Source organism: Hippocampus zosterae, chromosome 4, assembly GCF_025434085.1.
Source record: "Hippocampus zosterae strain Florida chromosome 4, ASM2543408v3, whole genome shotgun sequence".
Lineage (NCBI taxonomy): Eukaryota > Metazoa > Chordata > Actinopteri > Syngnathiformes > Syngnathidae > Hippocampus > Hippocampus zosterae.
In genome coordinates, this window is record NC_067454.1 from 1,729,436 (window position 1) to 2,017,793 (window position 288,358).

General features: G+C 46.0%; 1 protein-coding gene and 4 long non-coding RNA genes across 11 annotated transcripts; 2 read left to right on the forward strand and 3 right to left on the reverse strand.

Annotated features, from left to right (window-relative positions):
* Positions 1-790: 790 nt before the first annotated feature.
* LOC127599123 (uncharacterized) lies at positions 791-15,798 on the reverse strand. The gene is made up of 3 exons (XR_007962004.1): positions 15,755-15,798; positions 7,865-8,014; positions 791-958 (listed from the first exon to the last, which is right to left on the reverse strand). It is a non-coding gene; the product is annotated as an uncharacterized LOC127599123 (long non-coding RNA).
* Positions 15,799-21,562: 5,764 nt separating this feature from the next.
* Positions 21,563-196,463, forward strand: LOC127599008 (protocadherin-9). 7 transcript variants are annotated; one of them, XM_052062617.1, is made up of 5 exons: positions 21,564-22,197; positions 23,141-26,257; positions 75,419-75,520; positions 156,568-156,772; positions 195,363-196,463. In XM_052062617.1, the coding sequence occupies exons 2-5, from the start codon at positions 23,222-23,224 to the stop codon at positions 195,716-195,718; spliced, it is 3,699 nt and encodes a 1,232-aa protein (XP_051918577.1). In that variant the 5' UTR covers positions 21,564-22,197; positions 23,141-23,221; the 3' UTR covers positions 195,719-196,463. The 7 variants fall into 7 exon arrangements, with proteins under 7 accessions (XP_051918578.1, XP_051918577.1, XP_051918581.1 ...); XM_052062621.1 differs by lacking the exon at positions 195,363-196,463 and adding an exon at positions 176,007-176,198; XM_052062619.1 differs by having other exon boundaries at positions 21,565-22,197; positions 156,697-156,772.
* Positions 89,332-116,218, reverse strand: LOC127599126 (uncharacterized). Its single transcript, XR_007962007.1, has 2 exons — positions 114,247-116,218; positions 89,332-89,509 (listed from the first exon to the last, which is right to left on the reverse strand). It is a non-coding gene; the product is annotated as an uncharacterized LOC127599126 (long non-coding RNA).
* LOC127599130 (uncharacterized) lies at positions 95,717-97,190 on the reverse strand. Its single transcript, XR_007962011.1, has 2 exons — positions 96,444-97,190; positions 95,717-96,212 (listed from the first exon to the last, which is right to left on the reverse strand). It is a non-coding gene; the product is annotated as an uncharacterized LOC127599130 (long non-coding RNA).
* Positions 196,464-276,421: 79,958 nt separating the features above from the next.
* Positions 276,422-282,472, forward strand: LOC127599128 (uncharacterized). The gene is made up of 2 exons (XR_007962009.1): positions 276,422-276,563; positions 282,304-282,472. It is a non-coding gene; the product is annotated as an uncharacterized LOC127599128 (long non-coding RNA).
* Positions 282,473-288,358: the final 5,886 nt, after the last annotated feature.

Consider the following 288,358-nt stretch of genomic DNA (forward strand, 5'->3'; position numbering starts at 1 on the left):
CATACTACTATCTGTCCAACAACTGCTCAGATTTCATTGTATTTTTTTTTTCTGCCCGACTCCAACTGCGACCCACCAATTCCAAAACCCGAGAAAAAAAGTAAAGACAGACGGTCAAAATGGAGGCGAGACAGAATGGCCAATGTCATAAAGACACAAGGACAGAACGCAGAGCGGAACGATGAATGCGAGCGTGCCCAAAGAGGCGGCGGGTGTGCGAGTGCGTCAGGTCCGCATCGGTGGGTGTGGCAGGTGTGAAGGTGGGAGGCGGCTGACAGGTGCAGACAGACTCAAGAGGAGGGAGTTGGGGAACGACTTCAAAAGAGTCCAGGACACCAACTTTTTTTTGCAGAAAGCAACACGCGCTGCGTTTAAGGACAATCAATAAAACACAATGTCACAGAAGGAGGAAAAAAACTAACTAAATCCGGATGTGTGGGACGCCGTGTCGGTCCACTTCTTTGCAGGACTGTGACTGAATGTTGCAATCAGTACTCCCAAAGTGATATTACTGTGCTGTATTTCAAAAGGGGGGGCAACACTGATGCTCTTACCTACCATCTATTATAGTGGACTTAAATCAAGCAATTTGGAATTTCTCACCGTCAAGCTAACAGCCCCTGTTTGGACGCAGTGAGAAATCAGTTCCCTGTCAAATTTAAACAAGCAATAAAAGCAAATTGCTCTCCCAACGGCTCCTCGGCCAAAAAAGCCTCAGCTTGAACGACAACAAGCCGGTAGCGTTTGCAAGAGAAGCTAAACACGTCACGTGGCCGTAGATGTAATTCATTCAGTCATTCATTCATCTTCCGTACCGCTTGATCCTCACTAGGGTCGCGGGGGGTGCTGGAGCCTATCCCAGCTGTCTTTGGGCAGTAGGCGGGGGACACCCTGAACCGGTTGCCAGCCAATCGCAGGGCACACAGAGACGAACAACCATCCACGCTCACACTCACACCTAGGGACAATTTAGAGTGTTCAATCAGCCTGCCACGCATGTTTTTGGAATGTGGGAGGAAACCGGAGCACCCGGAGAAAACCCACGCAGGCCCGGGGAGAACATGCAAACTCCACACAGGGAGGCCGGAGCTGGAATCGAACCCGGCACCTCTGCACTGTGAAGCCAACGTGCTAACCACTGGACTACCGGGCCGCCCTCGTAGATGTAATCGATCTATTAAAATACCGTTTGTCACGCTAGTGATCCGTAATCAGCTCCATTTCGAAGGGCGTCATAGGCCAACCAGTGAAAGCCCGGCAGCGAAAGGCCGGAGGGGCTGGCGGCGGCTACGCTAGCAAATGCTAACAGTCAAAACACAGCAACATTGCGGGAAAACTGCGTCTGAAAAAATGCTCCAGCGTTGCACTCGCTATAACCAATAACTTTGTTTTTATATATCGAGTTTGTGGTCATGTGACTTTTTTTTAACTCTGGAGATCATCTCAGAAGTGGCTTTTGTGTATCATAAAGCAGTCATTTGTCCGAGAGGGTAGAGAAAAATAAAAAAGACGGCATTAAATGCTACGCATTTGGTATTTGAGTTTGTAAGACTCGCACGCAATCCCCCCCCCCAAAAAACACCCCCACCCAATTTGTTAAATGGTGATTGGACAAATTCAGTCACAGCGAAAGAACAAAGTGTGCAATTTCTCTCGATACATCTCAGAGGCAACCGATCGACACAAATACCACATTTCTCTTATTCATAAGTCAACAAGCCAAACCGTTGATTTTCAAAGCAAGCTTCTTGATTATGTCTTCATTTTTTTTTTTGAAGCACGGTTGATTTTCAAATGAGGTTGGGGAATTTGAGATGCAACGGGGAGCGCCGCGCTTGTCAAGGTTGCTCGGATGCACACATACTATATTTGCGGGCTGCGCTTAATGTGGCAAATGGCTTTTGATGCGCACTTTGATTTACATAACTTCGGAGGAGGGCTGCGGTAAAGGATTCCCTCAGCACCAAAGGACATGGAAGATATTGCGGCGTATTAATGACTGCCTCTTCTCGCCCGGTAAGGAATCAAAAGGAAATTTCAAGCAGGACACACAGAGAGGGTGAGGCAGGGCAGGGAGATCTGACAGATTTCGGCATCACATGCTGCCAGACGTACCGCTCGTGGTGGAAGTCCGTGGACCATCCGATCCATCTTCTGCGATGCTCTCCAGTACGCCTCGCTTCACATTGCGCCCGGACATCTTGTCCTTTTCAGTATAACGTCTCTGGCATTCCACCTGTGTGCACGCTGGGATTTTCGTGTCATTATTGGGACATGGACAAAAGCAGACCCAGCTCAGAACCAGTCCGAGGATCAATAAGGCACATTTACAGATCCGGACATTACAGAGCACCGTAGTGCAGCCAGACTTAATGAGCAGCGAGATAACGGCTTGTGTGTTTTCTTGCTTAGCCGTTTGAATCACCAGGGTGATTTATTTATATTGTCCCCATTAATATCAAACGTAAGTAATGAGGTGTGATTATCACGTGTACTTATCGTAATAATGATGAGAATCGCACAATAATAAAGAGGCAGCTCTGAGAGAGAAAGAGAGAGAGAGAAGGCTCGGCTTGCTTTTCAGGCACACTGGCACTCACTTGAACAACGACAGTACCTGTGAGCATTTGTTGCCTCCGTGGCGCAGTAAATCAGCTGTAGCGCCGAGGAAAATCTCGCAACAAAATGGCACCCACCGGAGCAGGGCTAACTCGAACTTTGCACATTTTATGATAATGATGGACTGCCGCTCTGCTGCAAACATAAACCAGACGCAAAGTGCGTTACAGCTGTCGGGATCAGGCAGTCCAGGATATACTGCGGCTGCTAAGTGTGGTTAAGTCTGCGGCCATTCGAATTGCACGTTTTCACTTGCATGAGCGCAGCCCGTGCCTCGTTGTCTCCAAATATTCACTGGCCAGTCGACAGGCAGATGTTCACTGCATGATACAAAGACCATCGATTAGATGTACAGTCTACCTTTTCTGATATTGTTTTTGTCAAGGCAGAATTCCTCCATCCATTCTGTAATGCGCTTTTCCTGTTCACGGTCGCAAAGGGCCATATACTACCCCTGTGGTGTTCCGCAAGGATCCATTCTTGGACCACTTTTTTTTCCCCTTCATATCTGATGCCTCCTAACTCAGATTATGGAGCATCACGACAACTCTCACCATACTTATGCGGATGACTCTCCATTTCTTTGTACATTAGCTGAGGCAACCGCTACGCTATGTTAGTTAATCTTTCCATCCATCCATTTATTTGAATCCGCTTATCCTCACAAAAGGGTCGCGGTCACGCTGGAGCCTATCGCAGCTGTCTTTGGGGAGTAGGCAGGGTACACCCCGAACTGGTTGCCAGCCAATCGCAGGGCACACAGAGACGAACAATCATTCGCGCTCACACTCGCACTCAGTGACAATTTTGAGTGTTCTGTGCATGTTTTCGGATCGTGGGAGGAAACTGGATTACCTGGAGAAAACCTACGCGGGCACGAGGAGAACATGCAAACGCCACGCAGGAATTCCGTGGCTGGAATCCAAGTCTGCACCTCGATATTGTGAGGCAGACGTGCTAACCAATCGCCCACCGGGACGCCTAATGTTAGTTCATTAGTACATATTGAGCCGAAACAACTTTCCTGTCAGAATGCCACAATTAATTAATTTGACCTGAGGCAAACCTCCCATGAAATGAGACAGTTTTCTGTTTTCTCTCTGTCGATAGGCTTGTATTTGCAGTGAAACGATAACATTTTCAATTATATAGCAACAAGTCTTTCTAGGCGATGTCAGAGACCGCACTGAAATCTTGGACCGTCGCTACGATTGCATCTGTTTACAATTTTTCGGATTTGATTCTTGTCAGTCATCAGCTATTTGCCGCGGCGTAATCCAATCCCAGAAGAGCTCATTTTGACTTGGCTTTCTGTTCCTTCCAACGGAGCTTATCGAACTGAAACTGAATTAGTTGACAAAGCGATCCATGATTTGAACCGGAGAAAGAATCAAAGGCAGGAGTGGAAGGATATCAAAGCACCCAGAACGGTGTCAAAGCTAAAGGGATTATTCCGTTTATTCATGGCATGTTGTCTTTTTTACGACCAAATTTGGTTTTTGTTTTTTCTGCGACTGAAAACCCAGAGGTCTAAATTTGCTAATAAGGATTGAATTTAACAAGTAGCTCAGCGTCAAAGCAACACGAGGGCTGTTGGGCGGCGTCGGACGAACCGCTCTCTCCATCTTGTCAATCAATAGACCTCTGCTGTGCTTTTTCTGTGCATGCCTTCCTTGGGATGCCAATTCACAGTCCGGTTTTGGTGTTCTCGCGTCGACTAACTCGTATCGTGGCATGAGCAGTTGCTCAGGAGGAGACTGAGCGAACATCAGGCACAGAAAAAAAAAATGATTCTGTTAATTAATGGCGTAATTAAAGTTTTGTCATTGATGTGCCACTCGCTGACAGGGATGGATGGGGTACTTGGTGCTACACGAGGCATTAGCGCGTCGATAATGAATGGCAGCTATTAGCGGCACGTTCGGGTGGTGACGGGGCCACCTGCAAGGGCTCGGCTTCCCCACCTCGCCGTGCTCTCTTCCCTCCCCAATCCCTTTTATCTGTTGCCAACACTTTGCTTCACCCGTTCTTAAACCTAGCCCACATTTAGCATGCTCCTAATTTCACTCTGTTTCTCATTGGCGCTGATAAAAGCTCGACCGCGCCGCTCCGAACGGTTGAAATAAATGTCGACTAATTCGAGCGGAAAATCGTTTCGCCGGAATATTTTTGTTGGTGCTCGTTATTGTGTCCCCTACTTTTGCATTCGTGACTTTAAGTGGCTGTAAATGGCCTCATTGCATTAAGGAAGAGTCCACGTGGAAATGGGACTTTTCGACGATTGTGTTTGAGCCGGATGTGGACATCGCGGGCATCTTCGGGCGTTGGCGCAAATTGTCTTGCGTGCTCATTCAAAAGAATGCTCCGTGCTCAAAAGCAAGACGTTAAAGTTCATTCATTCATTCATTCATCTTCCAAACCGCTAAATCGATGCTAATGCTAATGCTAATTCATTCATTTTCCGAGCCGCTTGATCCTCACTAGGGTCGCGGGGGGTGCTGGAGCCTATCCCAGCTGTCTTCGGGCAGTAGGCGGGGGACACCCTGAATCGATTGCCAGCCAATCGCAGGGCACACAGAAACGAACAACCATTCGCACTCACACTCACACCTAGGGACAATTTAGAGTGTTCAATCAGCCTGCCACGCATGTTTTTGGAATGTGGGAGGAAACCGGAGCACCCGGAGAAAACCCACGCAGGCCCGGGGAGAACATGCAAACTCCACACAGGGAGGCCGGAGCTGGAATCGAACCCGGTACCTCTGCACTGTGAAGCCGACGTGCTAACCACTGGACTACCGGGCCGCCGACGTTAAAGTGATTTTATTTTTATTTTTTTTTCTCAATGCATATGCTGCCTGTGAGTATGTTGTTACTCACAAGCGAGATGAGAGCTTAAAAATCAACATCAATGGTTCAGCCTTTAATTATTAAAGCCAAAAGGATGGCATGTAATATTAAACTATCTTCAGGCAATCTACAGTTTGTGGTGTAGGAGGATGGTGACGATGGTGGCGCAGGGGAGATTGCCAGTTTAAAATAAAATTTTAAAAAAGTTGGATCGAATGAGGTTTGAGTTTTGACATCACCGTCAGCAATAACAACCAAAAGTGGCCTTTCTCTATTGACGAATAGAGTCGCACAAATGTTTGCGTAGCTCGACAAATGCTGACACTGTATAGTCACACTGGCTTTACTGCCGCGTGATTTTTATTTTTTTTGTCTGCCTCGCATGAGCTGCATTTGCGAGGGCATTTGGACGAAATGAAAATGCAGCTTGAAAGAACTGCGGCTACATTTGAAGAGGAGTCTGCGTCTCTCGGAACAAGATTATAAATTCAACGTAGATGGAATCAACCGCATCAAAGGAAAGCGTGCTGAAATGAATCACGTTCAATAAAGATACAGTTTGATTTCCGGTTTCATACTCCATTTACGAGTTAGCCACTGCTCACACACCCATGTCGTCACATCTCCTCATGCATAAGTCACTCCATTTCCTCTTTTTAGTAAGTCCACATGTTTTCTTGTTGAGAGCTCAAGACTCATAAAATATTTTGTCGGGCACAAATAAGTGCGCCAATCGACCCATTCTTCACAAATATAACAAGCAAAGGGCAAGATTGGCTCAGTCCGGTGAACACAATCTTCTCAGCAGGAATAATAACGATCAGTTTGGAAATAGATGGACTTCACACAACCTGGTCCCGAAACGAGCAAACACTGCTCAATAGATCCTCGTAAGTGACACGCTGTGTACTAATTTGTCTGGTTGCATGATTTTACAATCGCCTGCCAATATTTTACATCGCTGCCTTGCTATTGGCTGACGACGAGTCCAGCGTGTGACCCGCCGCTTTTCCCCCCAACACCCACAAGCCGTGAAGGACGAGCATTAAGTTCACGTCCGGATTCTTGCCATAAGAGCAAACGTTGACAAAAACAAACACTATATTGTTTTATTCTCCATGGAAGAAGGAGACAAATAGTGTTGTTCTATCGTAATTTAAACTCTTCTTGCCTGGCCTTGAAGAAGACCGGCCAATCTCTGAAATTAATCGCTTCATCTCGGTATCATCAGGGAGATTAAATCGGTTACATTGCAGCGCTGCTGATTTTCTTATCGCAGTCTGGCAGGGGGAAACGTGCATGCTATGCGGCCTGTTTGTCAACACGCACAAACATCTTTTATGGTCAGCGAGACAAGGTTACCTCCTGTTTGGGATTGATCACAAGTTCAATTGCTGTGTGACCTTTTCGCTGAAATCTTATTCCCCTCAAATAAGCAACTCGCTCAATTGTCACATTCTTTGACTGACATAAGCTGCACGAAAGCATGTTGACCCTTTCAGGAAGTCAAACCTCTTGTATGAATTATTTTGTCAATAAGGCCCGTTTCTTGGCAAAAAGAAAATAAAGAGAGGACAAAAAAAAATCTTCATGGTTAGTACAATACAAAAGACTTTTCGAGTTCCTCTAAAGGTCTGATTCGTTGCAGTCAGGGAAGTACTGGGACCAAAACTCGGCCCAGGAATTTTCGCTAAAGGAGACCAAAAAATACATACATCCATTGGTTTGTGAAGCACATTTGAAGCTTTATTTTCCCATCACCATATTTGCATTGAGTGGGAGAATTGTGTGTGTGTGTGTGTGTGTTTGTGTGTTTCTGTGTGTGTGTGAGTGAGACGTGGAGGGGGTGGGCGCTGTGGATGCCAATAGTGACGTCAAATAGGTGAGATGATGATGATTCATGCAATGAATTGATTTCAACAATAACTCAAGAGGGTGTCTTATTATGAATGAAATTCAGTGACGTGCACCGCCCACATCATTGAATCCGTCATCATACGCCTCAATGAAATACGGACACCTAAATCCTGTCAGAATACCTGTGCTGCTGCTAAACAAACCTGCCTTAGAGAAGTCAAAAAACATGTCGACTTTTTGCGACTAAAATTGCAAATGTGCTGGGGGCGGGTGGCAAACAGGCCGAATTAGACCATTGGCCCTGGCACGAAAATGACAATTTTTACACTGAGTGTTGACTACTTTCATTCATTCATTCATTCATTCATTCATTCATTCATTCATTTATCTTCCGAGCCGCTTGATCCTCACTAGGGTCGGGGGGTGCTGGAGCCTATCCCAGCTGTCTTCGGGCAGTAGGCGGGGGACACCCTGAATCGGTTGCCAGCCAATCGCAGGGCACACAGAAATGAACAACCATTCGCACTCACACTCACACCTAGGGACAATTTAGAGTGTTCAATCAGCCTGCCATGCATGTTTTTGGAACGTGGGAGGAAACCGGAGCACCCGGAGAAAACCCACGCAGGCCCGGGGAGAACATGCAAACTCCACACAGGGAGGCCGGAGCTGGAATCGAACCCGGTACCTCTGCACTGTGAAGCCGACGCGCTAACCACTTGGCTCGCGGGCTGCCCTGTTGACTACTTTCTGTTGCCAAATTGTCAGATGACTTGGGGGCGAGGCAACTCCATGTCCAAAAATGCCCAAATCGGCGCAGTGCAGCCTCAAAGACGCAAGAATTGTGCTGGCGCGAAAATGACGTTTTTGCGCCGAGCGCACATGCACCATTCTACCGCACACGGGCCCTCGAAGTTTGATTTGAACTTTTTTTTTTTTTTTTAACGCGTGTGTTCCTGTTCCGAATATTAGAACGTGCAATGAAGTCAACTCAGGTTTCAGCCTTTCCTCCTCTTAATATTCATGTAATCAATGAGTGAGTAGTTTTGGAGTTGTTTTATGATATGGCCTTTCTCCTTTTTACTGCTGTACGGCAGTGAGAATGTCATCACTTTAAAGTATTTCCTGTGCAGTCAGTGAATATTTCATGATGATGCGGTGGATAGAATTGGAATTTTAATTGTTTCTAATGGGAATACGGTTGTATCACTGTATACCATCAAAACAGGATCTGCAGATTTGAAATGTGATGTAATGTGATTCCTGATCAATACGGTGTTCAATGACACGCATTGGCTTTACTTGCCAACGACACATTCGGATGCATGCTAGACGGGGCCAAAGCTGTTCAAAATTTAATCACTCTGATGGGGGGGTGGAAGCGGTGGAAAGTCGGATGAAGCGGAATGCGCAAAGCGAGGGAAGACGGGGGCTTGGGGGGGGGGGGGGGTGCGAGACGCCGAAATGGGAGAGAAGCTATATCAGTCTGATCAGTCAGGCGTTCTCCTCCAATCTCCTGAAAAAGCAGGTAGTACTGCACAAGGTGAAACGATGTGTATCAAAACCTCATGAAGATCGATGGCTTCCTTCCCTGTCAGCTTTGAGTGAGACAAAGGAGAATGAACTTGCGCACTAGAGTAAATGAAAAAAAAAAAAAAATATATATATATATATATATATATATATTATTTTTATTTTTAATATATATTTTTTTTTTTCATTCATTCATTAATTCATCTTCCGTACCGCTTGATCCTCACTAGGGTCGCGGGGGGTGCTGGAACCCATCCCAGCAGTCTCTGGGCAGTAGGCGGGGGACACCCTGAATCGGTTGCCAGCCAATCGCAGGGCACACAGAGACGAACAACCATCCACGCTCACACTCACGCCTAGGGACAATTTAGAGTGTTCAATCAGCCTGCCATGCATATTTTTGGAATGTGGGAGGAAACCGGAGCACCCGGAGAAAACCCACGCAGGCCCGGGGAGAACATGCAAACTCCACACAGGGAGGCCGCAGCTGGAATTGAACCCGGTACCTCTGCACTGTGAAGCCGACGTGCTAACAACCGGACTACCGGGCCGCCCTTATATATTTTTAATATATATATATATATTTAATAATATATATATTATTTTTTTTAAATATATATATATATATATATATATATATATATATATATATATATATATATATATATATATATATTAATATATATATATATACACTTAATAATATATATATATATATTATATATATATTATTTTTTTAAATATATATACATATATACATACATACATATATATATATATATATATATATATACATATATATATTCATTCATTCATTCATCTTCCGAGCCGCTTGATATACATATATATATATACATATATATATACATATATATATATATTTCATTTATTTTAGTGCAAAAGTTCATTCTCCTTTGTCTCACTCAAAGCTGACAGGGAAGGAATATATATATATATATATATATATATATAAAACTCACCAATGTGGTAACTGCGAGGAAACAGGGTAAAGTGACGGCTATTAAAAGTACAAGGCCAAAAGGAGACCCTCCCCTCCCCCCATTAGCCTATTAACTCTGTGTCAGGAGAGGTGGTAAACAAGTTCCCGAGAAAATGATATAAGGATATAATCAGTATCTGCGGAATCTCCGGCCAGGTGCGTTTATATGCACAGCGCTCAGGCAAACAGCGCAGCGGCAGGTGATAGCAGCTTAGCAAGGCCTTCAGACGGGCAGGTCATGTATTGGTTGAACAAACACACTCGGGCTACGCGCGAGACGCCATTTCCATTTTGATTCCAACTCTGCAATAGTGCCACATTGGCTCAGCAATCCCCCTCCCTCCCACAGCAGGTTCAAGCAAATGCTTGAACCTCCAAAGGACGGCTGATTGTCTTTGTTTTGTGATCATCATTGTCAGAAATCAGCCTGCGATGGAGGCGTTTTCACTGTGGGAAGCTCATTTTGTACACGTGTGAAATGATTTGTGGCAAATGCATTCCAGAGGAGGAGGAACATTTTAGTCTGTGGGTAAATACAGAAGAATGCATGCAGTCATTGGCCGCGTCGTCCCCTGTGAATTAGGCTGGCAATTCGAACGCGTGTGATTTAAGCGAGAGGGTCTTTTGTTTTTTTTTGTGCGACAACTGCCACTGATGGGCCTTCCGACTCTTGTGTCGATGCACACGTTGTTCATTGACCAGCTTCTTCTATCCACCGCTTCAAATCTAAACCTCAACACCTGACCCGCTTTTACGCTACACTCCAGAATGATTGCGCCAGTGAGGTTAATTCCTTTAATTAATTTTGCTCTGACCGAAAAATAAAAAATTGATATGAGACAAGAGGTCAACAGACGACTGCCTGCATCTGATCCACATGATAGCAAATAGCATCACTTGCATGGTGTAACAAATTTAATGTTTTGAGTGAAGACTTATGTACAGTATACAGTCAGGCCCCTTTTCAGCAAACCCCGTTTACAACGTTTTACGTTCACACTACAAAGTCCGATATCAGGTCATTAATTTTCCATTTGCCGATTTGACTGACGACAAACACCTTTCTAATGTCAACTTCATGATAGCGACAATATTTCTCCCACAAAACAGTGAAAAGGGATTCGTTACAACGGACCGTGAGAAGCTAGCGCACTGCCGCCGCGACTTTGCTTCTGAAAGAAAATGTACAGCGCGAGATTCCCCTTCGTTGCTTCTCAACACTCCCGATCGGCTCTGTACATTGTTGTACTTCCAGCCGTAACTCACGGAGGCACGGGCGTGCTCTGAAAACTCGTCTGCTATACGCAAGCAAAATCTCACTGAAATTGTCTCTCACTTTGGAAAAGGAGTCGTCTCCCGGACCAAGCTGAGCTGAGACTACAAATTGCCAGTCGACGATTTCGACAATCATCCGTCATGGCAACCACGTCGTGGCGGAGTTTGTGGCCAACAGAGTGAAAAATGATCGTAAACGGCTTGGGGGTGCGGCACATCCTGAACTGCAGAAGAGGCACTTTTCATTGGATGACGGAATGTTTTCTTTGTACTCTCAATATATATTTATAATTCACATGTTTATACTGTGGGCGGCCCGGTAGTCCAGTGGTTAGCACGTCGGCTTCACAGTGCGGAGGTGCCGGGTTCGATTCCAGCTCCGGCCTCCCTGTGTGGAGTTTGCATGTTCTCCCCGGTCCTGCGTGGGTTTTCTCCGGGTGCTCCGGTTTCCTCCCACATTCCAAAAACATGCATGGCAGGCTGATTGAACACTCTGAATTGTCCCTAGGTGTGTGTGTGAGCGTGGATGGTTGTTCGTCTCTGTGTGCCCTGCGATTGGCTGGCAACCGATTCAGGGTGTCCCCCGCCTACTGCCCGGAGACAACTGGGATAGGCTCCAGCACCCCCCGCGACCCTAGTGAGGATCAAGCGGTTAGGAAGATGAATGAATGTTTATACTGTATTACATGTTCATGTTCTATAAATACTCACACTGTATTTCACATCACAGTTGTCGGCCATTTTATTGGAAACGGTTACAAGGAACTACCATTTTAACGTGCAGATTCGTGATGTCGCGATTCCATTCAAATATGACAGTTCCTTCCTATTCCCAAATATGGAGGGAGGGTCGTTTGCCGGAAGTGGAGGTCAAGACCAGAAAAAAACAGGTCATGCAAGCCACACGTGCACGTTCGACATATGGTAGCATAATGGTTAGCTTAGCTTAGCTTTTCTTAATTTCTTAATTCTTGATTTTGTGTGTGAGGGGAGAGGGAAGATATTTGGCTGTTCAGTTTTATGCTCGAAACAGTCGGCCAAAGCAAGATTGTGAAAGCAAACACTTCTCTAGTTCCAAATTGCTTATCAAAATAAATCCCAACCAATACCGAGAACAATCTCATTTCATGGTGCGCTGTGTTTAGCCTCTCAAGATGTTTGACCTGTGATGGAAAAAAAAAAAAAAAAAAAAATCAAATTTAATTTGCGGCTGAGCGATCCAAAACACCGAGTTAAGCCTTCAATAGATGGAAAATCACAGCTGGGGCACAGGCGTGCGATTTGTTGGGAGAGCCGTGTATGTTTAAGGGGCTTTACGCTGATCTCCGCTCAAACACAAACAACGGTGCGGCTCAAACGCAAATGTGTTTAATTACAGCACGCGAGTCCCATAGTTACGCTGCACGCTCACACTTTATGCAAATGTAACAAACGAACAAAAAATATGAGCATCGATTTGATCGACCCATCTTACATGCTTCAAGTTGGTGGCAAGACTGAAAATTCCAAACGATACATTTCTTAATGGTAACGTCACTTCGGTGAGACAAGTCCTCTAATCGCGGCAGCCCCTGGTGGCCCGAGCGGGCGACTGCACGAGCAAAAATCATATCTGAATGGATGGCCATGCCATTGGGAGACTTTCCCACCGCTCACAGGTGGGGAGACACACGGAGCAGGCAGGCGGGCGGGCATCAGGAACAGACACAAAGAAACAGACACACAGGGAGACCAAAGAAAGAACGCGAGGCAGCGGAACGGTGACAAAAGGGGCCTTTGATTATCCACACGATTTTGTCCGAATCATGAGCGGCCAGTTCGGCGGCTCTTCAATCCATGATGGCCCCTTGCCAGCGCGAGTACTGATGAGTCACCATACTGCCCTTCTTCACAAGTGGATCCAATCGCAATATCCAGTTCTTCAGAGCAGGCTCGGTCGGTCGTTCTCACCGGGAACTCTGCCTTTCACACGCTGACACCAACTCGCCCGCTAACAAATTCGAGTTTTAAGTTGCTCTTGTTTCTCACCCGCCAAAGACCGAGCAAAATAAAAGTTGGAAAAAAGCACAGGGATGAGTCATCTTACGTGCTTTCAGCACATGGCACTGCGCAAGGGTTCCAATATAATTAGAGGGGGCTTCGAAAGTCGAGCCGCTTCTCCTCCATATCGAGAGGAGCCAGATGAGGTGGCTTGGGCATCTGATTCGGATGCCTCCTGAGCGCCTCCCCGGTGAGGTGTTCCGGTCATGTCCCACCGGGAGGAGACCCCGAGGAAGACCCAGGACACGCTGGAGAGACTATGTCACCCAGCTTGCCTGGGAACGACTCGGGATCCTCCGGGGAGAGCTGGACAAAGTAGCTAGGGAGAGGGAAGTCTGGGCTTCCCTGCTTAAGCTGTTGGCCCCGCGACCCGGCCCCGGATAAGCGGTAGATGATGGATGGATGGATGGATGGATGGATGGATGGATGGATGGATGGATGCATGGATGGGGCTTCGAAAGCTCTGGCCGGGAAATGAAGCCTACCCGGAAGACATTTCATGCGCTACTCCTCGAGAGTATTTTTCTCATTGCATCCACCGAAGTGGAAGTGTGACAAAAATGTGAATCTCGATCGCGATGATAATGATCTCCTATTTCTATCGCGCGAGGTTGCAAATGTTCGATGAGTTGCAGGGCTTCGCGTTAGGGTAAGATCATTAAGGCGGATGATCAGGAACTACAAAAACAAACACGCCTGCCCACCTGCTCGGGATTGAGGATGCGAGCGTTACTTACAATAACTGTCTCGGATGAGACATGATGCAGCTGAACAAGCAGCGGTAATCAGCTTCTTATCAAGGTGAGTGAATAATTTCCACGGACCTGTCAGGATCCCTCGCGTTATTTACCGTTTGCTCATTTAGTCGTGACAGTGTTGGCAGATACAACACCGAAAGGAAGGAAGCCATATCGATGCCTCAATGCGCCCAGTCATGATCAGAATTGATCATTAGACAAGATGACAAGGACCTCAATGTGCCGGCACTGCTTGATGGCCAACTTTTATCCGGCTTTTTCAGGTGTATCGGAAACGGACACGGACGAACGTGGGCCCGGCTGCAGAGAAGAATCTCATAGCCCGGCTGGCTGCCTATCGATTTCTAATATCACACCACAGTATTTGTGGATTACAGGAAATACCTATTTGCTTATTGCACAAAACATGCCGATCGTTGTCAGGCACGACAAACAGAATGATATCGATCGCTTCTGCCACCGAGTTAGCTGTGCCCTGCGCCGAGCACATTTTTAGCTGTTATGATTATGAACCCAAAGTATGTCCAAAGTGAGCTGATTGCAATGTGAACAAGGTGTTGAATTGCGTCGCACTACGTGATCAGGCGTGGTTGCGTTTGAATCGTTCGTAGCCAAAAAAAAATGGTGCTCTGTCGCCCATTCTAGCACCATCAGCCCAAGTGAACTTTTGTCAGCGGCGTGTCGGCGACAGCCAATCCGAGTTGAGAATGTGGCTACATGCAGCCAAAAATAGTTACGAAAATAGACACACACACAGAGACAGAACGTGGTGAAATAGGAAAAATGCGGGACAATATCATTGCCGCTCACACTCACAACTAAGGACAATTTAGAATGTTCAATCAGTCTGCCATACATGTTTGTGGAATGTGGAGCACCCGGAGAAAACCCACACAGGGGAGAACATGCAAACGCCACACAGGAAACCTGGAGCTGGAATTGAACCCGGAACCTCTGCACTGTGAAGTTTACGTGCTAACCACTCGACAACCTACCGGGCCGCCCTGGTGGAGTATCTTGGACTAAATTGTTTACACCCGTGGAACCGTCAACCGTCATTTAGCAGCATACACAACGACCGGACACCATGTTGACTGACAGAGCCCCTCCTCCTGTTGTCCCCCCCCCCCGCCCCCCCCCTGAACAGACACATGCAGGACAAGCATCGCGTCGCATTATTTCACGTTTGGTGTGTACGCAACATGACTATCTGGTGATGGAATAAAGATGAAGGGGGAGATATTATCCATACACGCTGTTTGGCATTCATAAATTGACCTGTTTGCAGATTTTTTTTTTCGTCACAAAAAAGACATGCAGTACCTGTTTGTGATCTTCTGAAAACTATTCCAACAACAAAAACAAAACATCTGAAAATTGTGATTTTATTTTGCGCCAAAATATTGTCTACGGGATGTATGGTAATCGTTTTGTATTGTTATTATTATAGGTTTTTCATTTTATTATTTCTCGTACGAAAAGTCATTGTTGATTCTGATTTCATTCATTCATTCATTCATCTTCCGTACCGCTTGATTCTTACTAGGGTCGCGGGGGGTGCTGGAGCCCATCCCAGCCGTCTCCGGGCAGTAGGCGGGGGACACCCCGAATCGGTTGCCAGCCAATCGCAGGGCACGCATAGACGAACAACCATTTGCACTCACACTCACACCTAGGGACAATTTAGAGTGTCCAATCAGCCTGCCACGCATGTTTTTGGAATGTGGGAGGAAACCGGAGCACCCGGAGAAAACCCACGCAGGCCCGGGGAGAACATGCAAACTCCACACAGGGAGGCCGGAGCTGGAATCGAACCCGGTACCTCTGCACTGTGAAGCCGACGTGCTAACCACTGGACTACCGGGCTCTGCGATTCTGATTTCGATGCCGATATATATTTTTTGATGAGTGGCTTGTATGAAGAGATTAAAAACCCACAGTTTTTTTATTTTTTAATTTTCCATGTACGTTTTACTGGATGGTGTAAACTTAGTTTGATGAGGGAAATGAACAATTTATTGGTCAACACTTGTGGTGATTTTGCTGATGTTGGAAGTTACACAACATTGGCTGTAATAGACAAAAAGATCCTCAATTAGTCAGGAGAAGACTCATTAGGAAAGCATTAGAGTTACACGTCCCCGAGAATCCCTGAGGTGCACTCTCAGATAATAACATGCAAGAATCATTTTAAAATGCAAAACTCCACACCTGTGTTTCCCAATCAAGACAGCGCAACCAGCTGCAACTTCTCAAATCGGGTTTCCTGGAGTTGTTTTTCGGAATTTGCCCACTTCCATTAAAATCGAGAAATTCACACGTCCCACCTTTGTTTAAATCAGGGCTCAACGAGGGCGGCCCGGTAGTCCAGTGGTTAGCACGTCGGCTTCACAGTGCAGAGGTACCGGGTTCGATTCCAGCTCCGGCCTCCCTGTGTGGAGTTTGCATGTTCTCCCCGTGGGTTTTCTCCGGGTGCTCCGGTTTCCTCCCACATTCCAAAAATATGCATGGCAGGCTGATTGAACACTCTAAAATTGTCCCTAGGTGTGAGTGTGAGCGTGGATGGTTGTTCGTCTATGTGTGCCCTGCGATTGGCTGGCAACCGATTCAGAGTGTCCCCCGCCTACTGCCCGAAGACAGCTGGGATAGGCTCCAGCACCCCCGCGACCCTAGTGAGGATCAAGCGGCTCGGAAGATGAATGAATGAATGAGGGCTCAACGACTCCAGTCCTCGAGGGCCTCAATCTTCCATGTTTTCGATGTTTCAATCTTCGAACACACTTGAGCCAAGTGATCAGGATGCTTATCAGGCTCCTGCAGAGCTTGCTGACGAGCCGATCATTTAAATCAGTTGTGGTGATGGAAGGAAACCAACGAAAACATGCAGGATAGTCGATGACCTCCGATAATTCAAAACGTGGTGCGTTTCTCTTTGGAAATTGTGTTTCTAGTTGGAAAATACGTACATATTTTTCAAACCATGGCAATATTTGCAATAAATTCCTGATATATATATTTTTTAAATATATAATCATCTTTTAGAATCTTACGAGTTCACAAGGTCAAAATTCGACTGTTCATACAGCAGGAGTTTCTATCAGCCGCCCCAGCAGTGCGCAAGTTCACCGTCTAACACACGGCTCCTGTCTTGCATATTCATAAGTAAATAGAATAGAAAGAAACGCTTGACCTTTTTCAACGGATGGTTTGGAAAATAACGTGTAACCATGTGATATCCCGCAAAAATGTAGCCCAAGCCCAAACACCCGGCCGGCATTAAAAGAACAGGCCTTTTGAATTTCTTACAGCGAAAACAAAAAGAAGAGTAAAGCTTCTCAAAATGTTCAAGTCTGTACATTGTGAATTAGTCAGTGAGTCCCGTTGGCATTCTCCAGGTTGCTACTGATGGGAAAATGAAGCTTCAAGAAGCTACATGAACCAGTTGGTGAATTATTTTCAAATGCACCATTGGTTTAAAGAAAGGCGTTTACGAAATGCCAACGGCAGCGCACTCTTTCGCGCTAGAACGAACAGAGAGGGCCATCGAGTCGGCTCGATAAACACGACGGGTTCATGAAGCATCTTGAAGCTTCATTTTCCCGTCACTAACTGACCCTCAAGTTGAAAGTTGAAGAGCTGGTAAACGTTCACTTTGCCAAAACAATGAGAATCCCACCAAATGATTGTTTCGGGCATGCCTACTAGTTCATTCATTCATTCATTCATTCATTCATTCATTCATTCATTCATTCATTCATTCATTCATCTTCTGAGCCGGTTGATCCTCACTAGGGTCGCGGGGGGTGCTGGAGCCTATCCCAGCTGTCTTCGGGCAGTAGGCGGGGGACACCCTGAATCGGTTGCCAGCCAATCGCAGGGCACACAGAGACGAACAACCATCCACGCTCACACTCACACCGAGGGACAATTTAGAGTGTTCAATCAGCCTGCCACGCATGTTTTTGGAATGTGGGAGGAAACCGGAGCACCCGGAGAAAACCCACGCAGGCCCGGGGAGAACATGCAAACTCCACACAGGGAGGCCGGAGCTGGAATCGAACCCGGCACTAAATGAAGCAGCATCGTAATTATCCAGGCATCAACTAAGTGGATTTAGGCTACTACAGTGAAAAGTTTTAAGTGAGTGCGATGCCTGATTGGTATTCAAGATCCGCTGCGTGTGTGATGCCAATTATCCAGTGGGTCATTACTGCTCTTGTGAGAGGGGCTCAAAGGCAAAAAAGGCTGAGGTTTTCATCAGCGGTTGCAGCGACTCTTCACCAGTTTGAATCTGTTACGATTGTTGCGCTAAAACAAAAGAGTCGCAGAGAATCAACGGAAATCGCGTCCAAGCAAATAATCTCATTTAATTGCCGTCAGGGAAAACCAACGATTCTGAAGAAGCCTCTCACGCTTCCTGCACTGAGATGCCATCAGAAAGTAAGGAATAACCACATGTTCCAATAGTAACAATACATTTTCAGAGGGGGTTGGGGGGGGGGGGGTTCATTGATAACACACATGCTTGGGATGCACGCTGTCAATTAGAAAGTTGGTCCACCGGGTTATTAGCATTTTCTGGCAGCAGCTCTGGTGTTGTGGAAATACATTAATTACCGCCTTGACCTTTTGCTTTTATGTGCGTGAAAGGGAACCATGTTTGTTTTCCTGTATTATTCATGCAAGCCAATTCAACAGCACGAGAAAGTCAATAAATCAGTGTGAGAATCAAATGAAAGGGGGAGCAGCGCGATTGACTGTATGGGCTGACATTGGCTGTATGGGGAATTTGAAGACCTCGGCTTTGGACGCTTTCCCCGAGGCTCTCTGTCTACAGCGTGAGGGTTGTAGGAAGCGCACCTCGGCTCCTAGAACATATATTAGCATACTGCATTATTCATCATCTGTCAGCGGCTTGACTGGCAGCGGCATTAGCTGCAGCCATCGTTCAAGCCACTAAATAGGGAGATAACAAACCTGCGAAACACTGTCGATTTGGCGGGAGAAAGCTCCCGGGACCCGGCGGGTTATGTGAAAGATCATTTCATTTGAAAGCAGTCTGCATGAGACTGCTGAGCTCATTTTAAGATTCTCGTTGTGCGACGAATACAACTTAAGAATTGAGACCGATCTTTATTTCACTGTATGGTGAAATCTAAGGGCGGCCCGGTAGTCCAGTGGTTAGCACGTCGGCTTCACAGTGCAGAGGTACCGGGTTCGATTCCAGCTCTGGCCTCCCTGTGTGGAGTTTGCATGTTCTCCCCCGGGCCTGCGTGGGTTTTCTCCGGGTGCTCCGGTTTCCTCCCACATTCCAAAAACATGCATGGTAGGCTGATTGGACGCTCTAAATTGTCCCTAGGTGTGAATGTGAGCGTGGATGGTTGTTCGTCTCTGTGTGCCCTGCGATTGGCTGGCAACTGATCCAGGGTGTCCCCCCGCCTACTGCCCGAAGACGGCTGGGATAGGCTCCGGCACCCCCGCGACCCTAGTGAGGATCAAGCGGTTCGGAAAATGGATGGATGGATGGATGGATGGTGAAATCTATTAGAAGCACCTCTCAGTGGCACTGCAACCACAGTATAGAGCATTTGGTGAAATTAAGACCTGATGTCAATGATGCGGCATAATCCACCCCCCCCCCCACACACACACGCGCGTACGAACGCACTAGTTGCATCTCCACGCCCATTTTCGTCAGCACGCGTCAAAACTGAAGTGGCAGTTCACCTCTGGTGCTCCCTGGTTGCAAGAGAACACGTATCAATCAAGGGCAAAAAAAAATTATAATAATAAAAAAATGGGTCCCGTCGTCAGGTTTTGACGTCCTGATGAACTGCTGGCCAGGCTATGAGTAGTTTCACAGCAGCCCGGTTGTCACCCGAACAAAAAAAAAAAAAAAAGGCTTTCGGGCTTGGTTGACGGTGTTACACGGTCCATGATCATGCCTCACCTTGCTTTGAAATAAGACGCGCTGCTGTTTGGGGAGCCGAGCTGGCTGCGGAGTCCGATGGCACAGTCCGAGGAATGAGGAGAAAAATCCGCCTCAAGATGGCGCTGTTCACCACGATGCTACTCGCAGTTTTGAATTGAAGCGGCTCGCTTTCGACAGAAGGCAGCAAGCACCCCCGTGGAACATTTTGCAAGGGTGATCTCCCACTGCATTGGAATCAAGTCACGATCGGGAATTGAATGACGACCTGTTCTGAAAAGAGTCTTTTCTGTTATTACCTGACGTCACGTCTGACGTGCACTTTTGGAATTCCCCGTTTTCACATTAGACGTCTTTTGTTGAAATGAAAACTTATCGAATGAGATTCGCATTTTTTTTGTGCAAGTCAAGCCATGGCTTCCTCAATAATAATAATAATAATAATAATAATAATAATAATAATAATAATAATAATAATAATAATAATAATAATAATGGGCGGCCCGGTAGTCCAGTGGTTAGCACGTGGGCTTCACAGTGCAGAGGTACCGGGTTCGATTCCAGCTCCGGCCTCCCTGTGTGGAGCTTGCATGTTCTCCCTGGGCCTGCGTGGGTTTTCTCCGGGTGCTCCGGTTTCCTCCCACATTCCAAAAACATGCGTGGCAGGCTGATTGAACACTCTAAATTGTCCCTAGTTGTGAGTGTGAGTGCGAATGGTTGTTTGTTTCTGTGTGCCCTGCGATTGGCTGGCAACCGATTCAGGGTGTCCCCCGCCTACTGCCCGGAGACGGCTAGGATGGGCTCCAGCACCCCCCGCGACACTAGTGAGGATCAAAGGGTACGGAAGATGAATGAATGAATAATAATAATAATAATAATAATAATAATAATAATAATAATAATAATAATAATAATAATAATAATAATGCATTTTATTTAAAAGCGCATTTCATGCCACCCAAGGACACTGTACAGACAATAAGAAAATACAATGTAAAAATTTGTTAACGAAATGTTATATAAAAACATAAAAACATGGAAACAGGAAATGGAAGAGCTATGTGTTGTAGGCAATCCTGTAGGCAATTAATTGAGAATGAGGCAATAGACTTCTAAATTGAGGGAGGCGTGTGTGTGTAAGGGGGGGGGGGGGGGGGGGACTAGCACACCCCTTCCACACTGCCACGCAACTGTCCGACTTTGATGAGCGGACGGACTGTCAAGGTTAGTACTTGGAGCCATTGCTGATGAGTGCCCTGCAGGCTTTTGCCAAGTGCAGAGGACACAAGGCGGCGAATATGCAACGTGCTTGGACGGCAGCGTCCTCTTCTTGACTTCAACTCATTGCGACTCGGTTGCAGCCTTCGTGCTTTAGCAAGTCATAGTCATGGATAACAATTGCATATATAATTTTTGAAGGGGGCGGGGGGGGGGGGGGGATTCAGACTGCTGCATTTGCGCATCCACCCGTAATTAGTGAGCGACCTGGCGACAGCCTAACAGGTTGCCTTTTCGGAACCTTTCACCGATACACCAAAACATTATCAGAGGGCATTCAATCGCCATTTTATTTTTGCAACAATCTTCTCAACAGATCCGTTGTCGTCACCCCACTCTCGGGGTGTGGGGTGGGGGTTATTGTGAAAACGTCTCCGCAGCCTGCGGCATCTTCGCGGAGCATCCCACCGCGCACAGCCCCTTCGGATGTGCAATAAGTGACGTTTTCTCCGGGCCAATCTTGTTCCGATTTTGCCTGCCGACGCGGATGAACGAGAGCCGGCTTGACCAATGGAAGTGGTTCGGCGGGTTGAGTGGGCGTCCGTGTACATCACCGTCCCTCTCCTGTGGCTCGACCGAAAAGAGAGAGAGAGAGAGAGAGAGAGAGAGAGAGTTGAGCAAGAAATCCAGCCGGGTGAGTGAGAGCGCAAGGATGAGTGGCGCGTAAACGTTGCGCATCGGTGTGACATTGAACGCCTCTTGTTGAAATTTGCCAGCAACAAGGAGGACACACACGGACGTTTCCATCTCTTTTTTTTCTTCCTTCCTTCTTTTCCTCTTTTTCAAACCCATGGGCTTCATGCCAGGTTCGGGTGACAATGAAATGAAGCCCCTCGGACTTGAACCATGAGGGAATAGACTCCTGCGTTCATCTCGCCCGCGCGCTTTGCACACGTTTATTGCTTGGAAGTGCATTTTTTTTTCCTTCCACGGGGACGTCAACCAGGGTAGCCGAGCATTGATTTCGGGAGACGCTTTAATGGGAGACACCGCAAACCACTGACCACCTACCTGGCTGCTGGAAGATGAGACGCTGATCATCGCCGCAACAGCCGCAGGTCACACGCTTAAACCTTTTTTTTTTTACATTCGGCAAGTTAATTTGGGGAGGAAATAACCGTGACGTCCATGTTGTCTGTGCTACTCCCTTTTTTTTTTAAATTTTTCCAATTATTACTATTATTTTATTTGTTTTCCCGGACCCGATTACCGTTGTGAGCAGGCAGCCCGCAAATGTTCTCAAGTGATCTTGCTTATGATGTGTATGCGCACTCCAAAAAGTGGATCTCAGTTTGCCAATGCGAATTTCAAATCTTTACCGATGGTCTTTTAAACGCTCGGATTCGTAGCCATTCATTCGGGAGCCTGCAGACAACTTCAGCTCTTCAATTTTCGCAATTTGCGTCTTGAACTGATAAGAATGTACCATGTCCACCTATTGTGAACAAAACCAATGGTCGCATCCTTTTTTGTTTAATTTAACAGTGGGGGGCCGAATGGAGCAACACACACAAATGGCCACCTTAATGGTGGATGCATTGTGCTATTAAGATGCTTTTCTCTGAATTATTCCTTCAAAAAAAATTTGGTCGATAAAACATACTGGCCCTTTTTTTGCGAAGGTGTTTCGGAATTATTTGTATATTATGTATATTATGTATCGATCTGAAGTCCTAGTGAGGTTCACAAAGTGTTCTTAAACTTCAACAAGGTCATTGCTCTGAATACAGTAATAGAACATGAATGTATTGCTGAATGAAAAGTGTTCTGTGGAATCATATTTAAAAAAAAATAAAATAAAAACTCCCCCGAACATTGTTGTCATTGAATGTGTGGAAGACGCTAAGAAAGATTCATTCTCAGTCAGGCCCATTATTTTTTTTAGGTCGGCAAGTTAAACGGTTCGGGTGGAGTGGGGGAAGGGTGCCCGCGTGTCATTTTGACGTGATCACGTTGCCTCCAAATTATCGACTGAAAGCGTTGTCGTTGATGTGTTTTTAGGGTCGGACGATCCCCGTTCGTCAGTGAGAAGTCTGCCGCCGTCGTTTCTCGGCAAGAAAGGTTTGCCTTCCTTTCTCCGTCATGGATCTAAAAGACTATTACCTGTTGGGCGCTTTGCTGGCTTGCATCTGGCTCGATCCTTCCATCGCCCAAGAACTCATCTACCCCATCCGGGAGGAGCTGCAAGAAAATGTCCTCATTGGAAACATCCCCAGGGATCTGAACATCTCGCATACAAATGCCGCCACTGGAGCAAGTGGCAATCTGGTGTACCGCTTGGTGTCCAAAGCGGGAGATAAGCCCCTGGTCCGCGTTCTGAGCAGCACCGGTGAGATATTCACCACATCCAACCGAATCGATCGGGAGAAACTATGCCCCGGCCCCTCCTTTGAGGACAGCGAGTGCTCCTTTGAAATCGAAGTGGTCATCCTGCCCAATGATTATTTCAGGCTGATTAAGATCAAACTCATCGTCAGAGACACAAACGATAACGCGCCCATGTTCCCGTCCCCTGTGATCAACATCTCCATCCCGGAGAACACGCTGACCAACAGCCGCTTTGCCATCCCTTCGGCCACCGACCCGGACACCGGTCCCAACAGCGTTCACAAATACGAGCTGATCAACGGGCAAAGCGCCTTTGGCTTGGACATTGTGGAAACACCCGAGGGGGAGAAGTGGCCCCAGCTCATCGTTCAGCAGAATCTGGACCGAGAGCAGAAGGACACGTACGTGATGAAGATCAAAGTGGAGGACGGCGGCAGCCCGCAGAAATCCAGCACCGCAATTCTCCAAGTCACCGTGACGGACGTCAACGATAACCGCCCCGTCTTTAAGGAGAGTCAGGTCGAGGTGCACATCCCGGAGAACTCGCCTCTCGGCACGTCCGTGGTGCAGCTCCAGGCCACGGACGCCGACGTAGGGGCCAACGCGGACATTCGATACGTGTTTGGGAGTCAGGTATCGCCCGCGACCAAGAGGCTCTTTGCCCTCAACGCCACCTCGGGCCTCGTCACGGTGCAGCGGCCTCTGGACAGGGAGGAGACGGCGGTGCACAAGCTCTCCGTCGTGGCGAGCGACGGCAGCCCCAACCCCGCCAGGGCCGCCGTTTCCATCAACGTGACCGACGTCAACGACAATCCCCCCAATATAGATTTGCGGTACATCATCAGTCCCATCAACGGCACGGTTCTCCTCTCCGAGAAGGATCCCATCAACACCAAGATCGCCCTCATCACCGTGTCGGACAAAGACACCGACGTCAACGGCAAGGTGGTTTGCTTCATCGAGAAGGACGTGCCCTTCCATCTGAAGGCCGTGTACGACAACCAGTATCTGCTGGAGACGTCGGCGTTGCTCGACTACGAAGGCACCAAGGAGTACAACTTCAAAATCGTGGCCTCTGATTCGGGGAAGCCCATCTTGAACCAGACCGCCTTGGTGAGAGTGCGGCTGGAGGACGAGAACGACAACCCGCCCGTCTTCACTCAACCCGTCGTGGAACTGGCCGTCATGGAGAACAACAAGCGGGACCTGTTCCTCACCACTCTCAGCGCCACGGACGAGGACAGCGGCAGAAACGCCGACATCGTCTACCAGCTGGGGCCCAACGCGTCCTTCTTTGACCTGGACCGCAAAACGGGGGTTCTGACCGCCTCCAGAGTTTTTGACCGCGAGGATCAGGACAAGTTCCTGTTCACCGTCACGGCGAGAGATAACGGCACGCCGCCGCTGCAGACGCAGGCGGCCGTCATCGTGACCGTGCTGGACGAAAACGACAACAACCCCAAGTTTACGCACAACCACTTTCAGTTCTTTGTCTCGGAGAACCTCCCCAAGTACAGCACCGTCGGGGTGATCACGGTGACAGATTCCGACGCCGGAGAAAACGCCGCCGTGTCCCTCTCCATTCCCAACGACAACGAAAACTTCATCCTGGATCCTTTGTCCGGCGTCATCAAATCCAACGTGTCATTCGATCGGGAGCAACAGAGCTCGTACACGTTTGACGTCAGGGCGGTGGACGGCGGCAGGCCTCCTTGCTCCTCGGCCGCCAAGGTGACCATCAACGTCATCGACGTGAACGACAACAGCCCCGTGGTCATCTACCCCCCCTCCAACGCCTCCTTCAAACTGGTCCCGCTGGCCTCCATCCCCGGATCGGTGGTGGCCGAGGTGTTTGCGGTCGACGGCGACACGGGCATGAACGCCGAGCTCAAGTACGCCATCGTGCACGGCAACCACAAGGGCCTGTTCCGGATCGACCCGGTCACCGGGAACATCACGCTGGAGGAGAAGCCGGCGGCGAGCGACGTGGGACTGCACAGACTGGTGGTCAACATCAGCGACTTGGGCTATCCAAAGTCCCTCCATACCCTGGTGCTGGTGTTCCTTTATGTCAACGACACGGTGGGCAACTACAGTCTCATCGCCGATCTCATCCGGCGCAGGATGGAAACGCCGATTGAGCGCAACGTCAGCGAAAGCGGCGAGACCTATCAAAACGGGGACTATTTAACCATCATGATAGCCTTCGTGACCGGAGCCTTGGTGGTGATCGTTGTCATCTTTGTGACGGTGCTGCTACGCTGCCGGCACGCTTCCAGGTTCAAAGCCGCCCAGAGGAAAAAACAGGGCACCGAGTGGATGTCACCCAACACGGAGAACAAGCAAAGCAAGAAGAAGAAGCGCAAGAAGAGGAAATCTCCAAAGAGCTCCTTGCTCAACTTTGTTTCCATCGAGGGCAACAAACCCGACGACCCCGCCCACGAGCCCATCAACGGAACCATCAGTTTGCCGACCGAACTGGACGAGCAAGGGATGGGTCGCTTTGATTGGAACGCCACGCCCACCACCACCTTCAAACCCAGCAGCCCCGACCTGGCCCGACACTACAAATCGGCCTCGCCGCAATCGGCGTTCCACCTCAAGGCCGACACGCCGGTCTCCGTCAAGAAGCACCACGTGATTCAGGAGCTCCCGCTGGATAACACCTTCGTCGGCGGCTGCGACACCCTATCCAAGAGGTCCTCCACCAGCTCAGATCACTTCAGCGCCTCCGAGTGCAGCTCCCAAGGAGGGTTCAAGACCAAGGCGCCCATGCACAGCAGACAGCAGGTAAAGGAGCACTTTTACTGGTCTATAAGTACTGCCTATAACTGCCCGGTTCCACAGTGCTAGAGTGCCAGTTACCAGTCGAGCCTCACGCTTGGGTTACGGATGCAGCGACAAAGCAAAAGGAAGCGTACCCATTTTTCCCAAATAACACTAAAAAGATGAGGAAAAACAAACAGCCGCCAATTAGGGATTTGACGGACTCTCCCGTCACATCCATACTTTGGCGGTTCAAATCAAAGACTCGTGCTTGTATCATGCAAATCGCTGAAAATAAGTGAGTGGCTGCCTTATTTTATGTCTTCTGCACCCAGGTTAGCTCATTGCTTCGAAAACAAAAACAATCGATTGTGACTCACTGTTCATTGTGAAAGAAACATTTTTTTCTCGCCTATCTACTCAAACCCTGACGCCACGTACACGACCCCCCCCCGACCAGAGATAGAAGACATCTCACCTCTCATAAACCTCGAGAGTGCATTTGTGTATTTATTTATTTATTTATTTTTTGGGGCGGGGGTGGGTGGGGGGGGTTGTTTCAGTGTTCTGGTGCGTACTGTGACATCACACAAGGGCCACGTTTTCGGGTACAAGTAACAATTAGTCCTGCGGAGCGTCACGTGTGAATGTCACAGACGGCTTTGCCGCGTCGTCAAAGCCTGAAGAATTACATTCTTCCTTCTGGAAAGCACACGAACAAACTGAGTGAGGCTTGTCTGGGACTTGATACACATCCAATTCAAAAAGGATTAGCCAATAATGAGCCTCAAATTTAACCATAATCCATGCTGCTTTTGGCGGAAGTGGGGGGGTGGCATCAAAGCCTTATTAATTTTTCTGCTAATAAAGCCCCACTACACCACAAACAGTTACAATCTAGCACACATGGACAAATAAAGGGAGCAGCAGAGGTGGGGGGTGGGTGGGCGCAGGGGGGGAGAGGGGTGGGTGAGAACGAGGACAGAGGGAGGGCCGAGTGAGAGAGTTGTTACTGGCTCAGACTTGACTGGTGGTGGTACTGAACCTTCAGGGGGCAACGTTGAGCCGCATGGCGGCACCTGGCGCGCCGCCAGACCGCAGTGGTCCATGCAAGGCAGGAAAAAGAAAGCAGCGAAATCCATGTTGGCGTTCTTTGTGAAATACTCTCTTCTAATGATGCTGAGGCTGCACGGGCGAGATTGATAACGGCAGGTAGAGATGAGAGTGAGAAGGTCTGGCCAGGAGAGGACGAGGAATTACTGGGGTGATGCCGCGCCAGACTCGACGTCGATCCGCACCTCCGGGTCATTGCTTTTGGACGAGTATTTCATGCCTTTTCGGGCATAGCTGTCCGAAAAAGCCATTCGGTTTCCCCCGACACTTGTAAGTGTGAGCGCGTGGCTGGTGGCGGGCGGCGGCGGCGGCGGCGGGGGACGAGACAAGGTGATGACATGGGTGTGACAACCGCGATGGCACATGCGATATGACACTATATAGTAAAAAAAAAAAAATCAAATAAAAAAAGCATCTCGGGCGGCCCGGTAGTCCAGTGGTTGGCACGTCGGCTTCACAGTGCAGAGGTACCGGGTTCGATTCCAGCTCCGGCCTCCCTGTGTGGAGTTTGCATGTTCTCCCCGGGCCTGCGTGGGTTTTCTCCGGGTGCTCCGGTTTCCTCCCACATTCCAAAAACATGCATGGCAGGCTGATTGGACGCTCTAAATTGTCCCTAGGTGTGAGTGTGAGTGTGGATGGTTGTTCGTTTCTGTGTGCCCTGCGATTGGCTGGCGACCGATTCAGGGTGTCCACCGCCTACTGCCCGAAGACGGCTGGGATGGGCTCCAGCACCCCCCGCGACCCTAGTGAGGATCAAGCGGCTCGGAAGATGAATGAATGAATGAAAAGCATCTCCATTGATTCTTTCAGTCATGCCGCACTTTCTGAATTACTTTTTGGGATCAATATTTCTCACATTTGATCAAAAGGAGCACACCGTGCGCTGTCTTTTATGTCGTGCCACCTACAGCGCGAATGCAGGCACTTCAGCGCCACCTGTTGCCAATAATTTCAGCAATTTGGTTGATTCTGTTTTGTCATGCTCACGGAAGGTCTTAAACGAAAACCTTCTTTCATCCACAGAGTCAAAACTGACCTCAGATTGAAAGCTGGATTGAAGAATTCATTTTTTACCGCCGACCTTGTACGGAATAGCAAGCTAATACCTTGTCGCCTTCAAAATAGCCGCTTGCTTTACCGTCATATCAATTCCGCGTTCTCTCCCTGAGGTTTTCATATTTGAGGTTAAATGGCAGTTATTGAGGGCGGCCCGGTAGTCCAGTGGTTAGCACGTCGGCTTCACAGTGCAGAGGTACCGGGTTCGATTCCAGCTCCGGACTCCCTGTGTGGAGTTTGCATGTTCTCCCCGGGCCTGCGTGGGTTTTCTCCGGGTGCTCCGGTTTCCTCCCACGTTCCAAAAATATGCATGGCAGGCTGATTGAACACTCTAAATTATCCTTAGGTGTGAGTGTGAGCGTGGATGGTTGTTCGTCTCTGTGTGCCCTGCGATTGGCTGGCAACCGATTCAGGGTGTCCCCCGCCTACTGCCCGGAGACAGCTGGGATAGGCTCCAGCACCCCCCGCGACCCTAGTGAGGATCAAGCGGTTAGGAAGATGAATGAATGAATGAATGAATGAATGAATGAATGGCAGTTATTGAGTGTGGTAAAATGTTTCGACAGCCCTGGGAGGAAGGGTGTCATTTCAATACTCTTCTTGAACCCGAATGTTTTTTTTTTTTTTTTTTTTACCATCATTGTACCATCATGTCAATGTTTGGCCAATATGCAATGAATACATTCACACAGTCACTCTTCCTTAGTTTGAACAGTAAAATGTCATCCTGGTATTAAATTGCAACATGAAGCGCCATTGTGGCAAACTGCGCGAAAGGGGAATTCAGTCTTTACATTGTTTCCTCATGAGTAACTAACATCATCAATCACCTCCTCTTGTTTGATGTGGATGTGAAATAAGCAACTAAGCGAACAAGGACGTTAAAGGCAAAGACATGGCTAAAGCTTTGGGGAATAGCCTTTGAATTGATTCCCCCCCCCCCTCCCGGATTGAAAGCCATTCTGTTTCATCCCTCGGGAGTCACTTCTATGCAGCATCGGTATCAATCAATAAATAAGAAAATTGAAAGCAAATTGATTAACAAGTAGACGGAGAGAGGGGGAGAAAGGTCGGGAGCGGCTGCAAGCAAAGCATGAAAAATCCACCGGCGGTATCTTCCCTCTTCTTTGAATAGACAACATTAGGAAAGCGAAATAGAAGCCATTTTAAGTGGCATCATCACTCGGCGTGGCTTTTGAGAGACCTCCAGCCCGCTGATAACAATGGGCGCAATCCTTGCCTCGTCTGTCTTTTTACACTGATTATTTATCCTCCAGGGACCGACGTAAGCGGAAACAACAGTGAGTAAAAAAGCATAAACACGCTGTCCTACTTTCACGCGGCGACACGAAAGCATCCAAGAAAACAAGCATAATAATGCTGCTCTTTCAGCATCAGTTACCCCCCCCCCCCGCCCCCCTGCCCACTCCCACTATTGAACATTTCACTGAGTGCTATCTGTCTGATATACTGACAAGAACATGGAATCTAATCTCATCTAAAGGCGAGACACAGGTATGGTTCACGAGCGTAACGCCTACCCGGTGGCTATGCGTTAACAGCACACCCTACATGAGATCCCAAGGCTCGCGTTGAGCACACATTAATATGATTTCCCCGAGTGTGGCGAGCTACTAAGTAGTCCGTGAGATGGCGTCTATTTATTCGGCGCCGGGCTAAACTGATCACAATCCTTGCCCGTGATTTGTCAATGTTCATACATCAAGTATATAAGCCAGATACGAGAGTAGGAATTTTGCACTTTTACATCAGCCTTCGTTCTTCACCTTTAGATAATTTCCATAGTGAATGTGAAAATATTATGCGAGAGGCCCGTGCCTGTGAGATGAGTCCATTTTCTCCCCTCACTCACTTTGTTATGGTAATGTGACAATACTCAGTATGTGGGTGCACAATTACCAGCCTTATATGGGATTCACAGCGATGTGACCGCATAGCGCCGACGGGCCATTTTTTTGATTTGTTTTCAATGCGGCAGCAAACGCGCATGCACTTTCGAGCACGGACCGACGGTTCAGTCTTCAAACATTGTTCACACTGATGTGCAAATCATACCGCCGCAAAAAGAACATTTTAGAGGAACTCCCTTTGGAACTGTTTGGCCAGGAACTTCCGCTGTATCGTATCTGATGGCGAGTGATGTATTCCCAGAGTCATTAGCCGTAGCATTAGTTGACTGGAAGTAGGCGGAGTCAGCCCTTAAAAAAAAATAAGTGTGTCTACTCCCCTTATTCGACTGTTGCCAGGTAGATTAAACGATGGGCAGCAGCAGATCATCAAGTTACTAAACAAATAAATACTGAATTATAGAAAAGAAATTATAGAAATAGGCGGCCCGGTAGTCCAGTGGTTAGCACGTCGGCTTCACAGTGCAGAGGTACCGGGTTCGATTCCAGCTCCGGCCTCCCTGTGTGGAGTTTGCATGTTCTCCCCGGGCCTGCGTGGGTTTTCTCCGGGTGCTCCGGTTTCCTCCCACATTCCAAAAATATGCATGGCAGGCTGATTGAACACTAAATTGTCCCTAGGTGTGAGTGTGAGTGTGAATGGTTGTTCGTCTCTGTGTGCCCTGCGATTGGCTGGCAACCGATTCAGGGTGTCCCCCGCCTACTGCCCGGAGACAGCTGGGATAGGCTCCAGCAACCCCCGCGACCCTAGTGAGGATCAAGCGGCTCGGAAGATGAATGAATGAATGAATGAAAGATAGAAAGAATAGATTTGTTCTTGGTTTTACTGTTCGGTGCTTTCTACCGTCTTTGTTACAGATTTGTTTTACTGTTTATTGTATATGTTAAATTGCTCCATGTACAGCACTTTGTATGCAGCGATGGCTGTTCGAAAGTGCTCTATAAATACAATTGAATTGAATTGAATTGATATATATATATATATATATATATATATATATATATATATATATATATATATATATATATATATATATATATATATATATATATATATATATATATATATATATATATATATATATATATATATATAATATATTTTTTTCTGTATGGGCTGAAATTTCCGGACTGCATTTGAACGCACCTCACGCCTTGAGCCGCTGACGCCAGAGACTTGTTCCGACTCATACAATGGTGACATTATTAACTTGTGGTTTCTTAGCGTCTTAAATCAGCAATGGGGTGACGTTGGTAGTCACGAGGTCATTGCAATGGAACTGTGATGAGAAAGGGCAAAAAGTTTCGCCAGCACACTAACGAGGCCCAACTGGCTCAACTTCAAAATAAAAGGCTACTGCATCGGCGTCCATGATTTACGTAGTAAGCTTTTATTTTGAAGTTAGCCTTTGCATTAGTGCGTACCGGCCCACTTAAAGCACTGAGTGGCGTGTATACTAATCTAATTCACTCCAAGTGTATAGGAAGGACAGAAACAAAACAAAAATATGTAGAAAAAAAAATGATTATTGACCGCAGGCTCCCTTCAAAAACCTTGTCTTTTTGTTTGATGAATAGGCAGACTCAGCAGCAGAAATAGCGTTGTCTTTTTGTCTCATGACAGCCTACACGACAAAAAAAAAAAAAAAGAGTTATTACAGGGTGGCATAATTGAACTTTGGAAGGGTCATCTTTCTTGTGCAGGTTCATTTGGCACATTCATAAAGGAATTAGTGGTACATATATGAGGGTTGATGGAAGCTTGGAAGTTGAGGCAGATTAATGGACTATGACAATGTGGCACCTGGGGGGGGAATGTCTGTTGCTGTCAACTTGGCTTTTCTGACAGCGATGTTGGCAAGTGTGACTGACGAAGTGGGAGAGAAAACAGCCATGGTTGTTGAATGCCATCATTCAGCATGTTCTTGTATTGTACATGCAAAGGGCACTTGTGTCCACACTGGAAAAAAAGAACATTTTTTTGGGAGGGGGGGGGGTTATTTTGTGAAGTGGTCGCACTAAACAAAATCATCTGGGTCCAGATTCATTTTTTTTCAGGAGACTATATTCCTACTTGAAAAATCTACCGACATCCTGAACATTTTATTTTGTGCAATCACTTTGATGAAATCAACCTGAGTAAATTCAACACAAAATTTGTGCTGATTAAGCAGTGGAGGCATATTTCGCAACGTCCAAGCTGTAAGTCATAAGAAACAAGGTCTCATTGATGTGAACGCACTCCATCAGCATATCAGTGAGCAAATATTGTTTGAAGAATGAAAAATAAGGAAAATGTGGCTCTGCGATACGCCAATTCGGTGCGACCCAAAAAGCACAAACACACCATACATCATTCATGTAATTCTTGTTCTTGCAAATAACTTTCCTCAAGAAATGATCATGTCCAATACATCCAACAACTCTATTGGACGTTAGCAGTCACAGAGGAGAGCCTTGAGGCCATCCAGTTTGGTCTGCCCAAACAACAAATACATCAACGTTGTCTTCTGTAAACCTGCTGGGCTGTGACTTATTTGGTTTTCTTTTCTTCTGTTAAACCAAACAAAAAAAAATTATATATATATATATATATATATATATATATATGTTTTTAAGATTATATATATATATATATATATATATATATATATATATATATAAATCTTTAAAAAAAATATATATATATATATATATTTGTTTTTAAGATTATATATACATACAGTATATATATATATAATCTTAAAAACATATATATATATATATATATATATATATATATATATTTTTTTTTTTCTGGAGCTGAGTACTCAAAACACAGATGATGGCAAATTACCAGGAATTTTTTTTTTTGTGTGTGTACATTTGTATTCCTGTGAGTGTATTTTCCACCCACATCCTTAAATTTGGCATCATATATAAAAATCTGTTTTGATAATGGCAAGCATCATATCAAAGAACGCGGAAGTGTGTGTGTGCGTGCGTGCGTACATGCATGCAAGTGTGTGTGTGCGTGTGTATGCACACAAGCGTGTGCGCATATGCGATTTTTCTCTGTCTATCATTTGTTTGTTTGTCTGACACTTTTGGCTGACAAGCCATTCATCTTAGAAGTAAACATCGTCTATCTCTGCAAATTCTCAGAGCAAATTGACCGATGATCAATCATCCCAAGAGTCACTATAGGATATTCATGTTCTGCACGTTCCCAAAACACAAGAAAACGCCCCTCCCCCAACAACAACAACAACAACATTATTTTGCCTTTTGTGGCACTGTCATCACTCCAGTCATCGTCCCGTTTTTCACTAATCCGGATGACATTGCCCGTTTCTTGACTGCAATCGATCAAGCTGACGTGGTGAGGCTTAAAAGGAAATAAAACAAAAACATGTCTACACCACTTCAGATTTCGACAGCATATGTAACATAAGAGTAGAGGGTGGAAGAAAATGTTTCTTGACTTCTTGCTTGTCTAACAAAAAGTTTTCATGGTACACCGTGGTGTGAATGCCCTCCCCCTCCTTTTCACCATGCACCTGTGCCCAACTCCCCCCCCCCACGCCCCTCTCCCCTTCCAACGAACCTTTCACCCAACTTTTATCGAGGTCACTGCTGTTACTAGCAATGTTAAATCATGGATGGCATGGTCACCTTATTTTTTTTTTTTTTTTTCGTGTTCTGATCATTTGTGACAGATGGGGGAGTGCTTTGTGTTCAGTGCCCACTTCCCTTCCGGGGAATGCGAGTGTAAAAGATGGGCAAAGCATTGCTTGTATGTCTTGACATGACAAACCCAGAGGGAGACACGTCTTTGTCATTCACTTGTTGTTACATGTGACGTGCGAGCTCGCTCACTCGCTTGCGCCAGTGTCCAGGCTAATAGTTGTGCGAATGGCTTTGCCAAACAAACATGCCCAAAGCTAGCCGGGGGTGCGGGATTGGGGTGGGGGTGTGGGTGTTCGAGGTGAAATGTGACTGCCATTGACTGCTGTGCCACGTGGCCTCATCACTTAAAAAGACTCTGTAACCCTCATCAATGTAAATCTTTATTGTATATATGAGATGTTTCATGTAAATTGAACTCCTGGTAATCTTGCCTAATGTGCTGTGTTAACGAATAATGGACTTCATTTTTTTGTCTTATTCGCCCTGCTTCCTTTTTTTTTTTTTACAATTGTTTTTTTTTTTTTGGTATTTTTTTATTGCTGGGACAGCTAAACAGAACAAAAAAAAAACTTGACAATTATTTAGAACACTGCAAGTCCTGTTTTTGAAAGCTTTATTTGAACACTGCTATTCTACCTTAAGAATTTCATAATAAATGTTTCCAAGAGCTCACTTCCTGTTTCTTATCTGTCAGTTTTTTTTTCCCCCTCCATCTCTGATGAGCTAAGACAGGTCGCGCAAACTGGGACGTGTCAGGTCGCTACTGCACAAATTGTCAACTGGCTCCCATCATCATCAGCCGCCAAAGAAGGGAAGGAAATTGAGAGAGAAGCTTTGCGGGCTTGAACAGATCAAGGTATTAGAACTACCGGTACTTGTTCGGTGTTTTTATAGAAATTCCTTAGCGGAATTTACTGTTGGAAGGAAAGTTGCCTAACAACAGTGACGCCACTGAAGTTGATTTGGAAGGTTTTCACCCCATCACGCAGTCAATTAAAAAGTCTGAATTCCACACTTAGCAAATGTAAATATGTTTTAATATACATTCATCTATTCAAGTGCAGATATGTCCTCCTAAAGAGATCTGTTGACCCAATAATTCCTGAGATTGTTTCTGTCACTGAACGGTGCAATATAATTCTTAACAGGGGCCATGCCATCACTGTTTCATGCATAACATCGGTCAAAAATGTCAGTTTGCTGATCGGATGAAGACGGACGATGCTGTGGCGCAGATATGTGAAGTCCACGCCCGCTCAATTTAGATAAAATGGCTGAGCAACAACATGACAGGATCTTGTGCAAAGTTATTTTATTTCATTTGATTTTTTTTTTTTGAGTGGGGTTCCGGGGTGAACACACATCCCGAAGCATTTCGGACCCAGAATTGGGTTGTGTCTGGGCACATTTCGGTGAGGATGACCTCCCCATTCGGTGGAAGTACCCGCATTCTAAAAGGAAGATTTCACTCCATAACAACACTTGCATAAATAGTCAACGTAGCAATTGCAGCTAGCTAGCCGAATCCAGTCAGATTCGGGAATATCTAAACCTCGCTCATGTTCCTTGCTAGTGGGCGAACAATACAAGGTTTGGTAAATCCTGCTTCACGGGGCTTCAAAGATTGTGTCGAGTGAAAGTGGGTGTGCGAAATGAAGCTTCGTTTCGAGGGGCGTGTCAGTGACGTTGTCACGGGACCAGGGGAAACTGAGGTCTCGTCTGCGCCTGTTCGTGTCGAGCGGGAGGAAAAAAAATCACGTGACCGAGAAAAATGAAGCTTCATTTGAGGCGGTATTTGTCGAGCTGAAAAGGTCATGTGACCACGGACAACGAGCGCTCACATTCGCGGGTACCGTGGCACCGTTTGAAAATGATTTGAATCTGGCGCCAGCGCCAAGCTAGTTCGGGTGTTGATCAAGAGAGAGAGTGAAGAGTATTGTAGGTACCCATTCATTCATTTATAGACTCAGAGAAAATTCAGAAAGAGTCAGTCACACAGTTGCTTCAGTTGATCATCGATAAATAGTTGCGATTGAGTCCCCGGTAGTCCAGTGGTTAGCACGTCGGCTTCACAGTGCAGAGGTTCGATTCCAGCTCCGGCCTCCCTGTGTGGAGTTTGCATGTTCTCCCCGGGCTTGCGTGGGTTTTCTCCGGGTGCTCCGGTTTCCTCCCACATTCCAAAAATATGCATGGCAGGCTGATTGAACACTCTAAATTGTCCCTAGGTGTGAGTGTGAGCGTGGATGGTTGTTCGTCTCTGTGTGCCCTGCGATTGGCTGGCAACCGGTTCAGGGTGTCCCTCGCCTACTGCCCGGAGACAGCTGGGATAGGCTCCAGCACCCCCCGCGACCCTAGTGAGGATCAAGCGGCTCGGAAGATGAATGAATGAATGAATGAATGAGTCATTCCGTTCAGTTGCAGTGTGGTGTGTTCACAGTCCTTTAGAGTTTAGCCCAACCGATATGCAACAGTCGGAATTTGGAGTGAAGCGACATGACGAGCTTTGGTCTCAAATACAAACTGCAATACTGCTCACTGTGCAGCGGGGGTCCTAAAAGAGACAAAACGAATGAAACATAAAAGAAATGAACCATTGGCTGATACGCCAGAGAAAACGCCTTATTGATTCATAACTCAACACTTTGGCCCTCACCCGATTTTAAGGTTCTCTTTGTGCGACGAATCGGCGGAAATCAAAGAATTTAAATATTGGTTATATAATGCATAGGTGATTCAAAAGATTGAATTCAACACAGCTGATTCAAATGATCAGATCATCAGCAAACTATGCGCAAGCCTGACATTGAACTTGTTCATTTGAATCAGGTGTGTTGCAACAGGGAGACTTGGAAAACATGCAGGCCAGCGGCCCTCCAGGACCTGACTTTGACACCTATTATTTATAATTTATAATGGTTAATATGAAAAAATAACATGGTTATACCATACCATTAGAAATTTCCCAGGGCCAGATTCGTATTAGCGACTCCTGTGTATTCTTCATTCTCCATAATCATGAGCTTGCCTGCTAACTAACAAACAAATCCACAACCAAGGACACATACGCAGGTCAATGAAATATGTTTACTTTTATTAATAGTTCAGCCATCGTGGAGCTTGGCGCGCTACTTAGTGGCCTTGTAGTATACACGGCTGTACGGTATCTGATCATTATGGCTGAACAACCGATTCAATGCTGGCGTAGGGCTATTTCACTGGAACTGCTCAAGGAGATTGAGGAAGAAAAGCCATCTCGCAGTCGGTATCCTCCATAATTGAATATCACGGTTTACTTACAGTTGAGTCAAATTTGGCGTTAGTTCTAATCCACATAGACAAATCCACCAACGCTTGTCTCTATTTTGCCAAGTAGCCAAACACACGGCTTGCATTTCAACAATACGGAAAACAAATCAACTTTGAACAGTGATGTTGACACTGACAGGATTTCACTTGTCATTCACTTTCAACCCTAAATTACAAAAAAAAAAACCTAACAAACACTTCCTCTCGAAGGCGCGTGGGCACGTGCGTGTGTGTTCGGGGGGTGTGTGGGGGGGATTTCAAAGTGCCACACCGTCATATCTATGGAAAGTGGGCCTAACTCATCTTAATCTGTTCACTCTGTTTGAAAGCCAGAAGCGCAGCTTAGTCTGCATTTGGGAGAGGAGGAGGAGGAGGAGAAATAAACGGAAGGATGGATGAATACATCAACAAAAAAAATAAATAAATTTCGGCTTTCGAGTTTGCCCTCGCGTGTTGGGTCACTTTCAGAAAGCCATGTGAGCTTTCAAACTGGATTTTTGAAACCTGACCTCTGACCCCGGGTTTCATCAGATTGCCTTACCTTCTGAGAAAAGTACAAAAGAAATGGCAGTGACCATTTCTTTTTTTTTTGGGGGGGGGGGAATAAGGCCACAATTCTCTTAATGTGCATGTAAAAAAAAATATTGATGGGGAAAGTGTCTTGGCAAGATTTCCTCGCATAGTATTGAATGGGAAATTGCATTTCCCTTCCAAAATGCGCGTGAACGCCGGAAGATGAAAGAAATGAATTGAAGACTGTAAGCGAGCGTTAAAACGCCGCCGCTATCCCGGGATACTGTACAACTGCCATGCCCCCCTTGGGGAACTGAGCAGCGTATAGCCTTGACATGAGACCAATCGGTTTGCCTGTATTTTATTTTTTTTTTCTCCGATGGTCGTTACAGCATCATTTCCTATGAATTTGAATTTAAAGAGAAGTCAATGCGATTACCAGCCGTTAAAAATGATTCGCAATGTTAATAGTCGGCGCCATCGACATTCACTGACTTCTGCATGCACACATTCAAAACAAGAATCCAACTTTTTGTCTGAGCTCTTAGGCATTTACTGTGGGGGGGGGGGACTTGCGACGTGCAGCTTTCTCCGCACGCATCCGCAGCCTAAAAAGATTTGCAAGTGTTGACATCGTCCGGACCTGCAACTTCTCTTTGTTGGCCCGGCAAACACGTGGGGGGGTGAGTTTTCTGATGCACATAAATTGATATCGAACATCAGTATCACTTTTATCGCGATACATCGCTTTGACGTCAGTAACGTTTCATCAGAATCTGAATCCTCTCTATTGGCCAAGTATGTAAAACCTTTTAACTGTGACAAGTTACTTTGTGGGCGGCCCGGTAGTCCAGTGGTTAGCATGTCGGCTTCACAGTGCAGAGGTACCGGGTTCGATTCCAGCTCCGGCCTCCCTGTGTGGAGTTTGCATGTTCTCCCCGGGCCTGCGTGGGTTTTCTCCGGGTGCTCCGGTTTCCTCCCACATTCCAAAAAATATGCATGGCAGGCTGATTGAACACTCTAAATTGTCCCTAGGCGTGAGTGTGAGCGTGGATGGTTGTTCGTCTCTGTGTGCCCTGCGATTGGCTGGCAACCGATTCAGGGTGTCCCCCGCCTACTGCCCGGAGACGGCTGGGATGGGCTCCGGCACCCCCCGCGACCCTAATGAGGATCAAGCGGCTCGGAAGATGAATGAATGAAAAAAAGTTACTTTGTAGACCTTTTAGTTAGGAATACATGATGAGGATATGTTGTGTCATGTTGTTCACTCTTGAAAAAGTCGCGTGACGGGTGATCCATGACGGGTCGTTACCAGAACCACCGTGACGTCGGTTTCAGTCGACGGCGGGTGACAAAATGGCCGCCCCTTCAGTCGGATAAAAATGGGTGCATTTTGCGATCGATTTCGTATTCCAGGATAAAAACAGCAATCGAAATGCGATGTTTAGACTGGGGTGGGAGGCAGAATGACATTATAAAGACCAGTTTTCTTCTGACTCCACCCATCACCATCATGACCCAACTTTTGATTGAAACCTTCGCTCCAAATGTTGCATAATATCTCTGTACAAGACATGAAAAAGTCCACATTTCTAAACGTTACTCCCGAGACACAGTGCAAAACTGTAATGTTCCAAATAAAAAGTACCCATCCATGTATCTCTTCTCCGTCCGAGTGTGACACCGCTAAGTCATGCGGGTCAGTGTGGGGAGAGTTTTAAAAAAAAAATTAAAATCAATAGCAGTATGTGTATCTGAGGCGCTATGAATGTTTTCACTTTGCAGTAACAAAAGTCAGTAGGGGTTTGAATTGAGATGGCGCCCGAATGCACCGGGCCCCGCGAAGGGGGGAAAACATGTACAAATATCTTTATATGTGCATATTCTTCTTCTTTTTATTTTTTTTTTTCATCCGATATTGAATTCTTGGCTGCAAAACAAGATTCCCTGTGGGCAAAAACACTGCTGTAGAGGAATCATTAAACGGAGCAAAAATCAAGATCAAGCTAGTTCCTCAATAGCTTGGAATTGGGGGGAACAAGCTGCAAGTGTTGATGTGGATCGTTGAAAAGGCAACAATAACCGTGGCAACGTGAACAAGTACTTTGATGAGATTTGGGGTAAAGAAGGCCGAACAGCCCAGTGGAGTCTCCACAAAGCGGAGCGGCTTCGCTAAATATGCTTACATATGCTTGGTTCTCATATCTTTTCAAGAACTGACAGATGCCTTATACACACACTGTTGGCTCGGAGCGCCACAAAATGAGTCATCTGCCCGACGCTATTGCGCCGAATTAAAATCCGGATAAGTCAGAAGCCTGCAGGAGGCCCAAGAGTTGATCCTTGATGTCTATTTTTTTTTTTTTTTTTTAAAGCTCTCACTGATGCACGTTTCGCCAGTGACAGCGTGCTTCGTGTCCCACAGGACATCTCCCTCCCCCTTGTGTAATCTTTCTCATTCGGTCGCTCATCTTTTTCCTTTGGGTGGACATAAAAAAGAAAGGTGAGTCTGTCTCAGAATGTATCCCCAAATGTATAGTATATGGCTTCGAGTGGGAGAAAATTTTATTTTATTTATTACCATCATGATAGCACATGATCCTTCTGGACTGCACTGGGTTGTGATGTGCCGTTGACGGATTTCTTTTCCATTTCTGTCTTCAAGGCCCACTTAGAAATATGTGCATGTGTCCCACATGCACTTCAAAACAATAAAAAAGTAGCCCCAAAGTTGCATCGCTGTACCTTTGACCAGAGGTTTGTCGGGCCTGAGCCGACATCAAAAATTAGACTGGGAAGTTTAAAAAAGTATTAAAGGATGCCCTGAAGCAAGGCACTTCACCCTCACTCCAATGCGGTGCGTTTTTTTTTTTTTTAATTTTACTTTATTTTTGCCTGGAAAGATAATTTGTGCTCAGTGAATTTTTCCTTGGGCGAAACGGCAACACGACACACAAAATGTCAAATCAGGCGGCGTCAAACACATATTTATTCATGTCCCCTTTGATATTTGCCATAATTGAGTGAAACACTCACTGCCCACTACATAAGGTACTTTTTTGGGACCTTGTGGATTAACCTTATTTGAATTTGAAAGAGAGATGCACCAAACACTTACCATTACTGATTAATGTGAAGGGCAATCGGTTTGAAAAATATACTGGATATATACAGTATATATATACTGTGTATATATAATGTATATATATATATATATATATATATATATATATATATATATATATATATATATATATATATAAAATATTATATATATATATATCTATGTGTGTGTGTGTATATATATTAGAGCTGTCAAACGATTAAAATATTTAATCTAATTAAAAATGCAACTGTCATAATTAACTCAAATGAACTAAAAAATTAATCGTGATTACTCACACCTTTTTGATCATTTCTGAATTTCCTTTTACATTTTTTATCCTATTTTTCAATGGTATATATATATATATTAGAGCTGTCAAACGATTAAAATATTTAATCTAATTAAAAATGCAACTGTCATAATTAACTCAAATGAACTAAAAAATTAATCGTGATTACTCACACCTTTTTGATCATTTCTGAATTTCCTTTTACATTTTTTATCCTATTTTTCAATGGTATATATATATATATATATATATATATATATATATACACAACCGACTTTCTACTTTCATTTCAAAATGATCACTGTAACATTCTTCGGAAATCCAAGTGTCCAGTAACCGGCGAGCTATTCTTAGAATCGGCCGCAGGCAACATGTTGCTGACCACCGCTGCAGTTCAATGACCGTTTATTTGGATCAAGCAAAATTCACATTTGGTGCGAGGTAAAAGAAAACAAGGCCACTCCTCGGAATAATAACCTCGTCAATCATATTTTCTGGGGATGGACAAGGATTTGCATTCAAGATGAATGTAAGTAATAACATGGAAATAAAAAGGAGAATCCACCATGATGACTTTTATGTGCATATATTCAAGGCCATTGCCTTCAACACGTTTACTTTCAACCCGCCCCTCACTCACTCCCCCCGAAAACCCCCAAAACATTTCGGTTGGTGAATTGAGTCAAACTGAAAGCTACTTTGCAAATGTGCTTGTATGAATTTCCTTTCATTGAATTCAATTCATGTTTTTTGGAGATTGCCGTTCGAATATTCGGGCTTGGAAAATCGCAACAGGTGATTTGCTGTGAATTAGCGCTTTCCTTTTCGCCCCCTCAGAAGTTTGCTCTTTGCTTCTAATTCAGGATTTCCCCCCCGGCGCAGTGGATTAAAACTGTTGATTAATTGGCGTTAAGTCGAATTATTAACATACATGCTGTGGTATAACATCATTAATAGTTTGCCATCGCTCACCGAGAGCTCGCACTGTAGCTTCACAACTCTCGGCTGACGATTTTCCTCGGGAGGAGGAGATACAGTATGTGTGTAATTTAGTCGACGTTTAATGCTCTTCAGGGAGCTAATTAGATAAGAAGTTGTGATGTATAGCTGCTTGAGGGATGTGTGTCAAGCCACTCCGGTTCAACGTACAGACTGCAGATTTTGTATTGATAGTATGCTTGGTCTATGCGCCTGGGGCTGAGACACCGTGCGCCGGCGCCTTTGTCTGGCAAGGCCAGCCGATAAGGCTGGTGATAAATCTGCCCGCGAATGAGCTGTCATCGAGGTGCCGCGCACGGGAATATTTAACGCAAACGTAAAATATAGCTTGTCTGTTGTTTTATCTTCGGGGGGGGGGGGGGGGTCGGAGTTTTAAAATACCCTCACCTTCACTTTTCCATCTCAGCTGGCCTCATAGACACGGAATCATGTTGCTGTTAGGGCCGGGGAACAAGACCCCCCCTCCTCCAGCCAACCCCCACAAAAAAAAAAAAAAAAATGAAGAAGAGAACACATTACACGGAATGGTGAGCCGGAGCCTTATCGCAACTGAATAATATGCAGAGGTGTAAAACATTTGGCTGGCTTTTTTAGATGGAATGATTCACTTTTGATTGTGCAGACTTAGTGAGGGTTGAATGGAGGAATGCTGGGCACAGGCAGGGAGGATAAAAAAAAAAAAAACTTGCTTTGCCCTATCTTACGCCACACAAAAAGACTCGGCGAGCTTTGGTCTCTCTGCAGAGTCGCCTGTGACGATAACGTATGCTGATCATGGAGACATGCTCGGAGATTTCTTTTGTTATTTTGTGACGCTACAGATTTTCCAGGAAACTTCTCTTTTATTTTAGTCTGAGCATCAGTCGTCTGCTGTCACCGAAAAAATGGTCTAAAAGGGTCGTTTGCCATACAAGAAGATGTTCTAAAGGCCAAATGCAGTTTTGTAAATGTGTGGCTACGATTAAAAAAAAAAAAAAAAGCCATGTAAAATGTTCACGTAAGCATGCGAAGGTTTTTTTTTCCGAGTCATGATCTCATTTAAAGCCATTGTAAGAATCGAATTGATATAACCACAGGACACTTGATGATGTACACCCGCACATTCCAAATAACATCCGACACGAGAGTAACACAATTTCTTCGGGTTTTGCCACCTCTAAAAGTGAAGTGACAGCTCTCAGTATGATGCAGGTCAATTCTGGAAGAAAAACAGCAAAATACAATCGCAATTAGGTATGAATTCAAGAAATGAAACACATGAAATACTTCTTTCTACCCACATTCTTGCCGCTGGAGGCTGTAAATTTCCCCAATGTGGGACAAAATAAAGGATATCTTCACCTCTCAGATAGTGTCGACCTCAAGCCAGTGCTAATACTTTCACCAACTCAACTCAAGTGTGTTTTTGGAGCACTTCAAAACAACCAAGCGCTGTACATGGAGCAAAAATAATTCATACAACAACAAAGCATAAATGAATAACAAAGACAGTAGAATGCAGACAAACAAGTTAGTAGCCAAAGAAGAAAAATGAGTTTTAAGGTGAGTTTTAAAGATGTGTAGCGAGAGGGCTTGGCTAACGTTCAGCGGGAGGTCCTTTTAAAAAGAGGCACCGGCAACGGAAAAAGGCAGCATCCCCTCTGAGCCGCCGCTTCGGTACCTCTAATAATGTCTCTTCTGCAGACCTGAGGCACTGGGCAGGTGCGGAGGAGCTCGGAGATTTGAAAACAATTCATATAATCATAAAAATAACTCGAGATACCAGAGTAGGAGTGACATGCTCCCTCTTACGAGTAGCAGTCAAGAGCCGAGCAGGGGCATTCAGGAGCAACTGGAGACACTTCATGGAGGATTGGCTGACATCAGTAGCAAAATGATTCCATGACTTTCAAATGAACCAGGAAGTAGCCTGAACGCTAGAATACTTTGTAAAAAAATCAAGAAATATGTTTTCACTTTTAAGTCCAATCTCCAATTGTGTACCTCTTTCAGATAGAGCGCTCGGGGATCATTCGATTGTGCATCTGGCCTATACCTAATCTTGTGACCAATGATTGCCCCAATTCTCTCCTTTATGTCTTATGTCTGGAGGTGCGGGTGGCTCACTTTGTCATGTGACAATGCTCGGGTGTTTCCGTGTCCCAGAAACTGGAACAGCTTCCATGCGGGGAACAATGAGGTTCCTTGAGCGCCGCAGATTTCGGACTGTGGATGCCCTGGGCCGGCCCGGTAGTCCAGTGGTTAGCACGTCGGCTTCACAGTGCAGAGGTACCGGGTTCGATTCCAGCTCCGGACTCCCTGTGTGGAGTTTGCATGTTCTCCCCCGGGCCTGCATGGGTTTTCTCCGGGTGCTCCGGTTTCCTCCCACATTCCAAAAATGTGCATGGCAGGCTGATTGAACACTCTAAATTGTCCCTAGGTGTGAGTGTGAGCATGGATGGTTGTTCGTCTATGTGTGCCCTGCGATTGGCTGGCAACCGATTCAGGGTGTCCCCCGCCTACTGCCCGGAAACGGCTGGGATGGGCTCCAGCACCCCCCGCGACCCTAGTGAGGATCAAGCGGCTCGGAAGATGAATGAATGAATGAATGAATAAACAGTAAGACGAATCGGTAATAAAGGCGGTAGAAAGCACCAAGCAGTAAAATCAAGAACAAATCTAAGTCATGCTGAGTCCAACGCCAAAGAATACAAGTGAGTTTTGAAGTGACAATGCTCGGGTGTTTCCGTGTCCTAGAAACTGGCACAGCTTCCATGCGGGGAACAATGAGGTTCCTTGAGCGCCGCAGATTTCGGACCGTGGATGCCCTGGGCCATATATCATATGGAATCCCCACATGAATATCAGGCATGCACGCACGTGTGTTTTATGCGAGTGCAGGGATGATGGAGCTTTACGCTCGCAGCACTTAGTCAAGGCCGCTCTAAGCCGTTCCTTCATAAAGATCACTGGGTGCCTTGTTGTGGTCCATATCTTCACAGAGGGAAGCCTGCGCCTGCCCACTTATTAATAGCGCAGCCTCTGGCTTGATATTCATACCCAGAGCAAGCCGGGCTGGATTTAATGTCACGCAGCGGGCGGCGGGACTGATTAACATCTCGGAGGATCATGTCCTTTGATCTTGTTTGGACTCTGTGATTGGCAAGGCGCCGTTTGAGGCCATGTGAGTCCACGTGGCACCAGAGACAAGGACGCGCTTTATTGCTTCGAGACGGTCATGAGCTTCGCAGTCTCTTTCTCGGCCCCTGATTTTATTTGCCGCCTCGCAATGGGGAGACACGGCGGTTAGCATACTTTCTCCGCTCTAATTGATTCTTTTTTTTTTGTCATGTGTTGGAGACGCTGCCGATGATGACCAACGTGAGGAGTTTTCGTGTGCCCGCAGTCGAGCGCGAGTCCAAAATGAGTCAAGCAGGGCAGTCTTGCGCTGTGCGAGCAAAGGGTCAGTTTGTCACTTTTGCTTTCGTGCCTGAGCACACACATATACGTCCGGCATATTCTATTATTCATGCCGCTTTTCTACGGAACTAACTTGGCCAGCTCTTATTATCCAACATGATTTTCAAATTTTACTTTCTCCCCGTGTGTCATCTCCGCATAAGACGTGCTCCTAATGCCTGTCCGACCCCAGCCTGACCTCATGTCCAATTTTAACGAGGGCCAACGCTAACCCGTACAGAGCCCTGTATGTCTCGAAGCCACCGTTGAGTCTGAAGCTCATTATTAGTCTTACACAGACATATAATTAAGTCGCGGAAAGATGACATTTACTGTGGTATTTTATTTTTCAGACGTATTTTTAACCTGGAAAGTGAACCCAAAGGAAAGTGAGTTAACGTGGAGGATGACACAACAGTATATACTGCCCGCAATCCCCAACCAGCGCGGTGCGGGCCACCAATATAGATTGAGAAAAAAAAAAATACTGTGGAATTCCGTGTAAAATATCCCCCCGCCCACATTCAACCCCCAAAAAGTATTTTTTATTTTCTCTGAAACCGTGTTTAATACGTTGCCCTGATTTTCTGTGCTCCCATATTATCACAAATCGTGCCTCCAAACTCCGATGATTGAAAATTGCCCTCATGTTGACTGTTTGGCCAATCTTGGTGGTTTAATGCTGCCCTCTTTTTGCTCTTTTGGTCAAACATTACATTTAAGTAAGCCTGATTTGTTCAAAAATAATCAATAGGATGGGCAATGGTGTCAGGCTGTGCGCCGAGTCGTTTATGGCAAATAAACTGCCTTTGAAAAGTAACCCGACAGCTCTTCCCCTGTACTGCTAGCGGCTAGCGTGGCTGCCGCTAGCACGGCCGCCGCTAAACGCTGGCAACAGGCGCCGTAGAATCCAGTGTCAGCGAAATGACATTGTTGATGTTCTGAGCATCTTCAGTCAGTGATTGAACGTTATTTCAGGCTGCCGTTGTGTAGTTAAAAGACGTAAACAAATACTCTGAAGCTCATTATTAGCCTTACACACTGGCGGAAAAAGAAAGCTACACATATTTCATTTAGGTAATAACACTTCCTCTACACACGCAAATATAACGCGTCTCCTCTTAGCGTGTCCGCTGAGCATTCTGCACCTGGTTTCTGCATTTAAAGCCTCACAAGAAGGACTTCTTTCATCCTTCTGTCCTCACGGGTGTGCACGTTTGTGTCGAGGCCGTGCCGAGGTCACGACCTTAATTGAATACAATAAGTGAAGGAGAAGGCGGCCCGGTAGACCAGTGGTTAGCACGTCGGGTTCACAGTGTAGAGGTACCGGGTTCGATTCCAGCTCTGGCCTCTCTGTGTGGAGTTTGCATGTCCTGCCCGGGCCTGCGTGGGTTTTCTCCGGGTGCTCCGGTTTCCTCCCACATTCCAAAAACATGCGTGGCAGGCTGATTGAACACTCTAAATCAGGTGTCACCAACATTTTTGAGGGTGAGAGCAACTTCATGTGTACCGATTGTGTGAAGGGCTACCAAATTGATACACGTCTGAAATAACATATTTATCCAAAATACCTTCAATAATATGAGGATGTGTTATTTTTAATACTTGATGATTTAAATTGTCAGACTTTGATCGTGTTTCGAAATGTCTCACAGTACTGCCAATGTTTGCATTTTTAAATCATAATTTCTACTAGCAAATCACAATGTCCAGGCACTGGCGGGCTACTCAAGTGGTCTTCACGGGCTACCTGGTGCCCGCGGGCACCATGTTGGTGACCACTGCTCTAAATTGTCCCTAGGTGTGAGTGTGAGTGCGAATGGTTGTTCGTCTCTGTGTGCCCTGCGATTGGCTGGCAACCGATTCAGGGTGTCCCCCGCCGACTGCCTGAAGACGGCTGGGACCCTAGTGAGGATCAAGCGGCTCGGAAGACGAATGAATGAATGAATGAAGTGAAGGAGAAGCTGTCAGGCTGGAGTCCTTATCGTGACATCAAGGAGAAATGTTGACAAGCACCCACCTAGAACGCCAATTCAATTGTCAATAAAGTCTTAGCTCACCGAAACAATAACCGACAAGCTTGGCTGCTGAATACCGAGGCTTCCTCCATCTTTGCAATGACATAAGATGAACACCCACCTTATCCCCCTAAAATAAGTAGGTTTGCATGTAGCCTAGCGAAGGCTTTCTTTCCCGAATTGCGGCTTGAGCCTTTTAAAAAGCCCCGTAATATCAAACACAAGCAATCAATTCTGGCCAATCTCTTGAAGCCTTAATGGACTTGGAAAGAATATTAAGAGGTTTTGTCTGCGGAGAAGCTTTCTGCCACAGCAGTCATCCCTCAGCTAATTTGTGTTTGTGTGCCAAGGGAGGCCACACACTGGGACCGCTGTAACTGGCTCTCACTACACCCCCCCCCCCCCCGCCTCCCCTCCCGTCCCCCCTCTTAGTATCTGCTGCCAGGCCAACAAGCAGACACACAAACACACGCCCACACGCAAATATGTGTCGGCTCGAAACATGATGTGACAAGATGATTTTTAGCATTTGTGTTTGTGCTGCTAAAAAGTACCACTTCTCGGTCAAAGGCGACATTTTCCGTCACCATCTCGCGTGCGAGCTTCCGTTTGTGACAGAGTGAAGGTGGCAGTTTGGAATGCCGAGACGAATGTGGGAACGCTGCCCGATCCTTGGGTGGTGGTCCACTTGCAAATCCGCCTTTTGTTAACAGAGATTGCTAATAAGACTAAACGCAAGAGTGTCATCGCGCCTTAGCCTTCCCTCGCCGTTCCGCATAACAAAACTCCGCGGCGAGAGTTCTCATTAAAATGCGCTACGGACGACCTCCTATCCTAGTTCTTAGTTTTCTGCCGAGGGCTCGACTCGGATGCTCTCTCGAAAAGGTCGGCTTAGGACTCTGACTTGCTTGTTCTTTTTATTGTTTGCGTGGTTGTTTTTCTTCTCGTCTCATTTTCCTCGTTCACCGCCGTGATTGTTTTTCTATCCTACGTTGATTGACAAGAGCAAAGGCCACCTGGGAGACAAAGCCACCCCCCCCCAGCTATTAACGACGACGAATGCGACACTTTGCCTCCGCCAGAGCTCAGGTGTTTAATCCTTTCTGACGTTTCCCGCGACTGATTTCCTGCGTTTTCTCACTTGCGACTCGTACGTTTTCTTCCCGTCTGCCAATTTCAACTCCATTTCCTTGCCGCCGCCGCCGCCGCGCTCTCCTTTTGCACTCCCCCCAATCTTTTATCTTTCATACCTTTCTTTCCTGTGCATCTGCTATTTTGTTCCCTAATTTGTTTCTCACTTTTTCCATCATTCGCCGCCGCCCGTCCGTCCAATTTCCTTTCAACACAAACATGGCAGCACTCCAATTTGACAGAATCCCTCTGTTCCTTTTGTGTTCCTTTTCACTTAGCCCGAGTTTATTGCACTACGTACAGTCACCATTTGATTTAACTTAGCAAAGCCCGAGCCTCTCTCCGCGACCGCTCGAGTGAATGCCAATTCAGAGCAGGTTTATATTCAGGAAAAGGAAGGCGGCTGCCAAAGAGGCAGATGGTCAGAGGCGGCTGCAAAAGATGCTGGGAAATTATCCCCTAACCTCTAAAGCCTACACTGTCATTCCAGCCGTCCATTTTCCTACTTTATCTCCGGGGTTTGGTGGGTGATTGAAACGCGGGGGCAAAGTGGAAGGCGGCGACAGGCGATGCGCAAGCCACAGAATGGATGCTGCTTTTTTGTTTTGGAGGCAACAACACCCGGTGCCTGTGTGCTGAAAACCTACTTCATAGTCTACCTGTATATTGAAAAAAAAAAACCTTTTTCAATATATTGTTGTTTTTTTTTTTTTTGGCATTTTCTTTCACCCATTGATTTCCTCATTGTCATTCAGGTGGAATCCGTTTGTTTGCATTCAGTCATCTCAGTGTGTTACAGATTGTATTTTTTTTTGCCACCTTTTGTATTATCTGCATTCCCTTGTTGATTCACTCCTCTATGCCCCCCTCACCCCCCACCCCCCCATTCCATACTCAAGGCTTTCACTGCTCTGTGAAGTCTAAGACTGCCCATGCAATTTAGACTTGAACAATAAAACCTTTCAAGATGTCTTACAATTGCACAATGTTTCTTTGCTTTGCCTCACTGGGGAGAGTCTTTTCGTCAGGCGCTGACTACCAATGCATTTGCAATGATTAAAAGCTCTTTTTTTTTCCTTTTTGTCTAAAAATAGACGCTTTTTGATGTTTTTTTTTTTTCTCCATAGTGACTGGACTGCAAGTGACCCCTTAGTTTGTGTTGCGTTTAATCTTGAACGTTGTTCTAACCCCCTGTTTGTGCAGACTGGTGTCTTTATTGTCATTACTTGTCCAACCATGTCACACTTCATTTACAATTAGCGCTGCTATAACTGCAGTTAAAAAAAAAAAGAAGTTGCAATGAATGGCTGGCATCTTGAATCCTAAACGGTAAAGTGTTGCAATTAGAGCAATCCTGGAAAAAGATTACAAAGTTTTGTTTACTGGTGACCGTGTCTATTGTCTGGGAAGTCCAATGGACAAAAGACGTTCTTACAAATAAAGCAGCGATTCAAATGAGCTATTTCTTTAACCCACCTATCCATCCATCCATTTTCTACCACTTATCTGGGGGGGTCGGGATGCTGGGCCAACAGCTTTAGCAGGGAAATCCAGACTTCCCTCTCCCCAGCCACTTCTTCCAGCTCTTCCGGGGGGACTCTCAAGGCTTTTCCAGCCCAACCAGGAGACTTTGCCTCTCCAGCGTGTCCTGGGTCAGTGCCTCCTGCCCGGGACACCTCCCTTGGGGTGGCTTCCAGGAGGCATCCTAATCAGATGCCCGAGCCAACTCATCTAGCTCCTTTCGATGTGGACAAGAAGCGGCTGGACACTGAGCCTCTGCCGGATGTCCGGGCTTCTCACCTTCTCTCTAAGGGAGAGCCCAGAGGAAATTCATTTCGGCCACTTCTATCCAGGATCTGCTTTTTGCAGTCACGACCCACAGCTCCCGACCACAGGTGAGGGTAGGAACGAAGATCATCCGGTAAATCGAGAGCTGAGCCCAAAGGAGCTTCGCCTTTGGTCTCAGCTCCTTCTTCACCACGACGGACCGATACAGAGTCCGCATCACAAGAGATGCTCGACCGATCCGCCTGTCAATCTCCCGGTCCCTCCTGCCCTCACTCGTGCACAAAATCCCACGATCCTTAAACTCCTCCACTGCTCGACCTAGAGAGGGCACTCCACAGATTTCTGATTTAGCGGTGCTGATTTTCATCCCAACCGTTTCACACTTGGCTGCACATTTTCCCACTAAGAGTTGGAGATCCTAACTTGAAGAAACCATCAGTCCCACATCATCTACAAAAAGTAGCGATGCAGTACTCAGCCCACCAAAGCCGACTCCCCTCACTGCTTCGGCTGTGCTTAGAAATTCTGTCCATTAAGGTTTGGAACAGAATCGACCAAAATTTCTTTAGCATACCTGTACATAAAACAAAAACCAAAATAAAACACAACAAAAGCAAGCATACCATTCAGGATAGCTAAGAATAAAGACCGGACCACCAACGTGGTTCGCATGGCGGATGGCCTGGCTGTGAAAGCGCTGATACCTCCGTGCTTTGCTTTGTATGGCGGTACTTCAGCTGCCATGTTTCAGTGTGTATGGTTGTCATGGGTAACGGGCCAAGACAAGAGGATGAAAGGCTCATTATTACCTTACTGAGGGAAAATTGCCCTTCACAGGACAGTCTTGCATCTCTCTTGTCATGATAATTGGTCCACTTCACTGCAAGTGCTGAGGTCGCTCAATGAGTGATACGTCTTCTTTTTTTTTTTCCTTTTTTCTTTTTCGAGGCCGGTAATTATTTGTATACATCATGATTGGACTTTGAGTCCTCGCCTTCCTGTTTTCTGTTAGTTTAAATTGCAATCAATACGAATTGGCAGACAATCTCCGGTGGAATCGCCTCCTCTTTGTATTCCTCATTGACGATTCTAAACGAACGACCCTTTCTATCATCTTCACATTGATTTCATCCGAGTCCGTCTGTAATTGAATGCTCTCTTATCGCAAATATGATCCTTTGGGAAGAATGCGAGCCAAGTCGTGAGTCGAGCCTAGATCCCTGTCATCCGTCTATCATGTTCAGCAAAATGAGCATTTACCAATACATTTACAAAGTTGGAGTTTGGACGAGATCGATTTGTGAGTGATGATTGCTAACTGCGCGTTTCTCGCAGGAAACAGTCGCGGTGACTTTATCGCGTGCCATTTCCGCAACTCTGAAGTTCAGTCTGACCTGGATGACTCCGTAGTCTGACGTCAGTGGTCAATTGTCACAGATGTAAAACGATTCCCATAGCGGTGGTCTTTTTCATCCAACGCTGCAATATATGTTTGAGTTCATAGTTTCCAATCAGCACTGGCTTGCCGTGTTGTTTGACCATTGCCCACAATTACGTGAGACAAAGAGGGTGTCTGTGCCTTGACTAGGAAACCGTGCCCCAATTAGCGCGCCGGGTACTCCATCCACTTAAGACATTATTCATACCTCGCTTTTGCCATGAGGAAAAACGAATCGTCATACCTGCACTCACTCATAGATGCCATTGTTCTCACACAGACATGAAGAAATGAACGGCTAAGCCCATTTGAAGCCTGAACGGCAAATGGCGGCATCAAAGACCGCGCCAAGGAGTTCCTCCGCTTGGTGCAGTACTTAAGCTGATCCTACGTTGTGTAGAGAAAGTGTTTTGAGTCATGATCGCTCCACATTGCGGCCGGTGTGCATCCTTGTTGACTAAAAGGGCGACGCATTGAATCTACTCCGTCTGCTTGGGTTCATGCCATCTAACTGTAGTTCTCCATGACGGTATTTCTTTATGCAATTTCCCGCCGACTAAGTTGGGGCCGAAAATTTTTCTTCATCAAATGACCGGCGTCACGCAACAGGCGCGAAAGCAATATGAATCACTCGAGTTGTTTTCCACTAAGAGGTTCTGACTCATGTGCTCCGGGTTTCTTTGTCGCCCAGGTGCTGACAGTTTTCTCCCCCTTGAGGTTTGCGTCACACATAACAATAGCGATCGAAATGCGTAATTCCGTTGAGAGAACCGGCACCTCTGAAAACGGTTGATTGAGGCAAGGTATATATGAGCCTTCAAATTGACAGAAAGCTTCGCTCCCATTGGAGCAAGTCTCATGTGTGTTTGGATTAAGATCAGCTGCTCATCAATCTCTGTGTCCTCGCTCATTTCACTTATTCGGTTGTGCAGCTGAATAAGAGGGTACAATAAGAAAAGCTTTTAAGGCTTAGAAACCATTAGCGCGTGCCGCTTTAACGATGGTTCATTTTGCCGCAAACTGAAAAAAAACAAAACAAAACTGCACACCTTGCTTCTTGATGTTCTTCACTCGCCGGTGAGAACGACACACGGCTCCTCTTAAAAACAATACTTAGATCTTGTTAGCAAGGACCGCCTTCACATTACAGTCAGTCCAAACGAATTGACTTTGGCAAATCCCCACCGCAATTATACTTAATTCATAATTAATGTAGGGAAGACAGGGGACCTAATTTACACTCGCACGATGTCACGTTCTCTGCTTGTGCTTGTCATTCTGCATAAGAGTAAACATGAGTTGCTTTGGAAAGAGGGGGGGGCTTCTCTTCACTATTACCTCGGCTCTTGGGAGTGGCAGATGACTCTGCAGTTGGAAAAAAAAAAGAATTTAAGTAAAAAAAATAAATAAAAACAACGATCTGACAATGCCGTTTAATCAAATACGAGCAGGTGTGCCCGGCCATGTTCACGCGCGGGAATAACACCCGCATCGCGTTGGATGTGGGCTGTGTCGCTTATGGTGGATCAAAAAACATGACATTCAGTTCCAGCTGAGCTCTTGGAATAATCTGGATGCGATTATTATAAATAATATAAATATTATTTATATTATTTATAATATAAATATATTTATAATATCTTATTATATTAATATTATTTATAATAAATAATATTTAATAATAATAATAATAATAATTTAATTATTTAAATTACATTTAATTTAATTTAAATTAAATTTATTATTAAATTAAAATTATTTAAATTTAAATTTAATAAAAATTTAATAAAAATAATAATTAAATATTATATGCGATGCATCCAGATATTTGCAGCGTCCGTCAGTTGATGTCTTGCATCCAACGTAGACGTTGAGACAAATCGCCGTCTCGGTAATAACTCTAATGAGTGTGACAGTGACAGTGTCCCTCCCGATCGTCGTTGTTTATGGAATTGTACCAGGCTTAGGCGCGCTTTGCTGTCCGAAAAGTGACGCTTCTGATAGACTTTGACGCGCCGCCGCAGACGAGCAAAGACAGCGGCTTGGCGAAAGAACCGCACCGTATTACTGCAATCCCAGCTCTGGCGGTAAGACTGACACTGAATTTGTCAGACCATTCAGATGAAGCCCGATTTTGACCTGACAAACGTGCCTCGGAGCCAATTTTTTGTTGTCTTGACACGTAGTAGCCCGCGTCGTGTGAAATACTGCACAATTAGTCATGGGGCGTCTGGGAGAAGTCGAGGAAAAGTTCGACATGTCAGAAGTTTTGTGCGTCCTGCCGCATAGTGTGGGTGTCCTGTCCTACTTGGTCCTTCGATCAGTTCTTTGGCATTAAGCAATAGGAAGGCCTCCGCCCGATGACAAGAGACTGCACGTAGCCCACGCAGTCACAATGCGGTGTACAGTATTGAAAAGTGACAAGGGGGAAATATTGGAAAGGATACGAAGCATTTCAACTTGTGCTACGTTTGCTAAGCTGCTAGCAGATTAGCAAACACGGTGTCATGAAACTCAACTTCTCTTTGGAATGTCCATACCGCCTTCTCCTCACCATTCAGGAACAGGTCAACACTGTCTTTTTGTTTTCCTTTTCTGATCAAAGAAATAACACATAAGCACATAACGATTCCATGGACTGAATCTTGACGGATTTTCAGTGTGATTCCAAGAAACCGAATGACGCACATCCGGTAGTCTGACAGCGTGAGCGTCGTGTGAACGACAACAAAGCGTTGTGCTTTGACGAGGCCGTTACACACCGTTTCATTCGGCGTTTCACAACCACTTGAGGGAATAAAATTGAGTCAGCATACCTTCCAATGAACGTCAACGTACACTCAAGCGATCGTTCATTTGGTGCAATCGTGCAGCAGGGGAATGAAAGCAAAACTCCCGCAACAGCTGGCAAGATGATATCATTCAAAGCCAGAACCTTCACACAACAAAGTAGATCTCGTCACTGTAAATTCTTCAACCAAGTTGTTGAAGAGCACTGTTTGCAAACATTCAAAACCGATTCCTCCCGGATCGGAGTGTTTTTATTACACCAAACATTCGATGACCTCAACATACACCAAATCTACTTGAAGCGAAATAGAGTAGCAACTCATATGAAACTTGTTTTTTGTTTTTTTTTAGCAGAATGGTCGTAGCGGAATTTTTGGAGTGCCATGACCAGCTGAGGTCTCCAAGTGCCATTTTTGACATGGCTGATCACCCTCAAAGTTTTTCCCCTTTGAAAGGCGCGTTGCTGTCTTGTCTTCACATCGAATTAATTAACTGCCAAGGTTGCTAATTCCTGCGATTTAACAAGACGCAGCGTCTGCTGTGAGCGCAAGCCCACAGGAGAATGAACATTTAATTGAGAAGTCATAAATATATTTTTAGCGCTCTGGGAAGAATAAGGGACTACAATGAAATGATTTTTGAACAAATTTAATGTAACGTTTATATCCGAGTGCATAAAAGGCAAGTTATGATGTTTGTGAAGTGAAACAAATCAACAAAGCCAATGCGATGCTTTGCAACATTTTTATGGATTCATGCGCTGTTGCTCTGATTGAGCGCCACGTCAACAATGAATGAATGTCGCAATATTTTTATTTTTTTTATGTGTGTGGAGATTTTCATTCATTCATTCATCTTCCGAACCGCTTGATCCTCACTAGGGTCGCGGGGGGTGCTGGAGCCTATCCCAGCTGTCTCCGGGCAGTCGGCGGGGGACACCCTGAATCGGTTGCGAGCCAATCGCAGGGCACACAGAAACAAACAACCATCCGCGCTCACACTCGCACCTAGGGACAATTTACAGTGTTCAATCAGCCTGCCACACATGTTTTTGGAATGTGGGAGGAAACCGGAGCACCCGGAGAAAACCCACGCAGGCCCGGGGAGAACATGCAAACTCCACACAGAGAGGCCGGAGCTGGAATCGAACCCGGTACCTCTGCACTGTGAAGCCGACGTGCTAACCACTGGATACCGGGCCGCCGTGTGGAGATTTTAAAATGTAATTTTGACACGGTTTATGATATACTCCAGAATACTGAGTGAACTCAAAATTCACAAATCGTGTGGACAGAAGTGGTGTTACGGAGGCAGGGGCACAGCGCAGCAATAACTTGAAAGAGAGCAAACGCTCGCAAATGCAAGCCGTCTGCTGGTGCTTCACCGAGACGTATCAAATACGGTTCAGGAGGCCGCGGTTCGATACAAGAGACGGCGGTGGTGCCACGCGAGACGCGCCATCAGTTTACACACGAGCGGAAAAGCTCGATGCTCCTCGTCATGCTTTGGCACGATTTGCGAGTTGACGCCTGCCTTTTGGACGCGGTATCCCGGCACAAAATCAAACGTCGCAATTTTCATTAATAAATAGTGGAGCCACGTTAATGTGCTAAAAGGGGGGCGTGGCCAACCATTTTGGACCGATGGAAAAAAAACTCCACCTCCGTTCGGATGCATCGTGACAGCCGGGCAAATTGCAGCCGCGCAAGCAAAACCGATTGGCAAATGTGTCATCATGCAGAGAGATAACGACCCAAAAAGCTGCAGCCAAAATTACAGAGGGAGTTCATCAGGGCGAAAAAGGGAGCGGAAGCTTTCGGAGTGGCCAAGGCAATCTGCAGACACGAACCCCATGAGCATTCGACTCTTCGACTTGATCAAGAGGAGCGCAGGCCCGAAAAAACAAACAATAGCAGAAAAGGGAGCTGGGGGGGGGGGGGTAAGAGAATCAAAACACAGCTGCAAAAAATTGCAAGCAGAGGATTTAGATAAGCTACTCAATACTTCAGTCTACTTAAAATTTCTCTGTCAGAGCACAACAGGCTGGATGGATGTCAGGAAAAGCACAGTACGCAACTTCTCCGTGTTTTGAAATGATTTTTTTTTTCTATTTTCAAACGCTTCCTCAGTCATTTGCGTCACGCCCGAGGGCGAGTTTTTCAGTCACAAGTTGTTTTCGGTTTTCAAAGCCTTTATTGAGAGAATTGGGAGCGCAACCGTTTATTTCACTGATGGATCACGTGGTGGGTGTCAGGGAGGGTGGGGGGGGGGTGTCATGCAGAAAATCACCTGACAGTCTTTGGCAAAGGTCAAGTTTTATCAATTGTTGCTTGTATGACCTCATTGCCGCCACAGTTCAGTCTAAAAAAAAAATATATACTGTATATATAATAAAATGGAGTTGGGGGCGGCCCGGTAGTCCAGTGGTTAGCACGTCGGCTTCACAGTGCCGAGGTATCGGGTTCGATTCCAGCTCCGGCCTCCCTGTGTGGAGTTTGCATGTTCTCCCCGGGCCTGCGTGGGTTTGCTCCGGGTGCTCCGGTTTCCTCCCACATTCCAAAAATATGCATAGCAGGCTGATTGAACACTCTAAATTGTCCCTAGGTGTGGATGGTTGTTCGTCTCTGTGTGCCCTGCGATTGGCTGGCAACCGATTCAGGGTGTCCCCCGCCTACTGCCCGGAGACAGCTGGGATAGGCTCCAGCACCCCCCGCGACCCTAGTGAGGATCAAGCGGCTTGGAAGATGAATGAATGAATGAATAAATGGAGTTGATCGTTTTTCACGTATCCCTCTGATGTCCAAAGTTGAGCATGTCGATTGCAGGGGATCGCCATATACAGCGCGAGTCCACTGCTCTCGTCGTCTACGGCAGCGGTCCCCAACCTTTTTTTTTTTTTTGTCACGGACCGGCAATCATTTTCCCGTTTGAAAGCACCGAGAATGACAAGAAAGATAATTATTGGTTCTGGGGACATTTTATAAACAAATGTCATTAAATTTCAAATGGTCTTACTCAATAGTACGACAAGGCAGAATAACATAAACTAACACCGTGAAATACAGTACAACGAACTAATCAGGAGTAAATAAATCCGCCTTATAATGTAAACGTAATCATGTATAAGTTATGATCCAGCATGTGGCGTTAGCATCGTTGCTACTGCCGGCTACTTATTAGCGACTAAAGTGCTTGCTACTGCTTACGCTCCGCTCGCATTTTTGCTACATGTACAAACGATTCAACCGGTTTCTTTTATCGCCATGTTTTTGACGAGAAAGCACGCACGACGGGTTCCTCCACCACAACTTCTCTTGTCAAAATGGCTTGTCATCTTCGTCAGCTACGCGTTTAGCCTTACGCTTCGTTCATTTGTTCTGATTACTTTCTGTTGACTGCTTCTTCTTTCGTTGACTGACGGATTGTGTTCATTTCACCTTACAAATCGATGTTAGAAGCGGAACTCGGATTGCCTAGAGTGGCGCAAAATCCCAACACGTCTGATGGAGTCAATCACGGCCCGGTACTGGTCCGCGGACCGGTGATTTGGGACCGATGGTCTCCGGCCTTGGCAGATTCTGTCGGAGTAACCGAAATCCTTTGGCGATAAACTATAAGGTCATCCGAGCATAAAAAGAAAGCTTGCCAGTGACATTAATGCTGAGTGATGACTCGGTTGTGCCAATGCTTTGTTTTGGGAAGCGCCGTCCTCTCGTTCTCCAGCTGCCGTATCTAACAAGCGAGTCTGCTAAATTGACTTTAAGTGCCAGGTCGTCCCGGACTCTATTTCAGGCGGCGCCGACACGTTGAATTCATAAAACATTTAATGAAGGAATCCACACATTTACTGCGTCGACTCTTATGGGCTCAGAGGAAAACAAAAATAAAGAATTGTGTGGATAATTTTTTTTGGGTGGTGTTGGGGTTCTTTTTTCCAATGCACATTTAACATTGGATGATTAGATTTGCGAAAAATCTCATTTGAAAACGTCACAGTGTGTCTCATGAGACATTCTGGAAACTCTACCAAGCGTGTCAGATGACGCATTTGAATTATTTTCCCCTTTTTTTTTTAATGGTGCCTATTTTTGTACTCTTACTGTGCTTCTTGCGTCCGGCTTTCAACTAAACGGACAAAGCGATCTGGGGGAATGATGTTGAGAGTGCCCGCGAGTTATTTAGAGATAAACTCAATGCTCGGTGACACTTGTGAAAAGAACATTGTTTTCCGCGTAATCATTTTTTTATCGACTACTTCCATGTGGATCAGGAAAACTTTTGAACGGCATTTGTTTGAACTTTTCTTGTAGAAATTATACTTCAGGCCTATTGTAGAGCGGCGACACGGCGGACGACTGGTTAGCATGTCCACCTCACAGTGCAGAGGTGCAGTGTTTGATTCCGGCTCCAGCTTTCCTGTGTATAGTTAGTTTGCTCTTGCAAGCCTGCGTGGCTTTTCTCTGGGTATTCCAGTTTCCTCCCACGTTCCAAAAACACGCATGGCAGCCTTGTGAGCACGGATGGTTGTTCGTCCGCCATTGGCTGGCAACCGGTTCAGGGTGTCCTCCGCCTCCTGCCCCAAGACGGCTGGGAGAGGCTCCGGGCACGCCCGCCACCCTTGTGAGGAGACAAGTGAGCGTTGTGATATTTTTCGTACGGTATTTCCACAAGTGCAAACATGACCACCCGGGAGTTTTAAGATGCAATAAAGTCAAGATTTTAAGCGATTGACTCTCTTTGCAGATCTGCGCGAGTACGATTTTGCGAGTCTGCCGTTCCGGTAACTCAATTGTGTCTCTGCTCGTGCACATTGGAGCACAGACACCAGTGAGTCATAAGTTTGGAGACAGATGCAAAGGGAATGCACATTAGTGAAGAACATCAGTGAGGAGGAGGAGGAGGGGGGGGCAGGGGCAACGACAAATGATGAGGTGCCGTCGCAGCAGGGCTGGAGGAGCGAATCTCTCGCTTTGGGGCAAGACGAGATGAAGTAAAAGTATATGCCGCCGCCCCTTTTGTGATTCATGGCTTGCAGCTGGTGTTTTATTTGGCTAGTCAACACGGAGGGAGGATTGTGTGCAGAGGAGCCTTGACGAAAAACCGAATTTGGATTTGGTGACACGGCAGATGCGACACATTCACACTGACCTGCTTCGAAACCCATTCAGCCTTGTATCTCACATCGCGAATGTTGGGTTTTCATCAGGGTTCTCAAAAAGTCGCAAAAGGTTGCAAACCGTTAATTTTTTTTCTTGTCAAAAAAATTTTTTGACAGTGGTTAGCACGTCGGCTTCACAGTGCAGAGGTACCGGGTTCGATTCCAGCTCCGGCCTCCCTGTGTGGAGTTTGCATGTTCTCCCCGGGCCTGCGTGGGTTTTCTCCGGGTGCTCCGGTTTCCTCCCACATTCCAAAAATATGCATGGCAGGCTGATTGAACACTCAAAATTGTCCCGAGGTGTGAGTGTGAGCGTGGATGGTTGTTCGTCTCTGTGTGACCTGCGATTGGCTGGCAACCGATTCAGGGTGTCCCCCGCCTACTGCCCGAAGATGGCTGGGATAGGCTCCAGCACCCCCGCGACCCTGGTGAGGATTAAGCAGTTTGGAAAATGGATGGATGGATGGATGGATGGATGGATATATTATTTATTTTATACATAAAATCCAATCATCTGGATACAAGGCAGCTCACAGTGCAGAGGTTGTGGGTTCGATTCCAGCTCTGGCCTTCCTGTGTGGAGTTTTCATGTTCTCCCTGTCCCTTCGTGGGTTTTCTCCGGGTACACCACTTCCGCATTCCCAAAACTCTCTGAAATTGTCACTTCATGTAATTGTGAGCGCGGATGGTTGTTCGTCTCTGTGTGCCCTGCGATTGGCTGGCAACCGGTTCAGGGTGTCCCCCGCCTACTGACCAAAGACAGCTGGGATAGCTGTGACCCTCGTGAGGAGAAGCGGATTGTAAAATGGATGCAAGGTGTGATACAAATACAAAGCTCAGATAGTAAACAGGTAAAGGTCAAGAAAAAAAAGCCCAATTTTCTAAAATAGTTCACATTTGGACAAAAATGAGAAGTCTCACTGCCACTGACATGATCCCGAATATATGTTCGTGTCGAAAAGGTCGCTATTTGATATTTTCTGGCTTCCTGTTTTTTTTTGGCGTGGTACTTTGGTATGTGAACGAGATGTGACGTAGATCATAAAAAAAATCTCAAGTACAGTCTAAAACAGCGAATGATGTGCCACGTTTGCGACTTGCGCTTTCCCACCTGGACCGAAACCAGTTGAGCTGTCACGCGAGTCAAAAATTGACGGCGACTGCCCCTGACACTAATTAACGAGTGACAGTAAAAAGTTGCCTCAGGAGCCGCATAATGAGTGAACAGTCATTTCCATTCTGACCTTTTCCCGCTAAACTGTCATGGCGGTTATTTTCTTGCACATTGTCTGAGTAATGTTCTGGCATTAACTTTAATGTCATTGGTTTTACTGCCAAGCCGCCATTCGTTTTGCACGCCATCAAACGCAGACGGAGCCGCTGACACCGGACACGTTCATTGATTAATATACGCTGTGATTATTTTGTCATGAAGCTTAAGAGCCTCCCGTGCAAGATGCATGTATACCGGGGGGGGGGGGTGTGGAGTGGGGGTGATAAGTCAATCATTGTTTGTCCTGTGTGGCGGCCCGGTAGTCCAGTGGTTAGCACGTCGGCTTCACAGTGCAGAGGTACCGGGTTCGATTCCAGCTCCGGCCTCCCTGTGTGGAGTTTGCATGTTCTCCCTGGGCCTGCGTGGGTTTTCTCCGGGTGCTACGGTTTCCTCCCACATTCCAAAAAAAAAAAACATGCATGGCAGGCTGTACCAGGTTCAATTCCAGCCCCGGCCTCCCTGTGTGGAGTTTGCATGTTCTCCCCGGGCCTGCGTGGGTTTTCTCCGGGTGCTCCGGTTTCCTCCCACATTCCAAAAACATGCGTGGCAGGCTGATTGAACACTCTAAATTGTCCCTAGGTGTGAGTGCGAATGGTTGTTTGTTTCTGTGTGCCCTGCGATTGGCTGGCAACCGATTCAGGGTGTCCCCCGCCTACTGGCCGAAGACAGCTGGGATAGGCTCCAGCACTCCCCGCGACCCTAGTGAGGATCAAGCGGCTCGGAAGATGAATGAATGAATGAATTTTTATCCCTTGGCGGTGGCGTCCCCAAATTTTCAACATTCCTCCATACGGCAATGCGTTTGGGAACCTTTTGTCACAACAAGACTAATCAAGAGTTTATAAAGTGAAACCTGTCATTAAACTTAAAAACCCGTTTGGTTTCAGTTAATGATTGGATTTGTTTCTGCTACAGCGCTCACCCGGAGGCCATTACTTTACCATTCAGAGTTAAATGGCTGATGAGTTAAATTTACTGTATGGAAAGAAATCCGGAGCGATTTAGGCCTTGCGGTTAAGAGCATTTGATGGCTTCAAGTTATTCCACATCCCCGCAAAAAGTGCGTCGTTAACGCCATTTAGGATGAGAAAATTGCAAGTCTTGAATTCCATATTTTAATCAACTCCCCCAGCCCCATCGTAAAAGTTTAACGGTTGACGAAAAGCTACATTTTAACAGGATCCACTAATTTGAGGAGCTTGGACGTTTTCTCGGCTTATTTTAAATGCCGGAACGTTTCAGGTGCACCCGTGGCGGTCGGAAGGGAAAATGCGGACGTTCACCTGCGGACGTCTGCTAAAGCAACACAGAAGATGTCCAACATGTGGCAACTTTGCTTTTGCCCGTGTAACACGACAACCGCTGTCTTCTCTCTCTCTCCTCTTGCCCCTGCGTCGGCTCCAGTCCTGTTTTTCCATCTAATTGGCCATAAAAACGAGATCCAATTACTAAGCCAGCAGATGCCGACATCAAGTACCATGCGTAAATGCGCGGGGATGATCGCATTGTTCTTCCTTCATACCATGTTGCATATTCAGATGCTCATTACACTTTTATAGGATGTGTAAATAATGTCCGGGTCCATTCCCGCCCCTCTGTTGCCGATAAAGTCAGTCAACATGAGTGCATGCTGCGCTGGAGCTAAGTGGACTTACTGGAGCAAATAATCTGGGCAAGGACACCCGACGCATTTTTTTTTGTTGTTGTCATCATCGTATGATCGTACAGTATGTTGACCAACAAGATCACCTCTTCCAAAGCGTGCTCCATTTTCAAGGGCCTTCATTCGTGACTGATCATAAAAATGAACTCCTCTCACTAAAAAAAAAAAAAAAATAGGTGCCAGCCACTCACTTTGAGTCCAATTCCTTTTTCCTCCAGTGTTTTCTTTGACTCTCGCTCCGAATGTTGAAAAGCACCCCGGAGTTCTGTGGAGCAGCACAAGCGCTCACTTGCCGGTATCTGCCGCTATTTGCATTTGATTGACAGATGTGTCATGGCCACAGTGACACAGTGGGCAGACCCCCAACTGCCAGTTGTCTTTGTGGAGCTGACTTGAAGCCGCCGACACGGATTGTCTGGCCAACACGGAGAACATCCTGAATTAGAGAAGTTGACATGGTAAATCAGCCCACTTGGCTCTCGGTGGACTGCTGTGAGCCGTGCAGACATTGCGTCACACTTATTCACCATTTCTACATTCCCGGGACTGCTTACGAGTGTTGTCTTTCGATGGCAGAAGCTTACTTTTAACAACAGGACCAAACATAAGCGAGCGCAAGAACTCTCCCCAAAAGTGATTGATTATGATATGACGATATGGGCGGCCCAGTAGTCCAGTGGTTAGCACGTCGGGTTCGCAGTGCAGAGGTACCGGGTTCGATTCCAGCTCCGGCCTCCCTGTGTGGAGTTTGCATGTTCTCCCCGGGCCTGCGTGGGTTTTCTCCGGGTGCTCCGGTTTCCTCCCACATTCCAAAAATATGCGTGGCAGGCTGATTGAACACTCTAAATTGTCCCTCGGTGTGAGTGTGAATGGTTGTTCGTCTCTGTGTGCCCTGCGATTGGCTGGCAACCGATTCAGGGTGTACCCCGCCTACTGCCCGAAGACAGCTGGGATAGGCTCCAGCACCCCCCGCGACCCTCGTGAGGATCAAGCGGCTCGGAAGATGAATGAATGAAAGGATATGAGCCGAAGATGGAGGTGCTCGGTATGGAGATGGAAGAGTACACAGAAAGTTCTGAATGAATCCAATCTATCACACGCTAACAAAAAAAAACGATTAACATGTTGAAGAGGGAATCCGCAGTCAGGTCGACTTGTGACAATTTGGGTACTGTTTTTCGCCAGGATCGTCATTTTTGAGTCGGACGCCTGTGCTTTAAACAATTGATTCTGTCAAATTTTAAGGGAAGATCAGCCCCGACGGAGAGCCCGAAAATGACTGAGCCTCATTCGTCAATGCTCTCGTCACCTGACATTCAGTCCCATCCAGGTGGACATGGAGACAAATCGTGTTGCGAAGGAGATGTTTTAGGCTATGCATCCTCATAAACAGACAAGAGGAGAGCGAGCAACCCACACTGTCGGAAAAGATGGCGAGGGAGGGAGCCAGGCAGGCAGGCAGGGAGAAAACGGGATTGTTTTTGATTAAGCCGATCACACTGCGCCCAAACCAGGAAGACGATACATATCCATGCTTGGCTGTCTCTCGGTGGTCAGTCAGTCACTCCCCACCCTGACCCTCTTATAGCCAGAAGCTCTAAACACTGCAAAACCGATTCATTAAAATCTGCTGTTAGCGAGAAGACACACACACACACACACACACACGGATGAGCAAATGGACCACGGCCAATTATGTGATTCCCTGCCAGTTAGAAAGAGATTTAGGCAATAAGCATCTGAGGAGGGAGCTCGCACTCACCGCGGCTTATTTGCACACGATTGTTGTTTGGAAGCAAGCGTATACGTTGTCTTAACGCAGCACACGAGGCTCCTGTGCGACTCATACCAGCACGGCGGTCACGATACACGGCCACGAGTTGAAATGCAAAGTCGGAACAATGGAGGACATGAACAGAAAAAAGAAGAAAAATCGAAAATCAAGCAGGGGTTGACTGCAGTTTGGAGTTGTAATACCATCATTCAACACTAGGAGACTGTTACGTATTAGTTGCGCTATATTCCAACGTGAGTAGGCCGAACAATTTTTTTTTTTGTGGATTTGGATTGATTTACAAGACAAACACAATAATATAAAAGTTTTGAATGAGTTAGTTTTGGAGAAAATGAATTCTTGCACTTAATGCTGTTTTCTTGTTCAGCAGTTTTGTGCCATCCTTGAATTGCCATTTTTATGGAAGAGAGCCCTGAGCGCGTACTTATTTGGTTGTTGGTTTTGAAAAATGAAATGTATTAAGAACACGCATTTTAGGATAGAGGATGAAGATATCAACTTTAGGATGCCCGGATAGCAACTCAGATTTGATATTTAAAGTGCCATTTCGGAGTATGTTCAGTTTGATTGAGCAGGTTTTCTAAATTTCAAGCAAATATCAGTGAATTGGCAAACACACGCAAACATCATATGGAAAGGAGTACAGATCATTTTTGTTCCCCCCCCCCTCTTGGTTGATGCACCTCTGGAATAGCCATTCCAATTAACATTCCACGTTCTGACAGCATAAAAAATAATAATAATCAGAAAATTACCACTTCGGTCCTGTGTTGTTGTTTTTTTCTTTCTTTCTTCGACTTATTTGCGTTGTAGCACCCGAGAGATGATTTCACTGCTTGTGCAGTGACGTGTTCATATTCCAAAATATTTGGAGTAGAACGGCCATTAAAATACGCTTACGCGGTTGTGCAGATTTGGCGCCCACGGCTTGGAATTGATGGCGAAAGGCCAGCTCACATTAAGAAAAGGATTTTATGGCAGCGTAACAGAAGGCCGGCTCCAAACCTGCCACTTTGAAAATTCATTGCCGCAGCAGCCGGGGAGGGGGGGGGGCGAGTGAAAGGTTGATGGCAAATTCCCCTCCAACATTCTAACTAACAGCTCCCCTTTAAGTCCTTCTGAGCTTCGTTAATCCCTAAATGCCTCGAAAACCCGCATGTGGGATTGATTGTACTGTTTATTTCTCTCGATAGCTCGAGGGCATCGGCGATGCGTTTGACGTGAAGACCAATCGATAGCGCACTCTAACGTAACCTGGGTTTTACATCCAGCTTGACTTTTCCTAACCGCCAGTTCTGGGCGGTCCTCGCGTGTGGGTTTGAAAACGCATTAAGCGTCTCAGGCGACGGACATTTTATCTTCCGGAATCAGTCTAGGATGTACATACATAATGCATTCCAATGCATCATTAGGTACAATAATGCAGTTGTTAGCTCGGTCGCGGATCGTCATTAGTGACACCAGCCGACCTCGCGAAAGCCTCTGCGGCCATTCGACGTCCCGCATTCTGACCACATCGGAAGTACAAGAGACTCTTTGAAGCAAAACATCCTCCGCTTGAAGCCATCGTTGTGTTCCGGAGCGCCTGCCTTCTTCCCTTTGTAATCTCAAAGCCTTCAAATCCGACAGGTTTAGCGTCGACTGAGTGATTTAGATTGCGCTATTAATGGCATCCCGGAGACGCTCGATGTGGACCGTTGGCCCCGCTGCACTTGACTTCATCTCATTTAGTGGCACGATGGCCGGGGCGCTGCGGATAGCATCTTCTGCCTTTATTAACGTTGGATTACCTGCCGGAGCCCCTCTGTTGACTCATTTCAATCTGCGCTAAAATTAATTTGTATCACTTTAGGATTTATCACAGGCTCGCCTTGGCCCTTTACTGCCTTTCTCGCCGAGCATTTTCTTTCAGTCGGGTCTGTTTGTTTTGGATTTTTTTGACAGCCCCGGCCGGCTGGGGTGAAGGGCGTTTCCCACCAGCAGGCGTACCTGTTCCGGTGTTTCCGGACTGCCGAGCTGCCGGCACGATGGCCGGGGCGCTGCGGATAGCATCTTCTGCCTTTATTAACGCTGGATTACCTGCCGGAGCCCCTCTGTTGACTCATTTCAATGTGCGCTAAAATTAATTTGTATCACTTTAGGATTTATCACAGGCTCACCTTGGCCTTTTACTGCCTTTCTCGCCGAGCATTTTCTTTCAGTCGGGTCTGTTTGTTTTGAATTTTTTTTTGACAGCCCCGGCCGGGCTGGGGTGAAGGGCGTTTCCCTCCAGCAGGCGTACCTGTTCCGGTGTTTCCGGACTGCCGAGCTGCCGAGTCATTGGCGGATTTTGCAGAGGAAGTGTTGTTTTCGAGAACTCTCGCTCTCGTTCATGGTCATTTTGCTCTCTTAGTTCCTCGTTTTGTAAGTGTTGGTGTAATTGAGGCTTTTTCATCTTGTTCTTGTTTTTCATGTAAATTGGACTATTGTCATTTTGTTGTTACTTTACCTAGCCTTTTGCAGGCACTTTTTGCTTATGCCTCGTTTTCTCCTGGCTCCTTGCGACTTTCTGTTTAGACTGCGTCAGTTTTGCGTTTTTGATCATAAACATATTAGGTCATGGGTGTCAAACTCGGGCGGCCCGGTAGTCCAGTGGTTAGCACGTGGGCTTCACAGTGCAGAGGTACCGGGTTCGATTCCAGCTCCGGGCTCCCTGTGTGGAGTTTGCATGTTCTCCCCGGGCTTGCGTGGGTTTTCTCCGGGTGCTCCGGTTTCCTCCCACATTCCAAAAACATGTGTGGCAGGCTGATTGAACACTCTAAATTGTCCCTAGGTGTGAGTGTGGTGCGAATGGTTGTTCGTTTCTGTGTGCCCTGCGATTGGCTGGCAACCGATTCAGGGTGTCCCCCGCCTACTGCCCGAAGACAGCTGGGATAGGCTCCAGCACCCCCCGCGACCCTAGTGAGGATCAAGCGGTACGGAAGAAGAAGAAGAAGGGTGTCAAACTCTGGTCCTGGAGGGCCTGGAGTCTCCCTGTTGCAACACACCTGATTCGAATGAACAGGTTCAATGTCAGACTTGCACAGAGCTTTCTGATCATCTGATCATTTGAATCAGGTGTGTTGCAACAGGAAGACTTGGAAAACATGCAGGGCAGCGGCCCTGCTGGACCTGACTTTGACACCTATGTTTTAGGTGTTCGCCTTTTGTCTATGTCTGCATCTTGGGATCCAAAACATTACAAACATTTTCCCTAAAATTGAATCTTAGCATCCCTAAAATTTCAAACATTTATTCTTGATTCTTTATGATGATGATGATTATTATTTCATTTTATTTTAAGAGTATATTTTTGTTTCACAGCATTGATTCTCGCTTGCACTGGCCAGGGCTTAGTGCTGGTACCTGAAATAATCACTTAATGTTCTTGCAAGTCTGCAGTTGCGTTGAGCCGATTGCGCAGGAGTTCCGTCGTTTCACGAAGGTGACCGAGTGCGATTTGTGAATGGGGGGCCGCGGGAGCCGAGGGAGCGCGGGGGCTAGGAAGCAGGGCCCTGAGTGCTGAGCAATGTCTACATGAAACTCGCTTATCTCCAACACCATCTCCTAACAAAACACCAAACATTTATGGACAAAGCGGCTAAGCCCTCCACAGTCGGGGGAGCAACTGTGTTTACTTGTTCAGCCGTAGCTTTGTACTTTCTCTCCGGCCAACCTCGTCGTGTGAGTGGGCTTTTCTTCACGTCTGTATTTCTTTTCCAGGACGTTTTCAACAGAGTTTAAATGTTCAATTGTGTGTGTGTGTGAGTGTGAGTGTATAATTATAATTATATATATTATAATTAGTTTTTCATTATTATTTTGGGCATCTTGGTGGTCCAGTGATGAGTGTGTCGACCTCACAGTGCAGAGGTAACGAGTTCAATTCCAGCAGGCCTCCTGCGTGGCGTTTGCATGTTCTCCCCGGGCCTGCGTGGGTTTTCTCCGGGTGCTCCGGTTTCCTTCCACATTCCAAAAACATGCATGGGAGGCTGATTGAACACTCAAGATTGTCCCTCAGTGTGAGTGTGAGCGCGGATGGGTGTTTGTCTCTGTGTGCCCTGTGATTGGCTGGCAAAGGTTCAGGGTGTCCCCCGCCTGCTGCCTGAAGACAGCTGGGATAGGCTCCAGCACGCCCTTGTGAGCGTATTGGAAAATGGATGGATGTTTCATATTCTTCGAAAATATTTCTTAACTTCTACCTCTCACAAAACACAGATACCCTGTCATTTCCATTGTTCATTTGGTTGCATGTAGTGGTAGCTCACTGTTTTTTTTTTTTTGCCAGCTAGGAAGCATTTTAGGTGTCTCGAGAGATCACCGCGATCCTCTGGTTGAATTTGAATGAGAGAAACAAACGCCATCGTGTCATGTTGGTGTGTAAATATTTAAGCCAAATTGCTCAGTGAGAAGAGACGCAAAGATAAGGATTTTATATTCGTATTCAAAATATTTACTCGGGTCAATTTCTGTTCATGTGTTTTTTATGTTGTGGATTGCATTCGTACAAAATGTTAAAATAAATGAAACAAATCCCAATTGAAGGGATTGGTTTCCCTGAGAAAAATGCATACAGCTAACACGCAAGAAGCGCTACAATATATTTTTTTCTAAATCCAATCCATTCTCTTTTTGCCTTTTGCTTTTGGCTCAACATTTTAAAAACCCTTTGTCAGATTTGAATTTAGGTTGACTGAAGACTCCAAATTGTCCTTTGGTGCGATTGTGGGTGTGAATGGTTGTTTGCCTCCGTTTGATGATCCAGTATGTGCCCTTCAATTGGCTGCCTCTCGCCCAAAGTCATCTGGAATAGGCTCCAGCACCCTTGTGACCCGAAAGAGGATCAGAGGCTTATAAAATGGATGGCTGGATTAATTTTGGAACGTGGGAGGGAACAGGGGTACCCAGGGAAAACCCACACAAACGCTAAGAGAGCACGCCAGTGCCACACAGATATTCAACGGTGAGTTGAGGCAGATACGATCGACGCCACACGATGACGACTTTGTCCTGCTAATTTCAATAGAGGACGTGACAAAGTTTTGGACTCATCGTGTGTGACAGAGGCAGATCTTATCGGCCTTCATTAATCAAAGACACAGTTTCAACGCTGGACAAACAGCTCTACCCCTTCCGCATGCAGCACCGCTTCGAACGGGACACCGCCAACAACATATGTCGACTGTCGACTTCAGCAACTGTTTTTAGGCTTGGGTAGAGGACACACGACCTTATATGACCTCACTTTCCCGTTTGGCAGTTTTCTGTCCAAGAAGCATTATTGTCATCTCATTTGAAAAATGCTAACCTCAATTGGTACGGGAAGCAGTGCTGGGAAAAGTGGCTGTTGAAGGGTTGAGGAGCATTAGCTTCAACACCTGAGCTACTGGTAGCAGCTGTTCCATCTCCAAGCTGTTTTGCGCTTTGTCCCACCTGGCAGTTGCTGGATTCAATCTTTCTCTCATTTTTTTTCTCCCCCCCCCCCAGCGCAGCAAGAATTGACACTACGACTCTGATAAGGAGAGGAGTTAAGCAATTAGATGTCTTTTCCTTGGAAGCCATTCTGTAGAACGTACATCCGATACTGTGGACTTCATTTTACTTGAAATCACATGCTCACTTCTCTGGGGCTTGTTAAAATTGCAAAGTCAACTAAAACGTTGCAAAACTTTAATGAGAAATCTGACTGGCTTAAAAAAAATATAGATATATTTAGCTTCAACGTCCATGTTGAGACACATCTATTGGAGGGAAGAACCTATGAGGCAGTGCAGAGGTACCGGGTTCGATTCCAGCTCCGGCCTCCCTGTGTGGAGTTTGCATGTTCTCCCCGGGCCTGCGTGGGTTTTCTCCGGGTGCTCCGGTTTCCTCCCACGTTCCAAAAATATGCATGGCAGGCTGATTGAACACTCAAAATTATCCTTAGGTGTGAGTGTGAGTGCGAATGGTTGTTCGTCTCTGTGTGCCCTGCGATTGGCTGGCAACCGATTCAGGGTGTCCCCCGCCTACTGCCCGGAGACAGCTGGGATAGGCTCCAGCACCCCCGGCCACCCTAGTGAGGATCTAGCGGTTAGGAAGATGAATGAATGAATGAACCTATGAGGCAGTGGTTTGAAACTCAGGTCCTCGCGAGCTGCTCTCCCGCCTGTTTTCCAAGTTTCCCAACCTCACCTCACATGATTCAAATCATCAGCTCACCAGCAAGATCTGTCGATGCTCGCGAATGGACCCCGATCGTTTGAATCAGGCATGTTCAATTGGGAAACTTCTAAAACAGGCAGGACCATGGCTCTCCGGTTGTCTACCTCCTGGTGTAAGGAGACAAAGACGGAGAAGGATGGTGACGAGGCACACGTTCAGCATTTTACGTTTGATAGGAAAGCTTTGTGAAATGGCTGCCGTTGCTTTCCCCTCCTGAATAATTGGAGGTGATGCCTTCCACACGCGTTCTGTCTGCCCGCCTTGTCGCCTGTGTATAATTGCATGCAAAATTGTATAATGAAGTGCTGCATTTGCACCAGGAGGATGGGGTGGCGGGGGCAGAGAAAGAGAAACACAATGTTTGGCCTTTGGCTTTACTTTTTCAAACTGAGCCGCGCACATTCGTTTTCCAAACGACCGGTTGTGGGGAATTCTTCACCAAAACACAGACTGTGACAAAAAGTGAACGGTGAGTACAAAGTAGCCGTCAGAGAAAAGGACACTTGCTGCGCAGCTTTTTGAATGGGACAATATTTGAATTTATTCTTTTCACATTCGTGTCCATTAAGGTAAAATTCTCTGCACATTGCTGAGGTGTACGAACTACCAAGACAGCCTTGCTCGAGGGCACCTCGACAATTGCAGGCACGCAGACGAGCATCTCTCTAACGAGTTGCCAATTCCCAAAAATTAAAAAAAAATGTCGGACTCAGCCAGATGAGGTGGCTTGGGCATCTGATTCGGATGCCTCCTGAACGCCTCCCCGGTGAGGTGTTCCGGGCATGTCCCACTGGGAGGAGACCCCGAGGAAGACGCAGGACACGCTGGAGAGACTATGTCACCCAGCTTGCCTGGGAACGCCTCGGGATCCCCCGGGGAGAGTTGGAAGAAGTAGCTAGGGAGAGGGAAGTCTGGGCTTCCCTGCTAAAGCTGTTGCCCCCGCGACCCGGCCCCGGATAAGCGGTAGATGATGGATGGATGGATGGATGGATGGATGGATGTCGGACTCGTGTCCTCCAAATTCAAACCTCAAGACCTCAGCTATGACCGTCCAAAATCCAATAACTGAATAGACGTAATAATTTGGTCAATTTTTTTCATCAGGATAGCCGTCGCATTGCTTCCTGTAGTGTAGATGCAGATGAACAGACAAACAGTTGAGTACCTAACCTGAAGTCCCTGATGATGATTAAACAGAGGAGGGAACGAGTGTCTTACCTTCAGGTTGCTTCTGAAAGACACTTTTTCATGTTGTTATTCGAATCTTATTTTATATTGTAAGTCAGGAACGCAGATGACCAGACAACACAACTCCTCTGATTTCAGTCTGATGTCCGGGGGGACTTTCGCCACGCAGGACCACTTACCAGGCTCATTTGTATTAGCACCGCTTCAGCTTCCAAGTCATCAGGCTGAAAAGAAGCAGAGCGCCATGCCAGCACAGGGTGATTACAGCCTTAATATATGAACCCAGATTGGGCTATATCCAAGGAACAAGTCCCGCGAGGCTCGACTTGATTTGACTGCGCTCCGAGTGCCACCTATGAAAGTTCCTTCATGCGGAATTTGCTCATTGCCCAATTTGAAGTCCTGCAAGGGGTTACTCAGGGTAGGGATCCGGACCCCTTCTTGTTTTGCCTCGCCAACCCGTGACAAATATCAAAATGGCTAATTGACCTTCACATTTCAAAACAAAGAACAACAATCACTTTAATAGAATACGTCAAACGGTCACTGAATTAACTTGAAAGTGAAAAGCCTGGCGTTGGCACAATAGAAACTCACAAGGAGCGCACACGCCACAAAATTGCGGCTTCTTGCCATCGGGGAGGCTTGGCTATGTCCTCGGGCTGCTTTGCTCCATTCGACAGAGGGGTTCTGTCTGTGCAGCAACGATGGGGAGCGGGCCAAAACACCTGACAATTGTCACAGGTGTCGTTTGCTTACTGAGATTGCCTCAAGGTTTTGCAAGAAAATGCTCTGATAAAAAGTTTCCATCCTTTATATCTTTTCTATTTAAATATTCTTTTGTGGGATTTTATTGGACCACACAAAAAGCAACGCCAGATCGGCCTTAGTTCCTAGTTAGTCTCAGTAGATTATGTTTTTATTAATTGTATCCCGGGCGGCCCGGTTGTCCAGTGGTTAGCACGTCGGCTTCACAGTGCAGAGGTACCGGGTTCGATTCCAGCTCCGGCCTCCCTGTGTGGAGTTTGCATGTTCTCCCCGGGCCTGCGTGGGTTTTCTCCGGGTACTCCGGTTTCCTCCCACATTCCAAAAATATGCATGGCAGGCTGATTGGACGCTCTAAATTGTCCCTAGGTGTGAGTGTGAGTGCGAATGGTTGTTCGTCTCTGTGTGCCCTGCGATTGGCTGGCAACCGATTCAGGGTGTCCCCCGCCTACTGCCCGGAGACGGCTGGGATGGGCTCCAGCACCCCCCGCGACCCTAGTGAGGATCAAGCGGTACGGAAGATGAATGAATGAATAATTGTATCCCTGATTAGACACTTAATTTGAACATAAGGCAGTCCAGCGCAAGACACGAGAGGTGACGAAGACTTTGAAAAAATTGCGAGGGTTCGGATTGTGTGATTGTTGTATCGTTATCGGTATCTTAACCCGACAGCACAAAATATTTCAACAAACAAATGCAAACAATCGAGTCATTCATTAGAGCTCCTGAATCTTATGAGTAGTCACGAGTTGCCAAACAGCACTCTTTTCTTTGTACCGCACGCACAGACACGCGCACGCACAGAGTTAAAAAAAAAAAAAAAAACACTTGTTGGGGAAAGAATGTAGTCTTGTGATGTCAGGGAAGAGTGCACACTGTGATATCGCCGATGTAATTAAACAGAACTAAAGGTCTGCTGTGACTCGCTTGCGTTGGCAGCGCTCGGCTAATGGTAAAGCTAATTAAAGTGTGTTTTATCCCCCTAATGAAACTCATCTCCTCGCCCACAAGTTCAGCGGAATGACTTTAAAGGCCCCTGGGGAGATACAGCACGATGATACAACTTCTTACCTTTCCACGTTCTCTGTAAAAAAGCGTTATCGACAAGGGTCAGAATGTGATTAGAAGCTGAGTTCGTTACTTAAGGCGAACGAACCCTTTTTCTCGTTGTGTTCCGACAGCAATTTTATTGACAGCGCTATTATCGGCCTTTGATGAGATTCCCTATCACTTTGTTTACAATTGCAGGATGACTGAAAAAAAATCTTTTCAACTTTCACTCCTACAGTGCAGGAAAAAAACCACAAGAGGGCACCGAATATAAGAATACTGTATACAACATTTAGCATAGTGTAGCATAAAAAAAATAAAATAAAACAGACCACCATTTTTTTGCAGAACAATAAAGGAGCTGGCAGCCCGGTAGTCCAGTGGTTAGCACGTCGGCTTCACAGTGCAGAGGTACCGGGTTCGATTCCAGCTCCGGCTTCCCTGTGTGGAGTTTGCATGTTCTCCCCGGGCCTGCGTGGGTTTTCTCCGGGTGCTCCGGTTTCCTCCCACATTCCAAAAATATGCATGGCAGGCTGATTGAACACTCTAAATTGTCCCTAGGTGTGAGTGTGAGTGTGAATGGTTGTTCGTCTATGTGTGCCCTGCGATTGGCTGGCAACCGATTCAGGGTGTCCCCCGCCTACTGCCCGGAGACAGCTGGGATAGGCTCCAGCACCCCCCGCCACCCTAGTGAGGATCAAGCGGTACGGAAGATGAATGAATGAATAAAGGAGCTGATTATGTATTAGTTGTTAAAGTTTACATACTGGAGAAAATTTGTACTAAGTATTTTGAGTCTGGGGGCAGATATCTGCGCTTGTGAATAAGTTTCACATCCGATGTGGCCTTTGCTGATGCCGAATCCGAGTTGGACGCCACTGCCTGGATGAGGGCTACGTCTTCCGTCGTTGCGCTTCAGCCCTGCGTCGATGTTGTTGATGTGGGTGTCGGCTAACGACAGTGATTCATGCCTGAGGTTTCATACGGAGTATGTAGCCTCATTAGGCGCAGCCATTTTGAGAATCAGCAGATAATTATGGCATACATCAAGGACCTCGTGGGGCCCACAAGATTCAGTCCGTTCCACTGACTTACAGTCTCATCTCGGGCACGGGGCTCAAAAAAAAACAAACCAAAAAAAAATGGATGCTGCAATTGTCTGTGACAGTATTTGCTCCTAATTTAGCATGCAGGATTTCCTTTCGAAATCTCACTCATTTGTACTTTTAATTGTTCCGCCATGACAAGCTGTTCCACATTATCCTGCTCCTGATTGATCTCGATTCAGTGCAAGGTGTACAAGCGCCGGGCTCCTTTGAGAACTGGAGAAGAGTTTTACATTCACTGATGAATTGCATGCTTGTAAGCCCGGTATGTTGCTTGACTTTGCCCCGGCGGAACGTACTTGTTGGATGTATGTAAAAGATCTGCACAAATAACTTTTTTTCTCTTAACGTACCATTTTCTAACTTTTATTTTCTAATCTTCGTTAAAGGGAACGCTAACGCGCGCCCGAACTGAACTGAACCCTGAATATCTGGACCTACGTCCCCGAGCTGAGCTCAACCCTGAATATTGGACCCCTTGCACACCCTTAGTGAGTACAAATTGTCCCATTTTTTTTCATGAATCACCATGCATCCAAGCATCTCATTCAATTATCGATGCATCGTACGAGAATTTGGCTTGTGAAGTTGAAGTGACTTGTTGCAAATCCAACGTTTGCCTCTCATTCAAGCATGCTTGGTCTCGTCCTACTCCCTTCATACACTTCAAGTCTTCTTCACTCATTCGAAATTGTCTTCCATTGTCGTTACAACCTCATTCGGCTCATCGCTTGACGTGGTGAAATTATGCCTGTCCTTTTTACCGGCATAATCAGTACTGGTGTCTCATGAAGGGCAGACTTGGAAAACATAGCCTGATCGTCTTCCGGCGGGAGAATGTTGACGTCGGTTTCTCTGACTTTTCACAGAAACACAGGCAAGGTTTCTTTATTCTCATTCCATTATGAACGGTCTCGCCACGATAATTTGCTTCTGTGCCTCGGTGATCCTCTTGAAAGCGCAGCTTTTCTTTTCTTGATCTCTCTCTATATGCACCTGACTGATGATTGCCCACGGTGATTCCGATCCCGTGGAACTGCCATAATATCCTACAAACATAACGCCCACGCGTAGCACGTGCGCTTATATAGAAGGTCCGCAAGGAGAAGAAAGAGGCACAGACAGACGGCAACATAATGATGTCTACAGGGTCCATATTAACCCGTTTTTTGTCTACCTGTGATGTAAACGCAACCTTGTGCCAACATGGTGGCGGAATATTTTGCCGTGTTATTGTAATTGCTAAACCACCGCCAATATTTGTGAAAAAATTCTCTACCTCAATGGGAATTATTTAATTGGTCTTTTATTTCTTTTAACGGGGACCTGCTTCCTGCCACTGTTTTTGCCCAAGGTTCCAGTTACGTGTTGTCAAGATAAACTTTAAAAAATAAAAATCATAAAATATAAGACATCCCACCTGCGTCCCCACACCACGGTCAGTTGCTAACTGCTTACTGCAGCCCAACCTCTCGTTGACGTTCCCCGTTTACGTTTCCACCCTTATAACGTTCACATTTCACAAGTCCCGATTTCACACCACTCATTTTCCATTTGTCTGCAATTATCGTTCTCTGAAACAATTAGCATCTACAAGACGCATTACACATCACACACTGACCTCGCACAGTAACACATTTTGGATGAAGAGAAATGTGCACCTTTCTCCCCATCCAAAATCCAGAAATAAAATATTGTTAATATATGTCATTCAGCATTATGACAGATTGTTTTTATATTTGTTTTAATCTTTGTTTTTTTGTTTTATTTTTTCTTGGGTGAAGCGAATGACAGATTTTACCTTTTGGCGGTACGGCGAGGATCCTGGTTAAAATAAAAAGATAAAAATGTTTCGATATTTCAGAATAGTACATTGAATAATGATTCTATCGGAACCAAAGGCCAAATAGCAAATCGGGATTTAGAGGGTGATTCCGAGCCTGAGTATGTACAAAACGTTTTACCACAATAAGATAAGATAAGATATCCTTTATTTGTCCCACAATGGGGAAATTTACAGCCTCCAGCAGCAAGAATGTATGTAGAAAGAAGAAGAGAAAAAAATATGAAAATAAAAAATTATATATATATATATATATATATATATATATATATATATATATATATATACACACACAGTGATCCCTCGCCATTTCGCGGTTTGTTTATCGCGGCGTCAGTGCATCACGGATTTTTTTATGTATTACATATTTATTACATATTCACAAAATAAATAAATAAATATTTTGTTTTCATATACACGGAGTACAGTACTTTATATGTTGCTCTAAGTGACTCGCTGTTGTTTTGCAGCTTCTTGCGGACCGTTTGCGGACTTAAAATAAAAAATAAAAAATAATATATTTAATTTTATAATTTAATAATTTAATATATAATTATAAAAATGAATAAATTACCTAGATATGTTTATTGGTTGCTAGTACGGGGATTTTCGTTTATCGCGGGTGGTTTTGGTCCCCATTAACGCGATAAACGAGGGATTACTGTGTACAATTTGCATACAAATGTTGCAGCAAAATAGTGTGTTTCCATGCATTTTGTCTCAATGTGTTGCTTTGTTTGACCAGGTATTATCTTGCCGCCTACCTTTATTCTCATTAGTTGTGCAGACATGAAACATTTATCACCTGCGCACTTGTGGTTTGAATACCAACACGTGGGGATGGCTCACAAGACAGCAGGACACCATCAGCATAGACAATGGAAGTCTCACCTCGCCGAAAACAAGCCCTCGGGTACCGTCTTGTGCTGCACTGATTAGACCAGAGTGGCTCCAGTCAGGCGTCAAACCACAGCACATCTCCAGAATTCACTCGCAATATTCCCAGCCTGCGATGATATTTTATCTTTCTGTGGTCATAAGCACGAGATGCTTTTTTTGATTTAAGACTTCTGGTCCTTCTCACATAACAAAACCCTCCTCGGGCTGTATTTTTTTGGGGGGGCGGGGGTGGTGATAAATGCAATTTAAAGTATACTGGGAAAATGGCAAAAGCAGGATTTGCTTGGTTATTGATATCCTTGTGCGATGTTCCAAAATGGCGTGTGGAGAAATTGCTGTTTCGAAAGGTTGTTGAAACAGGAAAAGCGCTTGGATTAGTACTTTGGTCATCAAAACAGCTCGTTGTCTCTGATAGCTTGAGAATGTGAATATGTGAATTTCATGACTGATTTCAGCCGTGACTTTGCTCCGTTTGGGCTGTGCAGCCACTTTTTGACACCCCCCCACCCCCCTCCCACATCTCTTTGGAGAACACACATCAAAACAAATCCTTCTTAGACAACAACAGGAGCAGCAGCATTTCCAAATAACCACGGAATCCATTTAATGTTGACATAGGTGCAGTCTGCTTCGTCCCCGTACAGTCGGTGTCACGAGTCGGGTCGACGGGGGGGCCCCAATACAGGCTGGAAGTCGGATTCATTTTTCAGCGACAATTTGATCCCACCGAGGCTGACCTTTTGTCACCAATTTTGTTCAGACAGCTTCAATGACCGAATTCCAAGGCAGAGCCAAAGCCTCGGTATTACCGTACGTCTTTCCTTTTTGGGGATTACGTGGCCCCGTTGGCTTCATCAAGCCGCAATCTTCAACGCTCGCTCGCTTCGCAGCCGAGTGAAAAGAGGTTGGAATGAGAATCAGCAGGTCCAAATCTGAGGCCGTGGTACTCGGTGAGTAAATGGTCGGTGCGCCTTCTCCGGCTCAGGAAGGAGATCCTGCCCCTGTGCGGAGAAGTATTTTAAGATAAGATAAGATAAGATAAGATATCCTTTATTCATCCCACACTGGGGAACTTCTTGTTCTTGGTCTTGTTCACAAGTGAGCAGAGGACGGAGTGGGAAGCTCGGCGGCCGGATGGGGGCAGGATCTGCAAAGATGCAAACTCCATCTACGGTTGCTCGTATGGGAGGGTTGAGGAGGAGGGTCATCGATTGTCCCCCATTGAGAGGAGCCAGAGGAAGTGGCTCGGGCATCTGGTTCCACAAAAAAAAAATGCAATGTTGAATTTCCTCAATTTCAATTTTGCCACGTGTTTGCACGGGAATAAGATCAGCTGGTTTCAGGACATGTCCCAGAGATGGAGGAGCATTGTGACAGATTAACACGAACGAATTATGCCGACATCAAACAAATATCAAATGAAATAAATAACAACAACAACAAAAATGTAGAACTGTCGATGTGATAAAAGTTGAGCCAGACTTCTCCCTTCTCCCAATCGCTCGAGAAAGTTGCTAGTACAGTGCCTCCTTTCTTGTCAAGTACAATTTTTTTATACTTGCAATGTGTGACATGAAGCAAGACTTGCCACTGGAGATTTATAAGTCGCAAAACCTTCGCCAACCAGACTTGGACCTCAAGTTTCTAATCTGATGTCACTCAGGATTTATCAAAGAACTGTTTCACTTTCTGGGCGGCCCGGTAGTCCAGTGGCTAGCACGTCGGCTTCACAGTGCAGAGGTACCGGGTTCGATTCCAGCTCCGGCCTCCCTGTGTGGAGTTTGCATGTTCTCCCCGGGCCTGCATGGGTTTTCTCCTGGTGCTCCGGTTTCCTCCCACATTCCAAAAACATGTGTGGCAGGCTGATTGAACACTAAATTGTCCCTAGGTGTGAGTGTGAGTGTGAATGGTTGTTCGTTTCTGTGTGCCCTACGATTGGCTGGCAACCGATTCAGGGTGTCCCCCGCCGACTGCCCGAAGACAGCTGGGATAGGCTCCAGCACCCCCCGTGACCCTAGTGAGGATCAAGCGGGTCGGAAGATGAATGAAAGGATGAACTTAAATCACCTGTGCGACTCAACTCATCTTTGTTTATAGTCCACAACAACAACGGTTGTTGTTGTGGACTATCTTGAATGGCGTGGATTCATGGCAAACTCTACCCCCTACATGGAAATCCACCCAAAACGTGTGAGGAAGCTCAACCTTCACACGCCGAAATGCTGCTCAAGTGCCGATGCTCCAAATGCTCCAAACAAACTAATTTGGGCTGGTCTCATTGAACTTACATGACCCAGAGACTGAGAAGCCTTCAAAAGGTTCAGGTGGGAACGTGTGCCAAAAATGCTATGCGGAGTAATCAAAAAGGGTCGACGCCCTTCTGCCATCCAAAAGCCACGAGTGGATTAAGCCGCAGTGGATTTGTATGACACGCCACTTTCTCTTCTTAATGTTGGACTTTTTCCGAAGGTCACTTTGGCCATTAGCTCGATCATCCTCTGAGCCACTCCCAATTCTTTTCACTTCTCCTGCCCGTGACCTGAAACGCAGAGGTCTAAATTTATCTTCAAAAGGTAAGATGCCAACTTTGGTTACTAATTGCCGCTCGCATTAACTTTACCGGTTGGAGACATCTGTCAAAATAACAGGCGCCCATTTGTCCTCTACCCCCTCATGCGTCTCCCTTCTCTTTTTATCCCCGACGTGATCCTCCCATCCCGGTTTTTATTAACAACGGGGGCTGGTGGCTCGTGATAACTGGTCACTCCTCCAGGCGTCGAGAAGCAAGGGCACTCTATTATCCTTGCGAGATGGATGGGGTGAAATATTGCCTGCAAGTGGCGGAGCGCACTGCAACAACTCCCACAGACTTAAAACCTCTTTGTCTCCGACAAGGGGGGGGGGGGGCGAGGGTGTGTGTGGGGGGGGGGAATTAGTGACAGTGGCAGGTTTTGGGATCGCGATGGGCTCCTTTGAATGCAAACCACGGGGAGAAAAGTATGTCAGGAAATCCAGAGAATGCAGAGTTCTTGTTTGCTTTGAGCGCCGCGGCCTTGACGAAAAACTGCTGCATTGGTGTTGATACCTTTGCTTTTAAATTCCCAATCGCCTTTCCTCCCCTTGTGATCCATACAGTATGGAGGAAGAAAAAAACAAAGAAACAAATAAGATTCAAAGAATGTGAGTCTCTGGAGAATATTCATCTTAAGAAATAGCAGCCTTCTTTCTTGCGTCGGTTTTTCTGAGGCGCCTCTTACCGCCCTTTTGACGTTTCTCTCTCACACTAGCACATGCGCTAGCTTGTTTGATATCTATCCGAGAACTTTGTACTGGAAACAAAAGTGTCAGAATCACACCACACTGGAGTGTCTGTATTCGATGAAAGCAGAAAGAACTTACGATCTCATGATTGATTTCCAAAGTTGAGGCAGAGAATCCCTTAAACGCACCGGCGGCAAAAAGCGGATCCGTTGCGGTAAACTTTGACTGCGTTGGAACATAAAGTTCATTTGAGTGTGCAGTAATCCACCGATATCGGAAGCGGGTGATCAATTGTTACAGCCTACCTTAAGCGCGAGTATAAAAGCAGCAAAGCAAGGTTAAATTTGGACTGTTGCATCTCGTGGCCCGGGATATTCGCTGGAACGGTTCTGTTTGTACTCCCAGGTGGTTAATAAAAAATAAAAAAATTAAAAAAAAAGGCCACAAGCTCGAAAAAGTTGCACCATGTTAAATTCTATTTTTGCGTTCATGGAGGACAATCATTGGAGCGAAGCGCTTTGGGCTAGGCGACAATGAGAGAAATCGGTGTCCTGATTACAAGGCTTTTTTAACGCAGTGCTCTCATAGCGAAAAAGATCACAGCTTTAATTGATTCCGTTACTTTGTTGACAAGAGCTTGCAAATTGTCACCGAGCCGCGCGCTTGTGAGCAGAAAGTTTGCCATTGGGCACACGCGCATAAGAACACGCTAACGCTACAAAGCATTTCTGGTTTTCAGTTCTTGTGGCACATGCGATCTGAATTAAAATGGCGATGAGAAACGCACAGGACGTAGCTTGTCGTTGTTATTTGTAAATTGATTGAAGGATATTAGTTTGGGGCGGCCCGGTAGCCCAGTGGTTAGCACGTCGGCTTCACATTGCAGAGGTACCGGGTTCGATTCCAGCTCCGGCCTCCCTGTGTGGAGTTTGCATGTTCTCCCCGGGCCTGCGTGGGTTTTCTCTGGGTGCTCCGGTTTCCTCCCACATTCCAAAAACATGCGTGGCAGGCTGATTGAAGACTCTAAATTGTCCCTAGGTGTGAGTGTGAGCGTGGATGGTTGTTCGTTTCTGTGTGCCCTCCGATTGGCTGGCAACCGATTCAGGGTGTCCCCCGCGTACTGCCCGAAGACGGCTGGGATAGGCTCCAGCACCCCCCGCGACCCTAGTGAGGATCAAGCGGCTCGGAAGATGAATGAATGAATATTAGTTTGGGAAAAAAATCTGCTTGACCCTGTGAAATGTTACTTTTGCCTTCCGCCATTTAAGCGAATATCATTAAATTCCGTGTCACTTATAGTTGTGCCTTTCACGCTACGTTACTGGCATAGATAGATGAAGAAAAATGTTTTAAATATTATATCTAAAATAAGACGAATACTTTTCAGTCAAATGAAGTGAAATCAGATCATGTCCCGTCCCGTGGCACACCGGCTGCCTGTGTCAGCACAAGGGCTCCCCTTCGAAGTAAACCGAATGGCTTCAGACTTCGGGAATGAATTTCACTCCATGGCAACTACTGGGCCCAGTTCGTTCGTCAATTCATTTCGCCCCAGCTAGTTTACTGTCTATTTGAAAAAAGTACCACTCAAATGTATCCGGGCTTTATAGATTTATTTATTTTTCCTTCTTCTCTTGTTCGCACAAGCCGATGTATAAGTAGTCGACAGGAGAGAGTTCAACACGTAAAGCAAAGAGCATTTATCCTCATTCTCCCAATTATTCCATAGCAAGGACCACGATGATTTTGCTGACGTTTTTTTTTTTTTTTTTTCTTGAGCTCCAGCTCTGGTTCTTGACACACATACCCCCCTGGGTTTCCTGTAAAATAAGACTTGATTTGGCTAATTGCTAGCAAAGCTGTTAATTGGGACAGCGGAAAGAAAGAATGAGGCACCACAACATTCACTCCAGGGAAATATGTTTGTTCAACCTCATTTTCTACCTTTACACGTTGTTTATTTTTGTTCGATTAAGGGGGTGGGGGGGAGTGAAGACATTTTGTTGTCATAACAAAATGGCCCATAGAGAAATGCATTATAAAAACAAACATATTGGCTTAAAATAAAGGGCCTGCATGTGCCCTTATTTGTGCAAATGTACTCAACGGCAGCCCTCAGATTAGCCATCCATCCGTAACCTCCATTTTCTAATCCGTCTACGAGGGTCGCGGGTGTGCCGGAGCCCATTCCAGCCATCTTTGGGCAGTAGGTGGGGTACATCCCGAACTGGTTTCCAGCCAATCACAGTGCACACGTAGATTCACGCTCACAGTCGCACCGAGGGACAATTTCGTGTCCTCCAAAAAACTTGGCATGCGTGATTTTTGAAAGTGGGAAAAAAACGAAGTACCCGGAGAAAAACCACCCAGGCATAGGGAGAACATGCAAACTCCACAAAGGAAAGCCGGAGCCGGAATCGAACCTTGCCCCTTCGCCACAGTGAGGCGGAAGCGCTAATCAGTCCATAACCGTGCTGCCCTTCAGATTATCTGTTTGTTTTTGTTTGTTTGTTTTTTAATATCATCGTGACATTCATAGAGTCGTAAACTTCCCGCCGCTGAGCAAAAATCCTCATGCTATGAACCTTGGCAATCGCAAGTAATAAGTCCGTGACCATCATCAAACACGTTGCGCGGACAAGATTCGTGTGCCCAGGCAACAGATGTGAAGGCAGCCTTTGATGTGCCACCCAGTCCTGAAAAACCCGCGCAGCTCCAATCTGGACACCACCAACAAAAAAATTCTGACATGCATGACAAGGCCACGTGAATCCACTCAGTGATGTGTGTCATTTTTGCAGGTTCTGTTGAAGGATCTGACTGACTCATCAAAATGAAGTGATTTCTGGATAATAAAAGCCTATTTTGTCATTGAATTCTTTTTAACATAATCCATAAAAAAGGAGGGGCGGGGGCGGGGGGGTCTAGATGCGGCAAGACCAGGGCTTGCCAACCTTAAGTACTCTAATTAGTATTTCAAAAGTCAAATCAGCTCTCAAGTTCAGCCGTGAAAATGGAAAACAAAAAAAACAAACAACAACATTAGAGAAATTGGCGATTTAGGAAAAAAATAGAAAAGTACAACTGTTGAAATGTATAAATAAATTTTTCAATTTCGCGGGGTCAGCCTCTGTAGACCTCGTGGTCTATGAAGGCATCATTAACCGGCTTTATCAGCATATTGACCCGAAATCCAGTACCTGTGGGGCCTGACTACAGTGGTGCAGGCATCGGCGGATGAGTCTTGCTTGGATGAAATGAGACTTTGAAGTGGATTTTCTATTTCAATGATTCTGCTGGGATTTTGAGTCATGCCCTTTTTGGGGGGAAGCGGGGGCGGGGGGGGGGGGTCTTTGAGGCTGTACAGTTGTGTGGGTAGAGAGAATCATAGTTACTGAATTGAAGGTAAAAAAAAAATGCTCGTTGTCGGCAGTTTTTGTTTTTTCAACTAGAATATCGACTGCATAAGTGAAGTGCACTTCACATTCGTTGCACACCATCAAGCACCTTGTGGGGACAACAAACATGTTACTGCTTTCATGTGATGTCATTTCATGTCCCAAGTTAATGCCATCGAGCGCCAGGCAGAAAAACATCACACATGAATAAACGTGACAATGTATCAAGGCGGGCAGCCCGGTAGTCCAGTGGTTAGCACGTCGGCTTCACAGTGCAGAGGTACCGGGTTCGATTCCAGCTCCGGCCTCCCTGTGTGGAGTTTGCATGTTCTCCCCGGGCCTGTGTGGGTTTTCTCCGGGTGCTCCGGTTTCCTCCCACATTCCAAAAGCATGCGTGGCAGGCTGATTGAACACTCTAAATTGTCCCTCGGTGTGAGTGTGAGTGCGAATGGTTGTTCGTTTCTGTGTGCCATGCGATTGGCTGGCAACCGATTCAGGGTGTCCCCCGCCTACTGCCCGAAGACAGCTGGGATAGGCTCTAGCATCCCCCGCGACCCTAATGAGGATCAAACGGCTCGGAAGATGAATGAATGAATGAACGTATCAAGGCATCCGAATTGTGAGCCAGGCATGCTAACCACTCTGCTGTTTGTGGAATGCATTTCATCAGAATAGGAGAGTTTTTTTTTTCAATTTTGCTTACTTCTGTCGAGCTTGGCAGACGTTACATTTTTTCCCCGTGTTGAAGAATGCTAGCAAGACTGGCATTGTCTTTGTGATTCACCAGTACCTTTAATTATTCTGGTAATTGGTTCTGCAAATACGTTTTACGACATAGGTGTCAAAGTCGAGTCCTGGAGGGCCGCTGCCCAGCATGTTTTTTCCAAGTCTCCCTGTTGCAACACACCTGATTCAAATGATCAGATCATCAGCAAGCTCCGCGCAAGCCTGACATTGAACCAGTTCATTTGAATCAGGTGTGTTGCAACAGGGAGACTTGGAAAACATGCAGGCCAGCGAACCTCCGGGACCTGAGTTTGACACTGATGATTATTTCACTACAGCCCCCCCCCCCCCCCGCCTCCCCGGCCACAGTCCCCCCCCCCACCTACAAAAAATATCATGGATATTCCTAATCCCCAGTATATGTTTTCATGACCTACTTTGGTTATGAAATTTAGAGAATGTTAATCCTTGAACGTAATGAAAGAACCCGTTCGGCACCATTGACCTATTTCAAGAAAAAAAAAAAAACCTTTTGTTTTGAACTAGTTTGCTAAGCCGCGCTATGAGCCACATGGCGCACGCCGAAACAAATTTGCAGTCCACGCACAATAGCAGTTTTAGGATGATCTTATTAATTACATTTTTTTTTCGGTGCACAAGTCGAGAACAAAGATGCATTTGAGGCATCTGTCAATGACAAGCTTTGACTTGAAGGAAGATCAAGTTTACCCGCCAAGAGGAATTCTGTACCTTTATAAATTGGGGACTATTGTATTCAAAATATGGAAATACTTGTTGTTGGTGTGACGCTCGCTTTGAGCTAATCTCGAAGAATCTTTGGTTCATATACAATCCCATTTTTTTTTAATATCATGGGCGAGACGCCCAAATGTGTTTGGATCATTTCGTAATGGCAGTTGTAACCTTGAGCAGTCAAGTCTTAAATCCCCGCAGATTGTATTCTGATTGGATTAATACGCTTGATCTGCAATACTTCCAGGGCAGTGCAAGTGCCAAGCACATTTGAAAATACAAAGTGCCAAATGGAAAAATGTTTGTTACATGGTCATAGAGACCTAATCATTGTGACGAGCAGATCCAACAAGCAACCACAAAAAGCAAGTTTCTAATGACGCAATTCGAAAAACTCCCGTAACACCGATGGGCCGTATATGAGTTGGAATAGCGCCCGTACGATCGTCATAAAAATGGGCAAATTTTTTCTAGACGTTGATGTTAAGGGTCGTGCTCCTCCTTTCTGAGTATTCTGGTGTACGAAATTGCCTCGCCCCCGTTTCATCCGATAATATGTGAACAGAAAATAGTCTGCTCGTGGCTGCATCGTCATTTTCGTGCAGAAGCAATGGTTGAATTTTGCTTGTTTTTGAATTAGAGGACGTGCTATGCTAAACTCGACGTTCTTCCGATCTGGTTTCAAAAATTACACCACATTTGAGACTTTAAGACAGGGGTGTCCAAGGTCGGTCCCAGAGGGCAGCTGTCCTGCCCGTTTTCCAGCTCTCCCAGGAGCAACACGCCTGATTCACATCATCAGGATTGTTCTAATGCTGCCCCAGAGCTGGTTGATGAGCTGATCATTTGAATCAGGTGTGTCACAGCCACGACCCACTTTGGACACCCCTGCTTTAAGATGTCCCTTGCACCGCACAGCTGGTTTATTTCATCAATTCGCGGGCAGAAAAATTCGACTCTTCACAGACGTGCGTGGCGGTAGTTCATTCATAAACATGACACCGGCGTGGGACACTCTCTCCGAATCTTTAAACAAATTATAATCGTTATTAACTTAGAACTATTTTAATACCATCCCCGTCATATTGGGGAGGGTTACACATGAACAGTGCATGGTGGTCTCCGATTGCCCACGTCACATGCACGGCCGAGTACGTAATCCACAAGGGGAGATCCTGCAGGTTATCTGCTCAATGTTATGCACGGGCTCCAGCGAATGTATTTCTGCTTCCGCAATGTCAAGCACCGTGTGCGGTTGGACCGCCTCAATTTTAATGTTAATGTAAAATGAGGGATGCCAGCGTTCCATCGCACAATATCGCAGAAAGGCGCAAACGGCCAATTGTACCATTGCAAAGTCGCGCAAACTAGCAAAAGACAAAAAACTGCACCACCCTGCACTGTTAGGCTACACTTTGCGCTTGACTTTGCCCTGAGAATCAAAATAGAGCCGTCGACTGGACCCTTCCCTGAACCCCCAACGAATAATTATACCAGAGGTTCCCAACCTTTTAAAAATGGTCAGAAACAACACTGTTTTATAGCAAGGTAAGACTTCGAGTCCAAAACTTGATGAATTCTAATAGATGGATGCCAGACAATAATGTCATGCATCTAGCTCGAAAACCTGACCGCACTGCACCACGCAAGTTCATAGCCTATTGTAATCAACTTTATTCAGCTGTGCACTATTGTCGAAATTGCCTTTCCCTACATATTTATTCATGCTATTTATTATTATAATGATATTTTAATGTTATTCAGGACAGTTCTGAAGCTTGACTAGGAAGCAAGCCTGCAAATGAGTAACATTTTTTTTTTCTCGGGAAATGTTGTATGTGCCGTCCTTGTAAATTAAATATTAATGTTAATTTCACTGTAGTAAAAACACACATAAATTAAGCGGGCCGATGTTTCTTTCAAACAACACAATCCTCGGAGTACTTGCCTCTCTTTGCGAAAATGCGTCCTTTCCAAAGTATTCTGCCTTCCTCGTCGTGGCGCTCTCGACTTGTCTTTCTTCATGCCTTTCATTCTCTTCATTTTAAACCCTTAAAGTTAGGAGGGCCCGCCGAACGGCCCTCCGTCATCTGTCAAAACAAATCGCTGAGGCACGTCGTCAGCTGAGTACATGTGTGAACATGTTATACATCTTTTAAAAGCTGACTTTCTGGAGACTTGAATGCTACCCTACAAGTGACAATTGTCCAATTTGAACCGGAACTTAGGGAGACCTCCAGCTCTGATCCTGTCGTGTTTTCAACTCCTAATCAACATTTTAAATCCATTTTCAAGGCAGATTCACCTTTCTCTTCTCTTTTCGAATATCCATAGTTCATTGACAGTAGCACATACACAGATTCTTACTGTGTGAGAGAAATATTCACCATGATAACATTTTGAATATTTAAAAAAAGAGACCAAAACTATGCTAATACTCTCAGGATATAAATGACAAGCAATTAGATAAGGTGTGGCGGCCCGGTAGGCCAGTGGTTAGCATGTCGGCTTCACAGTGCAGAGGTACCGTGTTCGATTCCAGCTCCGGCCTCCCTGTGTGGAGTTTGCATGTTCTCCCCGGGCCTGCGTGGGTTTTCTCCGGGTGCTCCGGTTTCCTCCCACATTCCAAAAACATGCATGGCAGGCTGATTGGACGCTCTAAATTGTCCCTAGGTGTGAGTGTGAGTGCGAATGGTTGTTCGTTTCTGTGTGCCCTGCGATTGGCTGGCAACCGATTCAGGGTGTCCCCCGCCTACTGCCCGAAGACAGCTGGGATGGGCTCCAGCATCCCCCGCGACCCTAGTGAGGATCAAGCGGCTTGGAAGATGAATGAATGAATGAATAGATAAGGTGTGATGGGCTGAAATGAATTTGATGTCACGGATGGAACGCAATGACCTTGACACAATGTGAAACAAACACAGCATTTTGGCTACATTCACTCTGCAACATTCAGAATTTTGCTAAATCCGATATTTTTTATGTACTCGCTCATGTTCCAAAAACAAATGTGGCTTCTAATGTGAACGCAACTCATCCGTGATGTGCCACGCATGACCACAAAGCATGGCGTCAAGTTGACAGCACCAAGAAAAACTACCACGTGGTTTATGGACGTGAATGTGGTCCTGGGTGTAGGGGCGAGGCGGGAGGAGCTAGAAATGTTTTGAGGATTTGAAGCAACGCTCCCCAGTCTCATCATTTAACAGAGATGTCGACAAAACGTGACATCACGTCATTGCTCCGCGCAAGAAATTTCAAGTGGGATTAAATGAAAGCCAAATGCAAAGACAACAACTGTTACTCAAAACAACATCACGGATTTTGATGATTTATAGGCCGGACGTGTGCGCATGAGCGTACATACTGCAGACGCATCTTATACAAATCCAATTTCTATCTACATTTGGAAAACAAAACCAAAAAAATATTCATTCATTCATTCATCTTCCGAGCCGCTTGATCCTCACTAGGGTCGCGGGGGGTGCTGGAGCCTATCCCAGCCGTCTTCGGGCAGTAGGCGGGGGACACCCTGAATCGGTTGCCAGCCAATCGCAGGGCACACAGAAACGAACAACCATTCGCACTCACACTCACACCTAGGGACAATTTAGAGTGTTCAATCAACCTGCTACACATGTTTTTGGAATGTGGGAGGAAACCGGAGCACCCGGAGAAAACCCACGCAGGCCCGGGGAGAACATGCAAACTCCACACAGGGAGGCCGGAGCTGGAATCGAACCCGGTACCTCTGCACTGTGAAGCCGACGTGCTAACCCATGCTAGCCCGAGCATGCTAACATTCATTCATTCATTCATTCATCTTCCGAGCCGCTTGATCTTCACTAGGGTCGCGGGGGTGCTGGAGCCTATCCCAGCCGTCTTCAGGCAGTAGGCGGGGGACACCCTGAATCGGTTGCCAGCCAATCGCAGGGCACACAGAAACGAACAACCATTCGCACTCACACTCACACCTAGGGACAATTTAGAGTGTTCAATCAACCTGCTACACATGTTTTTGGAATGTGGGAGGAAACCGGAGCACCCGGAGAAAACCCACGCAGGCCCGGGGAGAACATGCAAACTCCACATAGGGAGGCCGGAGCTGGAATCGAACCCGGTACCTCTGCACTGTGAAGCCGACGTGCTAACCACTGGACTACCGGGCTGCCCCCAAAAAAAATATATATATCGGAATTTGCCCAAAGTCAGCTAAGAGCAAGGCTCCAACTTCCTACAACTTGGAACAAGATAAGCTGAATAGCGAATGATGACATCAGCGAAGAATGCTAAATGTTATTTTCACCACATGCGGCGGTTATATTTCATGTTTTCTATGCGTTTAACAACAGCAATATAGTTATACATTTTCAAATCGCATGCACTCCATTGTGTGGCTGCACAGAGGGGGAGAAAATTGAGTTTCAATATGTGATATTTCACTTGCGCATCGCACATTCATTGATGACACATTCTGCTGTCTGTGCCGATATCTGATTCTTTCTCACCTGATGGCTCGAGCAGACAATTCTTCCATTTCTCACCCACCTTTGATTATTCTTCCCGACAATTTTGACACCTACCGCTGTTCTGCAGCACTCAATTATGAAACTTATTTAAAAAAAATAAGCGTTTTAATCTTAGAAATGGCACCTGTTCCGGGCTTGTCTCTGACAGTAACTCATAGCTTTACTTGCTGTGTAAGAAAAGGGGGGGGGGGGGGGGGAAATGAATCGAGCAAGTACAATGGAAGGAATTGTGCATAGAAAAACCTGAAAAAGATAAAACAAGTAGAATGGAAAGATGTCATTAGCTATGGCAAGGTATTTTTAAAGTCTTTCTTTGTATGCAACCAAATAACCTATTTAATTGCCTCTCGTGTCGGCGCAAGAGAGGAGGAGGTAGAAATATTTTGAAGAGAGATGTTTACAAAAGAAGGGCGGCCCGGTAGTCCAGTGGTTAGCACGTGGGCTTCACAGTGCAGAGGTACCGGGTTCGATTCCAGCTCCGGCCTCCCTGTGTGGAGTTTGCATGTTCTCCCCGGGCCTGCGTGGGTTTTCTCCGGGTGCTCCGGTTTCCTCCCACATTCCAAAAACATGCGTGGCAGGCTGATTGAACACACTGAATTGTCCCTAGGTGTGAGTGTGAGCGTGGATGGTTGTTCGTCTCTGTGTGCCCTGCGATTGGCTGGCAACCGATTCAGGGTGTCCCCCGCCTACTGCCCGGAGACAGCTGGGATAGGCTCCAGCACCCCCCGCGACCCTAGTGAGGATCAAGCGGTACGGAAGATGAATGAATGAATGAATGAATGTTTACAAAAGATGATATTGTGTCATTGCTCCGCATAATAAGTGAAGCGTCTGCGTGGCTGATTTAGTGCCATCGCCACAAATGAAGCACAAAGGGGAGTGCTTCATTTTTCCCGAGTGGGATTCAATGAAAAGTCCAATGCAAAGACAACAACTGTTACCCAAAACAGCTTTGTCGATTGACAGATGATGTCACGAGTCTACTGAGCACTCTGCCCCTGAAAAGAAATACTGAAAGCAAAATGGGGGGCGGGGGGTAGTCGAAGCAAAAGATTTGAGTTGGGCTGCTCCATATGTATGAACGTTCCAACAATAATCCGGGTCAAGCGGAAAAAGGAGGAAACCAATTGAAGGACCTCGGCAACATGAAAACATTGTTGCCGAGGTTGTCCTCTAAATGTAATTTTTGCATTTAAAAATGCAGTTACTGTGTTCTTTCTTTTCAGCGTGCGTTCTGAAAGTCTCGGTGGGGGGAAAAAAAAAAAAGTTGAGAAAACACAATGTGTTTTGTCGAGGCCTGCTTCTTTAATCTTGTACTCAAGGTGAAGCTGACTGGTGCTGCCGACTCCCTCGATTTGCCTTTTCTTTTTGATGATGACGCGAATGGTTTTGTGTTGAATACATTTCATGGCTCACTGACTTTGTCCAAGACAGACAAGTGACTTCAACGCCCTCAAAAATCTTCTCCATAGCTTTTACTTATTCATTTTATGACCACAGGAAAGGCCATTACACAGCAGGGGGGAATACAGATCTCATTTGAGGCCCTGATTGGCCACAAGCGATGATTGAACGGAATTATGCAACTTGCATATTATAGAGAACAAGCATGTATCTGATATTTGGCCAATAACTTTTTTTTTTGATTCCGGTCCTTTTGGGGCAAAAATCGTGCCGGATTCTGTCACTTAGATTGACAGCTGTATAGAAAAAAAATTATATGAGACAGAAAGAAACACACACACACACACACACGCATTTAAAGCAATCCCGTTAATAGCAGAAGTTGTTTCTTGTAGTTAAGTCCAGAAATGCTTTTTTTTTTTAAAAAGGGCTTCTCAATTTCCAAGATTCTTCACTGCAGCGCACAAGTGCAAGTCATGCTTGACCCATCGAGCCCCAATGACTCATGGGAAATACTTCAGGTGGAAATTGTAATGATTCTTTAACTCAGGCCACCTCCCTGTGGCGACAGCCAAGCCCATAAATCTATCGATTTCAATCTTGGAAAAAAAAAAAATGCAGTTTGCGGAGAACATAATCCGGGCAGTGATGACATGGCTCAATTCAATGTAACAGCAAATAAATGTAGATTAGAATTAGAAACTGGCATGTTAAACGGTGACCCGATGGGTGAATTCAATGATTATCTTTTCCCCCACCTTGCGATCCTCTCTTGCGTTTCACACTCACGACACCATTGCCACCACTTTTCTTTGAATTATTGCTCGCGCCTTGTCAGAGCGATGATGAGAGATAGAAAGATGTACAAGGCACACAGGCACATGATTTAATGCAGCCCCTATAAAAAGATAAAGTTTAGATTATCCAATCCAATTCATTTTCCGAGCCGCTTGATCCTCACTAGGGTCGCGGGGGGTGCTGGAGCCAATCACAGCTGTCTTCGGGCAGTAGGCGGGGGACACCCTGAATTGGTTGCCAGCCAATCACAGGGCACACAGAGACAAACAACCATTCACACTCACACTCACACCTAGGGACAATTTAGAGTGTTCAATCTGCCTGCCACGCATGTTTTTGGAATGTGGGAGGAAACCGGAGCACCCGCAGAAAACCCACGCAGGCCCGGGGAGAACTCCACACAGGGAGGCCGGAGCTGGAATCGAACCCGGTACCTCTGCACTGTGAAGCCCACGTGCTAACCACTGGACTACCGGGCCGCAGCTTTTTATTTTTTATTTTTTAAATCTTCCCCTTGACTTGTGTGTACCACTGGGGAGCTCTAAGGCCGACCATGTGAGGATCAAATGCAATAAAGTTTGTATTTCCCGACATTTTCAGCGGGAAGGAACTGTACGTAAGGAAAAAGGGCTCAGGATGTATTGATTTTATCTTCCTTGTGAATCGCGCAGGACTTTAAAGCGCCTCGCGGTTTTGTTTGCGCGGTGTTTGCCTTCAATCCGCAGTTAGGCCCGGATGACTGTATAGAGGGGTGGTGGGTGGGGGGGGGGGGTGGAGAGAAATGAAATGGCACTGGCAGCAACATGTTGAGAGATCCCCGCTGTCGTTTGAACACCGACCATTTGAAAATGCTCCCTTTGTCACCTTTGTTATCGTCGGCTTCATGCGATCAATCTGAAGGCTTCATGATCATCAAAGTCATGTAAACATGTTCCAGTGTTGCTTTTGTTTTTTATTTTTTTTTTCTGCTTCTGTTTTCCACAACGCTTGCAGGAGGCAGCGCTTGCAGTCACACTCTAAACATTGTGTCCATTTGTTATTTTTTTTTTTTAGAACAGTGAAATATCATGGGCGGCCCGGTAGTCCAGTGGTTAGCACGTCGGCTTCACAGTGCAGAGGTACCGGGTTCGATTCCAGCTGCGGCCTCCCTGTGTGGAGTTTGCATGTTCTCCCCGGGCCTGCGTGGGTTTTCTCCGGGTGCTCCGGTTTCCTCCCACATTCCAAAAACATGCGTTGTTCGTCTCTGTGTGCCCTGCGATTGGCTGGCAACCGATTCAGGGTGTCGCCCACCTACTGCCCGGAGACAGCTGGGATAGGCTCCAGCACCCCCCGCGACCCTAGTGAGGATCAAGCGGTTAGGAAGATGAATGAATGAATGAATATACAACAAGGGGGTGTCCAAACTCCTTTCTTTGGGCGGCCCGGTAGTCCAGTGGTTAGCACGTCGGCTTCACAGTGCAGAGGTACCGGGTTCGATTCCAGCTCCGGCCTCCCTGTGTGGAGTTTGCATGTTCTCCCCAGGCCGGCGTGGGTTTTCTCCGGGTGCTCCGGTTTCCTCCCACATTCCAAAAACATGCATGGCAGGCTGATTGAACACTCTAAATTGTCCCTCGGTGCGAGTGTGAGCGTGGATGGTTGTTCGTCTATGTGTGCCCTGCGATTGGCTGGCAACCGATTCAGGGTGTCCCCCGCCTACTGCCCGGAGACACCTGAGATAGGCTCCAGCACCCCCCGCGACCCTAGTGAGGATCAAGCGGTTAGGAAAATGAATGAATGAATGAATGAATGAAATATCATTTATCTCTCCTTGTGTGTTGAAGGCATTCAGTTATCAATGACAACCTTTAGGACGCGTGCGCCATTCCAGCGGGAACGCGCGCAAAATACACTTCAACATTTGCCACGATCATTCAAACCGGCTGTCCGTCCGTCCCGAGGCAACAACTTTACACTGTCATTCTCAAATCATTTCCTCGTTCCGTCGCGGCCTGACAAAGACAATCTGCACGCCCGTTTTGAAGAATTTACCATTTTTGACTTCATTCATTCGTCGCAAGTTGTCAATGCAGGTGGAACTCTTACGACTCCACTTGTCTGTTGTATTACGACGTAGCGATGAAGATTATGAAGCATTTTATCCGTGTTTTTACGAGCAGCCGTTTCTTTGAGCCCAGTGAGAAGGGGTTTAGATTCTCGCTCCGTAATTTGTACATTTCGATGAATAATGGAGGAGACTTTGAGAGCGAAGGTGCATCATGCACTTCTGAAGCCCATGGTTCCCAATTAGGAGTGTGGATTGGTGCCAGAGCACATGTTTTTTTTTTTTTCTCCTCCCTCTACTGTATTTGCTGGCACTTTTGAGACCTAGCCTCCTGAAGAATTAATGAGAGCGGCAAACAAAGCAGTACTTGCCAGAGATATTTCATGCTGCCTTCACAAGTTTGCCACTGTGCAGCAAGAGATTGTCACATCGCATGCCCGCACGCAGCTGCTTTCCTAAATGGCTGAGGGAGCAGCATCCATTTATATCCGCAACACATCTTTCTGACTGCTTTGCTAGCGCGATAGCAGCGGCCACTTTTTTGTCGTTTGACATCCACACCAAAATACTCAATAATGATCCTGCTGGAAGTGATTTTTTATTTTTTTAGTCTAAACTAAATCAGCTTTTATCTTTGAGGAACCTCCTTTTACTTTACTTTAAAATGCCTCAAGGCACAGCAGTCTTTAAAAAATTTGTTAAATAAGAAAACAAGCCCTGTTAAGGGAGAACTAAAAGAATAGAAGAGATCATTTGAGGTTGAAGGTTTCTTTTTTCCCAGCCAGCCAATGGTTTTTGTTTTTTTTTTTTTTTGGTGAAGAGCAAACCTCTTACCTGGCTGACAGTGTGAGCTGTCACTTCAGCCTTCATCGGAGCTGTCACTACTTCCTGGTGACATGTCGTAAAAACAGCTGGCACCATCAAAAAAGACGAGAGGGGCTTACATGCTCCCACACACCTGGGACATGTTTCTTCAGCGGCTGCAAGGGGGTTGGAGCGCAACCTTGACCGGGTTGGGGAGCCTTATTTTGAAGGTTTCCTGACCCGGTCAACTATTTTTAAGACACGTCACCGGGAAGAAGTGACAGCTCCGATGAAGGCGGAAGCGACAGATGAAATTGTAAGCCAAGAGTTTTGTTCTTCCAAAATAAAAAATAAAAAATCATAGTCTGGGGGAAAAAAAACAAACACATTTTAGCATAAGAAGACAAAATGAACGTCATAGTGTTCGGGTTGTAGATGGGAGTCACCCTCAACTGGCTGCCAGCCAATCGCTGGGTACACATAGACAAAAAAAAACATCCCTGCTCACAATCACACACAAACGTAAATGTTCAAAATGTACACTTTATGAAGTTTAGTACATTTACGTGGATTACTTCAAGGATGAATCTGCCACACCCAAGATGGCGGACACACGGATGTACCAACCCCAGGATTACATCTTTTAGCAACCCGTTGAATGAATCATCAGCTATATGTTGGCTGCCAGCCAATCGCTGGGCACACATAGACAAAAAAAACCCATCCCTGCTCACAATCACACACAAACGTAAATGTTCAAAATGTACACTTTATGAAGTTTGGTACATTTACCTGGATTACTTCAAGGATGAATCTGCCACACCCAAGATGGCGGACACACGGATATGCCAACCCCAGGAGTACATCTTTGAGCAACCCGTTGAATGAATCATCAGCTATATGTTGGCTGCCAGCCAATCGCTGGGCACATATAGACAAAAAAAAAAAAAACAAAACATTCCTGCTCACAATCACACACAAACATAAATGTTCAAAATGTACATTTACCTGGATTACTTCAAGGAGGAATCTGCCACACCCAAGATGGCGGACACACGGATGAGTGAATCATCAGCTATATGTGTACCAACCAAACCCCCAAAGGCCAGCATTCCCTTTTTTGAATCAATTTAGTCCACAGGGTAGAGCCATCGTTTGCAAAGAAAACCTTTACCAGCTTTTCCGCTACACATGCTACGTTACGGGAGTGAAAATGTGACAAAAGCACACAGACGATAGGGACCGAGGTTCATTCAACCACAGCAGGGCACCGCAAAGGTACCCCCCGCCGCACCTGATATACTAACGCAATGCAACAATGTATTTTTGCCTTTCAACCCGATAATATATGCAGTTGTTTTTGCTTGTTGTCGTTTTCTTCAAGAAAAAAGTAGCATCCCGCTCAGTGCATACTACCGAGCATCTCGCTTGAAACGCCTCATGACAAAACTCGAGTTGAAATTGTGTTGCTGGCGACTGTCCACGGTACCCCCACGCCAAGATGTTACTTTGATCTTTCTACAACATCCACATTGCATGATTTGCCATTTTACTTCCTGTTGTTTTTTCGTCTGCATATTGCATGACGCCTTCTGCAGTCCGGCCAAGTACGACAATGCCCGTGTTTAAAAGCATTTGTGTGTTCATTTGCCTGCTGGCTATAAAATATTAAACCCCTCAAATCGTTATTATGAGAATTGAAGGAAAAGTGCGCCGACAGGTATGGCAGCCTCGGTCACACGCTCCCTAGTATTATCCCTGTTTTTGTTATTTTCGTTTGTTTTTGGCGACCCTGAGCGGCTTACTTACACGAGGGAAAAGTTGCTGCGCATTGGAGAGTCTACGCTCGGTCTTTTTTCACCAGCACACGAAAATCCACAAGGTTTTTCGGAGCTAATCGCGAGCGGAGCGGCTGCGCTGTACGGAGCATGGAGACGCCGCCGGAGGAGGGGGAAGCGAGCCGGCGTGCTCGTCAAGCTCAGGCAGCGCGGATTTCGAACCCCGCTCCCATCGATCCATCTTGCTAATCTACGATCTCTGCCAAACAAGATGGACGAACTTATTCTCCTCACAAAGACCAACAAAACATTTGCACGTTCTGCTGCGCTCTGCTTCACTGAAACCTGGCTCAGTGACCGCCATCCAGATCCCGCGCTACATCTACCCGGCTTCCGCCTTCTCCGAGCCGACCGCGACACGGAGCTATCGGGGAAATCGAAGGGTGGTGGGATTTGCTTCTATATCAACGAAGAATGGTGCACTGATGTCACGAAGCTCGACGCACACTGCAGCCCGGACCTGGAGTCGCTGTCTTTAAACTGCAAGCCATTCTACTCGCCACGTGAGTTCACCTCCTTTTTACTAGTCGGTGTTTACATTGCGCCACAAGCTAACGCTAACACGGCGATACAAACGCTAGCCGAACAAGTAAACAAACTCGAACTAAAATACCCAGAGTCACCCCTGATCATTTTGGGCGATTTTAATAGAGCACATCTTAACCGTGAACTTCCCAGATATAAGCAGCACATAGACTGTTTCACCAGAGAAGGCAACATTCTAGATCACTGCTATACAACAATCAAAAATGCATACCGATCGGTCGCCCGCGCAGCATTGGGTCTTTCTGACCACAATTTAATCCACTTAATACCTACATACAGACAGAAACTCAAATGTGTTAAACCGGTTGTTAAGACTGTGAAAAAATGGACAGATGAAGCAAAGCTAGCTCTACAAGAATGCTTAGATTGCACTGATTGGGGCGTCTTTGAAACTTCAACGGGCACACTGGATGAATACACAGACACTGTAACATCATACATCAGTTTCTGTGAGGACATGTGTGTACCAACGAAGTCATTCTGCTCCTTCAACAATAACAAGCCATGGTTTACTCCCAAACTCAGGCAACTCAGGAAAGAGAAAGAGGCCGCATTTAGAAGTGGAGATCGGGCACTGTACAAACATGCCCGAAACCAATTGACAAAGGAAATTAACATCGCAAAGAGAAGCTATGCAGAGAGGCTGAAAAACCAGTTCTCTGCTAACGACTCTGCATCTGTATGGAATGGCCTGAAAGCAATCACTAACTATAGAATGCCATCCCCCCAAACAGTGAACAATAAGGGTTTTGCTAATGAACTAAACATGTTTTTCTGCCGATTTGAAAAGGACACCCCCATTTCCCACACACACCCACCTCTACCAGAAACCACTCTACCTAGCCCCCCACCCTCTTTTTCTCCACTACAGATCCACGAACAGGACGTGAGACGGCTCTTCAAGCAGCAAAAGATCAAGAAAGCTCCGGGGCCCGACAAAGTGTCCCCCTCCTGCCTGAAAGTCTGCGCTGACCAGCTGGCTCCGGTCTTCACACAAATCTTCAACAGATCCCTGGAGCTGTGTGAGGTCCCATCCTGCTTCAAACAGTCTACCATCATCCCAGTTCCCAAGAAATCGGCAACATCGGAACTGAACGACTACAGGCCTGTCGCCCTGACGTCTGTGGTCATGAAGTCCTTTGAACGCCTTGTGCTGAATCACCTAAAGAACGTCACTGGACCCCAGCTGGACCCTCTCCAGTTTGCCTACCGGGCAAACAGGTCTGTGGAAGACGCAGTCAACATAGGTCTGCACTACATCCTCGAGCACCTCGACAGCACAGGGACCTACGCAAGGATTCTGTTTGTGGATTTCAGCTCTGCGTTCAACACCATCATCCCGGAACTCCTCACCCCCAAACTACTCCACCTCGGTGTGTCCCCTACGATCTGCCAGTGGATCCTCAGCTTCCTGACGGGACGGACACAACAGGTGAGACTGGGAGCAACAACATCATCAATACGCACTACCAGCACTGGTGCCCCACAGGGATGTGTCCTCTCGCCTCTGCTCTTCTCTCTCTACACAAACGATTGCACCTCAACAGATCCAGCTGTCAAACTCATAAAGTTCGCAGACGACACCACGGTCATCGGTCTCATCAAAGACGGCGACGAGTCTGCGTACCGCCAACAAGTGGAGCAGCTGGAGCTTTGGTGCGGCCGACACAACCTCGGGCTGAACACGCTCAAAACTGTAGAGATGATCGTGGACTTCAGGAAACATTCTTCTCCTCAGTTGCCCCTCACACTATCCAACTGCCCTGTGTCAACCGTCGAGACCTTCAAGTTCCTGGGAATCACAGTCTCCCAGGACATGAAGTGGGAAGTCAACACCATCTCCATCCTGAAAAGGGCCCGGCAGCGGATGTACTTCCTGAGGCTGCTGAGGAAGCATGGCCTGCCACAGGAGGTGCTACGACAGTTCTACACTGCAGTCATCGAATCAATCCTGTGTTCTTCCATCACGGTTTGGTTTGGGGCCGCCACAAAAAAGGACAAAATCCGACTTCAACGGACAGTTAGGACGGCAGAAAAAATCGTTGGCACCGCCCTACCCACTCTTGAGGACTTGTACACTGCAAGAATCAAGACAAGGGCACGGAAAATCCTCCTGGATCCCCCGCACCCTGCCCACCACCTTTTTCAGCCACTCCCCTCAGGCAGACGCTACAGATCCATGCGCACCAAATCCAGTAGACACTTGAACAGCTTCTTCCCTCTAGCCATTAACTCCTTAAACAGTCACTGACAGTCACTCTTCTTGCACCACAAAATGGTACTTCAAAACTAGTGGTTACTCTAAAATGGTTCAATGATTTTGTTGTTTACGATGATACTAGTGCAGCGTGTTATACCGGAGACAAATTCCTTGTGTGTTCTACATACTTGGCCAATAAAGATGATTCTGATTCTGATTCTGATTCTGAAAAACAGTGAGCTCTAAATCTACGCCTTGTTGTTGTTGTTTTTTTTTTCCCCTTCCTATTAATCTGAACATAAGTAGAATGACACTTTGCCTCGGTGGGTGTCGGGGAGTAATGTTCTGCAAAACAAATCGGAAATAACAGCGGCACTGTGCTGCATGTGCAGCCATTAAGAGGCCGGCGACTGTCAGCCATGCGCAGTCAAACGCTTTTCATGAAGCCAATAAGACAATTAATACGCTCTTTGAGGCACGCAAATGGGCCGCACACGCAGACGCGTAAAGTCAATTCCTCTCTTAATCTAATAACATGGCAAGTCGTTGAGCGCCTTGTAAAAACATCTCAATTGTTTGTTGAAGCCAGGCTTTAAAGCAGGGGTGTCCAAACTTTTTGCCAAGGGGGCCAGATTTTATGTGGTAAAATGTCGGGGGGCCGACCTTGGCTGACATTCTTTACATTGAACAACAATATTGTTCAACAAATTTTAGTAAGCCAGTCTGTTTCACATTTCCATTTTTATTTTAATTTCAACAATCTTAAGAATTTCTTTTGGTTCATTTGAAACAGGAATTTGAAATATGACATATCAGTCAATATAAACACGGAGTGATGTCTCGTTAACTCGTGAGTGATGCCCTCTAGTGTCTAAATGCTTTTACTCATTTAGTGAATGCTATTACTCATTTAGCCACTAGAGGGAAGCAGTACTCTATGAAACATCACTCACCAGTCTACGAGACCTCAGTCAATGCAACACGTGTTCCATTGCGCCCAACCTGCGGGCCAGACGGCACTGATTTTATGACAGGGGCCGAGGGCCGGATGAAATTCGACCGCGGGCCGGATTTGGCCCCCGGGCCGGACTTTGGACATTTTTGCTTTAAAGCTATAACGCTTTCAATTACAGTAGTGATGGTTTGAAAAAAAAACAACAAGTAAATTACTGACCACATTTCGGCTCCTTTTAATCACGCCGTCAACAATAGCAAACACTAGAAATTGCGATTCCGAGTGGTCACTCGCTCGTTGGAACGAGACAGCTTGGCCCACGCAACAAATTTTCTCAGTGTGAAATTGAGCGACTCTTTTTCCGCTTGCCCGTCTTCATCTGAAAGGCGTCCAGTGTCCTTGAGCCTCCGACAAAGGTCAGCTTTCACAGCTTTGTCTCACTTTTTACCCTCATTCTTTGGCAGTCTCCTCCAAAGGCCCGTCCACTCGTTCAGCAAAGCGCGCCGAGGCAAACAACGGAGTCGCTTTTGCAGCTCGGGCAAATTACACGACCTGCCATGTTGGGGGTGTCGCAGGTAGCCCGGGCCCCACGGGAGATTTACCGGCTTTAATTACATTTCTCTTGCCGGCCGTTGAGGAGAAAGGAATTAAACGGGACAGTTTTCTTCATCAGCTCTCACTCTGTGTGTAACCAGCCCGGCTTTCCAAATGAAAAAGTGCATTGATGTGGAAACGCGGTGCTGCATCCACTCGTGCCTATGCGGTAAACAATGGCATGCCTGTGTGTGTGCGCGTGTACGCGTGTGTGTATACAAGCGGATTCAAGTTTGGAAAATGGACTCCTCGGCGTGGGCTTTGCTTTCTAGCAACCACTGAATGGAAATGTGTTCCTGCTGATTGCTGTCCTTGGAAAGTGAACATCTGCTGGCAGCGGTGTTGCAGTCAAATATTCTCTGCGTGAGGAACATGAACCCTCTGTGTGGGCACCAAAACTGGATGATGATGTAGCGTGGCCAATATCCCGATAATGTAGCACCTTCTTCAAAAAAAATGGACCACTCTCATTGCAGTTGTAAGTTCATAATGAGGTGTTCCACAGGGATCACTACTTGGTCTCCAGCTGTTTAACTGAGACGTATCTCGGAATGAAATTTCCTGTTGACTGATATGATTCGAATCGAAACGTCAGCCTTATTCTCACACTTTTCTCATCACTTGTTTCCATTGTTCCGTCATTGCATTTGCCATTTCATCCTTTTGTGTCGGTCTTGCTCGGCTGCAGCGTGCATTTTTTTTTTTGTCCCTCTGGATGCGCTCGGAGATGGCCGAGCTACAGCTGAGAATTTACTGCCCCATCAGATGCTTCTTAATGTATAAAGTAGAGCATAATGGCTATTGAACAGCAGAGAGAGTTATGATGCACGGTATTTATACCCCTGGCCCCTGAGTCCGATAACACCGTATTGAGATTGAGCTGCCCGCCAAAAGCAAAGAGGGGGAGTCGAGGAATACCGGCCGCTCCACGCGCATGAAGGGCAGAAAAGGGAAACGGGAAACACCTCGAAATGAAATAGGGCCAGCACGGTCCGCGGTAAGATAAGACCGTCTCCGGCTAAAGCGGCGTATTAATCCTGATGTATTCTGACATGCTAATGTCAGAGGTCATGAAAGAATGCCAATGGATGAAGACACGACCTTTCATCCAAGGCTGCGGTTGAGGCTGAATCTGATGCGCTTTGACCTCGTTCCCCCGAGAAGAAAAGGTGTGAAAGCCAATCAAAGTTAAAACTCATGTGGGATTAAACCTGGGATAACTTTGCCCTGTGGTTCCTTTTGTGTGTGTGGATCGCGAGCGTGTGTGTGTGTGTATCTGCTTACAGTGGAGGTGTGTTTGGGTGTGTTTGTAAACACAGGAGAGAAACCTGAGAGGCTGATGCTCCTCTGCTTGGTGTTGACAAGAAAGTGATGCCACAGTGTGGATCAATAGCTGAAAGTGCTGGATAAGAGAAACGCACACAGCGGGGTGGGGGGGGGGGGTGTACATATAACGCAAAAAAATTATATATATATATATATATATATATATATATATATATATATATATATATATATATATATATATATGAGCGGCCCGGTAGTCCAGTGGTTAGCACGTCGAATTCACAGTGCAGAGACACCGGGTTCGATTCCAGGTTCCGGCCTCCCTGTGTGGAGTTTGCATGTTCTCCCCGGGCCTGTGTGGGTTTTCTCCGGGTGCTCCGGTTTCCTCCCACATTCCAAAAACATGCGTGGCAGGCTGATTGAACACTCTAAATTGTCCCTAGGTGTGAGTGTGAGTGCGAATGGTTGTTCGTTTCTGTGTGCCCTGCGATTGGCTGGCAACCGATCCAGGGTGTCCCCCCGCCTACTGCCCGAAGACAGCTGTGATTGGCTCCAGCACCCCCCGCGACCCTAGTGAGGATCAAGCGGCTCGGAAGATGAATGAATGATGAATGAATTTATATATATGGCGGGCCAGTGATCCAGTGGTTAGAGCGTCGACCTCACAGTGCAGAGTTTGTGGGTTCGATTCCAGCTCCGGCCTCCCTGTGTGGAGTTTGCATGTTCTCCCCGTGGGTTTTCTCCGGGTGCTCCGGTTTCCTCCCACATTCCAAAAACATGCATGGCAGGCTGATTGGACGCTCTAAATTGTCCCTAGGTGTGGATGGTTGTTCGTTTCTGTGTGCCCTGCGATTGGCTGGCAACCGATTCAGGGTGTCCCCCACCTACTGCCCGAAGACAGCTGGGATCGGCTCCAGCACCCCTCACGACCCTAGTGAGGATCAAGCGGCTTGGAAGATGAATGAATGATGAATGAATTTATATATATGGCTGGCCAGTGATCCAGTGGTTAGCGCGTCGACCTTACAGTGCAGAGGTCGTGGGTTCGATCCCCGATCCGGCCTCCCTGTGTGGAGTTTGCTTGTTCTGCTGCGTGGGTTTTCTCCGGGTACTCCGGTTTCCTCCCACATTCCAAAAACACGCATGGCAAACTGATTGAACACCCAGAAATTGTGGCATTGGCTGATCAGAAACCTTCAGCGTCCTTCCAGCGCAGTCTCATACTGTCAAAGTAAAAGGCAGACTGACTGTATCTAAGAATTGCGAAGGGCTACTTCCCGTGGTTGCTTCTTGAATGACTACGATGGCCTCTGCACCATCACGTATCAGCCATGTAGACGGTTTTGTTGTTTCTGACGTTGTGGTGGATTTTTAATTTCATTTGGGTCAGCATTGTGAAGGAAGACAAGTTATTGATTTCTGTGTGAGGGGGCTGGTGAGGGAGGGGGGAGCTTAAACGGATAGGCTTGTCTTCTTGGGGCTTGGGTCGTGACAACACGTGGCATATGGCCTTAAATCTTTGAGCAAATCGGCTGCCAAAAAGGGCAAGATTCAAACATCAGCTCGTTCCACTCGCCTCAGTTGGGCAATCGAACACCGTACGCAGTTATTTTTACATACGGGGCGATACTGGTCACGGCGCATCTTCCATCTCATCAGTACGCAAAAGTAAGATTGTTGGATCTGACCGTGTGGGACAGTCGTAGGAGGATCTTGTCTGCCGACGCAGCATCGCATAGCGCGCCTGGGTCACGATGCTGACAGGCTGAAGTTGTTTTTGTTGTTTCCAGAGTGGCGCTCGGCTCAGAAATGGCCTCCGGGGGTCAACCGTGCTCTTCAATTGCGAGCTCAGGAGCGCATTTCCGGCTTGATGAGAGAGGAGGGGTTCGCACTGAACACAAGTGGAAGCCAAAAGTAGGAAAATGCTGAGAACTTGAGAGTATGATGCCAAGTAGCCAAACATTGATCGAGATCTTCAAGTGCATTTTAGCATTCGGGAAGCACGTCCCAAGTGGACTATCTCTGTTAATACTTGCGACACACTAACACAGGAGGAATCATTCTGAATAATTAGGCCTTTCTGCCTTGCTCTCCACACAATTACTGTATGTATGTTTTTTTTTAATGTATTTTTTGGTGATTATTTTCAAGAATATGGTATGAAATGGCGGCCCGGTAGTCCAGTGGTTAGCACGTCGGCTTCACAGTGCAGAGGTACCGGGTTCGATTCCAGCTCCGGCCTCCCTGTGTGGAGTTTGCATGTTCTCCCCGGGCCTGCGTGGGTTTTCTCCGGGTGCTCCGGTTTCCTCCCACATTCCAAAAATATGCATGGCAGGCTGATTGAGCACTCTAGATTGTCCCTAGGTGTGAGTGTGAGCGTGGATGGTTGTTCGTCTATGTGTGCCCTGCGATTGGCTGGCAACCGATTCAGGGTGTCCCCCGCCTACTGCCCGGAGACGGCTGGGATGGGCTCCAGCACCCCCCGCGACCCTAGTGAGGATCAAGCGGTACGGAAGATGAATGAATGAATGAATATGGTATGAAATGTTCTACTTTGCATATGGACAGGTCGATAACAGTATTTGCAATCGAAAAAAAAATCACACCCCTCGCTGATAGAATTTTTTATTTGGATGAGGGGGGGGATCATTTGACACAATTTCTTGAAACTTGCCAATCAATTTAAATGTGCAGAATATCAAAAAAACAACATCCAAGTGGTTTAGCGAGAGAAACTGCATTCAAATGCATTTATGGGTTGACACGTGACTTGCCATTTTCCGGAGTAAATACAAGTCAAGTCAAGAGTATTTTTCCGGAGTAAATACAAGTCAAGTCAAGTCAAGAGTATTTCTCGAGCACTTTCAAACAGCCATCGCAGCATACAAAGTGCTGTACATGGAGCGATTTAACATACACAATAAACAGTAAGACGAATCCGTAATAAAGGCGGTAGAAAGCACCAAGCAGTAAAATCAAGAACAAATCTAAGTCATGCTGAGTCGAACGCCAAAGAATACAAGTGAGTTTTGAGGAGGGCTTTAAAGATGGGCAGCGAGGAGGCTTGCCGAATGTTCGGTGGGAGGTCATTCCAGAGAGAGGGACCAGCAACAGAAAAGTCTCGATCCCCTCTGAGCCTCAGTTTAGTTCTTGGTACTTCTAGGTCTGTCGCTGCGTCACCGACGAGACCCGTTTTGCTTGCTCCGCGCCACACGAGGCCCTTGCTGCAGCAAATAATAAAAAATCCGCTGCCGTGTGTGAAGGCGGAAGCCTGTCTGTGATGTGGGTCAGTTTACATACTTTCCATTTGAATACATCAGTAAATCGATCAATATCCGAGTCTGGATGTCACATTCACGGCCTTGTAACCAACCGGGCGACGTCTCGCTGTCGGGTGAGGAAGAGGGCGGGGCGCTTTGACGCTTTGGCACTTCGGCACGCGGGCACGCCCTGAAGGGCAGTTGACTTTTATTTTTTTTTCTATGACGGATCATTAGGGTACGGAAGAGGATTTATTTTTCTTCAGTGGTCTTAATCCTCATCCGGAGGGTCACCTAGTGAGGAAAAATAAATCAAAGACAGAATTTCCATCCATCAGCAAGCGATCTTGCTTATCACTCAATCGCAACTGATGGTTGCAAGAACGGCCCAGTCAACGATTTGACATCCGTTCCCAATATGGCGTTGCGCGTTAAAATGAACCACGGGGGGGATTATTAAAACGACACACAAAAATGAGGAAGACCAGATATTTGTCCGACTTCACAGCATTACTCTTTTTCTCCGTCAATAACTCAAAATGGGCGGTCGGAGGTCTAGGATGTGGTTAGCGGGAGGGCACCGGCACACCAGAAGGAAGGATGGAGCAAATGGTGATGCAAGCTCCAACACGGCCGTGCAATCCAATCCAGAGGAAAAATAACAGAGACATCGATTTGAGAACAGACACCGTCTTGGCCTAAGGTGGGATGATTGGGATTGGGAACCGGCTGAGTGATCCTGACGGCAATTTCAAACCCCGCCGCACGCCCACGCGGGGAACGCTCCGATGCATGCATATAAAATGATCCGCGAGGATAATAGGAGAAGCACACGCGGGCTGCTATCGCGATCACGGTCGCAGGCTTTCCATGAACCTGGTTTGATATGCGGCGTCCTCCGATCGCCGTGTCTCGGTATCGCTGCGTCTTATCTGTCGTTCACATCAACGAGAGCGACGGACCGATGGAACAGTGCTGGCAAATATTGCTCAGTCAAAATTGCCTCGAACATTTTCAGATGCAAAAGTTTGCCCGGCAACACCGGTGCCCTTTCAATTTTTCATTTTTTCTTTTCTCGCTCCACACTTGAGTGTAGGAATCATTTTGGACAAGTAGCGAGAACAAAATCATCCATCCAAGCGTGACATTCAGGCCTGTTGACTGATATCTCGCAGCCTTCGTTTTGTTCTTCTGGGTTTGGAACGGGAGCACCTCTGACACGCATCTCAGCACTGGCAACCGTGTGGCGACAGTTGGTTTGAAGTCCAGCGCTGCTTTTTTTTAATGATAACACTTCACTACTCCCTTTTAGGGTGTGCACCTCTCTACAAAAGACAATTCAATTCACTTTTCAATGTGCGGGTTGCAAAACTATTCAAAGAAAAGTGAAACGAATGCAATATTTTTTTTTACAAACATTTGATTGAACTTGGCCAGTCTTGCAAATGAGTGGTTCCCTTCGAAGCTCGAGCGAGCGCTCCGATACATAATGATTCGATAGGTATCTCAGAGTATTATTTTGAAGTGGAACGATCCGTCTTGATTCGATTCGATGCACTTGCATCTTTTAAATTAAAAAACAAACGAACAATGTCCCTGTTTATGTGACTCACCTATGACAACAAAATATAAATATACAGTATATCATATAAGGCGGCCCGGTAGTCCAGTGGTTAGCACGTGGGTTTCACAGTGCAGAGGTACCGGGTTCGATTCCAGCTCCGGGCCTCCCTTTGTGGAGTTTGCATGTTCTCCCCGGGCCTGCATGGTTTTTCTCCGGGTGCTCCGGTTTCCTCCCACGTTCCAAAAACATGCGTGGCAGGCTGAATGAACACTCTAAATTGTCCCTAGGTGTGAGTGTGAGTGCGAATGGTTGTTCGTCTCTGTGTGCCCTGCGATTGGCTGGCAACCGGTTCAGGGTGTCCCCCGCCTACTGCCCGAAGACAGCTGGGATAGGCTGGGATAGGATCAAGCGGCTCGGAAGATGAGTGAATGAGTATATCATATAGTTCTGGGTGGCACGGCGCTCGACGGGTTAGCACGTCCGCCTCACAGTGCAGAGGTGCAGGGTTCGATTCTGGCTCCGGGCTTCCAGCGTGGAGTTCGCATTTTCTCCCCGTGCCCATGTGGGTTTTCTCTGGGTTCTGCCGTTTCCTGACACTTCCAAAAACATGCCCGGCACGCGAATGGAAGACTAGAAATTTTGTGAGGGTGAGCATGGATGGATGTTGGTCTATGTGTGCCCTGCGATTGGCTGGCAAACGGTTTCCGGGTGGACCCCGCCGACTGCCCGAAGATGGCTGGGATAGGCTCCGGCACACCCGTGCTGCACCGGTTTCACGTGCCAGGGCTAGAGCCAATTTCTGCAGTGGAAAAAGAAAGAACCGGCGCTAACCTGGGCGCTAGCCCGCAACTAGCGCAAGCGCGGTGGAATAGGGCCAAGCGTGTTGTTGTGGCGTTTGGGTGCCACCAACACTGTCTTGCTGCTCATCCTCCAACAAATATCTCATTTTTGACAAGTGTGAAATGGCCAAAGCAATATGATGACAAGGAGAAAGAAAAGTCACAACTTTTTGTTTTGTTTTTTTTAGCAAATGTCACCCGCAGAGCACAGTAGAGTCGCCGAAACAAGACACAGTGGGGCGGTTTTAATTCAATTTTGCCTCTGTGGGTTTCAGAAGACGAATCGCTCCATAAATTCCACTGTGTTGTGGTAACACGTGCATGTATTTATCGTCGTGCACGAGGGGGTCTCTTGCTCTCATTTCCAGACACAATCAATCAATCGTATTTAGCGTAAACGTGCATTAATGGACCCGTTGGTTTGCCTACATTGTCGGGAAACGACACCAGAAGACGGACCGCTGTGGTTAATGGCCAAGACGGATTTCCCAATATGCGGAAGAACCGAACAAAATGTGGAGGGAGCGGAGTCGTAAGGGGGAGCCAGATGGCTTCGCCTGGCAGGCCCACATCCTCGGAGCGCGTCAAGGACACAGATTCAGAGAATTTAACACCGCTGAACAAGAAACATGGACAGAGGGGTCAAATGCGTTTTTTGGAACAAGATCCCTGCGCTGGAGAAACCTTTTCTGCCTCTTTGGAAGGACCTCCCCCGCCAAACGTTGGGCAAGCCCCCCCTCACTGCCCAACTTGAAAACTGGTCTCAAAACTAATTTGCATTCTTTGGCTTTTGACTCAGCGTGAGACTTGCTTCTCAATTGGGACTGTTTTTGCGCTTTGGACTATCTTGCCCTCGAAATACACCCGAGGTGAGTTGAGGCAAAAGATCCGACCCCAATGGTCAAATCATTTGAAATATTCATTCATTCATTCATTCATTCATTCATTCATCTTCCGAACCGCTTGATCCTCACTAGGGTCGCGGGGGGTGCTGGATCCTATCCCAGCCGTCTTCGGGCAGTAGGCGGGGGACGCACTCAATCGGTTGCCAGCCAATCGCAGGGCACACAGAAACGAACAACCAGTCGCACTCACACTCACACCTCGGGACAATTTAGAGCGTCCAATCAGCCTGCCACGCATGTTTTTGGAATGTGGGAGGAACCCGGAGCACCCGGAGAAAACCCACGCAGGCCCGGGGAGAACATGCAAACTCCACACAGTGAGGCCGGAGCTGGAATCGAACCCGGTACCTCTGCACTGTGAAGTCGACGTGCTAACCACTGGACTACCGGGACGTCATTTGAAATAATTTCTGTTCAAAGCTGTTATCGCAGTTTGTCGTGCCAGCGAGATTTGGTGTAGGGCGTTCTGCTTTATTTCTTTTTCTTGTCGTTATCCTCGCGAGGATAGCGATAAAGCGACGGACACGAAGTCGACGCAGAGCGGTTAAGCCACGAACAAACTCCGGTCGTCGGCGCGTCTTTCGAGGCGCGTCGTGAAAATCCATCTTTGATGAGACACTTTGGATCACGGAATAAGGGCCCGTTAGAAATAATTGGCGCCGTTTCCAACGCTTTTATTCTGGATGTGGGAGTCACCACGTGTGTGTGTGTGTGTGTGTGTGTGTGTGCAGGCCTACAGAATAGTCAAGGTGAAGTTGTCGCAATGTAAAAATGACGGACTTGAGTGGAGCAGCGATGCCGATGCTTCAGACAGCTCAAACTGGGAAAGACAAAAAATTTTTAAAAAAGCCTCTCCACAGCTGCGTGTCTCTTGATCTGTGAGTGGCACTGGCGCACGGACGTGCTGCCAGTGCACAACTGCCCCCCCCCCCAACCCCCACACCCGCCCCGCTACCCACTCCCCCACTCTAAAAGTGGCACATGTCTCCTGGGGGGCGCACGGGGGGGGGGGGGGGGGTGCTTGAAATTGACAATCGCCAATGCTCATTAGCGTACGTCCTGGATTTATTTTGGAGTTAATTTCCGAATGACTTGATTATATATCGGAAATTATTTGTTGGCGTTCACCCCACTTGCAGCGGTTTGCGCAAGACGTTCATTACTTTGAGAGTCTCGGAATAAGTATTCTGCTAATTCTTTGTCACACGCCCGAATCAAAAGTTGATTCATCACCAGATGTTGCGACTGAATTTGATATGACAGGCGTTGGACTCAGCATGACTTAGATTTGTTCTTGATTTTACTGCTTGGTGCTTTCTACCGCCTTTATTACCGATTCGTCTTACTGTTTATCGTGTATTTTAAATCGCTCCATGTACAGCACTTTGTATGCAGCGATGGCTGTTTGGAAGTGCTCCAGAAATACTCTTGACTTGACTTGACTTGTTCTTGATTTTACTGCTTGGTGCTTTCTACCGCCTTTATTACCGATTCGTCTTACTGTTTATCGTGTATGTTAAATCGCTCCATGTACAGCACTTTGTATGCAGCGATGGCTGTTTGAAAGTGCTCTAGAAATACTCTTGACTTGACTTGACTTGTTCTTGATTTTACTGCTTGGTGCTTTCTACCGCCTTTATTACCGATTCGTCTTACTGTTTATTGTGCATGTTAAATCGCTCCATGTGCAGCACTTTGTATGCAGCGATGGCTGTTTGAAAGTGCTCTAGAAATACTCTTGACTTGACTTGACTTGTTCTTGATTTTACTGCTTGGTGCTTTCTACCGCCTTTATTACCATTTCGTCTTACTGCTTATCGTGTATGTTAAATTGCTCCATGTACAGCACTTTGTATGCAGCGATGGCTGTTTGAAAGTGCTCTAGAAATACTCTTGACTTGACTTGACTTGTTCTTGATTTTACTGTCTGGTGCTTTTTACCGCCTTTATTACCGATTCGTCTTACTGTTTATCGTGTATGTTAAATCGCTCCATGTACAGCACTTTGTATGCAGCGATGGCTGTTTGAAAGTGCTCCAGAAATACTCTTGACTTGACTTGTTCTTGATTTTACTGTCTGGTGCTTTCTACCGCCTTTATTACCGATTCGTCTTACTGTTTATTGTGCATGTTAAATCGCTCCATGTACAGCACTTTGTATGCAGCGATGGCTGTTTGAAAGTGCTCAAGAAATACTCTTGACTTGACTTGACTTGACTTGACTGTCCGGCGTACGTTCAGAAATGGAAGAATCGCTTCTGTTTTATGTTTCGTTTCCCAACTTTCCACGCGTGCCACTTGGTGTGATTTACACTTCAGCCACGGCGGTGAATACAAATGAAGCACAGTACAGCCGCATTGTACATAACTCTGAACAGTAATCGTGCTTGTTGCACATAAATAAACGTCTGGGTTGCTCCACCGATGTTATAAAACATTTGAAACGGGGGGGGTGCGGTTAAACCTGGAGGAAATAGAGGTTCTGCTGTAGATGCAGACACAGTAGCGTTACTTTTTTATCAATACTGTGCTCCTGTTCACATGTTAGCATGTTGCGTATGCCGTTTCCACCAGAACCACGTCATCTGCAAAAAGCAGCAATGAAATACTCAGACCACCAAAGCGGACCCCCCTCACTGCCTCGGATGTGCTTCGAAATTCTGTCCCTAAAGGTTATGCACAGAATCGGTGATAAAGGGCAACCTGGGCGCATTTTCCAACCCTCACTGAAAACAAAAGCGACTTACTGCCGGCAATGTGGACCAAACTCTGTCATCGGTAGTACGGGGACACGACAGCCCGTACCGAGCGGGGGGTGGGGCGGTACGACATGTCCCCCACTCATAAAATGTGCGTCTGCATGTGCATTTTAATGGGCGAGGGATGCATTTACAACCAATTTTTGTTTGAACGGTGACGCTGAACGAAAAGGCGAGTTGATCGTCTAATATCGAGAAGACTGCCCCCAAGTACTGTGCTTACAGGGACCAAAAATTGTCGTTAAGACAGCCTTGAAAATGTGGATTATGGTTCTGATGTACCGGATTAAGCTTGTCAGTTCACGTTGACTGACGGCCAGGACTAATTTAGCATATTCAGCGGATTCTGAGAATGTTTGGGAATATCTTCATCTTCCGAGCCGCTTGATCCTCACTCGGGTCGCGGGGGGTGCTGGAGCCTATCCCAGCTGTCTCCAGGCAGTAGGCGGGGCCACCCTGAATCGGTTGCCAGCCAATCGCAGGGCACACAGAAACGAACAACCATTCGCACTCACACTCACACCTAGGGACAATTTAGAGTGTTCAATCAGCCTGCCACGCATGTTTTTGGAATGTGGGAGGAAACCGGAGCACCCGGAGAAAACCCACGCAGGCCTGGGGAGAACATGCAAACTCCACACAGGGAGGCCGGAGCTGGAATCGAACCCGGTACCTCTGCACTGTGAAGCCGACGTGCTAACCACTGGACTACCGGGCCTTTATTTTTTCTCTCTCTCCATTTAAAGATTGCAAAGCTTTGGAATATATCAAAAAGTCCCTTTATCATTCCTTTTCAGTTCTTTAAAGGTCGTTTTTTTGTTTTTATTTGATCTCTTTTCAGCAGCCCGACTCACAGGCCGACTGTGCCGTGCCATTAGAACGCTCTTAGATTGATACGGAATTGCCACGCTTGTTCTGTAAGTGCATTTCAGAGTACGGCGGCCGTCCTTTGGGAGAACACAGATGGACTGTTTACCATCGCCGTTGTCATTGCACGTTTCCTCATTTCGTGTTCACTTTTGAGGTCCTCTCAGTCGGACATCTCTTCCCCCTTTGCCTTTTTTCATTATTTACCAATGATTCACCTCAGACATACGCCATGTGACATTTTATGGCAGTGACTAAGAGAAGCGTTCAGGCCTTGCATGAGACGTTGACGGTTCTTTAAAAGCCTTTTTTTTTTTTTTTTTTTGCCAACCCAATTTTGACGTTGTGTGTGGGCGGCTTTCGCTATTTTTAGATCTACAAATTACATACGTGTCTCAAACTGATGGAAAATGTAATTGTATAAAAACATTTTATGGCTTATTTCTTAGGAGTTGCTTTTGTGTATTTCTAGTGCACTTTTAAATAACCACCACTGTACACAAAGTGCTGTACACGGAGCCAACATAAGTCATACAACAAACAATGAAGAAATAGATGAAAAGCAAAGAGAGTATAAAGCACAAAGAGGAAAAATGAAGTCTCATGCTGAGTCAAAAGCCAAAGAATTCAAAGGAGTTTTAAGAGGAGTTTCAAAGGTGGGCAGCGAGGAGGGCTCGCCTAACAAAGCACCAGCAACAGAAAAGGCTCGATACCCTCTGAGCCTCCGCTTAGTTCTCAGGAACTCTAACAGCGTCTGGTTTGCAGACCTGCGGCACCAGGAAGGTGCGGAGGAGCTCTAAAATGTGTCGGGAGCCAGTGAAGGGATGCCAGAGTAGGAGTTCTGTGCCCCCTCTTACGAGTAGCAGTCAAGAGATGAGCAGCGGCATTTTGGACCAACTGGAGATGCTAAGTGGAGGATTGGCTGACTTCAAAGTCAAGTGCGCTGAGTAATTTTTTAATTGAGTAAATTTCCTCATTCATTCATTCATTCATCTTCCGAGGCGCTTGATCCTCACTAGGGTTGCGGGGGGGTGCTGGAGCCTATCCCAGCTGTCTTCGGGCAGTAGGCGGGGGACACCCTGGATCGGTTGCCAGCCAATCACAAGGCACACAGAAACGAACAACCATTCGCACTCACACTCACACCTAGGGACAATTTAGAGTGTTCAATCAGCCTGCCACGCATGTTTTTGGAATGCGGGAGGAAACCGGAGCACCCGGAGAAAACCCACCCAGGCCCGGGGAGAACATGCAAACTCCACACAGGGAGGCCGGAGCTGGAATCGAACCCGGTACCTCTGCACTGTGAAGCCGACGTGCTAACCACTGGAGTACCGGGCCGCCCTAAATTTCCTCATTGTGGGACAAATTAAGGATATCTTAAAACATGTTCTTCCGGTCCGATAAATTGATTAACGGACAAATAAGCAACAGATTAATCGATGATCAAAATAATTGTGAGTTGCAGCGCTCAATGTGAAAGAAGTGACACTCGCTGAATACTTTTGCGAGTATTCCAAACGTCGTGAAAGTACTGTGTACCACATAAATAAACACATTAAAAACTCTCTCAGTCCAAGAACCCCTCCCCCACCACAAAAAAAATGATTCAACATGATTTGAAGGTGAATTGGTGGAGAATAAATTCAGTTTGAAAAGCTCATTCTTGTGGCTTTTAGCTGATGGCTCTGATTGCTCATAAAACAACCGAGTGGTTTTCAGCCCCCGTTTCGTAATTTCTGCAACCACACAACGCAATAATTGCAAATAGTAAGTCGTGCATGTGTGTGTGACAGACCCTAAATAAATAAATAACATAAATAAAACCTGTATTTTACGAGGCTCTGCTTGCACCTGAGTCACTCGCCGAGCAGCCCCCTTTATCAGAGAGGAGCAGCAGGATGGAAGAGCACATCTTGGGCTGATAGCGAGGCTGCTGCTTCTGGCTTAATCCCGCTCCCTGCTCGAGAAATAAAGAAATAAATAAACAAGGACTTGAGAAAGGGGGTGTGTTGGGGGGGGGGGGGTAAAAAAAGAATCCGTTGTATCGAGAGCAGTTCAAAGGCTTTCAGCCATATAGAGGAAATCGCTAGTTGCGATCCCAAAGATAAAGATTGGGCGGCAGTGACAGGAAATGCTGACGGGTCGTCGTGCAGGCGCACTTCACTGCATTTCTAAACACATTATTGATTTTCACAAATCAAGTTATCAGTTTGACTGTGTACGTTTCTTAAATGTTCACACGCACTCAATTTAACGGCTCGTACGCGACTCTCGGCTGAAACTTGACAAGGTGCCTGGGTTCAAATAGTCGAATTGCATCTGACACTTAAGAAACGCATTAGTCGGAATGATGTCGGGGAAGCCTTTGCGATGCTCTCTGCATTCGATCATATTTCTCTGTTTTGCTCGCGGAAATCACATGGCGTAGCCTTTTTATTGCTTGAAACGACCCCTGTCCCGGATATCAAATGTTGCCGACCTCTCTTTCTCAAGTCAATTTTTCCTACATGTGAAATAACAGCCAATGTTTTTAAATTTCCAGTTTTAAAGCGCTGCTGCCGACAACAAAGTTATTATCGAGTCGTGGGACTGATCAAAAAAATGACACTGCTGATTGTTGCTTCCATCTGGTGGCTGCCAGCTAGTTATTAGCGACTTATCTGCTAATGTTTACGTGGATCGGGTGTTCAAACTCATCTCGCATTTTTGCTACAAATGATTCAACGGGTTTCTTGTATTGCCTTGACAAAGCACGCACAACAGCTTTCTCCTCAACATCGCTCCGGAAATACCGCCAATGCAGGTGCATCTCTTGTCCAAATAGCTTCATCTTGGAAAGTCCTGACCGCCTGGTAGCTGCGTGTTTCACGATACATTTCGTCACTTTGTTACAAATCCTCTCTGTGTACTGCTGCTTCTTTCATTTCTGTTTAATTCAACGAACAAGCTTAGCAGGGAGACTCCGGTGGGCTCGAGCCACGCGCATTTCCACCACGTCTAGTGAAACAAATTTGCTGACCACCTAGCAGGTGGATGTGCCGCCCGCTCCCAAACCCGGCCGACGCCCGGTGCCGGTCTGCGGAGTGATGGTTGCGGACCAGTGGTTTGAATTAGGACATTTAGTTAATTTAAAGTCTAATTTAATTAGATTTGTTCTTGATTTTACTGCTTGGTGCTTTCTACCGCCTTTATTACCATTTGGTCTTACTGTTTATTGTGTATGTTAAATCGCTCCATGTACAGCACTTTGTATGCAGCGGTGGCTGTTTGAAAGTGCTCCAGAAATACTCTTGACTTGACTTGACTTGACTTGACTAATTTTAAGAACTGGGGACAGGCAACCAATGCTATTTTTCCAGTTGTTCAAGAGAGTTTCAATTCATCTTTTAAAAATTGCCTGTATTAAATATGCAATCAGATCAATGTGCAGCACACACACAATAATAAAATTAATAATAATTAAAAATGATTTAGAGTTCATTTTGTGCGTATGGTATTTTATTTCCCTGGGCTGAAAATGGAACCAATTCAATGGAATGGCTCAATAATAATAATAACAATAACAGTAATAATCATGATAATAATAATAATAGGAAGAATAAGAATCTGACTCAGATATTCATAATAGTTTCAATGAACCTGATTAAAATCAAAACGAAAAAAGAAGAAAGAAAAAAAAAACACTTCACGATGGCTTCGAGCAAAGCACTGTGATTTTTATGCCGTCGGGCAATAGACAGTGACAGTGGCGTGATAGTAGCGTTAGAAGTATTTCAATTCTTTGTCGTTTTTTTGGGGGGGTTTTTTTGCCAGTCATGTGTGTTTTCAATAGTGAATAGATGATGTCACAATCTGGAGACCTGTAAGTACATCACCCTTGTGCCTGTGCAGGCTGCACCGAATATGGCTGATGTTCTGCCCGGAGGCTGAACGCGGCAATAAAAGCCTTTCAGGCTGACAGGTTGTCAGTACGCGTTCACTTACTGACTTGGTGGAATTGCATAGCTTTCTGTATTTAATAGACTCCTCCACAAAGCAGCGTGCGGCGTCCACATTTTTCTCCAAGCTGACGAAACAACTTTGGACTCAAACCATTGGCGTGACCGCATGATCGACCACCCACACCTTCGTCTCCATCAAAGTACCACCATGCCATTTTTTTTCAAGTTTTTCATACCGCTTCTTTTTTTTCTTTAATATATAAAAAACACTTCTCTAGGTACAACCTTTTTTTTCTTTGACGAGATACGTCATCAGAGCAAAATATTTCCTGATGGTTCACTTGCAAGCTTACGATAGCTCGCAATCACACCGAGGGACAATTTGGAGTGTTGCATTCACCTGCCATTCATGTTTTTGGGAAAGTGGGAGGAAAGCAGGGTACCCGGAGAAAACCCATATGCAGGAATCGAGCCCCGCAGGCCCAGCGTGCCGTCTCACGAGATAGATTATTCATTCATTCATTCATTCATTCATTCATTCATTCATTCGTTCATCTTCCGAGCCGCTTGATCCTCACTAGGGTCGCGGGGGGTGCTGGAGCCTATCCCTGTCTTCGGGCAGTAGGCGGGGGACACCCTGAACCGCTTGCCAGCCAATCGCAGGGCACACAGAGATGAACAAGCATCCGCACTCACACTCACACCTAGGGACAATTTAGAGTGTTCAATCAGCCTGCCACGCATGTTTTTGGAATGTGGGAGGAAACCGGAGCACCCGGAGAAAACCCACGCAGGCCCGGGGAGAACATGCAAACTCCACACAGGGAGGCCGGAGCTGGAATCGAACCCGGTACCTCTGCACTGTGAAGCCGACGTGCTAACCACTGGACTACCGGGCCGCCGAGATAGATTAGTGGGATAGAAAATAAATGGTTGGATTTCTGTTGCATTGGGTTGTGATTTAAAAAAAAAAAAGGCTAACCTGTAAACAAAAGTGATTTCGGGTCATTTTAGCTAGCATACAAAAAAACAACAACAACAATACCAAGCTGCAATGGAATTGACCACTTTTTAAAAACAATCTGGAATCACATCTAGCATAATTTTACAACAAGTGTTTTCTCAAAATCGTTTCTTTCCCTCATTTCGGGAACGATAGAAAGCTTGCGAGTCGTCATACTGCATGAAGAGCCACTGTTGCAATCCTTCTGCGTGGAATTGAAATAAAGTTCTCACATCCATCTTTGGTCTTCACTGAAAGACACGCTACATGCACCCATTTCCCTTTGCATCCACTTTCTTTGAAAGGATGACAGCTACATCACAGTGAGTCGAAATTGTCAAGCCAATACTTGGCAAGCCAGCTTTCCACCCCTATTACCCCCCCTTTCCGAAGAGCAGTGGGAATCGGCAATCCTCCCGGCATCAAGGAATTGGCTTTATTTCCCTCGCCGCTTCCGCTCCCTCTCTTGTTATTCTCCGAAGGGCTCTGTGTGACCCCCCCCCCCCCAACATCCTCGAGGCACACTTCTTTTGCTGTTGTTGTCAATGTCGAAATAGCCATTCAGGGATTACTCGCTACTTTTGAGTGTTTGTTCTCATTTGTAACTAAATGTGAGGGTAAAAAAAAAAAAGAAAAGTCTCATTTCAGCACTGACACGTTGGCATTTGTCAGAATCATACCCCCGTGTAATGCATTTATGGTAAAACGGAACGTGTGCGTGACTGAATGCAATTAGTCAAGGGCATATTCTGAGCAAATATTTCATTCTCTAAAGTAGCTGCGCTGAATCAATAGTCCGTAGTTAGAGTGCAAAGTATCAGCAGGGAAAAGTAGGAAAGTCTGCGAGCTTCTGGTTAGCTTCGACCACGCCGCCTAATGCAGAGTGGACCGACGATGCGGCGGTAACACCCATCTGCTCGCCGCATTGCTCACGACGCTTCCGCGTTTCCTGGAAGCCGACGCGGCACAAAAAAAAAAAAATAATAATAATAATTCAATCTCCCCGGGCCTGGGTTGGTTTTCTCCGGGTGCTCCGGTTTCCTCCCCCATTCCAAAAACATGCGTGGCAGGCTGATTGAACACTCTAAATTGTCCCGAGGTGTGAGTGTGAGTGCGAATGGTTCTTCGTCTCTGTGTGCCCTGCGATTGGCTGGCGACCGATTCAGGGTGTCCCCCGCCTACTGCCCGGAGACGGCTGGGATAGGCTCCAGCACCCCCCGCGACCCTAGTGAGGATCAAGCGGCTCGGAAGATGAATGAATGAATGAATGAATGAATAATTCAATCTCCCCGGGCCTGGGTGGGTTTTCTCCGGGTGCTCCGGTTTCCTCCCGCATTCCAAAAAATATGCATGGCAGGCTGATTGAACACTCTAAATTGTCCCTAGGTGTGAGTGCGAATGGTTGTTCGTTTCTGTGTGCCCTGCGATTGGCTGGCAACCGATTCAGGGTGTCCCCCGCCTACTGCCCGGAGACGGCTGGGATAGGCTCCAGCACCCCCCGCGACCCTAGTGGGGATCAAGCGGCTCGGAAGATGAATGAATGAATGAATTCAATCTGAAACCGTAAAAAAAACTACAGACGTGACAAATCGGCAAACGCGTTCAAAGTCGATCTTGCTATACACGCCAGAATCACTCGTGTTGCGCCGTGCGGAAAATAAAGGCGGCGATTTTGGAGTCCAACGTTGGATCTCGTTTGAGGGTTTTGGTCTTGTGCGGTTTGCCATCAGCCGGAATGCTTTACGGGACAGCGGCAAGGGTAAGGCGAGGGGGCTCTCTGAGGTGACCACCGCTCGACGTTCGGCCATTTATCACCAGCGCCGCGGCGAGGATCGACGAGACGCGCTGTGAATGCAAGGCGCTATTATGGGATGCCAGTCTCTTGATCTTGCCGGTGATAAACATTACACCGGAGGCCAAGTGTGTCTTCCACTGTTATTTAAAGGACTCTAAATCGGAATTTCCTCCCTGCGGCCTTTACGAGGCTTACTTGTTAATCTTCTGTTTGCAAACACGCGTGCGTGTTTTGAGCGGCCTGATGCGCGGACACATATTACCGTGCGTCTTAAATGTAATGAGAGCCATTATTAGCACACGTTTTTCAAAGCGGCGCACGTCGCCGGCACCATTTTTTTTTCTTTCGACCGGCCTCGGGGTGAATCTCAGTGCGTTCCGCAGGTGCGAAACACACGTTGTAAGGGCAGATAATGAATCATGCATCATTATGCATGAGTTCCATTCAGCCTCATCTTTCATGACGTGAGGCGGCAGGTTGCAGACCGCAGCAAAGTCTAAAAGTGCACGTGCTGCCGGGAAAGCGTTGTGCACATTGCTCACCGATGCCGCACTAAAATACCGATTGCAAGGTAATTTGATGATACAAGACGAGGGAAATTGGGCGGCCCGGTAGTCCAGGGGTTAGCACGTCGGCTTCACAGTGCAGAGGTACCGGGTTCGATTCCAGCTCCGGCCTCCCTGTGTGGAGTTTGCATGTTCTCCCCGGGCCTGCGTGGGTTTTCTCCGGGTGCTCCGGTTTCCTCCCACATTCCAAAAACATGCGTGGCAGGCTGATTGAACTCTCTAAATTGTCCCGAGGTGTGAGTGTGAGTGCGAATGGTTGTTCGTGCCCTGCGATTGGCTGGCAACCGATTCAGGGTGTCCCCCGCCTACTGCCCGGAGACAGCTGGGATAGGCTCCAGCGCCCCCCGCGACCCAAGTGAGGATCAAGCGGTTCGGAAGATGAATGAATGAAAGACGAGGGAAATTCCAAAGTCATCCTTTCCTCACTTTCTGGGGCTAAATGTGCTGGGAAAAAAAACATTCTTGTCATTCATTTTGAGGAAATAGACCTTGTGATTGGCTGGCCACCAGTCCCGGGGAGTGTCGCGCCTCTCTGCGGCGGATGGGTGGATTTATTCATTCATTCATTCATCCTCCGAGCCGCTTGATCCTCACTAGGGTCGCGGGGGATGCTGGAGCCCATCCCAGCCGTCTTCGGGCAGTAGGCGGGGGACACCCTGATTGCCAGCCAATCACAGGGCACACAGAGACGAACAACCATCCACGCTCACACTCACACCTAGGGACAATTTTGAGTGTTCAACCGGCCTGCCACACATGTTTTTGGAATGTGGGAGGAAACCGGAGCACCCGGAGAAAACCCACGCAGGCCCGGGGAGAACATGCAGACTCCACACAGGGAGTCCGGAGCTGGAATCGAACCCGGTACCGCTGCACTGTGAAGCCCACGTGCTAACCACTGGACTACCGGGCCGCCCTGGGTGGATTTACTCTACATTTAAAAAAAAAAAAACAGGATGCTAACAGCCACACTGCGACGAGGTGTAAAGTACGCTGGAAAAGAGCTTTTCATTTTCATTAATGCTCATCTGACGTCTCCTAACACATCTCCAATGATGGTGATTAAAAATACATTTAGAAGTGAAAGTACACATCTGCTAAATGTGTTTAGAGCAGATTCATGTATAAATAGAAGCCTTAATGTCAAAATATTTGCAGATGTTGATTGTTGTTGTGTTTTTTTTTTTTGGTGCATAATGTGAGTGGTCAGAACATCTCAGATCAGTTCTTTCTTCTTTCTACGTCAACAACAAAGAAACGCCGCTGCAGATTTTAGTCATTAATCAAGTCGGAGTAACTTGGATCAAAATGCATCACCGGACTAATTTATGAATTCTCAGCATTCGGAGGCGAGGGGTGGGCAATTGGCAAACAACATGAGCCGTCGTCCCCTTGGAACAAAGGGGTGCTTGCACTTCCGTAAGCAGTCTTTCCGAAATGTTACTCCCTCTACGCCCCACCTTTATTAACCTTTAGTGCACCGCTTGCGATAAATGTAAAATGATGTCTTTGAATCAAAGGCAAAGGCATTCAGAAAAACACGAGAGAGCTGAAATTTATGGAGGTGTTCTAAAATGGCCTAAATGTCATGACGTCACCGGCTGATAATTCTCAGGCATTGCAGCAATAATAAAAAAACGTTTTGATACCTTAATCTTCCCAATTTACATATTTTGCACCATAGAGACCCATTGTAATTCATATTTTTGAATGCATCTTAAACCTAATGTGTATACATGCATTTCACGCGATTTTTACGTCAATCGCTTTGTTTTCGCTTGGACAGACTTAAGCATGCCACATTGTTGGGTTGAGGTCCTTCCAATTGTGCAACTTTTAGGTGGCGCCAGAGGATCGCAAATGAGTTTGTTTTACATGAACACGTCCGGTCGGGATTGTTAGTAGGGCTTGGTTGGGACCTCCAGACACAATTGTTTTTTCCCCTTTTGCAAAAAATAAAGAATAAAAAAATCTATCTAAAAGAACTAATAAAAACTATATATGTATGGATAGCACAGATGCCACAAAATACATCATTACAAAAATTGTAAAATCCGTAACTTAAGGCCTTTTTAATTTGGAGCACACAAGGGTTAAACAAACAGCCCTTTGAGGCCCCGGGGAGGGAAAATTTCTAATTTTCCTCCACCTGCTCACCAATAAAATAGAACTATTTCCTTCCATCACAACATCCGATCCCCAGCAAAGACCCGCATCACAGAGGCCACCTTCGCTGAGATCGCAGCATCTCGCCGTCACTTCCCTCAACCCCTGCACAGTCATTTTTCTTCCCTTTCCCAGTCATTATATTTTAAGCTTTCAGTCGTGCTGAGCTCATTTGGTTTCCATTTAGCTGCTCCCATCCTCCTGTCCACACCTCCTAGTAATGGGCTTTTCTTACACCCGCAAAAAAAGGCTGAACTTGACATCTACTGTACCTTGTGCTGTCAATGGTTGTCGGCTGGCTGACAGACAGCCAGCCACGAAAGACAAAAGGTTGCCCCCGCTCAGGCTAATTAGTTCATAGGATAAACATGCATATACTTTCAGAAAAGCGGGAGGGGGATCCAAAGCCCCCGCAGGGATGCTTATAGACTTACTTTTCAACACCAGACTGGTGATCTTGGCTGTGCTGTGAACACTGAGCAAATCTTCGAATGGACATACCTTTATTAACTCACATCTTATTCCTGGTAATCTTTTTTTTTCCCTTGAAAAAATTCCCTGTAATTTTTCAAGAATAACAAGATCCTCGTCCCCCCACCCACCCGAAAAACAAATTATGGTTTGGACATAATTCCCTCATGGAACTAAGAACTAATTAGTATTTTCCACACGTGTGTTCTTGGCATATATATGGAAATTAAATACGCTAGCACACTGTAGCAAGTGGCTAACAACTGCCCACATGGCGGCCATGTTGGGGAGGGCGACATTCCCATCAGAAGACAGTAATGAAATAAAAACATAACACGCACATTTCTCAAGAGGTTTTTCCTTTTGTCAACGCCAACGTGTGTTCCATTAATGGAGAGCGTTTGAAAAAAGTTGCTTTTCTTGTTGTCCTTTCGCTTGAAATGCACCGATGATATTGCCCCTCCTAGCTTAGAGTTGCTGTCGGCAGGCTAGTTCCAAAGTGGCACGTCATGGCGACCTATTCATACCCGTGACCCCGAGGGGTGCTAGCCGAAACTGTTAGCGAGGTAAGAGAGATTCTCTCCGCGCATAACAAAATATGCGTCTGATCAAAGCAATATGCAGGTACGTTTTTGAGCATGGATCTCAGCAAATTGGGGCAGCGCATAAAGTACAAAGGCAGCTTTTGAAGGGCATTTTTGGGGGGCATCTCATATGCATGTTTATTCTCAAGACATTACGGATTGAGATTCGGATAGAATGCGAAAAATAGGCTGGAAAGGATATTGCAAACGCTTGTAAGTTTGTGACCTGTTCAGTGAAATGATTAAAAAGCCCCACAAAATTGCAAGCCAGGAGACCCGAAAAAAGCTGCCAGTACCACAGGCCGAATACCTGAGCCAGTTTTTGTAAAAAATGAATGATTACACCCCCTCTCCAACCCCCCCTCCACCCCATACATTGAATACAGATACACACACATCACAGCACGCCTCACTTGGACGGAGGCGACACTCCTGCAGAGGGAGTGTGTAGTGGCATAGAATTACCATGAATAATTAAAAGGCTGGTGTGAGCATTCTGGTAGCTCTTTGATTGACTCTGAAAGCCCCGGGAAGAAATTGGCAGATGAGAGCAAAACTGCAAAATAGCCAGCTCTTTGCTCTCAGTTCCTTGCTCAGGATTTGCCGGGCTAAAACCTTGAATCAGCAGTGTGTTACAATGCCCCTTTTTGTATCTGTCTGCCCCATGGTGGGATCCAAATATAAAAGGCGAGGAAAAAAAAAAGAAAATACCCAAGCTCGCGCTTCTGGAATGTGAGATGACGACGTTTTCGAGGTTTAACATCTATTTGGGGACATCCGATGGCCTGGAAGCTTTTACTGAGACGTTTCGTTGCACATTCCTCATTTTGGTCCTCGTCGTCACCAACGGTCATTAAAGGAAGAATCCGATTGGTTGCCTGAATTCACTTTTTGGGAGAAGGTCCCACTGGGGGACAGAGAAATATGCCAAGTGCACAGAAAGGAGAGGTCAGTGGGGAGTGGGGCTTGGCGACAGCCCTTCACCTTCCCGCAGAGTCCGGACGCGGGCGGCATCCCATTACTCATCCATATCAATTTGCCAAGCCAGCACGGCTGACCTTACCTATGTGACATGAAGGCCATGGAGTGAAATGACGCTTTGTTTTGGTCAGCTCCAAGTCCAGACAGCAATCTACGAATTGCTGTCCGGAGTCTGTAACGCTTGCGGATTCAACCATTTGACGACCCCGCCGTCATGATTTCTTTTCACCGTTTTTCATTTTTATTTGATTTTTGGATGGGGGAGTCCCCAACAGTGTGAATTAGAAGAGGCCCCTATCTGGTGATGTTGGAATGCACTGATTTTATAGTTGTGTATATCTATATATATATTGGGCGTCGTCCCGCACGCGGTCTGTCCTTCCGTCTGTCCCTTTTCAAAACTGTAGTTTTGATATGAAGAGACCAGTCCTGATGAGCTTGAAAGTGGTTTTTACTCAGCAGCACCAAGAACGTGTTACAGGCTTCCTCGTGTTGCTAATCAACAACCGAGCTCCCGCGACACCTTGACGGGTGGCATAACAGCGGGTTAGAATGGCTAAGTAATTGGGACGTTATACAAAATAATAAACAGATCTACAAAAACGTACCTACTTCACCGCGCCGCTGCGCACCGCCACTGCGCCGCTCAGGCAGTGGCTCACTACGATCGCGCGGGCATCTTAGCGAAAAAATGTTGTCTACCCACAAGCATTGCAATGAAATTGTTAGTTATTTAGTAGAGCTAAACATCTCTTTATTTTCGCGATAAGCAATGAAGATGAACAAAAAGTTGAACCAAGCAACAACACTTTTGTGGGCCGAAGTCCCACCTTACCAGCCTTCCGCAGGAACTAGCTGATGAGCCGCCCTGAGGGCGGCGAACCAGCTTGTGGGTTCATATATTTGCTGAAAGCCTCGTACAACTCCAACGTTCCTGCTCTTGAAATCCTTCTTTTATTAATTGCATTAAAGTGGGGCAGTGGAAAGTGTGTATTTAGGGCCAGCACGTTCTTTTTTATAGTTTTTTTACTTGTAAACAGATATTAGATTGAAAAAAAAAGGTGTACGCATGGACATGCTTATAAAAAGATTCCATGGATTTGCTAGTGTTTGTCACTTTCTGTGGCTTCCTCATCAGTAAGTAGTTTGCCATTCAAACAGGCCAGTGTGCGTATGTTGCTTTGAAAGATGTATACGCCAAGACTTTAAATGTACATTTCAAGCTGGCAGCATTAAAATTGCTCTAACTTTTTTCAGTCTCCGAGGAACCTCCGTGGACTGTATGTCATTTTAAAGGGCATTACAAGTCGGTTTAAAATGTATGAACATCACTTTTTGTTTTGACCCATGAGGACCATTTAGCCGGAGCCCATCGCAAACGCTCTTCCAGTGAGATGCACTTGAATGCAACTGAATGTCTTGCTCTCATACACTTATTTGTCGAAAGACTGACAAACGACAAAATCGTGAATACTCTACTAAAACTCACTATTGAAATGCTGTCATACACACTTATAAAAAATAATGATAATGATAGCTAGCTAGCTGACTGGATGGATAGATAGAGAGATAGAGAGAGAGAGAGGTGACTCAACACAAAGAGTGTTCTGTGCAAATCAGCACCAAGGAAATGTCAGGTAGCTTTCCTACCTTACCGCCGGACCTAAATTTGCCGTTTGATGCCCCTTTGTGCTGTCTGAGAAAGACTAAGGGATTCTGAGGAAAACATCCAGTACGAGTGAGAGGTTAAAGGTTTTCATAATTGCATTGCTGTAAACGGACGGCCATTAATATGATTGACACCCATCACATGGGTGTGTTATGTATTCTTTTAAACAGAATAGCTTGCAGCCATTTAGTTTCCAGGAATTAGTTTAATGCAACGTTGAGGCGGATTACAGCTAAGGCGCATTAATGGAATAAATGAATATTTATGGGAGTAATAAATTAGCAAAAGGCTTTGCAGCTGAAGCTATCAAGTGTGCGCCTCGTATTTCATACTCCAACAAAAAATACAATGGTAGACTTATTGAGTACATTTGGAATGGGGCAGACAGAGGTAGCTAGCTCCCTCTCTTGCCCTGTTGTCTGTCAACGAATACCGGCTAGTAGCGTTCCTGGCTCATTTGAACCAAATATCTGCGATAATCAAAACACAGTGGTCACAAATGTTTGATTTCCAGCAAGTTGCGATTCTAAATCAGTCCATTTTATGCAACCTTGCCTTGAATTAGTACTATGCATGTGCACTGCTTTGTCTCATTTGTAAATAAGAAAAAAAACAAAGTCACGTCTTGGGAATGCTACATTCACACAGCAGGGGTGAGCAGGTTGTCTTGTACTGGTGGCCAAAATTCAGATGTGGTAGCCTTCTATAAATCCAGTAAATGTAGGCCTTTATGTGGAGAAACATCCATCCAGCCATTATCTGAACCGCTTTATCTTCACGAGCGTCGCGGGCATGCTGGTGCCTATGCTGGCATCACTTGATGGATGATAGAGAGCTAGCTAAATAGACAACTAGCTAGATCGACAGCTATCGACATCTATCTATCTATAGATAGATAGATAGATCCTATTTATAGCAACGCCCGCATCTTACTTGGCCTTCAGGAGCGGTGTGATGTTATTACATAAGGCAGACCTGGGCTAGCTTACAGGAAACTTGCATTTATCAAAATTCATGTCATATGCAGCCTTTTCTCTTCCACAATCAAACAAGTATGAGTGTTGGCTTCTGAAAGCATTGCCATCGTGAGAATTGCCATCACAAGACTTCATTGTCTGCCGCTCTGTCGGGATGGAATTGTGCCAGAGCGGTACATTTGCTCTAAAGCACGAAGGGAAAACTCTTTTCATCATTTTACATGAACCGACAACAGTTTACACACACAAATGCCGCTGCATCAACATTTTGAGAGTGATCAGAATGACGAAGTCTCATAGCGGCTCCATTTAAATTTCAAAGTAATGTTTACATTTTTAATATCTGTCCATCCATTTTTCCCATCCACTTATTCTCACAAGGGTTGCGGCGCGTCCCCGAGCCGACCCCAACTGCCTTCGGGCAGCAGGCGGAGGACAGCCTGAATCGTTCGCCAGCAAATCGCGGGATTTTTAATATAGTCTTTTGAATGGTTGCGATGTTTTTTGTTTTATCGGTGTAACCTTCTGTCCCTTTTTCCATCCCTAAAGAAATGCGATTTGAAGACAATTTGCTCTCTGTAAGCGGGGTCAACATGTTTAACATCAATCCCAAGTTATATCCAGATCTTGCCCATGCTGTCCATTTGGCAACCTTCTTAGTTGTCTTTAATCCCATTTGATATTTTTATATTACGTCTGCCCAATCTCAGCAGAACAGGTTTTCAGTTTACAGTATTGTGCTTGTGGGGGGATCATATTATTCCCCGCCCCCCTCTCATCCATCGTATTCGTGCATATTCTCCTTTTTTTAAAACTTTTTTAAGGTATAATTTTCCATAGTCTTTTTAGTGTGAAACTATTCATTCATTCGTCTGCCGAGCCGCTTGATCCTCACTAGGGTCGCGGGGGGTGCTGGAGCCTATCCCAGCTGTCTCCGGGCAGTAGGCGGGGGACACCCTGAATCGGTTGCCAGCCAATCGCAGGGCACACATAGACGAACAACCATTCGCACTCACACTCACACCTAGGGACAATTTAGAGTGTTCAATCAGCCTGCCACGCATGTTTTTGGAATGTGGGAGGAAACCGGAGCACCCGGAGAAAAGCCACGCAAGCCCGGGGAGAACATGCAAACACCACACAGGGAGTCCGGAGCTGGAATCGAACCCGGTACCTCTGCCTTTTCAATCCGTATGGTCAAATAAAATACATCAAATATAGTCATGAATGCCATGTTTGGATCGCTCTCGGTTACATTGTTAAACAGACTGACAGGATGATTGAACAACAAAAGGTAGAAGGACTGATAAAATGGAGGTGTGAAAGCCCCCCATACATCACTGTCAATCATATATGTACTTCTTCGGCCAGTAATCAGTCGGCGCGAATGCGGCAGATGAGTCACAATTTTCTACTCCTTTCGATATTAGCCATGACCACTGAAAAGCCCCCTGGCAAAATATACCTTGAAAGTAGCTTCGGAGAGAACGGCAAATGTGTGTGCGTGTTCGAGGGGGGAGAAGACTGAAGAGCGATGGGGAAAGGAGGGGAAGAGAGAGAGAGAGAGACAAGGGAAGCAAGGTAGCTAGGCAGTGAAAGTAATGCTTCTGTTTATGGATCGGGGCTGTTTTGTACATCAAAGTACACACCAAAAAAAAAAAAGAAGAAGAAATGAGAAAGAGGAGGAAGTAGGGGACCCTGCTGCAGGCCATTCCATTGTCATTGTTTCTCTGAGGTCACGTGGGAGTGCACACTACATGTTTTAATTCTATTTTCTTTTTTTTTTTTCTTTCTTATTTTTTGTGTCTCCGTTTCTCCGCAGCGAAGTCAAACAGCGCCGCCGAAAGTGTTGTTGACATGAGCCTGCAACGTGCACATTGAGCTTCTCTTTGTTGTTTCCACGGATGAAAACCTCAAAGATTGCTCCTTGTCCTGCCTCTCTCCTTTTCTTTTCAAACGCGACGCACGACCCAGCCATCTAAGCCTTTCATAATCATTTTAAAGTAGTCACTCTTAATCGCGTCATCCCTCCCCTTAATCTCATCATACCTGTTCTTTTAATCTCCTCAGCGAAATGGTCGGTCTGGATATAGACAGAGGTTTGCTCAAAGTAATTGGAATAGATACTGTGTAAGCTCCAAAATGTATATGTTGGCTTTTGTTTCGAGTAAGATATTTGTTTTCAATATTCTGCGCTCATTTCGGCTAACGTGCCCTCTGCGTGTAGCCTTGGAGCCGCCGAGGTTCGCAAGCGTTTGTGGAGGTCGCGAATGTTGACTTCTCGTCATGGTTTGTCAGGGGTCGTTCAAGGTCGCAAATGTTTGCCAACCCCAACAGAGACATTTCAATTTTTTTTTTCTTAACGTGTTCAAAATTTTCCCTTGTGACAAGAAAAACTGGTGGCGTCCACTGAAACCCTGACAAAAAAAAAATGAGCATTTGCTCCCCTCTCAAATATTCACAAATGTTCAGATTGGATGCTGCAGGTAAAAATCCTGTTTTGCTGTTTTCGTGTAGATGCCCTTGCAACGTTGTTCAGGTTGAAAAAAAAAATTGCTGACCTGTAGGTAGCACCGGGTTGGAGTTTCCATCCACGGGCACGCTACGCCAAGGCTAGGCGAATTTGAGAGAGAGAGGTGGGTAACGCCCTCGACTGCAATACCCGCACAGAAATGTCTCCAAAGATCACGAATAATCAATATGAAATTAATTCACATCCACAGAAAAATTTCACCTGCAATATGTGTCCTGCGTGCCATATAAGCCTTAGTCCACACTACCACTACTGCTCCTGTTGTTGTATGTTGTTGAGTTTTGTATTTATTTAACCGTTATTTTAGTTGATTCTACTTTATTTTATTTTTTTTTACAAAGGAGTGGCACCCAAATTCCGTTGTATTCTATTCAATGACAATAAAGGCGAATCTGATTCAAAAATGAAAGGTTAAAAAAAAAATCGGTCTCTTAAAACAGTCGCCTATACTACATATAATTCATTCATTCATCTTCCGAGCCGCTTGATCCTCACTAGGGTCGCGGGTGGTGCTGGACCCGATCCCAGCTGTCTCCGGGCAGTAGGCGGGGGGACACTCTGAATCGGTTGCCAGCCAATCGCAGGGCACACAGAAACGAACAACCATTTGCACTCACACTCACACCTAGGGACAATTTAGAGTGTTCAATCAGCCTGCCATGCATATTTTTGGAATGTGGGAGGAAACCGGAGCACCCGGAGAAAACCCACGCAGGCCCGGGGAGAACATGCAAACTCCACACAGGGAGCCCGGAGCTGGAATCGAACCCGGTACCTCTGCACTGTGAAGCCGACGTGCTAACCACTGGCCTACTGGGCCGCCCACCTATACTACATATAATAAATAAATATAACATATAATAATATATATAATAAATCTATTTTGATGACCTGATAAAAAATCTTTGCCCTTTACGTGGACAAAATTTGATCAACTCAATGAAAATTGGAATGCCTTTATTTTACAAATTGTATATATAATATATCTATATATATATATATATATATATATATATATATATATATATAGATATATATATATATATATATATATATATATATATATATACATATATATATATGTGTGTGTGTGTGTGTCTGTGTGTGTGTGGGTGTGTCATTTCCCCTTCCTTGACACTGTCTGGAATGTCCTTGGAGTCCCCTTGCATGAAGTGGCGTGTGTGTGTGTGAGAGCCTGTCCAAAGAGATTTGACAAGGGCCCTGCAAGGAGAAGGAAATAAAACGCAAAGAGATGAGGCAAACATTAATCTTGTTAAGTTAAACGCCGACCCCCGCCTCCCGGTGCAGCACCCGCACTCGCTCTTCTCCTCTCCCCAGTTGCCTACCCGGATAATACGCGGCATTCGCAGTGAAAAATCTGCTAATTTCAGACCGCAACTTGGTTTGACTCATGGAGGCTGTGTATTTCTGCCGTTAGATGCCCCCCCGCCCCCCCCCCCCCCCCCCCCCACCGCCATTGTCTCTGCTTCACTCTCTGTCACGCTTCCTGGGAGTCCTTCATGTATGCACACACACACACACACATTCAATCTTCTGTCTCCATTCCGTTGCCCTCACACACGCATTTATCTCCGTCCTTCATCCTTGCTCTTTCAGTGACCTTGAGATGTATGATGGATGTGGGGGGGCGGTCTTGGTTGTTGAAGTGAGTTTGAATTTTTAGACTGACACTGATGGACCAAATTGATTATGTTGTACAGTACAATGGAGAGGAAGTGGCCGAAAGACAAACATACAGTCGTACAAATTACAGAGGAAAGAAAAAGGGGAGGTGGGGGTAGGGGGGGGAGACTGAACTCTACTGTTGGCTGATGTGTAGTTGGACAATGTTTCCCCCTTGTGGTGCTGGCAAGCAGGTAGGATTTGACCTGTATTTGTTGTATGCCTGAAATCCAAACGGAGCAGCTGAGATTGCTGAAAGCTGGCGCAGTCCCCCCCCCCCCCCCGCCCCCCCGGCTGCATCATGACTTTTTCAAAGAAGGCGAAGGAACTGGAATCCATGTTAAATTTCAATCTTTGTTGATCTCCCCGCACTGCACATTTCGCCCCATTACTGCTCTTCGTTCTCCAGAAAAGCGCCCCCCCCCATCATCTGCCTTGAGGAAAAGAGCACTGGCGCTCTTGTGATTGATTCTTTGTCATTTTTTGTAGTTATGAGAGGGCGGCACGCTGAGCAACTGGTTAGCACGCCCGCCTCCCAGTGCAGAGGTGAAGGGTTCGGTTCCGGCTCCGGCTACCGGCTCCGGCGTTTGCATGTTTGCTCCATGGCTGTGTGGGTTTTCTCCGGGTACTCCGGTTTCCTCCCACATTCCAAAATCATGCATGGCAGGTTAATGCAGCACTCCAAATTGTCCTTCAGGGCGAATGGTTGTTCGTCTCTGCGTGCGATTGGTGTCACCCCCCCCCCCCCGCCCCCGCCTCGCCTGCTGCCCAAAGACACCTGGGCTGGGCTCCGGCACGCTCGCGCCCCCTCGTGAGGAGAAGCGGCTTATGGATGCCCGGGTGTAATTATGAGAACCTCAGTTCAGGTTTTGACACGCAGCCGTACAAATCCACCTTCTCCAACTAAAAGCAACGCATATTTTGGCAAAATCACATCATACGTACATAAATGCGTTTCAGAAAAGCATTTTTTGAAGTTCACACACACACACACACACACACACACACACATGTGGAATATAGAATTAGTCATCCAAGGAAAGCAAACTGGGAAATCTGCTCCGCCATCACCGCAGATGTTGCACCGCAATGGAGAAAATGGCTCTTAAACCTGAACTGGCCCAAGCTCTCGTTTGCTTTTAAGTTTTCAGCGGCAGAGCCAACCGGCTCCAGCGGCTAATGAGATTATACGCGATCGAGCAGTGAAAAGCCCACATCTCTCTCTCCCATATCCGGGCCCGTTCCCTCTTTTTTACGACGCATCATCTGCACCGCCCTTCCTCTTGCGGACAACAGAGGTCAGCCCTGTAAATGCTGACCGCCGCGCTCGAGCGCCACGCGAGTGAAAGAGACAGACGGAGCATAATATGAAGAGACACACAGCTGGTAATGCTGTTACGGAGCAGCACTTTGCTGTTCGGTCTCCGACGCTTGATATTTATCAAGGGAGAGAAACAGCTCAGAGTTCTTTCTTTCGAAATGTACTTTCGACGCTTCTCTTTCCGCCCGCCGAGGAAACCGCTAGGGAGGTACTGAATACTTGTCGTCCTCACCGTCCGCACCCTTTCTTGGCATTCGGAAGAGACGTCGGTCGATATTCTGGCGGTACGACGGCACACGGCCCGGTAGACCAGTGGTTAGCACGTCGGCTTCACAGTGCAGAGGTACCGGGTTCGATTCCAGCTCCGGCCTCCCTGTGTGGAGTTTGCATGCTCTCCCCGGGCCTGTGTGGGTTTTCTGCGGGTGCTCCGGTTTCCTCCCACATTCCAAAAACATGCGTGGCAGGCTGATTGAGCACTCTAAATTGTCCATAGGTGTGAGTGTGAGTGCGAATGGTTGTTCGTCTCTGTGTGCTCTGCGATTGGCTGGCAACCGATTCAGGGTGTCCCCCGCCTACTGCCCGGAGACAGCTGGGATAGGCTCCGGCACCCCCCGCGACCCTAGTGAGGATCAAGCGGTTAGGAAGATGAATGAATGAATGAATGACGGCACACGATACGTCTTCAGAATCATGAGCCGCCGCTAACTTCAAGTGCCCGCGGTAAAATCTTTGGAACTGGACGACGGACAGAAGGGAGCCACATTGCGAGCTCCCTCTTCTGTCACTTGGCAGTCAACAGTTGCCGATGGAGCGTGCGTTTGTGTTCGGCAATGCGTATGCGCGCGCGCGGGCGAGCGGGCGGGCATGCGTCTTCCACCAAATGGCCGAGCATATGGTCACCCCGTGGCGGTATGGAAGCCGTTAATGCCTCGCGGCCCCGGAGAGCTTAGCGCCGTGCGCGGCAGTCGTCCCGCGACGGATGGCCGCGCCCGACTCAGCCATTACGCGGCTGGTTTTAAGCTCTTGATGACACTGTACCATGAAAGACGAAGATTATTCTTCAATTGTGCAAGAGAGATGTGGCAGATTATCTCCGCGCGGAGATCGCTCCTCTACAATAACCGGGTAAGCGGAAGCCCGATAGTTGGCTACACGCAGCCGAAAGCTTTGATTTATTCATGATATCAGCGTATGGGACTTCTTTCGATTGAAATGACATTTCGGAAAAAAGCAAAACAAACAAAACAAAGCAAAAAAAACGCATATCCATGTCAACAAAGAGTACAATTCAAAAGATACACGGGTAGTTAAATATATGCTCTTCAGTTACACGAGAAGGGGAATTTATATATATATTAATATTAATTCGGCCCACAAAAGTGTTGTTGCTTGGTTCAACTTTTTGTTCATCTTTATTGCTTATCGCGAAAATAAAGAGATGTTTAGCTCTACTAAATAACTAACAATTTCATTGCAATGCTTGTGGGTAGACAACATTTTTTCGCTAAGATGCCCGCGCGATCGTAGTGAGCCACTGCCTGAGCGGCGCAGTGGCGGCGCGCAGTGGCGGCGCGCAGTGGCGTGGTGAAGTAGGTACGTTTTGAAAAGGGACAGACCGCATGTGGGACGACGCGCAATATATATATATATATATATATGTATAGGGCGGCCCGGTAGTCCAGTGGTTAGCACGTCGGCTTCACAGTGCAGAGGTACCGGGTTCGATTCCAGCTCCGGCCTCCCTGTGTGGAGTTTGCATGTTCTCCCCGGGCCTGCGTGGGTTTTCTCCGGGTGCTCCGGTTTCCTCCCACATTCCAAAAACATGCGTGCCAGGCTGATTGGACGCTCTAAATTGTCCCTAGGTGTGAGCGTGAGTGCGAGTGGTTGTTTGTTTCTGTGTGCCCTGCGATTGGCTGGCAACCGATTCAGGGTGTCCCCCGCCTACTGCCCGAAGACAGCTGGGATAGGCTCCGGCACCCCCCGCGACCCTAGTGAGGATCAAGCGGCTCGGAAGATGAATGAATGAATGAATGAATGAATGAGTGTGTAGTATAGTGGATATACAATCGATGGTCAACAACAGACGCATTGAATTTGCCAAGGTTTAACTGCAAGATCAACTCCAGCCTCCAGCAAGTATTTGTGTTGAATCAATTTCAGGTCAAATAGTCGCCAAATGTTCATTAGGAGATAGACAGGAGTGAGGTGATGAACACGGAAAGGCCAGCGGGAATCACTGATGAGGGGGTACAAGGGGGTGGGGGGGGGGGGCACGATATCCCTTAGCTAACAGGGAGGAAAGCACCTATTGAAGAACAAGTACAGGAGAATAATTGGAGCACAAGAGCTCGCCTCACATTAGCGGATCAGCGGGCTAAGTGCTCGGCAGGGGCGTGCGAGCGCCCCGCGCAAAGACAATGGAGACGGATTGAGAGAGGTGAACGGATGAGGAGACGGATCGACCTGAAAGTTGATGGATATTTTTGAAGGTCGGAGCAGTGAGAGTAACATGTCAAAACATTTTACAGCCCTCGAGATGAGTGTTCGGCAAGCTTTGTGTGAGGTCACGGCAACAATCGGAGCCATTATATCGCACTGATGCGGATGCACGTTACTCCGGAAATTAAAGGAGCATCTTCAAGCTGTTCAACGGTCATTGACTGGTTAAGGAGCAAAGTGCATTTGCTCATGTTCTAGGAGAAGAAAGTTATGGTTATTATTCTTCTTATTATTATTTGTTTTGTTAGAAAATCTCTATTTTGGGCAATGAGATGCAAATGTATTTATCTTGATCTCATTGCTGTTTTTAAATGTCAAGAAGAAAAACAATTCGAATCCGCCGCTGTTAAATTTAGTGTGCATGTCAATCAAAGAGCGAGGCAAAAATGAATTTGGAGGAATTTTCGAAGATCAAAAGAGTTTGCGTGTCGTACACGCACGCACGGAGGAAACTATTTGAGCAACGGATCCCATCGCAAATAAAATACGATGCGTTATGTTCTGCTTGTGGGCAATACAAATGCACTTCAGTAGCGAATGTTTATTAATACCGGAGACGGTCACGAAAACTTTGTTGAAGTTGAACAGTCACGACTCCATCAGCCAGCAATTGAAGTACAGAGATATTTTAAACTGACGATGAATTGAGTCGATTGTTTTGCTCTTATTTATGTCATCATATTTATTTTCATTTTCTCCTTTTCACGACAACGTTTTTCCCGCTGGCTTTGCGATCATGTTGCAATGGCACGACCGAATACAACACTGTTTTCCGATACTCTGCGACATGTTTTCATTGGACTTTTCTTCTTTTGCTGAGAAACCACCTCTAGCTTCCAGTGCCTTTTCTTGATGAATTTACGGGCAGGTTAACAGGCAGTACCGTACTGTAGTTTGGTAAGGTAAATAACATAAATAGAAAAAAAATATCACTCTCAGTTCCAATAGGTGCGCAAACGAAGGTTCTACTGCAACACAAGTACGAACTAACTACGAATTCTTGAACGAGAGGAGGCCGAGCGGAGGTCAGCTCCGGCTGGCAGGTTCACCGTCACTCCGCGGATGACCTTTCAACCTGGCGGCGTGAGTTGTTGGCCAATCAGGAAGGGCCCCTCCCACATCTGCCCAGAGATCCTATTAAAGTGATGATCGGTCACTAGCACATACAACACAATAGACAGCGGTGCCCCTCCACGCCCCCACCCCCCATTTTGTGCGCAAAGCTACACGCGGTGTCGTGCGAGTAAAGTACATTCGGACTCAACTGGATTGAGATAAAATGCGAACGAGCGATAGCGTGATATTGATGGCGAGATTCGATAGACAGAACGAGCAGGCTTACCACTCGTTCCTGCTCCTGCTCCCTCTCTATTGTTCTCTCTTTCTTTCTGCTTGGTAAACTCCATCAGCTGTCAGCTCCGACGAAGAGAAATCATGGCAGGCGAGCAAGCACTCAGCCCCTTGAAAAACAGCACGTGCTCCCCAGCATATCCGTCTTGGAACCGCACGACACCGAAACCGCATATGGTGTCTCATTGTCTTTAGTTGCTGCTTGACAACAGACTCACCTTTGTTTCCTGTTACGACTCTCTCTTATCTTCTACCTTGCGTCACTTCTCTCTTTTTTTATTTTGGTTCATGCCTGGATATTCTCCCAGAGTTGGCATTCCTGGTTTTGAGGTACTCCGGCTTCCTATCACCTCCAAAAGAAATATGATGATTTTTTTTTATTTAAATTGAAGACTAGCTTTCACGGATGTTTCTCTGTGATGTAAGACAGAAATTTTCAATAAAAAACACATTTTGTTATGATGAATAATTAAGTCATCTTGAAATGGCTTTCGAGTCGAAATTTGACATGACCTCCAAATTATATTTTTATGACTTTCCACTTAATTGGTCAATTTTGCCCATAAATGTTAAGTTAAGCTTTTGCATTTCAACTACAACCCATCTATCACTTCCAGTAGAAATGCCCCATTATTGAAGTAGTCCATACATGCATTTATTGATTATCACACATAGACCGGTTGACATGTCTCTTGCACGTCATACATGTTAATTGTTGAGCTAAAAAAACTCAATAAGCGCACTGACTCGCTTTATTTTGTGGCTCCAAGAGGAAAGAATTTGATTGTGTGAAAATGTTAGAATTGAAACTCAGTGTGGTAATATTTTGTTTATCTTTGTCCACTCATGAGATAAATCGAGGCGCGTGGATAATTTCGCTAGAAAGACACTAAGATTCATATTTATTGAAGTCACACTTTTGCATTCTGCCTAGTGAGATTGGAATCTCGAAAGTTATTTCAACATGTCAAAAAAGATGGATACGGAGTAGCAAAAACAATCACTCAACGTTCCGGAGCATTTCATCTCTATCTCTGTGTAATTTCCCCGGAGCGAACGGAGACCCATCGGTATCCAGCTTGCAACCCGACTCGTCATTGCGCTAGCGGCCCGCCCGCATTAGCCCTTGTTCCCCAAACACAAAGGATAAGCTTCTGGCTTGCTCCCTCTTGGGCTTTTTTTGAAGAGAGCTTCAACAGACTCCACGGGCAGGGCGCAACGCGTCTTTGTAGACTCAACACATTCTCGGCAAAAGTCGGCTCGCTTTAAGTGATCAGACAGTTCAACGGTGTAAAGGCCGCATGCAGGCAAAGGACCGTTCACCTTATGGGTCACTCGCTACGTTCCGAAAGGGAACGTCGTGGTCAGGCCTGAGCGGCGGCATTCCAATTGCGTGAAATCTTTTCTTCGGATTTGGATTCTGGTTCAAGAAACACTTGTGCAATTGAACCAGCCCCGGACAACAAAGCCTCCGCAACAACGTATGCTGGGAATGCCAATTCTTGGATGATGACACAAAAACTGCCACCGACTAATTTATTCATGAAGACAAACATGCGATTCGTTATCAAGTGTCACTGACTAATTGCGTGCATTTGTATCATGTTCTCGCTTGAGTTGAGTTCACACATTTTGCACCTGCGCGTTGGCATGTGTGCAAAGTGTGCGAACTCAACGTCGTCATACATGTTAGCTTGCACCGTTGTGCACCTTTGGCCGCTAAGTCGTGTCAGTGTCATGCAAACACATTGTTAGGATCGGCCAGAGGTTCTTTTCAGACCGGTATTTTCGTTTGAGTGTTATAAGACTGTGGCACCCAAGCATATTTATTCCACCAAACGTGGCGGAAATGCGCGGGACTCAAGCCCCCCGACTTTGACCAGAATGCAACCGCAGCCACGATTGTGGCTTCTATCCGATGCACCTTATAATGCGATGCACCCTACATATGAAAATAGGCCAATCATTGAAGGTGCGCCTTATACACTTTTCTACACTTATATATATATATATATATATATATATATATATATATATATATATATATATATATTTTTTTTTTTAATACACTTTTCACCGCTGTACCGTCTGCATTTCAAAGTCCCGATTTCAAGTCATTTATTTTCCATTTATCGATTTTGCTTACAACGAACACCTCAATAACGTAAACGTTACAATACAATACATGCTGATTTATATAGCGCTTTCACAACAGCGGCAGCTGTAACAAAGCGCTTTACAAAACAGTTAACATAAAGTAAAATAATAAACACAACACATAACACATAACATAAAACGTTATCATAACGATCGGATTTTTCCCACAAAATAGTGAAAGGCCTTCTTTACAACAAACCCTGAGAAGCTAACCGCCGTTGCGACCTTGCTTATTGATGGACTCGGTACATCGTCGAACTTCCAGAGGCACGGAGTTGTTTTTAAATTTCACAACTTATAAAATCATTTTTGTCTTCATTGATACGCGAATTTGTACTGCAATTGCTTTCACTGTATAACATGTTTTTACCATCTATAAATGTTCATATTGTATTAGACATTGTAGTTGGCGGCCATTTTGTTGGAAATAGTTACAACGAAACACCTTTTGAACGCACAGATTCGCTTTTGTCCCCTGAGGTACGTGGTAACGAGGTTCTAATGTACACCTATAAATATACGGTAGTCCAACTCCCATCTCCCAACACATACCGGTACTTTTTTTTGTTTGTTAACAAGAACCCTGCTTCTCGCAAGTGAGCCGTCTGTCGAACTGTGCCAGTGTTTCAGTCTGTGCTTACAGTTTAAACAGGGGAGCAGAAAAAGAAAAAAATACAGCATTAACCTGTCAACGGCTTTCAGCAAAGCGACTTATAACCTCAACACAAGTGCAGTGGCTCAAAGAGCCAAACAAAGAAAAAAAAAAAAAGTGCATCCGTTTGAAATTCCCCAGCTTGTTTGGCTTGCCGAGCTGCCTTAATTTGGTCGCGAGCATCCTAGTCGGTACTCCACCAGCTTAATCATCGTAAAATATGAGTCAGAACGGCTGCTGGTTTTCCTGGAGGTAAAAGCGTGCGAGTCCGCTTGTAAATACACCCAGAAGAGAGCATATATCCTCGGAGACCAATATTAGCAAAAGTGAGGAAAAAAAAAAAGTAAAGGCTGCCTCGTTGTGTTTGCTTGCCCGGTCCCGGAATTTTTATTCAAGGCGGAGAAGATGATTAAAGCTTCACAAAGCAGAGGTTGGGTGACACTCAAGGTTATTTTGCTTTGTTGTCGTAGCCTATCATCTCCGGCCCGTCGTCGCGACCATCTCAAAAGTGCCGAGAGGCCGACGGTGTCTGAATATCGCAACGAGATCTCGCAGCGGTCGTGTATTCCCGCGGCCCGGGTAATACCCTGTGTACAATCCGCCGCGCATTTCTGACATTGCCTCGTAGCATCTTTCATCTTGACATAAGCTGGCATATGCTGAGTGGCTCCACATGTTTATCTTTGTGCAACAAAAGCAAAAGGCCGAGGCATGTAAGGTAATCACTTCAAAGACCTTCTACGCTTGACTCCGGCGTGCGACGCCGCTTTTCCTTCTAATCAGCCGTTGACCGTGGTGGGTATTATGTGCATTGGGAATGAGTTCACAAGATTTTCACCGACTCGGCGTTGGGCGAGATAAATTGGGTGTTTTCCAGTTCAAGCTGTTATGGAAGAATACACAGAAGCAATCTTTTCAAGGCCGGCCTTTTAATTATCCCAGCCGAGATGGCCAACTTTTTTTTCACGAAAACTTGGCAAACTTTTGTGCGCGTGTGCGTGTTGATAAAACACAGTCGACAAAGCATCTTTGTAAACTATGAATCTGTCCGCCGCTGGCTCACAACGATATTAGCACCTCAACCAAAATGTTTGTGGGGTATCGTTTTAAATTTTTTTGCAATATATTTTCATCATGAGTGTGGGGGGCGGAGGGGGTGGGGGTTGCCAAACAAATAGCATTCCTTCCATCTTGGGAGGTAAATAAACATCACGCCTTACGACATCTTTTTGGATGAATGGATGGAACTATCGAGCTACTCATTCGAACTTTTGTCAGGGGGGGAAAAAATAACATTCAAGTCACGGGGGGGGGGGGGGGGGTGTTCGAATGGATTTACTTGACAAGAACGTTGTGACATTTCATTTGTTTTCTCTTGATAACCGAAAAACACCTGTAATCAGATATCCTCAAATTATTCATTCATTCATTCATCTTCCGAGCCGCTTGATCCTCACTAGGGACGCGGGGGGTGCTGGAGCCTATCCCAGCTGTCTTCGGGCAGTAGGCGGGGGACACCCTGAATCGGTTGCCAGCCAATCGCAGGGCACACAGAAACGAACAACCATTCACACTCACAATCACAAAGAGGGACAATTCAGAGTGTTCAACCAGCCTGCCACGCATGTTTTTGGAATGTGGGAGGAAACCGGAGCACCCGGAGAAAACCCACGCAGGCCCGGGGAGAACATGCAAACTCCACACAGGGAGGCCGGAGTTGGAATCGAACCCGGTACCTCTGCACTGTGAAGCCGACGTGCTTATCCTCAAATTACAATCTTCAAAATGATCATCCATTTCATCGCATGCCGCATGCGCTTGGTAATGTTTCTCTTTCCTCTCTCCAAAAGAAGGAATATGCACAGTCAAATGGTTTCCCTTTCCCGAGCCTTCCATTTTGCTCATGTACACACATGAGCAAAGTCGGAGATGGAAGACAGATACATGTGGCGGAGTAAGAGACCCCCCCCCCCCCCACACCCCTCGTTGAGTAATGAAATTAAATGACAGCTCTTGAGCAAGCAGGGATGCTGTGAGAGCGAGCGAGAGTGACAAAGAGAGCGAGGGGAAGCGAGGTAGGGCGATTGTGTCCAGCCAGGAAATTGAAGCCACGGCAAGCAAATTGAGTTCAGGTCATTTTGGCGGGCAAGAGCCGACCAATCAATTTGGCCTGCTACTCAGTGCCTGTCAGCCTCACAGAAGGACACCTTGGCATCCAATAATAAGAGCACAGCAAACAACCCAAGTCCTGGCTCACTTACTCTAAGCTAACATCTCGCTAGCTATAATTTCTCCTTAGGGGAAACACACCGATGTAAGTCGAGTCTGCTATATGAGCTATATTTGTGCTGATACCAGCTGTCATGTTAAAAGGTTGGACCCATTTAACTGGGTCGTCTATCTACCGCGTGCATAGTAAGAGACCGCGTTTGTGCTCATGCAGCCGTGAATCTACTCCTCATGGTTTTCAACTTTTTGAACTGGCGTCGCATTGGAACCGTAGCCCGTTCCATTTGTCAGCTAATTCACAAAACAATCTTGTCTCGTCCAGCAAGGTGGTTGAAGTAGAATTAAGCAACGAAAAGTGTCTTGGGGATTTCGAACGCACGAGGAATTTATTTTCCAAGTTTACAACCCGTCCAGAGGAAGGTAAACAGAATAATGACCAGCAGGGGGAGACAGAACGGGAAGCCTGTCGGTTTGTTGTTAATAATATTCATTCATTCATTCATTCATCTTCCGAGCCGCTTGATCCTCACTAGGGTCACGGGGGGTGCTGGAGCCCATTCCAGCCGTCTCCGGGCAGTAGGCGGGGGACACCCTGAATCGGTTGCCAGCCAATCGCAGGGCACACAGAAACGAACAACCAATCGCACTCACACTCACACCTAGGGACAATTGAGCGTCCAATCGGCCTGCCATGCATATTTTTGGAATGTGGGAGGAAACCGGAGCACCCGGAGAAAACCCACGCAGGCCCGGGGAGAACATGCAAACTCCACACAGGGAGGCCGGAGCTGGAATCGAACCCGGTACCTCTGCACTGTGAAGCCCACGTGCTAACCACTGGACTACCGGGCCGCCCTGTTAATAATAGTAATAATTATAATGATAATAATAATAAATTTTATTTATAAGCGCCTTTCAAGACACCCAAGGACACTTTACAATACCAAAAGCGCCCCGATATCAACTTTACTTATTCACGTCCACATATTAATCCTGGATAAAACAATACTGAGATACGGATAACATGAATAACAGAAGCTTTTTTGTCCAATTCCATTTTACTAAAGATATAAAAAAGGTAAAGAGCAAAATGCATCAGGGAGTTAACGGGGACATGTTTTTTTTTTAATCAGTCATGTGTTTGTTTTGCATCGTAGCCTCTGCTAATCTGTGGACATTGACACAACATTCCTGTTAATGAATTAAATTACATACACAACAGGAGCACTGTGACACTACAATGCTGAGTCAACAGGCAAAAAATAAACATAAAAGAACAACCCAACAAAACACAAAAACAGTGGAATCAGACAACCCCAGAGGCCTAATTATCTCTGTTGGCTCCCAATTAATCCATTAAGTTCTTCTGGCTCAACTGCAAGACCCGCGGCGCCATTTTCACATCTCAATGTATTGCACCATCAAATAGAGATGCTACAGAGCGTTGCGGTGGCTAGCGTGCTAGCCGGTTCTCTGTTTTCAAAATGTCTTCACCTTTATTTTCAATGTATCCGTAAAAAAATGGCAACTGCAGCAATCTAGCTCGCATTCTACTCACAAAAGACCATTTTTATTTCATTCTATTGTCGACGCGTGTACATTGTTGCGCCTTCACTGGCTTACCCGAATTGACTGTCAGAGCTTACCATATGTAAAACTGCAATCACGGTATTGATGACTTTCAAAGCAGCCAATGATTGTTTATTGGATAAGCCGCCGGACTTGCGCGGGATGCTAAGAGGCGCTTCGGGGCCCGCTCGGGTGATGAGATTGACGGCGCTACGGACTGAAGACATTAAGTTTGTTTACACACTGCCAGCGGAGTCGAGTTAGCGCGCGCGAGTGATTGTTTGAATATTGCTCTCATCTCTTGAAACTAATAATCATTGCCGCACACACCCAAAGCCCCAAAGAGAGTCTGCCATCCCCATTTACTTCACTTCAAAAATGGGAATGTTGTTCTGTCAAAGATGGTAACAAGGGATGGGGGACAGTAAAAAAAAAATAACCCATAAAAAACAGAGGATATCTCTATTTTAAAATTGGGATGAAAGTGGCACTTCGTCTCGCTTGGATTTTTAGCCAGTTTCAAAGACTCCCAAGTGAGCACATGCAAATTTACACATGCACGTGCGCACACACACGCACACGCACACACACACACACACACACACTAGTTTGGAGTCAGCGCTCTCAATTATATAGAAAGAGAAGATGTTGCTGCAGAAAATGCTGAGTTGTAGTTCATGTTTTGTATCTCAAGGGATTGTTTTCTTCTGGGATGCGTTCAAAATATGTAAAACAGTGCAAGTTTTGCCTCCAGGTATACTTGAATGGAAAACATTATTTCCAGTTATGTGTGATATAATATTATTATGATTTATTTTTTTTAAATATATATTTCCGGTGCGGCCCGGTAGTCCAGTGGTTAGCACGTCGGCTTCACAGTGCAGAGGTACCGGGTTCGATTCCAGCTCCGGCCTCCCTGTGTGGAGTTTGCATGTTCTCCCCGGGCCTGCGTGGGTTTTCTCCGGGTGCTCCGGTTTCCTCCCACATTCCAAAAACTTGCATGGTAGGCTGATTGGACGCTCTAAATTGTCCCTAGGTGTGAGTGTGACCGTGGATGGTTGTTCGTCTCTGTGTGCCCTGCGATTGGCTGGCAACCGATTCAGGGTGTCCCCCGCCTACTGCCCGGAGACGGCTGGAATGGGCTCCAGCACCCCCCGCGACCCTAGTGAGGATCAAGCGGTACGGAAGATGAACTTTATTATTATTATTATTAACAGCGAACCGCCAGGCTTCCCGTTCTGTCTCCCCCTGCTGGTCATTATTCTCGGAAGATGAATGAATGATGATATATTTCCGGTTCTTTCCATGACATAAGGGGCACATGTTTGTGCCAGATGTTACAGAGGACATATTTAGAGAGGGGGCGAGTGTGGCAAGTCTGCAGCTTTAGCCAAAGGACAACCTTTTTTTTTTTTAAGCATACTTACAAAAGTAGCTTTTTTTCATGCTATGGTAGCAATAGTTTCTTTTTACTACTTTTAACTTGGGCTTCATTGCTCGAGCTCGCCTTGCCAGGATGTGTTGTGATTATCCCTCCACAGAGTACAATTACCCCTTAGAACTTGGGTGTGTAAAGTGACTCGGTCAGCTATTTCAGCTCCAATAGGGGAAAATTGTGTTAACTGAAGATATTGTCCCTGGGCGGGCCCACACCTAGGACACAGTACCATTCTGTGACGAATTAAATGTAACGCTTCGCTCGAATCAGCAAGACTCACCTTTACAGCTGTCAGTAACAAAATACCAATCAGGTAAATGACAACAAATTGCCGTCATTCACCTCCCTTACAATTGCAAAGGTTACAGCTTGTAAATTTCCCCATTGTGGGACGAATAAAGGATATCTTATCTTATCTTATCTTATCTTAGCGTACTTGATCCAACAACAGCCCCCCAAAAAAAACCAAAATAATTGAAGAAAGAATAAAATGCAACTAAAATATTCCACCTCATGTCACAAAAGTGAAGGCGCGGCCTCCTCTGTCCTCCTCTCTGTCCCCCCTGCTCGCCTCGTCACCATGGGAAATAGAGCCTTCAGTCGCTCTGCTCCCCAGCTTTGGAACTCACTCCTAGCTGACCTTCGTAATTCACACTCACTAACACATTTCAAATCCAGCCTCAAAACACATCTGTTTCGACAAGCCTATTCACTCAGACCATAAAGCCGTTATTCATTCATTCATTCATTCATTCATTCATTCATTCATTCATTCATTCATTCATTTTCCGAGCCGCTTGATCCTCACTAGGGTCGCGGGGGGTGCTGGAGCCCATCCCAGCTGTCTTCGGGCAGTAGGCGGGGGACACCCTCAATCGGTTCCCAGCCAATCGCAGGGCACACAGAAACGAACAACCATTCGCACTCACACTCACAACTAGGGACAATTTAGAGTGTTCAATCAGCCTGCCACGCATGTTCTTTGGAATGTGGGAGGAAACCGCAGCACCCGGAGAAAACCCACGCAGGCCCGGGGAGAACATGCAAACTCCACACAGGGAGGCCGGAGCTGGAATCGAACCCGGTACCTCTGCACTGTGAAGCCGACGTGCTAACCACTGGACTACCGGGCCGCCCTTGTTGTATTTTTTCTTATCTTATTTGATGTTGTTTTTAACATTGTACTTGTGATTTTAACTGCTTGTTGTAAGGTGTCCTTGAGTTTCTAGAAAGGCGCCCACAAATAAAATGTATTATTATTATTATTATTATTATTATTCGACTGACACCGAGGAAAACAAGTGAATACTCTTGCACAAAACCTCTTCAGGAACCCTTCCAGCACGACTTTTAACAGGTTTTCTTGTGATCGTACGTCTATCGCTCCGGTTACGTGAACCACGATGACATCACATTGACGATTTCAGGCACTGAGGAGTAACGACGTCGACGCTGCAAAATTTTGTCCTCATCATTTCTATGGTGGGGAATGATTTTTGATTAAACATGGTTGACTTTTTATGATTGTTCGACCCATCGGTTTTCCGAGTCGATCGGGAACGAAAAGAATCCTCTCAACGCACAGGACAGTCAGTTCGGGTCGGTAATGGTTGGCGAGGCACTGACAGTAAAACGGCACTTTGCAGTTTGCAAACTGTGAGCAAGTTCTAAAGGAGGCGTTTGCATCCATCAGGGATGGCCATTTGAATTTGCAATAACGAGAAAGACTGCAGCCCGACTTGTCATCTATGCGGTTTTGTACTTTGCTAGTGGAAGAGGCACAAAAAAAAAAAACTATTACTGAAAAAAATGTGATTGCTGATAATTTGAGGGATGCCAGCGGCCACATGAAAGCGTGGCTCGATTGGTCATTCCTGCAGAGGATGGCTAACACGAGTATAAAGCATTCCATATTGGAGCCTTGCTCATTTTCGAGTAGGCCCATTTCACTTTCCACTCCGCTCCGTGATATCGACCTTTCACAGTCATCACGGATCCTGCCGTGAGTGTGATGTTGCAACCTGGCAGCTGGCGCGTATGCTCACAGCACAGTGGCAAGAGCAAAGATCTGGTGGCAATGTCAACAACTTTCCGTGGCGCTTGAAACATCGGGCCCCACATTGATCCCATTAAAAGTAACTAATTTGCAACAGGAGATGAAAAGTCCTTCCCCTCTCTAGTGGCAAACCACTTCTATTCATCTAGAACAATCTCAAGTCACGACAAATCTTGAATTTACCCGGTCAGTGTGGGCCACCGATGAGCGCAGTGGTTCATATCAGTGTTAGAAACAAAAACAGGATGTCAGGATTCGGTTTGGGACCAACAGGTGGCACTGTAGGGCTCCACCTGCAGCTGCACACCTGTTGGTCATTAGGTTATTAGTGCTTTAAAAGGACTCCCAGCCTGACCACTCATTGTCGGGTCATTGTTTGCTACTATCATGTTCATTTGTTTGCTGTTCCATTGCTGCTGTTTGTTCTAGTAGTGTTTTGGTTATTGATAGTTTTTGTTTTAGTTTTTGTGGTTATAGTTTATAGTTGTGGTTATAGTTTTTAGTTTTTGTGGCTCGGTAGTCCAGTGGGCTCGGTAGGCCAGTGGTTAGCATGTCGGCTTCACAGTGCAGAGGTACCGGGTTCGATTCCAGCTCCGGCCTCCCTGTGTGGAATTTGCATGTTCTCCCCGGGCCTGCGTGGGTTTTCTCCGGGTGCTCCGGTTTCCTCTCACATTCCAAAAACATGCATGGCAGGCTGATTGGACGCTCTAAATTGTCCCGAGGTGTGAATGTCAGCGTGGATGGTTGTTTGTCTCTGTGTGCCCTGCGATTGGCTGGCAACCGATTCAGGGTGTCCCCCGCCTACTGTCCGGAGACAGCTGGGATAGGCTCCAGCACCCCCCGCGACCCTAGTGAGGATCAAGCGGTTAGGAAGATGAATGAATGAATGAATAGTTTTTGTTTAATTCATGGTTTTTGTTTGTTACTTTGCACTTTGTTTTGGATTTAGTTTTCTTTGTTTTAAATACAATTCGTCAAGTTCACCCTGCTCCTCCCTCCTGCCTGCTTTTTGGGGTCCACCACTACCTCGCAACGTGACACAGGAGATGCCAGAAAAAAAAAAAATATGGATTGCCTTTTGTATTTTCAGCCCTTTGGAAACTACCCCCCTCTCCCGAAAACAAATAAATGTCAATTAAACGTGGATACACTAGCAATCTGCGAGAGTATAACTAAATGGAATGATGGAAAAAATGTTCATCGCGGTTGAAGAAGTTCATAACACAACTCCATCTGAATGCCCAAAAAAATCAAATTCAACAGATGCAGAATATTTATTCATAACTAAGGTTGTCTTCTTTCATCTTAGGCAGCTGCCCGAGGCCCAGCCTCTCCTTTCTCAAGAACACTTTGAAACAGTATTTTATGCCTTTGTCATTTCGGCTGGATTACTGTCATGCGCTTGACTTTGGAGTCAGCCAATCCTCCATGAAGCGTCTCCAGTTGGTCCAGAATGCTGCTGCTCGCCTCTTGTTACTCGTAAGAGGGGAGCACATAACTCTTACTTTGGCATCCCTTCATTGGCTCCCTGGCCTTTTCACTCTTTGGTGAGGAAAATCTAGTCGTTATACTGAAGTTTACATTATCAAGGTGTTCGTTGCAAGCAAAATCGGCACATGGAAAATGAATGACGTGAAATCGGGACTTTGAAATGCGAACGTCATAGCGATGAACACGGGGTACGTTAAAAAGAGGTTCAATCGTAACACCCCCTCCCCATTGAAGGCTCATCACATGACAGGCACAAAAACGCTCTGCTGCCAAATGAAGTTAAACTATCTTGACGTTGCAATTGCATCTCATAGTTTGCCAAGTGATTGCGCACTACGCACTGTACCACCAAACACATCGTGTGGACATTCATTCATTCATTCATTCATTCATTCATTCATTCATTCATCTTCCGAGTCGCTTGATCCTCACTAGGGTCGCGGGGGGTGCTGGAGCCTATCCCAGCCGTCTTCGGGCAGTAGGCGGGGGACACCCTGAATCGGTCGCCAGCCAATCGCAGGGCACACAGAAACGAACAACCATCCACACTCACACTCACACCTAGGGACAATTTAGAGTGTTCAGTCAGCCTGCCACGCATGTTTTTGGAATGTGGGAGGAAACCGGAGCACCCGGAGAAAACCCACGCAGGCCCGGGGAGAACATTCAAACTCCACACAGGGAGGCGGGAGCTGGAATCGAACCCGGTACCTCTGCACTGTGAAGCCGACGTGCTAACCACTGGACTACCGGGCCGCCTTCGTGTGGACATGAATGCAGAAATATGCCGAGCCCCTTTTTAGCGCTTTTGTTCGTCGGCACCTCCGCGCTGTCGTCAACAGTCGCTTGACTGGCAAATTCTCTTCTCAACGTGAAAGAGTCACACGGAGAAGAACTGCCGTCTTTGGCGCTTTGCGGCTGTCTATGCCAGCGGAGGGTGGTGCCAATGAATGAATCAGACGAGGTTAACGTGTAGCTGACGCTCTGTGGCACTTCAACAGATTTTCACTGCCCCGCTTCAGGCGCACAGAGCGGGTTGCACTACTCCAATCTCGCAGTTCTCACTAACCTGAAGTCAGCTTTATTTAACGACAGACCAAATTTAGAGTGAAGGTGGGGAGCTAGCAGTCGTGAGATGTTCACTTCGCCAGAAAAAGGAAATGTGAGTTCTCGGTGAAGGGAAAGCACAGTCGATGGGGAGCTCAAGCTGTGGATGGTTATAAAACAGAACAAAACTAAAAAAAAACATTTTTCGGAATCAGAAATGCATCAATGCAGTCAAATTATGACACCACAATACTGTCCAGTTTCTTTTTCATCGCCCTGGATTTGATTATCTATCAATATCTATCAAGAAAGATACATTCATTCATTCATTCATCTTCCGAGCCGCTTGATCCTCACTAGGGTCGCGGGGGGTGCTGGAGCCTATCCCAGCTGTCTTCTTGGCAGTAGGCGGGGGACACCCTGAATCGGTTGCCAGCCAATCGCAGGGCACACAGAAACGCACAACCACTCACACCGAGGGAGCATTTGGAGTGTTCAATCAGCCTGCCACGCATGTTTTTGGAATGTGGGAGGAAACCGGAGCACCCGGAGAAAACCCACGCAGGCCCGGGGAGAACATGCAAACTCCACACAGGGAGGCCGGAGCTGGAATCGAACCTGGTACCTCTGCACTGTGAAGCCGACGTGCTAACCACTGGACTACCGGGCCGCCCTAGAAAGATACATATAAAATTTAAAAAAAAAAAAAAAAAACCTCTGAACTAAAGAGATCTTTGAAGGTCATCAGCTGCTTTGGTACATGGTGACGGAAGAGTGAAGAACTTCTTTGCCTGTTCCTGTGTTACGTCATCATATTGCCATGGAGGAGCGGGAGCCCAAATGGCTCTACTTCCCTCATCTCCGCTCCCCTGCAAGCCAGCACACTTCCTGCCCAAACACAATTCTCACACTTTCTCAGCTTTCTTTCAACCCTTCCCAACCATGTCTTTCTTTCGTAGTCCAGACATTTCATGCAAGCTTCACTGACGACATCGCTGATATTTGCTTTTAGCAAAGTCAAGCAAAATGAATGAATGAATCCTTCAGGCAGTAGGCATTGCTTTTATAAATGCTGCCTAAAACCTTGGACTGAAGTCACCAGATGACAAGAAAAAAAAAACACAAAAAAAACATCATGGCGATAATCCGCAAATTAATAACATTTATTTTGGAGGCGGTGCTTTCTGCACTGTAAAAAGGGGGAAAAATGAAGTTTCAAGATGATTCATGAATCAGTTGTTGTAGAGCTCTATGTTGAACAGAGAGGAATTTTAAAAAATCTTCAAGATTAAATTTGTCATCACTTATTTTTGCACTTGAAACTGCACGCAACCATTTGATTACTGCTTGATCCATTTTCAGGTTGCAAGGAATTTGGGCCCATCCGACTTGACTTTTAGACTTAAGAGGCTCGGTAGACCTTTGTACTGAAGGAGAAACAAACAACATTCCATAATTACACATCCAGCTTAGGGACATTTGGGTTTTCCAATAAATCTCCACCAACTGTGTGGAAGGGAAGGCGCATGAGGGCAAATGTTTCACAAAACGGCTGCAGCTGCCCAGGGAAGGAAATACATTGTTGATCCAATAAAAGACTCGGATTTGCCATAGCTTTGGACAAGAAATTATACATGGGTCAATAATTCACCGCATCTCATTCCCGTGCTGTCGTTTTATCACTCGCATTACTCTTTTGGGCTGTACTCATCATCCTCATTTTCCAACTTTGGCAGATGACTCAGATAAGCAGGCCCAGCTCAGTAAAATTGAGACTGAATTTTGGACGAGCACTCATGTTGGCAGAAAGACTTCTTGAGGCAAGCTCATCAAATGAGGATGTGTGCAAAGGTAAAGGGTACTCATCTGAATGTTTCTAGCATTTATATATTTTTTCCTCTTCACGAAAAACAAAATGCACAAATGGCTCATATATACAATGCAATACAATACAATACAATACAATACAATACATGCTGATTGATAGAGCGCTTTCACAACAGCAATTATGATTATTTTTATTTTAAACAAGCTGTATTGAGACTGGCAAAGTACACAAATACACATACGAGGACATATTTTTCAAAACGCAAGTGCGATGACTTCACTTTGAGACGTGGAAGGCTGCAAAGTTTGCCACAGGAAAGGCAGTCAGAAAATAATGAGTCAATGTTTGAGTCAAAATCCAAAACGGGCAAGACTGATTCAACTGTCACTTTGAATGAACGTTTCTTCTAAATAAATAAGGCTGGAGCAAGATGAGCATTTGTCAACATTTCATTGTTTTTGGTTTGTTTGAGCCCCAAGTGTCAATAGACACGTAGTTCCAAAGATGGCCAGAAGATGGCAGAGCACCTTTGGTCTTCGGGGAAATGGGGAAAGAAAGGGAGAGATGATGGAAAAGAGGTCTTTTTGTGTGCGTTCTACTCTCCCGGGTGACTGATCTCCCTTAGTGGTGTGATTGTGAGAACACACTCGTGGGATGTGTTCTCTCACTGCAGGCGTCAGACTGCTGCGAGATCAGATTATTTGTGGGGGTGAGGAGGTTGCAGTCTTCTGGGTGTGCAATTGTCCGCGTCTGTGCATTTACATTCTGCTCAGTGTGTGTGTGCTTCTCGACTGAGGATCGCACCGTTTTCCTGAAACACAATACCGCACAGAAGTTGTTGTTGTTGTTTTTTTATTATTATATTTTTTTTAATTAAACACTGCTCTCCATGCGGTCAAACTCAGGAGCAAAAAGAGTGCACAGAAACATCACCACTGGTTTACTGTCACGTCACGCGGCCCTTTCGTTTGATCGTAGTGACCAAACGTTTTCCTGAACAGGTCCGTTCAGGAAAGAACGGAAGGCTGAAAGAAGAAAAAAAAAGCCTGTGATGCATTGCATTTTCAGTCTGCTTTAAACACAGGCTGTGCCTTTGAAAGTCAATACTCCATTTCAGTTTAAAGGGCTACTTGTTAGTTCTTGAATTTAATATGAAAAGCAAAGCACCGAATCAATGGACCCCATGCAGTATCAATTCATTTGCAATGCAACTAATTACATTTATAGGCCAATCTTCAAGATTTAGAGCTACAATGGTTTCGTAGCGGGCGGCCCGGTAGTTAGCATGTCGGCTTCACAGTGCAGAGGTACCGGGTTCGATTCCAGCTCCGTCTCCCTGTGTGGAGTTTGCATGTTCTCCCCGGGCCTGCGTGGGTTTTCTCCGGGTGCTCCGGTTTCCTCCCACATTCCAAAAATATGCATGGCAGGCTGGTTGAACACTCTGAATTGTCCCAAGGTGTGAGTGTGAGCGCAAATGGTTGTTCGTCTGTGTGTGCCCTGCGATTGGCTGGCAACCGATTCAGGGTGTCCCCCGCCTACTGCCCGAAGACAGCTGGGATAGGCTCCAGCACCCCCCGCGACCCTAGTGAGGATCAAGCGGTACGGAAGATGAATGAATGAATGGTTTCGGAGCAGGCTGAGATGCCTTCTACTGTTGGAGGATTTTTGTTGACTTGGATGACGTATGCAAAACCGGCCTTTGATTTTACCTATTAAATTCTGTACAGTTTGCATTGCAAACAACATGCAAGGACAAATGCAAGTCCTCATCATTTGCGAGCTTTTGACAGAGTGTTTGTGTCGAGTGTGTTTGGACAGCGAGATGATTTTATTAAAAAAACAAACAAACAAACAGAAGCAGATAATAAGAGTTAGCTGGCGTGATAAGCCATAATATCTTGTAAACTGGCAGCAGGGACAGTTAAAGCTGGTCTTATGATAATATTATTACAAGCGACTCTCGGCAAGCCGGAATGCAGAAATGCTTCCAAACGCGCATTCGGCCACGTCCCGCAGATGAATCAATTCACACATTGGCAAGTCTCGAGTCGTAACGTTCAAGTCTGAAGCCGTTCCCAAGTCAGTTTGACTTGGGCGAGTCCAGTCCCGCCCCGTGATGAGTCAGATCACAGGCTAAGCAGCGGGATGTGCTCTTCATCAAGATTTTATCTTGGTCAAGGTGGTCAAATAACGACAGCCACCAAATGTAGCTTACGTGCCAGATGAATCAGAAACAGAATCATCTTTATTGGCCAAGTATGTAGAACACACAAGGGATTTGTCTCCGGTATAACACGCTGCACTAGTATCATCGTAAACAACAAAATCATTGAACCATTTTAGAGTAACCAGTAGTTTTGTAGTACCATTTTGTAGTACAAGAAGAGTGACTACGTCAGTGACTGTTTAAGGAGTTAATGGCTAGAGGGAAGAAGCTGTTTAAGTGTCTACTGGATTTGGTGCGCATGGATCTGTAGCGTCTGCCTGAGGGGAGTGGCTGGAAAAGGTGGTGGGCAGGATGCGGGGGATCCAGGAGGATTTTCAGTGCCCCTTGTCTTGATTCTTGCAGTGTGCAAGTCCTTAAGAGTGGGTAGGGCGGTGCCAACGATTTTTTCTGCCGTCCTAACTGTCCGTTGAAGTCGGATTTTGTCCTTTTTTGTGGCGGCCCCAAACCAAACCCTGATGGAAGAACACAGGATTGATTCGATGACTGCCGTGTAGAATTATATTCATTCATTTTAAACAATGTTATTCTCCTGAACAACAAATGTAGAATAAAATAAAATAGCACTGTGAACTACAAAGAAATGGACCGATTAGGAATAATAAAAAATGCTTATAATGTACCAAAGGCATGAGCGTCATTGCTACTTGCAATTGTGACACGATTGATTGCTGTTTCCATCTATCCGGTGGCTGCTGGCTAGCGATTAAACTGCTAATGCCGACGTGGTATTCTCAGTTATATTCTTTGGCGTTGGACTCAGCATGACTTCGATTTGTTCTTGATTTTACTGCTTGATGCTTTCTACCGCCTTTATTACCGATTCGTCTTACTGTTTATTGTGTATGTTAAATCGCTCCATGTACAGCACTTTGTATGCAGCGATGGCTGTTTGAAAGTGCTCGAGAAATACTCTTGACTTGACTTGACATGACTTGGTCAGGCTGTTCAAATTACTCTCGCATTTTTTGCTACTTGTTGAAATAATACATCGGGTTTCTCGTATGGCCTTGTTTTTGACGACATAGCACGAGCAATAGCTTCCTCCTTCACGTCGCTGCGGACGAACCGCTTCATCTGCGGAAATCACGGCAGCTGCGCGTTAGCATGTGCGTTTTGTCCATTTGTTACCGCTACTTTCTGTATACCGCTTCTTCTTTCATTTACTGGCGGACAACAAACAACAAAGACGGAATCGTGACACTGTTAACAGCCCTCCATTTCAAATGTAATTTCCTTCTCAATTTCCCCGTCAGGGGTCGCACGTTAATGATTAGCACGTCTGCCTTAGAGTGCAGTGCTTCAGGGTTTGATTCCGGCTCCGGCATTCCTGTGTGGAGTTGGCATGTTCTCCCCGTGCCTGGGTGGCTTTTCTCTGGGTAATCTGCTTTCCTCCAGAATCGCACCTCGGCACTGTGTATCTCTTTCTCTCTCTCTCTCTCTCTCTCTCTCTCTCTCTCTCTCTCGGGCGAGATGCATTTCTTGTTAATGAGAGGGTTGCAAAGATTTGGCAAGCAAGGTACAACGGTCCACACAGCGAGTAGTTTCCACCCACCTCCATTTCCATCCTCGCTTTTCCATCCCCACGTCTCCGCTTTAGTGTACCCATAAATACATCCATCCATTATTCACATCCATCACGACAGAAGTATTTGAATCTGAAGGAAACAATCTCTCTCTTTGCGAGACGCCTCCCACCCCTCCCCCCCCGACCCCCTCTCTCCTCCACTCACACAGACCCCCCCCCCCCCCCCGACCCCCCTTTCCACATTCTTGTTTCTGTTATGAGACACCTTTTTGGTTTAATTGAACAACCGCATGTTCTCGGAGCAATTTTAAATATCTAATGAGGTCATTTGCATGAGATTGCAGATTGGCTGACCTTTACTTTTGCCAATAATGAGTGTAAAACCTGTGGCTGTCTGTCATCAACAATGATGCGGCACGAACACCTCCCCGTGCCACTGAAAGGTTAGCTGGAGGCTCGCGTCTGGATTTAGGAAAAAGCCTGAGGAAAATGTCATTAGAGCTGGTGGGGGGGGGGGGAGGGGTGGAGGGTGGGGGGGGAAGACAATCGAAATTAGTCATTGAAATTCAATCAGGTGGGCTTTGAAGATCGAGTGCAATAAAAAGTCCAATAATTGCAGAGTTTACAAGTCATGCCTGTAGAACAAATTGCTTTTCTCCACACGAGTGTCAAATGTTTTGTTGGGTCCGCTTTGCCGTGGTAAAAATCCAATCAAAGTGACAATTTCGGCAGCAAAACTCGTGTGATAAAACCTTTCCACTAATACCACAAAGAGATCGTCTTTATGTTAAACGTACGACATACCACCGAAGAGATCATCACACGGTTTCGACTCTTCACCTCTTTTGTATTATTTTCCTCATGCTGTGTAATTTGCTTCCTGTTATGGGTTGTCATTGTGCAGTGAAACGTGACCGTTTAGCGTACGGTGAGGCCCCTCGCGACACTTAACGGCAACTCGGAGGCGAAAACGAAATCGAAATCGCATCTTAAGTCCTTACTCTAATGAGTCTAAATGAGTCGATGTCTCACAAACTTCAGCGCTGTGAAGTAGCGTGCACTCGTTTCAATTAATTTCATTCATTCATTCATCTTCCGAACCGCTTGATCCTCACTAGGGTCGCGGGGGGTGCTGGAGCCGATCCCAGCTGTCTCCGGGCAGTAGGCGGGGGACACCCTGAATCGGTTGCCAGCCAATCGCAGGGCACACAGAGACGAACAACAATTCACACTCACATTCACACCTAGGGACAATTTAGAGCGTCCAATCAGCCTGCCATGCATGTTTTTGGAATGTGGGAGGAAACCGGAGCACCCGGAGAAAACCCACGCAGACCCGGGGAGAACTTGCAAACTCCACACAGGGAGGCCGGAGCTGGAATCGAACCCGGTACCTCTGCACTGTGAATCCAACGTGCTAACCACTGGACTAACGGGCCGCCCATATATATATATATATATATACATATATATTTAGCGTACGGTGAGGCCCCTCACGACACTTAACGGCAACTCGGAGGCGAAAACATTCTCGAAATCGCATCTTAAGTCCTTACTCTAATGAGTCTAAATGAGTCGATGTCTCACAAACTTCAGCGCTGTGAAGTAGCGTGCACTCGTTTCGATTAATTTCATGATTAAAAAAAAAAAAAGGCGCGACGCAGAGCATTAACATGCCAGGCTCTGTTCTGTGCTCTTGGTTCTAGTCGCAGCGCCGCGTCACGTTTCACCTGCCGGACGGCTCCCAGGAGAGCTGCAGTGACAGCGGTCTGGGGGAGCACGAGCCCGTAGGCAGTGGCGCCGCCCCCCTCACACAACCTCTCCCTCTGGTGCAGGCGCAAGACGACCTCTACGAGCAGGCCTCCCCCGACAAGAGAACCGAAGCAGACGGCAACTCCGATCCCAACTCCGGTGAGTTTGGTCATTTCGTTTTTTTTTACCCATCTTTCAAAAAAGTCAATCATGAAACACCCGAGAGTGAGAATGACGTCGTGAAGAAAAAAAACAAGTCGTCAAATATCATTTCATTTGGAGTCATCCAGCTGCTCAAGTGGGTTTCTCGCGTATACATGAGCAGGTCGTTCATTTCTCGGTTAATCATCCAGACATGTTGGCGCTTCCCAAGAGCCAACCTGGGCCTCCCGAAGGGATCTTCACCTATTTGTGAAACTCATTGGATTTATTTAGAGATGATTTCCCAGTTGGAAGTCTTGCTGCTCTCAAGATGTTAACGTGCCACTATTTCTGGTTGGGGATGTACATGGCCGACCCACTTTTTCTCATTTTATCATTCGGCGGCAAGCGCACCGCCTCAAGGTCGGCGCCAGGTCGGGTTGCGAGGTCGGACCGGCCGGCGCCACATAAATACGGGTAGCAAGAGAAAAAAAACGGCGGGTGATGTCTGACAGAATCGCGGCCGATTTTTTTTCGCAGCTGACAGATGAACGAAAGCGAGCGCCGCGTTGGCCTAATTGACTCTGAGGTGTTTTTGAAGAGTATCTAACGATTTCAAACGTGGGATCCGTCCAAAATAAAAATAAATACATAATGACGATGCGGATACCGTTTAATTCAATTTACCGGTCGATCGACGTTCCAACCCTCATCAATGGTCACGAGCTATGGGTCGTGACCGAAAGAACGAGATCCCGGATACAAGCAGCCGAAATGAGTTTCCTCCGCAGGGTGTCCGGGCTCTCCCTTAGAGATAAGGTGAGAAGCTCGGTCATCCGGGAGGGGCTCAGAGTCGAGCCGCTTCTCCTCCACATCGAGAGGAGCCAGATGAGGTGGCTTGGGCATCTGATTCGGATGCCTCCTGAACACCTCCCTGGTGAGGTGTTCCGGGCATGTCCCACCGGGAGGAGACCCCGAGGAAGACCCAGGACACGCTGGAGAGACTATGTCACCCAGCTGGCCTGGGAACGCCTCGGGATCCCCCGGGGATAGCTGCAAGAAGTAGCTAGGGAGAGGGAAGTCTGGGCTTCCCTGCTAAAGCTGTTGTCCCCGCGACCCGGCCCCGGATAAGCGGTAGAAGATGGATGGATGAATGGACGGATACCGTTTTCACTTTTCTGGAGGTGGCGGTTCCTCATAAAAGCTGACATTTTATGTCAATAAATTGCAAAATATGCTGCTGGTTGGGGCTTATGTTTTCACAGGTTGTGAAGTGGACAAAAGTAGAGCTGTGCATATCAATTTGGGGTGACGATTGGTCACCATTTTCGGACACTAGGTGACACCAGAAGGTGACAAAGCAACAATATGTGGTTGCACTGTGGTGGAGAGGAAGGACTTTTCATCTGTGTTGTCTGTTGTACATAGCTTCCCTCAAAGCTGGCCAAACCGCCCCCCCCCCAAAAAAAATGGTTGTCATTAAGATGTGCTGGATGGAGAATGAATGAATGAAACAAAAACTAGCATTAAATCACAACTGAGTTTAAATTAGACGGGTGGGGGTCGGGTGGGGGGTGTGTGACATCATTTTTGCATACTGACATTTTATCTCAGCGCCAATGTTCAACCCTTCAGGCAGAATACACACATCTCACATTTTCAAAACTAACCTCTCAGCAGGCACCGAATATAAATGAATAGAAACTCTTGCCGACTCCCTCCCACTGCAAGGACGTCAACGTCATCTTAAGAACAAGAAGGACACACACGGAACTGAGCCCAGAAACTCAATAGATCACTTGGTTAATGATTCCGAGCTGGTTGAATACAAGGGCAGGTAAAAAGCTGAGTAAATGACACAATGGCCAAACACTGTGACGCTTTCAAGCTAATTGATGTCTTTGTTAACAGAATCAAGGCAGAATCAGACATAAACAATAAATGTCAGTCCTCCTAGAATCCCACATGACAAAGATATATCCCGCACTGTCATAATATCGACATGGATATATAAACAAATCCTAAAAATACCCCCCCACCCACCAAACAACCACAACAGACATGAATTTATTACAACAAACGTTAATCAAATAGACCTTTGCCAAGAAAATGCGCGGATGCTTGATGATCAATAAAACGGCTTCAAGCATTTTTTTTTTACTCCGTCCGTAGCCGCATCCGAAAAGTCATTCGGAGTTTAATGATGCTGGGAAGCGAGCCAAACAAAATGAGTGAATGTGGAATTTTACAGGGTTAAATGGCCAGCGGATGGCAAATCGCTATTGGCGAGACACCACCAATGTTTCCACCTGGCAATCATAAACGTACTTTTCTATCAAGTCGCAACCAATTAAGTCTTGGGATGACAGAGTAAGAAAGTAGTCTTTCTTTTACATTTTAAAGCAGGGGTGTCCAAACTTTTTGCCAAGGGGGCCAGATTTTATGTGGTAAAATGTCGGGGGGCCGACCTTGGCTGACATTCTTTACATTGAACAACAATATTGTTCAACAAATTTTAGTAAGCCAGTCTGTTTCACATTTCCATTTTAATTTCAACAATCTTAAGAATTTCTTTTGGTTCATTTGAAACAGGAATTTGAAATATGACATATCAGTCAATATAAACACGGAGTGATGTCTTGTTAACTCGTGAGTGATGCGCTCTAGTGTCTAAATGCTATTACTCATTTAGTGAATGCTATTACTCATTTAGCCACTAGAGGGAAGCAGTACTCTCTGAAACATCACTCACCAGTCTACGAGACCTCAGTCAATGCAACACGTGTTCCATTGCGCCCAACGTGCGGGCCAGACGGCACTGATTTTATGTCGGGGGCCGAGGGCCGGATGAAATTCGACCGCGGGCCGGATTTGGCCCGCGGGACGGACTTTGGACATGCCTGTTTTAAAGTGTAACGCCGACGTCAAGTCAAGTCAAGTCAACAGTATTTCTCGAGCACTTTCAAACAGCCATCGCTGCATACAAAGTGCTGTACATGCACAATAAAAAGTAACACGAATCCGTAATAAAGGCGGTAGAAAGCACCAAGCAGTAAAATCAAGAACAAACACTGGGACAGTCACACTGTCACCTCCGTGTTTATCTGTAAAAAAAATGTAACAGACAGATTAAACATTCATTCATTCATTCATCTTCCGAGCCGCTTGATCCTCACTAGGGTCGCGGGGGGTGCTGGAGGCTATCCCAACTGTCTTCGGGCAGTAGGCGGGGGACACCCTGAATCGGTTGCCAGCCAATCACAGGGCACACAGAGACGAACAACCATTCGCACTCACCCTCACACCTAGGGACAATTTAGAGTGTTCAATCAGCCTGCCACGCATGTTTTTGGAATGTGGGAGGAAACCGGAGCACCCGGAGAAAACCCACGCAGGCCCGGGGAGAACATGCAAACTCCACACAGGGAGGCCGGAGCTGGAATCGAACCCGGTACCTCTGCACTGTGAAGCCGACGTGCTAACCACTGGACTACCGGGCCGCCCAGATTAAACACTTTTTTTTTTTCTCAAATGCATACATAACATACACAACATACGGCGGCAACCAAAAAAAAATAAACATTTTATCTCAGCCCGTAATGCAATACAGGTTCCACTGTATTTCAACAAATAATTGTTTTTTTAATGTTCTGAGGAAAACACTGCGTCCATTCATCCATAATTAATCATACAGTATTTACAGTGAACCCAGAGTTGAGTCACCGGGCTGCATCTCGATCTCCACTTTAGCTAAGGCGCAACGGGGAGGAGGATGCGCCGTGTCGCTTTCTTGCACGCGCAGGCTACTTTTCAAGTGGAAAATCTCCACTCATGTCTCGTCTTGTAATTAAGTTTGAACATAAATAACACCCATGCGCACACTACGGTATGAAAATACATCCATTCATTCATCCATCCGCTCCTCATGAGAGTGGCAAGCATGAGATCGTATTTGTATTCTTTGGCGTTCGACTCAGCATGACTTAGATTTGTTCTTGATTTTACTGCTTGGTGCTTTCTACCGTCTTTATTACCGATTCGTCTTACTGTTTATTGTGTATGTTAAATCGCTCCATGTACAGCACTTTGTATGCAGCGATGGCTGTTTGAAAGTGCTACAGAAATACTCTTGACTTGACCGTCTTCGGGCAGTAGGCGGGGGGGGGGGGGACACCCTGAACCGGTAGCCAGCCGATCGCAGGCCACACGAACACAAACATTTACACTCACAGTCACAGCTAGGGACAATGTCGAATGTTCCATGAACCTGCCACGCGTGTTTTTGGAATGTGGGAGGAAACCCGATTACCCGGAGAAAACCCACATGGGAAGGCTGGAGCCGGAATCGAACCCTGCACCTCTGCACTGTGAGGCGGACGTGCTAACCAGTCGACGACCACGCTGCCCTATGAAAATACAGATGACTGATATAGTCGAACCCTTGGCAGGAGGCCTCAGCAGTAGCTATTATCGTCAAAAGTGGGTGGCGATCTTGAGATGTTGATTGTGTGTGTGTGCGTGTGTGTCCGAAATACTAAAGACTTGCCAGACTCACGACATTAGCATTTGTTACGATGGGAGAAGACGTGTAGCGGAGGGGTGAGAGGCTAACTACTCACCTAGCCCGTATTGCCGTGCTCCCACTGATGATTACAATTTGCATATTTCAGTATGCGGTGAAGTGAAACCACTTGAGGATGAGCGACGCTAACATTTCAAAATACTTGCATGAGGTACGCGCAGAGACAACGAGGTGACCGAAACGGTGCAGTGGGAGAGTGGCGATAAGTGGTCAAGTTGGCTGGTCAAGTAGCATCTTGCTAGCCATGAGAAGGCGATAATGCGCTGGTTCGAAAAGGGTGTTTGTTAAAAAAAAAAACTAAAAAAAAAACATGCAAACCACAATGGCCACTCGTGACATGAATGGTTCAGATCATGTCATCAGATTTACTACAGTAGTTACCTGAAAAACATGCACCTAATGTCTGATTGACTGATGGTCGACAGTGAACAGAAACTAAATTAGTCAAGCAGAAAAATCAGCATTTCATCATTCACTTTTCGCATAACAACAAGTATCAGTTTAATGAGAATCATTTGTTAGTCATCGCGCAAATGTTTGAAATGCAAAGTGGACACGTTGCTTCTTTTTTTTTTTTTTTTTTTTTTGCTCATCTACTTGCTCACTTGGACCTCTCGTTCGGGTCCAAGGTTTCAAACTTGGAGTTGTTGAATGCTTTGATTTTTTTTTTTTTACTCAAGTCTACTTGCACTCAGCACTTTTCATGTGGCCAAATTTCTCTTTGCAATGCATGCGGCATACAAATGTCACCTGTGCGTCATGAAAGGACCAAAAAGCTGTATTTTGTGATTGTACTCTTTACAATTCACAAGATAGTTTAACCAGGGGATATGTTTTTTTGGTTTATTTGTTTGTTTTTTATGTAAATGCATTCCAAAAACACGATAGCAGACAAAAGGCTGATGTTTTCTTGCGTCTAGCTGGCCAGGGAGTCGGACATTTGAATAAAGTCATGGCAACGGTATTAAACGAGCAAAACAAAAGAGCTCGACCCTTGCTTATTCACAGTTTCAAATTCGTAAATTCGCCTATTTCCAGATTGTAATTTGGCAAAAAAAAAAAAAGTTTATTTCATCCATCCATCCATCCAATTTCTTATCTGCTGATCATCAGGGTGGGCGTGCTGGAGCCTCTCCCAGCCGTCTTCGGCCAGTAGGCGGGGTCTACCCCAACTTGTTGCCAGGACACACAGAGACGCACAACTGTTTGCGCTCACAATCAAAATCACCCAAGGGACAATTTGGAGTGTCCCATCAACCTGTCAGAAATCGGATTACCCGGATAAAACCCACACAGGCACAGGGAGAACATGCAAACGCCGCACAGGCCAGAGCCAAAATCCAACCCTGCACCTCTGCACTGCGAGGCAGACATGCTAACCAGTTGACCACCGTGTTGACCAGTTTATTTATTTATTTGATGCCTATTTTTTTTCATCTTCATTGCAAAAATTACCCGGATAAAACCCACACAGGCACAGGGAGAACATGCAAACGCCGCACAGTCCAGAGCCAGAATCCAACCCTGCACCTCTGCACTGCGAGGCAGACATTCTAACCAGTTGACCACCGTGTTGACCAGTTTATTTATTTATTGGATGCCTATTTTTTTTTCATCTTCATTGCAAAAATACTTTCTGTAGCGGGGGATCCCTAACCGCTGGGCTGCAAACATGGAGTCCGCCCCAAACAGTTTGGTATTGGGCTGCAGCACAAGTCTTTTCTCCCACCAACGGTCCCACACCGAGTGGTCGGTGTGGCGTGCCTTTTCAAAGAAAAAGCTTATGACATGATGACCAACAGGTGCGACGCTGGAGGACAAGCCCCTCTAATGCCACCAATAAAAGGATAAGTGAAAAAGAGAAACACTACTTGGAGCTGTCTCCATAATAGTTAAGGTATTTATTGTCCTTATTTTAAATTGTATTCTTTTCGAGACAACAAATGGTTAATACAACGAAAGTTACATCCCAATGACCAAATCACAGACCTCTCAGCAGCCAAATTGGATTTGTGATTGACAGTATGGGTGGCGAGAGGAGATTTGCAACGCCCAAGCCTCTGTTGGCTCGCGACAGGAAATACGGCCTCAGGAACAGCGGCTCAGTGGAACATCGTAAAACTGGGTGGTCGTGTTGTCGTTTGACTGATTGTATCAACCCGCCCCCAACAAAAAAACAAAACAAAACATTGGTGTCCAACCAAAACTGCAAAATGAGCTTTCCTGTCATTGTCACTGTAATATACAGTCCAATAAAATATTAGTAGTAGTATTCAATCGTAATTGTTGATTTACAATTGAAATGTGAAAGGTGCAATGAAATTATTTGGTGAGTATGTGGTAAGAAAAAAAAAAACTATATAAAATCCCCCTCTCCCCACTCATACAGGGAAGCGGCTTGAAATCCACTTCAAAGTTTCTTTTGAGAATCTTGTTTCAGTAAATGGGATCATACTGATTTTGGGATACTCGTTGAGACAAAAGTGTCGACACGTCTGAAATTCTGAACTCCTTCCCAGCAGCCATGTTGTTATTGTAGTTCACACGTCTTTTGACAACCGAGGATGAACAAAAACAGGCTGTCACTTTGGCAGCCGTGCGACCCCATGCAGCAAAATTACTGTACGACTGTACTACTGATACTTTTTGGTGGATTCATGTTTATATTGAAAGACGATTCAAGAACAGCCAATGATGAAAAAAAAAACATAAAAACCAAACATTGTGGATGTATTTATTTATTTTTTGCTTGTATAATTTTTCATTGGGCCCGACAGATTTTCCTTTCAGAAAAGAACATGAATATATTCATTCATTCATTCATCTTCCGAGCCGCTTGATCCTCACTAGGGTCGCGGGGGGTGCCGGAGCCCATCCCAGCCGTCTCCGGGCAGTAGGCGGGGGACACCCTGAATCGGTTGCCAGCCAATCGCAGGGCACACAGAAACGAACAACCATTCGCACTAAAACTCACACCTAGGGACAATTTAGAGTGTTCAATCAGCCTGCCATGCATATTTTTGGAATGTGGGAGGAAACTGGAGCACCCGGAGAAAACCCACGCAGGCCCGGGGAGAACATGCAAACTCCACACAGAGAGGCCGGAGCTGGAATTGAACCCGGTACCTCTGCACTGTGAAGCCGACGTGCTAACCACTGGACTACCGGGCCGCCCAACATGAATATAATTATATTAATTTCGGGAGGTATCATTTTGACAGAATCAATGTCCGAAGTCCCTACGAACCGCGCCACGTGTTCAGAGGATCGGAGCGGGGCCATGGCCAGAGTTGCTCAGGCCCTCGCCCTGAGCCTGTGCAAGTACGGCACGGATTCATATATCGGGAAGCGGTGTTCATCTCTCCTCAATATTGGAAAAGCGCTCCTGTGTAAATATGTTGCCCTAGGATACAATGGGCTTTAAAGGATTTCTGTCTCCAAAGAGAAATTAGACAGGTGCTTGAGAAGGGAACTAAATGGAAATGCTTGCTGGAGCATGCAGGGGAAGCGGGGTGCTGCTGTCAACCAGTAAACATCGTCTCAAACTCGCCTCAGTCATTATCGCCAGAGTCAGTGCCAACAGCTTGGATGAGCAGACGGGGGCCTGATGAAGAGCATCCTCTAAGATGATTAGTAAGGAGAAGAACGTTCCCAGGAATGTGGAATTACAGGCAACTCTTTGGTCCCTGCTAAGGTTGCAAAACAGAGCGATCAGCCAGTACTAAATAGTCATTTCATCAGTTGCAATTAACAATTGTAGACTTTAACTTTAGACTCCAAGTTGAGTCAATAATAGATAGATATTTTTGAGCCAACAATCACTGTGAATATAATCTGTGTTTTCTAGTTAATTCATGACAGATTGTTATTCGCTCTTCATCCACTGTAAATAGAATCACCAACAGTATTTTGTGTTGGGCAAATAACCTAATTGCATAGTTTGAGCAAGATGATCACATTCTCTTGATGCGAATGTGTTTGGGATTGGACAAAAGTGGCCATCAGGAGAAAACATCTTTTTTGCTTCACGGGGCATAGATCTGTTTGTTACCCATGAAGCAGTGGAAGGAAATAGCATGTTTTACCAGGATGTAACCTGGCGGCAGCAAATACCAGGAAAACAGCAGGGGCCCCGAAATAGAGCCCTGTGGATCACCATACAATAAAATTGGGAAGTGCTGGTACTCCATACTGGTGCGTACCGATTGACAGTCTCCTTATATTTGTGGTAGTGTTGTACTCAAGACCACACAATTCGGAGCAGTTTTTCTCTTTATTTTCAATTTTCTTTAAAAACATTTGACAGCCAAAACAGTGTTTGCATTGTTTTGTTTTTTTTTTTTATTTCAAAGCACGGCATGGACAGGTTTTCCAATCTTAACACTTTTATTGGAAGTTGAGTTTGAGATAGCAAGGATACCTTGAAAATGTGGTCTCTCGAACAAGTTCAGTCTCGAGTGCTACGACACAAAAATTGGTGGTACCACAATTCATGCTATATTAATGTTGAACATTTATTGTCGCGGCAAAGCAAGAAATCCAAAAGGGTGCGCATGGGGAAACAATATCTTATCTGGGTAACCAAAGTTCCATTTACGCTGGGCTCCTTCCACTTGTCAAAGTTGTTTTTATTTGCAAAGAACTACCTTGCTTCATACATTATTCTCCACGCCGATGAATTTATCTCAGCGGCGCAGACGCTGCGGTACAAAATAATCCTCTGTTATTCGTTTGCAGACCATTTCAAAAGTGGTGATCAATAAAAAGCAGAGAAGCTGAGCCACGTGCTTGCGTGCGTTCACTGATGCTAATCTGCGACTATTTCGGTTGCAGCACCCCACCCAGAATTTGTTGTGGGAACTGTGCTTCAAAATGAGTTCATTCAAAAGATGAATTTTCATGCGGATGGTCCATTCGTCCATCCGATTTCCGAGCATCCACTTGAGGGCCGCGGTCGTACCGGAGCCGATCCCCGCTGTCTTCGGACGGAAGGCGGGTGACACCCTCATCTGGTCACCAGCCAATCGCGGGGCACACAGAGACAAAATAAGACCTCGGGACAATTTGGAGTTCACAATTATCCTCGCAAATGTGGTTTATGTCTTTTAAAATAAAATACTGGCAATAGCGTAGGAAAACCGAGGAGCGTTTTGATTTTATAAAAGCTTGGGTCATGTCTTCAACACTAGCGCGTGCCGCTTACTAAGAGTCGCGCTCTGTTAGTGCACATCTAGGGAGGAGTTCACATGGGCACCACCAATAAGAGGCCAGCAAGATCAGATGGCATTGAAAATAGATGACAGGATGACAGCTGAATTCAAGGTGAGCCGACAGGGCATCGAGTAATCACTCAGTGAGTAGAATGCCGACTGATCCTGTAAGTGATAGAAGGGAAAAGGTCACTGGCGGAGCGCAGCGCATTTGAGGTGGAGAAAAGGTTGTAAAATGCTAAAAGCTTTTTCAGACAGTAGCAACGTGAATCTCCACGATGACGTTGGGCACGATTGCGTTGATAGCATAGGGTGGAAATTTTAAACACCAGAAAAGGGACTTGGAATTTACATACGACAGACTATAGTCCTCAAAATGTTTTTTTTTCTTTGTGGAGTAGTTTTGCAAATCAATGACTTAATTGGAGGATTGACTTTCCAACTTTGTGGAGCATGTTTGTTGTCGTCTGCAGGTTGATCCTAGGAAACTGAAGCAAGAATTTCATTAAACAACACAAATATAACAATTTAATGAATGAACTAGGGCGGCCCGGTAGTCCAGCGGTTAGCACATCAGCTTCACAGTGCAGAGGTACCAGGTTCGATTCCAGCTCCGGCCTCCCTGTGTGGAGTTTGCATGTTCTCCCTGGGCCTGCGTGGGTTTTCTCCGGGTGCTCCGGTTTCCTCCCACATTCCAAAAAAAAACATGCGTGGCAGGCTGATTGAACACTCTAAATTGTCCCTAGGTGTGATTGTGAGTGCGAATGTTTGTTCGTTTCTGTGTGCCCTGCGATTGGCTGGCAACCGATTCAGGGTGTGTCCCCCGCCTACTGCCCGAAGACAGCTGGGATAGGCTCCAGCATCCCCCGCGACCCTAGTGAGGATCAAGCGGCTCGGAAGATGAATGAATGAACTATTGGTTTTCTTTTTTAGCTAACTGCTTCTGCGTAAATGGCATATGGCTTCCTTCGACCTCCCGAATACCTGCGTAGGTGAAGTGGGCCGAGCAATGAGTTTGAGTCTCAGTTTTGCTATCTAATGTGTATTAATGAAGTGCAAAATACTCTTTGTGACGTATTTCGAGCCTTGCGGTATTGTGACACCTTTGTTGACCCGTCCCTGCTTTTTTTTGGGGTCCACTACCATGACGTCAATATGACACTCTGTATAAGGAGAAATTTAAGATATGGAGAAATTTGAAGAAAATGACGTCTCGCGGCAGAGGTTTTTTCGCATGGAGCCCCAGGAGCGATTGCAGGATCGGTTATGGTGAAAGTGGAAGATGTTATCATTGAAGTGAAAGTGACAGCCATTCCACATGTCGATAGTTCTTACGAGGCAGCGAGTAAGACGCAAAAGGCGAATAACTCATAGAATGATAAAGATTGCGCACTAAGTAGAGCGCCTGTTGCCAAGGACACAAAATGTGTGTGCTGCAGTGGGCCAGCCATAAGAAGAATTCTAATGACCCGGTGGAGTAGCAATCGTCCCGCACTTTGGTACCTAACGATAAGTAACGTAGCTGGCTTCTCTTGAGGCTTTAAGACGTGTGCAGTTTCTTCTCATTCCAGGTAGACAAAACCCAGACAAAAAAACCCATGAACCGCTTTCAGACCTTTTGGGGTGTAAAAAATGAATTTGCTGACATTTGACGATCGATCGTTTTCCAATGCATTCCATCGGACGGGCAGTTGATGGACATTTTTCCCCGTCATCGTCGTCGCAGAAATGCCTGAGGCAAGTGGTAGATGAGCTGCAACAGTCTCCTCCGCCGGCCCTTCTATGTTCAATCCATGAGTCAATTATTTTCTTTCGGCTCATGTAAATTCTCTGGCCGCTATTTTCGCGCCTGCGCTCAGCATAAAAACCGACACATTTTGATTTTCCCGCCGTGGGAAATGTATTTTACCATGCGTGGGGAGTTGGAGCAGGTCTAAGTTGTGGCGCAGGCAGCATAAGACGATTTTGATGAATTCAACCGAGGTGCAGCCAGACAGATCATTTGCTCCGTTGGAATGTGTGGTGGATATCACTTCACTCGATTTCATTTATAGACATAACAGTGCACATCTAACCCTCTGGGTAAGACCTACATACCTAAAGAATGACGTCCAAAGTTGCGCTTGGTGCTAGAATTGCAAAAATAGGGTCCTCTGTCTATGCGCCACTTGATAGTTTGGTCTTGCGTGAGTTCCAAATTCAAACTGCCACGCTTTGGCACATGACCTTCTTGAACAACAAAAAAAACAGAATAGTTTCTTTTTTATTGTTCTGACTGTTTTTACTAAAAACAATGATGTAAAATAGCCGCCTGGATGGGACGGGTTTGGACATTCACATTCATATATGACTCGATGTGGCAGAGAGATTAAATGAATAGACAAAAAAACGTACATTGTGTACTGTTCAAATGTATTATCTTTCTGCCATTGTGACAAGATATCGTTTGGAACAGTTTGTGCTTGACTCTTATACTATCTTGTTATCTCATGTGGTGATGGGATGTAAGGTCAGTGCTATACTGCACAACAACTGAATCCCCCCAATAAAAAGACCTTCACCTTACAACAATAATAATAATATTCATTAATTCATTCATGTTCCGAGCCGCTTGATCCTGACTAGGGTCGCGGGGGGTGCTGGAGCCTATCCCAGCTGTCTTCGGGCAGTAGGCGGGGGACACCCTGAACTGGTGGCCAGCCAAACGCAGGGCACACAGAAACGAACGACCATCCGCACTCACACTCACACCTAGGGACAATTTAGAGCGTCCAATCAGCCTGCCAAGCATGTTTTTGGAATGTGGGAGGAAACCGGAGCACCCGGAGAAAACCCACGCAGGCCCGGGGAAAACATGCAAACTCCACACAGGGAGGCCGGAGCTGGAATCAAACCCTGTACCTCTGCACTGTGAAGCCGACGTGCTAACCACTGGACTACCGGGCCGCCCTAATAATAATAATAATAATAATAATGGTTTATATTAATCATCATACTTATACAGTATACACATGTGCCAAATGCCCTTTGTTGCCTTTTTGACATTCTTATTGAAGTGCATGGTTTGGTGTGTACATGTGGCGGCGGTGGGATGGCTATTCGCCGTACCTCCTAATGTGTCCTTCTTGAAACCTAAAATCATGAGCTAATCCCTGAAACTGCCATCCGGATCTTGACAAGCCCACCGGTTGCCTCCCGGTGTGGAATTTGCCACCAGGTGAGAGAGATTGCCTTTAATCTTCTCTCATTACAACCTCCAATTTTGCAAGCTAGACACTTCCAGATCAAGTGTTTAACACGCTAACGCCTGCTTCACAGGGGGCAATACTCAAGCGGCTGAATACAAACTTTTCTTTTACTTTCAAAATTCTGCTTTTTTTCCTTTTCATTTAAAAAAAAATAAAAATCATAATAAATAGGGGGTGGGGCATGAGTTCCAGTATGCATTAAAGGTGCCAGTAGTCCTCTGGACATGTGAGCATAAAAGATAACTGTGCTTGATGGCATCTCAGAATCCTGACACGCACAAAAAAAAAAAAAAATCAGAAAAAAATATGAAATAAACAAAGCATCACAAAAAATGGCCCAAAAAATATTTCATGATGATTAAAATAATTAATAATGCATGTCTCCCAATTTTCTTAGTGCTGTCATTATTTTTTCACCATTATTAATGAAAAAAGGTTGTACTTTTTTAGGTTTTTATTTGTTTTGATTTATTTTTAAAAGAGGATTTTGTTTTTCCATGGTCAGACTTTTTAACGTCTCGATTGCAAGCACCCTGATTCAAAGTTATCTGCGTGCCATTTTTCAATGAGCTGCGGACAAGGTTGCACCCAGTCTACAAATTCCTGTTGGAAAACTTGAAATCATTGGCAGTAAACAGTCAGGTGGTATGTTGGGCGCTGCCATTCGGGCCGAATCCGTCATGATTCGGTTTGGGACCAACGGCTACACACCTGTTGGTCATTAGGTAATTAGTGCTTTAAAAAGGACTCCCAGCCCGACCGCTCATTGTCAGGTCATTGTTGCTCTTGGCTACTGAAATGTTTGTTTGTTTGTTTGCTTGCAACTGTCATGTTTATTTCTGTCCTTTTTCTGTTCCTGTTAGTTTTTTGCCACAGTCATGGTTTTGTTTTGCTACTTTGGATTAGTTTTGGTTGTTAGCACTTTGTTTGTTTTGGATTCAGTTTTCTCAGTTTTATTAAATATAATTCGTCAAGTTCACCCCGCTACCTCTCGCCTGCCTGCTTTTTGGGGTCCACCACCACCTCGCAAACGTGACAATCAGAATGTGACTGAAATGAGCTTTAAATCGAAACATTTGTCAGTGTTTGAAATGGCACTGAAAAAAGAAATGATGTGTTAAATTGATGACATTAGATTTCATGAAGGGGTTGCACGAAATATAATCATCTGGATCCAGATCCATGTTCTAAATCGACTCCATATTTGGATCTCGATGATGCTATTTCAAGCAGCTGTTCAATGAAATCAAATAGAGTAAATTCAATAAAAAAAATTTTTTTCAATGAGCAGTGCCCCCCCCCCCCAAAAAAAATCACGCAGTGTATAAAAAAAAGTGTTGAAATGACCCAATTTTATTTCATCAACGGGTTGCACAAAATAAAATCATCTGGATCCAGATACAATTTTGAAACAGATTATTTCAATCACAGACGGTTAGGAGAACCTCCGCCTCCCGCTCAAAATCAGCTGGGAAAGGCGATCCTAAAATGATGAAAAGCCATTTTTGAAAAACGACGGCCGTACGGACCATCCGACCAGTGTCTCTTTTACGATGAAGTCGGAAGGTGTGCGGCTAAAGAGTTCAAAGAGCCCTCAGCCCTTACATGTCATTGATACTGTATCCCATGAAAGCAGCTTTAATACGGAATACGTTGGTCTTGTGTGAACGAGCGATTGAAAGAGTCAAGTTGCCAGCGCTTTGTGACATTCTGATGTCTTCATGAAACATCCGCGACGTGACATGCAAAGAGCCAAAAGCGATGGCTTCATCAAAGTTAGTTGGCCGCACTCGCCCCAAGTTTGAGCAAACTACGTCTCAAATCCTCCGATATCAATGAGCGGATGTTCACAAGAAGTTTACGTTTGAAGCCCCCAATGCATATTCCGAGCCGCATCAAAAAATCGGACCGATTTTTCTTTAATATGGAAGCTTACAGGAAAAGGAGCTTTCGCACAAATCCCAAGCGTCTCAATTAATATTTATATTTGTCCATCGCCTCAAACTCTGCCTTGCAGCGTTCATTAAATTATCATCAGTTTGGGCCGAGATTTTTTTTATGCGTCGCATAGTGCCGTGCTTTTCTGTTGTAGCGTGTTGTTCAAATCCTCAAATGAACACGTCGATTGTTTTTTTGATGACGTGACACGACATGACACACAAACACGAACCGACGGCGTCAACAAATTGGGGGAAGGCCATTCAAACGCTTGTTTGTCTCCCGGTTTATTTTGCATCAGCTAGCGATGCGAGAAGTTGCCTTCGGCGGCCCCGAACTCCGAACACCCTAAGCGTGACATTCTGCACAATTAGTGGTTGTCCTGCGAGGTCTCCGACAGCACGACCAGGAGGCGCGCGCTACCTTTTGCGCTAGTCGCGGTGTTGCTAAAACGCACGGCGGCTATGTTAATTAACGTTTCGAGCCAGAAGCTCCTCCTCACTGGCGTCTCATCCCTCCCTCCCCCGCGCTGACCCGGGGAGATTGGAAAAGACGCCTGGCGGCTCCCGAGAGGCTGAGCCTGTCAGGTCTGTCGCTTTCTCTCGTGACACGAGCGCAAGCGGAGGTGTTTCAAATGCCAAAGACGACGCCATCGCCTGGTGACTGAATACGAGTCCTGTCCGTCAGCGCGTTTTGTCTCTTCTCAGAGAGACCCCCGGAAGCAAAGCCGAGGCTAATTGTTCGGGGATGAATTACCCCGATCCCACCAGATTAAGCGACATGGCTTCCGCGTGAAATTGAGTCCCGCGTTACCTGGAAATGTACTTTTGCCGCGCAGGTTGTCACAGCAGCGGAGGGCTTTTCGAACGCGGCGCTAATTTGAATATTCATTCATTCATTCATTCATCTTCCTAACCGCTTGATCCTCACTAGGGTCGCGGGGGGTGCTGGAGCCTATCCCAGCTGTCTTCGGGCAGTAGGCGGGGGACACCCTGAATCGGTTGCCAGCCAATCGCAGGGCACGCAGAAACGAACAACCATTCGCACTCACACTCACACCTAGGGACAATTTAGCGTTTTCCATTTACTGGAGTACCCGGAGAAAACCCACGCGGGCAACACGCAAACTCCACACAAGGAGGCTGCAGCCGGAATCAAACCCTGTACCTCTGCACTGTGAGACCTGACATGCTAACCGGTCGACCGCCGTGTCTTGGCATACTCATTCATTCATTCATACATCTTCCGAACCGCTTGATCCTCACTAGGGTCGCGGGGGGTGCTGGAGCCCATCCCAGCCGTCTCCGGGCAGTAGGCGGGGGACATCCTGAATCGGTTGCCAGCCAATCGCAGGGCACACAGAAACGAACAACCGGTCGCACCCACACTCACACCTAGGGACAATTTAGAGTGTTCAATCAGCCTGCCACGCATGTTTTTGGAATGTGGGAGGAAACCGGAGCACCCGGAGAAAACCCACGCAGGCCCGGGGAGAACATGCAAACTCCACACAGGGAGGCCGGAGCTGGAATCGAACCCGGTACCTCTGCACTGTCAAGCCGACGTGCTAACCACTGGACTACCAGGCCACCCCTATATGGTTTTATTTTATTCATTCATTCATTCATTCATTCATTCATTCATTCATTCATTAATTAATTCATCTTCCGAGCCGCTTGATCCTCACTAGTGTCACGGGGGGTGCTGGAGCCTATCCCAGCTGTCTCCGGGCAGTAGGCGGGGGGACACCCTGAATCGGTTGCCAGCCAATCGCAGGGCACACAGAGACGAACAACCATTCGCACTCACACTCACACCTAGGGACAATTTAGAGTGTTCAATCAGCCTGCCACGCATGTTTTTGGAATGTGGGAGGAAACCGGAGCACCCGGAGAAAACCCACGCAGGCCCGGGGAGAACATGCAAACTCCACACAGGGAGGCCAGAGCTGGAATCAAACCCGGTACCTCTGCACTGTGAAGCCGACGTGCTAACCACTGGACTACCGGGCCGCCTTATTTGAATAGATTTTTTAAAAAATCCAAGTGCGTCAAGAAAAGTCACAGAAATGCGATAACATTTGTATGCAGGCATACTCGAGATCAACAAGAGTGAGCGCGCTTCCTCTCTGCCGATCTGCATAATGATATTTGTTTGCACCGTGTTTGTTCTCCCTTTGACACGAAGCTCAAAGTGATGAGATGCAAATTTCATGGTTTTTAGAATGAGAGGCTCATGCTGCGGGTTCCTCGAGTGAATACGGAGCAAAGTCATCCATGCTAAGTAGAGAAAGTATTTTCGCACGGACCTGTTGTATCCGGCTCACAGCGCATGAGGAATTTTTTTCAAAGTCAGACTGGAATAGGAAACAGCTTTGTACCTCTGTTCAAACTGTAACTGCGCTTAAACACTTGCTTAAATTCCGAGGCCAGGCTCAATTTCCGTATGTTATGCTCAGAAGAGGGCGCCCCGGTAGTCCAGTGGTTGGCACGTCGGCTTCACAGTGCATCGGTACCGGGTTCGATTCCAGCTCCGGCCTCCCTGTGTGGAGTTTGCATGTTCTCCCCGGGCCTGCGTGGGTTTTCTCCGGGTGCTCCAGTTTCCTCCCACATTCCAAAAACATGCGTGGCAGGCTGATTGAACACTCTAAATTGTCCCTAAGTGTGAGTGTGAGTGCGAATGGTTGTTCGTTTCTGTGTGCCCTGCGATTGGCTGGCAACCTATTCAGGGTGTCCCCCCGCCTACTGCCCGAAGACGGCAGGGATAGGCTCCAGCACCCCCCGCGACCCTAGTGAGGATCAAGCGGCTCGGAAGATGAATGAATGAATGCTCAGAAGAACAGCGGGATCTTTTTTTTTTTTTGGGAGGGGGTTGGGGTGGGGGGGTCCGCCATATTGCCATTTCATAAACCCGTCCACCAAAAAGTCTGTTTAAGAAATGAAAAAAAAAAATCCACAAGGGCTGAGTAATAAAATGTCAAGCTTTCAATTTTAACTGGAATGAAAAACAATTTGATTTCCTATAAATAAATAAAAGAAAACAATACATTGTGATATGTTTCAGATTTTGAAATGTAGCTTTTGGAAATATCGGTTTATTCGGAGAGAAGGCCATCTATTGTCAAATCCAAGTGCAAGAATTGCAAAAAAAAAAAAGAAAACGACTGTTTTGTATGCTAAGCTCATTGCAAAAAAAAAAAAAACAACAGTTTTGTACGCTAAGCTCATATCATCATTCAAAATGGATTCCTCTCTTACATTATGCACGCAAATAGTGACTCTGTTTATTTCATCGTGCATTCGGGCTTTTTGAGGATATTTCTTTCTTTCCAGCCTGGTTTCTGAAAACCAATATCTCCTAATCATACCCAAATTGTATTTCAGTCTTCCCGGAGTCGAGTGCAGGAAAAAAAGAGCAATCGGCACACGTGGACCAAAGCCTCGGCACTATTATTTGAAAGAAAAGAAACATCTCTAAGTCAGTGGAATCGTTTGCTGATGTTTCAGACACGCCAATCCGAGCAGCTTCTTTAGCTTCACGATTGAACGGCAATTTCATGAAACTATTCATTTATTTATTTGTGCGATCTATTATTTAGTGAGAGCCACACTCGCATTTTTGTCCCTAATTTCTTCCTGTGACATTTCATCACGCCAGTTACATTTGATTTCCTCTAAGCCACCAAATACTCATCCTGGAGACTTTGAAATGAATGTTTTCACCCTTACCATCTCAAGAGCTGTCCGACTATTGCCTTGAGAATTCAGGGGCTAGCAATCGTGCTCCTTAAAACCCATCAAGACAACAATGCTTGTTTTCTCCAATTTAATTTTATTTTATTGTTATTTTTTTGGGAAATGACTGCTTGCGGAGGAAAATGAGCCCAAGTGAACAGCGAGGCATGATGTAAGAACCGCAGCAGATGGGTTTTAGAGAAGAGGAAAAGAGTAAACCTATCCTATCGGGGGAGTGGGGGAGGGTTGGGGGGCATATGCGACTTGGATAGCATCCCAACCCGTGGCGCGTAAATACGGCAGATGTTTGCTTGACGATTGCTGCACTCCAAAATGGAAACTAGAAAGTGCAAAGTAGATCACTACAAAGTAGAAAAAATAAGATTATTGTTGTTTTGAATTTCCTCTAAGATCATGCCGATTCAAATGTTTCGTATTCCACATCATTGAGTTCCTTGGACATTTTTACATTTTTTTTTTAAGAATCCAAACATTCAATCCCAGATTCATCTTTATGTATTTTTTTTCTCCACATGGTAGGGTAAAGAAGCGTCTGAAAATGGCTGGTCCTGACTGTGTAATGCATTTGACTTTGGAGTCGGTCAGTCCTCCATGAAGCGTCTCCAGTTGGTCCAGAATGCTGCTGCTCGCCTCTTGACTGCTACCCGTAAGAGGGAGCACATCACTCCTACTCTGGCATCCCTTCACTGGCTCCCTCCACATTTTAGAGTTCTTTTGAAGATCCTATTATTCATTCATTCATTCATTCATCTTCCGAGCCGCTTGATCCTCACTAGGGTCGCGGGGGGTGCTGGAGCCTATCCCAGCCGTCTTCGGGCAGTAGGCGGGGGACCACCCTGAATCGGTTGCCAGTCAATCGCAGGGCACACAGAGACAAACAACCATCCACGCTCACACTCACACCTCGGGAGCACCCGGAGAAAACCCACGCAGGCCCGGGGAGAACATGAAAAACTCCACACAGGGAGGCCGGAGCTGGAATCGAACCCGGTGCCTCTGCACTGTGAAGCCAACGTGCTAACCACTGGACTACCGGGCCGCCCTAAGATCCTATTATTTGTTTTCAAATCTTGAAAAGCTCTCTGAGCTTCTTTGCCCGTAACGCTACTGCCCGATGTCTCGGATCTGCAAACCAGACCCTATTAGCCGTTTCTGTCGCCGGTCCTTTTCTTTGGAAAGACCTTCCGGTAAATGTTCAGCAACCCTCATTGCCTGTCTTTAAACCTCATTTTTCTTCTTTAGCTTTTGACTCAACATTGGACTTGATTTTTAGATTGACCGTTTTTGTGCTTTTTACTGTCTTTATTATGTTGTGGCAGCCCGGTAGTCCAGTGGTTAGCACGTCGGCTTCACAGTGCAGAGGTACCGGGTTCGATTCCAGCTCCGGCCTCCCTGTGTGGAGTTTGCATGTTCTCCTGCGTGGGTTTTCTCCGGGTGCTCCGGTTTCCTCCCACATTCCAAAAAGATGCATGGCAGGCTGATTGAACACTCTAAATTGTCCCTAGGTGTGAGTGTGAGTGTGGATGGTTGTTCGTCTATGTGTGCCCTGCGATTGGCTGGCAACCGATTCAGGGTGTCCCCCGCCTACTGCCCGAAGACAGCTGGGATAGGCTCCAGCACCCCCCGCGACCCTAGTGAGGATCAAGCGGTACGGAAGATGAATGAATGAATGAATGTTTGTTGTTTTATGAATTCTTTCTGCTCCATGTGCAGCAATTTGCCTACAGCACTTGATTGTTTTAAAGAGCTATGTAAATACAGTTGAGTTGAGAGTTGAGTTTTCGGGAAGGGTTTAAAGTGACCTAGGAAATGACGAGCTGTCAACAAGCAATTGTTGACAGCTCCGAGTTAAGGCCTACGACGGATGTCACAGTATCAGCGATGATGCCCCCGTGATGTGACTCAGTTGGAGTTGAGGCCTTTAAAAATGGGTCGCCGTGACCTTTCCCTTGGGTACGCGAGCTGTCCGGTAGAGAAGAGCCGATGCGGGCTATTTGCACTGTGGCCATTATGCCGTTTTCACCGCATATTCAGCATTCATTGCTGTTTAGTGCCAAAAGCTTTGTTAGTCACTGCTTTTTGATGATCGGGGCTGACGGGTTAAGCAATGTCGACATTAATGCTGAACAACCTCTCGTGTTGTCCCGATTGTGGCCGGCGGTATTCTTTGGCTTTTGTTTTAGAACACGAGGATGGTCATAAAACACTTTATCGGCTAGAATAAACGGGGTCAACATGCCCATAAATGGATACAGGACACTATCCGAGCTGAAGTCTGCAGTACAAGAAAAAGAAAGAGACGGCTATTTTATTTCTTTGCACAGTCCTTGTGTCATTTCCACTTGGCCGGAAATAGAAATGATATTGATATTTCGTAGGGCGGATGTTGAAATATGTCTGATTGCCCTTGGGGGACTTGAGCTGCCCTTTAAATGAAGACTCGGAACAATCAAATACGATGAATTTTTATTCTTCTTAATCATGAAAAGGATGTGGGGGGGGGGGACTAGGGGGGGGGCACGGCGGATCCAGAGTTGATTAAAGTGCGGCTGAGATTCATTGAATCTGGCTCAGAGCTCAAAGGAGTGGTTTAAATAGTCGTTCATTTAACAAAATGTTACCTTCTTAATGGGTAGGTAATAAGATGGTCTTTATCTTTTATGGAAAAAAAAAAGTGGAGTCGTCTCACAGCATGATGTATGCCTTTTAAAAGGGAGCTACTTTGAGCAAAGGCAGCGGGCTCGAAATACCATGAGAGAGATCAAACATTTGATCATGACTCCAGTCCGCCGTGACGCTTACCTGCAGGCTCCGAGTACAACCGGCAGTTGGCGGCATAATAAATTGCTTCAACTGCAACCGACTGTTTTATGCGTCTTCAAACCAAGATCGAAAGAAAACCGGATCAATGACAGTCAAGTTCACTCACACCTCGCAGATGTTCTCTCCCAAGGCCACGAGTGCCGTTTGTGGAATTAATTGCATCTTGATGGACCGTAAAAAAAAAAACGCAATCCTCAATATAACCACACCGGAGCAACTAATATTTTCCTAACCTAGATAAATAAAGGTTAATCGGGAAAAAAAACAAAACAATATGAAGAGCAGCACCACACCCTTCCTGTCTGGATCTTCTGATACCCCATTTCCACCCAGAAAAAAAAAAAAACAGGGCCGCTTAGTTGGTGCTGAACAAGTTCTTACCAAGCGTTTTGAGATAAGAGCATCCCCGTGGAGCGAATCGGCCTCCGACTCGCTAGCAAACAAAGCAAGACAAATGCGTGCTGCAAATACAGCAGCCGGCTGGCAAAATGCGTGCACGTGTGCTCCAAAACAGTTTTTTTTCAAACCCTGTGTGTGCCGCGGTAAAATATCGAAAGTTATCGTGTAGTACCCTCCTATACCACTGGTGGCAGCAACGGCTAGGAAATTGCCTTGTGTTTCGACCACTAGAGACGAGCGAATTTGTGCCGCATGAATGCAGGACAACAGTGAAACAATAAATATGAGAGATTATAAATTATTTTTTTTATAAATTATAATTAATTATAGTATATTAATATAATTATAATTAATTATAAATTAATGTATAAATATAATTTTTTTCTTTGTGCTCATTTGATTCCAATTCAAGCTCTTATAACGTCATTCTTCAATGTTAAAAACGGTCATAATAACAATATAATACGTTAATTGTTGTTTTTTTTTCACATTTTCAGCTAGTGGTGTGCCACGAGATTTTTTTTTAATGAAAGAAGTGTGCCTTGGCTCAAAAAAGTCCGCTGCTGTTCTCACTCTTGCAGCTCCCGTGGATGAAAGCGATTATTGCAACTGCAATCGAATCCAGTCATGAATTCGCTCGTCGGTTTGACGTGGTGGGTTAAAGTGTCGGGCGGACGTGTTTACGGGTCATCTAAAGTGAAGGGTAAGAATAGCGGGGACGATTTTATGCATTTCTTGGCACACAGGACAGCCACCTTTAGGCCACAAAGTATATCACATCCAGAGTAATGTCATTTAGACCTTGGCAAGCTTCTTGTGGTCCTCTCGGGGGACTCTCTCGCCTCCACAAGGCCTCTCCTCTTCTCTCCGCCTTCTGCCTCCTGTTTTCCTCCACACCTTGGCAGCATTGTTGTTCTCCCGCCTCCTCCCCATTTCTCACATCTACTTCTGCAAACACCACTCATTGTGCTTCTGGTTCTTTTTATCCTCCTCCGTCGCCCCGTCGCTTTGTCCATCCCCGGCTCCCGGAGCAGCGGAACGCCATTGGGCGTCGTCACAAAAAGCAGTGGCGTGATCCAGAAACCCCATTAACGCTGGGATTTCACCCAGAGATTATTTAAGTGCGGCGTGCCTGCCAGGCAGGGTTGTTCTCTGTAATCTCTACAGCCCAATGAATAGCGCAGGACTCTGGGAAGAAGGGATTTGCCGGGGAGTTTGAAGGCTGGTTGGGTTCGAGAATGGATGCAAAATGGGGCTTTTCAATATTTCACACCCGTATGGAGTTGGATTTAGGGCGTGGGGGGGGCAATCGTGCAATGTGTTCAAGAGAAGTGGAGGTTAAATCCCCGGCAGTCTGATCCCCATTCTTCGTTAGCGCCGTATCCTTCTGAGGTTTGCAAAGTAATTTAATTTGAGGTAATTGTAGCGAGGATCCGTAATTAAAATAATCCAAATGCACGCCATTTATAGAAGAGGGAAATGAAATGATAATAAGGCCGCCGGCTGATTCTCCTCGTGGCCCATACATGGCTTTCCTTTCATAATAGTTCCTTTTGTGAGTGCATCTAAAATCACGTTTTTTTTTTTTAATGTGTCGTTGGATAAAAATAACAAACTTCAGACAAAGCCAACAATGGCACCTTTCATCTGACGACTTTGCAAACATCCGTGGCTGTCTTGGGGACTTGTATCTATTGATTCGCACCTTTTTGTTTATGCCCACCGTTGCTGTTGTTTTCCACATTTGCCGTTGTGGAAAGACTTGTCCGGATGTCTCTCGGGGGGGGGGGGTGATAGCGGAGCGTGTCCTCGCCGCAACACGGTTACCCTCTCACAGCGGCGGAGGTCTTTGACCCAATCAGTGAGTCCAGAGTGCCTGCTGAATTTTTTGACATTGAGAGGGGGCGCAGACAAAGCCACTCATCAAACATCAAATGATGGAGCGGATTGGAGGAGGGAGGGGTTTGCACGGAGTGGGGGGGGGGGGGGGGTTAGACCTTTCCAATTGGCATGCTATCCTTGCTGCGTCGGCCACTGAAAGAGAAACAATGATTGTTCTGGGCAACATATAACACGAAGAACAAGGTAACGGCGTCCAGAGCCGCCTGGTCAATCCCGGATGGCTGATTCTCGCATCTGCGGCCCCATCTCAAGGTTTCTCATTTTTCCTCAGATGGGGGGGGGTTGAGTTATTCCTTGCCCTCCTGTGGGTTAAGGTCGGGGGATATCATGAATACTTGTCAAGTGTGGGCATGCGAAGCCCTTTGGGACCGTTTGCGATAAAGAGCTCCATCGATAAATGTGACTTGAAATGGGTGACGGTATTTTGTCATTATAGTTTGCCCATCGAATGTAACGGCGTGGCTCATGAAAAGAAAATCATGTCATCAACAGGATCTAAGATGGGTTCAGCAAGCACTGCAAAATACTAAACATCATCCTTCACGGGTACCTCAATAATGAACATTGTCATCAGGAGAGAACACGGTTCGAACAGCTCAGAGGATACGGCGCGATTGTATATTTGATCAGGAGAAGACATGTCATGCATTTCAAAGACATCAGAGGAAATAATGTCATTTTTTTTTCCTGAGAAGTGAGGACAACTAGATATTCTTGCATCAGGCCTGATATTTGATATAAGACAAGGTAGTTTTATTTTTAGCACCTTTCGCACACGAGGTAACTTAATGCGCTTCACACGAGCAAATACAAAATAGCGAAAAAACGCATTTACAAACGCAACAGTTTACATTTAAGGAGCAAAGAGAAAACAAAAAGTAGCTTATAAGAATTTCCAGAACGTACATTGAAACCGTTGGAACGTATTATCAGGACACTTCAAAAACATTTGTAACTCGGATTAAAAAAAAGGTTCAATTGCTGTCGAGGACCTTCATCAAAGAAGTTTTTAACGTGGATTCATAAGCGTTTACACTCGGGGCTGACTTCCCTTGTGTTGGCAACTTATTTGTGTTTGTGCAGCATAACAGCAAACTGAAGCTTCACCGTGTTTACTTTGAACTCTGGGCTCCACTAAGCGACCCGCATCTGCAGATCTCAGAGCTCCACTGGCTTCAGAGCATCTCCATTATGTATTCAGCGATTTGCAGACCAGTCAACCGTATTTTCTTTTTGGAGGTCGATTCTAATACTCTCCCCGTGTTTTATAAGCCTGTATTTGTGAAACAAAACACAGATGTGAGACTAAGAATTTGTACAAATTCGCAGGCATTACAAAATGACAATTTCATAGGTTGTGTATTCCGTCTTTGTACAAACTTGATTGTGTGAAGGCCTCTCTGACACAACTACGCCTGCAAATTCACTTAAAAGTCCATCAAAGTCCACATTGCATCATTTTCATGTGGATTTGTGCCGACGAAAAGATTCTAGCCTCTAATTAATGACTATTTATTGAAAATATGTGCAAAAGGATAAATATGGGCCATGTGGCGAAAAGGATTAGTATTGCCTGTCTCATTAACAGCAACGTGAAACGCTGTCAACGAGACTGCTTAAATCAGGGGTGTCCAAACTTTTTTCGTTTGAAATTCTTAAACTTTTCGAAAAGACGCTAAAGTCAGTCAAGAAAGCAATTCGAGATTGTTTGTATTGTTCACCAGCTTTCTGTTAAAGGTTTTACTGTTTTTGGGTGGCCAACAGCCCTCGACCACCACACAGACTAGAAGCAGCTCGGCGCTCAACAGCACCCGCATGCCATCTCCTCATTCAGGACCCGAAAAAGAACAACCCGTCGTCAAGTGGCCATTTTTTTAAACAGTTACTTGACGATCATTCATGTGACGTCTTCCATAAATCGGTCATTGAGCACTAAGTGCAAGAAACTATTTTTGCCACAAAAATGGAATTATCCTCATTCACTACACTGATAAATGGTGTTATTGTTTTAATCATAAATTGTATCTTCGACTGTCGAGAAAGGTTCGTTGACAGTATATGAACAAATGTCATTTTTATATTATTATCCATCCGTCATCTACCGCTTATCCGGGGCCGGGTCGCGGGGGCAACAGCTTTAGCAGGGAAGCCCAGACTTCCCTCTCCCTAGCTACTTCTCCCAGCTCTCCCCGAGGGATTCCGAGTCGTTCCCAGGCAAGCTGGGTGACATAGTCTCTCCAGCGTGTCCTGGGTCTTCCTGGGGGTCTCCTCCCGGTGGGACATGACCGGAACACCTCACCGGGGAGGCGCTCAGGAGGCATCCGAGTCAGATGCCCAAGCCACCTCATCTGGCTCCATTATTATTTTTTTTTAATGTCGCGGGCCGCTGAAAAAGGGATAGCGGGCCGCACATTGCCCCCAGGCCTGTAGTTTGGACACCTCTGTCTGAAACCAGCTCTGTCCAGCGACAGTCTTCTCGGTGATTAAAACCCACGTTCACACGCCATGTCATTTCATGGGTTTTGGCTGGTGGTAAGCGGGAGTGTTCCAAATGGAAGCAACGGAGTCCACTTTCATCCTCGTGTTTCGCAGAGAGAGTGCACACTGGAAAGAGTCGCTACGGCGGGACTGGCGGGGGGGGGGAAGAGTCCTGATTGTAGGCACAGATGTAAGGATTTATGAGTCCTCATCGCTGGCATTTACACAAGGCAGCATAATAAAAATATTCTCATTTTGGGCCCCCGGGAGACCCGACGAAAGCCCATAATCCTCCAGATTAGTGTGATTGATTGTTTCCTCCAAACAGGATTTAAAATAGCAAGATAGTTACGATCTTCCCTGTGATTGACTGCCGAGCAGTCCCGGGTGTACGCCGCCGCTCGCTCAAAGTCAGCCGGGAGAGACGCCAGCTCGCCCCCGTGATACTGAACGGGGGGATAAAGAGGAAGATAGAAATGAATAGATTAGAAAGAGCTGCAATTTTACGCGCCAAGTTTGTTAGGTTGTGTCGTGACTCATAAAGTGCAGGTCAGTTCACAATATTTTGGTTTTGTTTTTGGTTTTATTTACCGCCCAGTGTCCTTGAGCTGGTTTCGTTTTCATTGCTTCATATGCACGTCGGCTTCACAGTGCAGAGGTACCGGGTTCGATTCCAGCTCCGGCCTCCCTGTGTGGATTTTGCATGTTCTCCCCGGGCCTGCGTGGGTTTTCTCCGGGTGCTCCGGTTTCCTCCCACATTCCAAAAATATGCATGGCAGGCTGATTGAACACTCTAAATTGTCCCTAGGTGTGAGTGTGAGTGCGAATGGTTGTTCGTCTCTGTGTGCCCTGCGATTGGCTGGCAACCGATTCAGGATGTCCCCCGCCTACTGCCCGGAGACGGCTGGGATGGGCTCCAGCACCCTCCGCGACCCTAGTGAGGATCAAGCGGTACGGAAGATGAATGAATGAATGAATGAATGCTTCATATTTATGTTTCAGCAGATGTTTTCCGTTCTTCATACTAACCCCCTACCCCCACCCGCCCCATGACCTCGGCCTCTTTGAAAAAGAAATGGAAGCTTGTGGGCAGCGTGTGAAATGACCTCGACAAGTGCACATCTTGTATCACAGCACATTTGATTTTCTCCGTTTGAGATTTCAAAGGTGTATCACCTGCCGTAATTGCCTGACTCAGGAATCTATAAATCATTGCTGAGTAAGGTCATCTAAGGAATTTCTTTCCTTAATGTTAGCATTTATTTTCCTAGCATGCTCTCTTTTTTCGCATTTAATCTCGCCGGGTCATTTGAAAGATTAATTGCCGCCATGTTCAAAAACAACCAATTACTTGCACGCGTCCTGACATTAAACGTAAGCACCAGCGGACACATCAATACAAAAGCGGGGGAGGGGGTGGGGGGGGGGGGACTACTTTACCGTACCTTGACGCTATCACTGTGGTGCCCTTTCCAAATCAATCAAGTGTTAACCCTACAAAGCGGCCCTGTTTTTTCATGCAAAAGAAGTTCATTTTAACAGCATGTCCGGACTACAATTGGTGCTTATCCATCCATCCATTATCGGAACCACCTCCCCTCATGATAATTAAACTAAATGACTCCGGTGACATTTCCTCATCTCTTTATTTCGAGGAACGCTGTTTCCCCTAGCAGCAGTGGTTAATTACTAAAATCACATAAATGCGGTGAAAAAAAAAAAGTTGAATGCGAAATTTGAACTGCCCACCCACATTCAACAAATTAATTCGGACACAGGGCGGCCCGGTAGTCCAGTGGTTAGCACGTCGGCTTCACAGTGCAGAGGTACCGGGTTCGATTCCAGCTCCGGCCTCCCTGTGTGGAGTTTGCATGTTCTCCCCGGGCCTGCGTGGGTTTTCTCCGGGTGCTCCGGTTTCCTCCCACATTCCAAAAATATGCGTGGCAGGCTGTGAGTGAACACTCTAAATTGTCCCTAGGTGTGAGTGTGAGTGTGAATGGTTGTTCGTCTCTGTGTGTCCTGTGATTGGCTGGCAACCGATTCAGGGTGTCCCCCGCCTACTGCCCGGAGACAGCTGGGATAGGCTCCAGCACCCCCCGCGACCCTAGTGAGGATCAAGCGGTAAGGAAGATGAATGAATTCGGACACATATTGAAACGGATGGCGAGCCCTTTCGCAACCTAGCTTCCTAATAGTTCAGATTTTTGATTGATTGAAATCCTGACTTGTTTTTTTTTTATTTCTTCCATATAGCTAGATGCATGTATCATTAGATGCAAGTTTTTGGAAAACTTTTGAAATGTATGGATTAGCAATTTGCTGTCTCATCCTGTACTTGACCAATCTTCTCAGCTCTTTCTCCCTTCACTCAATCGGTCGTTCCTCCTGGTCGCCCAGGCAAAAAGTTGCGGTTTGTCAAGATGGAATTGTAGTACAAAGATAGCGTTTGGGCATCATGCCCTGCAGCGTGAACTGAGCATTTATTGATCTTGCTACTTTACGTTTCTCCAAAATCCGCGCTACCCAGAGGGGAAACGCTCATTTGCTTTTCAGTCAGTTTTGGTTGCTGAGGTGGGAGGGGCAAAGGGGGTGGTTCAAGGATACGACGTCTTTGAAGTGCAGCCTGATGTTGTTAAAGCCACGGTCTCGCAACAGCTTCCAGTCGGTTTCTGGATGAACACAAAAGTCATGAAGCCATCCGTTCATGATGAAAAGCTCTTTTTCTGAGTCTGCTTTTAGAAGTTTGGAGCCAGTACTGCAACAATCTCTGCTGGATGATGTCAAGCGAGATGCGGGGTCTCCCAGTAGGGCACAAACCGACAAACAACTACTCACACTCACCTCCATTTGGACCTACAATACAGTGCACTCCGCTTAATAGAACATCCGTTAATAGAGTAATCCGCTTAATAGAGCAAAAGGCTCTGGAACCGATTTGCCTAATGCAATTTCCTATAAAGATACTCCGCTTAGTAGAACAGATCTCCGCTTAATAGAACAGGCCGTAAGCAATGAACATTGTAAACTAGTGGTTTTCGAAGTGTAGCTATCGCGATACTGTACCACTATCGCGAGAAAACGCGGTAGTTCTAGCCGTATACAGTAACAGGTAGCACGCGTCACTCCACACATAGACACACGCACGTCACAATGGCTTCAACTTCATTCAAGAGACGAGGGCTATAAGAAGGACATACTCAGACGATACGATGCATTGCCGGATTTTCAGAAGGTACGCCCGCGGTTTCCAGGACTTCCCTCTTATCCAGCGCATTGAGAGGGAAGTCAACCGCAAAATTACGGACTCCTGTTTCCAGACAAAAGTAACGAAATTTTTCTCGTGATTTGAGATGTTTGACTGAAGTTGATTAAAGTTGTTGTTTGATTAAAGATATGGACGTCCACAGTCGAAATATCTCTTCTAACTCGTCAGCAGGGGTTTTTCTGCGTGCATAACTTGGTCGTCGACGTGTCTGAAGGTGTACCTAATAAAGTGTCTCCGGTTAATAGAAACCCCGCTTAGTAGAACAGAAGCGCTTCGGCCCAATGGTGTTCTATTAAGCGGAGTGCACTGTATTAGAATTAGGGCCTGTTCAAGCAAATTAATTAAAAAAAAGAGACCGGTTCAAAATTTCCCAATCGCCCCTCCCTCCGCTGGACAGTAAGTTGTACCAGAAGGCACGAGACGGACTGACACAGCGCGCGAGCGAGTGAGGCAGACTGCTTTTACTAATATCGGAGTGCCTGAAACGTTTGCAGATCGCTGCCTTTGAATCTCCCGTTGCTGGTCTTGAGTAATGAATAGACACTGGCAGACAAAGCAAAGGATCAAGTATTTATGTTCAGAGGTGAAAGGCGGGCAGACGTTTACCGTTTACGTAACCCGCCGGCTGCAATTCAACACCACCGATTCATCTTCATAAATAAAGTCGGTACGTTTTGAAACCAACCGGGATTGGCCATGACGACGATCTTTCCCACCGATTGCATCATTCACATGCATTTAGCATTTTCGCAACTCCTCTTCCGCACCGATGAGGCTCGCGGGCAGACGATTCACGCATCCTCTTCCACGGCAGCTAATTTAATGCCTGAGCAACTTGCAAACTCGGCTTGGATCGCTGTCGTTGTCGTGATTGTGAACTCGGCGAGATGATTACCTTGAGATGAACCGTGAGCTGATGTTTAGCCGCGTGGGACAAATAGAATATCACCAACGGTGGTCTTAAGTAGTACACGGTCATGAAGTCAATGGGTTGAGGTCGGATACCGCTTCCCTTTTTCATTCTGCATCTGGATACGCACGTGAGTGAAAACGGTTGCTTTCGCTGCACATCCCATTTGGGTGACTGGCAGCCAGTCTCGGCACTGCCTCACTCCCAAAGTTTCCAACTCACCCGCGACCCTGAATGGGAACAGTGGTACCAAATAAATGGATGATCACTCACCAAAAAAAAAAAAATTAAAAATCACGGCCCTTCATTTTCCAGACATACCTTATTTCAGGGGCGGCCCGCTAGTCCAGTGGTTAGCACGTGGGCTTCACAGTGCAGAGGTACCGGGTTCGATTCCAGCTCCGGCCTCCCTGTGTGGAGTTTGCATGTTCTCCCCGGGCCTGCGTGGGTTTTCTCCGGGTGCTCCGGTTTCCTCCCACATTCCAAAAAATATGCATGGCAGGCTGATTGAACACTCTAAATTGTCCCTAGGTGTGAGTGCGAGCGTGGATCGTTGTTCGTCTATGTGTGCCCTGCGATTGGCTGGCAACCGATTCAGGGTGCCCCCCGCCTACTGCCCGGAGACGGCTGGGATGGGCTCCAGCACCCCCTGCGACCCTAGTGAGGATCAAGCGGTACGGAAGATGAACCTTATTTCAGTTGAATTGAGTAGACTTTTAATAGGCGGTACAGTTCTGTCCTTTCCCTCGGGTAATTACGAACAAATGGAGAATTGCGGGGACCGATGCTCCGAAATGACAATTATTAACAGAGAGGAGACCCGCCTTCGTATTGTAATTACAGAGCTCTCATGGGATAGACAAGGCCCTGGTCTATGACCAAATTCCTCCAGGTCGAAGGTGATGATGAGCATAGAAAGTCTGTGGCGGCTGCACTCTGCGATCCTAAACTTGGACTGCTTTGCTCCTCCATGACTCCTATTTCTGACAACCTTTCACAATACAGCGCAAACACCGGCCATGAGCGACTCCTCCTCATGACCAATCCTCTCCGTGGATTGGTTTACTCCATTCCTCACATTAACGCTGTACCTTTTGCAACATGTTGCCCCCCCCCCCCCCCCCAGATAAGATGCTAAACAAGACAGAAAAGAAAGAAACCCAAATCTCTTGGCATTTAGCAAACAGATGCTACCATCACGTTTCCAGACAGAGAGGAAGCGATCTGCCACTCTGCAGAACACTTTCTTCCATTTCGGATTGCAGAGGCAGAAAGCTTTGCACGACTCCATCAAAAGCTTGGCATTGTGCTTATTTGTGCAGAAACCTTGGCCATGAACACTTTTACAACCCTCCTCTCATTTGCATGGCTGCGTTTTGCTGAGCTCTTGTATGAAAAGTCGAATTAAATCTGAGTAATGCAATGGACACCACCGTTACAGCTTCATAGCGCCTCTTTGTATTAAAACGGACTCGTCTAAAAATGTCAAGACTAAAACTGCTGTCTGAGTCCAGTAAGAGACCATTTCATTTTCGTTTTTTCTTTTTTTTCTGGCTGTGGCATTTGAATTTGCATGTGTTGCAATATGCGGAGATGAGGCCCCTGACCTAAAATCCGGTCAGTTCGACACCGGATTCTTCATCCGTGTTCTATCCACTGCCGTGACGGGCGGATAATAAGTTATCCTTTTTAATTTCTTAGATCTGAAATGAAAAGACATGCTCATTGGCTAAAGTGAAGGCAGTGCAACAACCCAGAGACTACGTTTGCTTTTGACGGCTTCACCACAGGGACTGAACAAGCTCCCCCGGATCTCTCGAGGAAATTTTTTCAAATCATGCAGAAGATTTGCAAGAATGTGTCAACACCTTCAAGAAAAAGAATTACGACTTTTGGGGTCTTCGGAAGTCCCGGAAGCAGTCCGTGGTGTCTTGTGTGAAACATTTTGTTGGGTGATGTGGGTAATTATTTCCCACTAGGATTTGAGTTGTTGGGAATATAGCACGGGCAAGATTGAGTGAACAAACAACGGCCCTCTTTCACTGATCCCTCCAGAAAAGATTGTGGCAAACTGTGTGCCAGACCTGAATAATTGCTCAGGCAACAAACCACTATCTGAGATAAGACAAAGAGAGAAAGAAAATTGGTCATGTGCCCTGTTCCTGCTTTCTCACAGGCTGGGATCATGCAAAACAGGGGAGTCCAAACTTTTTTCATTTGAGGGCCGCATTCACAAAAATGCAAGGATGCAAGGGCCACTTTGAAATTCTTCAACTTGAAGTCATGAAACACACTAAATTCAGTCCAACGAGCAACGATATATGTCATTCTTTTCAGGTTCAATATTAGCAAGTTATTTGGGGTTTTTCCAAGTTTTAGGGTGGCCAACGGCCCTGGTTCTCACGAGACTCGATCTACCTCTGCGCCGAACGGTAGCCAAAATCCCATCTCCACATTCAGAACCAAAACAAGCGCAAACTGTTGTAAGAGGACCGTGTTTAAAACGGTAAGCTGAGAACGATGAATGGGACTCGTTCATGAATCGGACCTTGAGGCAGCAGAATGTGTGGGTGGGGGTAGGGTCGGGGGAGGGTGGACGATCTATGCTCCTAAAATTTAATTCTTTATCTGTCATGTTTTGAATTATGTTATCATTTTAGTTGTAAATACAGAAGTCCAGGCGGCCCGGTAGTCCAGTGGTTAGCACGTCGGCTTCACAGTGCAGAGGTACCGGGTTCGATTCCAGCTCCAGCCTCCATGTGTGGAGTTTGCATGTTATGCCCGGGCCTGCGTGGGTTTTCTTCGGGTGCTCCAGTTTCCTCCCACATTCCAAAAATATGCATGGCAGGCTGATTGAACACTCTAAAATGTCCCTAGGTGTGAGTGCGAATGGTTGTTCGTTTCTGTGTGCCCTGCGATTGGCTGGCAACCGATTCAGGGTGTCCCCCGCCTACTGCCCGGAGACAGCTGGGATAGGCTCCAGCACCCCCCGCGACCCTAGTGAGGATCAAGCGGTTAGGAAGATGAATGAATGAATGAATACAGAAGTCCATTTGTATCTTTGCAAATGTGGAAAAGCTGCTCAGAGGTTGAATCTATTTTCTTGTTTATTTTCGACATCCTCCATTCTCACTCTGCCTCCCTCCTTTCTCACTTTTTTTTTTTTTAACGAGGCTTGTGGACCGGCGTCAAATGGAATTTTTAGTATATGTTGCGGCCCCTGAAAAATTGATGCCCGGCCACAAATGGCCCCCGGGCCATCGTTTGGATATCGGGATTTAAAAGGTCAACATCCCATTGGGAATTAGTCAAATGAGTATATCGTGCAGAGTCAAGACCGAACTGAATTTTGCTGACGAGAGAAGCCGTCCTCACCTACGTGTCATGTCATATCAGTTGCTACGAGCTAAAAAAGAATCCCCCCTACTCAGATAAATGACGCTTTGGGAACCAGCTTGCAGTGCACTCAGCCTCGACTGCAAATTCAGTGATTTTCTTCACGGTGTGTAATGAGCGGCAGAGGTTTTATCCACTGGAACGCCGTCCGTATTGTGCTTGCGCAAACTTGACATCACACTCGGCACATTCCAAAGCCAGTCGTTAGAATGAGAGCCAAGAAACTTTCTTTCCCAAATTGACCATGCGACAAAAGTCAACAACGGCAAATGTCACGGCTCTTTAATATAGAATCACCAAACGCGTTCATGAATGGGAGAGTGCGTATGCCGCTGGGTTTTATTTCTGTCATGCACAATGCGTTTCACTTTCAGCATAAAGTACTGGGAAGTGGAATTGTGTGCATAAATATTGCTATAAAAAGATGATTTTATTTGTACAAAATTGACAAACGTGTAAATGTCATTCGGTTAGAAGAAGACTTTGTTTTTTTTTGGTGCATTTTTTTCACTTTGCCTTTTTCTGCAGCTCCCCTTCTAACTTTCTCGCTACTCTTATATAGCCCTCTGATCACCCCTCACTTCCATTCTCCACCCCCACCCCCCCTCCCCACCTCATGTTAGTTCCGCTCGCTCTTCATCTCTTCTCACAAGAAGCCGCTCCCTGGCCTCAAAGGAAACACTAGAAAGGATCCATCAACCGGACGAGTATTCTCCAGAGGATGCAGTCAGTGTGTTTGCTATGTTATGTTCGCTATCATATTTAAGCAGCCTGCGATAGCCTTTTTCTGTAGATCACAGGTCTCATTTTGGAAATTTGCTGCAGAGCCCCATGAAGTCGCATGACTTGTGAGATATTTTGGAGCTCAGTGTGAAGTGTGTGTATATGTATATATATATATATATATATATATGGGCGGCCCAGTAGTCCAGTGGTTAGCACGTTGGCTTCACAGTGCAGAGGTACCGGGTTCGATTCCAGCTACGGCCTCCCTGTGTGGAGTTTGCATGTTCTCCCCCGGGCCTGCGTGGGTTTTCTCCGGGTGCTCCGGTTTCCTCCCACATTCCAAAAATATGCATGGCAGGCTGATTGAACACTCTAAATTGTCCCTAGGTGTGAGTGTGAACGTGGATGGTTGTTCGTCTATTTGTGCCCTGCGATTGGCTGGCAACCGATTCAGGGTGTCCCCCGCCTACTGCCCGGAGACGGCTGGGATAGGCTCCAGCACCCCCCGCGGCCCTAGTGAGGATTAAGCGGTTCAGAAAATGGATGGATGGATGGAGATATATATATATATATATATATATATATATATATATATATATTCACTCATTCATTCGGGCAGTCGGCGGGGGACACCCTGGATCAGTTGCCAGCCAATTGCAGGGCACACAGAGACGAACAACCATCCACGCTCACAATCACACCTAGGGACAATTTAGAGCGTCCAATAAGCCTACCATGCATGTTTTTGGAATGTGGGAGGAAACCGGAGCACCCGGAGAAAACCCACGCAGGCCCGGGGAGAACATGCAAACTCCACACAGGGAGGTCGGAGCTGGAATCGTACCCGGTACCTCTGCACTGTGAAGCCAACGTGCTAACCACTTGGCTACCGGGCCACTATATATATATATATATATATATATATATATATATATATATATATATATATATATAATATATAAGGAACCTATCGCAGCCATCTTTGGGGTGCACACCCTGAACTGCTCGCCAGCCAATCACAGGGCACGCATCCTGAGATGCTTTTTGCATTCATTGTATCGGTGGTGCATCCTGCATTGTTGTTGCCGTAGCTCCTGAAACGGTCGCAAATAAAACCTTGGGCAGATTTCAAGATGGCAATCTTCTTACCTTGTGGGTATTTGAACAGCAGCTGGAGACGGCAATCTGCCACCAAAACAGAGTTGCGTTCCTTCCCAAATAGCAACATCTGGGCATGCTTAACAGCATGGAAAAATAAACAAGCCCTATGGACACTGGATCCCCCGCACTCTACCGCGTTTACTCCCTTCCCACCCGTTCTTCGCGCCATTGTTGAAGGCTGTAGGTTGTTGGTGTGCGCCTGGCACATCAGTACTGATGGAGTGCATCCAATTAATTAGCCAAACACTATCTCATTAGCGGTAGCCAACAGACAAAAAAAAAAAAAAGAAAACCAAGAAGAAGAAGACTCTTTTAAACAACCTTCTCTCCTCTTCTATAACCTCGGTGGTGCTGAGTGGGAGGGCCTTGAGAGAATATGTGAAGCGCTCTTCAGTAGGAGTGCCCATCTTTAAACAACAGTATTGCTCTGGGCTAACATTTATTCAACCGTGCGTACGGAATTCATCAGATAGACCCGCAGTGCGTCCTCACAACTTTTGTGTCGGGATGAAATCTAATGGCTTTCTTTGTCTTCATGAAATCCATCTGGGTGGACAGCTGCAGTTTTTGCGCAGTGCTGTAAGCAAAACTCGGCGCCTTCTGACACACTTCGGAAACACTCGTGGCTCCGTTTTATTGAAAGCACTCAAGGGCCGCGTACCAAACCGAAGTTACTGGCTATTTGCCTTTATTTTTATTCATTCATTCATTCATTCATCTTCCTAACCGCTTGATCCTCACTAGGGTCACGGGGGGTGCTGGAACCTATCCCAGCTGTCTTCGGGCAGTAGGCGGGGGGGACACCCTGAATCGGTTGCCAGCCAATCGCAGGGCACACAGAAACGAACAACCATTCGCACTCACACTCACACCTAGGGACAATTTAGAGTGTTCAATCAGCCTGCCATGCACATTTTTGGAATGTGGGAGGAAACCGGAGCACCCGGAGAAAACCCACGCAGGCCCGGGGAGAACATGCAAACTCCACACAGGGAGGCCGGAGCTGGAATCGAACCCGGCACCTCTGCACTGTGAAGCCGACGTGCTAACCACAGGACTACCAGGCCGCCCCCTTTATTTTTATTATTTTTTTAATGTGTATTTGTGCTTGTTGGCAAGATGAAACTGAGCGCGGAATACCCATCAGTCTTTCCGCTTCACTCGCTCTAACGCCGTCGTGCCCGATAACATGCTCATTGTGATTACAGAAGGTCAAATTGTATCGAGGCAAACCACGCAAGTTAAGGCGCTATTCTTCGGCCCCGAGACAATCAAAGACGCCGGCCCGTGATAAGCCTCGGAGGTCACTGATTCTTAAGTAAGGTCGTTTCTAAAAAGCAAGCAAAAGGGGGAGGGGGGAGGGGGGTTGTTTTGTTCCCTGCGTCGGTGCGCATCGATCGGACGGACTTAAAACACCGAGGTCACAAAGGAATAAAATCATGACTCGTCGGAATCTCAACATCGAGTACCCAGCGAATTGGCACGTTTTTGAAAGTGGTGGTGTCGTTCTTTAGCAGAAGCGGTTTTTTGGAGACTCTGGATGCACGGCATGTCATGAAGCGAAGGCTGCCAGATTCGTACACGCTTGTGAAAGGGCGCGTTTGCTGAAATGACCTTGACTTACCTGTCGAATGAAAGACATGTCAAGACACCGATTACATTCGAAGATAAAGATGAATCATATCAACGTGCTGCACTTTTTCTCTGCAAATATTCATATTTTAATCTGATCGCATCACCGGTGAGCTATTTTTAAAACGGGTGTCCGGGTTAGTCATATGGTCGTTGGGGTTTACCGGTGCCCCCGGCCGGGTCGGTGAGCACTCCTTGAAACTGTACGTTTAAGACAAGGTGTCCAAACTACGGCCTGGGGGCCATTTGCGACGAGCCTTCCATTTTTTAGCGGCCCGCAACATGACAAAAAATAAAAATATTTTTGTTTATTTTTATTTTTTTGTCAAGAAGTTTGACATGGGCCGCAAGATGAGTTACAAAAATGGTGAAGGTGGACAGAGTGAGAAGGGAGGCTGTCAGAAAAATAGGTGCTATTATGACTCAATACAAAGATTAAGATTAAGAAAACCTTTATTAGTCTCGCAATGGCGAAATTCCAGATTCACAGCAGCAAAGTTATGAAAGGAAGAAATATATTATTATATATATATTATATATTATATATAAGAATATATTTGTCCATATACTGCAGAACATTTCTCTACAGTCGAAGATACAATTAAACCATTTATCATTAAAAGATCAATGCAATTTATCACTGTAGTGAAAGAAGATAATTCATTTTACAGGCGAAAATAGCATCTTCCGCTTTGTGCTCGACGGCTGATTTATGTTTGAAATGACAGTGTATCTGAATGAACACTTCCAAAAGGAAATGTAAATGCGGCCAATAATTGCCAGAAGGCTCATTTCCATTGGTAGTCCCCCGGCTATAAGGAACAATGGTTTACTCAGCCAATTTGAAACGTTTATCATGACCTTGGTCATGTGTGTCGAAACCTCTGAGTGGTCTGCTCCTTTCTTTTAAATCACAGTGTCAGCATACATAATGCCCTGGTAGCCGTGGCACACAAATGGTAGATCATTTATTGACAGACAAAACTGAATTGGATTTAGGATTGACCCCTGTGGGACTCCAGTGACAACATCTCGGAAAGTAGATGTATTATGGACAGATATCAGTTAGTGAGGTATGAGTTCAGCCAATTTGAACCAATTTGCACTGACCGTGTGACAAATTTGTCATTTCAATTCAGCATGCTGTACTGACCTGTTTTTCTTTCCTTTTCCATCCTCTCAGACGGCCCGCTGGGACCGCGCGGCCTTATGGAAGCCTCAGAAATGTGCACACAGGAATGCCTCGTTCTGGGGCACTCGGACAACTGCTGGATGCCCCCAACTTTGGCACCCTACCAGCAGCACAAGTCCCCCGTGTCCAGTTTTGGGTCGCAGAGGGAGTGGGGTCCCAAGGACAAACTTCTCAATGGACATACCTTGACTAGAACCTGGAAAAAGGAGAATGGGCAGTCTGAGCATTTTTGTGACAGGAAGCAATTTGGAAGTGAAGAGGGACACTTCACAAGCAGCGGCATGGCTGATATTCCTTTGGTAAGTTTGAAGTCCTGCCCGGACAGCTCGAAGGACCAGCAGCTTTAAAATGTACTTTTGTCGCAAACGGACAAACAAACGTACCAGAACTATTCTTGTTTTTGACGATTTCTTCTTTTACCACTTCTGCTCATGCTTCCGCATTGTGGCAGCCGCGTGTACAATATACTCGAACGGCATAAAACTTCAAGTGCTTATGCGGTGTTCCCTTCACCTCAACACTTCTGAAGCTGCGTCTTTTATTTTTATTGAACCTTCGTGGATTGAAATGTTTTCCATCATCGATTTGCAGAGGAAGAACATCTAATGGAGCAAAATGAAAAGACATTACGAAAAAAAAAAGCAACTATATCGTGGCAGACGGATATATATCTACAAATATGTAACGTGGTTTCTATTGAGCTGTTCTCAACTATTTTATTCACCACAATCAAACTGGAATGAACATTTCAGAAGGCAATGCTCTAAAACACCGTATGTGGACAATTATTCATTGCTTCATTCATTCACGTCACTGTGTGTTTGTAAATAAGACTTATTAACCACTTTCATGTACTGGACCTATAATTTGGAGATGTCACGGCTGTCGTCACTGCTGTAGTCGTCAGGAGTGAGATTTTTAGCTGGATCTGTAACGTGTTTGCGTCCCTCTCACCCTCTCCCACCTCCCTTTTGAACTCCCACATTTGCTTTTGAAACAAAATTATTACCATGGTATGCCCATTGTTTCTCATATGCTGCATAATATTCCTGAAAACATAAAACCACAGATAATAATAAAAAAAAAAAACAACGTATTAAAGATGTCAGTACTCAAATACGTGCATTAAAAACACAACAATGCTATGAAAACTCTATAAACTGATTTTGAAAGTGTTCGGTACAATTGGATAGCAATATATTTGTAAATGACTAAATGTTTTATCCGATGTTGATCTTATCGCTGTATAGACTTGGTGACTTAACCCAGTACAATCCTGCAGTAGTATTTGGAATTTGGTGACATATGTATATACGTATATTCTTTCCACGTGGACTATTATTTTCCACGTGTCAAAAAAAAAAAAAAAAAATCACAGATGGAGATAATATTTCAATCGCTGTGCCTTCATGACTTTACTTTAAGAACTGTTCTTATTCAACAATTAACAAAATGTTGGCCACAATAACTGCCTTATGCACTGGCTGTTTGCCAAATTCGAAGTCATAACTACACAGGTATTAAATCATATTCGAGATTTTTTTTTTTTTTTTTTTACAACTATATATGTAAAGGCATGTGCAGAGAACACTCATACATTCTTCCACTGTCTGAAAAGGTTTGTTTTCTTCCACAGCATGGATGGCTAAATACACAATGGAACAGCATGCTTAACGATATAGCTCTTGAAATTGACTTCATTTTGTGTAGTTTTTTTTGGGGGGGTGGGAGGGGGGTAGATTTTATCTGTGCATACAATATTTGGTTTGTGAAGCACTTTCATGTTTCTGTCACAAGATAAAAAAAAAAAAGTTGAAGTAGGATGGAGTGATTTGCTTATTGCGGTATGTGCCACTTGTGAGGGTGTTTGACATCGGCGGTATTGAAACAGTTAATCCTTGTTACTTCTATACAGGTATACAGCTTCTGCAATAAATGTTTTAAATATGTGGATGCATCATTTGTGGATATTTCTACTTACCGCCACTTTTGAGACTTGCACATTGTTGTTCGTTTGCCTGACATGAAACCACAGTAAATCTAGTGGAGGAATAATATCCTAAATAAGACATTAAAAACATCATGCGATGACTGTTTGTTTGTTTATTGACCATAAAACATATACAGTAATAATTTGACAGAAAATAAGGTAGATAAAAAAGTAAAAAGAAAGAAATCAGTCTTCATTCAACACAGTTATTATGTTCAAGGGAGTAGGATGAAGTAGAAAATTTATCTAGTCCTACCCCGTTATGTGTTTATATCTACTAAATCATTTTTATATCGATCAGAAAAGAAATGTAAGAAGAAGTCTCCATTAAGGCTCATACTTTACCCTTAACCGTGATATTTTTACAACTTTTGGTTTGTATCGGGATTACATATATCCTCACCCTGGCACTCTTGTGTCAATTTTCTCTTGTATTCATAATGGATATTTCAATACCTTTCTCTATTTATCAACTTAGTTCTGATTTATCATTATATTTAATGTTTAGAATTTATCATTTTAACTCTGATTGATGTAGGTTGTTTGTACTATTTTTTTGAATTTGTTTTTGAAATCAGCAAGCGATTTACTCATTTTTAGGTCCGTTTTGAGATTATTCCACAGATTAACACCTTTGCTAGATACACTTCTTTGCTTAATGTTTGTTCTTGTTTTGAGTTTTTTGAATAAGTTGGTACCTCTTAATTCATAGTTGCTTTCTCGAATTTCGAAAAACTTCTGAATGTTTTGGCAGAGCAGGTTATTGTGTGCTTTGTACATTAATTGGGCAATTTTAAAGTCAACCAGGTCATAAAATTTCATCGTATTTAATTTGATAAATAGTGGATTTGTGGGTTCCATATATTTTGATCTATTAATAATTCGAATTTTATTTGTCTAATTTGACACTTGTGGGTGCTGCATCAGACGTTCCAGCATAGAATTGAACTTCTAGACCAGCGGTGGGCAAACTACGGCCCGCGGGCCAAATCCGGCCCGTTGGTCTTTTTAATCCGGCCCGCCGAAGCTTGGTACACAATTAAGGTTTAATGTCAACGACTGCATTCATTTCATTTGGACTTGTAATGACAGGCATTTCAACGCCAGGTGGCGCAGTTACTTGAAGTAGCAGATCATAGGGAGAAAGGGGGAGACGATACGGAAGCCCGCAGTAGCCCCAAATCAAGCAAATCCCGTTCGATACAACAGAATAATGTACTCTTAAAGTCTGAAAAACATGCCAAAAAATGCAAAATACTACTTTTTAAATAAAGAAATCCAATTAATATTATGTCGAATTTAGTTCACCCTTTTGATCCGGCCCTCCATAATATTTTCTGGTTCTCATGTGGCCCTATGCAAAAAATAATTGTCTAGAATCTAGACAGTATCGGAATTGCTTCTCTCGATGGTGGCGGGTGTACTGGAGCTCAACGCAGCCTCCTTCGGGGAGTAGGCGGGGGACACGATGAACTGGTTGTATTAGCAAACAAACAATTCAGCAGTCCCTTTTCCATAATATGATGTCTCCTTTGAGGGTTTGGTAATTCTCTGATTTAGTCGCACGGTCACTCATAAGACCGGTGATGAAGGTTCCAGGCAAACTCGAATAACTACAAAAGTAATGAGAGTTTCTCTCTGTATCTGTTTTTCTGTTTCTTTTATTCTTTAATTTATTTTTATTTTTTTTACCCGATATTCTATTGATGTATTTATCAGCTGTCACCCAATGGACCTGCTGAAATTGTTTATTGTCGTGCTAGCAAGAATTGTCTCTGAAATGCATGAAAGCTAATTGGCTTGGAAGAGGGAAGACGGCGAATTAATGTTATGCCACGTCCAAGAAGAAAAGGCTCCATATCGCCTTTGTCTTTTCACGGGGCTTTAAGAGATTTCCGCAAAACCTTCATGCACAAGGTGAAAGAGAGTGGATATTCGGCATACTATCTGGTGCCATTTTTTTGGATTAAGACATAAAACATGAACATTGTGTTGTGCATTGTATTTCAAATAAAACAGTCCAGAAGTGAGATTTATAAGCTCCTTTATGAGAAAATTGACCCCCCAAAAAACAAACAAAAAACTGCCATTTACTGTTTTGGGATGTCACCCATTTCTAGATCACAGCACAACCTTTCCATGTCTGAGTGTGGACAAATGCACCACCCCAGAAATGGTCAGAGACAAAGTAAAGGCTCATATGTCGCTTTGAAAATTCCACAGAATAATCTTCATTTGGACAGATTGGAGAGCTAAGTATTCACGATCAAATGTTCCCTCCAGAAGCAGAGGCTTCCAAAACGGAACATGAAGGAAGGTCAGGCGGCAAAATGATGAGCAAACAGATACTGTCATGCAAAACCCACAGTAATAACTCTGACAGATTAACAGTCACAAAACATTGCGCCTTCTTCCACTATGACCTTATGTCACACTTTTGAATCATCGGGGCTATTAGACTGCACAGAGGCCACGCCGTTTTTTTGTAGATCAAATTTCTGGAATGAAGGAGGAGTATCAGCTTCAGTCAGGCATTTGGAAAGCAACATGAATAACATTTGGCTCATTTTGAAAAACCCACATTAATGTACGTGGCAATACGTTTGAAAATAGCTTTCCGTTTTGACATTGCAATTAATAGTATTCGCTATAAGCCTTGTAAGTCTTTTAAAACATAAAATAAAATGACCCCCCCCCCTTTCCTGTTTACCAGTGGGACTGCGACAACCTTGCCGGAATATATTTGCAAGTTTACAACCAGTTGTTGAAGGTGGAATATGTCATTTAAAATACACACTGGCACATACACATCTGTTACACTTGTCAGATTCTCATGAAATGTGGTCCAGGTGACGTGAGAGCCCCAAAATAAACTTGCTCACAACCAAGTCACAATGTTATTTGCTTTAAATCAAAGCATCCTGCAGAATGCTCTTCAATAAATAGAGTTCACTCAACCCTTTGTTTGCAAAGACATTGTTGAATATCGTGGTACTCCATTGCTTCATATGTTGTATCACTTGGTACCTGAGCACTTCAGGTATATATATGTATATATATATATATATGTGTGTGTGTATATATATATATATATATGTGTGTGTGTGTATATATATATATATGTGTGTGTGTATATATATATATATGTGTGTGTGTGTATATATGTGTATATGTATGTGAATGTATATGTATATGTATGTGTATGTATATGTATATGTATATATATGTATGTGTATATATGTATATATATGTGTGTATATATGTATATATGTGTATATATGTATATATGTGTATGTATATATATATATATATGTATATGTATATATATATGTATATATGTGTGTATATATATAAATGGCAATGTAAGCACTGCAAAATATTTGTTCATTTATTGTTGACGAAACAAAGTGCATTTCTATTCCGTGCTGTCAAGTTCTGGAACGAATCATTTTTAAAATCTGTGTTATTTTGTGATGTCATTTTGATCAACTTAATTGCAGGTTTCGCTTTCACAGCTCTCCTAATTCAGGTCACAAGTATTCTCAGCTCGACTCTGCTGCCATTTAGACTGAATTGAAACAGTAATATCTATAACTTGGCTGGCTTTGCCGACTATTGCACTTAATGTAGTGTCTTTTGACTACCTGCGAGAAATGGAAAGATATCATCGATTTCCATTAACATTTTAATGAAAAGACTGCACCGAACATTACCAGAAATAAGAGCTTTAGCTTATTCACATGCTAATGACCGGACAAGCAATTTCAGTGACCCCCCTTACTGACATTTGATTTGGAGAAAATTGATAAATTAAAATTCCTCTCACGATGGAGTCCCGCTGGGCCATGTGATTAACTGCACCATTTTCATGCATCACCATGTGCGTCTGTACGTGCACGTGTCATTGCGAGAATGAATATGAATGCATCTGCTTGTTTTCAGTTTTGCATTTTGTGATGAAACAAAGACTTTTTTTTTTAAATTGCAATTACAGTTGCAAAGGTAGTATACGAACTGTGCTATCCATTGATCAATAAATCATATCTATATTTGGAACTTTTTCACTTAATGTTGAAAGTATTAAGTCATTTGGAATTACATAATTACAAAGAAACAAATTCTTTTCGGGATCATACTAACATTGAGAAAGCTCAATTGCTGGCAATATTATTCTGCTTATTGAAAGAGATTTAGGTTGTTTTTATTCTTTGGCGTTCGACTCAGCATGACTTGGATTTGTTCTTGATTTTACTGCTTGGTGCTTTCTACCGCCTTTATTACCGATTCGTCTTACTGTTTATTGTGTATGTTACTGTAAATCGCTCCATGTACAGCACTTTGTATGCAGCGATGGCTGTTTGAAAGTGCTCCAGAAATACTGTTGACTTGACTTGACTTAGATTTGTTCTTGATTTTACTGCTTGGTGCTTTCTACCGCCTTTATTACCGATTCGTCTTACTGTTTATTGTGCATGTTAAATCGCTCCATGTGCAGCACTTTGTATGCAGCGATGGCTGTTTGAAAGTGCTCGAGAAATACTCTTGACTTGACTTGTATTCATTTTGATTGTAATTAATTGTGTGAATTCTGTTCTCCGTGAGGATTTCATATCAGTTTTCATCATTGGTCATTTTGTTCTGATATTGAATAATCATGAACATGATTGTCGAAAGTGCACCTTTTTTTTGCACGCGCACACACACTACAATACAAATTATTCATTCATTCATTCATCTTCCGAGCCGCTTGATCCTCACGATCATCATAACAATACAAATTATTATGATGATATTTTAATGTTGTTTTTAAGACCCCCCGCCCCGGGTTCCAGTCCAGATATTTATTTGACTTGTATTTTCTTTTTGAATGTGATCCACAAAATCCCAAAGCGTGTCGCACATCAACCTCAGACGGTCCGGCGTCCGTGTTCAATGATCAGACATTCATTTGGACGTGAAGTTTGAAGAAGACGACTTTTGTTTTCAGCTGTCCCATTTTCATGATTCAGGTATTTCCATCGACACTTCTTCGTCCGCCAATTAGCTTCCTCCAAAGGATGAAGAGACATAATCTCTAAGGAGAACCAACGAGCAGAAGTCATTTTTCCGTGCCGCATCAGAATCATCGCCCTAATAAGGTGTGCCGAGTACAGAAAGGGCTTTTTTTTCTGACCTTGCGCTGGGTTTGTAATCTCCTTTGTGGAAATTACACTCTCACTTTATGAATATATTGTAATTAGGCATATGTATTCTGTCGGACAGTAAGATATAGTTTCTGCCTAATCTCTCATTTATATGCAAAGGAGCATCGGGTAAAGAGCTTAGACTTTCTTCCGTCTTTTCAGCACTGATGAAGTTGCTTTTTTTTTTGCTTTTTCATCCCCATTGCTGTCACATGGCTCCATGATGCAAATAAAAATAATCATAATAATAATAATAATAATAATGTTACTCGTAACTAGCTTTTGTGGCTGATTTCCAGACAACTGAAGAGCCACTAAATTAGCCACGCTCAAGTTACGACTGCTAATTCTTCTCGGTGGCGAATGAAATGAGGTGGGGGGGGGATCGTGTAAAAGGTCACCCGGAGGATATCGCACACGCGGAGACATAAGTTGCTCTTAAATAACATCCGCACAGAGTATTATCATGGGAACCCGCTTCTGTCTTTCCTCTGGGGATAAGTGAAAGCTGTATTTGACTGCAAAATGGTGGCGATTATCCCGATGATAATCGTATTCCTACACAGAGAGCCTCTAGCCTCCAAACCGTGGAAGGGGAAAAAAAATAAAATAAAGCAGAGATGGCAGCAAAAAATACAAAAAGCCAACATTTACAGCCAAAGTGTATATTGATTTCAAGTCGCATTTGTCAACGGAAAGAAGAGCTCGCCGGAAGACAAACAGCACAACATTGTTACTCTTTTAAAACGGTTCAGTTTCTAAAAGAGATCTATTAAGAAATCCAACAGCACTGTGATATTTTTAGAAGTAAAAAAAAAAAAAAAAACAGAAGGCAGCCTGCATATTTGCTCTCAAACCTTTCAGTCATTTAAAAGTAAGCTCCAAACAACTTCATTTACTTGCCGCATGTGTTCAATTGATTTTGCACCTCAACTTCAAAGCGGCAAAAGTCAAGAGAGCTTGAAAGCTGAGGTTCTCGCCTGGCTCGCTTTGCAGAACTGATCAAATGCCTCCCGACTTGGCCGCGCCAAATATCCCCGCGACCAACCACAATTAGTATTCATTGAAATTCTAATGACGCTTTGTTCTATCTGCTGCCTACTTCAGGCACTGAGAGTCAAATACGGAAACTTGCGATTATTCTTCAACCGTTCAGTGAAAACCTTTGGTGCCATTTAGCCTGGTGGTGCACCATTTCCATATCCGCTCATCTTAGTGCACCACCACCACCAGCAAAAAAAAAAAAATCATGATGTTCATTTGTAAAGAACTTTAACCGAGAGCAATGCTGACTGAAAGTTTAAAAGTACACCCAAAGTGAGAATGCGCAAGAGATCTCTTTTTATGATGACTTTTATCAGGTCAAGGTTGCAGTCGAGGTGAGATGCGTTCATTGCGAAGATAATACAAATGATAACTTGCTCTAATTATTCGACTCTATAATTCTCTCAAGGTCTGTACTTTTTTTTTTTGTGTGCCACACTCTGACACACATTCAGAGGACAAAGTATGAAAAAAAAAAAAAAAAAGCTATCCTCAAGTTGTTTAAACTTGCTATGAAATGTTGGACAAGTTTTGCATCGCTTCCATTTCCACTTTTCTATTTTAAACAGAAAAAAACAGCAAATCTCTCGAGATTTGCTTTCGCGGGGCGCGTAAAGTGACGCATGATCCTTGCTAAAATCCGCAACGCAAAGTCAAACTGTCATGTGTAATATAACGTTCACAATCATTTTGTTACCCTGTTTACACTCACTGGAACAATCATTGAAACAAAATATTGTCATATCTTCGTAATAACTTGTTTATTACCAGGAAGCACAGCACGGGGACCTGGCGCCGAATGAGAACCAAGTTAGCATAGCAAGGAAAGCCTTTGGAGTGACTTGAAAAGTGCAGGGCTGCCACGAGGACAAAAAATACATTCATCATCATGTCGCAATAGAAAGATGTGCTTTTATTTCATTTGTTGGTCTGTCCAAATTTGTCGATGTGAAAAGCTTTGAGGGCAGCTGATGTCAAGTCAAGAGTATTTCTGGAGCACTTTCAAACAGCCATCGCTGCATACAAAGTGCTGTACATGGAGCAATTTAACATGCACAATAAACAGTAAAACAAACCGGTAATAAAGGCGGTAGAAAGCACCAGACAGTAAAATCAAGAACAAGTCAAGTCAAGAGAATTTGTGGAGCACTTTCAAACAGCCATCGCTGCATACAAAGTGCTGTACATGGAGCGATTTAACATGCGCAATAAACAGTAAAACAAATCGGTAATAAAGGCGGTAGAAAGCACCAAACGGTAAAATCAAGAACAAATCTAAGTCATGCTGATGTAAGACAATGGTGACCTGCAAACATGCATTCCGTCGCAAGCGCAGTACGATGAAATTATTTTTGTTGGATTCATTTGAAATAGATTACAAAATAAAAACATAAAAGCTCTCCTTTACAGTCCAGTAGCCTTCCAAACTTACCGACTGGCTGACCACGCATCCGCTACCTAAGGTGCATTCGGATTTGAAGCTTTTTCCCGGGGTCCAAGTGACATTTTCAAACTCATTAAAGATTCATGCGGGGCATGATTTGAAGGCAGCCTCAGCCGTCAAGACATCATGGCTCCTCGGTGTACACACCCTTCCGACCCCCTGAACCCTAACGCCCCGATGCTGTCAAATTTTCAATTGGCCTTTTAAGTGTGGGCGGCCTAAGGTTGTTCAATTGGTGGATGCATCATAACAGTCTAAAGCGGAATCCTGCACACTCATGGTTCACAACCCAAATTGCATTGCATTTCTTTTTCATACATACATCGAATGTTGATCAGTTTATGCAAGCATTTGGGTTGGGGGTGGCAGATAGGCAGATTTTGGCTGTTTGCGGGGGCTGCAATATGGGGCCGCTGTTTTTTTTAATTGTGGACACCTGTGCAAATAAATGATGCCGTCTAAACAGAATCTTGACATGAGGTGGATGAATTATGTTGGAAAAGGAGAGGTGATCACAAACACAGAATCAGGCAGAACAAAAAAAATGGAGAGAAAGAGGCCCTTGGTGGGCGAAGAGATCATGAAAAATCGGAGCAAGGGAACAAGGTTAAAAGGTCGATTTAAATACATTTTATTTTTTCCAAGTGAACGGAACCGTGTGACATATAAATGCTCGACAGTGCTGAACTCACAGCTTTACAATTAAGGCAAGGAACTATTTTGCAGCATTGCAGTCACTCGTGGAGCAAGTGTGAGGACCTTGGGGGCACTGAAGCCCCAAAAAATGCTCACCCCCCACCCCTCCCAAGTGCCAGATAATTGACTATTGGGTATTTCTGACTATTCCAGGATTTTTTTCTCTCTCCACATTTCCTTCCATTCTTTGGAAGGACCATACAACAAATGTTTTGACGAATTTTGGGAGTTTGTTAAAAAAAAAATGGAGGGTTGTGGTGGCTTAATTAATCAAAGGACATTGTTTAGGCTGTTAAGTGGACAATTTATAATATCGTGGGACTGGAAGTGATGCCAGCCGAGAAGTAACAATGGGCTTGGGATGCGGTTGGGGGACGGACGGGTTGTTTCCAAGTTTTTGTTTTGTGGACCCTGTGAGCTAGCCTGGGCCACCCCACGGCCCTCTCGAGGATGAATAAAATTCGCGCTCCGCCACTGATGATAGTCGTCGTAGTTCTAAGTTCTTTGTTCAATCTTGAAGAAAACACTTTGTCAAGATGGAATTCCCGTGAATGAGAATACGTCCCTGACATTTGGACATTTGCAGCACAAGTTGGGAAAATCCTGACACATCCATTCCATGTTGCTATGAAATAAAATCCTTTCAGCTGATACAAATGTTCCCAGGCAGATGGTCTGACGTTAAGCTGGCTCTCGTACCCCCCCCCCCCCCCCGAAACGATTTCGACAACACCGAGTTTCCGCCAGTTGGAAGGCATCAACACTTGCGTACTTCTCTCTCCTTCACTTATTCTCTCTCGGTCTCTCCCTGTCCTCCATTTTCTTTTTCAGCTTCCGACGTCCCGAAATACGGGTTTACCCTTAGGAGAAGGATAATTATTAACAATTAACATTCATAATGATGTCTGCGTCCCTGGACGGCCTTCACAGATTCTCAGTCAAATGGATTTAGAATTCCATTTTTAATTTTACATAATCCAATCGGAAACGTGGCCGTAGCCTCCTATAACGCGGTCCCACGTTGGCAATTCCGTTTCGTTTCTCCGCAAAGTTCTTCGTGTTTTAAGAGCGTACACCTCTTTAGATTTTGCTTTCAGGAAAAGTCGGTGAGGTTTTATCTGATGCTACATTTGAGCGATCTTTTCAATTCGATTGATTTCATTGAGGGGCGGCCCGGTAGTCCAGTGGTTAGCACGTCGGCTTCACAGTGCAGAGGTACCGGGTTCGATTCCAGCTCCGGCCTCCCTGTGTGGAGTTTGCATGTTCTCCCCTGCGTGGGTTTTCTCCGGGTGCTCCGGTTTCCTCCCACATTCCAAAAACATGCATGGCAGGCTGATTGAACACTCCAAATTGTCCCTCGGTGTGAGTGTGAGCGTGGATGATTGTTTGTCTATGTGTGCCCTGCGATTGGCTGGCAACCGATTCAGGGTGTCCCCCGCCTACTGCCCGGAGACAGCTGGGATAGGCTCCAGCACCCCCCGCGACCCTAGTGAGGATCAAGCGGTACGGAAGATGAATGAATGAATGATTTCATTGACAGATGGCAATCAATCACGCTGTGTTCTGTTGGAATTCTCCATTCCATGGCCGAAAAGGATTTTCTTCCTCAACCAAAGGATTCGTTTCATATTGCTTGTGTGTGTGTGTCTCATTTCATCATAGTTGAGCATAAGTTGTGAAAAGAATTGGCTTTTCTTTCCTCCGTGGGGTCGATTCGGCGGGAGAGGTCAAAGTGGGAATATTCAGCGGGGCCTCGGCTGTGTTTTGCATCAAATTTTGATCGGGACATAATTGTGATAAATGATGCATGTAATCAAGCATTAAATAATGCTAGAATATGCAAGCTCCAAAGTTTAACAGTGACTAGCATCCGCCCTTTGTCCCGAGGCGATGGACGCCATCTGGCCGCGGCCATTACCGGTGACCTGAGTGCCAGACTCCTTAATGTGCGAGGAAGCTCAACATGGGCAGGTCAAGGCCCCCCCACAGCCGACCACATGGATGCAACCTTGCCAAAGGTGTTAGGGGACAAATTACAATTTCCACATCGCCACCTCCTCAAGGTTCTTCTCTCAGGTACGCAGCTTGAATCCTGCACCGCAAAGTTGACTCTAAAACGCCCACGATTGAATGCGTCTGTAAATCTGAGGATGAAGTGGATCGGGAAACGGATGGATGGGATGTCAAATACGTTGGAATACAATTATAGTATATTTGTTTTGAGAGGTGATGGTGTCAATAAAATCATTCATTCATTCATTCATTTTCCGTACCGCTTGATCCTCACTAGGGTCGCGTGGGGTGCTGGAGCCTATCCCAGCTGTCTTCGGGCAGTAGGCGGGGGACACCCTGAATCGGTTGCCAGCCAATCGCAGGGCACACAGAGACGAACAACCATTCACGCTCACACTCACACCTAGGGACAATTTAGAGCTGTCACGTCGCGTGCTCGCCAGCAGGTGGCGGGTTCTCCCACCGCCTGTTCGGCACACCTGCCCGTTATTTCGGGCTGATTACGTGCCTTTATTAGGCGACTCCGGCAGTCATCTCACTGCCGGAGAATTCCTTACCGTGCCATTGCTCTCGATTTGCTATTCTCGTCGTTCGACTATTTCTCGCTGCCCTATTGCCTTACGGCCTCAATCATTCGCGTACTTCTTATAGTGATCAGATTGTTATCTCGGTTGTTCCTCGCCCTTTATCGTTTCGCGAGCGTTTTCAGTTGTCTTCCTTATTTTTTCCTGGTCCTTATTTGACCAGCGTTTTCTGTTACCGTTTTCCCTGTTCGGGCTCCTTTTGTTCTTTATTAAAAACCCCTTTGTTCTCACAAGATCTTTTCGTTGTCTGCTTCTCCGGGGATCCACCTCTTTTTTTCTGTTGTGCACGAGGCGATTCCTCATCGCCTCGGGCTCAACGTGACAGAATTCTCCGGCCACCATGGATCCCGCAGACGCCGAAAAGATCTTGTCCGCTCTTGCTCGACAAGAGCGGCAAATGAGTCAGCACAGCCAAGCCCTTACGGAACTCAACGGCGCGGTCTCCATGCTGGCTCATTGGTTCGATGATCTCGAACCTCGCCTTATTCGGGTGGAGGAACGAAGACCACCTTCCGGGCTTCGTCCTACCATCCCGGAGGCTCCCTCCTCGTACCCTACTATGTCGAGGGAGCCCTCGCTTCCACATCCCCCTCGTTACGGGGGTGAGCACGGGCAGTGTGGACACTTTTTACACAACTGCTCGCTCGTTTTTGACCAACAGCCGTCCTCCTATGCCACTGACGCCGCCAAGGTGGCTTATATCATGAGTCTCTTGACAGGTCCGGCGGCATCGTGGGCAATCGCGACCAGCGACGCTAAGCCGAATCTCCGCACCTCCTATCCTGATTTCGTGGCAGCCTTCCGTCGGGTGTTCCACCATCCCGTGCGGGGCAGAGAGGCGGAGGGGCGGCTGCTCGCCCTGCAGCAGGGAAGGCGTTCGGTCGCTGACTACTCCATCGAGTTCCGGATCCTGGCCGCGCAGAGCGGGTACGACGATCGGGCCCTGTGTGGACTGTTTCGCCGTGGCCTGAACTCATTACTAAAGGACGAGCTGGCGACCCGCGACCACAGCACCGAGTTGGAGGAGCTGATCGACCTCGCCCTCCTTATGGACAATCGCCTGAGGGAGCGAGGCCGGGAGCGTGGGGGTGATCGGTATCCGTCCCGCCGCACCACGTACCGTGAGGAACATCGTGGGTTCGGTGATCACTCCCGGGACGAGCCGATGCAGCTGGGCGGCAAGGACGGTGGTGCGGAGGAAGGAAGGCGCCGTCATCGCGACCATGCTACAACAAACGGCGCCCAACCATCCCCCCGCGCCGCAACCAGCCATCCGGGATCGTCTTTCCACGCTCCTCCCGAGTACTGTAAGTCACGGCCCCGCGCGTCGCCCCCCGAGTCTAGGCGAGTAGACAAGCGACCAGGACACCCCAATAGACTCGAGCTCGAGGCGGAGGTATTCGGCGGTTCCCGGTCAAGACGGGTTCGGGCCCTGGTGGATTCGGGAGCAGATGACTGTTTAATGGACACTGATCTCGCGTCCGAACTGGGGTGCTTTTTAGAGGAGTTGGTAGTGGCGAAGCGGGTGCGTGATCTAGATGGGCGCCTCCTGGCGGTGGTAACGCATCGAACGGAGCCGTTAAAGCTTTCGTTATCCGGTAATCATATTGAGCATCGCCGTTTTTATGTTATGCGGTCCCGGAACGCCCCGATCATCCTCGGTTTACCCTGGCTTCAGACGCATAACCCGGTGATCTCATGGGCGCGCCCCGCTATCGATAGCTGGAGCCCTTATTGTTACCAGCACTGCCTGCAGTCAGCCGTCGGGAGGCACGAACGCGTCACGCCCCCCGAGGAGATCTGCCTTGACGGAGTGCCGGAGTGCTATCGGGACCTTAGGGAGGTCTTTAGCGAGGATCGCGCGCGCTCCTTGCCCCCACACCGCCCCTACGATTGCGCGATAGACCTGCAGGCGGGCGCTCCGTTGCCAACCTCGCGTCTGTATCAGGTATCCCATCCCGAGCGTGAGGCGTTAACGGAGTATATAAACAGCTCGCTCGCTGCAGGTCTCATCAGACCTTCGCGCTCACCGTTAGGGGCGGGTTTTTTCTTCGTGGGGAAGAAGGATAAATCCCTACGGCCCTGCGTGGACTATCGTGGATTAAATGAAATTACAATTAAAAATAGATACCCGCTACCCTTGTTGGACTCCGCCTTCGCTCCATTACAATCAGCCACAATATTCACAAAATTAGACTTACGCAGCGCTTACCACCTGGTTCGCATCCGAGAGGGCGACGAGTGGAAAACCGCGTTTAAGACCCCCCTGGGCCATTTTGAATACCTCGTCATGCCTTTTGGCCTCACAAACGCGCCTGCCGTCTTCCAGAACCTCATTAACGACGTGCTCCGGGACATGATCAACATCTTCTGTTTCGTTTATCTTGACGACATTTTAATTTTTTCTCGTTCTCTGCATGAGCACCGGCAACATGTTCGGCTGGTGCTACAACGTTTGCTCGAGAACCGGCTCTTCGTCAAGGCAGAAAAGTGTGAGTTCCATGTTCCCGTCATCTCCTTCCTGGGGTTCATTATAGAACAGGGCAAGCTACGGGCGGACCCCATTAAGACGCGTGCGGTCACTGAATGGCCGGTCCCGTCCAACCGTAAGGAACTGCAGCGCTTCTTGGGGTTCGCCAACTTCTATAGGCGTTTCATCCGTGGTTACAGCCAGATGGCGCTTCCACTAACCCGCCTTACTTCAACCAAGATCCCTTTTAAGTGGGACCCTGCCGCGGATGCGGCGTTCGCTCGTCTTAAGGCGGCGTTCACTAGTCCCCCGGTTCTGCAACATCCTGACCCTGACCGCCCTTTCGTCGTAGAGGTGGACGCCTCGGATTCAGGGGTGGGTGCGGTGCTGTCCCAACGCTCCCCAGTCGACCAGAAGCTGCACCCCTGCGCCTTCTTCTCCCGTCGACTAAGTGCCGCCGAGTCGAACTACGACGTGGGCAACCGGGAACTGTTGGCTGTGGTCACCGCATTACAGGAGTGGCGGCACTGGCTCGAGGGGGCTAAGGAACCGTTTACCGTATACACGGACCATAAGAACCTCGCCTATCTCCGCTCCGCGAAGAGACTTAACGCCCGTCAGGCCCGGTGGGCCCTCTTCCTCACCAGGTTCGACTTCGTTCTCACCTACTCCCCCGGTTCCAAGAACACTAAGCCTGACGCCCTTTCCCGGCTCCACGAACCTGCGGGGAGGGACCGTTCCCCGGAGACCATCCTCCCGACCCAGTGCATAGTGGGGGCCGTCCAGTGGGAGATTGAGCAGCGGATCCTGTCCGCCCTGGTGGGGGTGCAGGTGCCGGCAGGGTGCCCAGCAGGGAAGCTGTTCGTGCCTCCTGCCCTCCGTTCGGAGGTCCTGCAGTGGGGACACGCATCCAAGGTGGCGTGTCATCCCGGGGTGAACCGGACTGTGCAGCTTGTCGCCCAGCGTTTCTGGTGGCCGGAGCTCCGCCGCGACACGACGGAGTTCGTCAAGGCCTGCACCTCCTGCGCCTGCGGCAAGTCGTCGCATCAGCCTCCGGCGGGACTGCTCCAGCCGCTGCCCATTCCTCCTCGCCCGTGGTCTCACATCGCTGTGGACTTCGTCACGGGCCTGCCGCCTTCCCGGGGCCGGACGGTCGTGCTCACGATCGTGGACCGCTTCTCCAAGGCCGCTCACTTTGTGCCCTTGTCCAGGTTGCCGTCGGCGCTGGAGACCGCCAACCTCCTCATCCAGCACGTCTTCCGTCTCCACGGCATTCCGGCGGACATCGTGTTTGATCGGGGGCCCCAGTTTGTGTCCCGCGTCTGGAAGCGGTTCTGCCGGTCCCTCGGAGCTACGGCCAGCCTGACCTCGGGGTACCACCCTCAGTCCAATGGACAGGCTGAGCGCGCCAACCAGGATCTGGGGGCAGCCCTCCGCTGTGTTTGTCTCCACCGTCCGGCATCCTGGGCTGACCACCTGCCCTGGGTGGAATATGCCCACAACACTCTCGTTTCCTCCGCTACAGGCAGATCGCCGTTCATGACGGCCTACGGTTACCAGCCACCGCTGTTCCCGTCCCAGGAGGGGCAGGTGGAGGTCCCCTCCGTGCAGCACCACCTTAAGCGGGCCCATCACGTGTGGAGGGAGGCCCGGGCTGCGTTGTCCCGCACTGCGTCCCGGAACCGGCGGATCGCTGATCGTCGTCGGCGCCCGGCGCCCTCATATGCGGTGGGAGAAAAGGTGTGGCTGGCTGCGAGGGATCTTCGCCTGGCCGGCTCGTCTGCCAAACTGGGGCCCCGGTTCGCTGGCCCGTTCGAGGTCGAGGCCGTCATCAGCCCCGTCGCGGTCAGGCTCCGGCTGCCGGCCTCCATGAAGGTCCACCCCGTGTTCCACGTCTCCCTGCTCAAGCCTGTGTCTTCCAGCGCCTTGGCGCCCCCTCCCGCTCCGCCGCCGCCCCCGCGGGTGGTCGACGGGGACCCGGTGTACACGGTCCGTGCCATCCTGGACTCTCGGCGCAGGGGCAAGGGCTTCCAGTACCTGGTCGATTGGGAGGGCTACGGGCCGGAGGAGCGGCAATGGGTGCCTCGCTCCTGGATCCTTGACCCGTCCCTTCTGCGCGACTTCCACACTGCTCATCCGTCCAAACCGGGTAGTCCGCCGGGAGGCGTCCATTGAGGGGGGGGTACTGTCACGTCGCGTGCTCGCCAGCAGGTGGCGGGTTCTCCCACCGCCTGTTCGGCACACCTGCCCGTTATTTCGGGCTGATTACGTGCCTTTATTAGGCGACTCCGGCAGTCATCTCACTGCCGGAGAATTCCTTACCGTGCCATTGCTCTCGATTTGCTATTCTCGTCGTTCGACTATTTCTCGCTGCCCTATTGCCTTACGGCCTCAATCATTCGCGTACTTCTTATAGTGATCAGATTGTTATCTCGGTTGTTCCTCGCCCTTTATCGTTTCGCGAGCGTTTTCAGTTGTCTTCCTTATTTTTTCCTGGTCCTTATTTGACCAGCGTTTTCTGTTACCGTTTTCCCTGTTCGGGCTCCTTTTGTTCTTTATTAAAAACCCCTTTGTTCTCACAAGATCTTTTCGTTGTCTGCTTCTCCGGGGATCCACCTCTTTTTTTCTGTTGTGCACGAGGCGATTCCTCATCGCCTCGGGCTCAACGTGACAAGAGCGTCCAATCAGCCTGCCACGCATGTTTTTGGAATGTGGGAGGAAACCGGAGCACCCGGAGAAAACCCACGCAGGCCCGGGGAGAACATGCAAACTCCACACAGGGAGGCTGGAGCTGGAATCGAACCCGGTACCTCTGCACTGTGAAGCCGACGTGCTAACCACTGGACTACCGGGCCGCCTCAATAAAATCATGGAAACTTTTTTCTTAATATCACGAAAGATTTGCCCAAAAAAAACCCAAAAAGCAAACAGAAGGATCCGTTAGCAGGGCGCACATCTGCAAATTGAACAAAATCAGTGCGCATATTTTGCAGGCTCCAAATTTGATGCTTGGTCTCATCACGCTGTTTTGTATGGAGATTGCCGCAGTGACAATCTCCTCGCATACTGAGCACGTCGGTCGAAAAAAGCTGGCGGAAGGGAGAGTGAATGCAAAGTTTTCATGATATTCCACTCCGAATTACCCCATTTTCACTTTTTTTTTTAGTCGGAACGGAACATTTTCATATCATATACGCTCGGCGAGAACAGCTGGCAAAGTGTCAACAAGATGTGCGCTGATCCAAAAGAACAAAAGTCAGTCTTAAAACTTGCACTTGCAGCGCTGAACTCTGAGTGACCCGGTAACGGGATTCCCATGTATTATTGGCATGGACATAATGCGGGTAAACGTGTGCTGACCTGAACAAAACACGTACAAAAAAAAACACTGCACTGCAGCACTGCGGCACGTACGCAGTTCATGTGTTGGTCGAAGGCAAACGCTGCTGCGCTAAGTGCAGTGTGAAAAGGCCTGAACGGCCCCGGGGCCACAAATTGGTGGCTTGGCAGGCGAGATGCGGCCAGTGCGGGCGATGTCTCTCGAGGGCCACTCTTCAAATCGTGTTTGGTGCCATACTCACCGGTCGTCATGTGTGACCAAATGCGTATTCTTAGTCACAGAATTAGAACGGGTTCTATCTTTGAAGAGAAGTGTTTAAAAATGTATGCGTTCCCCTCCTGCAGAAGTGAATAGAAGTTGTCCTTGGGCAACTAATATGAATGGAATCATTTCTAATTATAAGCTAATATGCTATTCTGAAGCGTGCTCAGACGCTATTACTTTACCGGGTCAGTCAATTTACGCGGCATTATCGTGGTTACGAGCGATTAGATAGACGGCCTTTTCTGCATGTGACGCGCACTGTCAACATGAGGTGAAAATATTCTGACTTGGCATTTGCCTAACCTATGCAAGGGATGTTTCGAAAGACAAGGCCTCTGCATGGCGAATGTGTATTTTTATTTTATTATTTTTTTTAATGTATTTGCTTTTTCGTCATCCTCTTCGCTCCTTTCAATGCATGTAAATCCCTTGCGGACATCGCACTCGTTATGTGCAAATAGAAGTGGCGAAAAACAACGGTCGCTCACTGATCTGTTGGCCGCATTCCTTCATGACTGCTTAGTTCAAGATAAATCAATTAAACAGTCAAACTTTATTGATGCAACACTTATACATACAGATGCGGACGTTGTATCGGTCTGTGGTGGTGAAGAAGGAGCTGAGCCAAAGGGCGAAGCTCTCAATTTACCGGTCGATCTACGTCCCAACCCTCACCTATGGTCACGAGCTATGGGTCGTGACCGAAAGAACGAGATCCCGGATACAAGCGGCCGAAATGAGTTTTCTCCGCAGGGTGTCCGGGTTCTCTCCCTTAGAGATAAGGTGAGAAGCTCGGTCATCCGGGAGGGGCTCCGAGTCGAGCCGCTTCTCCTCCACATCGAGAGGAGCCAGATGAGGTGGCTTGGGCATCTGATTCGGATGCCTCCTGAACGCCTCCCCGGTGAGGTGTTCCGGTCATGTCCCACCGGGAGGAGACCCCGGGGAAGACCCAGGACATGCTGGAGAGACTATGTCACCCAGCTTGCCTGGGAACGACTCGGGATCCGCCGGGGAGAGCTGGAAGAAGTAGCTAGGGAGAGGGAAGTCTGGGCTTCCCTGCTAAAGCTGTTGCCCCCGCGACCCGGCCCCGGATAAGCGGTACATGATGGATGGATGGATGGACTTATACATACATAAAAAAGTAATTCAAAGTGCTGCACGATGCTTAAAAAAAATAAAATGATGTAAGTTTGAAATGTTTTAAAGTGACATTACCAAGGTGTTTGTTGTTAGCAAAATCGGCAAATGTAAAAATGTATGATGTGAAATCGGGACTTTGAAATGTGAACATTTCATCGGTGAAAACGTTGAAACGATGTTGGACTGTCATGAATAGCAAGAAAATAAAACAACGACGACAACAACAACAAAAAACCAACAGCACTATTATGGCGCGCCATCAGTTGGATGTTCTTCAGTCACAGAATATTCACTTTGTGCGCACACACAAACGGGCTCAAATCAAAAGCTTCTTCATTCGTTGATATTTGAAACTCATTTGGGCTCATTATTTTCATGAGTCTCACTCCCGGCTCTTTTAAAATACAATATTTGAGGAAGCAAGTGTCGAGGAAGAGTATCGTTAGTTTAAAATGACGATCTGTCTCTCAGCATTCTTACATTCTGTGTTATTAATGGGATTGGCTCTCATGTGTGAGTTGTAGCCAGGACCCGCTCGCTGGGACCGGTCGCCACTCGACCACAGGACACAAATTGAAAAGACAAAACCATCTTGCGGTTTGAAAATGATCCTTGATTGCTTTTGCGGCGTGTTTCAGGCTGCGATGACGATCGCTTTTAACAAGTACTGTAGCCAGTAACGATTTAATGCCGGATAGTTTGTCACTCTGACACAATTCTGGCAAGTTTCTCGTCCTCTCTGACACGACCGTTATGGAAATTCGCTTTCAACGGATTTGCAATATTTGACAGAAGGACGATCTCTCAATTCCCACAATTTGCATCTTAGCCACCGAGCGCCACAGACAGAGTTTCAAGCAGTGGCAAGTAAAACCCAGATCGCAATAAGACAAAGCCGCGAAATGCAGCCAAGAGGAAATGAGACACACGCCAGGGAGCAATCGGAGCTCCGTTTCGTGATCGCCTTTTGAGGAGCGTGATACGATTGTCTGCAGGTGACGCAACACTCTCACTTTCCATTTTCTCTCCTCGATCAAACCCTCACATGCCTGTTCTTGCAACAATTTTTGCAGGACGGTCCACAAAAAAACAATTACTTAAAAAAAAATGCCGCAGTATCGCTTTAATGAAAAATATGGATGAAAAAGGATGCTCTTGTCAATTGATCTTGGAATGGAAACCTATTTAAAACGCACACACACACACACACACACGAGCTATCAGTGGGAGATGACCCTTCATTCTTCAGGTTCAAGAATTAACATTCACAGAATAGCACTGGAAAATACATAAACACGGGCGGCCCGGTAGTCCAGTGGTTAGCACGTCGGCTTCACAGTGCTGAGGTACCGGGTTCGATTCCAGCTCCGGCCTCCCTGTGTGGAGCTTGCATGTTCTCCCCCGGGCCTGCGTGGGTTTTCTCCGGGTGCTCCGGTTTCCTCCCACATTCCAAAAATATGCATGGCAGGCTGATTGAACACTCTAAATTGTCCCTAGGTGTGAGCGTGAGTGCGAATGGTTGTTCGTCTCTGTGTGCCCTGCGATTGGCTGGCGACCGATTCAGGGTGTCCCCCGCCTACTGCCCGGAGACAGCTGGGATAGGCTCCAGCACCCCCCGCGACCCTAGTGAGGATCAAGCGGTTAGGAAGATGAATGAATGAATGAATGAATGAAAGAAGCCATTGTACCGCAATAGCACCGACAGATGGATAATTTCAATTTCGACTATGTTGGATATCCCTTTTAAAAGGCAAATATTGGCAGTATTCGGGAGTTTAAAAGCCACGTAAACATGTGTTTTTAAGTTTCATTTATTTATTTATTTATTTATTGCTCGGGCCGGCCCGGTAGACCAGTGGTTAGCACGTCGGCTTCACAGTGCAGAGGTACCGGGTTCGATTCCAACTCCGGCCTCCCTGTGTGGAGTTTGCATGTTCTACCCGGGCCTGCGTGGGTTTTCTCCGGGTGCTCCGGTTTCCTCCCACATTCCAAAAACATGCGTGGCAGGCTGATTGGACGCCCCCGCCTACTGCCCGAAGACAGCTGGGATAGGCTCCAGCACCCCCCGCGACCCTAGTGAGGATCAAGCGGCTCGGAAGATGAATGAGTGAATACATAAACTCCATCAATATATGGCCAGGGACATAAAGACTGTCTTCTTTTGTTTGCAACTTGCAATTTAGAATGCAGCAAGGAGCACGACCCTGACATTACAGTCATTTGGACTTGGCATATCTGTTTAAGACTAATTAGTGTGTGTGTGGGGTGGGGTGGGGGACAAAAGCAAACACTGTCAAGATACCATATGGTAGGAATGACAAAGCAGCTTGCCAAGGTCTGGTGCCACAAAGTACACTCGAATGCTAAAAAGATGCTCTGCGTCTAGTAAGGTACACCCTATGCAAATAAGGTCAAACATGATCATCGTGACATATTTGTTTCACGTTAACGGAGCGAGCGGGAGCCGAGGGGCTGCCGGGTGTGCGCGTGGGAAGGGGCGGCGCGGTAAAGAAATGCATCTGTTATTTATTTCGAGCGGGGGGTCTCCGCCGTACAGAGGAGCAAGGCAAACACCAATTGACACGCTTCAAAGTGTCATGTGAATTCTTCGAAACTATGGTTGAGATGAGATGGCACAGCACAGGGTCAGCGATATCGCAAGGGCTGGGTTTGTGTGTGTGTGTGGGGGTGGGGGGGGGTTAGGGGGATTATGCTAATGCCGATTTAAAGAACATTGAGCATTGTCCTCAGTCAGCTGAGACAAATGCTCGCGCGACGCTAATTTACAGAACACTTCTATTTTGTCTTTCTACCTCGCTGTGCTGTAACAACAAGTCATTCAAGTATGACCAAAACGCTGAGTGAGTTTGGATCAAGCGGAGACTGAAAATTCTGCCTTCCTTCAGCGTGCTGTGTGCAGTCTGGTGGAGAGCATTGAGTCCTTCAAATTAAAAAAAAAAAAAAAAGGAAAAGAAAAGAAAAGGAAACCATTGGCAGCGATTGGCTGGCAACCGGTTCAGGGTGTCCCCCGCCTACTGCCCGAAGACGGCTGGGATAGGCTCCAGCACCCCCTGCCACCGTTGTGGAGGATAAGCGGATCGAACAATGGACGGAAGAAGAGAAGGAAGCCAAACGTGCTTGCTTCAAGCTGTTTCTCGCCACGCCTTAAAACGAAAAATCAATCAGAGGGGATTTCACGTTGCGTTTTGAAAAAGACGGCATCATTCTGTCCTACGAGTCAAACAGCTTTTTGCGAGCACAAAATGGGAATGCCATAGATGGGCTAACAAAGCAAGCTTCCACATTGCGGTTATTCATATGACAGCATGTTGTGATGTTCTTCGTGTTTCATTTTCATGATGCCGTCGCTCTCGAACGATTTCCTCCTGCCTTGCAAGTGCGGCGGACAGCGTCAAAAAGAAGAAGTCCAATGCAGGCAAATGCAATCTTAATGGGGGATCGTATTAAATCTTATGAGCACATGCCGCAGGCCGGTGAAAGATGCGCTGCGGGCCTGCAATGTGGTGTCTCCTCAACTCTATTTGAAGTGCTGGTTCATTAAATGAAACTGGGAATTTATGGGTCATCAATGTTCAGGCGCAACTTAACTCTCAACTCTCAAATGATCTCAACGGGTTCAACCCGCCCGGCTTGACTGCAAGGGCTGCTGTATCAAATACTGTAGAATAAAACAAAACATTTCATGACATGGCAGCCCGGTATCCAGTGGTTAGCACTTCGGCTTCACAGTGCAGAGGTACCGGGTTCGATTCCAGCTCCGGCCTCCCTGTGTGGAGTTTGCATGCTCTCCCCGGGCCTGCGTGGGTTTTCTCCGGGTGTTCCGGTTTCCTCCCACATTCCAAAAAACATGCGTGGCAGGTTGATTAGACACTCTAAATTGTCCCGAGGTATGAGTGTGAGTGCGAATGGGAGTTTGCATGTTCTCCCCGGGCTTGCGTGGGTTTTCTCCGGGTGTTCCGGTTTCCTCCCACATTCCAAAAAACATGCGTGGCAGGTTGATTGAACACTCTAAATTGTCCCTAGGTGTGAGTGTGAGTGCGAATTGTTGTTCGTCTCTGTGTGCCCTGCGATTGGCTGGCAACCGATTCAGGGTGTCCCCCGCCTACTGCCCGAAGACAGCTGGGATAGGCTCCAGCACCCCCCGCGACCCTAGTGGGGATCAAGCGGCTCGGAAGATGAATGAATGAATGAATTTCATGACATGCAGCTTTGAAGAGCTCCGCTTGGACGGTATCGTCCAAAAAAAAAAGGGTTAGTGTTACAAAAGCAAATAAATTGTATTTCGGTTTTGCATGTTATCGTAAAGTCATTTTAGTGAAGCGACGGTACATCATACCAGTTCCAATCTCTTGCAGAGACCACAAACCTACTCGTCGGCTCCACTGATTATTTGTCACATGAATCATGACAAACGCGATGATTACCGAGCCAGTGTTGACACCAGTGCGGCAATGTTTTTTTGTTCCATTGTTTTCACTTTATGGAGAGCGGTTGGATCATTTGATTAGCACCAAGTGGAAGAAAGTATTTTTGCCTCAAAAATGGAATGACTCTCAGTCACATTTTTGAGGTATTCTCCAAAGGTATTGCAATAAATGCGTATGCATGAAAATGAAGCAGAACGATGAAAAAAAAACAGCTCTGAGCTTTGTTCATGCTCAAAACAAAATTAAAAATTGCAATTTTGGAATCGGTATACCAATTTTTGTTTGAATCAGCATAAAAATCTAAGAAAGCTTGGGATTGTGAAATACTAGGACACGCAGCGGATTAGGTCCACACTGCTCTCCGGTGAAGCTTATAAAAGTAAAAAGAAAGCAAAAAAAAAATCTGTTGCATTCAAATGCTGCTTAACAAAGCGAATGTCACCCCTCACTTTTTGCTAAAAACTCAGGAGCATGACACGCTCTTGCTCATCTCGACCCTCTTTTTGCATAATCCTGCAAACTAACAAGCTCACCCTCATCTCACTCATTATCCCTGACCTGAATGCACGGGCTCCGCTATCTCAACACTTGCAGTGTTGTTCAAGGTGATTAACCTTGGATTTCACTCAAAGTACATATGTTTGCAAAAAGAAACTGCCGGACCCGGAGAAAAGCCATGCAGGCACAGGGACAACATGCAAACTCCACACAGGAAGGCTGGTGTCATGATTCGGTTTGGGACCAACAGGTGGCACTGTAAGGCTCCACCTGCAGCTGCACACCTGTTGGCCATTAGGTAATTGGTGCTTTAAAAGGACTCCCAGCCCGACCACTCATTGTCGGGTCATTGTTGTTTTTTGCTGCTGTTTTTTTGTTTGTTTGCTTGTCATGTTTCTGGTCATGTTTCTGTTAGTTTCAGTCATGGTTTTTGTTTGCTACTTTGGACTTTGTTTGTTTAGGATTTAGTTTTCTGTGTTTTATCAATACACTTCTTCAAATACACCCTGCTCCTCTCTCCTGCCTGCTTTTTGGGGTCCACCACCACCGCGCAACGTGACGGCTGGAGGCTGGAATCAAACCCTGGACTTCCTGCGCGCTGCCCATATATATATATATATATATATATATATATCTTCTTATATATATATATATTGCGCGTCGTCCCACACGCGGTCTGTCCTTCTGTCTGTCCCTTTTCAAAACGTACCTACTTCAACTCGCCGCTGCGCGCCGCCACTGCGCCGCTCGGGCAGTGGCTCACTACGATCGCGCGGGCATCTTAGCGAAAAAATGTTGTCTAACCACAAGCATTGCAATAAAATTGTTAGTTATTTAGTAGAGCTAAACATCTCTTTATTTTCGCGATAAGCAATGAAGATGAACAAAAAGTTGAATCAAGCAACAACACTTTTGTGGGCCGAAGGCCCACCTTACCAGACTTCCGCAGGAACTAGCTGATGAGCCGGCCGGAGGGCGGCGAACCACCACCTTACCAGCCTTCCGCAGGAACTAGTTGATGAGCCGCCCGGAGGGCGGCGAACCACCACCTTACCAGCCTTCCGCAGGAACTAGCTGATGAGCCGCCCGGAGGGCGGCGAACCAGCTAGCTTATATATAAGATGAATAGTTTTGGACCAACCACTGACCCCTGAGGAACTCCGTGAGTGATTTTCAGTTGATTCGTTTTTTTATTGTTGAGTTGCACCTACTGGTATCTGTTTTCTAAATAACTTTTTATCCATTTATAAGCTACACCTCTAATGTCATATCGTTCTAGTTTTTTCAATAATGTGATCTATTGTCAAAAGCTTTTTTTAGATCTAGGAAAACCCCAACAGTAAATTCTTTGTTGTCTATATTAGTGGCTATTGCTTCCACAAACTCCATAACTGCCATTGAGGTGGTCCGTTTTTCCCTGAAGCCATATTGATTCTCACTTAACAGCGCATGCTTTTGTATGAAACTATCAAGTCTGTGAGAAAATAGTTTTTCTAATATTTTTGAAAATATATATATATATATATATATATATATTTTTTTTTTTGAAAATATATATATATAATATATATATATATATATATATATATATATATAAAACAAATAGATGACCTCCATAGACGTTTTGGGTTTTAGATGACATTAATATTAAAATGTTCATCCTATGAGAAGGCGCGGCAGTGCTGCAAATAGCACAAGTGAGAACATTTGTCTTTCCACAGAGAGAAAATCTGGGGAAGACTAATTTAGGTGTTGTAATTCGTCAATTAAAGCCAATACATTTTCCAAGTCAGAACTGACTCCCCCGATTCAAATATAGTCCTTTGTGATAAATTCAATAAAACGGTACTTTGCAGTTAAACACTCGATGTAATGCACTCCTGAAAAATTAAAGAGAGCAGAATAGTGTCAGTTCAACATTCATCTCGGTGACCAAATATGGTTACACAATCGAGTTAAGCTGCACGAGATAAATGGGCCGAAGTGGAGCAGCCATTTCTTCATTCGACAAGCCCTGCAGTTTTAGCACACAAACAACAAATGCCAGCTTGTTACAACCCGTAATAACTAACCACAGCCGAACCTCGTTTCAACGTACGCCGTATACAACCTTTCCACCGCTGTTAACGTTCGCATTTCAAAGTCCCGATTTCACGTCATTCATTTTACATTCGCCGATTTTGCTGACAACAAACACCTTTCTAATGTAAACTTCATGATGGCGAAAATATTTCCCACACAAAATAGTGAAAAGGGCTTCGTTAGAACCAACCGTCGGAAGCTAACTGCCAAAATGTACCATGTGGGATTCCCCTCCATTGCTTAGCAACGATACGGATCAACGCGTACGTTGTTGCACTCGTCCTGAGCACGTGCTCTGAAAACATGTTAAATGTTAAACAAACTAATTGCCACGTTTATACTGTGTTACATGTTCATGTTTTTACATCTATAATTGTCCATGCGGTATTAAACATCGTCGTTGGCGGCCATTTTACTGGAAATGATTACAACAAACTGCCGTTATGGCGTACAGATTCATTTAATCCCTCAAATACGTTGTAACGAGGGTATGGGCTGTATCAATTCCAATTCGTGTTTGTCGAAGCAATCACCTACAGTACCAAAGTTGTCATCTTTAAAAATAACCGAATGTCTATGGACTGAAGTGACGCCGGCTGCTTATCTGCCGTATTAGCATTTTGTGCCGACCATTTCTTTTAAAATGCTAATTTTCACAACAGAGCAAAATGTCCATCAGAATTCTGAATATTGAGATGTGTGCGACAATATATGTATATATATAAAAAAATCCCCTGAACAGGCACATTATGATGAATACCAAGGGGAACTTGACTGCAGTATTCCACAAAAGAAGCGTAATATTTTTTTTTAAATTTGTTTTATTGTTCTAGCATAACTAGTGCTTGGACTTGTATGATAATAATGTTACAGTTTTATATCAAACAAACACGAATGCAGAATTGTAGGTCTTCTGTCTCAGCGTCACAGAACACATTGTGGGTGACCTTCAATGCTTCACTTTTGTAATTTTTTGTTCTTGTCCAGCTAAAGAGGCGAGCGCCTTGACGAATTTAAGTCACAGGGGCTTCCAATTCACTTGCAATTCTCTGCAGATGCACAAGTCCAACTGACATTTCTTATTGAGCTGGTACAAATGGCATTTCCCCAGACAACTTGTTAACTTTTAAAGGTTGATGGATTCAATACACATCCGACTCAAATAAGCAGTGGATCACTGTGAAAAACAAAGCCCAGAGATTAGCCGCTGTCAGCTCAAGGATGAGATGTGCAACTTTGAGTGGCAAAATGCGAACACCATTTATCTGGCGACATGGAACATATTGATCTTGAAGCATTTGTTGGAACCAAGACCCTAATTTGAGGATCTCAGCTGCTGCAGCTGCTATCGGTGTCCAGTGACCGTATTTCCACAAGCAATTTCAGTTTAAAAATAAGCCTCCAATTTTCATTTGGCAAGTTAAAATGGTTTGCATTGGCATGTACACGAATTTTGTCAGATTAAAGAATAAATACATCCACTCATAGAGGACACATTTGCCTAAATAATCCAAAATGAAAACAAGGGTACCTTGAAAAATACAGTACATTCATCATAAAGGCACAGTCATAGTCCTGCGCAAAGTGCTACGATAAAAAGGCACAATTCAAAGTCATGATCCTTGCATTTCAAGGTTAGATCATAAAATTACCTGGTGTGTGCGTTTTTATTCTGAAGACGAAAATAACCGCAAAGGTCAGACTGTCATTTTCACAACAGGAATTACATTTCTCTCTCTCTCTCTCTCTAGCTTGCTAAAGTATCTATCAATCAATCTATCTATCTTTCCAGTTGGCTAGCTAACCATCTAGCTAGCTACTTATGGTAGCTAACCCAAATATTTAGCTAACTGTAGCTAAATATAGATCGATAGAGACTGTAGTTAGTTAGCTGTCTAGCTATCTAATCCATAGGTGTCAAAGTCAGGTCAACACAGCTGATTCAAATGATCAGATCATCAGCTAGCTCTGCGCAAGCCTGACATTGAACCTGTTCATTCGAATCAGGTGTGAACCAGGACCTGAGTTTGACACCTACGATCTAATCTATCTATCTATAGCTGTCTATCTAGCTAGCCACAGTATCTATATATCTGTCTGTCTGTCCGCCCGCTTGCCTGTCAAAAGTTAGCCTTTTTTAAAATTGTAATTATTATTCTAAATAATCAGATGGCTTTCCTCTCCCTTTCTATCTCTGCTGTGACCATTCCATCCAGTTTATCGAGTCACTGCAAGCAGACTGGTGTAAATGAGAGATAATATGTGAAGGAGACTTTGAGTTTTTGACATTTCATAAAGATAATGAATACACGCTGACAATGACATTTGCATTTTCATTAATATGTCAGGAAACCTGGGTATTGAAACACATTCAGCATTCAAAGGCAATAGTTACACTGGGAGTATTTCAGCATTTAGTCAAACAACACGAGTGAGCTATTGTACTATTACTCTTTAATTGCTTACACACACACACACACACACACAGTTGCATCTCAGTCGTGTTTGCTCCCCCATCACGTATGAAATTAAACAGGTCTTAAATGGGCAGTCGACAACCGAATTTCTTGTCTAATTTGTAAGATGCATACAATTCTGTGAAATATAATGGATTTTTTATTTGAAAATATGTAATATTGGCCTTCTGACAAGTCCTTTTGTTTCTCAGCTTATTTGAAACGAGTTTCACATACTGACTTGGAATACTGAAATACATCTACTCTGGCTCACTTACAAAAAAAAATGGACAATTTCGACTGTTATGGCAATTCATTGGAAATGGCAACAGGCTAACTGTCAGTTGAAATATACAAAACATAACAGGTATTGTACTTTATTTTTTTTTTTCTGAAAACACTAGTTAAACCCCGAGCAAAACAAAAGTTAGTATTTGGAGAACTCTTCATTGGCAAGCGCAGTTTCTTGAAAGTTGGTGAACATGTTTACACACAGCTCAGGGGGGATTTTGACCCATACCTCTTAACAGAAGCTTTTTAAATCATTCAAGTTTCTTCGCTGCTGCTTGGAAACAGAAACAGAAAAGTTCCTAAAAGTAGTTGAGGAGAGTGAAATTATGGATAATGTATATACATTCAAAAACATGTTTGTTCACTACTTCTCATAATATAGGCCTGTTTTGTTACTCTCTTAAGTTATGCAACAAATAGAAAAAGTGCATATCAGGAGACTGGATAAATGTGTTCACAAACACATATTGCTTTCTGTATTCAGATCACAAAGAAAGCTCCATAGTCAAAAAGAAGGTATCGGTGTTTATTTATCGCCCTCCCCCCCCCCAAACATTTGATATAATAAATTAAAATGTTTTTTTTCAGGAAGATGGAGCATTATGAATATTGGGGTTGTTTGACATTGGCAGAAAAGCTGTTTGGGCAACAGGCAGCTATTTTAGAAAATGGGTAACTTTCAGTCATCTGGTTTGGCTATTGCTTGTGGTGATCCCCAGGGGTCAGTGCTGGGACCCAAACTCTTTACACATGAGTGGAAAATGTAGATTTTATAAATCACTAGAAATTGTCGTGCTTGCTGATGATTGAGGGAGTTAACTTAAAAGATGTTCAAGCTAATTAAGCAAGTTTTTCAGTCCAACAGTTGGTGAATTAATCCTTCGAATGTACAGATTCTTTTGATTCCGAACACGAAAAGGAACTGCCGTGCCCATCACGAGCAACCAGCTTAAGGCAAGACTCAAAATAGCTGTTCAACAGAAGAAAAAAGGCAGCGAATTAAAAGTTTAAACCATAACTCCCATATAGCAGCAATATCTAATGTTCAGCCAAATCTTCAAAGGTAAACAGAACACAGAAATATGTTCCCAACAGTGTCACACATTAAGTATAATACTGTACATGATTGAGATTTATGGACTAAACACAAAAGAATCCTGCTTAAAATGTATTTTCCACGTTGTTCTTTGTCCATTCATGATTGCCAGAAGAGCCACATTATACTGTGACAAGGGTACTGGAAATGCAATCAAAAAGTGCATTTTTCATGGTGCTGATTAAAAGGACCCTATTAACTTCTCAGCGCGCGGCACCAAACATGCAAAGATTTAAAAATTAGTATTATATTTTTTTTAAACAGCGGAAACCCTTACTGGCAGTTACCAATTTCCGTCAAGCCACCAATGGGGTAATGGCTGAAATATGAGGTCGCTGCACATTTACATACCGGTAGTTGTGAGTCCACAAGTACATGTTGTTGAGCGAAAGTACCTTGTTGAAATGTGTCTTTCAGTCACTGCTTTGTGCTGGGTCACGACCCAAAAGAGAAGTTCAGCATCACAGTCATTTCCAATCGATACCTTGAGCGAGACCTCATCAATATTAACAAAATAAAAATTAAGCGCTAATCCACAACTGCGATGAGGCTTCTTTGAGAAAAACAACATTTCGTTGCATGCGGTACATTGACAACATGAGCTGAACTCATGTCAATTCAAGAGATAAACGTGTGAATGGTTGTGGTACTATTGTGCTACATATCTGAAAGTGAACAATTGTGAGTAATGTAATGAAGCTATGTTTGAATTAGCATGACATTTGCATCCAAGCTTCCACTCAGACAAGAAAAATGTCCCCCAGAGAGCCTGCCTTTGTTTTGTATTAAACCCGGATTATAATTTTGGCTTAAAATAAGGGCTTTCGAATAACGCCTTTAATGACAGCGGTGCATGAAGCGGTGCATGCAGGAATGACCACTATGCAGGACAAGAATTATTGGACGTCATTCATTTTTAACTGATTTTTTAAAAAAAAGATGAAGCTGTTCAAGCCACAGGCGGCCCGGTAGTCCAGTGGTTAGCACGTCGGCTTCACAGTGCAGAGGTACCGGGTTCGATTCCAGCTCCGGCCTCCCTGTGTGGAGTTTGCATGTTCTCCCCGGGCCCTGTGTGGGTTTTCTCCGGGTGCTCCGGTTTCCTCCCACATTCCAAAAATATGCATGGCAGGCTGATTGAACACTCTAAATTGTCCCTAGGTGTGAGTGTGTGCGTGGATGGTTGTTCGTCTATGTGTGCCCTGCGATTGGCTGGCAACCGATTCAGGGTGTCCCCCGCCTACTGCCCGGAGACGGCTGGGATGGGCTCCAGCACCCCCCGCGACCCTAGTGAGGATCAAGCGGTACGGAAGATGAATGAATGAATGAATGTTCAAGCCACATTCGAAATTTAAACTCGACCAAACTAGTTTGCAATAAATCAAGAAAACCAACCAGTAAACATGGCCATTACATTGTAAGTGGCCATACATTGGAAACTTGTACTTGACAATATTTTCCAATTGTGGTTGATGAAAAAAAAAACTGTAATGGAAAAAAAAAAAAGACTGTTGGAAATAAATTATGACCACGGTCACATGTCCGTTGTAAATGTCGGCCTGTGCTTCTGCCCACGTTTGGGCCGGAGAGAAAGCTTTGAAGACCCCGACGGCACGCCACTTGTGTCGCTATACCTGTACTGTTCTGTACAAGTGCCACTGGCACAGAAAAGAATGGCGAGTGAAGTCGGCCCAGCAATTTTCCACCTCTGGAGGGAGTGTCAGAGCCGCAACTAAAGGTCGTGAGGTACCTGTGTGTTAAAAAAGGCACAACGGATGCACCAAAAATTTCTTTCTTCTGCTCTCTCTGCTCTGCTCAAAATGATCACGGCGCACCAAAGAATTTTATATATAATATATATATATTTTCCCAAGCTCACAGTGGTATTTTGCAGAACACAAAAAAACTCAAGTTTGGTTCAAACCATGTACCCGCTAATCTGTAAAATATTTTTTCCAGTTGGCAAAACATCTCTGTCTTGTGTTCTTTTCCTTGGGGAAATAAGTGGGAAGTAGGTCATCCCTTTTTTGGACTCGCCATTTTCCTGTTGATACAACATGAATATTTGATGCATGTAAAGTCTCATGTGGATCGGAGGAAATATCAACTACTCGGGAGGAAGTTGTAAAAGATGAAGTAAACACAGTCTCGGAACAGCGGCTCTCGACACTGTACAGCTACAAATATGCGTTGTGACGACTGAATACTGAAACACTCTCAGACTCCACAAAGATGCTCATCAAGACAAAACAAACTCAATATAAATGAAATCCATATTTAGATTTATTCATGCTATCTTCTGTCAAACCAACGATGCGAATTTCAGAGACTGTTCACGCAAGAACGGCTTTTAATTTAATCTCTTTTGGAAACCAATATTTAACCATAAGAAAAAGAAATTGTTGGCACTCACAAAATGTCTTTATTTAGTTCTTAACAAGAAGCCTTTTACTGCAGAATCCTGATGGTCCAGCATGCTAAAGAAGGTGATGGTAATGCACCAAAAGTAAGGGAACAGGGATCAGGGAGGCTAGTGAGATCAGGAAGCTACCTGGAGTTGGAGGAAGGGGGGGGGGGGGGGGGTGGATAGCAAAGGGCTTGTATCGCCTGTCAAATCTGTCAAATTGAACATCAGCTGGTAAAGATGTGTCACACACCATCACGAGACACTCTAAAGAAAGAGAAAGGCTTCCACCGAAACATGTCAGGTAAGTAACAACCTAAAAGAAAAAAAAAACAGTTTGAGATGAAGGAACCAACAAGTTCAATGACCTGCCAACCGCCGAAACAAAGAAGAACAAATGGAAGAAGAGGGAGAAGAGGCAAAAGAAGGGAGAAGAAGTCAAGGCAACTGATTGATTAACCATTTACGCCACCAGGATTGTACCTTTTGGGCACATTGCAAATGAAAGTAAGCCATTTTCAACTAAAAAGTAAAAGTGAGTTAGAAGCCTCAATTTGGAATGCACCCGGAACTCCAGAAGGATTAGGTGAACGGGGATTTTGGATGATGCTGCGAGATCTGATTTTAATACGCACAAGTAGCCTCTGAGTAATCAGTGGCAGGACCAGCCAAACAATTTTTCTGACCGCCACCCACACTGCATCTCTCTCTCTTGCATCTCCTCCCTCTTCATCCATCCATCCGTCTCGTGATTTTCAGCAGGACCAAACGGTGCGAAGGTACGGATGGTCATCTTGCTAATTGCCTGCGCAAATCCAACTTCGGGGGTTGGCCAAGCCCTTCTTGGGTGAGTGAGGTGAGGGCACCGGTCTTGTTGAACTTGCATCTGAAATTTTCCAAAACTGTCAGTTGAATTTGCCTCGCAGGCTCCAGACGGGATGTTGAACTTCTCGTTTTGACCTCCATCGATAGAACTTCTGCAAAAACTTCTGCGAGTGTAAAAGTACACATTCCGCCACAGTCAATGTGTGGATTCAAACCCAAGATCCGGTTACTCCCATTGAGTCTTGCTTTTGTCAACGATTATATATTTTTTTCTGTGACAATGACGAGCTAAACGTGGCTCTTTGATGACTAAAATACGATGTAATGTCCGTGAGTTTTTGTTGACGAGACGAAACTGGACCAAATGTTTCGCGTGCGGTCTCTCGGACGTTGAAAGTGCATGACGTCTCGTCCTATGGCGCCTGTCATCTTTCTGTCAAAAAATATCGTCAACGCTGCTGCAACCTCTCCTTGTTTGGTCACGCCACCCACCGGCATGACACAATGCGGCGGTAAAAATAAACGTGGGCCCAAACTAGGTGGAAAGTCTGCTTATTTGTGCCTCGCCCGCCGGACATCCGCCAGCAGGTTTCGGTGAGATTCGGAGGACAGAAGTGCAGTCAAAATCCAAGTCTTCAGAAGGGCACCTCTTATTCTCATCCATGTCTTCACCTGCTATTATCATCATCTCATCTTCCTAACCGCTTGATCCTCACTAGGGTCGCGGGGGGTGCTGGAGCCCATCCCAGCTGTCTCCGGGCAGTAGGCGGGGGACACCCTGAATCGGTTGCCAGCCAATCGCAGGGCACACAGAAACGAACAACCATTCGCACTCACACTCACACCTAGGGACAATTTAGAGTGTTCAATCAGCCTGCCACGCATGTTTTTGGAATGTGGGAGGAAACCGGAGCACCCGGAGAAAACCCACGCAGGCCCGGGGAGAACATGCAAACTCCACACAGGGAGGCCTGAGCTGGAATCGAACCCGGTACCTCTGCACTGTGAAGCCCACGTGCTAACCACTGGACTACCGGGCCGCCCTACCTGCTATTATTATTATTATTATTATTATTATTATTATTATTTTTGTAATGCTGTAAACATGTCGTGAAAGGCAATTGTTGTGGACACACCTCTGGAACCCGTTCGACTTTGACCTGCCTCCAAAACACCCTTTTATTGTTTGTGTTTTTAAAATGTCATCCTGTGGAGAGATAACAGAAAGGGAGAAATAAACAAGTCGTGGCTTAGCAATAAAATGTGTTTGTTTCATCCATATTTCAGACCATCATTTTTGAACGGAGAAATGCAGAATGATTTTGACACTGCGGCAGATGAAGTCCCCCCCCCCCACCCCCATCCCCACCTCCCATGACTTCTATTTTTGGACTAAAACCAACATGAAGCAGCGATGCATGTTTTATTATGCATTAATCGAGACATCCTAGATTTTACAGTTCCGACCCTAAAAGCATCAGGCTTTCAAAGGGCAAAAAGGAAGCCGTCACTGCACTTTGGAAGATTAACACGAGGCTTGCGGGTCACCCTTTCGACCGGACAAGGACAGTGCACGGGCCTAAATCGAGGAATGATGTGAATTGTGACGTTGCAATGTATGAACTATTAGAGCAGGAATGCCCAACGATCGCACGTGATCACAATTGCAAACGGCTGCCCGCTAACAATTTCATGCGCAGATCATGCGCCACCCTAACATTCATTCATTCATCTTCCGTACCGCTTGATCCTCACTAGGGTCGCGGGGGGTGCTGGAGCCCATCCCAGCCGTCTCCGGGCAGTAGGCGGGGGACACCCTGAATCGGTTGCCAGCCAATCGCTGGGCACACAGAGACGAACAACCATTCGCACTCACACTCACACCTAGGGACAATTTAGAATGTTCAATCAGCCTGCCATGCATATTTTTGGAATGTGGGAGGAAACCGGAGCACCCGGAGAAAACCCACGCAGGCCCGGGGAGAACGCCACCCTAACATAAAGTTTTAAAAATGGTCGAATAGCATCGCATTTGATCAATTTGAACGACACGGTGTAGCTTTTGTACAACCTTCAACTGGGCGTAGGAGCGATATGATCGACTATTTAATCCATCCTAAGGCTGTACAATACAATGACTGGGAGGTGTGACCTTCTCAAATGGTGGAGGACGCTCCGACATTTGTGTCACAGTCGAGAGCTTCTTTTGGGAGCCTGACAGAGAGGGATAATCCTGTGGTTTAAACTTGGCAAATATTGATCCGCCGGTCCTGCGTTTCAGGCACCGAGACCTGAAATTGGGTGGAATAGATTATTTTGCAGAGTCAAAAAGAAGACAAATGAAGAAGGGCACAAAATATGCCATCTACACGATCAAACGAGATAACACACTCGAAGGGAAGCGGAGCCATCGCCCCTGTTTGGAGCTGCTCTGCAAAGTAACGCTCTTCATTCACGAAATGGATTGTCTTGCATTCAGGCGTTCAATGCACCTCTTCTCATCGGTCAAAGCAAGGCCTATTCTCCCGGCTCCTGTGACATTAACTATGAGAACGTAGCCTCGCACGATGAAACCGTGGAGGGTCGTGCAGTCCAGGAAGGGTCAATGCTAGTGTAGGAAAAGAAATAAGATGGCATGATACATACATCTATATCTATATCCGTTTTATCGTCAAAAGAGTCGCGGAGGGTGCTGGAGCCCATCCCAGGATGCACATAGATGCACCACCATTCACACTCATCGTCAAAATCACCCAAGGAACAATTTTGGAGTGCACACTTAACCTAGCATGCATGACTTTGGAATGTGGGAGGAAACCGGAGCACCCGGAGAAAACCCACGCAGGAGCCGCAATCGAACCCTGCACATCTGCACTGTAAAATGAATGACGTGAAGTCGGGACTTTGAAATGTGAACCTTATAGGGGTGGAAATAATGACTTTCATTCATTCATTCATTCATCTTCCTAACCGCTTGATCCTCACTAGGGTCGCGGGGGGTGCTGGAGCCTATCCCAGCTGTCTCCGGGCAGTAGGCGGGGGACACCCTGAATCGGTTGCCAGCCAATCGCAGGGCACACAGAAACGAACAACCATTCGCACTCACACCTAGGGACAATTTAGAGTGTTCAATCAGCCTGCCACGCATGTTTTTGGAATGTGGGAGGAAACCGGAGCACCCGGAGAAAACCCACGCAGGCCCGGGGAGAACATGCAAACTCCTCACAGGGAGGCCGGAGCTGGAATCGAACCCGGTACCTCTGCACTGTGAAGCCGACGTGCTAACCACTGGACTACCGGGCCGCCATAATGACTTTCATCCATTTTCTATCCTTTTTATTCTGTCCTGGTCACTGGGAGCTAAAGCCGCGTCCCGCTAACTTCAGACAAAGCGCCGGCTATAACGAGGGACAAGACGTCATTTAATTACTGGCTAGAAAGAGGTTTGTTAAGCGCACACACACTGACGAGTGTACCGCTTTGCCATCAGTAAAGGGGATGTATTTACTGCCAAAGAGCTACATAAGAGAGGTGCGCATGTGCGTGCGTTTTTGTGTCTTGACAAACAGACGTGCTATTGCTTTTTCGTATGTCGCATTAGCGTGGCGCGAAATGAACACGCCTTCAAGATACCAAAGGCAGAGATCACAACAGGTTACACTGACTGACACCGCCAAAATGGTTTCCTTTTTACAACTGAGCAGCGCTTCAGTGTTGACAAAGGTGAACTGTTCAATTCATGTTGTTTTTATTTTATTTTCTGCAGCATTTGAGTCAACTCATCATGGGACATTCAAGCGTATGATTGCAGTTCAGCTCACATAGCTTCTGAATAATTTAGTGCTCCGGTGGCGTCTGCATTTCTTCCGTGGAACGTAAACGAAATGTCGTAAAAGTGCTATAACGAGGGACAAAGCGGGAACACCTTTGTGGAAGTGTCTCACGTCATGTATTAATCATGCGGTACACGCTCCTTCACATGTCACGATGATCAGCGCAACACTTTTTTTTCTCCACACTTGGGCACTTCGGTGTGTGTTTGAAACCGTAATCTTCCGAGCCGCTTGATCCTCACTAGGGTCGCGGGGGGGTGCTGGAGTCTATCCCAGCTGTCTTCGGGCAGTAAGCGGGGGACACCCTGGATCGGTTGAAACGAACAACCATTCACACTCACACTCACACCTAGGGACAATTTAGAGTGTCCAATCAGCCTGCCACGCAATGTTTTTGGAATGAGGGAGGAAACCGGAGCACCCGGAGAAAACCCACGCAGGCCCGGGGAGAACATGCAAACTCCACACAGGGAGGCCGGAGCTGGAATCGAACCCGGTACCTCTGCACTGTGAAGCCCACGTGCTAACCACTGGACTACCGGGCCGCCTGAATAGTTATTATTTATTCATTCATTCATTCATTCATCTTCCGAGCCGCTTGATCCTCACTAGGGTCGCGGGGGGGTGCTGGAGCCTATCCCAGCTGTCTTCGGGCAGTAGGCGGGGGACACCCTGGATCGGTTGCCAGCCACTCGCAGGGCACACAGAGACGAACAACCATTCGCACTCACACTCACACCTAGGGACAATTTAGAGTTTTCAATCAGCCTGCGAGAAGCTCGGTCATCCGTGAGGGGCTCCGAGTCGAGCCGCTTCTCCTCCACATCGAGAGGAGCCAGATGAGGTGGCTTGGGCATCTGATTCGGATGCCTCCTGAACGCCTCGCTGGTGAGGTGTTCCGGGCATGTCCCACCGGGAGGAGACCCCGAGGAAGACCCAGGACACGCTGGAGAGACTATGTCACCCAGCTGGCCTAGGAACGTCTCGGGATCCCCCGGGGAGAGCTGCAAGAAGTAGCTAGGGAGAGGGAAGTCTGGGCTTCCCTGCTAAAGCTGTTGCCCCCGCGATAAGCGGTAGAAGATGGATGGATGGATGGATGAATCAGCCTGCCACGCATGTTTTTGGAATGTGGGAGGAAACCGGAGCACCCGGAGAAAACCCACGCAGGCCCGGGGAGAACATGCAAACTCCACACAGGGAGGCCGGAGCTGGAATCGAACCCGGTACCTACGCACTGTGAAACCAACGTGCTAACCACTGGACTACCGGGCCACCCTGAAACCGTAATATTCTATATTTTTATATTGTTATGCAAGACCATCGTTCAATCCACCCAAGAAAATGCTGAGGCGATATTATTGTTCCAAAGTAAAGCGCAGACTTCGAGGGCTCATTTAGAGAGTTTATCAAGTGTAAAAGCGTCACATTTCAACCGAGCCAGAAAGGACCGTGCCAAGACGGATCCTCGCCAGACCTGATCCTGGACAACTGGTTCCAGCGAAGCAGCACGAGCAGCCATCAGCCTAATCTTGGTCAGGTCAAGGAATCGCTCAATCCCTCAATCCCATTCAGAGCCTGTTATCTGCACCAGCGACGCCCAGTTTCCGTCAATGCAACATTGCACGCCCCGGCTCTCAAATCAGACTTTTCAAGAAACCTTTGTGCCCACTTGCACACTGCGCAGGAGGTTTTCAACAGAACACCTACAGGTCGGCACCGGCAAAGATTGTTTCGTTTATCGACTGTCTTCGAGGACCCCGCTATTGCGGGCGACGGCCGAGTAGGAAATGCAATCATCACTATTGTGGCATCTGAAGCTTAAAAAAATGATTGTAAACGCCCGCAATATTTTGTCAACAGAAAGTTTCTTCTCCAAGCGAAGCAATACCACGCTCCCCGGTGGCACAGCAAATCACTGTGTTGGTTCAGCGTTTGCTCTCTAGGCATGAGAACAAACACGGAGCCAAGCCACACAGAACAAACAAACAAACAACCCCCCCCCCCACCTCCATAATTCAGTCAGACTGTTCAACTTCTTATTTCAGTATTTCACCCGCAGAAGATTCCTTTGCCAGGGTTACTGCAGTTTTGGTGGAATTTGATTGTTGAATTTCAATCAATTTTAACAACGAGGCACTCGGTGAAGTATTCCTCCATGCTCTCAATGAGTCCCTCAAGGGCGTTGGCCTACCCAGACGAACACACGGATCTTGACCGATTTGTCAATGTAGCCAGTAAGAATTTATCGTCGTCTTCGAGAGTGTCGGAGTGGAAAACTTCGGAAAACTTCATCTTTCACCGAAAACACCGAGTCAGCTGGCCACACGTTTGAAGATGGTGGTCCTTCACGGGCAATTATGGTGCCTGCGTAGAGCAGCACAAGGTGCCCGTGTCTCTCGAATTCTCTGGTATCCACTCTGAGCCAAGTTGGTTTTGACTGTCCTCAACCTTGGTGATTGTGTTGCCCTGGCTTGAAATACACGAGCCCGCATATTGATCAGACGCACCCTAAAAGCACCGCTTTCAATCTGCGTGCCAGAAGTGTGTCATGGAGCCGGCCCGGCATGACCTTCCAACTTGTCCCCAAGTGCGACAAGACCGCGACCTCGGTTGAGTTTTCAGCAAGGATCAGGCTACGGCCTTCCCCCTCTTCGCCACTCGCGGGTATATGCCATCGATCTCCAGTTGGGAGCCGATCTCCCTCGTGGAGGCCTTTAGAACATCTTGTGACTGGAAAGACAGCCTTCGGACAATATATGGCAGCAAGGATGCTTCAGGCTTTGTCCTCCTGGGTGGGTTTTTCTATCAGGGAAGGAAGGAGATGCGTTAAGACCTTGCGTGGACTCAAAATCTGTAATAAAGAAAACAATTGGGAAAATTGTTTGATTCAAGCTGGACCTGCACAATGCTCACCACCTTGTTTGCATGAGAGAAGGTGATGAGAGGAAAAGGACATTCAATACCCCCATGAAGCCACGAGGAAGACCTTGCCATGCCCTTTGGGTTCACCGAAGCCGGCGGCCGTTAAATGACGCCGTCCTCTTAATCCAGTCTAAGTTAAGATTACAGCACGAGAATTGACTTTTTTTAGTTCAGGAACACAGCATAGGAACTTTTACTTCGAGCACTTTGCATACACACCGTCTTTTACAAAAATGCCCCCCTCCCACACCCCAATAAAATAAAAAATCAACTCTTGTAGGAAAGCTGAGGGTGCATTTTGCCGTTATGACTGTAATTGCTTCTGTGTCGTGTGGCTTCTGTACAATATATTGTAAAATAGACATCCGGTATTGACATCCAAACAATTGCTTCCATGTAACGATCCCATAGATGAGACAACATAAAAAAAAAAAAAAATTTCGACACTTCAGGTAAAAGCCAAGAATCTGCTGAACAAGCTTTGAACACTTATTGAATCGTAAAAAAAAGTTAAAGAAAAGAGTTCCGCTCTCTTTGAGTTTGTATTTGTCACTTTTATTTTTACATTGTGCGGACGTTGTATCGGTCTGTCGTGGTGAAGAAGGAGCTGAGCCAAAGGGCGAAGCTCTCAATTTACCGGTCGATCTACGTCCCAACCCTCATCTATGGTCACGAGCTATGGGTCGTGACCGAAAGAACGAGATCCCGGTTACAAGCGGCCGAAATGAGTTTTCTCCGCAGGGTGTCCGGGCTCTCGCTTAGAGATAAGGTGAGAAGCTCGGTCATTCGGGAGGGGCTCCGAGTCGAGCCGCTTCTCCTCCACATCGAGAGGAGCCAGATGAGGTGGCTTGGGCATCTGATTCGGATGCCTCCTGAACGCCTCCCTGGTGAGGTGTTCCGGGCATGTCCCACCGGGAGGAGACCCCGAGGAAGACCCAGGACACGCTGGAGAGACTATGTCACCCAGCTGGCCTGGGAACGCCTCGGGATCCCCCGGGGAGAGCTGGAAGAAGTAGCTAGGGAGAGGGAAGTCTGGGCTTCCCTGCTAAAACTGTTTCCCCCGCGACCCGGCCCCGGATAAGCGGTAGAAGATGGATGGATGGATGGATGGATGGATGGATTTTTAAATTGTGAACTCTGTGGGAAACGTTTCCAACTTTTCAAACTTGAGAAATGAATTCCGAGACGCAAGACTTTCTACGTGACCAAGCAAAGGTTCATGACATATTTCCACTAAAGTCATGATGCTACGCAACAAAGTGACTGTTGCCGTCTCACAAGAACGAGGCACTGATGTCACCATTTGCATCCACCTTTGGATTATTCCAATCTAAGGATGTCCGAATTCTGCTTTCCGACTACAGGGGGGGGGGGGGGGGGGGATCGCATTCGTCAGCCTCTCTGGTAAAGACTATTTCCTGGCGCTGGAGAGGAACGTCCGCCAAATCTCAGCTTCAGGAGGAGCCGTGTGGTTTTCGTCTTGGCCGCGGAACAGTGGACCAGCACGACGGGTACCAGCGACGGGTAGGAGGAGCGACTCCAGAGACCGGGAAGCTCAGGCTCAAATCGGAATAACTGGACGAAGTGGCTCGGGAGAGGCTCGTCGGGCTTCTCCGCGAAAAGCTGCTGTCCCGCAATGTGGGAGTCTCAAGGGGCTCCGCCCCATCCAATAACACGGTGGCATCTGCGGATGCAAAAGTAGACGAGTAGGGGTGCCAAATGAAGACTTTGATTCTCGATTACGTTGCGCATTCGGTCGCTTCAAAACTGCCATTATGATTGACAAATGAGCCCGAAGGATTAACGTGATTTCAGCCACCAAATTGCATTCATTTGCTTTAACTGTAGACGATTGCAAAAGGGAAGAGAAGATTAGTGGAAGACAGCGATTTCAAAGCCTTTCATGCATTCCTATCGACAAACGGGGAAAGAAAGACGCTGCCTGAGCGCAAAAATACAAGTATTAGTCAGACCCAGTCCAAATCCCTCGTGCTCGGCCCGTGGCAGTGCAACGTCGCCGGCTGTTGTCGACTTAATTTCCTCGGAAGATTATTTGCACTGCTTTGAGAGACAAACAAGCACTGAAATGCTCCAAGAGCGTATGTCACACGGAGGGTAAATAAATATATTGGGGGAGGGGGGGAGGGGGGAATCTTGACAGGTTATTACACCCTGCGGGTTTTGGATGGAGGAAGTTCCCGCATGATTTTATGTGCAGTTTGTTTTGGACATCAAATTAACTGCTTTCAAAAGAGAGTCGGCGCTCATCCGATTAAGAGGGATCGCATAGTGGGCTCGTTCGACATTTGAGCAACTCGTGGGTGGACGTCATGAATTTGACTCGATTAAAAGTCGGAGCCGAAGTTGCACTCAGGCCTTTGCTGTGCTTTTTAGAAGCACCTTTAACCATTTGAAGATTATTTTCAATCATAAACACAATTTCCACAGCTTCAGAGCAATGGAAGGGCGTGTTTCCGAATGATACAATTAGCAAGAGTAGATATGTGTCATTTTTCGGGTTGTGACCAACAGGTGGCACTGTTGGGGGCTTTTCCCTGTAGCTGCACACCTGTTGGTCGTTAGATAATTAGCGGCTTAAAAAGGACTCCCAGCCCGAACACTCAGTGTCGGGTCCTTGTTGTAGATATGTGTCATTTTTCGGGTTGTGACCAACAGGTGGCACTGTTGGGGGCTTTTCCCTGCAGCTGCACACCTGTTGGTCGTTAGATAATTAGCGGTTTTAAAAGGACTCCCAGCCCGAATACTCAGTGTCGGGTCCTTGTTAGCTCTTGGCTACTGTCCTGTTTGTTTGCTGCAATCAGTTTTTTTTCAGTCATGTTTCGGTTGCTGTTATGTTTTATTTTCAGTCATGATTTTTGTTTGATACTTTGGACTTGGTTGGTTTTGGATTTAATTTCATACAATTCGTCAAGTACAACCTGCTCCTTCCACCTGCCTGCTTTTTGGGGTCCATCGCCACCTTGCAAACGTGACAATATGCCAGCCATTGATTGAGACTCCGCTTCCTTTTTACAGATGTTTATTGCACAGCAACACACCGTAACGTATCGTAGAACTAAAAGTTCAGAATGACAACACACAGCAACATATTACATTGATGACAAAGACACCTTTGCTCAGCGTCAATGCTAATCACGACAGATAATCCCAAATACTACTGACCACATTGGCCTAATTTCAATCAAAGACAGTCTTCTCCAAAAGATGGTGCTCAAAGTAAAAAAAAAATGTGATGCTTCAACAAACCTCTGATATTAACTTTGGAAAATCACTCGGAGGAATGACGAGGAAAAAGTACGGCACACACATGGCAAAAACCGCCACAAGTGCTTCTTGGTTTCTTTGTAAAGGTATTTCAGAGTAAAAATGGCAGAAATTACGGTATACATCAGGGGTGTCGAAATCCGGTCCTCAAGGGCTACATGTCCCCCCCCTACCCCCCACCCCAACATACCCGATCAGCTCGCTCTGTCAAAGTCTGACAACGACACTGACAATTTGAATCCAGTGTTTTGGAAACATTTAAAATATGCAGGATAAGGACCTGACCTGGTCCTTGGGGACCGCTGTACACGTCAGAGCCCCCCCCCCCCCCCCCACCAAAAAAAACCTGCCATCTCCACCACCAACAACAGAAACATTAATATGTACAACACCATAGAAACTTCATTTCTTAAACGTAACTGGAGTCCTTTGTATTCAATGTGTGTGTTTTTTTTTTTTCAAACGGTCATAAATACACAACAGCAAAACAAAACAAAGCGAAAACAATAACAATAAATCACAGTTGTGAGCATGTGAAAGTAGCCCAAGGGTATCTCTTTTTTTTCTGCGCTTCATCAGCAAGATTGAGATAAGATATTGTACAAAAAGACGCATGCACAGCAGTACGTAGAGGAATGAGAGGAAAGATCTCGCTGAATTACACAATGACTAATGGGCTCTAAAATTGTCCTGCCTTTTTTTTTTTTTTTTTTACCAGTATGCGTCCAATTTTCATTGGAATAATACAAAATAACAATTGCGGTTTGCCTCTTGTTACCAAGCCGTGTCATAGAACGATGCCAAACGCTGCAATCTTTGACCACGTTGGAAGAAAACGTGCAAAAAGCAGCAAGACCACAACGGGAATCAGAACCCTGATTGAGGCGACAGGTTCATCCATATTGTTACACTTAAACCTTGGACTTAAACCATGATTAATGTGCACAGTAAAAACGCACACAGTACCACTGTGCACTTAAATTCTCACTTTGCTCGTCTCCCACCACATGTTCAAAGAATATAAAAGATTAAAGAGAACAATTTTAAACAGTGACATAAAAAATATTGAAGAAAAAAAGGCAATGTACAGTACATTAGAACAATTTCAAAACAATGAAAATTAATAACAAAAAATACAGTGTATTTGCGTTTGGCAATAGTAACAGTCTAGTTTGTTCAAAAGAAAAATGTGTAAATAACTTTGCAAAAATGCAAACTGAAGAATGCACAGTTTTAACCAGGGGTGTCCAAAGTCGGTCCTCCAGATCTCCCAAGAGCAACGCACCTGATTCAAATAATCAGGAACGTGCGTCAGAGCTGGCTGAGGAGCTGATCATCTGAATCGGGTGTGTTGTCGCAGACGGGAGAAGTGGAAAACGGGCAGGACAGCTGGCCTCCAGGCCCGCAGCTGGACTTGCCTGGTGTAAACGGTCACGTGAACAGGATTACAAAAGAAAAACATGGCAGAGAGTGATTGCAACATTGTGATGCAATTTTTTTTCGAGAAACAGTCAAATATCACTACGTAGCTTTTCAATGGATGCTAATTGAATGGAAAATACAGCAATCGGTTTTGCTCAGAATGTCAATGATGTTTTTGTTTCACTTTCCATCGTTACCTTAACCAGCTCGATATGCGTAACCAGAAAAAAATAAATAAACATAACAAACCGTTCTTTGATGCCGCCGGTCTCTTAAAGCGCTAAAAATAACTGTGGGTCCATCCATCCATCCATCATCTACCGCTGATCCGGGGCCGGGTCACGGGGGCAACAGCTTTAGCAGGGAAGCCCAGACTTCCCTCTCCCTAGCTACTTCTTCCAGCTCTCCCCGGGGGATCCCGAGGCGTTCCCAGGCCAGCTGGGTGACATAGTCTCTCCAGCGTGTCCTGGGTCTACCTCGGGGTCTCCTCCCGGTGGGACATGCCCGGAACACCTCACCAGGGAGGCGCTCAGGAGGCATCCGAATCAGATGCCCAAGCCACCTCATCTGGCTCCTCTCGATGTGGAGGAGAAGCGGCCCGACTCTGAGCCCCTCCCGGATGACTGAGCTTCTCACCTTATCTCTAAGGGAGAGCCCGGACACCCTGCGGAGAAAACTCATTTCAGCCGCTTGTATCCGGGATCTCGTTCTTTCGGTCACGACCCATAGCTCGTGACCATAGGTGAGGGTTGGGACGTAGATCGACCGGTAAATTGAGAGCTTCGCCCTTTGGCTAGGCTCCTTCTTCACCACGACAGACCGATACAACGTCCGCAGACGACTGTGGGTCAGTTCCATAAAAACTGAAAGGGTTGCAGTCACCCGATGAATTTTCTCAAGTGAACAGATGGCATCCAAAATTTTGTTGACGGCTATCATGCTCGTGACGTGGCTCGTCCCCTTTCTTTAGGTTCTTCCTTGGTGCGTCTACCCTCCCTGAGAATTCCATCGGTCGTATTGGCAGCGTTCTCCTTGGCATAGGCAATATCACGGGGCACTTGGCAGGCTGCTCTAATTGAAAAGACAAAGGGAGCGGAACAGTCTTTGGAATTTCGAAGGAGCGCAGCACTTGAAAAACAAACAAACACATGAATACGGCTCATGTTCCGAACTGGCTGATAAGCCTTTCGGGACGCTCGTTTTTCTCAGGCCAAATCTGCCTCAAAGGGACTGATTTAATTGTTTGTTTCTGTTAGCCTCTCTTCTTATTATTTTTAAGCCACTGTCAATTGTGTGTGTTTGCCCCTTCAGAATTCTGATGCGACGCAGCAAAATGTGGTCGCGCTTTCTACATTGATCCCATTTTACAATCCATCTTTATTGCGAGAGCGCTTTCACAACAGCCGCCGCTGTAACAAAGCGCTTGACAGAAAAGTTTACATCAAATAACAAAATACGGTCCCATAACGGAAGACATAACATAAGGCATGGACATTCATACAATCGTAACCCCTCTTCCCGCAGACGCCTTGTTGTTTGAATTGTTGTCGATGAAAGAGGAGAAAAATCAAAGGCTCGTTTCACCGGTGGATCAGAGACACGTCCCACACGTCTGCTACAAGCTAAGTTTGAAAGTAAACAAGAAGCTGTAGCCATTGGCCATGAACGAAGAACAAAAAAGACATTGGTTGACTGCTCCTGTACTACGTCAATTCGCTTCAAATCCAAGCGTGTGACTCTCAGTTCAAAATCGGCCTCCTCGCTCCTCTCTCCCCCTCCTCGGTTCCACCAGCCATGCATCCAGCCGAACCAACGCAGACTGTTCCAACAGCGCCGACATCTCCGCTGAACAAAATAGGGCTGGAAAAAATGCTGTCCATTACAAGCGCAAAAAAAAAACACAAGCTCCCCGTGGCTGTCGAGCGCCGACATTCCCCATCAAAATAATAAGCGCTGGTACACGTTTGCTGCGAAAAAGCGCAACCATCAAGCATCGATTCTTCGGCTAATCTCGTAGCCAAAGTGCTCATAAAAATGTTTTTTTTAAACTGCACAACAGGCAAAGATTGTGAGATAACGCAACGTTTTGGGGTTTTTTTTTGCGGCAAGGAAACACCTTTTTTTAAAATGCACGTTCATGTACTTCCTGGTCATCTTCAGGGGTAAATGAAAGCAATGAAGGTGGAGCGTTTTCACCCGTGGGCACGTTTAATCAATTTACTTCAACATTGGCTTGCAATACAAAGAAAAAAAATCAGTTCCTTATCTTACGCATAAATAAGCCAAAGCCATCTGCAGCAGACTGTCGTCTCTCAAACAGCCGCTTGTTCGAGGCTACAGTAGCCAAACTGACCTGGACGCACAGAATCGTGTAAAAAAACAACAACAAAAAAACAACAACAACAAACATTCGTATATAAATAATAAATACATAAAAGGATAAATCATCTTGCAATCTTTGCGCGACAACGCAAAACTTTTGCAAGGGAACGCAATGCAGTTTTTTGTTTTCTTCCGTGTCACCTTTAGGGCTGTGTACGAAGGACAGCAAACAGAATATGACAAACACAACAAAGTTGCAGAGCTCTCGCAGACGTCTGCCAACTAATAATGCACATTTTTACCAACAACATTGGGGCGCACTGACTTCCAAGGATGTTTTACAAGGGTATACATTGCAAAACGTGACAAGCATTGGTATGGATAGATGAGGAGAGCGGTTGCCAAACACCAGGTGAAAATTTTCCAGTCTAATAGTAGCGGCACTGCCGGGGTGTGATGTTCGTTAGCACCTTCACACACACACACCCCAACCCTCTGAGAGCCGGTTGCCGCTCCGTGAAATATGAACCCGGCCACGGGATTAATAGATGGTTGGATTCACAAGCAGTTTAGTGCGTGTCGAAACAAAGAGAAGCGATCGATTGCCGGTTGGGTCTTTTTCTTTTTTACCTGCAAACTTTGGCCTTGCTGCGGCGTATCTTCTTAAAATCACTTCCCGCTCATTAAAATCTTTTTTTTTCTTTCTCACACCACTTGTGAATTACAATTTCTGCTTCGTTTGCCAACGAATCGAGCGAGAACGTGACATTCCCAGAAAAGAACATGGAACATACAGCGCGATGTTGCTGTTGTTTTTGTTTTTAATCATTGCATGAGATAAAAGGCAGAAAGTCCATCCATCTATTTTCCGATCACAAGGGTCGCGGGGGTGCGCTGGAGCCTGTCCCAGCTGTCGTCCGGGGACACCCTGAACCGGTTGCCAGCCAACCGCGGGGCACACACAGACGAGCAACCATTCGCACAAACACTCACACCTCGGGACAATTTCGAGTGTTCAATCGGACTGCCAAGCGCGTTTTTTGGAATGTGGGAGGGAACCGGTGGACCCGGACAAAACCCACGCAAGCACGGGGAAAACATGCAAACTCCACGCAGGGAGGCCGAAGCTGGAATTGAACCTGGTACCTCTGCACCGTGAGGTCGACGCGCTAACCACTGGGCCACTGGGCCGCCAAGACAGAAAGTGATCCTCTTTCAAAAGACCTGCTTTGATGAATTTGATGATTTTTTTTTGTGTTTATCTGCCTTCACTCTACTGGTGGAATTTTTAGGGGGGGAAGGGGGTGGGGGATTAGAACAGAAGCATGTCCAACGTCTCTCAGTATCCAACACTAAATGGAGACCATAAAATGAGTCAAAATGTGTCGAAAAGAGCCGACAAAATGAATCCGTTTCCCAATTTCTAGATGAATTGTGTTTTTAGAACGCAGTCTAGCACATATCATAAAAATAATGACTACGCCGGACTAAATTCATAGTACGTATGTATTCAGGGCGTTGTTTGCTCAAGAGAAAAGCTTCAGTTTCAAGGAGCATCCCGTACAAACCAAGAACTAAACTGAGGCTCAGAGGGGATCGAGCCTTTTCTGTTGCTGGTCCCTCTCTCTGGAATGACCTCCCACTGAACATTCGGCAAGCCTCCTCGCTGGCCATCTTTAAAGCCCTCCTCAAAACTCAATTGTATTCTTTGGCGTTCGACTCAGCATGACTTAGATTTGTTCTTGATTTTGCTCCTTGGTGCTTTCTACCGCCTTTATTACCGGTTTGTTTTACTGTTTATTGTGTATGTTAAATCGCTCCATGTACAGCACTTTGTATGCGGCGATGGCTGTTTGAAAGTGCTCGAGAAATACTCTTGACTTGACTTGACTTAGATTTGTTCTTGATTTTACTGTCTGGTGCTTTCTACCGCCTTTATTACCAATTCGTCTTACTGTTTATTGTGCATGTTAAATCGCTCCATGTACAGCACTTTGTATGCAGCGATGGCTGTTTGAAAGTGCTCCAGAAATACTCTTGACTTGACTTTATGTACGATATGTTTTTACAAATAAAAAAAGAAATAATTACAAAAGAACTGCAGTGTTTATTCAGAGAATCCTCATCGGGTTGCCTCATTAGTATTACAAGCCTTAAATTAGAAGGTGCGCTCCACATTTTTGTATTGCATCCGTTGATTGTCCTCCCTTTCTCTGTGCTACGAGATATAACCACACACAGTGGCTTTCATCTTGTCCCCCCCCTGCCTCCCCCACATCAAGTATTTCGACCTTACTAATCGACACAGCAGTTCATTTGTTCAGTGTGACTCCTTTTTTTTCCCCTCCCCTTTTTGCGTGACATCATTTTCACAATTCACAAAAGAGTGCATGAGCGGCGTCCGCTGTCCTCATTTTTCTGATTTATCCACCAGATTTGTTCACACTGTCAAGATGTTAAATTTATTATTTATTTTTTTTGCTGTGACTACAGATAAGCCCTTTTTTTTTTTTAACATGCTTCAATGAGCCCCTCACCCTTGTCTCATCTTCATTTTCGTGCGGTGGACAACATCACTTCTGTGCACGGGCAGCATGTCGAAGGCGCTTCTGCCCATGAATGAATACCGGCCGAATATTCAAAGGTTACCGTCATCAATTGTGGTTAAGGGAGCGACGGGTACACGGGGAGGACGGAGTGTGAGATTCTGTTTTAAAGGCAAAGACGGTACTGCGGGCGAGGCCGTGGATTTAGGTCACCTCAGATTAAGATAAATGGTCGCCTCGGAAAGCCAAATAAGTTTCTCACTCCCGGCCAGAATGTCATTACAAGTGAGGACGCAGACACGAAATATGTGTGGCCTCGAATAAACATCAACTCGCTGAGTTTAATCTCTTAATTTTGTCGAGGCATTGGTGGTGGTGGTGGTGGTGGATAAATAAAAATAACGACACCAAGGGTTGCATTTCCTTGCAACTATCTCTCGCACTGCAAAAGGTTGGCGAGATGTCTTCACGGTTTGGCGCCTCACTTGAAGGAATTAGAGTCAGATGATTTCCATATTTAACCCATGCTCCATTTCCGGCATAATCGGTATTTTACCGTACCGATTAACAAGTAATCACTTAATCATGTATTACAAATAAGCCTCTTAGTTGACTGTCGTACGTACGATGATGTATGAATCTTGGGGGAGATGTTAGGCAATATCGCCGAGCCTTTTGGAGGCTCCGCTCATACAGGAAGGAAAACTGACCCTGCGGAGACAAAGGACTTTCAAGCGGGCCCTCCGAGGCCCATTAAAAGCATGCAAACGCCGATCACTCACGATGGTATTCTTTTTTTCTTTTTTTGCCGGAGCGCAGTGGATGAAGGTCAGCGGATCAAAAGCTTTTGGCTGACATTTCTTAGTGCCTGATGAGCCCTCTTGGGTTTCATTGATTAGCCAATGAGAGACCGGGAGAACGACATTGAGCAGATAAAAACAAAAGTGACTCGTCCCGCTTCGGATGAAGAAAACTTATTTTCCCTTCGGCTTCCCCGTGAGAAAATGAGCTGTCTCGGGGTTCCCTCCAGCAACTTGACACTTAATCCGAGCCTGAGCGCTGACAAAGACCCTCGCCCAAACCGAAAAGTGGCGACGGTTCAAGGCATTGGCTGGCGAACGTTCTTTTCCGTGCCCTCGTTGCGTTGGAGAAAAGATTGGATTGAACTGGGACAAAAGTGACCCCTTTCAGAGTTCCCGCTAGTGTTTTAATGAAGTCATTAATTATCAAGATGTACTCTGGTGGAATAGACCGAGATGTATTTCGGATCAGTGAGGAATCGGCGCTTGTTTAAGGAAGAGGGGAAATTAAAAGTTGCCCCCTCCAGGCACTCTTTTCCACTATCAACATTTGACCCCGATATCTTGGTATCAGGTATTGAATAAAAGTCGGAGCGATGTGACAGCAATGCGTAATATCCGAGTTTTGGCATGTTGAAAGAAAGCGCGGCGAGATATTCATCTCGTGGTCCTTATGAAGCCGTGTGTGTGTGTGTTTTAGGGTGTACTAAACACAACACAAAACTAAGCGAACCATATTCCAAAATTGAAAAGCAAAAACTGTCTCGCTGCAGTGAAAACAAGTTGGGTTTGAATTTACTCCGTTTTCGTTTGTCAAGCGGATGGACAAAATCAAACCAGGTACATTTTGTAAGTGGCTGTGTAACCTGCTGAAAAATCAGACAATGAAAGATCTACTTTAAAAAATTTATCTGGATCCAGATGATTTTATTTTGCGCAACCGCTTGTGGCTGTTTGTGTTGGACGAGAGAAAGAATCATTGTGTGACGTATTAAGGAACGACTTTCCAATCTTGCTGGCTCTTACGCAAACATTTCTGAAATCAGCCCCGAATGACAAGTGGGAATCGCTGTTCTCGTAAACCAATAATCCACATTTGAGATTGGCATCGTAAATTAGATGCACAAACGGTGTTTCCTCGGCATGTGTAAGCGGGTAAGTGTGCGCATTCCAACGCATTTGGGCGACTCGTGTTCATTAGCACTGGCGTTTCCTGAGATACTTAACGAGCGTGAGGCACCGCGCATCACAAGAGACTGAATGTTGTCCTCCTCGTCCCGTGGGCCTTTCAGGTGGTTCATGCATAATCTTGGGAATTTATCTTCGGCAATGGAGAGGCTTGATGTTTTTTTTCACTTGGTCTTCCCGTTGTCAATCAAAATCGACCGATTTGCACTTTCTTTGGAGGTTCAAAAACTGGACAAAGGTGTCCAAAGCCTGCCTTCCCCTTCGACTTGTTTTACGCAATGACGAATTGTTTGATTTTCAGCACACAGGATAAGAACGTTATGCGCATCATGTCAATTCCATCTCCTTCTTATAACCCAGCCTTGCAATGTCAGGGTCGGTCGAGGTCGGACTCTGCACTCACTGCGTAGCAGTGAGCTTCCCACGGTTCGTCGCTTTTTCACTATTTTGTGGGAAAAATCTGGCGATCATAATGAAGTGAACCCTGAGAGGAAACAGTCAGTTTATGGTCAGTGAAGCCAAATCCACACGCTTTGTCCACTCAACCTGTGAGAGAACACCGTGCGCATCCACGGGAACCCGGATCACGACTATGTTCAACGCGTCACACAAATCCGCAGGTTGGCAACAACAAATCTGTGACTCTGAACTCTAAGAATGAGATTTCAGCGCCTTGTCCAAAGAAAGCGGTCAAATTCCTCTACGACTCCATCCGGTAGATAAGGCTGATCACTGGGGATAATCGCGTGAAGGTTCTGCTTTCTAAGACCTCTGTCCACCCGCCAGACCCAAAATAGGATTAGGCACCCGGAGAGATCCGACCGCGGCCAGATTGAGGCACCGCTAATGGTGCGTGACTGTGTGATTAATTGCCCAGCATCACTTGCTATCACCTGGTCCGTCACGATGGGAGCATTCTTGAACAGGGTGTTTAAAGATTGTGTGACTGGAGCAGATGGTCCGATCGGACTTTCAGTCTGAGACACGGGTACCGCGCCTACATTAAAATGTCATTGCAGTTTTTGTTGTTTCAGGTTTTGTGCTTTTTCAGCCACTCCCCTCAGGCAGACGCTACAGATCCATGCGCACCAAATCCAGTAGACACTTAAACAGCTTCTTCCCTCTAGCCATTAACTCCTTAAACAGTCACTGACGTAGTCACTCCTCTTGCACCACAAAATGGTACTACAAAACTACTGGTTACTCTAAAATGGTTCAATGATTTTGTTGTTTACGATGATACTAGTGCAGCGTGTTATACCGGAGACAAATTCCTTGTGTGTTCTACATACTTGGCCAATAAAGATGATTCTGATTCTGATTCTGTGCTGGAACTTCCATTTACTTTTTCTGGTGGATACTTCAGATTGTTCCTTTTTATCCTGCGAATGTGATTTGCAGTACAAGAGAGAGTAAAATAAGAATGTCTCAGATGATCCCAATTTACGGCAGAGACCTCCGTTGCTGTGACATGAGGGGTGAGTTTAATGAGCAGAGCTTCACACCTTGCCAGCTGCCTCCTGAACACTCGCATGGCCGTCCCCGTCACTTTTGGCTGACGGATTGTGGAAGTAATTGATTTCCTATACACAGTTGTTATACATTGAATTCAGGAAGAGGCAAGGTGGTTAAATCTTCCATCAACGGCCAATCGCAAGATGACGAAACTGCTATTTCCTGATCGCCGTGACATCTAGAAAAAACATTATAAAGGTCCGTTTCGACAAATAATGTCATTTTCCAAAAAAAAAGCAACTCTAATTACGGATGCGGCCGCTGCACTGGCTATGTTATGCAAAGATGAAGAGTTCAAGTCTAAAATGCTGTCAAGCGCCACTTCGACAGAAATAGAGGCAACGCCAACGAGCAGATCGTCTTGCCCGGGCACACGAACGAAGCCTCGTGACTTTGCTTAAGCGAGAATCTGATCTAATTGGAAACACTCAAGCGACCAGTCGACCCTGCTCTCACAGGTGTGTCATCAGACTTCTTAGCACTACAGCAAGACGAGGCTAATTACACCTCATTTCCTCATCTCCCATATCCCACGGCAAGACCGAGGATACCGTTTCAGTTCACAGGCGGGCGTTGTACGGGAACATGTTAGAAGCTTTGCTCAATTATTATATTATTTGGGTCTTTTCGTCTGATGCTGTAGGTTAGTTAGTAGAACATTTAAAAGTATACACAAGTACACATGGCACAGTTTATACATAAGCATCCATCCATCCATCCATCATCTACCGCTTATCCGGGGCCGGGTCGCGGGGGCAACAGCTTTAGCAGGGAAGCCCAGACTTCCTTCTCCCTAGCTACTTCTTCCAGCTCTCCCGGGGGATCCCGAGTCGTTCCCAGGCAAGCTGGGTGACAGTCTCTCCAGAGTGTCCTGGGTCTTCCTCAGGGTCTCCTCCCGGTGGGACATGACCGGAACACCTCACCGGGGAGGCGTTCAGGAGGCATCCGAATCAGATGCCCAAGCCACCAAAGGGCGAAGCTCTCAATTTACCGGTCGATCTACGTCCCAACCCTCACCTATGGTCACGAGCTATGGGTCGTGACCGAAAGAACGAGATCCCGGATACAAGCAGCTGAAATGAGTTTTCTCCGCAGGGTGTCCGGGCTCTCCCTTAGAGATAAGGTGAGAAGCTCAGTCATCCGGGAGGGGCTCAGAGTCGAGCCGCTTCTCCTCCACATCGAGAGGAGCCAGATGAGGTGGCTTGGGCATATACATAAGCATAGACAGGATATTTCTGTTAAACGACTGCACACGGGCTTTTGCCTCCATTTTCTTTCTCCAATGGGATCTTGCCGTTTTGAATAAAAGGACAATGATGTAAAACAGTCTAACGATTATACCAAGGAAGCAGCCGCCGGGCACGCATAGGGCCAACGCGGACCTTGCAATTATTGCGCAGGCACACCGTCTTTCGAATGTTGACACACATCTCTGTGGCCCCGTCCCAAGAGTTAAACACTTGATCCGAGTGGCCGAGGGAAATAAGTGGACTCGGTCTCTATCACATAAAAGAGCAAGTGGCATCATTACAGAATTAAGAAGCGCGTGTCAAACCCCCGGTGGGCTCATGTCATGCAACGGTCTCTGCCAGTGGTTATCTGACACTGAAGGTTTCCTCAAAGACAACGTATTATTGCTCTCTCTCACTCTCCCACCACCCCATCTCGTCATGCCTTCGCTCTTGCTTTCCTCCCCCCACTGTCTCACTTTCTTGTGCTGTCACCCTTACAATCCTTGTCGGAAGTGCCAGTGAACTGTGGCTCATCGGCCTAAAAATACCTGCCCCTAGACAATGGTGGAGCATATTTGAAAGCGCTCTACCTGTTCTATTTGGGCCTACTTTTCTGGATCATCTTCCCCAGGCCCCCCCATTTCTTTCTCCTTGAGCTACAACATGCCATGCTGTTACAGAATTGAACAAGACACTCATGGCTTCCCAAAAAGCATCAAAGTCACAGGTCGACATTCTGTTCTAATTGCTGGTTCCTAAATATAAAATACGCATGAATCATGACAACGAGTAAACCGTGTCTGTACAAAATAAGACATTAAAGTAGCACCGGTAACAGTCAAATTTGCCTGACAATTGTACTGTAACATGCTAATGCTGGGTAATGCCTACTCCGATGCCCAACATGCCAACGTTTCTTTTTAATGGCATGATGTGAAGTGCCATTACCGCACAAACTGCAAATCCCATCATGCAGCTAAACAGCCGTTTACTGAACAATAGTCAACGGCTCGCGATCTTCACTCTGCGGCGTCCAAAGTCTGTCGATGTCTGCCCAGATCCGCCGTCCCCGAGGCGGGAGCCACGGCCGCCACAAACGCTCTGGCGGGTGGAGACCGCTCATTCAGGTGAGTGGGACTCCGCACTGTATTATTTTGTGTGGTTGAAGCCACCATTCTCTTCATAGTGACCTCATGTGAGACCGCGGATGGGTTGGAATGTGGCTGGCTGGCCATACCTTGCAGGGATCTGATCCGCCATGTCGTCAAATGCTAACAATATCCTCTCAAACAAACGGATTTAGCAGGGTGTCCCTGATTTGTTATGGTCTCGGGTTTCATGACTTGATGTGTCATTTGCTGAATAAACAAATCGAACCGATTTGAGTTGCATTCAGTTGCATTTGACACAGATTGCAATCAGCAATCATGGACACTATTGATTTGAGAAATGCTCATTTGGAGGAACATGTGCACTGCATGAGCAGTTTGTGCTTTCTGTGTCAAAGATCCAATGGACGATGGATGGATGGATGGACGGATGGATGGACAGATAGTTAGATAGCTAGCTAGCTAGATAGTAAGCTACCTAGCTAGCTATATATATATATATATATAGATAGATAGATTGAGATGTGGGTGTGTGTGTATGGAAAGGGGGTGGTGGGGTCTTTAGAGGGTTTGTTAATGAGCCAAGGTAATCAATGCCAGAAGAGATTACTTTGATGGAAGCCTTTGAGAAAACAATGTGTCGTGACGAGCCCTGTCTAAGGAAAGCACAAAGCAAAGAATCCAAACAAGAAGAGTGACCTTCAGCAAGGTTCCAGCTAACACACCATTGACCCATTAATTCACTGCTTACACGTGTGTTGATTTTAGCTCACCTTGGAGAGAAGACAAGACTAAACGGGATCGGAAGAGGTGCATCTCATTATCATCGAGAAGGACTCCCTTTAAGTGTCGCCGTAAGATTGAAGCAGCGGGCAAATGAAATCTGAAAACTCGAAATCGGCTTTCATATAAGTCGTGTCTTCTGTAGTCTTTCCTAATATAACTTAAATAGACTTTTCCGTCCTCAAAGCGACTTTTCTGCATAATGTAAATGTCACAAATCCTTTTCAGTCTTTTCATCCATTCGGGATGATGCCGAAGGAAGAATTAATCCTGTGCATGCAGAATTTACCCAAATGCCAATGTATGATCCAAACCAAGTGAAGGGCACGTTATTGTCTTTGGTTCTCTTCCGTTTCCCTGTTAAAACGGGACTGCAGGTAAACAACTGCTTGGAGCCTTTAACAATTGTTCAGTGAGCGATATTGTCTACCGGCCTGACTGAATATAGATAGACACTTTTGCATTTAATGTGTCGCACGCACTCATGCAGGATGATGTGGCCGGATGTGCATCTACGCTTCAAGTCTGACATGGCCGCTTGTATAACGACATATCACAAAGTAATTTATATTTGTCAGTGACGAGAAGCCATTACACGGCCGTGCCTGTCATGCTTCTCCTCTCGCCATCATGCAAGTTTAATGGGAGGCTCCCTGCAAAATCATTGACTACGTGCTGTGTCGAAGCAATTATTTTATACTGAACACAAAAAAATGTGTACAATAGCCAGAGACACCTCGACAGCAGAATGCACTTGCGTACATTTTCACTGCAGGGGGGGAGACGAAACGGTTTCAGGCCTCAAAATGTTGCCACCAACTGAAACATTTGATGAGTGTGCAGTAAATTTTAAAATTTAGTCCAGGATTAGGCTTAGTTAGTTCGTTTAACGAAGCGACTGACTGCGCTAACCTTTTCCTTGTCTATTGATGCCTGATTATAGCGCACAAATCAGAATCAGAATCATCTTTATTGGCCAAGTATGTAGAACACACAAGGAATTTGTCTCCGGTATAACACGCTGCACTAGTATCATCGTAAACAACAAAATCATTGAACCATTTTAGAGTAACCAGTAGTTTTGTAGTAACCATTTTGTAGTACAAGAAGAGTGACTGTTTAAGGAGTTAATGGCTAGAGGGAAGAAGCTGTTTAAGTGTCTACTGGATTTGGTGCGCATGGATCTGTAGCGTCTGCCTGAGGGGAGTGGCTGGAAAAGGTGGTGGGCAGGGTGCGGGGGATCCAGGAGGATTTTCCGTGCCCTTGTCTTGATTCTTGCAGTGTGCAAGTCCTCAAGAGTGGGTAGGGCGGTGCCAACGATTTTTTCTGCCGTCCTAACTGTCCGTTAAAGTCGGATTTTGTCCTTTTTTGTGGCGCCCCCAAACCAAACCGTGATGGAAGAACACAGGATTGATTCGATGACTTCCGTGGAGAACTGTCGTAGCACCTCCTGTGGCAGGCCAAGCTTCCTCAGCAGCCTCAGGAAGTAGTTGAAATAGTTGATCTATTTTTATACATTTTTTAATGAGTACGCAGAACATACACATCAGAAGCATGGGTATCGGCGGCCATGGGACGCTAAGTTGTGAGCTGAATAGATACTTTCTGTCAGCTATGTGTTCAGCAAGATTGTTTTGACTTCAAAATGTCAGCCCAGTATCGACTGCACAAATCCCCCTGTGGCATTAAAGTTGCTTTTGGCTCCAATGTTGGTTAAAAATGCAACTCTGTGCATTTAATGCCTGCATAGTTTCCAAGAATTACTTTCAAAACCCAAAAGTAGTTTCCCGGTTAGGCCAAAGTAAAAATAAGTAAATAAATAAAAAACTCCCAATGGCCAGTTGCTACACTTTTGGTTGCCTTATGCTGACTATTTCGCTGGTTTTCACTTCAGCACGTGCAATCGCTTCTGGTTGTTTCCGACACTTCCACTCTCTCGAAGCATTTTAATGCAGACTGACTTTTGAAGTTTTTTTTCCCTTTGTCCTGTAAAAAAAAAAAAAACACATACTTGTACGTGTGAATGAAGACATTTTCTATGCATTCTTCCAGTTGAAACATAGCAATCAGACCCACTGCATTGTTTTGAGCGCATCCGAACCAAAGTGATGATTCGAAAATATGAAACGTAAACACTCTTGATGTCTTCATTACTGGAATTTACAAGATGTCTTTCTTTGCGACGCATGGTTGGCTGCCCATTGTCGTAGGCGTTGAACAGCTCCAAGCCCGTGACGGCATGTTCCGCACCACTGCTTTCAGTTTGCAGGATTATCTGTATGACTCGCAGTACATTAACTCAACTCATTTGGTCTGGAACGCAGTCGTGATGATGAAGCCACACTCTGGCTTCGTCTATTTGACTAAGTTGATCAGGCTGATGACATCAAATGTTACTTAAATAGCGCTGGCGCCAAGCCCGAATCCTTGTATGTCCAAAATCGTGATTTATTTTTTTTTTTCCCTCAAGGGGACAACCATTTACCTTGCATTGTGAAAGAGAGACAGCCTTTTTCAACACTTTAGACTGGTCAAAAACTTGTAAAAACAACAACACACACACACACACACACACACGTGGACTGTTTGTCTCGATTTGTGTGAAAAAAAATAAGTGAAATTTGCCAGATTTTGACATTGCAGGTTTTGGCCAGATGCTTTCAAAATGATAAATGTACTGATTTTTTTTTTTAATTTAGCATCCCGACGTCTGGTGTAAATTTCCACTTATAAGATAAGATAAGATAAGATAAGATATCCTTTATTCGTCCCACACTGGGGGAAATTTACAGCCTCCAGCAGCAAGAATGTATGTAGAAAGAAGAAAGGAGAAAGAAAAAAAAATTATAATTATAATTAATTATAATTATATTGCTAGTAGGAAGTTTTTTTTTGCCTCACAGGCCGGTTTCAGAGAGGGAAGTACTCCAACTGACGGGCATGGACACAAAGAAAAAGAAGTAGTGTTCAAATAAAATTCCCGATGACACCGTATCTTATCTTATCTTATCTTATAGCCGTTGTAATTAGTGGGGGTCAAACTGGGCCATCGTATGTATGTTCAGCATCGCTGCTGCACATTTGGAGATGACATTTTTGTCCCATAATGACCGGTTTAGTAGTTTGTACCTCAAGCTTTTAACATGGGTGTCAAGTCGGAGAGTCGACTTGTCGTCTGGTCATCCGACGCGGATACGTTTGTAAACGGATAGATCAAAAAAGAAAAGACAATAGGTGCCATTACACATCATGACAAAACATCCGCAAAACCAATAAATACCCACTTGATCTTCATCCTAACTAGCCCCCTGTCGCTAATGAGCGCTAGATTGCTCCCCGCTCCTCGGTGGCAGAATTAGTCCATGGGATAATGATTCATTTCCACTCTGTATCCAGTGTCCTTGTTTGTCTGAGAAAGGCAAAGACACCGCCCGCGTACGTGCCGCCTCCTCTTTTACTCGTGCCTCGGTGGCGCTCTCGTCTCATTTCTTTCTGCCCTCTTCAATATCATACCCTGCTCAATCTCCTGGCTGCCTCCCCCCCGCCCCCCCCCCCCCCACACACCTCCCATCCCATAAAATCCTCATTCTTGAGCTTTTTCTTTGACACCATCAGCCTTGTGCAGGGGGGTCATTAGCACAGCCACCATTAAATAAGTGAAATCAATCCAGAAAAACAGCTGCCTCCCAGGGAAAGGGAGGGGCCGGTGGATTTAGGAATGTACCGGGGAGGCTCAGGCAGATGGCGATGTCGTGGTAAGAGCAAGTCTGTGTGGTGTGTGTGTGTGTGTGTCGCTCTGCTCATATGACCGGGTGATGGAAGACCTCATGTGAGGATCCTTACATTCATGCCAATCTTGCCACTGTAATTATGATGTAAGTGGAACAACAGCACGTGAAGTGTGTGTGAGTGTGTGTTCATAAATTCTGATATTTAAAGGTGTTTATAGGCTAACACCACCACCTTGTGTATCCCTGATTTTTTGCAGAGCTGTATGTCATTTGGAAAGGGTGGTCCCCGAAAGTGATGAACTAAAAAGTGGTCCCCACAAATCACATTAACCGGTCTGTGTGTGTGTGTGTGTGTGTGTGTGTGTGTGTGGGTGGGTGGGTGGGTGGGTGTGGTAATTAACCGCAGGCAGCTGAAAAATGAGTCCAATGTGTAGAGCGGGACATTGAAGCTATTCAATCAATCCAACCCCCCCCCCCCCGGAGTATTTAAATTTATCAGTGACCTTGTAATTGTTAACGGCGACACGCATTTGAACCCATTTAGCAGACAACAACAGTTCATTTGTTTTTTTTCTGCCCAGTTTTTCAAACACCAAATGCGTCTTTGTCACATTTCTCCTCATTTCTGTCGTCTGCTTTTGTTTGTGCTTCTGGAATGGTCACTAACAAGAGCTCGTTTTAAGTGTCAAATTTGTTTTGTCGACTAATGAAGCAATTTTTGTTGGACGATGGATGTGAAAATTAACCATCAATTCATGACCCCAAATTCCAAAAGAGGAGGCTAATGGAGACAATCATCCGTTGGGCTCCATTGGCTAAACTTCATTAGACGGATAGTTTTTCTATTTCAGTAAAACAATAATAATAATAATAATAATAAAAAGACAATTACAATTTAATTTTCTGCAATTAAGATGACTTGTGCATGAAGGCACAATTCCAATTGACATGAATGCAATTTTAGGGTTTAAGTATATGCAGTACAACATCTTTACACTGTTATATATAATGTAAAACAATATATAGATCAAAATAAATAGCTATGATTATAATAGTAATGATGAAGAAAAAAAAAATAATGTAAAAAATAATAATGCATCTTTCAAAACATGGATATCCATCAATTATTCTTCAAACATTTCAGAATGTGTCGCAATTATTGATCTAGATCTTTTAATATAATCCTTTACCTTAATCCCCAAATATTTAAACAGCTGGGTGGAATTCAAAAATGTACATTTGTGACACCTCGGAGGTGGCGCGAGCGGGTGGCTGGGCACGATTGCTTATTCGATATATGTGAACTGGAAGATGCCGCGTCCCAATGGCCAATCGGCATCAAGAATGAACTTCCAGCGTCACAAACGCCTGCTAGTTTTTTTTTTTAATTGACTTGTTTCCAGGTGTTGAACTGTGAACCGAGAGCGCAATAGCAATTAGCATGAGCACATGGCAACGCTAATCACTTTCCCAACGTGCTGCTTCCAAAAACCACAACATAGGTGATAATTGGCGGTCGGTCCAATAGATGTTCAACACTATACGTATTATGTATACATTTGATATATATATATATATATATATATATATATATATATGAAATTAAGTTGAATGTTCAATAAATATAGCAAAACCATGAAGTGTTGCTTTTGTCTGTTACATGCTAGCAGCCTTTGAACGTCAATGTTGCATTCTCGAACAATGAAAAGCTTGACTGTATCATTAAACGCTAAGGGGGGGCGGGGGGGGACAGGACTTGGATTTTCAGAATAAAAGAAAGATTTTACAAATTTGACCCGACTGGAGATGTGACGGACAGCGAAGGTCATCAACGTGAGCCGAATGACTCAACACCGCACGGAGTCACATGTAGCATCCTAGCAAGAGAATCCGTCCCAAAATGGAGTGCAAACTGCCGCCAAGTCCTGGCTGAAAAAAACGATTCCAGATGCTAATCAGAGCTGTGTTCACTCACTTAAAAGCAGGCCACACTGCCAAATTACCAGGCTCCTTCTTAGGTAGACTGGAAACAGTTTTTATGGACACAAGCGATTGAATTAGTTATGTCAAATGAAGGGGACGAGATTGCTTTAGTTTGGGTCATTTAGCAATGCAATCAAGTGTAAAGGCACCTTTGTCGCATCAGATGCTTGACAATATATTCAGCTATAGTGCAAAAAAAAAAAACAATCATCCAAGGTGGAGATCTCACAAGGTCAATTTGGGCTTTTGGAAGTTTAAGTCAAATCTATTTGAAAGCAAAAAAAGGAAAAAAAAAAAGACCTGAAATGCTGAAAACCATCGGTGCCGCAATGCCTTCGACCATCCGTTGATCCGTTCTGAGCAGATTTTTTTGACGTGTGGAATTTTGGGGGTTTTCATTCATCTTCCGAGCCGCTTGATCCTCACTAGGGTCGCGGGGGGTGCTGGAGCCTATCCCAGCTGTCTTCGGGCAGTAGGCGGGGGACACCCTGAATTGGTTGCCAGCCAATTCCAGGGCACACAGAAACGAACAACCATTCGCACTCACACCTAGGGACAATTTAGAGCGTCCAATCAGCCTGCCACGCATGTTTTTGGAATGTGGGAGGAAACCGGAGCACCCGGAGAAAACCCACGCAGGCCCGGGGAGAACATGCAAACTCCACACAGGGAGGCCGGAGCTGGAATCGAACCCGGTACCTCTGCACTGTGAAGCCCACGTGCTAACCACTGGACTACCGGGCCGGTGGTTGACTGTAAATGATATGAACCGATCATATGAACCGAATTCAGTGTGTAGTGCTTCTGAATAATATGATCTCTTCCTTTTACGTTACATGACTTGCACCTGTAGAAATGTATTTCCTTGACTTCTCATTTCGTTTGTATTTTTCTCCACAGTTTTGAACGGAAACAATCCGTTTAGTTGCATCCGAGAGTTTGTCACACGTCCTTGATGCCAAGCGTCTGATTCTTCTTTTGAACACTGTTCATAAAACACAAATTAACACAACGGTACGCCAATAATAGAGAAAGGGTCCCAAATAAGCTCGCGGTTGAACAGAATTGTAAAGCTTTGATGCCGTCCCCTTAGAATAATCCCGTAAATTATTCTGACTCCTTTTGTTGTTGTTGGGGTCAACAGAGCAGAGAAGAGTCGAGTTGAAAATGCTTTCATAAAAGATGTGTTGCGGCTGTCGGAATGGCGGCGGGAAGAACAATCGTGTAAAACAGAATTTTTACACCTTAATTAGCAAAAAGAGGACGCTTTTGCGTTTGAAAATGACACCGACGGTCCCCCCCGGTGGGAGGAGCTGACAGATGAAGAGGTGATTAAGATGAGGAAAAAAAAAATCTTGATGCTTTGCGATACTTTGTTGCTGAGACTCATCACCGGTGACAGGTGGGGTTGTTCCACACTCAGACGACAGCATGCAGCCGAATCACCCTTGAGCTGTCCAAATCACTTTCGATATTACACTTGAAGAGTCGGCCAAGGCTTCACTGCAGTGAACAAAATTGGACTCAATCTTGAGAATTTGAAAAGTTAAATGGGGACGGGCTGCTAAGATCGAATAATGCATTAAAAGATGAAGACATATTAATAGTGTAAAAAAAAAAATGGGTAGGGGGCGGGGCGGGTAATAAAATGTAGATACTTGTGTACATCTGGATAGCACTTATTGCTAACATCAACTGTAAATAATTTGGATTTTGATGGATTTGTGGATTAGGATTGATTAAAAAAACGTGAGTGTATTGTTAAATACTTTGATCAAGTACCACCAAACTTATTTTGCTCCCGCTGCCTTTTAAAAAAGCATACATGAGCGTGCGTGCATTGCTATCGTATTTTTTTTTAAGCTAGAGTACATTTTACCTGGGCGGCCCGGTAGTCCAGTGGTTAGCACGTCGGCTTCACAGTGCAGAGGTACCGGGTTCGATTCCAGCTCTGGCCTCCCTGTGTGGAGTTTGCATGTTCTCCCCGGGCTTGCGTGGGTTTTCTCCAGGTGCTTCGGTTTCCTCCCACATTCCAAAAACATGCGTGGCAGGCTGATTGAACACTCTAAATTGTCCCTAGGTGTGAGTGCGAATGGTTGTTCGTCTCTGTGTGCCCTGCGATTGGCTGGCAACCGATCCAGGGTGTCCCCCGCCTACTGCCCGGAGACGGCTGGGATGGGCTCCAGCACCCCCTGCGACCCTAGTGAGGATAAAGCGGTTAGGAAGATGAATGAATGAATGAATACATTTTACCTTGCCTGCGTCCAATAATACAATGCGTCTTGTGTACGTGTTCGATCCAGAAATAGCACCCGTAACTGACGCTACGTCTTTTAATACGGTGCGCCCGTACGGCCGTGAAAATACGGTACTCACACCGGGATAGTATAAGGTATAAAGGTGGTCCAATCAGAGAATTTGTCCCATGCAAAAATTAGAAAACTTGCTCAAACAATGCCAGCAAACCATGATCGGAATTTAAATATCCCCGACATCTTCCCGATCAACATTTACGAAGGGGAAATTGTTGAATTGTTTTCCATTTACACATCGTCGCGTTTTCGCCACCGATACCGAGCGGGTCCATTTTCATCGAAGAAATCAAAAATAGCGCGAGGCAATTACGTTTGCGAAATTGTGATGCGGCTCACGTTGCCGTTTTATGAATTGATGCATGTTCAGAGACAGGCGGGGGAGCTTTACAGACTCACGTTTTATGTTCAAGCAAAGTCATTAACATCCCAGGCAGCCATTAAGTACAACAGTAAAATAATTTGATTTTCCCCATTTTGCATCTCAAAGCATCCATTTGGAGTCAATATCAATGTTTGTATTACAGCTGCGCAACGGATAAATGAACTTGGTTTCTCTTTTATCCCCAACAGCATCACTGTTCTTTAATGTCCCCCACTCTTGGTGACTATTTCAACTGCGTTGCATCCAGAAAATGATTTGTTTGCCACGCAGACACTCCAGCCAGCAACACTCACACAAGAAACTAATGCGAAATTCATTTCCAGGTGGCCACGGCTGCCTTGTTTGGCAAAAACAGAGCGCACCCTTGCCTTGAGTTTTTTTTTTTTTTCCCATTGTTAGAGCCATAAGGAAAATTTGGTTAAATTATAAATGCAGCCTTTTGAATAATTAGAATTTAATAGATGCAAGGCGTTTGGTTTATATTTGATATTTTATTAGAACAAATTTATTAAGAACATCGAAGTATCTGGGCTCCATTGGTTGTCCTGTTTTTAGTCTGTTAAGAGGCTAGATTTATGTAAACATCTTTAGGAAGACAGTAGGGCATGGAGCAACACCTTTTTTTGACCGTACTTCGTGTTTGCTTAATTCGTACTTTATGGGAACTGATTTCGTATTTCGTTTAAGTGTATTGTATAAGTTTTATTCATCCATTTGATAAAGCCTTAATTCGTGTTCAAGAAAATAAAGAGATTTGTTTTTTTGTTTTTTTTTGGATCAAGGATGGCGGCCTAGTGTATTCCCTGTCGTCGCCGTGGAAAGGAAAAGCCCGTCGAAGAAAAGCACGAGTCAAAACCTACATGCCCTGCTGACGTAGCGACAAAAGGATAGTAAGTTGCCGCTACACCCATCAATGTATTCGAGTTTTGTTGCAAGACCCAACAAAACGTCAATGAAAGCTAAAAACCGGCCAAACTTAATGGGGATCTTTCGAATATTTGGCCATTTTTTCCTCTCTCTCTCTCTCCAAAGCAAGATTGGGTCCCCCCGATCTTTAATGATCGAGGATCTAAGGATTCAAGCAACCAAACCACACCCGAAAGAATCAGCCAACTGGAAAATGTTTGTTGCAATGGGCACTATGATTCATATGTTGCCTTTTTGCCACCATACACTTAAGAGGGTGAGTCAAAAGCTACTGAAAAAAAAAAGGCAATGGGGGAGTGCGTCCTGTCACATTAGTGACAGTACGTTAGCACAATGGCACAATGATCCCGGATATAACCAAATGACACCTAAAGGGGCCATAGGCAACACATGTTCATCTAGTTTATGTTTTATAACGCCGAGTGCACATCCAGAAACATCGTATCTTTCACTGCAACGGATGGGAGTGGATCTTGCACAAGGTTCGGTTCTCTGCTAGGGGGCATGCAGGTTTCTCTCTCTCTCTCTCTCTCTCTGTGAGCTCCCAAATGGTCGTAAACCATGCTTCCCCGGGCAAACATCGCAGCACTGAAGCACTCCCAGGTTGTTAGTTGCTGAGAGATCCGAAGCAAGATGTCGCTGTACATGCCAGTCTGTACTAGAGGCAGTAGTCTTCTGTTTTAGGTGCGATTGTGTTTGTCTTGCTGTAAAAAAAAACTCCAAACGAATATGGATGGGGTTTTCCAAAAGAAAAACCAAAATCTTGAAAAGGTCATCAAACAATTTGACGTGACAGGCAATACCCTGTTATCAGCAACGACGGCAAAAAGACTCTTCACTCTGTTTGACGTTCATTCATTCATTCATCTTCCTAACCGCTTGATCCTCACTAGGGTCGCGGGGGGTGCTGGAGCCTATCCCAGCTGTCTCCGGGCAGTAGGCGGGGGACACCCTGAATCGGTTGCCAGCCAATCGCAGGGCACACAGAGACGAACAACCATTCGCACTCACACTCACACCCACACCTAGGGACAATTTCAAGTGTTCAATCAGTCTGCCATGCATATTTTTGGAATGTGGGATGAAAACGGAGCACCCGGAGAAAACCCACGCAGGCCCGGGGAGAACATGCAAACTCCACACAGGGAGGCCGGAGCTGGAATCGAACCCGGTACCTCTGCACTGTGAAGCCGACGTGCTAACCACTGGACTACCGGGCCGCCCGGTCTGTTTGACGTATAATGGACAAAACCGGAGATTTCGTCTTGGTTCTTTTTCAGTTTACGTCCCAATATCTCCCGAGAAAGTCTCAGATTCAGCTCCAAGGCACATTTCTCATCTGTCGCTGCAACTGTTTAATGTACTTTATGCTTGTTACACTGATGTTGCAATTGTGACTGACAGTTAAGAGCCATGGAACAACTCCTTGTACTCGTTTGTTGTTTCCTACCCCAGCACGAACGTTGTCTAGAGTCCGTAGAAACAGTTGCACAATCACATTGAGAATTCATGTAAAATACCACGCAAAAGTTCTGGAAAAAAAAAATCCAATCACTTAAGTTTTGTGGGGGAAATTCCTTCCCATTCTTCCGTGATGTTCCCAGTTGCTCAACAATCTCGCATCATATTTTGCGCTTCTTCAGACCACAAATTCTCAATGGGATACGGGTATGGACTGCTGGCAGGTCACTCGAGTAGCCACACTCCTTTACGACGAAGCCACACTGTCGTAACACGTGCAGAATGTGGCGGAGCATTGCCTGGCTGAAATAAGCGAACACATGTACGGCACTTTTAAAGCGCCGCATCAAGTTGAGTCGGATTCATTTGAAGATCGATCGAGACGAATGAAAATCATCGCGTACTGCTTTGACTCACTTGCACATTTATTTGCAAAATCCACCGTTTCCATTCATCCCCCCCGACCTTTCTGGTGAACTAAAACCATGACAGATGCGTTTCTTTTCAAAATGTTGCTTAGTAGGATGATCTGCTGTTGTTCTTAATGCTGTGAGTGAGCACTTTTGGCTGTGTTCAGCCAAGCAAAAAACACGCCTTCAGCTCAGCAAGCTGTTCTCGTCGTACACGCTTATCTGGATCTCGAGCGCACGCTTTATCAATTGTACAGCAGACCTTCATTTTCCAAACGTTTGGAGCGGCCGTGTCTCGGATCAAATGCAACACGGCAAATTCCATTACTGTTGACAAATTAGTTGTGTGCACGCCAACATTTACACACCAAAACATGTTTGCCGTCTTGGCACATTTATTCCAGCTCCAAATTCAGTGTTCACATTACTCAGTGTTCCTGCTCCTCGTCATCCGTTAATAGCGCCCCTACACCCGTCACCCCCCTCACCTCCAAAATAAACTTCCGTGATTACTTTCAATGGACATGCCGTGGCAACACCCGCACTTGAATGCCACTCTCAAGAGTCGTTTTTCTCTCATTAACAACAACGATTAACTAAAGCCAATCAAGCAGTGATTGAAAAGCACTTTTTTTTTCAGACTCCGCTTGTCCGTCAGCCATTGTGCCGATCTCGATTGGCAGCGCCGAGTCTGCCGCGGCCTCTCTTTTACTTTTACAACGTGACTCGGTGGAGGAGAACACGGAGACGCAGCAGGACTACAGTCCACCCTCCCTTCTCACTCTGCCCACCTTCACCCTTTTTAACTAACCTTTACGTCCCATGCTAAATGTCACTTTTTCTATTATTGTTATTATTTAACCTTTCCTTTTCGGTCATGTCGCGGGGCGCTAAAAAAAAATGGGTGATGGGCCAATAATGGTCCCCAGGCCCTGGTTTGGACACCCCTGATATAAGCCGGGTGAAATGTGACTGCCCGCTCGTGTTGGAAATCCAAACGTTGACAATTTTTCCCGCATCCAACGTAAAAAGTATGATGCGTGATGTTGACACATACGCGTTTGCCGTTCTGATTTGAACATGTCTGCCACGTGAATTGAATTGAAAAGATTAGAAAATTTGGGAAAAGCATAATGAGGCAAGGCGGCCCGGTAGTCCAGTGGTTAGCACGTGGGCTTCACAGTGCAGAGGTACCGGGTTCGATTCCAGCTCCGGCCTCCCTGTGTGGAGTTTGCATGTTCTCCCCGGGCCTGCGTGGGTTTTCTCCGGGTGCTCCGGTTTCCTCCCACATTCCAAAAAACATGCGTGAAAGGCTGATTGAACACTCTAAATTGTCCCTAGGTGTGAGTGTGAGTGCGAATGGTTGTTCGTCTCTGTGTGCCCTGCGATTGGCTGGCAACCGATTCAGGGTGTCCCCCGCCTACTGCCCGGAGACAGCTGGGATAGGCTCCAGCACCCCCCGCGACCCTAGTGAGGATCAAGCGGCTCGGAAGATAAATGAATGAATGAATAATGAGGCAAATTATGTTAATTTCCCGTCTTTCTGGACAACGACCCCCAATTTTCTCCGAGTCACACAAGAGTCTTGATGAAAGCCTGCAGTCGCTTCTACCTGGAGGGCATTGCGGCCAGTCGTGGAGAACGGGCAAAAACTTGGGGTTGATTTCTGCAATTCAATCAATCTCTCTGCTAACTCTATGTTGCAGAAAAAAAACACAACAACAACAACAACGACAAATATATCTGCATTTTGGTGGGATTCATCATTATTTCCATTTGCGGCGCAGAAGTGCATTCACTCATCATTATATGGGGAAAATGGCGATGCAAGCCGCCAACTTGCGATAAACACATGAATACATGAATATGTGAGTGAGCGCTGCCTGCAGGAGGCAAACGCGTTGTGTGAGCTGAGCGGGTTGGCTCGCTGCCATTTACATTGTTGAGGTGTGCTCTTTAATTGTTTCTGTGGGTGGGTGAGGGGGGGGTGCATGTCGGTGTGACGAGACTTATGGAAGGGGCCAACCAAACCTCTCAATCAGTAAAATAGTCTGCTTGATGTTCACCCGAGCGGCGAGATGCATTTCTGAAATCCGTAAAATGGAAATTGACAACCGAAGACCCGTTTATGATTCGGGGGAGGGGGGGGGGGGGGGTTTATTGAATTTCACTGCCATGTTTATACTGCGCAGGGTATGCACTGCAATTTTCGCCGCCTTGATCCGTCAATACATTGTAAAACAGAAACATTAAAATAGAAATAAATAAAAGCTCCATGGTGATTTATAGCCCCTCATAAAAAAGAGCTCCGGAGAACCTGCAAGGTGAGTCAAGGGCATTCGGCTTCTCAGCCTGCCTTAATATTCAAGGTGGGAGCATACCTGTCCCTGAACGCACAGTTCGCACACATTTCGTAAACCCCTTTCAGAGCACATTTCACAACCATCCCATGATAGAAAAACCACGACCCTGATGTCTGATATTTTGGCTTTGTCGATAGGTGCGCATTTGTGGGTGTGAGGAATATACTTACACCATGTTTGAGATTTTTTCGAAATGCAATCTGGTGTTGCACATGTATGCCACAAAAAAAAAGGATATTTGTAGAATATAAAGTAGACCGTATTCTGAAACGTGTCAATCTTTGCAGGGGGAGTGCCCCCTGGTGACTGGAATGTGTTACAAGCCAAGTCGAGGTATCCCGACAGAATACGAATGCAAACATTTGACAACTTTTGTCAAAATATTTGTGTGAAATTGGCCCGTCAAGTGTTGGCTTAAACAACAACAACAACACGAATAACAAAAGGATGAGAGGGACAGCATGACTTTTGGATGACTTTTTAAAAACTTGGACTTGTCTTTGTGAATGGGAACGTTTGGAAGCGGACCGCCAACTAATTGTAATATCAAAGGATGGATCTCGAAGCTGAAACGGAGCACCGTGGTTCTCTGAAGCCCGTGATTTATGCGCATCCTGCAGACTCCGAAGGACACTGAGACGATTTGCGGCGATGGGAGGACCGCAACCCCCTCCCAAGAAAGGCCAATGAGTGTTTTTGCATATGACGTGCGACTTGGAATGAACTCATTAATCATGAAATGGCAGTGCAGCGAGATTGAAATATGTCATTTTGGGAGATCGCTGGGGGGGGGGGGGGGTTGAAACAATGGGGTGGAATTTATGGAGTTCACACTTGAGCATGTTGCATCCTCTGAGAGCCAATTACAAGAGCGGGCAGTTCAGTTTCTCCGGAAGGCTATCCCAGAAGATCCACGAAAAATGTCAATGTTTCTTAATTTGGAGAGATTTTCAGATTTTGGAAATCCTTTGAAGTGGCACACAATGCATTATATTTAAAAAAAAAAAAAAAGTTCAACTCGAACCCAGCCGTTTTAATTGATTTTGACTGATTTATACGTTATTCTGTTCTTTTGTGATAGACCTGATTGATCCCTTACACCCGCTGCCACCCACTGGACAGAGTTTTAATCATTTACAATGCAGACATGCCCGATTCTAAGTCAAACCAAATTAAAAAAAAAAAAGGAAATGACGTATAAATGCGTCATGGGTAGGCGGTCAAATAAAAACAAAAAAAAAGGAAATGACGTATAAATACGTCATGGGTAGGCGGTCAAATAAAAAAAAAAAGGAAATGACGTATAAATACGTCATGGGTAGGCGGTCAAATAAAAAAAAAAAAGGAAATGACGTATAAATACGTCATTGGTAGGCGGTCATGGTGACTTTTCTAGACGTATTTATACGTCATGGGGAATAAAATGGTGAAGTAACGTGATTTTTGCTTGATTGATACAAAATACATCTCTCGGATGCTCCTGAACACATCATCAGTGATATATCCTGGAGTCCTCGGATTGTTTTGGGTCTTTCACAAACAGACATCCTCTTCCAGACGACCAAGCCATGGTTGATGAGACATTCTGGTGGCATTTGCTACACCATCGTGGATCCTTTCATTCATTCATTCATCTTCCAAGCCGCTTGATCCTCACTAAGGTCGCGGGGGGTGCTGGAGCCTATCCCAGCTGTCTCCGGGCAGTAGGCGGGGGACACCCTGAATCGGTTGCCAGCCAATCGCAGGGCACACAGAAACAAACAACCATCCACGCTCACACTCACACCTAGGGACAATTTAGAGTGTTCAATCAGCCTGCCACGCATGTTTTTGGAATGTGGGAGGAAACCAGAGCACCCGGAGAAAACCCACGCAGGCCCGGGGAGAACATGCAAACTCCACACAGGGAGGCCGGAGCTGGAATCGAACCCGGTACCTCTGCACTGTGAAGCCGACGTGCTAACCACTGGACTACCGGGCCGCCCACCATCGTGGATCTCATCTCCTAATCCGGAGCCATCTCGAGGGTTTTTCTTCTGCATCCTCCTGATGGCTCCTCTCCCCTCCATCCCGGTGGTGCCCAGCGCAATCAATGAATGTGATTTGAAGCTTGAAGCCTTCCCGACCGGTGCCAGTTTTTCTAGCAAGCCCCGGACTGTTGACTGTTCGGTTCCAGGGCCCGTAGACACAGACAACCGTTGCCCCTTGAAATTTATACCAATGGGACATCCTCAATGAGCCCAATGGGGTTAACTCTTCAAAAAGCACCCGGATTTTCTTTTTATAAACACAAAGCCGGTTATATCAATTAGAGGTCAATCCGATCAACAAGTTGAGGAGTAAATTGAATCGGATTTTCAACGGCGGTGAAGCTCGTGGTGAATTCTTTTCGTCTGCCACTCCAGAAGGAAGTAATTAAGCCAAGTCCAGAAGGAGTAATCAGTGTGGATTACAATTTGCTCATTAAGCGGACTCGGATGTCGACTTGAGAGTGTAATGCAGGTCACTTTGCAACCTGTCTGACTTCTGGGCTCCAGGGCTCCTTGGACGAATCGATACCGTGACCTCAAACAATTGAGCTTGCCGTCTTTGCATTTACAACAAAAGAGTGTGCGCGTCCACAGCGAGGTCTCCGGAAGTCGTCGCTATTTCCTTTTCTGCCGAATTGACCGATGCCGTCCAGTCGGAAATGGATTTTCCGAATCAGATACTCCAATCGGCGTGAAAGTAAAGGACGGCAGTCGTTGCGTAATGTACGCAAGTGAAGCAAAAGGCAAAATGTTTTGAAGCTGGAAAGTGGAGTAGGTGACCCCGCTGGCAAAGTAACATCCTGACTTTTCGCCTCCCCCCCCCCGACGGCCCACGATGAGGAGCGGAGTGCGCCTTTCAGCCGCAGCCAAGGTTTTGATGTCCTGAGCCCAGCGCCGCTGCTTGCTAAAGATAGAAGGCTCTTATCAATTAGTGGCGAAGAACACCCGACTCTGAGCACCTTGGTCAGATAATTTGTCCTTGCGCCGGGCGATTGGATTCCCACCCCGCCTTTCACTTTTCGGCACAACATGACATTCTCTCTTTTGACTCTTCAGGGCAACCTTTAGAAAAAAAGAAACAAGAGGCGGGACGTTAAAAATCATCCAGAAGTGCATTTTGGTAACCAGCTTGCAAAATGTTCTTGTCAACGTGACTTTCAGCATTGTCTTTTCAATTCAGTTCTCTTCCAGAAATTTCCACCCCCCCCCCACCCATCTGCAGAGGAAAAAGGTCATTCCTCCATGCTCACGAAAATATGAGCTGAATATTTTAGAAGACACAACGGCTATATTGCTTTCTCTGATAACGATCTGTCCCAATGCAAATGGCGCTTTGGAATGAGCCAGCCTTGGAGAGCGCCGTTTTCCCGTCTTCTCCTCCAGCTTTCATAAACATCACAACGTGTTCGTTGGCAACCCGACTCGACGGCAGCGCCGTTCGTCCAAATCTTTGCCTTTATCGCAGTACAAATTCAATCCACTTCTTTGAAAGATTTATAGAGTCATGCAAGTTTTAGACCGAGCCGGGAGCGCTAATGGCTTTTAGTGCCGGGGCCCCCTAAGGAATTATTCTGCATGGAAACGGGGGAAAAAACGCAGAGCAGCACTTAAAGTTGGCCGCAATGTCAGTTTCCTGTCCAAAAAGACACAATCCACTCGGAATACGTTCGAATGTGAACCGTGAGGTTTTCGACAAGATATGACAAAGTGCTTCAATGGTCAGCGCCGGCTTGAATAATTTGCAGTTTCTTTTTAGCTCCGTTTTAAGGCCGTTTTTTTGACGGGAGAACTCCCCTTAATGAACGTGCATCGTAATTTGTCGAACCACGTGGCACGTGCCCGGGAAGCCCCCCCATTGTCACGATCTTTCATCGCCTCGGGCACAACAAAATAACGAGGTGGATCCCCAGGTAAAGCAGACACGAAAAGATTTTGTATGAACACAAAAAGTCTTTCATAACGAACAGAAAGAGCCCGACAGGGAAACAGTAACAAAAAACGCTGGTCAAATAAGGACCAGGGAAGAAATAAGGAAACAACAGAAAACGCTCGCAGAAAAAAACAAAAGGCGAGGAAGGTCTGATTAGACTAAGATAAGATAAGAAAACCTTTATTAGTCTCGCAATGGAGAAATTCCAGATTCACAGCAGCAAAGTTATGAAAGGAAGAAGTAGAACAACAAAAAAATAGGAGCTGCTGGAAAGGCAGCCACTCTCGCGGCGCCATTTTGAAGTCAAAATAACAAAAAATAACACAAGACAACACATAGGACAGAGACAGTCGTGCAATCTTCACCACTTTTCTGCATACACTTTGTTGTCTGAAGCAGTTATAGATGAAAGAGGAGAGGATCAAAGTGTCCTTTCACCAGTGGATCAGAGACATCATGCTGAAAAATGTGCACACGTCTGCTACAAGCAGAGTTTTGAAAGCAAATACGAAGCTGTAGCGTCCATTGACGAAAAGAGATTAGTTCACTTCTCCTGTCCCACATAATCCGCTTCAAACTCCAAGCCGCGACTCCCAGCTCCAAATCCGCATCGGCACTCCGCGCCAACACTCCTTTCTTCTCATCGTCGGCTCCTCAAGACTTAACATCCATCCAGCCGCAGACCGTTCAACAGCACCGATCTCTCCGCTGAACAAAGCGGGGCTGTGAAAAATGCTGCCCATTACAGGCGCAAGACACAAGCGCCCCGGGACTGTCCAGCAACGACAGTCAAATGGCGCCGACATTCCTCCAGTCAAAAACAGTGCTGGTATACCCATGCTGCCGAGAAGGCGCAACCACCAAGCACAGATATAGACAGATATATATAGACTAAATATACAATTTTGGGACTAGAGAGAACGCAAGATAAACGGCCACAAGGCTAGAAGGCAACGAGAAATCTACTATAGAGGTTTTAGCGCGAGAGAACAATGGCACGGCGTGGAATTCTCCGGCAGTGAGTGGACTGCCAGAGCCTCTTAATAAAGGCAGATAATCAACACGAAATGACCAACAGGTGTGCAGTTGGCGGAGGGAAAAGCCCGCCCCCTGCTGGAAGACACGGGACGTGACACCCATTTACATTTCACGTCGGATTGCGTTCACATCCGGATGAAAGTCTCAAGTCCGAATACGGGACTGTGACGTTATTTTGAACGGGCAAGAGAGGAAACAAAATGGGTGAAAGTCCCATTAGGTCCATAACATTTCCCTCCATTTTGTGCCCCGTTGTTGCGTCACGGCTCTTCATTTGCATATGCATGAACTTGCGCCGTTAAAAAACGTATTGGGTGTCATTGATTACTGAGTTAGCGTCTGTCGTTGGCCCCCAGATGAAATCCCGGGGAGATGAGATAGGGGAGCCAAATGTGGTTGGAAGCCGACGCCAGTAAGACATGCGCCACAAGAACCTTGAGCACCTAATAAATCAAGCGACATCTTCTGCCACCAACCTGTCAACGTAATAGAGCTCGACAACTGTGAAGACAGAAGGTGTCTCCGGTTGAGTCGCAAACGGCGAGTGTGGAAGAGAAAATAGCACATTTCGAGAGAATTCCACCAACTGCTGACCACATATGACAAAAGTGGAGACAACAAACCCCCCCCCCCGCCCCCCCCCACACAAATCAAACTTTTTATATTTTATTTTTAAGCCAGTAGACCAAAGCTCTGAAAACCCGTTGCGTGAGAGTTGAGAGGCGGCGCGGCCGTGGAATAAAAAATTGCCACTGCTTGCTGTTAATAATTCAAAAGATTGCAATGGCACAAAAAAAAAGAGCGGTTGGAAAAATACGTTCTGCTACGTAAGACCCCCCCCCCCCCCCCCGCTGATTGTCCAGGCCAACAAGGGTTTGCCGCACACTTACAGGGCAATTTGCTGAGCTCCAGCAACCCTCGCGTCAAAATCGAATTCTTTCACTGTGACGTGGAAAACAAAATTGACAACATGACCAAAACTGACAAAAATAAAAAAAATGAGAAGATTGTGATGAAGTTGATTTACTTCAATTATACGATTCAAAAAGTGAAACACACAATTTTGGGGGGGACAAGCAACTGTCAATTAGTCGGAGTAGATTTGAGTTGCTGAACGGGTTACAAATGGTCGTATTTTTATTTGTTGTTTTTTTGGACAATGCAATTAAGGCATTCATTCATCTTCCGAACCGCTTGATCCTCACTAGGGTCGCGGGGGGTGCTGGAGCCTATCCCAGCTGTCTCTGGGCAGTAGGCGGGGGACACCCTGAATCGATTGCCAGCCAATCGCAGGGCACACATAGACGAACAACCATCCACGCCCACACTCACACCTAGGGACAATTTAGAGTGTTCATTCAGCCTGCCATGCATATTTTTGGAATGTGGGAGGAAACCGGAGCACCCGGAGAAAACCCATGCAGGCCCGGGGAGAACATGCAAACTCCACACAGGGAGGCCGGAGCTGGAATCGAACCCGGTACCTCTGCACTGTGAAGCCGACGTGCTAACCACTGGTCTACCGGGCTCAATTAAGGCAGCAATCTATAATATAAAGAGAGTCAGACGGGTTGTGCTTTTTTTTTTTTTTTTTTTTTTTTAAATGGTGTACCAGTGGCTTCCATAATTCCACTTTTGGCAAAGGGTATGTTTTGTTTTGTTTTTTTTTGCAATTCAAAATGTGCTTTGTGCAAATACGAGAAACAACTCCAATGGGGATACAAGCAAAAGCCTTCGAAACGACTTTTTTTTTTTTCTGCAGTCCGATGGATTTTCTTCATTGTGTAATCTTGCAATGGAGTTAATGATAATTGGATGTGGCTTAATATGTTAACACTTTTGATTTGATCTTTTTTTTTTTTTGCAGGGGTGGGGGGTATTTTATTTTGCTATTGTTTCGAGATCTTTGGGGCATTCTCATATCATTAAAGTTTTTGGGGCACACAATACGAGACTAATTATGTGTTTAGCAGGTTCAATATTGCTTTGCTGACGATTTTAACAGCGTTTGACAATTGTACATCTCCAACCATGATGGCGCAATGGAATGTCCTTGGTCCTTTTTTTTTTTTTTTTTTTTTCATTTTCAAAGGTAGCAGAAGATGAAACGTCCCGGTTTTGTGGCTCGCATGCAGAGGATAGCATCAGCTTTGGCTGGCTCCCTCCGTCTGCTTGAAGCTAAATAAGACTGTGTTCAACCTCTTTGAACAAAATGTGACCGACTTTTCGACTGCGTCGGTACGTCTCAGAGCTTCTGAGATTGCTCATTGCCTCACATCTGAAGCGACATAGTTGGGGACGCAGTTAAGTCATGCGACTGTACACAGTCGCTGGCCTCTTTTTTTTTTTTTTTTAGAACATCCTCCTACCATGCTACATTAGCAGAAAGCTGGATTGCATTTTTTTTTTCTTCTTTTAAGCCGCAAGAGCTGACATTGTTAAAGTCTGCGACTCATCCTCAAAAGTGTTCTCCAACAAACACTTTCCTCGTCAACAAAACAGCAGCGTCGCTACACCAGGTGTCGCGCACCTGTGTCGTGCAAAAGCTCACAGAGGGGAGGAGAAAGGTGGATGATGAAGAGCGAGAGATCCCTTTTTTACAAGAAGAAGCAGCTGCAGAAGGAGAAGAAGAAACTCCATAAAGTCAAGCAGCGAAGGAATACAATACGATAATACTTATGCATACAAATGTCAACCATATTTCTTGGCTGTAAAGCTTGAAATGATGCCGCCGGTCCAAAGTATTGACAAACATGGATAGGTGTATATTTGGGAGGGAAAAAATAAATAGTTCAGCGTTCATCCTAAAGATGTTTGATGGCGTCTGTAAAAGAAGCTGCCAAATCTTGCTGCGGCACTTTGCCATACTAAACACAATCCATTCGTGATCGTCATCATTAGCAGGAGACGTTTTTGCGATTTTGCAGTCCGTCATCGAAAACATTGAACAGTCATTTGCAACAAGTTGTGGTGGGACCTCATCAACATGTGGCGCTCTTTTTTTTTTTTTTTTTTTTTTTCAATTCAACATACTCAAGGAGCGTTGGCGCGGAGTGCCGATGCGGATTTGGAGCTGGGAGTCGCGGCTTGGAGTTTGAAGCGGATTACGTGGGACAGAAGTGAACTAATCTCTTTTCGTCATTGGACGCTACAGCTTTGTGGTTGCTTTCAAAACTTAGCTTGTAGCAGACGTGTGCACATTTTCAGCATGACGTCTCTGATCCACTGGAAAAAGGACACTTTGATCCTCTCCTCTTTCATCTAGAACTGCTTCAGACAACAAAGTGTATGCAGAAAATTGGTGAAGATTGAACGACTGTCTCTGTCCTATGTGTTGTCTTGTGTTATTTTTGTTATTTTGACTTCAAAATGGCGCCGCGAGAGTGGCTGCCTTTCCAGCAGCTCCTATATTTTGTTGTTCTACTTCTTGCTTTCATAACTTTGCTGCTGGGAATTGGGAATTTCTCCATTGTGAGACTAATAAAGGTTGTCTTATCTTATCTTATCTTACTCTCATTTCAGTTGAACTCCTTTCGGGCAGCCTTACGTTTTGATAAATATAGGCTTGCTTATGGTTTGTATTAATTTGTCTTATTTGGCATTTCTGACCATCAGTACATGAACAAATTCAGCAATTAGTCTCTAATATGTTCCCGCGTGATGCCTCTTTTTTTTTTTTAATTAGCTGCCGTTTGCCACGGACATCTTCAAGCTTTATGTGGGGAAGAACAATCAGGGCCGTCCGTCGGTGCTCCAATCAGCCTGCAAATTAACACGTCTTCCACTCATGTCATTCACATTCAGTCCGCAGGAGAGCACTGGATCGAACTCGAAAGAATCTTCCACTCCAAAGAGATTTGCCAATGCTGCCGACAAACTATGTCCTTGATCTGCTCTAATTTGGGCGGGGCCCGGTTGTAAAGTCCTCTCCTGACAGCGAATCCGCCGCGCTGACCAACATTGTCTGTCATTTGTCAGATAATCCATAAAATATTTGCATTTCTCCCCCTACCCCTCCCCCCCAATGATGATGAATGCCGTGCAGTTGGCCCCCAAATTAACTTAATGCCCACATGTTACTCTTTCATTGACCCTACATGCATGTTAGCATGTTGAATCATTAATTAGCATGGCATTCCCTGGGTTCCATCGCATCACAAAATGGATGGCTCTTCATGATTCCGTTCATGGCCTCAATCTCATTTGTGAATGACACGTAAAAAAATTCTGCAGCCAATATCAGCAGTGGCTTCTCAATGTTGTGTGTGACATATTGTTCTGAACAAGTCTCAGTGCCGGTGGATTCTTATGGCTGCAGTGGCAGTTGTAACGATCCCCAAATGATCAATCTACTCAAACAACTCATGAGTACTCATATTTTTTTTATGTTAATCAATAAAAGGAGCATTAATCAAACAAAACAGCATGAGCTTTCCACCACCCACGCAGGTCTTAGCGCCCTTTCAGCATGTGCAGGTTGCGCTGAGTTGAACATTCATTCATTCATCTTCCTAACCGCTTGATCCTCACTAGGGTCGCGGGGGGTGCTGGAGCCTATCCCAGCTGTCTTCGGGCAGTAGGCGGGGGACACCCTGAATCGGTCGCCAGCCAATCGCAGGGCACACAGAAACGAACAACCATCCGCACTCACACTCACACCTAGAGACAATTTAGAGTGTTCAATCAGCCTGCCACGCATGTTTTTGGAATGTGGGAGGAAACCGGAGCACCCGGAGAAAACCCACGCAGGCCCGGGGAGAACATGCAAACTCCACACAGGGAGGCCGGAGCTGGAACCGAACCCGGTACCTCTGCACTGTGAAGCCGACGTGCTACCCACTGGACTACCGGGCCGCCCCGAGTTGAACAATGGATGTTTATTTTGTTCAGTGTGTGGCAGGAGTGGAGGGCGTTCCCTCCTGAGCCGCACCTGTCACTAATGATCCTCGTTAGCCAGCTGCCTTGAAAAGCTCTGCCATGCAGAGAAGTGGCTGTCAGATTATTTTATCTTCTCAAGTGCTAATTCTCCAAATGCTCATTCCTTGTTCATTCCGCTCTAGTTCATGTCATAGTTTGTTCCTGTTGTGTTTATGTTACTTGATTCAGAGTTGTTGGGGTGGGGGTTGTTGTTGGTGTTGGTTTTCTTTTTGTATTAGTCCCGTGATTGGATTGTCTTTTTTGTCAAGAGATGTACCTTATTAGGGTGGCCCGGTAGTCCAGTGGTTAGCACGTCGGGTTCACAGTGCAGAGGTACCGGGTTCGATTCCAGCTCCGGCCTCCCTGTGTGGAGTTTGCATGTTCTCCCCGGGCCTGCGTGGGTTTTCTCCAGGTGCTCCGGTTTCCTCCCACATTCCAAAAACATGCGTGGCAGGCTGATTGAACACTCTAAATTGTCCCTAGGTGTGAGTGTGAGCGTGGATGGTTGTTCGTCTCTGTGTGCCCTGTGATTGGCTGGTAACCGATTCAGGGTGTCCCCCGCCTACTGCCCGGAGACAGCTGGGATAGGCTCCAGCACCCCCCGTGACCCTAGTGAGGATCAAGCGGTTAGGAAGATGAATGAATGAATGAATTTTATCCTCATCTACAGTATGTTTTTGGGATCCTCTCCCACCCGTATATTTCTGGATCCAAACAAATCCAGCTCCAGTCAGCAACCTATTTTGACACCACACTCAAAACTTGTTTTTCTTTTTTTTTCCCAAGTGATCGCTGAAGTGGGAAATACAAGGCAGAGATTCTGACAAGAACAATATTACATGCAATAAATTAAAGAAATGTTTACCACATAGTGAAACCTGCGGCTATACCCCCTCTGTGATCTGTTTCATTTGATCGTTTGGTCCGCCAGCTTTCATAAAGAAGTCTCTGGCAATAACAGCGTGCTGTAGTCACACCTCTGGGCAAACTGGTCAGAGACCTGAGTCAGCTCATGAAACTTCCCAAAATTGTTGATTTTCACTATGAATAGACCATTCAGATGTTTCTGTTCCGTTCCTAAAACAAAAACAACATTCATTCATTCATCTTCCTAACCGCTTGATCCCCACTAGGGTCGCGGGGGGTCCTGGAGCCTATCCCAGCTGTCTCCGGGCAGTAGGCGGGGGACACCCTGAATCGGTTGCCAGCCAATCGCAGGGCACACAGAGACGAACAACCATTCGCACTCACACTCACACCTAGGGACAATTTAGAGTGTTCAATCAGCCTGCCACGCATGTTTTTGGAATGTGGGAAGAAACCGGAGCACCCGGAGAAAACCCACGCAGGCCCGGGGAGAACATGCAAACTCCACACAGGGAGGCCGGAGCTGGAATCGAACCCGGTACCTCTGCACTGTGAAGCCGACGTGCTAACCACTGGACTACCGGGCCGCCCAACAAAAACAACAATAACTTACAAAATAAAAATAAAACCCGCCACAAAATGAAAACAAAACAATCAAGACCCCCAAAATAAAGCCGCGCATTACACGGTGGTGTAAATTTCATGTTAACTTGTATCACTCAAAAATCAACTCATTGCCCTATGAGAGTCACAGAACCAGGCGAGAACGCCATTTGTCACTATCTTAGTTCACATATTGATTGAATGCACCCCCCCCCCTAATTTAGATGCCCGGGGCCAGACTACCCCAGCACACATGTGACCCTCGCGAGGATAAGCGCTACAGAAGTGATGGAGGCACGGATGCGATTGAAAATGTATTTTTCCATCCACAGTCGCATTCATTTTCCGGCACTTTGCTGATAGTCAGGCCACTCTAGTCACGCACGGGGCGGAGCTGATTGACCTCACTGCTGAGTGTAAATTACGAAATTTGAAAAATTGCAGCCAGAAAGGAAAAAAAACAACAACAACAACAAAATAATAACTAGACTGTGCAGAGCACAAACACAGAATGATGCTAGCTTATCCAATTCCACTGTTGGAGTGGTGTGAACATAAGCCAACAGCCTGGTTGCTCCTCTGCAAGTTTGCATTCAATTAGGTTGGGGTGGGTGGGTGGGGGGGGTAATTTATTCAGGGCAGGTACTGGACCAAATCCTGTCAAATTTGCTTCCTGTGTATCATGATATTTAAATTGATAAAAGAGATGATAGATCAGATAGATAGCACTCTCTCTCAAAAATACACACACACACACACACACACACATACACACACACACTCTGTGGTTGGCCTCTTTTCTCACTAATAAGTGTTGGGTTGCATAGTTTCCAAAGCTTCTTCAAGCGCGTGTAGTCTTTTTGGAGTTATAAGTCTGGGGCTGATCATGTTTGTGGGTCTCTCTAATTAGTTGCGTGTCCCACAAGCGATCTCTCTGATGTGATAATGTTGTGTTATGGATTGAGAATACACGAGTAAACAAGCTCATTGTGCGCCTGCTTTGTATAAAGAGGAAACATGTGATCAGAATCTTTTACTTTACTTTTTATTCATTCATTCATTCATCTTCCTAACCGCTTGATCCTCACTAGGGTCGCGGGGGGTGCTGGAGCCTATCCCAGCTGTCTCCGGGCAGTAGGCGGGGGACACCCTAAATCGGTTGCCAGCCAATCGCAGAGCACACAGAAACGAACAACCATTCACACTCACACTCACACCTAGGGACAATTTGGAGTGTTCAATCAGCCTGCCATGCATGTTTTTGGAATGTGGGAGGAAAGCGGAGCACCCGGAGAAAACCCACGCAGGCCCGGAGAGAACATGCAAACTCCACACAGGGAGGCCGGAGCTGGAATCGAACCCGGTACCTCTGCACTTTGAAGCCGACGTGCTAACCACTGGTCTACCGGGCCGCCCACTTTACTTTTTAATTTTTTAATTTTTTTTTCTTGTGTTATGGATTTAGCTGGGCTTTTGTAAAGACTGGGGGATTTTGCACCATTAAAGCGAGTGAAACATTACAGGAAAAGTGACAAGAATGTAGGATTGCATTGTATGACCTTTGACTTGCAAGCACGAGAAATCCGAGACACGTATTGTATTATCACCTCCGGATGTTGTCCCGAAACGCAAATGAGTAGGAGAGCATTCTCTGCCATTTTCAAACTTTTAACTGACTGCCTGCAGCCAACGCGATGCCCTTCCCTGCCGTGCGGGGGATCACCTGCACATCTGGCAACTTTGCACATGATAACGAAAGAGAATCTCTGCATCATCTCATCCGACCCTCATTGTCTGCATTTCTCTCCAAGATTTATTTCAACAAACAACTGTTGCGTGCGTTAAAAGTGGTTCCAGTTTCGGGATTTGATGTGCTCCAGTTTCCTGGTGATTGTAAGGACTCTGGTAGCAGCATTTTGGATGGCCATCTGTATAAAGCGAGTCATCGAGGGAGAAGGGCCTTTGTCTCGGGGAGGCCATGGTCACTCTGTCAAAGTTCCTTCGCTCCTCTATGGAAGAGTGGCCAAGCTTTCACAACGAAGAGCATCCCCGCAGCACTCCAACAATCAGCCGTGTGTATGGTTGAGTGGCCACTACCGCACAAAATAGGAAGGAAGCCGTTCCTTTGTAAAAAAAAAAGGCACTTGGAAGCCCACCTGGAGTTTGGCACCTGAAACACTTTTGCACCATGGGAAAGAAAATTCTTTGGTGTGACGAGACAAAGATTGAAGTCTTTGCAATGCATGTCGGTAAAAAGAGGGACGCTCCCCATCCAACCTGATGGAGAAATGCTGCAAAGAGGAATAGCCAAAACTGGCCCTCAAAAAGACTTGAGGCTGTAATTCCGGGCAAATGTGCATCAACAAAGCCTATGAATATTTAAGCAGAAAAAAATACTTGACCCCTGTTGTCATTTTGGGATGTTGTGCGAGGAATTGTGAGGACACGTTGAATGGCTCTATTTTGGGGTGAAGCTGTTTGACTGATGGTACCGGGGTAGGACGAGATAAGTTTTTTTACTTCATCCTACTCCCTTGAACATAATAACTGTGTTGAATGAAGACTGATTTCTTTCTTTTTACTTTTTTATCTACCTTATTTTCTGTCAAATGTAAAAATTGTAAATTTCCCCATTGTGGGACAAATAAAGGATATCTTATCTTATCTTAAATTATTACTGTATATGTTTTATGTTCAATAAACAAACAGGGCGGCCCGGTAGTCCAGTGGTTAGCACGTCGGCTTCACAGTGCAGAGGTCCCGGGTTCGATTCCAGCTCCGGCCTCCCTGTGTGGAGTTTGCATGTTCTCCCCGGGCCTGCGTGGGTTTTCTCCGGGTGCTCCGGTTTCCTCCCACATTCCAAAAATATGCATGGCAGGCTGATTGAACACTCTAAATTGTCCCTAGGTGTGAGTGTGAGTGCGAATGGTTGTTCGTCTCCGTGTGCCCTGCGATTGGCTGGCAACCGATTCAGGGTGTCCCCGTGACCCTAGTGAGGATCAAGCGCTTAGGAAGATGAATGAATGAATAAACAAACAAACAAACAGACTGATCACCCAAATGTGCCGAATACTGTTTTTGAATGGAAAACTATGATGTGTTCCTTTCCCAATGCAAATGCTTGATTAATTCACGAAGCATGCACGCGGACTATTATTTTGACCTATTTTGAATGTGATGTAATTCATCTTTTTTTTTTTTTTGCACTTGAACTTGTGACTTCATCATGTGGAATCGCACAAGCAGCTTTTCGAGTTGTTCCTATCAAAGGCTTTTGCTGCTGTGAGATCAAGGCAAGTGCTCGGATGATAAAAATCAATCAGTAAGTACAGAAATCAATACAAATGTTCTATGGCCTGACAGTTTTCAATGATTTTCAGAACAACTCGGGTGATGGCGGACCGCATTTTGTTTTGGCCCAGGGTTTGATTGACAAATAATGGCCCCGCAGTTGTTGTTTTTCCTAGCTCGGCACGCAGCGTGTAACAGACACCCATCTCACCGGCTTGTGGCATTGGGGAATAATTACAGAGGGCCGCCCGCGGTAAGGCCTGGCAGAGCGAGTTCGTTAGCAAAGAGGGGGAAGGGTGGAGGGCGGAAGCAGGGCAGAGTGGATAGCCTGACGCTGTACAAGTGCACATTCGGTGTAGTTTACCAAGCATAGCCTCTTTTCACCGACCGCTGCATGTCTCGCGAGCTGGAGGCAAACAAACAAGGCTGGGTCACCTGTGACTCGGATATTCAACTCATTTGGAGGCATTCGAGGCTGATTTAGCTTGCCGCAAAGTAACACTGCAATAGATTAAGTTATCAGAATCAGAATCATCTTTATTGGGCAAGTATGTAGAACACACAAGGAATTTGTCTCTGGTATAACACGCTGCACTAGTATCATCGTAAACAACAAAATCATTGAACCATTTTAGAGTAACCAGTAGTTTTGTAGTACCGTTTTGTGGTGCAAGAAGAGTGACTATGTCAGTGACTGTTTAAGGAGTTAATGGCGAGAGGGAAGAAGCTGTTTAAGTGTCTACTGGATTTGGTGCGCATGGATCTGTAGCGTCTGCCTGAGGGGAGTGGCTGAAAAAGGTGGTGGGCAGGATGCGGGGGATCCAGGAGGATTTTCCATGTCCTTGTCTTGATTCTTGCAGTGTGCAAGTCCTCAAGAGTGGGTAGGGCGGTGCCAACGATTTTTTCCGCCGTCCTAACTGTCTGTTGAAGTCGGATTTTGTCCTTTTTTGTGGCGGCCCCAAACCAAACCGTGATGGAAGAACACAGGATTGATTCGATGACTGCCGTGTAGAACTGTCGTAGCACCTCCTGTGGCAGGCCATGCTTCCTGGTCACAAATAAAAATCCGCCATCAGGTAAATGTGCAATAACCGAACTGCAAAGTAGCGTTGGAACACATTGTAAATGCACTTGAATAGAAACTGTGAGATGGTCACAAAATTTGTGATAACTGTGTACATGTCTAATTAAATGGCATCCATTTCACAGACAATGCGTTGGTTTAAAAAAAAAAACTGAATTAGGACCCAGAAGCAGAGATGAGGGCGGCCCGGTAGTCCAGTGGTTAGCACGTGAGCTTCACAGTGCAGAGGTACCGGGTTCGATTCCAGCTCCGGCCTCCCTGTGTGGAGTTTGCATGTTCTCCCCGGGCCTGCGTGGGTTTTCTCCGGGTGCTCCGGTTTCCTCCCACATTCCAAAAACATGCATGGCAGGCTGATTGAACACTCTAAATTGTCCCTAGGTGTGAGTGTGAGCGTGGATGGTTGTTCGTCGATGTGTGCCCTGCGATTGGCTGGCAACCGATTCAGGGTGTCCCCCGCCTACTGCCCGGAGACAGCTGGGATAGGCTCCAGCACCCCCCGCGACCCTAGTGAGGATCAAGCGGTTCGGAAGATGTATGAATGAATGAATGAGTATGCCAGGACACGGCGGTCGACCGGTTAGCATGTCAGGTCTCACAGTGCAGAGGTACAGGGTTTGATTCCGGCTGCAGCCTCCTTGTGTGGAGTTTGCATGTTCTCCCCGGGCCTGCGTGGGTTTTCTCCGGGTGCTCCGGTTTCCTCCCACATTCCAAAAATATGCATGGCAGGCTGATTGAACACTCTAAATTGTCCCTAGGTGTGAGTGTGAGTGCGAATGGTTGTTCGTCTCTGTGTGCCCTGCGATTGGCTGGCAACCGATTCAGGGTGTCCCCCGCCTACTGCCCGGAGACAGCTGGGGTAGGCTCCAGCACCCGCCGCGACCCTAGTGAGGATCAAGCGGTTAGGAAGATGAATGGATGAATGAAAGCAGAGATGACGCAGAACTCAAAGTATACGTAAGTATTTATCGACAAAAATATCAAATAACTACAGAGAGCTGGATGTGGAAAACACAATGGCATAGCAGGCTCGACCAACTGACAACATGTCACTGAATAGTAATCCAAGTTTGTATATTGGAAGACATGAGGCCCATATGAACCCCCACTGCCCCCAAAAAAGGACCGCAACATAAAACAAGCACAGCAACTGAAACATTAACTGAAGCAGTCACAACAAAAAAAACAAAGTAACAAATGCGAGGAAATGTGCAAAACTACAGCGGTGTGTGATGTGTGGCTTGTTTGTTTACTTGCCGTCAATAAAAAAAAAAAAGATTCCATTTATAGTTTACTTTTGGTTTCCTTGTTTCTGCTTGACAGTGCGATATTTTAATGGAAAATTAACCTCTTGATCTGCATCCAGTCAAATGTTTCTACGTGGGTGTGTGACAGCGCATGCGCTTGCTAATTAATCTTGCTTTCTCACTCAGCATGGGCTTACCGCACAGAATTCGCAGCCATTTCTCTCTGTTGCGTCGCGTCTTGTTATTGAGCTCCTTGGCATTCGTGCATGGTCCCTTCTACGATATCAAACTGATGCAATATTCGTCTGCCATGCCAAAAGAAGAAGCAACACACTGATATTAACTACTGTAGTTGAACCGTGCTCATTCGCTGTGTGTACCAAAAGCATGAATGTGCCTAATTTGCAGCTATCGAAGCAACACCAAACAGAAACCGTCTTAGCTGAAATCCGACAGAAGCCAAAGTAAGGTCGGTTGAGGAGGAAGTTTAGCATTCTCTCTCTGCCTCTTCCGAAAAGCGAGAAGGATGTGGATGAATATTTGCAGCAATAGCGCTCGGCGGTGAAGTAACACGCGGCTGCACGGACCCCCGTGAGGACGCTGGGAAACGGATGGCCAGGATCAAAGGCAGCGCGGAACAGCAGAACGAGGGATCTCGGAGCTTAAAGGCTCATTAGCAATATTACAAAGGTAAGGCTTGGAATTAGGTGTCTAGGATTTAAGACGGAGACAGTTTTAATACAAAACCCAGGGAAGGATAGCTTATGCGTGTTTTACCGGCGTAGGTAGGGGATTTGGCGGCAGTTAAAAAGTGCTTGTCTTGTGTCATAAAGCCTATTATGATTAGTCTCGCTGCAAAATGTTTTTGACCTTGAAGTGAATGCCACAAATGTTGCATTCCTAGATCCTTATTGCTATAATTCTCAAAAATATGATTTATGAGAGTGGTACTCAGACTGTAAAAGACTACATGGGCACACTTTAAAAAAAAAAATACAACAACAAAATATTCCAAAACCAAAGTGTTGGTACGTTGGGAAGTAAGTGAGAAGAACAAACAAAAATGGTGTGTTGAATTTTATGTCATCAAGTGGTTGCGCAAAATAAAATCAGCTGGATCCATGAACATTTTGAAGCAGATGTATAGCCGACCTAAAATATGTACCTGGATCCAGATGATTTTATTTTGTGCAACCACTCGTTGAAATAATATTGAGTAAACTCAACAAAAACGTTTTCGACATCTCCATCTTGATTGATCTGATCATTTTTAAAGAAGTCATATTTCGGGGTGGGAAAATGAATCTTTTAGATGTTTCATGAACCAGTTGTTTTGTTTTTTCAAGATGGCATTCTCTGTTCAACGTAGGGCTGGAAGCACATTTGACTTATTAGTTCTGAAACTCCTTTAACTGAAAAAAAACAGCACCATCTACTAGAGGAGTCAAAACATACTGCCGGTTCGTGAATCGTCTTGAAGCTTCATGTTCCCATCACTTGTCATATTGTGCATGTTTTTACTGTATCAAACATTCTCCATTTTTGGGGGGACGGGGGGGGGGGGGGGTCTCTGCCTCACTGGCATTCTTCTGTCAAACTAATTATTGAATTGCCTATTTTTTTTGGGGGGGGGAACGTTCTTTTCTGTGCAGATTCCAACGTGGCTGTCGTCGTTACTACGCCGACAGGGTCACTGAAACCCACTTAAGCTTTATTTAACATTACCAAAAACTCGAGCAACTATTGGACCAAAAAAAAAGTGACTTTGGTGGCGCTATTGGAAACTTCTTGAGACTGTCTCCCAAACCCATGTTCCACCTTCTTTTTCCAGAATGCAAATGAGCCGTACTCATGTGAGGACACCGCTGGCTTAGATACAGTTAAATACATTTCACACATGATGGGTTGGCAGACACACCAGAGACCCAACTTGATGATTCCACAGATTAGATTTGTAAATGTCGAACAAACATTTATAGACTAGATGACTCGATTGGGACTCTGGAAAGTTTGAAGTACTTCCATAGCTTAACTTGGCGACCACCAAGAAATCCTCATTGAATTCATATAAGCCCATTCATGTGTTGCATATACAGTATTAGGTTGGTAATTGAAGAAAATAATGAAACCGCCTGGCTTATTAATTAAAATTCACAGAGTGGCATGATTTCTTTCTGTTTTAAAACACTGCATGGCTCCTTAAATTGTATTTATACCCAAGTACTACATGTTGGTTAATAGTATTTAGCAAATTGTGGCATGGCAGAAATACCAAATGTCAGCTGTGCTTTGAATGTCCTGTCGTGACGATGACAAGCTAGATGCTCACATCCTCTTGCATGCATGTGTGTGTGTGTCTGTGTGTCTTCCTGGCTTCCATATTCACAATACATGCCCATGGGTGACACTCTGTTGGAGTATTTAGCATGTGTGGGGGAAAAAAGTGAGACTGGGGGGGCCGGGGGGCGGAGTGGGGTGTAAGATTACGCCATCTGGGCGGGAGCATCAGAATTCAGGGGAGGGTGATGAAGAATGTTATTCACCTTGTGGCTAAACGTTTTTGAAACAGAGCGCTTATTAATGTCACTTGACTAAATGCCGGAACAAGACGATGCAAAGGATTTGGGCATGGAAGCTCCCCTGAAAACTGAACCGCTTTGTGGATGTTGTTCATGAACTCAAATCAAGGAGTTGGTATGAAAATACATCATTTGACCATCTGACGACAACATGATTATGATTATTCAAATATTGTCGATCTGTGTCATCAGTAATGCTTCCACAAAAAATCTCATCACTATGATATTTCGAAAGCTTTTGTGTCACGATTCGGTAAATTGAATTTTTTTCCACATTTCTAGACAATCGGTTTGTCCACATATGTGGTGGACAATTTTAACTGGTGAAATTGGCTTTTCTTTCGATGCAGTGTTAACGGTGGATCTCACGTGCCGTTTTGGTGGTCATTTTTTTTCATCTTCCATACCGCTTGATCCTCACTAGGGTCGCGGGGGGTGCTGGAGCCCATCCCAGCCGTCTCCGGGCAGTAGGCGGGGGGGGACACCCTGAATCGGTTGCCAGCCAATCGCAGGGCACACATAGACGAACAACCATCCGCGCTCACACTCACAGCTAGGGACAATTTAGAGTGTTCAATCAGCCTGCCATGCATATTTTTTGGAATGCGGGAGGAAACCGGAGCACCCGGAGAAAACCCACGCAGGCCCGGGGAGAACATGCAAACTCCACACAAGGAGGCCGGAGCTGGAATCGAACCCGGTACCTCTGCAATGTGAAGCCGACGTGCTAACCACTGGACTACCGGGCCGCCCAAAGTACAACATGAACTCACAAAAGTGTGTAGGTGTACATAACATCCTGTCTGGCGCATACCAGTTGGTCATTCGAAGCACTTTGCACGTGAAAACCCAAAGCACAATGCACAATAGAGTCCTTGCATGTTACTTATCTGCGGCCATTAGGGGTCCACCTCAAAATTGGATCGAAAGGTACGAGAAACAGAGAAACTGAATGGATGGGAACCATGAGATCAAACTACTTTGAATAAATGTTTTTGAAAGCACCCAACAATGATGATAAACTCACAAACACCGTTGAGGCTCAGAGACGGGATTTTCACTGGTGAATCATTTGACTGTGAGTCAGTGCTAAGTGTGTGCTGCCTGAGGGAGAGGTTACTTTCATTCCAATGGATTTTACAACCCGTTTCTACTGGGGCGGGAGGGGGGGCGGATCTTGCACACTTACAAGAGCCCAAAATTTGACCCATGATGCGTGCTACTCATTGTGTTAATCATGCTGGAATTGCACCGCTCATCGTGTCAAACGAGGAGCAGAATGTTCCCGATTCCCCGTCATTTTTTACTTTGGAGTCCCAAAAGCATTGTCATGATACTGCGGGAGCGCAGTGTGATTCGTTTATCCTGCGATGGCAAAACACTTTTAGAATACTATCCATTTTTTTTGCTCACTGTTGTGAAGGAGACAGAATAACGTGTCCCCGTGGCTCGTGTTATTCAATTGTTAATGCTAAGCAGAAGGTTATGTTACTTATGTTCCACCTTGGCCGCTCTGTCCTTGTTAACACGAGTCCCACGGTACGTTTTCATAAAGTGCTACTTGATTCATCTGTGCAGTCAGGGTCAGGCGAGATGCCTACATATATATATATATATATATATATATATATATATATATATATATATATATATATATATATATATATCCATCCATTTTCCAAACCGCTTGAATCCTCACTAGGGTCGCGGGGGGGTGCTGGAGCCCATCCCAGCTGTCTTCGGGCAGTAGGCGGGGGACACCCTGAATCGGTTGCCAGCCAATCACAGGGCACACAGAAACGAACAACCATTCGCACTCACAATCACACCTCGAGACAATTTAGAGCGTCCAATCAGCCTGCTATGCATGTTTTTGGAATGTGGGAGGAAACCGGAGCACCCGGTGAAAACCCACGCAGGCCCGGGGAGAACATGCAAACCCCACACAGGAGCTGGAATCGAACCCGGTACCTCTGCACTGTGAAGCCGACGTGCTAACCACTGAACTACCAGGCCGGCCATTATATATATATATATATATATATATATATATATATATATATATATATATATATTAGATAGATACAGTATATATTCTGTATATATAGATAGATAAATTTCCCCAGTGTGGGACAAATAAAGGATATCTTATCTTATCTTATCTTATCTTATATATCTGGCTGTATTTCTCAGGTGTGAAAGAAAATACGTAAGCCTTTCTGCCAGGAGAATACTACAGCAGTTAAGACGTCTCCTCCCGGCATTGGTCGCCTTTTCTCCCCCGACTTCCTCTCTTTCTCCTTTTCCGCACGACTTTCCATCCCTCCTCCTTTCTGTCCTTCTTCCCTTCATGGAACGCACTTTGGCAATGTACGGTGAACGATTTAATAGCATACGCTAAGATACATCGCAGTAGCTGAGGTGTGCTTTTGGAAAGGTCAGCATCAGCATAACTCCAACGGCTAGTTGGTTTAACTATGACAGGAAGAGTGGTCTTTTCTGAAGGGAGGCGTTTAGGTCTTCTGTAAACTACAAAAAAAGTAAAAAAAAAAGCGAAAAAAAGACACTCATGTATCACACGGCAATGTACGTAACGTGGCAATTCTTGTA

Excerpts from the sequence above, each read along its gene's own strand:
- LOC127599008 (XM_052062617.1), top strand. The coding sequence starts at position 23,222 with ATGGATCTAAAAGACTATTACCTGTTGGGCGCTTTGCTGGCTTGCATC. Across the intron at positions 75,521-156,567 it reads GGACCCCTTGCACACCCTTA|TCGCAGCGCCGCGTCACGTT; the intron begins GTGAGTACAAAT and ends TCTTGGTTCTAG. Across the intron at positions 156,773-195,362 it reads CAACTCCGATCCCAACTCCG|ACGGCCCGCTGGGACCGCGC; the intron begins GTGAGTTTGGTC and ends CCATCCTCTCAG.